Source organism: Melospiza georgiana, chromosome Z, assembly GCF_028018845.1.
Source record: "Melospiza georgiana isolate bMelGeo1 chromosome Z, bMelGeo1.pri, whole genome shotgun sequence".
NCBI classification, from domain to species: Eukaryota; Metazoa; Chordata; class Aves; order Passeriformes; family Passerellidae; genus Melospiza; species Melospiza georgiana.
This window is the reverse complement of record NC_080465.1, coordinates 20317470-20605827: the sequence shown is the minus strand read 5'-3', so window position 1 is coordinate 20605827 and position 288358 is coordinate 20317470. Positions and strand designations below refer to the sequence as shown.

General features: G+C 40.7%; 1 protein-coding gene across 1 annotated transcript; it reads right to left on the bottom strand.

Annotated features, from left to right (window-relative positions):
- Positions 1-171133: 171133 nt before the first annotated feature.
- On the bottom strand, positions 171134-279318 carry CPLX1 (complexin 1). The gene is made up of 4 exons (XM_058044026.1): positions 279097-279318; positions 278196-278298; positions 212064-212239; positions 171134-175953 (listed from the first exon to the last, which is right to left on the bottom strand). The coding sequence occupies exons 2-4, from the start codon at positions 278224-278226 to the stop codon at positions 175756-175758; spliced, it is 405 nt and encodes a 134-aa protein (XP_057900009.1). The 5' UTR covers positions 278227-278298; positions 279097-279318; the 3' UTR covers positions 171134-175755.
- Positions 279319-288358: the final 9040 nt, after the last annotated feature.

Here is a 288358-nt window from a genome sequence, read left to right as displayed (position 1 = left end):
CTGGAAAAGCACTGCATCTGGAATAGAAGTATTCTGATAAGGAGTCCATTCCAGGTTAGACTGGAGTTTTATTATATGGTTATGTAATTTCAGACTGTGGCTGCAGACACTTACGCAAAGAAATAGAAATATATAAAGATCTTTGTCCAAGATGCCTTTCACTTTGTGCCAAAAGTCTCTATTTTGGAGATGGTTCTTTCACAGAGAAGTTTTGGTAGAAATGACAGCCTCCATTTACAGTGATGGATTTCTGCAGCATAGCTTTCCTGTCTGACCTCATTCCAGAGTTGTCAATATGTTTATCTGCACTTAAAGCTCTCCCTTACATTGTGCAAATTTGCTTAATTTCCCCTTATTATCATTACCCATTACTAATAGAGCTCATCAGTTATATTTCTGCATCATCCCTTTTCAGCTGTTTTGATCCACACAGTTATTGAAAAATACAGACTAGTTTGAGAACAGCCCAAATCTTCTCCTCTTCTCAAGCCTGAAAGCAGCCATACCATTGCTCTTAAATGCAGGACTATAGATCAGTCATTACTGCTTGTGTGTAGATTGTATCTTGTCAGAAATATAGGACTTAATTATCAGAATTCTCAGAACTGTTGTTCCCATTAAAATCAGATTCCTTCCATGTCCATTATTGTGAGTTATGCAAACTTGTTTGGCTGGATGTAGGTGTCTCCATCCAGCCTTCTAGTGGGCACTGTAAGCAAGGAATTATTACTGTTCTTAGGTGGATATCTGAAAACTGGCCATGTGATTTGGGCTCTATATATAGTAAGTTATCTCTGCAAGTGGAATGATGAATGACTCTTTCTGAAGTAGAATACAAGTTACATCAGATGGACCCAATTACATTTAAAACTGTGTCAGCAGAATTAGTTTTTAATCTGTTCAGTGCTTCACCTGTGTATGAAACCCTGGGATGTTGGTCTGTGTTTGCATCATAGTCTTTGAGCTTTGTCCTTACTAGTTTCTGGTTACCTGACCTGATATGAACCAGAGGACCTCGGGAGGGAGAGAAAACACTGATCTAAGTCAAACAGCACCACATTTCACCCAAACACTGTAGTGGGGCTTCCAAGATTTTGGTTCTGCCAAGGACTTCTGTGTATCTCCAGTTTCAGATAAGCTTCTGCCACCCACCCCTATTTTGTCTTCCTACTCCAGAATGCAGGGTCTCTGGCTTCTGTGCAACACCAGCCATAGGGGGACCCTGTTTATTGTTACTTAGCAAATGAACACTCTCCTTTAGTGATAAATTTTGGGCAGCCAGTGTTCCTGCTTTTATCTGTGTTATCTCAGTCTCAGTCCTTTTTCTTCTGTGGTACATTCACCTATCAGAAAGACTGTTGAACTCAAATTTTCCAGAGAAGCCTGAATATTTGTATCTTAGTTATATGTATCAAAAATGACAATACTATAGGAAACCTGAGTGAGGATCCCATGATACCCTTTTGAACTTGGTGATCTTAAGGCTGTTTTCCAGCCTAAAAGGTGATATAATTTTACATTGTTTGGTTAGGAGACAGTGTTTCAAACTCAGTTGTTCATGATAAATAAGCTCAGTGGATGCCAACCAATTCAATTCCTACGCATCTATTTACAAAAACCAAGGTACTCAGCCATTAGAAATAATATACGCTTGCATGTGTATTTTATATATATTTAAATAGGTGAATGCTTCTTGGGTCTTCTGGAAGGAAATTCTATTTAAATTGTATTCATAAATAGTTTTTCAGACATTTGAATAATATTAAGCCACATTTTAATTGTTAATATGTAACTTTTATAAAGCACAAGACTATCTTAACTCTTTATGAGTCAGTGCTTTAACAAAACAACTGCCAGGCAAGGCCTGAAATCTCTTTTTCTTGACTAGGATGTGACTGCATTGTAGAAGGAGATCTGAAGAAGGCTTGAAATATGAGCAAGGCTGATTTAGCATTAGAGATGAGGCAGTCTTTCCTGATAAAAATAGGTTTGCTGCAATGTTACCAGTTTAGTCTCGTGCCTTGTAATGTTTTATGGTGTAATGGCAGTTCAGGACAGAGACCATTCACACACTTTTCGATCTGATCCATCTTGTCTGGGAAGCAATATGTGGTTGGTACAAGAATAAGAGAAGTGCTGTGTTGTGCTGTGTTTTCTGCAGAGCTCCCCTGCTGTTTCTCCCTCTCTGTGTTACAGTTCAGGACTGCAGTAACATCATGGCTCTGCTCCTGCTTGGACATGGAGCCCAATATTTTCAGGTGTGCCCTGACAATCACAGGGAAAGCTTTAATTTGTTCTGCAGTGAAGGCACCAATCACTTACAGAAGCTGTTCACAGCTAAGTTTTCTTTATTGAATGCTTGATTGCAAAGTTTGACTCTGGTGCTTCTGGGGGAGCATTGTAAATTGTTTGTAGAACTTGCCAGTATTGGCCTTTGTGGGTGAATTGAATTAAACTCTCTCCTGCATGTCCCTGAGGCACAGCCATGTCAGGACTGATCTGGGGAGAAATGGGGATGCATTTGTTGATGGCAGCTGAGTTAATTGGTCTTGTGATATTTTAATAGAGGAAAGGCCTGGTAGAGGAGTGCCGGGCTTCTCCCCTTGCTCTCAGAAAAGCCAAGGGAAATTAGTATCTGCCAGGAGATTTGGTTTTTCAAAGTGAGTAGTTTTTAGGTGAGCTTGTACATTCCAGAGACCCAAATCACACAATCCTTGGAGGCTGTTTTTTCAGTGATCATGGGTTGGAAAGGCTGGAAAACACCTCTCTGATCTTCAAAGTTAGATTTAAAATTGGGATGACCTCTGGAAGGAATAAGAATGATGTGTGCAAGCAGCTCAGTTTCCAGCACGTGGCCATTGCATATGCACTATTGTCCTGTAACATGATCATAGCCTAATTTTCCTATTTTACTGCGGCATGGAGATTATATGATCCAGTGTAGTACCAATATAAATAAATAGACTCAGCCAGTGTTAGCACAAACAAGACAGAGATGAGAGAAGTGACCTTGCCAAAAGTTCCACTTTGGCTGCGTGGTGAGGCAGTATGTGCTGACTTCTGCATCTCTAGTCAAAAGCAAATCTCCTTTTTGTGTGCATCCTTTTGGATCAACTTTTTCTCTTCTCTGCTCTGTTGCACCTCTGCCTTGATTTTCCTAGTGACTGTAAGTTTGGCAAATACTGCAGGTTTTGGATTACAGCACCACTTTAAAACTGTGGAGCAAAACCATAAGGAAAGTCTGAAGAGTCCCATATTTGCACATGGACTGTCAAGTTATGGGAGGGTGTTCTGGATTCTTGGAGCAAGCAACTTTGCACTATTTTATTCTTTACTACAAGGCAAAGTGAAATGTAATAAGTATGCATACAGGAATTTGTACCACTGATTCTGTAACTACCCAGCTCGAAAATAAATAGGTGCTTTTTGACTGTAGGCACACAGCTGTAGCTCTGCCACAGAAATCGACATACTATTTCATAGGAGATAGAGAGGCTGGAGGTGGGGGTAATATCAGGTTGAATGGTAACAATAGATTGAAAAAGATATTTGCTGCAATCTTTTTACTAGCGGAAAGCAAGGACAATCAATGTTAAGCAACGTAGTTTGCTGCAGCAACTTGCTAATGTCAGCATGGTCCCCATCTCTTCCTGTTTATTTCAAGAGCATAGGTGGCTGGAGTGTTAGGATCTGTCCTTTTTCCTTTCATTTGTGTGGCTTGGCTGCCTTAGTGCCCTCCAAGAAACTGAGAAAATACTCAGTTTTTTCCTCTTACTGCCTTGTACTTTTAGGACAGTTGTTGGTTCTACATGCTGTGCATTTCCTACTAGGGTTCTAAGGGCTGCTGTATCCTCTCTCCTATCCATAGCTGCTGCTTTTCATTGGTGTATTGGGATATTCATTAGTGTATTCCATTAGTGTATTAGGAAGGGGACACATGGAAGAATCTGGATAGAGAAACAGAAGCAGCTATGTAGGGTGGCACTGCAGTTGTGACCAGGCTGCACGTGTTGGAAAGATTTATCTGTGAAGAGATAGCCAAATCACAAAGAATAAACTTTTACTTTTAGATAATCCCTCAAGTTTTCCAAACATTTTCCAAACCAGATTGGTACTGATGTGTGGAAGATATTAAAAAAAACCAGCAACAATCTCCTGGAAAAGCACAAATGTGGCTGTGAGTTTTGTCTGTGGTTTTCAAAATCACTCATCTTGAAATACACAAAGGGATACCTGAGGGACAGATCACCACCACAGTGAAAGTTTCCTCATTTTTTCAATTCCTCTGTTCTTACCCACTCTCATAGGCAGAGGTTTTGCTCTGACACAGGCATTGCCTGAGGTTTTGTTCTGGATTTGTCTGAACTAGAGTTAATTTTCCTCACATGACTAGTATGGGCTGTGTTTTGGACTTGTGTTTAACTCAGGGCTGATAACATAGAGAGGTTTTAGTTATTGATGAGCTGAGCTTACACAGAGCCAAGGCCTTTCCTGCTTTTTGTACTCCCAGGCTGGTGAGGAAGTTGGTTGTGTATGTGGGGGTGAGGGGAGACACAGCCAGGACAGGTGACCCAAATTGACCAAAGAGATGTTCCATACCATCTGACATCCTGCTCGGTGTTTCAATATGAGAGGAAGAAGGAGGAAAGAGGGGGTGTTTGGAGTGATGGTGTTTGTGTTGCCAAGTCACTGTGAACTGGGATGAGGCCCTGCTGTCCTGGAGATGGCTAAATGGCTGCCTGCCCCTGGGAAGCACTGAATTAATTTCTTGTTTTGCTTTGCTGGTGTTTGTGGCTTTTGCTTCCCCTGTAAATTGCCTTTATGAAAAAACCATGAGTTTTCTCACTTTTATTTTCCCACAGCCCACTGTCTGAGCAAGTGGCAGTGTGGTTCTTTGGTGTCTGGGCTTAAACCACAAGTGACATGTTGGAATCCATAAGGTTAGAGGATTTTTAAGAAATGGTTAAAAAAGGTATGTAGACCTTAGATTTGAGTTTTGTTAGCATTGCAAATACAGCAGAAAAGTTTCCCATGCAAGCAGAAAAGTTTCCCAAGCAGTAGACGTGACAAACCACAATAGGTCTCTGTGGAATTGGCTTTAGGATGGCAACAAGGTTATTTAATGTATATCTCTAGAAGGTTAGCGTGAATAGAACTTTGTTCTTTGTCTCTTATGAACTAGTCTTTGTTTTACTATTATTGCGTGTGCTTTGTGGGATTGGATAGAATGATTGTCAATACGTGTTTTCTGTGTCTGATTGGCTGAATTCTAGTCTAAGATGATTTTATGTATTTCTGTACCAGCGCTGCTGGAGGAGACATTTTTTGGTGTGGATCAGTGAGCTGTCATGTCTCCATTTTGTATTTTGAGACTGATGTGCTGGAAATAAAAGCAAAAATCTCTTCACTGGTCTGGTTACCATGTTATCCATATTTGGATATTTTGCCGCGGCCTAGTGGGTTCCTTTTTTAAGACGTGGGTTCCTGACACAATTGGACTTATACCTGTCCCGTCCCCTGCAGTGACATACAGGTATTTCTGCATTGAAGAAACACAGTATTTCAGCTTAGAGCTATGAGAAATAGCAGGAATATCTTGTCCTGGTAAGTGTTTTCATGGTTTTTTTTCAGACTACCTTCTAGAAAATGGTATAATCAAGAGAAGTAAACTTCTTGTTTATGCCTAGCATAACATGAAATATACTGCTGCACATGTTTGTATTTGCCCTGCAGGGTATCTATTGTGTCCCTTTCAGCACTCTGCATTAGCAGTGATAGAGGAAGAGCAGTTCAATAAAGCCCGGAAAGCTTAAAAGTTGATCTTGTCACATAAACAATGAGTGTGCAAGGATACATCATTGCTATTTATTGCATTTTAAATCATTTTTTCTTAAGTACAAATAGAAATATATATATATATATATATATTTATACATACACACACTCAACACATATTTATATGGATTTAACGTACTTTGTTTGAAGCAGCTCTGCTGATCAAACTCACTGCTGGACTAGTAATGCTCTTTAGCATGGGGCAAAGAGAGTAAGATGAGTAAGCAATAAAGTGAGTACCTCTCTGCCATTTCAGAGCCTGCTTCTGGCATGTGGCACTGTACTTGGAGAGCTGGGTCCTACTATCACTTTCCAACTTGTGAGTTGCCCTTTGCTTCTCTGCAGGTTGGAGAAAAGAAGCCTATTCATGGTTCCAAAAAACTGGCATTATCACATGAGCCCTGTGCTGAGCAGCCAGCCTGACACTGTTTTCCCTCATGCCACAGCCTCAGGGGCACATGGGCATAGCTCACCACATCAGCAGTGCTGTCTGTAAGAACATGGATAGTCACCCCAGAATGGCTTTTGACTTCTGTTTGTGAACAACAGGGTTTGGAGTGCGATGACACGGGAGAGTTTGTGCATGGTTACTTCAGGCAAACAAATCTCATGAGGGATATGAGTTCTGTGGTCATGTGAGGAATGCTGTCTGCTGCAGGCAATTCTGAGGCTGCTATTGCTTCTCCAGTGCTTTGCTATTTGTCACTTCCACAGTGTCCACCTTACTGTGCTGCAGCAATGCTTCCAAAGGACCTTGAGCGAGGTTCTGCACAACAAAATTTAAATCAGAAAAAAGTTTCAACTTAAGCATGTCTACATTTAAATGCAAAGTAAACAACAAACTAGAGATTGGATGGCTGACATATACACACACATACACATATAGAGAGAGAGGGAGAAAGAACTGCCTGAATATTGCAGAATCTTTCAATATAACAGCATTTATGGAACTTGTCTGGTGATTAAGGTACCTAGAAACAGCCAAATACATATCCCTGGAATATTTACTTTCAAACATGACCCATCACATTTGCTTGTTTGCCCGATTGTACGACTGCTGGGATGCTGTCAATTCTGATAAAAGGTGGCACTGCCCAGCCATTTGATGTGAAGCCCAGGATGGGCTGCTGCAATGTTTCCTTTTTTTAAAAAATTCTCATGACCCAAAGTGCCCTCTGTTTTGCCTAGATTTTAGCTGTGATAAATCCTCTTTTGGGCCCTTGTGAATGTCACAGAGCTGTGCAGAGAGTGGATTTTCCTACAGAATTCGCACCATGATCTACTAGATCTATAGAAAGAGCACATATACAAATGCATGTATATACGCATGTAGACACACACACACACATACATATATTGGCAGAAGGAAGGTAGCATCAGACAGATGTGAATACAAGGACTGAAGGGCAGAGCAATTTTACACCATGGCAATCTCTTCCATAGATCATTTGTGCTACATGGGAAGTCTGTGTCATTACCCAGACAAAATGACATGTCTGTCAGATGTGTCTGCAGCAATGGACTGCCTGCTATCATTGCTTCCCAGCTAGCAGCTCAATTTATTATCAACAACATCACCACTGCCATAACACTGCTTCATGCTGCAGCCTGAGTGGCTGTGATTCTATAAGATGTGACACTAAAGTTATGTAACAGCAGTGCACACCACAAATGCCCTAGTGGGACTTGATATAAGTGTAATCCATGGAGATTTACTGAGGGATTCATGAACAATCCCTCAGAACAATCCCTCAGTAAAGGCATGTCAGCATTTTCCTGTGTTTTCTTGGAGGAAGAGCTAAATGGACAAATTGGTGCCAAAGTATGTCTTTATCTCATGACATTGAAATCCCCAGGGGGAAGTTTTGTTTGTATCCAAAAAATTGTCAGTACCACTTTGAAAAGAATTTCTGTTGCCTCCTTTGGTTCCCTTTTGTTGTATTTTAACTGTGCTGTGTCAGCATTGCTTTGTTGTCTGACTATGCAGCAAAAGGGAAGGCTAATTCCATCAGCCAATAAACAGTGTGATCCTTATGTAAATTTATTCTTATAATGCTTTTGACCAAGCTCAAAAACCTCTTATATTCTCTGCTGACAGTCAGAAGGCTAGCAGTGCAGAGCAAAGAGCCAGGCAAAACAAAAGTGTCTAAGCTGTGGGTTTGAGGTGAAATTATCTTTTTATTTTTTTGGCAGTTGTGTTATTACCAGCTTTGTGTGTGCTATCCCTTACAGAGATCCTGATATTTGGTGTCCTGTGGGAGAAGGTGGAATTTCTGCAATTAATAACTGTGCAGTAAGTTCTCACTCCTCTCCTCCTCCTTACATCACTTCTGCACCCTGGGCTGATGACCTACCACTGAGGATGTGAGCAGCACAGCCTTTCTTGGGCTGTTATCTTACTGATTCTTTCCCAGAGACAATTCATTTTCTTATGGGGAAGAACTATCTGATTTAGACCCAGGAAAGGACAAACTCTTCCTTCTTCTGCTAGAGGGACTATTGAGCTTACTTCAATCTTATGCTTTGCTTGGAAGTTTCCTGGAGGCATGGTGCAAACCTTCTAAACCCTGATGGATAGTGAGGAAAGACTGGGGATATGTAAATATCTGCACTAGGCTGAGGGAGGCTCACACAGTTGGTAGGAAGTCCTTTGGCATTCTGGTTCCACTGTTTTTGGCTTCCTCCTGGCAGAAACACAAATGGCAAGTTGAAGAACATTTCACAGTGTGCTTTGGATTCATGTAGGCAGTACTCTTCTGAACTAAACGTGGGAGGGAGGGAAGGAAGATGGAAAACTCAGCCATCTGTCAACATTTTTAAAGTCACATTGAGAAGGGACATTTTTATTCTCAGGGCTTTCAGAAAACTTTCCCTGACAGCACATTTCACAGAGGACTCTTTCTGACAGGGACTGCTATCTATTTAGTGACACATCTGGGGAAGCAGATTGCACTGTGCAGAGCTGAAGTTCACTGCAGGGCTATGAGCAGTTCAGGGAAGTGGAAGATTGGAGGGAAAAGAAGCTTGAAGCCATTCTTTTCGCTTGACTCTCACACTAAAGTGCATTTTTAGCTGGTCTTTACTCTCTGGGAATATCCACTGTCACTCAACAAAGTTCTGAAAACCTATGGACAGATTTTCTAATGCATTTACTGATAATAATTAACAAACTGAAAAAAAACCCCAACTGTCATGAAGAAAACTAAGCACTTACTTCCCTGGTATTACAACTAACCCTCCCAACCTGCTCTGTCTCCCAGCTTTTTGTGTTTTTCTAAAAGCATGCAGAAGAAAAAATAGTTAACAGAATCATCTGGATGTATTTTGCTCCTCAGGGGCAAAGAATGCATTAATAGCAATGATAGCAGTAGGACACAAAAACCAGACCTTCTGTATTTCTTCCTATATTTACTGTGATGGAGCACACAGTTTCTTGTAATGCATTGTGCATGGATGTGAAAAAAAACCTTCTGAATTTCCTGTTGTACAATACTAAAAAATATTGTTTATGTCAAGAAGGAAGCATATCAAGGAAGTAAAGTAAGAATTTTATTGTTAGTATAATTAAAATATTGAGAGATTATTCAGTTTTATTTCATCTCTAATTGTTGCAAAAATGAAGGACCAGCAATGTAGCTGGAGTACTGCTCTGAAATTGTCACAGACACAAAGACACACACACAGAGTCTCTGCTTCATTTAACTCCTTTCCTTGATTCTGTGCTCACCCTTCTACTGGTCCCTGGTATTCTAGAAATTCCATACTGGTGGAGGTCACAGGGGGATGTTTTTGGGAGCTTTCAGCACCCAGAGTCCTTTGCCAGGAAGAATGTTCATGTTATGAATTCTTCTTTGTCCCTCTAGCTCCTGGAATCAAGTAAGTGCAAAGGAGGATGGACAGGCATGCTGCAAACGTAGCATGCACATACACACAAGCACAGAATCCTTGTTTACACAGAACTGCGTCCATCTGTCTCTATGTACATGGACCTTCAAATGGCATTTCCAGCTTTTGGAAACTCTTAATATTATAATGTTACCTCTGTTCTTTATGACAAAGATAAGAATAAAATTAGTTGCAAAATCCAAGCATTTCTGGGTAGACTGTTCTTGAAATGTTTCTGCCTTTCTTCTTAGGTGGGATTTCCACTGAATTGCTACAGCCTAGGCACTACAGAATTTTGTGTCTTTGAACTCCTCTTTCACCTTCCTTCCCTCATTCCCTCTCCAGTGAACAGGCTGTTTAAAGCCCTGCAGAAGATATAGTCACATTCACAGAGCTATACACAGGATGGCTCAGCTGTGCTGCAACATTATTCTGGTGAAGATCATGGACCAGGGAGAAGCGTATAAGGTGCTGTAAGGTCTGCAAATGTGACATATCGGTGTATCTGTGCATTCTGATAGCCAACCGTGACCTGCCAGGAAGACAGAAACATGAAAAATGGCAGAAATAAGAAACAGTAAAAAGGAGAGCACTTGTTTAAAGAAGATGCTAATAAATGATGGGTTGCTGGGAAGACAATGACACCATATGGTAAAGAAAACCTGCAGACTCCCAAGGGAGTACTTCTGCTCCTAGCCCAGCCCTCTCTAGCAGCCCTGCTGGATACAGAAGAGTTGAGCTCCCCATCATCTCAGCTGCTGTCCTTAGTGTGGGTCCTGACAGTCTACTCTCCACACCCAACCTCATCTGTGGGCAAGAAGAGCCACAGGAGGACCAAGAAGATACCATGCCATGGTTTTCCATTCTCAACCAGATCCAGGTAGACTCATTTGTCCTGAAAACCAGTTACTGGGAGGCCACTGTGACTGAAGGGCTGAGTACCAGTGACTCAAGTGGGACTGCAGGTCCCAGCATGCATACCTACTGCCAGCTGCTGGCAGAGAGTGTTGTACCTTCCCCAGGAGAGTGAATGAGTGTGTGTGGGGGGTGTCTGTGACAATTGACAATCTTCAATCTCAACCAGCTGGAAAGTAGAGGGGCCTCAGGTCCGGGCTTCTGTGTGGGGACACCTATGATTTTGGGATGGGAGAAGCCATGAGGAGGAGGGGGCTTGTCTGTCTGTGCCTCTGTCTGTGTGAGTGCCGTGTGCGGGTGCTGTGAAGGCAGCTTGTCAGTGTCAGTGTGTGTGACTGCTCGTCCTCTGTGTGTCCATGTGTGTCACACTGAGGTACATGCTCTGATTTGATACTGGCCGAGCCTGAAAAGGAGAAAGAAACAACCCCGTTCCTCAGCCTAGGCGTGGCCCAGGGCACTGGGCTGGGCTCCGGTAGTTGCTCCGGACCGAGTCCATTTTCTTTTGGTTGTGCACTGTCTCCAAATAAAGCAGTACTTCTGCAGTTACCTGTGAACTACTCATGGAAGATAACTCCATGCTTTTGGATGAGAAGTGACAGCTAGTCAGCTGCACTCCTGCTCTCTTGGGCAATTGGGTCTCCATCAGGTGGGCCCTGAGACGTCCAGAGGATCCTAAACTGTAAAGAGAGAGGCTCAGAGAAGGTTGTATCTGAAAATAAAACATTTTTAAGTGAAATTGCCCTATTTGCCAAAGCAGGGGGTTTCAGGACCTCTTCCTGATATGCATAAATTTTAGTGAAGTTAGCCAATGTGTTTATCATTGGAACCTCATCTCTGTTCATGCATGGGATTAACTGCAGTCAGTCTGGAGTTTGATGGACTGAAAACAAAGTACTTGGGAGATGCAGAGGGTTTAAATTTACCTGTTTTACTGGTCCTTCAGGGTAAGAAGATGACTGCCTGCTTCCCAATGACTGATGTGAGAGAACGAGCACTTGAGGTGTAGAAGATGCACTGCCATTCCTGCCTGCTGCTCTCGCTTCCCTTTTTCTGTACAGCAAAGTGATACCATGTGGACACTCTAATGAAATTAGTCTGTTTATGTGTCCATTCATGTTCACCCAGACATTGCACAAACATCAGAAATCTGGAAAGCAGTTTTCAGGCCATGGAGGGCCAGGAAGAGATCAACAGAGTCTGAGAACATGCAGAAATTTTCTGGTGTTGTCGTCTTCCTGAAACATCTGCTGTGAAGTGCTTCTCTTCCAGTTTTATTCTTGATTAGCCCTTTTTCTGTGTCAGCTTTATTCTATTTTTATTGGTTAGAGTACAACTTAGAGCTTAAATAATTTCTCAGATTAATAGAATAAGAGTATTTCTATCCTTCAAAACAGGAATGAAAGTAAGGAAATATCAGCACTTTTAATATAAGGTTGTGGATTTCATGGGGGCATCTGCTTAATTAAAGAATTTTTAAAGTTGTGACATGATTCTAGTACTCTCTTTGGTCTCTATGGAGTAGAAGGAAAAATAAAAACATAATAGTTTTTCATGCCTTCCTGTGCTAAATGTCAGTGTGAATAGGCTTAAATGCGCTCTCATTTCTTGGTGGGCATTTTATTTCCAGGCCATTTGAGCAAGTAGTTACTTAGATTTGTCTGCTGTCACACAGGGTGGTGGAGAGGAGCGGAGTGTCACTTCTGCAGTATCATAAAGAAGTGGAGCACTCATTCATATTCATAATTAATGGCACAAACAGCTGCACATGCTCTGTGTGGCTCCTCTCAATTCGTGTTAGCTTCCTTGTTGACATACACCCAGTGATCACTTGGCTACTGCTGAGGAACAGGAAATGTTTCCAGGTGACTCTGCAGAGATTCCCTGCTGGACATTGCACTCCTTTCCAACACAAGCGCTTCTTTCTTTGCAACAAACCAGCACTGAGGCCAAGCACATCCAGAAACTATGCTCTCAAGTGTTCACTGTTCAAGTCTGACTTATTAAACAATAAATCATGAAGAAATAAAGATAGAAATTCAAAAGCTGTGTTTTCCTAGTGCATCTGAAAAACAACCCAAATTCTTCTCATCACTAGGGCAGAAATGTTCCTCTTATGCTTTGCCACTGTGCAGGAGGGAAGTGCAGAGCTGTCTGCTTCCATGGCAAACAGGATTCTGGGCATGACACTGGGCCCAGGGCATCTCTGGTAGCTGCAGCCTGGCACTCCTGCCTGTGAAAGGGACTGCCAGCCCTATACTCACATTTCAAGCCTATTTCCTCAGGTCCTCCTGCCAGTAGTGACTGTTTGTGGCTGTTTTCCTGTTTTCTGCTGAACTGCTTGTCTTTATCTGCTCATCTACCAACGTGCTGCCATTCAGCACTTCCCCTCCCATTTCTAGGATATAGTGGTGCCTGCAAGAAAATGGGAGAATCTCTGTGTCAGTAATTCTTTAGCAAAAGGAGTGGCAAGGCACTGCTCTTACTGGTGCTACAGTTCAGAGACAGTGAGAGAGCCATGGACAGGCTCCTATAATCCCAGCTGCTAGTATCTGTAACACTTAAGTCTGTCTTTGGAGTACTTTCCCTGAGAGAGCACTCCTGACCTCTATCTGACATAGTCTGGTGAAAAAAGAGGGGAGAAGGGAACTGTGAAAATTGTGTTGCCCATTTCCCACCCTAGGCAACATGGATCTGCATTCTACTTCATCTGCTTGTGACGTTAAGGTTGAAAAGCCTGGTCTAAATGGTCCCTATCTGGCAGTGAGACAAACAGTTTATATTTGTGCTGTTCCTCTAGCTTTACTCTTGTGTTCGCTTTTGTTTTACCTTTCACATCTCTTTTGGTTGCATTTCTTTAATAGTTATGAAAAATTGCATTCCCTTCTAGTTTCCTTCTGCAAAGCCCTCAGCTATATTTGGTAGTTTTCCATATTTCAGTCCCAGATCTCAGGGTTATGCTATTTCAGTCTTTGAAGCGTTGCATGCCTCATATTTACTGGCTGAACAGCTACGGATGCCGCTGTTGTTTTTCAATTCATGCAGAAGCATTCCCTCTGCTTTTCATGGCGCTGAAATTGTGGAATTTTTAAGTGTCTTCCATGTCTTTGATCACATGATTAAATCAAGCAGAGAGAATGCAATCTTTTGTTGGGATGTCCACGCTATATGGTTCACTATCCAGCCAGTCATGGAAAATGGTTCTCTAAAATGAATTCTGAACACTTTAAACCTGATGAAATCTGTAAAATCTTTTATCTTCTCTGCCTTTCCCTTGTAAATTCTTTCCTAGTACTAAGTAAACAGTTCATGCTAGACTGGGGTTTTAAGTAGCTTCTTGCCTAGCAAGGAAGAGCAGTAATTCTCCGCTAAAAAACTTCATAAAAATCTGAAAGATGCAAGGGCACATTCTTCCATTTGCCATCTGTCCTTTTCTTTGTTTGTTTCTCAGCAAACAGATGACTAAAAGTGCCTTTTTTTTGCTTTTTACTTTACTGTCTTGTTTGCTTTTTAAAAATCTTGAGAAAGGGGCTTTTTTTTTTTTCCTTTCCACTGTTCCATCATTTACATCTGGACTCTGAGGTCTCTGGATACATGGATATGAGTTACATGAGTGTGGCTATACAGTATGGACAGGTTCTTCTAGACAGTCCATGCATGGAGAATGTAATGTTTAACACAAAATTTGTTTATTTGGACATACCTGATGTTACCCTGGAGTTTTCATTTACCCCAAAATGTATGTTCCAATTAGCAATAATACACTTGTTCAATACACAGCTCTATGAAAAATGCCAATGTGGTTCAGTTAGTATTCTCTGTAATATGCTGCCTGTTCCCAGTCTCACCAAGATGAGACACACACATGGGCTGGAGCGAGCTCTAGTCTATTGCTGTCTGTGTTTTGTGCCTTAACTAACTTGACCAGGATAAGTTGTTCAGTGTTCATGTCACAATATTTTAAAGGTTTTCAAGTGGAGTCAAAATCATGTTGTCATGTTGGCAGTTTTCTATAACGTATCTAAATCCATGCCTTGGTAGCAGGCCATAATTTTATCAGCAAATTGCAAAAACAGTGGTATTTTCAGCTGTATTTAATTTCTTCCCCTTATTAGAGAAACTACTCTTTAGAGAACCCAAACAAATTTCAGCCATTTTTGATAATTTTGAACAAATGGCCAAAGATAGTACAGTGAATTTCATTATTAAATTTGAGCTGGCTTGTCTGAAAAGGCTTAAGACGCACACCTAAATCAATCCAGTCTGAAAGCAGCAGAAGTAATTACATTAGTTCCTTTCCTTGGCTATTCAGCCTCCTGTTCAACTATAAAATTGTTGAAACTAATTAATATGGCACAACCATTGATTATAAAAATACCATATTTCTGAAATATGAGCTATTAATATATTTTAATGAAAATTGACATGCCAGTTCCTAGGTCTTAAATGAAATATGATTCCTTAGTGCGCAAATAGCCTGGAGCCAGGGAATGTTGTGAATTAAGAAAGCTCTATGATAATCTATGACAAAAGGGAATAAATCATAATTAATAATCTATAGATTCCATAGAGCTTTTTTTTAAAGCATCATTAGAAAAAGAAACAAGATGGGAGACTCAAAAGAAAGCTCAGAGGACTTGTAAGAGGAAAAGAAAGTGAATTGAAAATTAATATTGTCGATTAAAAATGAAAAGTAGGATAGATAATTATTGCAGGCATCTGCCACTGAAGGTAAAGTCTAATCTCTAAGACTGACAATTTAAAAGGTCACAGGAGAGCTGTGGTCCTACAGTTATGGTATCATTTTCTCTTAAATTCAAAAGAGCTATGAAATTCACTAAGGAATACATGTAGTACCCAGTTCAGTTTGTTGAAATAGAGTAAGATCTGCTGGGTAGCAACACATAGGGTATCTGAGAACAAATCCTATTTCTTTTGAGGAAGGCCATGGTAAAACTTTTCTGTTCTAAATAGGAAGATATTGCACTCTACTGCCTGGCAGAAACAAGCTCAAACTTTCATTGTAAGCTTTTGGATAGTTTGCAATCATGAATCAAGAGGATGACTTAATCAGCTTATGACTGACACTTGTTATACCCTGGAAATTAATGAGTGACTTACCTCAAAGTCTGTGGAAAAACATACATTTTCAGTGACTTCAGTGAAGTGTGAGTGTTTCAGAGGTGAACCATGGTTTGTAGCACATGATATTTTGTGGTATTGTTGGCCTTTCTAAAACACTTCTGTTTAGAAACATGAAAGACAAGAGGGGACAATTGTGCTATGACAGGTGTATATGCACTAGGTCTGACTAATACAAATAGCTTAAGGGTCCTCAAGGGCCTCAAAAGCACTGCCACATTCACCAGCAGATCTTTTCAATTACATATCACACTGTGACTTGACTGTAATGCCATTAACTGTACGATTTTAATCCAATTTGCTGTCACTGAAGACTTCATGCATTGTCCTTCAGGTCTATGTTCTGAAAGCTCTGACAGCCTGGGTGAAGGCAGCTCTCCCAACCTATTTTTAACACAGTTGCTTCTCTTGCTGAGCTTATAAATTTATTAATAGAGTTCAATTCTTTCAGGCTTTACGTGTTAATGCAAAATGAGACTTACGCATCAAAAATCTCAGTTGTCAAGTGGCTGAACTTCAGGTAGTACCTGCAATTAAGTTGTGAAATCCATCTCCCTATTTTAACACTTTAACAGGCACACTCAGTCAGTATTGAATGTAGCAGGAGAAAATGAAAGGCAGATAATGGTCTGAGTACTATAGAAGTATTTTGGAGATTTTCTTAGGAAATATTGCAGATGCTTGATTCTGCTGTTGATCCCATGATTTGGTTATGTCATATCTCTGTGCATCATGGAATAACGAGTCCAGATTGTCTGTAGTCTGTATATTATTTACACATTCTTCCACGCCTATCAAAGCATATCCCTATTTATTAAATGTCCAAAGATTAACGTGAGCCTCCATTTCATCAACAGTACCATCCTCCATAAATAAGTTTTCAGTCTAGCCACCAGCTTTGTTCTGGCTGCTTTTGTAACAGGTTGGAGAAGAGATTCTTTGATGGTGTCTACAGATCTTTCTCAATTTTCCTGTGAACAGCTCTACTTGAACATTCACCTTTTTTATGTTGCACCTAAATCTTGATATTGGAATAAGCTGCAGCTGTTTTGTAAGGTATTTGCCATGGAAATTTGTCATTTTTTCTCTGCAATATTTGACTGCTGCTATCTATATCTGGTTTGAATCAACTTATTAAAAGATTTGGGGGATAAGATCTATTTCTTTCATTTTGTGGGATCATAGTTCATAAATTAAATTTTCTGCAAGCCAAAGCAGTAGGAATTTTATCAGCAATGACTGAGAAAATGAAAAGATGCAGTTGTTTGCTTTCAACTTTAAAATTGCAACCAATTTAATTCTGATGTGGGAAATACATCTCTTTTTCTAGTTTCATTTTGGTTTTCAGTATACTATTTGTAGTGGCTGAGCATTCTCAGCAGCGATGGGGCCTCAGAGTATAGAGAGATGCCCTGTCTGTTAGAGTGAAAGATAGACACAGCCAAACAAGGACCATTGCTTAGTGATGGTGGTGCTCTTGAGTCTGACACAAATGGTTTAAGGTCTCTTCTAGCTTGTTGTAGTTGGTGTATGGACTTTATTTAAGTAACTATTATTTATAAGAAAACACTCATAGCCACCAAATTATGTGTTCAGAATGTTTTGAGCTTTTTAAACTTGGTGTTTCCTGTTGGTTTCCAGTTTTCTTTTTTTTTTTTTTACTGAAAAGGAAGATAGATCAATTATGATTTAAGCGTTTTAGAAATTGTTATTTTATTCTTGGGTGTCTCTGAACTTCTGTCACTGACAGCACTTAGGCTGGAGTTTGTGTGCAAGCACTCCTAGTGTTTTGATCTATAATCCCTACTCTCTTTCCTTTGGAGCAAAAAAAAAAATAATGCTTTAAATTCATATATGAGTTATGTTCTGTTCCACCACCATGGGTAAAGCAGAAAAATGACCCTAAAAACATTGCTTAATCTGTTGGGAAGATAAACTTGCATAATGGCAGGAAGCTGTTCAGCAAAGAGATGAAATTGGAGAGAAATTTTTTAATTTGGTTTTCCCATCATCTTAATATAATAAGCAAAGCAATTTTGTACAGCAGGTCAAACAGTCTGCAAATGCAATTTATCAGTACCAGAGGGATATGACAAGAAATTGTAGCATAGCGGCCCTTTTGCATTTAAGGAAAGGCAATGCTGCAAAGTCCCTCTTCCTTTTGCTCTTTGGTCTTGCCTGAGCACTCAATTTAGGATTGAAGGTGGAACTAAATTCTCATTTTATATGCTTGTTGAGAAAATCATGTTATTCTCATTATTCTTTAATCTGTGTCTCCTTAAAAAGGGTCGATGAACTCTTCATGTCAATCTAACATGTTTAGATACTCAGTGTTGCTAGCAGCATTATTCCAGGAATCCTCCATGGTGAGAAACTGTTAAAGTCCTAGGACTTCTGTACTGGATCAAAAAGACATTAAGAAAGCCACTTTTAATGTCCTAATTTATGTACACTCGTTCCAGAATTATCTGGTTGCCTCTGACTGTAGTTTCTGCACAATATGAGATAATTAACCATAGCAACAACAAAATCGTATTAAATACCATCCAGTAGTCCATAACCATGTTACCTGTGGAATTACAACCCCCAGACATTTCTTTCCAAGTATTTTGTGCCCAGGTGCTCTGCTGCTAACAATAATGCTAAACATCACTTGGCATGATTCACTTTAATGGTCTGTGCCAGCAACCAGGCAAATCCTGCATCTGCTTTGGCAAAAGGTGCCACTCAGACCTGCTCTGGGGTAAAGAACATGGGTGTTGCAGACAGATGGTCTCCAAATGATCTCTCTTTAGCCTCTGAAAACCTTCTCAGCAGATTTATTACTGTGGCACACAAAAGGGATTTAGAGCTGAACAGAGTCAAGTGCTGCAGTAGGTGAAGATCTAAGAAGATGAAGATGTAAGAAGATGAAGATCTAAGGAGATGAAGAGCCAGAGTTTTTTCACAGATGTGTAAATGTGTGGGCAGGGCTCAGCTTTGCTGGCTCTTAGCTGCTGGGGAGGAGCAGCAGGTGAAGGAAGTGATGTGTACTGACAGCTTTATGCTTTCTTCCCTCAGATCATGCCTCTCAGGAGGGACACTGGCCAGGTCCATGCCATCCCCCATCCTGGTGCTCCTCATGCATGGTCCCAGCTCTGCAATCAGTGTGGGACAACTCAGTGTCCTTGCCTTGGGGCTGACTTCTAGGTATGGCTTTTTTCCCCTTCCAGTTCTGTCCAAACTATTTACACTACACGTGCAGCAATGTGGTATGAAATGTTTCACTACTAAGTTGCGGGCATGGAAAGCAAACAGTGAAGTCAATAATTTTGATCTTGAAGGTAAGATTTAAAAATCACCAGTGGAACACCTTCCAATATAACTCACTTATTTTTCTCTGGGATTATCTGTGTACCAAATTGACCAGAAAGATACACTGTAGGGAAGGAATTACCTTCCCCCTGTTTTTCAGCTAGACCAAGTGAAAAGTAGACTGTTTCAAAAATTTCAATTTTGCCAACAATAATTTTGCTATCTCCAAAGAGCTCCACACAGGTGTCTGCCAAACATTTATATCTGTCCTGGGAAACTATTTGTTGAAGTGTTTTTATGTGGAACTTGTAACACATTGAAGAGTGCAAGTGCATGCTTGCTGCAAAGTGGAAACCACTGGTTCAGTAGATGCAAGCACTCTTTCCCAAGCATTGTAAGCATGCAGAATTTCAGGCTGCATGGAAAATGGTCAGAGTCCCAATACTCGGCAGTGCTAATCTCGTCGTGATGAGTCATTGCTTGTTGGTAACGGAATTCTTTAAAGAAAAGAGTGAGTCATCTTGTGCAGTAACAAGCAGGAATTGAATTACCTCTGGGCATAGAATTACAGGAAAGCAAAGCCAGGGAAATCCTTTTAGTGCTGCAGTAAAAGCACACAGATTACAGGTGCTGATGCTTAATTGGTCAGTCAAAGAGAACAGGACAAACATGTGACTTTTAGGGATAGCCAGCAGAAGAATTTTAGCTAGAATGTCCTATATGACCTCTCAGTAGAAAATTATGTATGCTTTGTTGCTATCCTGGTTTCTGACATGGGAATCTTGTCCAAGTCTGCCAAAATGATCTGAAAGCAGTCTTTGTGATAGCACAAAATCTTATCTCAAAGCACTTTTAAACCGGTCCTAAATTCAGTATTTAATGAAGGTGCACAGAGTGGAGAATTTTGTGACAGGGAATCACCACCCAGGTTCTGGAACATGAGGAAGAACATCTGAGCAGCCTAAAAGCTACCTTTCTGTCTTGATCTGGAGTTGCTATGAGAACTGCACTGTCTCCTTGTGTAAATTAACACCTGCGTACTGCCTTAATGACTTCAGGGCTGCCTGGAATTTGTAAAATGCTGCAGATTGAAAGTTGTGTCTTGCATCCTCAGTGCCTTGTCTCATGACAGTAAAATGTGCTTATTTCATAGAATCACAGAAGGGTTGAGGTTGGAAAACCATGTAGAGATTCTGAATCCAGGCTTACTACTAAAATAAGGACCAGCTAGAGCAGGTTGCTCAGAGACATGTCCAGCTCAGTCATGATCATCTTCAGGATGAAGATTTCACAACTTCTCTGGCCTTTTCCAGTATTTGATCACATTCCAAGTAACCAAGTTTTTCTTTAGGTTTTTTAGCGACTTTTTTTCTCAGACTTGCTGCATATAATTCATCTATAGCTAGACTGGAGTCTCAAAATGGTTGCAGACACATTACTCATCAGCAATACAGGTTCTTCTGAGCCTTGCTCAACCATTCCATCTGTATAGGATGTACACCTCCTTAGGGTATAATTCATCAGAGGGATCAGAGGGGCTTTGCAGGTTGCTGCTGTAATAGTTGTACACACTGTGCACTATCCATCAGGCAGCCTGACCTGTGCCACAATGCATTTCTGTAACTGCAGCAGTGACATTGCTGCTGCTAAAAGTAACCACCTGATAATATGGAATGAGCTGATTTGCCTGTGGGAGGGTTCATGTAAATTCTTGCAGTCTGCTCAGCACAGTGTCTCAAGTGTACCTGGTTTCTCAGTTCATCTCTGATTCCTGCAGTTCAGAGATTTATTTAGTACTCAGTTTTATTTCACGGGAGTACCCATGAAATAAAACTCATGCTGCTTTTCCCAGGCTTGGCCTTTCTCTAGAGTAAGCTAAGGGCTAAGGGCAGGTGTGCCTTTTTTTTTTTTTTAATCTCCGTCACAGTGATAAAGTGTGAATATACTTTCATTTTTAGGCCTCCTTCTGAGGCCTGTACTGCATTCTAACCAATCATGTCTCCATGTGCTCTCACTTCTGGCTTTGGCAGCCTGTTGTTTCAGATTGGTAACACATCCCAGGTCTGGCCAGGAGGACCTCAAATCCTCATAAGAGCAGAGGACTCTTACTTACCCCTGACATCAGATGCTGGAATGACAGATGCCCAAACATGGGTCATACCAGCACCATCTTTTAATGCGGTATTCTTTCTTTTGGCAAGAGTCGCAAATCATCAAAATTTTAGAAGGAGACATAGTACACAGGCAATTTGGAAAAAAAGCAAGTTTTTGTTTTGCTTTTGGTTTTTTCCCCCAAAGTTTTGGTAACTGCTGTAACCAGCACATTCAATGCCCAGTTTATGCCACCAAACTGCAATGGCAAATGTTGCCCGGCAATTTGTATCACTGTGCTCACAGCATTTTTCATTCTCTCTTCCAGGTTTTTCATTTCTGTGATGGCCTCAGGAGAAGTTAGTGGTGCTGAGACACACGAACAAACTGAACCTTCCCTGGTCCCCTCCAAGTCTGAGATAAGGAAAATGAGTGTCAAGTGAGTAATAAACTTGGGACTCATTAGACAATCCTTGACCAGCTGGCCTGGCTGCTTTCTGAACTGACAGAAACACAGGTTTCAAAGCAGGACATGATGACATCTAGGCCATGTATCTGAAATGGTGTGGAATATTTTCCTAGTGGGTAAATTTGTAGGTGTGGGTAAATTTGTAGGTTAGACGTTTTGAGATACATTTACACTGACTTCTCTAATTTATATAATCTAATGCTATACCTTAGTCCCTTTGGATTATGAGGACTCTTTTAGAGTCTGTAGGAGAATACCAGTTGAATAGACTTAGGAAAATACTTGTTTGACTGTGATTTTCTGATTATATTAATCATCTGGGTACTCGACCCAAAATCCAAACTTCTGGTTTCCATATGTGTGCATGCATATGTGTATGACCTGCTTTCATCCAATATCAGGTTTTTCAGATTCCTGTGGAGAATTTCCTGCAACACTGATAAGAAGGTAGAATATGAAAACTATTTCTAAAAAGTGCTAATGCTAAGTTTGAGAATACAAGAATATTTGTGTCGTTGTGTGAACACAGTAAAGAATATTGGAGTAGCTTCTGCATTTGCTGCAGCAGAAGGGAAAAAGCACCCGGACAACACCAGTACTTGATGGTACTTTAGGTATCAGTGTAGAAGAAGCCACACTGATGGTGCTAGATGTTTGTTGCCTATGTTGTTGCACAGCAGGTGTGTAAGCATAAAAATGTTAGTGAGTTGTGTGCAAAGGGAGTCCTTATTTCCATCATTAGAAATAGATAAGACTCATAATACTTGTCATTTCCCATCAGCTTTTTGAAAGCACTGGTGAGGAGGACTGAGGTGTGGGGTGTTCTGAACCCCACAGGCTGTGGGGTTCAGAACATGGGACTTCAGGGCCAGCTTTTTGACTGCTAAATGGGAACAGTGACTTTTCTCTCATAATATTTGAAAGTTTGTGCTGAAAGACAAATCTGTTTCATATTACATACATCATGTGCAAGCTGGTGGAAAGATGCTACTTCTGAAATTATTCTTCAGTAGCTTCTGCATTGGCTATCTTTTTGCCATTATTTGGGAAAGGGCAGGAGGACAGAGGGAAGAGGAGCATAGGCAATCTCTCTCTGATGAGAGATGAATTTCATCATTCACAACATGAAGATCAATCTGAACAACCGGGAACATGGTTGCCACTGTCAAATACTGAGTATGTGGCATTTTGTTTTCCTTTGCTTTGCCTACTGGACAGTTTTGTTTCTACATGCATACCATCTTCTTTTGATTCACTTTCCAAGTAGGAATTGGAGCTGAATGTTTGTTTTCTGCTTCTGGAAGTTTACAAAGCATTAGCCTTTAATTTTTTTTTTCATTTTAACAGCTATTTGCCTCATTTTTCTTCTCGTCTTTCAGTGTCCCTGGGCTTGTCTTGATTCCCACTGGAATTTCAGAGGCATGGAGCAGCAGCAGCACTGATCTGCTGACTAACAGGTTCGTGAGAACTCTGTAAATTCCTGTTGGACTCGTTTGGCTTTGCTTTTTAAGTAGAGGAGTCTATGCTGGTGTCATAAGTACATCTGAAGTTTCTGTCCTCTGCTATGCTTCTGCAAAGAGCTGCATGTCCCAGCAGATGGAGTAAGATAAACAGCAAATTCACAGCCACTGTTATGTGCTGGTTTCCATCACAATTTGAATGCAAACTGGATGTCAGTTATACATATAGATATATATATACTGGATGTCAGCAGTATATATACTACTAACTACATATATATATAGGCTGTAGTCAGCTGATTGGAAGGGCCGGATAGTTCCCCCTGCTTTGCAGTTCTGTGAGTTAGGGTTAACTGGGATGGCAGATGTCTCAGAAGTAAATTACCAGTAATAGTAAACTGGAAATCATATACTTCCCCAAGAACCCTATTGTTTACAAAGAGAGATGAATCCAGGAAGGATGTCAGTAGTTCTTAAGGAATTAGTTATTCAGTCTTTTATTAAAGAAAAAAAAAAGGATTTTTCCCATAATTCAACATCTTTTCTTATAAAACAAAAACAATGTCACAAGGAGAAACCCTGTATTATTCAAAAGCCCATCATTCTGCAGAGCATTTTGCAAACATAAACATCAAACCTTGGGTGGCCTACACAATCAAAAATACATGTCTTTTCAGTTGCCAGCAGCAGGAGTATGCCAAGAACTGAGTCAGAAATCACCCCCAGGAAGTTTGTTTTTGAAAATAGGCAGGTTGTATTAGGATGCATGGTGAGCCTGTGGGAGTAAGAGGCTATCCACGTGCCATGAGTTTGAATGTCATTGTTGCACTTGCTTAGGCTTATATTGTGATAGGACCCTTGAAAATGCCAGAGAAATAATAATTTGAAAAAAGATATCTGGGGATTTAATTAATGTTTATTTTTGTTCAGGTTTTCTTTTCCTTTTTAAATACAGTTCCTGCTTCTACGAGTAAACAAGGAAAACTGGTAGCCTTCCTGCTTGAAAACTCCCCTATCTTCTGCTATATTGATATTCATGTTTCCAGGGCTGTGTTTCATTACCTTTGCAGAAGATTATGTTGCTTTCTTTCCTTTGACAAACTACTGCTTTTTTTCTCCTGTCTTTTTTGCTACAGTTTGGGCTTTATTCAGCGACTGAGATCATAAATGTATGTGCTTGTGTTTTAACTGTTAGCAGCCATCTTGCAAGTATTGTGAGTTAAAAACACTTTCAAGTGTTTTTTAGGATTTCTGATATGAAACAGTAATGCAATGCTGTTGAATAAACAGCCCGTGCATAATGCTAGAAGGTGAAACTTTTACTGGAACTATGATATTGTATGTCAGCTTCTGATAAAACTGCATAAAAATTATAATTTTCAAGATATGTTTATCCTACAGAGTAATGCACAATCCTATCCCTGAAGAACAAACAATAAAACAAAAAAATCGCTCTCCAAAAACCCTCTCATATTAAAAAATGTATATTGCTTAATCTGTATACATATATGTGTGTGTGTGTGTGTGTGTGTGTATGGTAAGATTATCTAACTGTTCTTTCTTTCCTTTTCTATTTTAGTTTCTCAGCTTGACTGCAGTTGTCTACAGAGATAATTGGGATATTTTTGCTCCTGTTGCCCTAAAGAAGGAGGGCAGGAGTGTTGTTGCTGCTTCACAGACAAAGAGAAAAGAGGTCAAGTGGATTTTTTCAAGGTCACACAATGACATCTGCAGCAGAGCTGTGATTTGAAGCCAAATCTCCTGAACCACAGAATTTAGACTATTAAAAGATCAGAATATATTGGATGTAACAACCATGAAGACACCCAAATCAAATGCATAGTTTTCATATCCTTCCCACTCCTCCCTCCCCTCCCCTGCCAACAGAACAGCAAATTGTGGGCTTTTTTAAACATTGCTCCAGCAATATAATAGCTCTTTATCATTATACTTTGCAAAGCTTGATTGGACTGCTCACCTAGTCCCAAATTTGTCGGCATGGGAATACTGCAGGAGAACCACAATTTTCAAAAGAATATTTATTTTGAAGCAAATATGTGCCTCATAGTTTCTTTCTTTAAATCAACTAGATAAGAAAAACTGAGACATTCACCTCCCGGTCCTGAAATGAAGGATTCCATCTCTTTCTCAATTTCTATCTTTAAAATGTACCTTTGGTGAACTACTTTTGGAAAAGTTTAATTTATCATGCGCACAATCTGCCATTATGTGCAGTAGTGATCTATTTTTCGTATGTGCTCCACTGTCTCCCTGCTCTTGTTTGGCTTTTTTCCTTCAAGCAGTCAGCATATTTGGACAGAACAACTTTTTCTGCTATCCTACACAGTCTTTAGGGTTTGGGGGCCTATAGAAATACAAACCAGAAATAGGCAGTTTCATCCTAAACACCCCTTGCCTTTCCTCAGTAAGTGGAGTTGTCTCCACTGCCTTAACTCAGCACATAAGCCCGAGAGGCTGCCAGCGTTCTGCAGAGACTGAGTGGTTCTGCTTACCATGTTTTGGGGTAGTTCTCTTCTGATACCATAAATAACCTGATTTTCTGACAGCTTGGTCTATCTACTTTAGCACTCAGCTCTTGCATTTTAACTTGTCAGGGTTATCCCCTATCTCTTGTGCGTTGATTAGTTGAGAAACTGGAGCTAGGTTAGTTCTGGTGTGCAGAACTGTAACAGCTTTCCCCCGCACCTGGCAGTTTCTGTTCTCATTGACAAATCTCAGTTCCAGAAACACTCTGCATTTTTTCTTTTTCATTGCTTTTCTTTTTGTCTTTTTCATTTTTGGCAGCTTGGTCTGCTTCTGAACAGTTTTCATTTAGGGTCACATATCTGCTGACTGCAAAGATTCTGCTGATTTCTGCTGCTTCCCTGACTCATTTTGTCCCTTCCAAACAGCTGGTGCTAGACTCTCTTAGAAAACTTCACCATAGTGGATGACTTTGGCTAAAGACAGAAGTATGTATAACTTTGAACTCTGGAGGCCATAGTACTCAGTGAGGCTTTCTGGACTCAGTAGCTTCCTGTCTTGACTCACAGAAGGAAAATCAGAAGGAAATGATACATATTGTAAATTAATTACGTATTAGGGACCAAGTTCCCTTGGTTCCTAGGCATTTGTTTCTGTGGAGAAGAAAATTGTTCTGAGATGGGAGGATTTGCAGTCCTGAGTTAATGTGAAGTAAGGCAGTCTACCAGTACAGTGCCAGGACATTAGTCATTTATTTCACCTGAACTGGCCTCGTTGGTCTGTTTTGAGAAAGTCACTGTGTTGCACTACTATACTTTTGTTGATATGGCACTGGAATGCACTATGAGGTGTATGTCCATCAGCACTTTATCCTCGACTGGTTTTGAAGACATGGGACATGGCTCGCTCAGGTTTGGATGTGCATCTATAGGGAGCAAGATATGTTGCTGTTTTTCAAGAAAAGAGGCATATTGTCAGATTTTAGTGAGAAAAAATTTCTCACTAAAATTTTTTCTTTTAGTGAGCAAAGAGAAAATTGAATAATATACTCAGACCCTGTAGTTTAGTTCTGTTTAGTTTAGGTGATCCCATTCATCTCCAGACTTTTCTAGGAGAAGGATGTCATTTAAAACTCTCTTGGTGGCAGGTCAGACAGGGAGGTCTGGGACTGGCAAACTCCTCTCACTACAAAGTCCCTTTGCCCTAGTACACAAGTGTTCAAAGCAGTGGTTTAAAAAGGACGTCTGTAAATAAGCAGTTCAGCACAACCGAGCCAGGTTTTTGTGTTTTCTGCAAAAACACATGCAAAGTCCCCTTAGCCATCATTTTTGTGCTGATTTGTCTCGATTTCATCTGCTGTTTAGAATATTTCTATAAAAGCACCTGATTGTTAGCCTTATCTTCTCTGCTCACAACTCTCCTTGGAAAATTGTGAGTAACTTTAACACCTTTTCCCCACCCAAGCTTTGGACAGAACAGTATATGAGATTTAGCTCAGCCTTTCCACTAAGCAGGTACATAAGAGACTTCCCTACTCAGTTAAAGGTGCTGAGTTTTCAGTGGGAGCAGTAGGGGAGGCAATGTGTTCTTTAAATGTACTTCTGACAGGAGAGAAAATGGCCTCAAGTAGCAGCAAGGGAGGTTTAAGTTAGATACTAGAAAAAATTTCTTCTGTGAAGAGTGATCAGGCATTGGAACATGCTCCTCAGAGAAGTAGTGGAATCACCATGCCTGCAGCTATGTAAAAACATGCAGATGTGGTGCCTAGGGAGGTGGTTTAGCAGTGGGCGTGGCATGCTAAATTAATTGTTGGACTTAGTGGAAGTTTCCAGCCCTAATGATACTACAATTCTATGGTGCTATGATTCCAAATGTTTGCAAACTCTGTATGCATGCGGAGGAAGTTTGTGACTCTGACCTTGTCGACAAGTAAAAACTATTTCTGAAGCAAAAAGAAAAATCCCACAAGAACAAAACATGGTGGCTTGAATGGATGCCTGGAAAATTGTGAGAACATGCCAAGATATATATTTTTCCAAAGAAGATGCTTGCTTGCATCTGCTCAGGGGATTTTCTGAATAAATTGTTTCTTTCTGTTTAAGAGAATCTCTTCTTAGGGTTTCTGTGGTATTCTTCAGGTTCTAGCAAACTTCAAGAATTTAAATCTTTTGACAAGAAGTGCTACCAGCATAATGATGATACCTTAAGTTTTAGCTTTTGTATTTTCCAGATTCTGTACTGCATTATTATATAACTCTGAACTTCATATGAAGTGTTAGCAAGTTCCCTTCACAGTTTAGTTAGACAAAACAATTCTTTTCCAGCCTGAGAACCAAGGACACCGCTGCAGCTTCAGGCCCAAAAAGTGTAAACAACAGTGAATGGAGGAGAGCAATCTGGGAGGATGGGACTTCATAACCTGAAACTGTAATTGGACAATTAACCCCAATATGTAAATGGACCAAAACTTATAAAAGTGGAAATGCATGATCCAGTGTCCATTTTGGGTGTAGCCCTGGCCAGGCTCTTTCACTGCCCAAGGTGTATCCTTTGGAGACCTTTTAATAAATACCTACTTTATTCCTTTAACTCTATCTATCCTCTGTTCTAGGTAGCCTGTCTAGGCATCAATGAGACATTGCATGAGGAGCTACCTCTCCATGATTATTTTGATCCTGGTCTCTCATTTTTCGTGTAATAATTCTTGAAAGTCATGGTGATCACTGTAGAAGAGCTCACTTCTGCAGTTTCCATGTGACTTCACATGTCACTTCTACCATTCCCAGTCTTTTCTATGCTTTAGATATTTGAGATATTTTGAACAGTTCAGCAGAACAGAGACATTTTTCCTATTTCTGCCCTGTTTTTGCGCTATGGTCTCTGGCCAAAAAAGGCATGTAATTCTAAAGAAGATGACAGAAACTTACTGTTTTGCAAAGGTGATTTTCTGTGTGAGTGAGTGTTTTAGGTTGCTCACAGAATTGCCAGAAAGAGTAATGGCAAAACCAGGTTTAATATAAACGTGAAATCTTAATGAAGCACATTGCTCAGTTCACTCACTACATGGTTAAAGCACAAAGATGGAAAATTGAACTGAAACATAAAATCAATTAATCTGAAACTAAAATCAACAAAAAATTATCTGTGTGGAGACTGAGGATGGAAAAAGTATAAAGATGGGAAAGGGTAAGGATGAAGACAAAAAGGGAAGCCCTCCCACTGAGACATAAGTCTAAACATAGACTCCTTTGCAAAACTTAGCTCTGGACTTGCACGGTAGTTTGTGCCTGAAGAGTTTAACACCATTAAAACAATAATCTAATTTAAACCATTTTCAAAAGATTTTATAGAATTTACTTCAACCCCTATTTATAAGCCTAAATCACCAATCTAAAGTACTCAAGAAATTCCAGGTACATTTTCTGTGGCATTTTCACACAGTCCATACAAGGTACCTGTGAAAATTCTCCCTCGAGGTCAGTGAAGTGCTCATGTCAGATATCTGCCTCTTCTCAGCAGGCAAAGGGCCGAGACTCGATGAGTTGGGGCGTGGGCCCAGGCTTTGTCATCATTGTTTGGCACTGGTGCTCCAAGCACAGCACACCTGAGAGTTCTCTGGCTCTGAGAGGCCCCACTCAGAGGGAGATGCTGGAGGTGCAAGGGTCTCCCTTGGGCCCACTGTTTATAGGTTCTCAAGAGCCTTGGCTTTTAACACATTGATGTCCTGGCCGCGATTTGAGTGGGTAATTTTCTTTTAATGTTCAACAACAAAAAATGTTGTTCCTCTTGGCTTGTTTTTCAGGTGAAAAAATTAAGTTTCTAATGGTGTTTGTTAAAACCAGGAGGTTTTTAGACAGCACCAGTTCCTGGGAGCAGACAGTGTGTCTCATAAACCCAAGAGAAGCTGGGCTGAGGTGCTGTTCATCATGACTAAGGCCTAAGGAACATTTCTGAGATTATAGTGTAGCCCAGCATTCAGGACAGGGAGAAATGCACTACCAGGCTTTCTAATGTTACTGGGATGGGTTTTTTCAACGTGTTTTGAGCATTTTTTTGTTTGAGTGGGTTTTAAGTTGCTGTTGCTTCCACTCTAATGAGCCGAAATAAACTTCTGACTTCTAATGGAAGGAAATTTGTGTAAAGAAAAACTTTTTTCAGTTCTCAGTTTCCTTATTTTGACAGAAAAAAGATACTATGGGCTAAATATTGTATTTTCACTTACAGCGAAAAAACTATTTTAAATGCTTTTTTCAACTTCAGAAGAAATTTTGAAAATGCCAGTTGAGGAACCTCCAAATACAGATTGAACTTGATGTCACATAAGCATCTGTTTTATGTCAAATATTCCTTCACACACCTTCTGTCCATAATTAATCTCATGAATAGAGCAAACGCTAAAAAAGTGTTCTGCCTACTAGAAAAGAGTCAGAAGTCCTGCACTGGTATAAATAGTCTTCAAATGCAATTCAAACAACCACTATCATTAATCATAATTTAAATTTATAATGCAATAATAGAATAAAATGCAAGGTATTAAATATTATTATTCTATTCACTTAATTGAAATGGAAAATTACAAGGGGAAATGAAATATTATTCTTTCTTTTTCATGCTGTCACATCTAAAAGATTTTGTCCCTAATCACTGCAGAAAATATATTTGGAGAATACTTTTCTGATGTCCTAAGCATCTTCACCTATGTATAATGTTGATTCCTTTGCCAGAATTTTATTCAGTTTTATTTCCCCACTCTGAAGTTCTCCTTGGTGAGGTCCTCATTTTCCCAGCCTGTCTGTAATGTCCTTATTACTGCCCTATGAGTTTTCACCAAAAGTGCTCCACACATTTCAGAAGGACTGTGCTCCAAACAAATGCAGTTCTTTCAGTATTTCTGCTAAGGCTTGCTGAAACAGAAGATTACTCTTTTCTCTGAGCAAGTCCATCCCCGTGCAGTGCTGGTTTTCCCCCAGCATTCCAACACTACTTACAAAGCTTCATAGCTCTCAGGCTGCTCCAGACTTTGCAGAGTCTGGAATGGCACTTTGGTATTGTCCACGCTGTTATTTCCACCAGATGATTGTTTTGGGCCCTAGCTCGTGTTCAGAGTCTTCCTTTGTTCATCCTCATCTGCTGGAATAAGTAGCATGCTGGCACGGATAGCTATCCTGAGGACAATAAACTTTGGTACTTAGTGGCAGCTGTTAATATGGGCCCTATCAGTAATTTTGGTGCCCCTGAAGACCCCTCCTGTTCCCAGTCAAGCCAGCTGGAAGCTCTGGGGATGCTCAGAGTGCCATGGTCTAATGCAATGAAAATGCCATTTTTGATCCCTGACTCCTGCTCTTTGTGTTTACTGCAGCTGAGCCCATAGGAACTGCAGGGGTGAATGCGAATAGTTTAACAGATCATCCTGAAGATGTGTGTGACTATTTGAAAGTAGACAGTTGTCTGGACATGCTTGGCATTGCTAATTGCTGTTTTATGCGCCTAGAATGGATGCTATGCCTCAGAGCAGCAGCCTGTAGAAATAGAAATAATTAATCCACCTGCAGTATCCCAAAAATTGCCTGCAGGGTGTCCACAGAGCCCCAGGGCTCCATGCTGCTCCCATCAATATCTGGCTGTGAGGATAACATGCTTATAAATTGCAACCAATTTGAGGCACCCACGCTGAAATGCAGTGCTTAAGTGGAGAGAGAAGAGGGCATAAAGGGCAGTGAGGAAAGGCAATTTAAAAGGATGAAGTTGCTCTTGAGCTGCTTGATTTGCTTCTTTCTTTAGGGGTGAATTAGATTGAAGGACAAACCCTAGAAGCCTGGTGTGAGCATACGTCAGCAGAAACTCTGACCCTGAGCATCTACAGTTCAACAGCTTTTAAGCTGTCTGACTCCTCTGCCCTTCCTCTGCTGTGGCGTAGCTGTGTGAGGTATGCACAGGACCAGCTGTCTGTCAGGATTGCTCATCTGCTGGGGTGTGTGTGTCCTGTGGCACAGGCAGGTCTCCCCATGGATTTGCATTTTCAGCGTGTTATCTGGCACTGCTCTGTTGGCCTCTGCCAGGTCCTGCCACCACAGTACAGCATCAAAGCCTCTTTCCCTGCAAGGCCACTCCTTTGTTTTCCCTCAACCAAAAGAGGGTTCTTCCCCTAGTCACAGTCCTGAGGGAGTAGCACCAGGCTCTTCTACATTTGCAGGATCAGCCCTGCATTTATTTCACCTGTTCTGTGCAGTCATATCCATTTTTGTCCCATCTGTGCAGGTTTAGGTATAACCTTCATACATGGACCATGGATAGATTTCACGAATTATGGAGGACAAATTATGAGATGGTTAACTAATGTATGTGTTAAGATTGAAGCTTGTGCCTTACCAATAACGTTAAAACCATTGTTTTATTACTATTTCTTTAATATTCTGATTTCGTACAGCTAGTATGAGAGGATCTGTTTTCTAAAAGCATACAAGAAGAGGAGGCAGGGGTCTCTCTTGAGCCTCTGAGCTGACATGGAAATATCAACTGAAATAATGGTTTTTATGGATACATAACAGACAGTGCTAGACAAAGCAACACACTGATTCTAGCATTACATGTTGTTGTTTGGGGTTTTTGCAAATCTAAGAATTAAATCTCAGATTTCACCTACAAAAAGATAGTCCTTGTCAAAAAGCCCTGAAAAAAAGGGAAATCATGCTGGTTTAAATTTTGCTAGTTGACCATTGCTTTTATTTATATAGGCTAGAGAAGCTAGAGGTTGGAGAAATAAATGGGAATCATTATTTGTATAAAGCTGGTGAGCTGGAATTCCCAGTGACTCTATTTCAGTTACATTTCTTTCCCCTCTTTTATTGCCCATTGTTTCTAGACTCAAAGAAGAGGCAATGTAGAATGAAATGCTGCTAGTTCTGTAAGAAATACATCATCCAGACCACAATGGATTAGAAGGACTATTAAGCAATGAATGCTGGAAAAAGCAATTAATCTGCTGAGAAGTAATTTTCCAAGCGCAACATTTTTCACTGAGTACATATTTTAAGAGGTATCTCATTATTTAGGTCTCCTATAAGTTAGTAACCTTCTCTCCTTTAGAGAAGATTCAAACTGTACATATTCCTCTTCCTGGAACTTAAGCAAAACTTTGATGTCTTGGAAGCCCTTCCATTAACTGATTTTTGCCTCAGAGTTTCTGCTGCTGTCTCTGTGTCCCCTTTTCCACGGAAATTCAAGTCAGAGGTCCAGTTTGTCATGCTGTTAGTCTGTGTCCTGACCTACATCTCACTGCTTCCTTCGGTCCTCTAGGAGAGGCAGTCGCAAAGCTGTTCTTTTGTTCTCCTTCTGTGTGCTGATTTGCCGCTAATGAAGGTGTGTGGTGGTGTGCTAAATTCCAAGCCAAGTGTTTTCCCCTGATTACTGTCCTGCCAGCCCAGCTGTGTGCCTGCACCTGCTCTGTGCTCAGGCTGCCTGTGTTCCTCCTGCTGAAGCTTCCATTAACTGCACTTTGTGAGAAGCTTTTTGCATCCATGATTTGGAGCAAAATTGCTAAAATGTATTTGGGGGTGGAGAATGAAAAGAAGGTGAAGGGTACCTCATCAGTCTTAATCAACCTGCTTTGGTCTGAGCCAGCTCCAATCAGCCAGAAGTGGTAGCTTTGCCACTCTCTCATTCAGTATAACTCACAGCAGGCGTGCTGGACAGTCAGTGTACAACTCATTAACGGTGACTAGGCCAGGCTGTGACCTTTCACTGCCTGCATAACTGATACAGCCAGGTCTCCAGATGCAACAAAAAAGGGAAGGGGATTCTCTGCTTCAAACTTCCGCACTATGTTAGAATTGGCTTTAGACAATCACTTCAGGGAGATCACGATAAGAAAGCTTAAGGGCCTCTACTGAGAGAATGGGCAGTAATTTTGCTGTGTCTGTGATGTTATTCTTGTGAAAACAGTCGAGTGACAGTAGCACTGTCACTTTCCAGTACAGTCAGCTGTGCAGCACAAAAGTGTTCTGCTAGACAAATATGTGTGTCCTGAGTGTTCCCTCCCTGTGCATGAATTTTCTCAGTCCTTTCCTCCATCATCTTTAGAGACAGACAAGGCAACTGCCTTATTCCTGCTGTCACCCTATGCATTTGATCATGCCCTTCCCAAAACAAATCTCATATCAAAATATGGGAGGTGTAAGCAGGAAGGGAAGGCTTTAAACCCAACTCACAGTTACATCAGAAGCACTGGGCTATCTCAGCATTGTACACAGCAGATTGTTTTTAACAAGAAATGAAAAAAAAAAGGTCGGGAAATTCCTAGGTGTAAAGGAATCACAGTGAAGGATCTCACACAGAAGTTTCTGTGCTACCTCACCTGTGTACTGTCTGGTGTTTCTCACTGTAGAATCATAAGGAGTCACCACGTAGTGTGGGGAAAGACAGTCTTGTTCTAACCTTCTGCAGCACAGCAGCCTTCTGGAAAATTCAAGCCATGACAACTGTATCTGTTATCAGTCTGTTAGTTTTTAAAAGTATGAAATAAGTAAAAAATTCTGAAAGAACTGTTCAGCCATGATAGCCCTCCAGGTGGGCTCTTTCCCTGTCTGTGAGACCCAGCACTGCTTTTAATGAGCATAAACAAGAAGGAAACAACACAATGGATGAAGATCCACCCCTGCCCAACAAACAAGGGGTTGAGCAAAAAAGTCATTACTAATGGTGTATTAAACCAGTGCATATGTAAAACTGTTTATCTATGGAAAATCAACCACTGATCTCTGTGTTGCTGTAACTGGTGAGAGTTAACTACACAGAAATAAAGAATTTACTTGAGTTGTAGGATTACTTGGACCCAAAGTGTTTTCTACCTACCAGGCACCCAGCTGCAATAATTCTTCATTACTAACAGTGAAACAAAAAAAACATTGCATAAAAAGCTTAAAGGTAGTATCATATTACTTCACTTGCTTTAAACTGGGGATTTTTTTTCATTATTTTAAATTTGCTGGGTGAGAAAGAACCATTTGCATCCATGTTGCTGCCAGATTCAGTGACAATGAGTCTCTTTCTGCTTCCTCTTCCTTCTCTCCTTTCACACTACTCTGCAGCAACGTCAAAAGAAGGATTGAGAGAACATTGAATACAAATTGATAGAGAGAAAGTGGGGATGGCACTGCCCCTCAAAGCCAGAAGCTGCAAAAGCATCTCAAGCACAAAACCCCAGATATCCTCCGAGATTTCTTGAGCTGTATGCCACCCTCCCCTGCCAGGGCTGTGCACAAGAGCACAGGGTCTGTTGCGCTCCATTTCTTTTTGATAACTTCATATGCCAAACAGCTGGGGAAAAAACCCCCACATATTTGCTGATTTTTGCTGAACTGTGGTAATTCATGCTGCGTATTCCTTCAGTGGCTGTTTGGCACCGTGATGCCAAATTGAATTTGGTGTTGCTGATATTTTCAAAGTCGAAAAAGCTTTCATTGCTTCAATAAGTCTTCCAATGTACCTCACAGAAGAGCAATTTAAACAGACTGCAATGTTGAAATCAAACCAACTCTTCCCATCAAGCACTACCACAAAGAATAGATAACAGTTCATGACTTTCTGCTACGCACTTCCAGCTCTGTGCCTCAGCTAGACAAACAGGAATCTTCTTCCTCTTTCAGAGAACTGGTTTTGCCATTTTAGACAACTCCAGGACATCATCCTTAGCAACAACAACAACACACCTGTCCGTGGGACACAAATCACGTCAACCAGTTGTTGCCTGTGTTTCATGCTATGCTGGGTTTGATTTATAACACCTGCATGGCACAATTCTCCCAAGTCATGAAAAAGGTACAGTGAGTGCACACCATACAGTCGAACATGCCATCATTCACTCTTCTGAAAAAGACAGCGCAAAACCTTCTGAAGGATCTGACTGACCTTATGTGGATAGAGGTTAAAAGTGGAATAGTGCATTCATTGATGTGTGTGGGGAGACTGAAAAGGAAACTCAGATGAGTCTATGCACTTTTCCCAGAATTTTTGAGATTTATTTAAGGCAATATTTAACTTTTAAAAAAGGGATTATAAAAATCAATATTATTTCTGGTAAACTCTATAGAGCAAATAAAACTCCGCAGAAACACAGAGAAATGTTCCTGTCCTTAACCTTAATAATGGTAGCAAAAAGTCCCACACTTATCCTCAGGTCTCATCCATGTAATAGGCATGTGGTAGATTTTTCTCTGAGTGATGCAGCTGCTGTCTGCATCTCCCTTGGAGACCCCTTTGGACTACATAAAAGTGGAGGGGAATTACACTGAATAAAAGGTGATGTTCTTCTGCTAAACACCAGATTTACAGGACCTTTTTGTACTTTATCAAATCTAGTTTAAACCTGTAGTTTTCCTTAGTTGGAAGCATTCTCTTTGATGACTGCAAGAGAAGTAGCCCTCAGATTGCTTGCTCATAAAATGAATCTGTGTTTCAGTGCTGCAGAGGTACATTGGGTGGAAAGCCACAAAACTGAAGTGCTGTCATTGACTGCAGTTCCACAGCCTAGGAGTGACTGCAGAAGGGTGTGCAGGGAAAGGCACTGAGCTTTGCCATGCTCCCTGCCCATGTTAAAGGACAAATTGTAACCAAAACATTCTTACAAATCAGAAAAATTCAAAACAAAAAAACAACCCAAACCCCTCATAGTGTTACAATTGCAGCAATCATACCTACTGGCTCTGGTCCTGTTGCTGAGCACCACTGAAAGAGTCTGGCTCTTGTTTTCAGCTTCCCTTCAGGTTTCTGCATATTGATGGAGACCCTGCTGAGTCTTCTCTTTTGCAGGCTGAACAGTCCCAGGTCTTGCAGCCTTTCCTTGTAGGACAGGTGCTCCAGTCAAGCATCTTTGTGGCATTTTTCTGACTCTCTCCAGTATTCCCATATCTCTCTTATACTGGGGAGTCCACAGCGGGTGTGCCGTCACCAGTGCTGGGAAGAGGGGAAGGATCCTCTCTGCTGACCTGCTCACAGTACCCTTCCCAGTGAAGCCCAGGACAACATTTTCCTTCTTTGTGCAAGAAGTGCAACGGTGCAGAGCTGGCTCATGTAATGCTTGCTGTCCACCAGGACCCCCAGGTCTTTTTCTGCCCAGATGCTTCCCAAATTGTGCAGCTCTCAGCCTCTTCTGCTTGTTCCACCCCCAGATGCAGAGCTTTGCACCTGTCCTTGTTGACATTTATAAGGTTTCTTTTGGAAAAGCCCACTTTTCCAACCTTCTATCATCTCTTAGGATACCAATAAAATCCTGTGGCATATCATTACTGCTCTGTTTTCTATCAATTGCAAACTTTCAGGGGATATACTCTGGGCCATCATTCAGATGACTAATGAAGATGTTGACTAGGATTGAACCTTGTATTGACATCTGGCATACAATCCTATTTACTGACCTCCAAATACACCTTGTTCCATGGATCTCCCTGTTCATGACCAGATCTTCATTTGTTTTTCAGTCCATCTCATTGCCTTTCCATCCAGCCTATACTTTAGCATCTTGCCTAAGAAGATCCTATGGGAGATAGTATTAAAAGCTTTTCTGAAGTTCAGGTAGACAATATCCATTTCCTTCCTTCCTTTTACTGAGCAGGTAATCATCTCATACCATTCCTCAGTCCTGAACTAAAATTTCCCCCTTGCTTCACTGATATCTCATACTAACAGCTGACTTCACATGACAGATATTTTCTTATTCATATCAGGTGAGTGTAAAATGGTGTTTCACCACTAGGAGAGTAAGGCATCTCTGTTTACAAGAGGAGTTTTTAGCTGAAGTCATTCAGCTATACACTGAATAACAGGCTAGTGTTGACCTGAATTCCTCCTTGGGTTTGTTATCCCTGTTAATTACTGGAAGGACTGCCTGGGAAAGACACCACCAGCAGGAATTAGCCTGTCTGTCCCTCTTTAATTCTGGTGACCAAAGCATCCTTACTGGGGAATGCCATACTTCCATGTACCTCTGGAGCTCGTAGCAACAGAGAAGCTGAAGGAGGAGGAAGCCAGGCAGATCTTGACAGATTGTTAGCAGGAAGCTGTGATGAGTAAAGTGCAGATCAGAACAGGAGGGACACAGTTTTCAGAAAGAGGCCTGGGTGCAGTCCAGCTATCCTTTATCCTGTCCTGCTCCTTCTGAGGTAAGGGATTTGGCTGATAAAAAAAAATTCTTTGCTGCCCCCTTAGTGTGATGAGGAATCAAGAATGCATATGTTTCCTACTCAAAATGACATTCCAGGGAAGAAACGAAGCTGGATGCCGTGTAGTAGCCTTGCCTGCATCTTTTATGAAGTCTTCATCTTTCAGAAGATTTGCCCATTGAAGGTGAAAAGTTTTCTAGCTGAAGAAATATGTGGAAGTACATTTTATTTTATTTTATGAAGTACTGCCACTGTGTTTGAACGCTCTTCCCTCTCAATATAATTTCTTGAGATAATATCACAGCTTTCATGAGACTTATTTTTGACTGGTTTCTTTACAACACCAAGTACAGTCACAGGGATAACTGGATGCCTAGTTGATGGCCTCAGCTCAGTTCAGTAAGTATTCTGTTAATATGCAGTGTGTGGCTGCCTATAGTCATATTTAGATTCCGATCAAATTATCTTTTACAGTTGTAATATATTCAGAGTAGGGCATTTAAATATAAACTCCCTGGAGAGTCTTTGGGTTAATGTTATAAATAAAAAGGACTCATTCTAACAATATTGTACATTGTGCTTTCATTACTTACATAAATCTTTTTCTTCCCTCACTGCTTTTAGAGAACATTTTGTCTACACAAAACACTGAATTTATTTGGTGGTTTTACATATTTCATTAAGGGTGAAATTTTTAAAATATTACTTTTAATATGTTATTATAAAATTTTGGATTGATATTACTGTGTGTTGCTTGGCTATTTACATCTTGTGCTTGATCTCAGGCACCCCTCAGAAGGACAAGACGTTGATCTCATAATCAAAATAGCTCTTGGGAGTATGGGTAAGAAACTATCAGAGAAGTGCCATAGGATTTTAAGTGTCTTCCCATGTAGCCTGTGAAAACTAGAGTCATTTTGCTCATCCTCATCTATTTCAGTGGATTGGCCAATGAGGCACCAATATGTGTAGTGACAGCTCTTGTAGGTGTGATCCAGTTCTTGTGAAAATGTATGTCAATGGAGACAGGAAAAAAATGAACATACACTCAAGTTCCCTGTTCGACTGCGAGGGAACCATCCTGGTTATTCCTTCTCCCTACAGTGAGTTTCTTGGTGGCTTGGATTACATATTTTTCTAATGTCAGATGATCAGAAAATTTTAGATCTTTTTGTACTCCCATGGCTGAGAGAATGATACAATGGATGAGGTCATATTGAGATCAGAAATCTTATAACACCTGAGAACCTAGTCCATAATGAGGAAGTAAAAAGATCCCAAATCTCTGTTACCCTAATATAATTATGATAGGATATTTACGTTCTCTCCTTCCCTTCCTGCTCTTATCTGTACTGAACTCTCCAGAATTGCTGAGAATGTTTTCCACTTACTCTCTCCAAAGAGCACTGAAAAAAATTGCTGTGTACTTTGACAGAGTTATAAATGTAAAAAAAATTGGCTGTAGAAATGTCATGTTTGTCTATAAATGTCCTTTACTTCTGGGAGTATTTATTCTTGGGAAAACACCCAAAAATAAAGAAAAAGGAAACCAAATTATATTTTAAAAATAGTCCAGTTTCATATGAGGTACAAACTCAATCTTCTTTAATATGGAATTTGCATGTTAATTCATTAATTCTTCCAAGGGCCTGATTCAGCCAAGTTAATTTCTTCTGATTGTACATGCTTTAGTAGTCTTGATAAAGTCTAAAGGAATCTGTTATTTCTTTGTAGGTAAACTCTGCCTAATGAATTGTTAAGCTGAGATAGAAAGTGCAGAATCAGACAGAAAAGGTCTGTAAAAGGGACATGTAGCCTACCTCCATGTCTCACTGAAGGACTAGCTCTTCTTAAAACATCCTGACATATCATTGCCTAGGCTGTCTTTAAAAGCTTCCAAAGGTGAAGATTGCAATTCTCTCTACAGCCCATTTTGCCTGATTTCCCTCAGTGTGTAACACAAAACTTCCTTACGTTTATTTAATTCCACTGCTTCCTGTCCTATCCACTTTGTACAAAAGAAATGTTATTCTATACCTCTTTACATCAGCCCTTTAAAGCTGTTGGTGGAGCTCCTTTCAAGTATTCTTTGGGAATTCCAGCTGTATAAACATCTGCTCATTCTTTCTGCTTGCCTGATGTGCCACATATATTTCTCAAAATGTCAGGTCCCTATCCTGTAAATAGTGTTGTTGCTGAAACCTTAGCTGGGACTACATATTGCATTCTCTAGTCATGCATCTCAGAAGAGATTTTGCTTTTTAATGTTTAATTTGCTGTCAGGATTTAATCTGTGGATGAGATGAACTGTTTATCATTATGTGGAATCAATTTGATGTGGAATCAGCAATTTGTACATTACCACCGACACAACACTAAAATGCTGAGTTCCTCATAAGCTGATTATGGCAGACAGAATGGGAGCTTCAGGCAAATTTTGTCAGAGAAACCCTCCCACTGAAGTGCAGAAAGGACCCTCCTGTTTTCTGAAGACCTTCTCACTTAGGATCCACACTTAGCCTCAGAAAAGGAGAATTTCCACTGTAATCAATTCTTCATGAGCATGTTTGAATCTAGACAACAACTTTACCTTTCAAACATCTCTGTATTCTTTATCATGGATCTAATAATTACAAAAAATGGGAAAGCAGCAAATGTAGCGAGTTTCCTTGCTCCAAACTCTCAGCCACAACAACAGAAAAGGCCATTTTCTGGAAATACTATCTGAAGGCGTGAAAAATCTTTACTGAGGGGGGGTCAGTGCGATAGGATGCCCAGAGAGGTTGTTTCCATCTATGTAGTTTCCACCCATGGAGATGCCCAAACCCAGCTGGATACATTCCTGGGTGGCCTGCTCTAGCTCGCCCTGCCTCAGCAGGCAGGCTGCACTAGAGGATGGCAGGACAGCCCTTTTAACCTTAACTGGTCTGTGCTTCTGTGAAGTGAACGAGCTCTGTTCTGTGGGTTAACCGCCTGTAGACTTTTGGTGCTGCCAGTTTTAATAGGTTCTGGCCCTTCTGAGTGATAATTGGATTTTACTTCCATTTTGCTGAGGGAAAAAGGCACTTTGTTTAAAACCATGAACTTTTACTGTTCATTGCTCCTCACAAATTGCTGCTATTCATTGCCCTGCAACAAGCAAGCTGTTACATTGAAAAACTTGTTTATGGGCAAGAAGGAAGCACATTTCATTAATTAGTAAGGCCAAGGATCTGTTTGTTTAACTGAAATATGAAGGGATTCTTCAGTTTTAATCCATCTCCAAGTGCTGCAAAAATGAAGGAATAGCAATGCAGTGGAAGAACTGCTATGAAATTGTCATCACATATACACTCTCTCACTCATTTTGCCTCTTTCTATGTTGTGCTTACCCTTCCACTGGTCCCCTGTCTTGCGAGGTTCCTCACCGGTGGAGGTCACAGGGGGATGTTTTTGGGAGCTTTCAGCACCCAGAGTCCTTTGCCAGGAAGAATGTACATGTTATGAATTCTTTTTGTCCCTCTAGGATCACTAGGGATAATCTGTGTATGTTGATGAAACATATCCATATATCCTACACTGGTCTGCAGCTCCAAGTCACATCCAAATGAAATACACCCTGGGCCACCTCAGTATGTTCTCTGTTCTGTTCTGTTCATGACCCCTGAACCCAGCTTGTCCAGCTCCAGGTTCACATTTCAGCTGACCCTGGGCAATGTGTTTGCAGCTGTGCTCCTCTGTGCCACATGCTGTGTCCTTGCCAAGACCTCTGCTGTCCTGCCAGGCCTGGGTGTGTCAGCACTTTGTCACCAAGCTGCTTTGTACAAACCTCATTGCACTTGGAGCAGCAGCTTGTCATTGCTGTCTGTGCAAAGGCATGGCCGTACCACACCAGGAGGAGCAAAAGTAAAAGAGAACAGGCACAGGCACCTGATCAGCCAGAGGAATTGCTGCCACAGCCAAGAGAAGCAACATAAAGCCACAGATAGGTCAAGGAAAGTTCAGAAAGGGCAGATATCCACCAAAGACGGGCAAAATCTCTCTGGGCACATTCTTTCGGGGAATTCAAAAATATCCATGTATCAGTAGACACCTTTTCAGGTGGAGTTTTTGCCTCCTTGCATGCAGGAGAAGCAGCCAAGCATGTTTGTCACCACTTCTCATAAGCATTTCCCCCACTAGGTGTACCTCGAGAAATAAAACTGGACAATGGTCCAGCCTACACAGGAAAAAAGTAGCCATATTTTTAATAGAGGGCAGACCTGAGAGGTCTCAATTCACAGGTCCTGCACATTGCTTGCAAGCCCTGTAGCCTTTACTAAGAATGGCAGGGCTGTGTTACAGGGCTGCATGATTACCACACCATTGGTATCTGAGTCTGTTCAAAGTTGCTGGCAAAGTTATCAGTTGTGGCTGTTTCCTCATCCTGCAGTCCTGGTTCATCTTCAATTAAAACCTGCTTCCCAGATAACATCTTCTCTTTAACAACCATGTCCTGGTGAGGATTACTTTCTCTGGAAAACCTTTCTTCAGCAGTCTCTTCTAAAATAACCCCTCATCAGCTAGATGAGATAAAGGACCCTTTTGCCTGATAGTGGTACTTTTCCAACTCTCTTTTTCAAATTGCTATTTATTCATCCAGTTAATTCATGTACTTAGCTGGAGCAAAATTATTACCATAAGCCCTAGAGTCTTACCTACTTATCTGCCATTCAATTCTCTTTTTTCCCCATCATTATCTTTGGCAGACTTATGCCTATTGGCTGGTGTGCTTGTTTTCAACAAAAAATGAACAAATACCCCATTTGCCTCCAGACTGATAGTCCATTTGTCATTTGATACAGCTATGTCTGCTGCTCCTGCAAACAATCTCTCTACTGTTGTTTTCAGGCTCTTTGTGCTACTCTATTTTTGAATGCCCAAAGAGACTTGTAGGGAGATGAGGCTCCTGCATCTTGGGCCAACATAATCTCAGTCTGCTGTGTCTATTGCAGCAAAAATAAAAGCTCACATTTTTTCCTATCTTATGACCTCTGGATACCTTTCTGTCTTTGATCTTTCCATTATCTGGCCTCCTGTTTAAAATGGCAAAGCCTTGTGGTCCTCATTATAGACTTATAATGATATGCAAGGCTTCCTCAGAATGTAAAATTATCATTGCTTTATCAAAATTTAATTTGGGATCTTGCATGATGTCTTCCTCTGCTGCCAACACCCTCCATCTCCCAAGAGTTTTATATGTCTGCATTTCTATAACATATATGTGCTTCTAGCCCTAAAAATTGAAAGAAATCTTCTCCAGTCTTCTGCCAATTGCAAAGTTTTTTCTTCTATTACATTAACAAAACAATTGTTTTCTGGACACTAAATACCACTCCAGCAAATTTCTCTCACACCATTAATTCATTTAACTCTTGCCAGCTTACACTGTCCAATAATCAGTCAGTACTAACTAGTGCAGCAGAGATCTGGCCCTGTTGCCTGCATTTTCCTGAGTGGAGAGGTGTAACCATAACACAGCAGCTGTTCAAAGCCACTTCTTAGAGGGTGACATAGAAATATATTTTCCCACCATTTCTAGACTAGTAACAAAAATAGGCACATTTAATCTAACTTTTCTTCTGATATTATATTTAAAAAAAGAAGACTCCTTTGTATATTTACCCAGATTTTTTTAACACTTCCAATTCTTCTCTTTTCCTTCTCATACTTAATTTTAAATTTTAAACAAGTGAAGTTGAAACTGATTGAGGTACAGAGATCTCCAAGAGGAAAGAAATCCAAATACCATGTCCCTGGCTCAGGAAAGATGGGTGGAACTCAGCCCTTTTCGGAGGCGGCAGCCAGCTGGTCAGTACTTCTGTTTGCACCAGACAGTGCTCCAGGAGCCCCAGGTCAGTTGTGGCACTGACACTGCTTCCAGCCCACTAAAAAGACAGAAAGGAGCAATGGTGGGCAGGTGAGGGAGGGTGGAGTGTGGGAAAAGTGCTAATTTATGAGGAGAAATCAGGGCAGATGACACAGAAATCTCTAGACTGTCTGGCCTCATCTGCTTTGTGGCACTTGAAACTGCCTCTCCAAATTGAGATGCAGGGAGTGCATTATGTACATGGTCGCAATTGTGGTCATGGACAAGGGGGGTCAAGTTCTGGAAATGCTCTTGAAACTTTATTTTACCCATCTGTCAAATGGCAATGATAATGACTGCTTTGGACATTGTTTTGATTAAAAACTGTAGTGTTAGGTTGCTGTCTCTGTCATGCGTCACCCTATTTTTGGTGCTGCTTTTTCTGTAGCATTTGATTAAGAGGTAATTGTTGTCCTGAACCTGATTCTTGAACATCTCTGAAGCACAGCAACCACTGTTTGCAGGAAGAGATCACTCATGCTGGGAAAAATATTTCTTCCAAAACATTCTTGCAGACTCTAAATGGACAGATCTGAGCTAAGAGACAATTCTGACTCAAAAGGCTCAGACAGCATTCAAAATTCATTAAATATGTGCGTGTGGGTACCTTTACTTTGTCCATGTTTGAAAGGAAATTGTGAAACTATACTGCTATTCAGCAGCCCACTTTTTGCCATCATCAAGGGTTCTAAGTAAAGAAGAATACAGAGTTACAACACGTTGAGCAAAAGCGTGAAGTATTTTGTTGTATGCCTTTTTGTTCCCCTTGCCAAATTTCCTGGGTAAGTAACAAAATTACTTGGACACCACTCTGCTAAATGAGGTGTAGATAACACACAGTTTGGTTAGCTCGTGCATTGTAAATATAGCTCTCATCAGATATTTTAGTGGCTAGCACTCTACCTATTTATTTCTCAATTAAAGGCCATCTGCAGCAAGTTTTCTTCATGTTATTTCATGAATTAGCTGTAAAAATGCCAGCACACTCCGCAAAACACAATTTGTCATGTTTCTTGCTAAATTAGACATTGCTAAATTGGACTAATCAGTGCAAGTGATTTCCATTTGTGCCTTGTAGAGTCTGTTTCACTGTGTTTCCACCTTTGCATTACTAGAGTGAAAAAAAATAGGAAACACCTCTTAACCATCCCCTGTGCTGGGGATCCAGAACCTGTATTCATGCTCATCCTATGCATTGTTCAAGGCTAAACTGGTTCCTGAGGGAAATCAGGAAAGGCCATAAATTGTTTCACACTCAGAGCAGCCCATGTTCTCTGATGAGGAGTGTGAATTCTCACATCAGGGGTGCACTGAGCACTTGGGTTCTGCTCTGGTTTGTGAACAGTGAGGTGATGAGATAGCACTTATCATCTATTTCTGTGCCTTGGGAAGCCCAGATGAAGACGGATCAATGGATCCCCCCCATTGGCCTCTACCTGGCATTTGGGATTGTGTATGTTATAAAAATTGCAGAGGAGTAAGCTCATCCTTATTTGAAGGATTGTGTCTTATGAGATATATTTGAGACAGCTGCCTTTGGAGGTTAAAAGCACTTGATGCCCTCCCTGCATTCTCAGTAGCTCATGAGAAGTATCAGATCTAATATGACTTATGCAAAGTATGTATCTTATTGCTTGGCTAAAAAGGTTAGGTTTGTCTCTGAGGAATGATTTTTAAAGGTTACTTTAATGTCAAATTAGTGGTTTTGATTTCATAGTAATACAATTTTCAGTGTTTGGTGGATTCTTTTAGTTAAAATAGCTATTGGGTGACATTTTAAAAGCAATCTGCTGTTTTGCCCAGCTGAGACTTTAAAGAATAGTGATTAAAAATGGAAGGTCACAAAAGCATTACTAAAACAGTTGCCCTTAATTTGAAATGCTGAAGTATAATTTCTCTCCCTGGACACTTTCTGTTCACCTGCTTGTCCATATCCATATCTTAAGCATTATGCAAATTCAGCAGCTGCAGACCCTGACTCAGAATCAGATGCCCTCCTTGTGCTAGATAGAGGCACACACTTAGTGCCTTTTCCTGCTCCTGGAAATTTTCACATGTAAACTCAGAGGGGCTAGAAAGAAATATGTAGAGAAAGGGAGAGTAAATGGCTTGCATAAGGGCATGCTTCAGATCAGTAGCTATATTTGGACTACAGCCCAGACCTTGCACACCTCTATCTAGTACGCTGGCTACTCAACTTCTGGCTAAACTATGCAAGAATACAATTCAGTCACTACTGAATTAGAAAATTTATTTGCTGTATCAAAAAACCCTGTGATGGTATAGCTGTTAACAGTATCACTTCCACTGTATTTTTCAAAAGAAAGGGCTGATCTCCAATTTTTTTTTAAGTAGTACCTGGTTATGAAGACCAGAAGAGCTGTGTATGACATAGCTTGTTGGGACTTTGTTTATTACATAACTTCCAAGGACTCTAGACAGTTGTCCTCTCCAAAAGAGTAAGAGTAAGAGCCTGTCCCCAGGTTGTAGAATGTGAACTATGAATAGCAAAACCAGAGTGAAACTTTCTATTTTCCATAGTTATTGTTCTGCTTAAGAGGGCTCTTGAAACAATGATTCAAGATTCAATGGTTCATTACCTTACATTGTTTTAGTGGACAACTTTCATTTTCCTTTTCCTGCTTAAGAATACTGAAAGTCGTCTTTGTTTGCTTTTTATTAGTAATTGCTTTACTGTCTGTGGTATGTACTTCAAATTACCAGTGACTACGTGGCAGAAAAATGAAACCTTACTAGTACCCAATTTCTCTTTCCAAACATGTTGAGGCACAGGTAGATTTACCAAATGGCTCCTGTGGGCTTTGTGCATGCTGGATCTACACGTGCAATCTCTCAGTTTATACTCACACATATCAGAATGAGGTACCTGCATAAATGTGAGAGTGGGGGTCATAAGCTTTACCTTGGGTGCCAGCGTAACTACTGAAAGCTGGTCCAGAATGTAGTGATCTTGTGCAAGATTTTCTGTTGAATAAATACTTGTATGGTAATAATATTAAAGTCTAGAAGGTTTCTCTTTTAAAGCTTCCATTTAATTTCCTTTGGCTTGCCCATTGCAAAAACAGGGAAGTAAGGCAGAAATTACAGCAATTTTCCCTATGAAACTTGCTTTTCCCCAGTTCCCTATAATCCTGATTTGCAGACTTGACATTACACAGTCCTTCCCAAGAGCAAGGGGATTCAATCTTTGTCATTTCTGCACATCCAAATGAATGTGTTGTTAGAACAGTCCCATTTTGATATCTCTTGCTCTGCCAAGCCATGCAGTCTGTTCTTACATCTGCAGGGGGGACATTTGGCAACACTGTCATTTCAAATAGCTAACTCAACACACTGAATGATACCTGTTGCATATCCACGCCTACTAGCCTTGTTGTGTTCTGTTCTTCTCTTGCAAAAGGGCGTCTTTAAAGCTCCTGTCAGGCAGCAGCCCAGAACTATCTGCATTTTGTAGGACATGTCTTTGTCTGTGCTGTCTATTCTGTTTTAGCTGTGACTGTGCTCCTCAGGTCCAGCTAAATAGTCCCAGCAAGTGTGTTTTCAGGCTACTCACAACCACAACAGCCCTACAAAAACTGGTAATACATATGCTTTAGATGCTTTAGGCAGCTTGCCCCTGGGCTAAAACTGAACAGCATTTTTGCCTTGCAGCCTTGTAGCAGAGCAGAAAAAGAAAAGGAAAGCAAGAAATCTCTGCGTGTCTTCTGCCAGAGAGCACAAGGGCGTGAACTTTACAAAGCAATATTTCCCATAACACCCTATGGGCAATGAATGAGGTCTATGCATGAAACTGGAATCAGTTGCAAGAATGAGACTGCTGGAACCTGTCGTTCAGGGGGAAAACTTGGAAGGGAGATGCCTCTTTGGTTCAGGTCTGCTCCTAACTGTAGTCTGCAAGACTATCATTGTAGTCTACAAGACTTCCTACTTCTGCACATAATTGCAGTCTACAGAAGAATCCACACCTCTGTTTAGAGTGCCATAATTCAGCTCATATTAACAAAGTCAGAACAGAGTAGTCACAACTCTAATGCCTCTGAGATATGGGAAAAAAAAACCTCATCCAGGTTAGATGTAGCTTTGAGTCTAGAAGAAGCTGGAAGTTAGACTGAGTCTCATGGGTGATAAGCAATAGGCAGTGCTTCACAGGGAGACAGGTATCTTCTGACATCCCAAGGTGTGTGACAGCTTTCCCTCAGTCTTCCCACTGCGCAGCAGGTCCAGCTTCAGCAAGCATTGGGCTTTGCACGATGCTGGTCTTAGATATGCCTTTCTGTGCCCCCTTGGGTGTATTCAGAGGCAGCTCTGACTGCCTTTTGGATGACATGCATTTATGGAAAGTGCCAACACAGGAAACAGCATATCAGAGACCTGAGGTAGCTCTCACATTTCATCTGGGCAAGTGTCTGTGAAGAGTGCCTGTCAGAACTGTGAGTGCTGTCCCAGGAAAGGAATGGCAGCCTCAGAGGAAGTGGTGGTCTGACACAGGGGCTGCTATCAGGGACATCAGGAAATTCGGTACCCTTCTGCCATACGGATGACACTGGTTTGTCTCCTTTACTGCTAGCTTGTACTTCTGGGATGTGTTTCTGCTCCCTTCTCTGATACTGCATATATTACTGCTGATATTTTCCCTCACCTGGGCTGCAATTCAAATCTTGGGGTGTTTCTACATGCTTTATGAACCAGTGCCTGGTGCTCCTGTCATCACAGGATTGCTTTTCAGTGTGGCAGAAAAGTAGCTGCAAAGGTGTTTCCTAATGTGCAGGGGCACACAACAAGACTTGGACAATCTAACATGTAGTTATGCCTTACTGGGTTCTGCATTTAGTTTGCTGGTTTGTTCATTTCTTTCCCTGCCATTTTCACAGCTCTTCTTAATAATGAAAACATTTGCAGAATTTTATTCTGCATACTGCATCTGATTTTTTTTTTCTGGTCCTGAATTGGACTTTTCTTTGTGTTTTCTTGTTGAAATGGCTTGTAGCTCTTGGAAACAATCTTGTAGCATCACTGCTAACCTTGCTAAATCTCAAGCGGCAATGTGACCTCCACCAACGCACCAGCAGTACACTTATACCTGTGTTCTGCTCTCATCAGTGTGGGGTGATATTTGGCCCAGAGATCAAGAATGGATCTCCACAACTGGTTGTTTATGTTCATCCTTTTAGTGACTTGTCCTACCAGACAGGGAATCCAGTCTCATTGCCACAGAAAGATATAATTGCATTTGAGGCAAGACAGCACTGCTGGGTGTGACATGGCATTACAAGAAGCAGTGGGTAGCTTTTATTAGCATAATAGAGAGTTGTGATTCATGCTTTTCTGTAGGCTGTGGCAAATTTTAGAAGGATTTGTGGGAGAGCAAAGGGACTTTAAGATGGAGTAAGGAACTCTTTTGGCTATAGAGGCTGAGGTTCCTTATGAAAAACTCTTTTTTCAGAATGGGATTCTGGTCCCTTAGGCAGAGCTCCTAACATGACATGAAAGAAAGTTTCAAACAGATGCAGATACCTTGGTTCTGAGCATAAAAGAAAGCCATGGAGTGAGCCGGTGAGCTTCTGTAAGAGTTATAATCATTCTGGTCTGTGTCAGAAAAGGACCTGAATCTGTGCATGACACAGCAAACTGTTTTGGACATGTTCCTTTCCTTCCAGTCCTGTATTCAGATGACATAAGCCCAAAAGCAAACCAAACTTTTAAATAATGCTTTGGACTGATATGACTTTGGGGGTGAATTCTCCTATCTGTGCTGAATCCGGTGTTTCTGCAGATCTGCCAGTATAAGGTGTTCATTCTGATCTATCAGGTTGTCTGTGTCAGACCAGAGAAGCATAGCTTGAGTCATGAAAGGCAGAACAGATTTCAAAAGAAAGAAATTAAGATAATCTGTGTTAACTTTCTGAAGTGAAAGGTATGCATGAAAGCCAGTGGAGCAAAAATTCTCATGTGAAAAAATGAGAAAATAAACAAAAAATGCATCTGGATTTCCTATGATGTGAAATTGAGGAAGAAAATTACAGACTAGATTAAAATAAGTATTAATCAAGGCAAATAAAAAGAACATTTCTTTCAACTTTCAGAAGTCTGTCCTGTGGTGTAAAGAAATCCATTGACCTTCTGTCCAGAGTCACATCTGCAGGTGACATTGAGAACATTTTGTTTCCCCCAGTTTCCAAGCATTCAATTTTCCATGTTCTTCTGTTCTGAGCATACTAAAGCAGCATTATTGAATATCTCCAGAAATAGTGCTAGCTTGAGGTATTGAAATGCCAAGAGCTATTATAAGAGAAATCAATTTTTTGGGCGGTATTTCCTGAAAGCACCTGACTACTCTCTCACGTCTTGTTACCAGACCCAACTCAGCATAAAGAGCCAAGAAGGAATGCCAAGAATGAGTATTTTTACTCAAAACCCCTTAACTGTAGCAGTGCTTGGAACCTTAACCTCCCCAAAAGAAGTATCTCTGTCCTTTGTTATAGAGGAGAGTGCTTCTCTTTCACTGTAAGCAGACAGCATGGCAACACAGGGTTTAGAGTGTGCCTTGAGTTTTCTTTTATTCTGCACTTTTTGATTCTCTTTGTAATAACATTAGAGTCAAACCACATGAGTTAATAAATGGTAATCCCACAGACCTTAATGGAAGATGAAGGTTCAGTGAGTCTATTTTTCCTGTAATGCAGCAAAGAGGCTTTAGGTGAGTTCATGTGATTGGATGTTCCAGTATTTCTTTCAGGTCTCTTCATGGTTGTAGCTGTATATTCAGGTTTTTCAACCCAGAACAGGTAAGTCTCTCAATAATATTTCTGTTTCCTTCAATAATATTTCTGTTTCTTTCAAAGTCTTATGCCTTAGGATATTTATTGAATTTTGCTTCTGTTTTGTCCATTATCTGCTCTATGTAAAACATTTATGTTCTGTCAGTGAAACTCATCTTTTGAGAGAGCTGGGAAAAGAATAACTACAGTCTTCAGGTTTCAGTCCTGGGCTTGCTTCTGCAGTCTGAACTATACACCATCACATTGATCTTCCAGAGCACAACTCTGCTAGTTGACATAGAAATGCTGCAATGTGAAGGTGAGTCAAAGTGAGGTAGAAATGGAGAATTGCTCATGTGTGGTTACCCTTTTAAAACCACTCTGATGCCCTAGTTCACCTGGATGTATGACATGGGTCCTAAAACTTCACATACTATTTGGTGTACAAAGCTATTCAGTGCTGAAAAGGTTTGTCAGTAACTTCTTTCCATCAGAAAAAAATGTGGGGATAAATGCAGCACTGAGCTTCCAAAGCTCCCACTGTCATTTTAGGGTTAATCCTTAAACAGGCTTCACTTTGTCACAACTGAAATCAAAGCAGAGTCATTCTACCATCTGAGTTTTGCATTAAAAACATTAAGCTCTGCCACAACAAGGCAATGCCCTTGAAGTTCACGGGGATGCTGAGCTCTGCCAGCAGCTCTTGTTTTGCTTCTGTCCTTTAGTCAGTCTGCACAGACTGCAGCACCGTGGTAGGAGTGCGTCACACTGCAGTGCGCGGTCATCAGCTCTCAATGCAGACTTTGGAGGCTGCAGTGTCAGACTGCAAGGCTACACTGCAGAGATGCTGAGCTTTTGAAAAGCTGCAGTTAGATCTGGTTGAACAAGCAAAGTGTTCGCCGGCAGGATTAAGCCTGTTTTGCTGTTTGTCAGCAGATTGTGTTCTTTGCAAATATTTTTGTAAGAGCCGCAGGGCGAGAAGGAAAGTCAACCCTCTGTTTCCCAGTCAGGTGGGAGAAAAAGGGACTGGCTCTGGCAGCCTTTTTATATACATTGTAGTGCTGTCCCAGAGCAGTCTGCATGCTGCATTGCTTGAAAAATCTATGCAGAAAGTCCCAAGATTTAACTCTTATGGTACCCTATGGTGTCGGTGAAAGGAAGGAGAGATCAGCAGCAGCAGAAAATAGGCAGCTGAAACAGAGAAAGAAATTCCTGCTTAGTAAGACTGCTGAGGGTGTTTTATTTGAACAACCTGGCTTTCATCAGGAAAATCCAACAGGAGTCAGTAAATTTTTCCTGTATCTTTCTCAGGGTTAGGTAGGGCTGATGGTATGGGGCCGTGATGATGAATAGCAAGTTTGTTTGGATCAGGAGCATAATGGTGGTCTTTTTGAGGTCAGAAAACTCTCTACTTTTCTTCCACACAGCCATAATCATTACTGGTGGGTCGGATGGGTGAAAACTTGCATGTTCAAAATAACACCTTCAGACTACTTGTTGATCAGAACTACTTGAAGACAGTAAGACAGTAAGGCTATTTGGACTGGAAGTAGATGAGGAGGGCACTATGGAACAGACCACTGTTGCAGCACATTCATTGCATACCTGCTAATTGCTCCCGTAAGGACATCAAGGGATATTGCTCTTGAAGCATCTTTGGAGGGTCTTGGTCTCTTAAAGCCAGTTGCGTGCCAAGAAGAAATCACTGGAAGGTAGCTTTTTATAAGTTGAGGTAACCTCTTTTAGGATTGGCTTCAGATATTTATAATCTGTCCCTGTGCTCCTAATGAGGAGAGCACAAAATGTTTTGATATATTTAAACAGCTATATTTAAAAACAGATGGGTCTCTATCTCTCCAAGAGCAGCAGAGATGGTTCTGTTCTACTCTTCAACGAGCAAATTTACCATTCAGCCTTCTCCTATTGCATTCCCCACATGGAATGTGGGGTGTCTAGACAAGGACTTCTGTCACAAACATGTATATTCAGATGCAAATAAGTCCAGTTATGCACAACTGTGCCCCTTTACACGAGTATGGATGATTACGTAAAGCAGAGCTTTACTTCAAATGATCATACAAAGAGTACTGCTATTTGAATAAAAGGAATAAAACCCAGGATGGCGCCTACATTTCTCACCAGAATTAAGTTTCTCCCAAGAAAGAAGTCTGCAGCAGCCCCTGAAACCCACTGCTAAGGAGCAGGGGTTTAGGATTGCTGAAGATAGAAGCCACATATCTGAGAAGGGAGGATAGTTTTATAAGTACCTTGTTTTTGTAAACTCTCTTTTGTGACCAGTTTGTAGGGGAGGTCCTGTAGCAGATGGGTGCTTGGTTAGACACAAGAAAGGCTGTTCTCAAGCTCTGCTGGGTTTTTTGTTTTGATTTGATTTTTTTCTCAGGGTTAGACAGTAGCAGGAAACATATCCTTCTAAGATCAGAATCATCCAAGAAATAGACAGGCCCCATTTGCCTGGCACTATAAACAAATAACCACGTGCATCTTGGCTGGTTTCACATGGAATGGCACAAGAAGAACCTTTTACTACCCTGCTAAAAGGGTGGGAGACAAGATCTGACTGCAGAGTGATGGTTTCTCCTGAGAATTCTGCAGGAGAATACATTCTTCAGAAACCTATTTTTAATACACAGTCTGTTTTTCAAGCTAGTAAGAGCCAGTCTGGCACTTCTAACACAATGGACAAATCAAAATAAGATGTATGCTCAGCTTCAGTCCTGAACATCTCTTGTTCAATTATTGTTTACATAACACATTCAGAAGGGATTGTCTCTCTATTTGGCTGTTAAATCTCAAAAAATATTTAATCTGTGATCTATCAGTTGCCAAGGAGAGGAAATAAATAGACTGTTACCTTGTTAGTGTGCTTACTTTTGTATTACTTGAGTAAACTTATTAGTGGTCCTTAAGAGAGATGTTTCAAAAAGACCAAAGACTGTAAAATATAAGCTGGAAAATGTATTTTTTTTTTCTGTTATAAAAAATAGCAGAGAATTAGATAAAGAAAAGAAAGCATGGGATCAGATTATATTATTTCAAAGTCTGAAATTAATTATGTCTATGAGACATCTAAGCCAAGACATTATATCAAAGTAGAATTCCACCAAACCGGATCATTATTTTAACACATTTGCAGGTACAAAATCGAGATGGCTATTATGATTTTCTAAGAGCCTAGTTAAAAGTGCAAGAATATAAGGATTTTTATCTCTTCCTTGTGCTGATTTTTAATCTTTGGGAATATTCAAAACAGCTGCAAAGACCTTTCTTTCAAGGGTGCTTTTTTAAGGGGAAGTTGTTGTAATTTGAGAGTTCGGATGTGAGTTTCAATGTTGGCTCTTTTGCAAAGAGCTGTGTTATCTTAAAGCAACAGGACATGAATAATTAACATAAGGCTAAATGTCCCAAACAAGAAAAGAGGTTACCATTGGTAGCAAGTATATTTGAATGCCTGTTTATTTTTTTATGTTGCCAGAAAAATCACAAAGTCCTTTTAGTACATTCAAGAGAACCAGTCTGTGCTAGAATTTCTGATTTTATGCTCTGGTGAAAGAAAAGGTAGGGTAGAGCAAAGCAAATTAAATATGTGATTGAAAGTACATTAGTTTAATGATCAATTATTAAACAGGGAATATTTTAATAGAAATATCTTTTATAAGGTATTCTTTTCATCATACAATTTTAGGGAGTTCATTATCGTACCTTTTGCTAGATAGAACTTTCTTCCATCTATTTCTATCTGTTTTCATTTATTTAATTCCTTTCTACCCCTCAAAAAACCACCCTTGCTAGTAGTAAGTTTTATTTCTGGCAAAAAGTCACTTGGAAATATACCTTCTGTTCACAATGGAATTTGCATGGTACCAAATAAAGTTGCGTTTACATAGAATCAGTTGGAAGGGGCTTTTAAAGTTCATTTAGTACGACTCCTCTGCAGTGAACAAACATTTTCAATTAAATCAGGTTGCTCAGAGCCCCATCCAACTTGACCTTGAATATTTCCAGGGATGGGGTATCCAGCACCTCTCTGTTCCCATGCCTCACCACCCTCGCAGTAAGATAATTCTTTCTTGTATTTAGTTGGAATCTATCCTCCTTTAGTTTAAAACCATTACCTCTTGTCCTATTGCTACCACCTCCTTAATGAGTTTGCTTCCATCCTTCTTATAGGATTCCTCTAAATATTTTCTCATGATTCTTCTGATAAGTTTTAGCCCTCCTCTGAACCAACCCCAACACTTACATTCTTTCAACTCGTGTATGTCTTGAAATATTCTTTGCTTTCTTATTAGTCCAAAATTTTTAAAAAGCAAAGGAAAAAGCCAAATGCTTTGAGGAAAGTATCACTTGTTACTCATGTGCCTTACTTTCAGGTGAGATAGACCTGTTCATACACCATGTAAAAAAAGTGTGTCCCAGTTTGTGTTGGAATGAGGTTTTTCCTCTGGGACAAAGGCGTGGAACAGGTGTTGCCTGTCAAAGGATGCGTGCAGTTCCCCTCACTGAGGCTCCCTATTATACCCAAACTCGCCTGCATAATTTTCTACAGCAGAACCTGAGCAGTGACCACATTTAAAAAACAGCACTCTGAACTTTTACCAGTTTAATTCCTTCAGACCTGTGATATGCTCCTTACTGAATTAAAATATTTTTCTATTCCTGTAAGTTGCAGAGATTAAACAGAACTTCATCTCCTTTATTTGTGCTGCCTGACATAAGCTTAAAAAGAAGAGGGAGATCAAAGGAACCTTGTGCTGGTTTTTTTTTTTGACACATGACAATTTTTGGAAGTCACCTTTTTGGAACATGAAGCCTGATACTGCATGGTAAGATACTCAGTGGAAATCAGGATGTGCTTGGTCACAAAATCCTTTAGGTCTGGGAGCTTTAGAAGACAAGGGCACTCATGAAGGCATCCATACAAGGGCCATCAAAAGTGTGGCTATCACCAAACACCACTTTTGCTCTTGCCTCAGATGAGATCATGACTACAAAGGTTTCCAGAATGACCACTGAGTGCAGAGATGGATTTTGTCTATGCAGGACACAGCTTTCATGTTTGTGGGACTTTTGCGAGAGTGTGGCCCTTCCTCACATGCTGCACTCCCTCCATCACCTGCCTTCTCTCTGTTTCAAAGCTCCTCTATCAGCAAGCAACAGTGACATTTGACTGGAGCCTACAGGGAAGGAGCAAAACTATGGCAAGTTGCAAGTGACAGTTTGAGTTATAAAAAGAACAAGCTAGGTACAGAGTATTCCCATGGTCTTTCCAAATGCCTCTATTAAGAATGATTCTATTATTTAAAAATAAAAATGTTTCCATAGTTCAGGAGAAAAGGGCCTGGTTGAAAACCATTTTTTCTTGCACTTTCCCTCCCCAATCACAGTAAGAACAAATACATAAAATTCTGATAAGATTGAAAGCCTTTTCCCACAACTGCAGCTTTTAAAAAAATACTGTATGAAATGGGGGTCAAAAGGCTGTATTTTAAAAATGTCTAACTCAGTGGGAGATATTTCGACGTTGTATGGAAGAGAAATCACTTTAGATTCCAGTAGAGAGTGGACTCACTTTCTCTGTTCCCTCCACAGTAAAAATCAGTCAGGGAAAATCAAATAAAGCAAAAAGTTTCAGTGAATTAATTGTCCACCCTCTACAGAGACACAATAGGAGATAAAGAAGTAGACACTAGCATAGGACATTGGTTCTCTTGAATCTCAACTTTTATTGTCTACCGCAGAGAAATTAAGAGTATACTGCTAGTCAAAATACTATAAATCTGCATGGATAATTTACCCACTTAATAATTTTAATACTTATTTTTCACTGCTGATAGAAATGAAGATTCCAACTTCATTTTTATCAGTTTTTAGGAAATTATGGAGGCCAGAGAGAGACACATGTAAGTCTGGTAGTGACTTGAAGGAAGCATGTTTCAAAAACCCTGAACTTCTCTTTATTAACCTTCAGAGATTCTGCTCAGAATGGTACCTCTTGCAGTGGCTTTGCTTACTAAAATAGAGGTTGTGGGCTTAAAGAGCCTTGCTTTTCACCCATCTGCAACATGAACCTCTGAAAGGGATTTGTAATGCTACAGTTCAGATGTAGTGCAGGTGAACCTGGAGGGGGACTTCAGATGATCCTTTGTTCTCATCACATTTGTTTCCACAAGATATAGACTATGTGGTGTACAACGGTGAACTTCCCTAATGAAGCCCTGGTCTTTTCTCTAATTTGTTTCTATCTGTTTCCCATCTGTACTCTTTTTTTCTTCCTTATTTTTTGCTTTAATTTTATTAGAATGTAGAGTGGTTTTTATAGCTCTTTAAGAAATGAAACATGGATACACTTGGTTTTTCATTTCCCCTGAAAAATGAGTTCCTATTTCGAGTTGTACATAACTCATTACAACACCATTAGCAGATTTAACATAAATAATGGAGGCAACTAAGTCTTAAGTGTAGCCATAAATATGATAAGTGGCTGACTTAAGGAAAAATTTGTGAGTCTGAAATGCTTCCTGATTTCATGAGTTCTTTCAGTTCTAAGATATAAAATTCATTGTCTCAGATGGGGATGAGTTTTACTGATCATGTCAAGACCCTTGTATTCAGGGCACAACATAAATTTCTAATTACTTGTGTTTACAGAAGAAATTGCAGAGATTCTCTCTGTGACTGAATTTACAAATGTCAATAGTTACACATAAGGAGTAAGGTGTCAATGCTCTGTTCTTCATTTCTCGTTTTGTTCCCTGCCTTCTACCTAAATCTTTTGTATGCTTGTCACGTTTCTGGCTTTGGTTTCTTCACAGCAAAGCTCAGACTGACTACAGCACAGTGTCTATGACCAAAGAGAGCAAATATAATCACTTGCTGCATCATTCACAATACCTTACAATCTTACTGCAGCAATAAACTTTCTTGGCCTGTATAAAGTCTGATTGTTACAAACTCTTTGCCTTGTGGTGAAACACAAGTATTCAGTCTGAGATGGAAGACCTTCTTTGAATTAAATCCAAGGTGTTTAATTCAATACCCAGTGTTTTGATCAACTGTTAAATATTTCTTGGCTCCCTAAATTTGTGTTGTCATACACATCCCATTGTAAGATGGCAGTTGGAACTCAGCCCTAAATGAAAATTGATTTTTCAGCTTTAATATTTCAGTGTTGTTTCCTTACAAAACCCTTCTTGAGAAAAATACATACAAATGTCATATGTTGATGCAAAGAGGCGAGCAGCTCTGCTCTTCTGCACATAAAGGATGAGGGATCTTACAACTGAGCCAGATGATCTGTGCAATTTGCAGTTATCATTTGCCACAGTATGTGGACAATAATATTTGGCAGGCTTGGCAGCCTGGATCTGCTGTGGGTGGATATGGCAGGTCCCTTTAGAGAACATTCTTTGCTAGTGGCCTTTGGGTGTGTTACCTCTTTGTGCAAAACTGTGCTATGACTTTTCACCACGCAGCTTCCACTCCGGTGGTTTCTCAGGAGAGGGAGGACTAGCCCTGATCCCTGTCAGAATGACAAAGCTTGTGTAAGGCTGGACAGGCTGATGAGGCTCCTCAGAGTCTGGAGATCAGGAAGCCAGATAATAGATATTGTTTATTTCTCATTCCTTGTAAGATTCCTACATTTGATCATAGGTTTATAATCCAATATCATCCTTAAAGCAGGACTGATACTGAATTTAGACTAGGTTGCAACGGCTTTATCCAAAAAGTCTTGAAAACCTTCAAAAATGAAGATTGGACACTTTATCTAGGAAAACTCTTATATTTCTTTTCCTTAGATCTAGCTGAACCTCCACTGACTTAATTTTTGAGAACTATCTCTGATTCTTCTTCCATGCATGACTGTGAAGAGACTTGCTATGTCCTCCTTATGGTCTTGAAGGTACTATAAGGCAATTATGAGGTACCTCCAAAGCTATCTTTTTCTACAGGCTGAACAAGCTTTTTTCATAGGTGGAGGACTCCTCATTTCTCTTCACTGAATTTCATGATGTTTCTGCAAGCCCATTTCTCTGTCTTATTTACATCTCTATGAATGAAAGGTCTACCCTCAAATATATGAGCTACAACTCTAATTTGAAGTTATTCTCAGATGTGATGAGATGCATTGTCTACTTATGTAGGTCATAGATAACAACAACAAATATCAGATAGGGCCCAGGAAAAATCCCTGACAAAGGCCACCTGTCATTCCTGCCTAACTGGAATACACATCAGCCACTTTGTTTTGAACCCACTGATCCTCTCAATATTTCATCCAGGCAATTATCTGCCTGACTAAACCTTTACGTTCTCTCTTAGATAAAAGGGTATTGTAAGAAACCTTGTTGAAAATCTTGCTACGTTCAAGGTCAGTAACATTCAATGATTTTCTTGCATCAGTACCCTTAGCCCAGTTATCTTTTTTTATCATTATCCCAAATATCATGATCTTTTCATCAATACACCTGGAAAATATCTAGTTTTCCACAAAAGTTCTTTTCTAAGTCTGGACCATTAATCAAACACTAGAGTCACTAGTAAATCTCACACATAACACACAGATATAACCATGTTTTACTCACCCTTTCTGGACACTGCTTCCTTTTGTTCATGGTCTTCACACCACTTGTCTGAAAGGTTTCTGGTTTGTGACAACAAAGTCTGCTGTTCAAATGGGAGCAACATAGATAGAAAAACAGAGGGAGGGGAAACAGATTAGGTCTTGACAAGTCTGACATTAGTCAGGCTTGTCTCATAAGACACTGAGCCCATGCTGAAGAGAGTGAAGGCCCAAGAATGGGACTTCATGCCTTAGGAAAATGGTACTGCATTTTTACCTTGGTATAAGTACTTTGTGTATGATTTTTCTTAAAAAGAAGTAAGATACTAAGTGGTTTTGCTTTGCCACAAGGCTAACTGTCTTGAGGATCATGGAAGAACTGAGGTGAGTGGATTCATCTTGTAACAGGGCTGTCACTCCTTGTGGTTGATTTCTGTTTGTGCACCAGGACAGCTGTGAGTCTCTGGTTGTGCTGTGATAACAAGCACTGCTTTTTGCTTTCCTCTTAACCAAAGAACAAAAAGCAAGGAACTGAATTACTTTAAGACAGTTGGAGAGACAGATTTTATATTCAGTATTTTCCCAGAGTATAATGTCACCGATTTTCAAATATGTGCTAACACCTTAACTTATTTTTTTTCTGCATAAAACCGACTTCTGCTGCTTCTGACCTCAGCCAAGTTACTGTATGTTGCTAACATTGCATTATTGACAGAAGCAAGCCACAGTGCACCAACAGATGCTGGATCTTTCCTGATCTGCATCATATTTCCATGAAAAGATGACAGTTGGCAGAAGATACCAGTTGTCACATTATACGTGAAAATACTACAAACTGCTTTCATAACAAAATGTCACAAAGCACATGTTGTTTGGGGAAAGAGAAAAGGGAAAGCAAATACTGGAAAGGTACTGAGCAATCAAGCTGCATTTGCTTCACACTAGATGCTGAGTGGCTCAAAGAAGAGGTGCCAACAGTGACTTTAACAGTGTTTTAGCTCTTACCCTAGACTCACAATGAGGTAGTTCCTATTTTTTATTTCTGAGCTCTAGTTTCAATGTTTTAATAACGTTTCTGCATTCACGTTGTATCTCGTCTGTAATGCAACATTTCCACAGGAAAGAAATTGCATAAAATTAAAGCTGGAGTTCCAGAGTTTGCTGTAATTTTTTATTTTTCCATTTTCCCTTAGAAAGGTTTTAAAAATACATTAATGTAAATATTTAGACTTTTGGGATTTTGCCACTGTTTTCTCTCTGCTGAGGCTTATTTGTCTCATGACTTCTCATTTCCCTGTTAAACAGAGCACTATTTATGAAATTAAATACATGCATAAAAACCAAAAAATATGGAGCAGACACTTCTGGAACAAAGCACAGTCCATAGTTCTGCTAGAAGAAGTATGCAAATGCAAGAAAGAAACAGAATTTCAAAACTGCAGCTTCCTCAATTTGGAAGTGCTGGACTGTCCATGTGATACAGGTGCATTAACATGAAAAATGGTGCAAGAAGGGCAGTGCACTGACAGCTGTTCAGTTGCTGCCTACTCTGCTCAGCAGCAGGGCTATGCTCTGCCTGACAGCCATCCCAGCTAGCTGGTGGCTGTTCAAGCCTACACAGAAACTTGAGGTCTGCAGGAAATTTTAATTAGAAGAAGAGAGTCTTTCAAAAGACTGTCAAAGTAATTGTCTTTTCCAAGTGCGTGTCGTTTACTTTTCTTTTTTTCCCCTTTAATCTGTAACAAGACTGCCCATGGAAAGAAAATGGTGCCCACTTCCTGCAACTGCAAGGCTGAGGCTGAAACCCAAGCAGACACATTACACCTGTGTTGATATCTTCACTCAAAGAAAACTGCCAAAAACTGAAGTACTTGTCCAGAATAGCTGGTTTTGCTCCAGGACCCGAAAATCACTCTAGCACCCATCCCTACCAGTGGATGTCATAGATGCAAGTGGACCCAGCTGGAAGAAATCTTGAGACAATTTGCTGTGCTACAGGAGGAGTTTAACAGGTGGTGGAGGGCCTGGGAATATGAGAGAGGTCAATAACTGGTATCGTGTGCTGTCCCAGACTGACCAACAGCCCTGCCTTGAGGCTGTACAAGGGAATCTAACCTCAAACTTTCTGACACTAGCAACTCATGAGATAAAGGAGATTGCACAATTTTCTCTGCATGGAGAATCTTCCCCTGAAGTGTCTCTATACAACAAATACTGTGCTCTGGGCATGCACAGTGAAGGTCACAGTAATAATGGTCAGGATCCAGGAAACCCCAACCATTCAATACCATCCCTTGTGTGAGAAACAGTAGCTTCAGAAAAAGAGGTAATTGGAGATTCTTTACTGTGAGCCACCAAAGCACTTATTTCTCATCCAGATTTTTCTCCAGAGAAGTTCACTGCCTATCAACAGATTGCATTCACAATGTCACTGCGAGGCTGCTGAGCCTACTGAACCCTACAAATTACCATCTGCTACAATACCATTCTATATAGGGTCTGTGGCAAGACAATTCTGAATACTCTGAAAAGACTGTATATCCCTCAGAGCAATATCAAATCCCCTGGGGCAAGGATCACACTCTCCTCTGTCGTCACAGGCAGACATATGAGTTCGGGAAAGAGGAGTCAAATTGAAAGGTGAATGCCTGGCTGCGTGACTGATGCCACACTCAAGGTTTGGCTTCCACGATCGTGGGCCTGCCTTTGGAAGCAGGGCCTGTTGTGAGCTTGTGAGATTCACCTGACAAAGTAGGCAGAAGGCTGTTCACCAACAAGCTGTCCAGACTTATATGGAGAGCATTAAATTAGATTCAGTGGGGAAGGGGACTTTGAACAATAGAGAAAAACTAGGGGCAGCTAATGTATTAGAAACCAACACAGCAACACCTGTGGAATGCCTCAATGTCCCTGGGGAGTATTTGTCCAAAGAGGGGAGACAATCTGCAGCACAGGTGAAGCGCCCCTGCAGCAATGCCCACAGCACGGTAACTGCAACAGCTGGAAACCTCTGTGCAGCTGGAACACCGTGGTCTAATCAGTGCCACTGAGATGTGACTGAGGGACAAACTGCACGGCTGGAGCACTGCATCAGTGCTATAGGCTGTTCACAAGTGACAGGCAAGGAAGGAGGAGTGGGCAGCAGTGGGGATCATGGTACCCTCTGTGTGGAAAATGGGTGAACTACAGAGAGCTGCCATGGAAAACCAGCAATGAACACGCGAAATGGGTAAAAATTTATAGGTAAAATTTGGGGTCAAGCCAGCAAGGGAAACCTCATGGTTGAAGTTTACTACAGGCCCCCAGACCTAAGGGAGGTTGTTAATGAAGTGTTTTTATTTCAGCTACAGGGCTCTAATCCTGATGGGGGATTTCAACTCTGACATCTATTGGAAAAGTACACAGCAAGCCGCAAGCAGGCCAGGAGACTCCTTGACTGTTTTGAGGAAAATTTATTAATCCAGGTGATAGCCCAACCAGAGGAGAAGCATTACCATACCTGTTATTTACCAACATAGATGAAGTAATTAGAGATGCCAAAATTGGTGTCAGCATGGCCTGAAGTGAACATTCTTTGACTGAATTTATAGTCTAGAGAGATATGGGCCAGATGAAGAATCTTCACGTTTAGGAAAGCAAAAGTTCGAGGAAGTAGTGCACTGAAAACCTGGAAAATTGCCCTCAGAGGACAAAGGAAGTAAAAATTGCTGTCAGCTCCTTAAAGACATTCTTCTCAGAGTGCAAAAGGTTTTGTTTCCCTATAGGTAACCAGGAAAGGAAGGCAGGAGGCCAGCACAGCTCAGTTCAACCTCCCAGCTAAAGACAGAAGTGCAAAAGACAGATATCCATCCTGGGAAGAATATAGACACTGTCTAGATGTTTGGAGAATAGAACACATAAGCTGATGCACAGTTGGAGCTGCAGCTGTTGAGGGATTCAAAGAATACTAAGGGCTTCTACAGGTATGTTGGATAGAAAAGGAAGATTAAGGAAAATATGCCCCCTCAATATATAGGATAGGACAACTAGCGGCAATCAATGTGAAGAAGCTGAGTAACTCAGCAATTATTTTAGCTTTAGTTTTAAATGTTAAACTGTCTTCCAACATTTCTAAAGCCCCTGAACTTCAAGACATGAATTGGGGGAATGAAGTCCAGCTTTGGGACCAGCTGAGGAACCTGAACATAAGTAAGCCCATGGCATTCATTGAGAAGTAACGCTCCAGGACATGAAGACAACTTTGCTCTAGCTTTCAATGCTGTACCATTTCCAATCTCAAGAGAGACTCAGGATTAATTTTCCTGAGAATGTGGAAGTAGATTTCATGTTGAATATTTCATACAGAGGAATGGCAGCTTTCCCCAAGAAATTATCCTCTTGAGAAATAATAACAATAAAGATTGTTTTTGTTTAATTAAGTTTCCTTTAGGTCCTACAGCAGAGTTCTATCAGCATATTGTTGGATTACTCAATCAACCTCATTTCCATTTGCCTTCAATTAGTTTTACATTTAATATTCATACATTTCTGGAGCTGGCTAAAAGAGAATGAAGACGGGAGCTGGAATAGGGAATTGATTTTGGTCCTCCAGGAGGATTTAACAGTGAAGCAGCAAAATTATTTCATCATTACCTTTGTGAGGAGTAAAAGAACATTAAAGGACTGGAAACTAGCTTCATTCTTCCTTTGGCACAGACATTGCCACTGCCTTAATAGTCTCCTAATAGAAACCAAAAAAATGTGCAGAAAGGTACTACTTATGCAGAAAGGTTCATAGTGAATGAGGTTCATAGTGAATGAGTTTTGAAATGTGCAAATATGTCACCTCTCTACTGTTCAGTATTCAGGACCATCATCTTTGCAGAGAAAGAGGGAAGCATTTTACTTAGGTATGAGCAGGATCCTGTGTTAGGGTGATGCCAAAATCAAGAGCACATATTGCTTCCAAGATGACTTATACCCAAATTAACATCCATCTAGGAAACATGTGGTCCAAGGCAGGGAAACTGAGGCAGCAGAAACTGCAGCAGTACTGGCTGTACCATCAGCAAAGGTGATGGTATCACCTTTAGGAAGTTATCAGATGGATTTACTGTGTGAAATTCAGGCTGCTTTTCTGCCCATCACACACATTATGCAGTTACCCCTCTGACTTCAAAATAAACATGGTCAGCACTGCTCTACCTGATTGTTGAATTCATGAAAATTTTTGTTCCCATGGAAGAACTCCCTGTTTAGCTTGGAGTCTAGTATTTCTTTGAATGATACTGTAAAAAGTTAACACATTTTCAATAGGATCCATCTGTATTGCTGAAAAGCAATAGCTTTTCAGGTATTGTTCAGGGAGCCAATTTTTTCCTGTTTGCATATAGCACCAAGGATAATTCGAACATATGGCAAGAGGAGAATCCTGCAGGCTCATGCACTGTTACCTTCCTTCCCATCTGCTTCAGGAGCTAGATGTCCTGCCTTTGCTGCTTATAAACTGCTAAATCCAGATACACTATTTACAAGTGAGATGGAAGGGGAAGGCAAGATTTTAAAAGACACAGACAATAGCTGACCTAAGAACAGGGAGAGCAGGACACTGAGACTTCTTTTTACTTTTCTTTTCCAGAAACCTTTAATGTGGCTTCCATACCTGATGAAAATATTTGAAGGCAAAGCTTAATGTACACCTTAGTATACCATACAAAGCAGCAGGCATGAACTGGATGTCAAAGGGAAAGACCATCCAAATTCTACATTTTTAAGGCACTTGATGAATCTGTAGATTTGAATTTTAAGGACAATGCTGCTTTTACCTGAAAATCCTGACAAGTGTTTCTATTTTCATGGCCTAAATCCAAGATGTGTCCTCTGTCTCTCCATAGGTATTTGGGACTCACCTTTCTGTCACTTTTCTTCATTTCTATCTACAATCACATCCCGTAGGGACATGGTCTCTAAAGTGAAGAAATACTGGATGTGGGACACTTTGCAAGGGTTGCACAAAAAAATCCATTGGTTTGAAGAAAATATTTTCTGTGTCGTTTATAAATAAAATAAAACAAAACAAAAATCAAAATATTTTGATTTTTTTCCAGTATCTATTTTTGGTCCATGTTTTATTATGTACCTAGCATTTTATTACAGAATTACATTTTTATAACTACTAAATAAACAAACATATAGTCCATTATTGAGGTTGTGTTCTAAAAAACTGTTTCTTAATAAGGTTGTGCAACCAAAAAATTTGAAGAACATTGGCCTATCTTCTCTTTGTATGAGGGGCTAGGAAAGGAAAAAAAATAATCCATATAGACTTTATTTATTCCAGGAAGAATAATTTTCTAGCTCAAGATACTGAGTAATCTTAAGCCTTTGTATTTGATTAGATAATGAAAAGTAAGAGTAACATTATTTCTCCAATGATGCTTGAGACAAGATTGTCTCCTGTTTGTACTTGTTGTTGCACTCAAAATTAATCTCTCTGCAAATACCAGATTAAGTTCATACTTTGTGCTTTACTGTCTTAGTGTCCTTAGATCAGATTCCTCTGCCAAATATTTTTCTGGAGAAGGCTGAATTTTGCAGAACAGACTTTGACCCACATTTCAAAACTTTAGTGGTCATATTTCCATGTCAATCTCAAGCGTTTTAAGAATGACAGTTTTAAAGTTTACATCTTTTGTTTGTGAGATTGTATGGTGCTCAGAGAAAACACAATTCTTAATATTCAGTGACACAAGTTTTTGTTTCCAATGTAATTCTGCAAATGTCCTGCTCCCAGCCTTGTCATAATATGAATAAAACACTTGTATCCAATCTTAGATGCATAGAATGAAAAGAAATTTTAATTTTTTATTTGTCTCTTTCTGAAATTTTGCAGGCATTTCTCATTGTCTCACCTCCATCTTCCCATGCTAGTTCACAAAATAGTTCCTTCATACAGTTATCCACACGTCCATCCATCCATCCATCCATCCATCCATCCATCCATCCATCCATCCATCCGTTCGTCCGTCCGTCCGTCTGTCCATCCGTTCGTCCGTCCATCCTTCCTTCCTTCCTTCCTTTGCTTCTTGGAGCTGGATCAGTAGGTAAGTGAATATCTCTCCATGTCTTGATATACTGTCAAAAAGCGCAGGTAAGCACTACTTATGCACCATGATGGGAATTGCAGAATACATTTTCTCATTTGTGTATATTCTGAGACTGTTTTTTGATTTCAAAGTTTTGGCAACATACTTTTCGTTCTGGGTTTACAAAAGAGAGAATATTGTTCTGTGGTGATTAAGACTGAGATAATATTGAAATCACTGAAAATAATGCACTGTTCTGTGTCATTGACATTCCACATATATATCAAATCAAGGTTTTACCTTTTCTTTTGAGTGGGAGAACTCAAAGTTTTAAAATAGTCATTGTATAGAAACTTCCATATAAATCTGAAATATAATTTAAAAAAACAAACACCTTTTTTATTTGTGAATGTGAGGGAAAAAAAACCCAAAAGAACAAGATGGAGGTTATCACTCCAAGTTCATCTTATCCTCAGTCACAGAGGACATGAGTATTCTTTGGAGGAAGACTATCTTTCCACCAGGAGTGGTATCTGCACTGTCTTCCAGGCTATGGTTAAAACTGCAGTCCCACCACTCTAACAGTTGCTGGAAATGGTAAAACCTAGGAGAAAAAAGGAGGACAGAAAAAGTTCAATTGAGTGTGAAGAAACCTGTTTCTTCCTCCCAGTTAAATCAGTGAAAAGGTCAGGAACCAGGAACTTCAGCTCATGGAACCCACAGGTTTTCATGACTACAGCTTCTGCCAGAAGAAATCAGTGCTTGGAAAATACAGCTCAGCTCGACTGTACTCAAACTAGAAATGAGGTTCCTGTTTTCATGGCACAGGGCACTTGAACGTTTCAGCAACCTGTTAAGAGATGTGGCAGTATCTACATCTCATGTATATAATTTAATGCCTTAAATGAAATCTGGTTTCCCAACCATGACAGTTTTGCCCACAAAACTGTGAACTTTATCTGTGTTGAGAGCATGGCAGCTTGTTAGATCCCCTGTGCAGATCCACGTCAAAGAGAAAAGCATCTGCCACTTTGTGCGCAGCAATGAACTGAGGTACAGGTTTTAACAGACAATAAAACATACATAGGAATAGGTATAGATTTATTATATTATCCATTTATTGGATACCTTGCATATATTAAGTGTATTTAAAACACATATAACATTTTGTTTTGTGGCTTGTCCTGCTGCACTGATTTAGACCTGACTTTAAGCATCATGCTTGGATAATGAATAAATCATGCTTTGTTGTGGTGGCCACTGTCCTTACACATATTGTCTTTCAGTCCTGGTAGTAAGTAGGAGAGGAATCAAAGGCTGAAGACAAAAACAGACTCTCTGAAAGGCTTAGGGTTCTTTGAAGTCTGTTGCATGAACAGAACAGAGAAGGAAATTCTGTCACAGCTTAAAAAGAAAAAGAAATCACAGAGATACTTATTAAACATATGCTGCTTCAGTATTTTAAGTCACAGTTGTTCTTTCTTTAGTTTATCCCAGGGCTTGGAATGAATCTGCACATTCAATTATGCAGTGAATCTTGAGGAAGTGACTTACAGCACAAGTCGTTGAGTAATAGGCTCCTGCTAACTGAGCTGCATCAGAAAGTTGCCGGCAAGAAAGTTGGGACTGAGTCCCTGGCTGGCTGAATAACCTCAAAGGGATCAATTCACATCACTGCTGCTAGTGCTGCCCTATCTGATGGCTCTGCAATTATTTTTTTAAATCACAGAGAACTAAAAATTACCTGGGGTACAAAACAGCCAACTGAATTGGGGCAGAAGCTATTCAGAGCAGCAAGATCCCTTAAGCAGCTTTTGAGATCCAATTCTTCAACACCAGAATTTATTACTAGGGACACATGAGGGCAAAAAACAATATTTAATGAGTCACAAAGACTGAAGGAATTCCCAGGAGCCCAGGAAGTTCAGGCATTTTACTTCTTTCTAAAAAGGGAAAATGAGGCAATAGGGACAATTTGAACCTGGGGAAAGGTTCCCTGGCACATTTTTAAGAATTACATCTAGAAGCACTCAAAAGCATGTTGCAAGGATGGAAAGCAACTGGTAAGGATTTGTCAAGAATAAATCATATCAAAGTGATACAATTTTCTCCTTTGACAGCACATCTGGCCTTAGACACAAGAGGGAAGTTGCCAGTGTGATAGTTCCTGTTATCAACAAAGCCTCCGAAATTTGTTTCCCTGGACTTCTTTGGCAGAAAATGTGGAGAACAAAAAGCCCTCCAGGCAGTGAGAGGAATCACTGTGATTCATCCCATAGAGTAATTTGAATTCCCTTCTGTAACAGGAATGTCTGCTTCTGCTGACTGGCAACTTCTTCATTTGAAGTTCTCTCAGGCTACTCTTCTTCTATGCTGTTTCTAACTAGCTACACTCCTCAAGTGAGGCAGAAAAATCTGTGCCACTGCAAGAGGCCTATCTTGTCCTTGATAACTATGCATAGCAGGCTGAGCCATCAGGCCTGAGTGATCCATGCACAGCCAAAGAAAAATTCTACAGCAGCAATGGAGACAAAGCTGACTTCTCTGTCACTGGCCACTGAATCACAACATAGTTTTCAAGGGAAAGAGAAAGACATTGTGAGAGAGGATAGGGTTAGGAGAGCTTTCATGAGAATGTTGCTGAGCTAGGGAAAACTGTGCTTCCCTATTAATCTCAGCTCTACATTCTTGGGATCATTTCTTATTGCTGTCAAACAGGAAAGCCTTACATGACTCACTTTCCAGCTCATGTCTGAAAATTGACTGGCAGCCTAAGTGAAGCTAACTGGTCATTGTCGTATGATGTGCATGTTAAGATGACAGCAGCAGCAAGCTAGAGTGTACCAGAAATAGGCTTAACAGCAGAAGTCTGTATTCTCTCAAAATCCTTCTCTTGTGTGTTCCTACATATCTAACCCTTACCTAGGCTGTGCTCAGCCTTTCTGTGCAGATCAGGAGCTGCAAAAGGCCTATTTATTAGGATGAACTCTTCATGCTCTAAAGAGGTTTCAAAACAAGTAAGCAACATAGCTACCCCAAGTGCCAAGGATCAGAGTATCTGCAGGCTCCACTGGAGAATGTACTGCCATTAAATGGCAGATTAAGTCTCAATGAAGATAATATTCTTCTGTATCCACCAGGATATGAAATGAACTGCATATAAAACTTTAACCCTCTGTGTGGCTTACATTGTATTTATAATGAAATTATTTCTTCCCACTTCTATTATTTCAAGTATTAGTTAAGATGCGCACCAATTGCTGTAGTCATTTCAGTAGTTTAGAGATGTCCTGATGCCTGGTTTGAATTTACTGATCTTTCGTCTTTGCTAGTAGCATAAAAAAATTTTAGTAGACTAAAAGCACTCTACTCTCCAAGTTTTTCCTCCTTTTCCAAGACTTACTGGCATGCATTGCTTGTCCCACTGGCAGTGGGTGAAATCTAGGATGTCAAGTAAGCTTTTCTTTTTGCTCTATCAAACTTGAGGTGCATTTTAGTAATCTGTGCTACAAAGCTCAGGAGACACTCAATAGTTCTTGGTTTTAAGGTTTGAAATGTTACTTTGTTATCTTGTGGGAGATTTTTCTGGTTCAGTTGAGCCTATCATGAAATAAGAACAAAGTCATTCTGGCTACAGCATATCATAATACATCAGACACCGTTACATCGTTAAGGAAACATAAATCTTGAAGTCTCCTGTTCTGCTTAACTCATGCCTGGTATGAGTTAAGCAGAAAACCTATCCTGTAAAACCTATCCTGCATCACCTGCTTGAGGTGCAGATACTTCAGGGAAAGGGCTCCTTCTGACTGTGTATCTCCTTGGAGTCTTACCATGGACACCACCCCTCTTCATGCTGTAATAATGCCAGCAGAAAAATGGACTCAAGTTTAATTGTTACTGATATGGCAATTCAGATTTTGTGGCTTAGTTCTGTCTGCAGCTCGTATCTCATATACACCAGAGAGACTTAGAAAGAACCCCAAATTGCTTGCAGGTTACAGATTATTACAGATTATTTTTCACTACTTTTTTTTTTTGGTGGAGATGCTTGCTTTTACTTGGGGGCTGGGGAGGAGGGCACTGTACCCTGCTGATGAAACTGAAGCTGTAGTCTGGTCTTTTGACAGGGACATGCTGAGGCAGTGTGGCTAGAACTGTGCAGCACACCATCGTTGCTTTAAACTTTTTCTTTGTTTCCAGTCACTGAGATGTGGTCATCCACTGTGACATTAAGCTGTGTGCCAGAAACCAGAAAACACTAGAAATGCACTTGTAAAATCAATTTTCACTAGAGAGTAGGGCCTTTACAGTAGCCACAAAAGTCTTTATTACACCTGGTGGTTTAGATAGAAAAAGGAGGAGACCAGATGATGTAGCACTAAGTTATAGTAATGCCTTTCATCACCTGAGTTAGTCTCCAGGAATTAAAAAACAACTATTAGCTTACCTCCTAATATTAATCCAATTATGCCTGAGGGTGTGAAACTGTCAAGCAAATCTGATCCTCTGCATAAAGCATGAGTTGAGTCTTAAACATTATTACTCAGATATAGCAGGTAGTCTCAATCTCCTTAGCATTGTCTCAGCAGGAATAAGACAGATTTTGTGCAGCGAATTGCCAAGTGCATCTTCTGAGCTATGTTGGTTATACATGATGTAAATTCTGCATAACCTGCTCCCCATGATTCTTGCAAAGATTATTAACTTTCCAATACAGGTGGGTGAGTCTTGCAGTGTTAGGGGTGGAGATCTGTTCCTGAAGAGATGTGAAATAATACAGAATGACTGGTAGAAATCCCATTTCATCAGATTTCCTGTCATAAAACGCCAGTTTCTGAAGTTACGAAATTATTTCCTTTTTTTCATTTAAATAACAGGCTTTTAGAGGTCTCCAGCACACAGGAAGCCTGAGAACCTAACATTTTCAACTTTCCAACTCTCCAATCAGAAAAAAAAATCACAGAGTCAAAAATGGAAATGATACATAATTTCAAAATGTTTCTTGTAAAGTGAACCTTATACATCCAAACTATTTTAGATGCCAAAATTAAATAACGATAAATGTTAGAACACAGAGCTTTAGGTCTTTATTTCTGTAACTGTAGGAACACAGTTAGCTCTTTGTAATTGGAAGCTGATTTTTCACCTCATGATGCTACTTCAGGAAATAGAGCCTAAAGACAAGCTCAAACCTTGGGATCAAAGCACAAAACTGGAATGGTTTGTACTGACAAAGCTTTTGCAGAATTTTGAACTCAGGAAAACAACTACTTGTATTTCAACAAATTAAATTATTTTCCATACCAAAGAAACATGATAGGAAATGTCATCTAGACAATATCCAGCAGTAATTCACACTGAAGATTCACAAATGAAAAATAGCAGGCTGTAATTAAGTGCTGTCGTGATACCCTCCTATTAACATGACCAGCTGTTACACCAACTTACAGGCTCATCCCATGTTTTGTGGTCCATTTTGGCTGGTTTTGTATTCTCTCTTCAGCCCTCAAGGAGAAAGCTTTCTCCACCAAGAAGAAAGCACACATTCCTTACTCTATCTTTCCAAGCTTTTTCCAGTCACCACTATCATGCTGGCCTAATTTTCGATTTCCATTAAATGTTCTATACAGGACCTTGAATTCACTTGGAAAGTTTCAGTTTGTGCAAAAAAACCCCTTCAGCTCAGTCTTGCAGATGCGTTTCTGGGCAACAAAATGTAAGAAAGATGCTTGTTCTTGCTCCTTTGATGCAGCTCTGTGAGAATCTCTTTTGTCACATATGTAAGGAAATTATTACTCCAACACTTGCAATTCCTTTCAACAGCTGATCCTGTGATAGCTTAGTAATGGAGCCCGTTTGTCTCCTTCTGTGACTAAGACATTTTCTTCTGTGCAGCTGTAGTTTTGAGGACCCTGCAGAGCTGAGTGTGACATCCTAGTTTGACAGCTGGGCAGACTGCAATACTTGCAGAGGAAAACAAGTGTTAGCATTTCACACAGATGCTCAGGGATACAGCAGAACTCCTGTTTTTCTCTCGGATAATGCCTCAAAGTACCTGTCCTTTCCTCTTTGTCCATGCTGGGCCAGTTGGAGTAAACACTGTGATTCACTGTGGTTTGCAGTTAATTAATCAATTTATGAGGACCAGAACCCCACTGTGGACACTGTTGCAACTCCTGTGCAGATACAGTGTTGTCCATCTGATAAGAGAAACAGTTGTCCTGTGATTACTCAGCTGACCTGGAATAGAACACACAATTTGCAATTTTGGGACATTATTGCACTTCAGCCAAGCTTGTGTCATGGTGTGCCCACACATAATCATTCAAATCAAGTGGTAGGAAAGGAGTGAGATCCCTTGCAGATGCTCAGCAGGTGCTTGGACTATGTTACTGGGAGAAGTACAGGTAGGAAGAACAGTGAGTTCTGAAGCAAAAATCTGAATTACACGAAGTACAAACATTTTGGATCCCTCTCTTGCTTATACATCAATAACTCAATAAAGCAAATCAGCTCTGCTGGTAGTGTGCAATTTAGTTGTTATTCAGGCACCAGGTGCAGGAAGAATGCATTAAAATGCATGCTGACTGGTAGAAACATAATCATGGAAGCTGCACAAAATTTGAATGTATTTGCACTTAAAGACATCATTAATTTCATCTTTAAGATGAAATCATTAATTTTATCTTTAAGTGTACTCCACACATTTCTCTTTCAGATCAGAGCTTGATTCAAAATTCTTTGGAGGAAATGTGAAGAATCCCCTCGATTGGTGTCTCCATGTGTAACTATCAGTTGGCGATTTCACTCAATAAACTTAGTGGAAGCTTCATTAATCTGTGTCAGAAAAAGAAGATAAAAGACCTTCTCGTAATGAGATCCACAGAGGAGGTAGCAGTTTATGAAGAGACAAAAGATAAAGCAGGTGTGGGAATTATTAGACCATTTCAAATCTTCTTCCAGGCTGATACACTATTGTGTGTCTCTCATATGCAATAATTAGACAGAGGATGTCCATTCACTTTCCCAGTAAATAGTTATGTTACTGTGGTTTTGGCTTCAACAGCAGAGTTGCCATATCTGTCCAATTTACTCATTTTCACCTCTGAGTGGACCCTGGCAGTGAGTGTGGTAATGCTATTCTTTGAAATTGGAAGCAGTGCCCCATCACTCCCCTGATCACAACCATAAAGCATTACTGCCTCCACAAGAAGGCTTCAATTTTTTTTTTGTGCATATGAAGGAAGTTTCTTCTTATGACTCCTGCTTCTGACCCAAACCTTGCAACACCTGAAGCAAACAGCAGGTGGTCATCTCCACAGCTGAATCCGTTCTTTGCTCCGTGACTGATGCTGCATGCATATCAGTGCATTTGTGAGGATATGCAGATTTCACCTATACTGGATAAATTATTATTTTGAGAAGTTTTATTACTGAAATGAACCAATCAAACATAATCTGGCATTGTAAAAAACAGCTGAGAAAGACGACAACTTTTCGTTACACAGAGAAACGTTTCTCTAATTTTAGTATAAGGCAAAAATTCTTCGAGTACCAAGGTGCAGAATAGTGATTTCTTATGGTGCAATTGATTAAGCAATATTCTTCTGGCATTCCAACCCCTTTTAATGTGGACTCTACTAGTAGTGTCCCTGAAGATGCATGGCAACATAATTACATACCCTACAGCATCATATCCTATGTCTCTGAGGAGTCCGAGTTATGATAGTTCATTTCAGGATTTGGAGTAGGAAAAACAGATAAAGGAAAGACAGGACTTAGGACAAGGAGGGTGTGGTTTTTTATAAATCCTGTATGAAAGTTTCTCAGACTCTGTAAAGTAGTGCTTAAAATTGTGTTTTTTAGAGATAATACTATTAAGAAAGAAATCAAAGTATAGACAAACTTACTTCAGGTGCCATAATCTCAAGCCGAGCAGTGTAGAATGGGTGTGGCATGCTGTGCAGGTTGACCTATGGAAGTTACTAATTTTTTTGTTCCTCTTACAATATTTTCTTGTGAGGAAAATAATCCTATTCAACCTTTTCATTGTCCAAGAAAAGGGGTTCCTACAAGAACTTGCTGCTTCACTGTTAGATAGAGACAAGGGTGTGCAAGTGGTAAACATAACGTGGGACATAAAGTGGGATCTGCCCACATGTTTCTCTGCTGCAGTCAGCCGGGTATATATGTAGTTAATAGATGCACACAGCTTGAGACAATCTGAAGGCCAAGCTGTAGTTTTGGTCCTCTGACTTCCTATGTAATTCTCATTTTTAAACATTTTTCATGTTTCACGATCCTAGAATGCAAAAATCTTCATCCTTCCTCTCAAATTCATGTAAGATTTGAGAACAAAGAAAGCTATGGGAGCTAATCAGAACAAAGCAAATGGAAAGGGAACTGTTTAGAATATAAATAGAAAAGTTGCATTAGCTGTAGTTTCTGCTAGTACTGTCAGATGGAAATCACAATATGCTTTGAAGAAGCATGTTTTCTGAATTTCAGTTTGCATAAGGCTTGTTATTATAGGCTCTTGGGGAAAAAAAAGCAATTTGAAAAGAATGCAGTATTTTTATATTGTATGTTTCTTCCATATCAGAATTACAGGGTTTTATAAGCTAGTTGAAGAGAAAAAATTTACAAAATGCTATTCTTCAAATAAAATGAACAAGAATACTTGTGATGGGTCGAGGTTTGAGCAAGCTTTTAGTATGAGTAGAAGTAGGCAAAAGAAGCTTATGGATAATTGGTTATGCTCTTGCTGTGTTCCAAGTGTTTATGTCTTTCCTTTTAGCTCTCTTCTCTGGTTTAAAGTGGAGTATTTTACAGCTTTCTCAAATTTATATGTATTCTGAGAGCTCAAAATATTTTATCCATATCAGAAAAAATTTCCACTTTCTAAGGAGACTGACAAAAATGGCTGTCAAGCAGGCATGGGTTAAACAGTTAAACTAGAGGACTGAGGAAAAAAAATACAGGCTTTGTTTAACTTGATTAGTATGAGTATCAGGAGAAAGTTTTAAAATATTAGATATTTGGATAAGGAACCTGGGCTGTAGAGAAAACAAATTAGTCAAACAAAGAACTGCTTCAATCAGATAGACCAAATGGGCTACATTAGTGGAAATACCTGCACACGATCCAAATTAAATCTCATTATTTTAGGAACTTTGCAGGCCCTTCTGCTAAATATTGTTTCAAGATAATACAAAATGGAGTACGTGAACAATGGGAACGAAAACTGTTTACTACTTTGAAAGTACTAAAATGGAGGGTTAAAAGATGTCAGCAAGAGACCAGCAGGATGTGAAAGGTGGGGGGTCATACAGCATAGCATGGTGTGAAATTCAGAGAGATAAAAGACAAAGCCACACTCAGTTTATAGAAATGGACAATTTTCGAATTATTTTTTCTGAATGATCATATATGTAAGTGACCACATACAATCACATTTGGCTGAAATTATTAAGTAACTCCTAGTAATTATGCAATTCTACACTACTCATTCTACACTTGCATGGAACTCTTCACTTCCAGGCAGTTTTTCCCCCTACTAAAATAAATATTAAGTCATTTGGAGACAATGGCATTTGCTACAATTTTGGTCCATATTTATGAACAGTTTAGGCACTTTTGGTTGGTTTTTTTTTTCTGTTTTGGTTTTCTTTTAAATAAATCTATACAGTGACAAAAGGATTTTGAATGTTGAAATGGGTCAAATGTATCATTGCTTCACACAGATATAACATGAACAGGTTAAGTATTTGGAGAAAGGCTGCCGTGGGCCACATTTTGTAATGTTTAGCTCTGTAGAAGCAGCTACTGCATAGCTGGAACAGTATTTTGTTTCTAAATACCGTGATCTGAAAAATACCTTCCAGAGGTGAAGTGTGAAAGGTGGTGATTTGTACAATAAACATTCTAAAGGATGGTGTGTGTACATTCCTATTAACATTGTAGGGTCTACAAATTACTTAAATGATGCCACTAACCTCTCCACACAAGGCTTCTGAATGGTAATATAAATTTAACTTAAGCTCTTAACTTGAACTGCTATAAAAAGGACACTATCACCACCTGCCTCTATTTAATTGATGTTTCTGCATTTCTAGGGCAGAAATCAGGAAAAATGTTTGATCCACTGTGATCCACCTCACAGAATCACAAACTCATAGAATTGCATCACAGCCTCAAAAGCTGACACTGGCAGGAACTAGACTGTCTAGCTCACTCCCTCATGTACACACAGCTGCACAAGGCTGCCCAGTTTGTCTGTGACAGTCTGCAAGGCTGGAGACTCCACAGCCTCTCTTGGGCATCCTGTTTTGAGTGCTCAACCACAACCAGAGCAAAAAAATGTGTGTTCTTACATATGTGTGTGCTCCTTACCTCTTATCCTGTCACCCTGTTATTCTCCCCAAGGTGCAGGACCTTGCATTTGCCTTTGTTGAATTTCAGACAGTTCTTCTCTGCCCAGCTCTCCAACCCACCGAAGGGCCACACAGGCCTCTGGGGTGTTGATCACCAGATAAACTTGGTGAAGAGGCATTCTGTCCTCAGCCTGCAGGCAACTCTTGTCCTTGAGCCATCCTGAGGGCCCTCTGAAGGCTCATGGTCAGCTTGCTGTGCACCAGGACCCCCAGGTCCTTCTGTGCACTGCTGCAGTCTAGCTGGTTGTCGCCCAGAGCAAGTTAATTTTTTTCCTCTCCATGGGCAAGACTTTGCATTTTCCCTGCTTGCTCTACACCAGACTGCTGCTGGTCCAGTTTTCCAGCTCCCTATGAATTGTAACATAACCATCTGATTTGAGTAGTCCTTGGCATCTTATAATAATGGCATTTCTTGCAGATTTAATACTAACTACTGCTTGCATAATGAGTTTTCGTTTATTTGTCTTCTTGCTTGCTCTTTTGGGAAAGGGGGACTGTAATTTTCAGTTTAAAACTTACTAAAATTATCATTTTACTGGTAAAATGCACATGTATTTATAAATTGGAAAAATTAAACATAATTTTCTTCAGAAAACTGTTGGGGTTTGACACTGGCTAGAAGCCAGGCACCCGCGAAAAACCATTCACTTATTCTCGTCTGGTACAGCTGAGCAGAGGAGGGGAAAAACCAGAAGATTCATGGGGTGAGAAAAGGATTAGGAGAAACACCTTAAGAGCAGAACAGGCTCAAAACATAAAAGGTATACAGAGAAATTTATTAACAGAATTAAAAGAGGATAAAGACAACTAAACCCTTTAGAATAACTTTCCTCCCTTCCCCCAGCCCTTCTTTCCTTCCCACTGACAGCACAGAGAGACAAAATATGGGGTTTTAGTCAGTTTGACACTTTAAAAAAATCTTTCTTCTCTTTGCCTGGGGAGAGGAGTCCCTTTTGTGACGTCGTGGGGTCCTTCCCATGCTTCCCATGGGAGACAGTCCTCTGTGAACTTCTCCAACATGATTCTAATTTTCACGAGTCCCATGGGCAAAACAGTCTTCCCAAACTACACAGCGGAAGTCATTTTAGTTCATAGGGTGTAGTCTCTTAAGGATAAGCTGTTCTAGTTTGGAAGCAAGGGTCCTTTTCCTCTATCTTCTCTCACTCTGCTTGCGTTTCCCACTAGGTTACAGCTTTTCAGCATCCGCATGCTCCAGCATGAGCGCCCTTCTTCATGCGTTGCAAACAGACCTCTACATCTCCCCATGCACTTCATGAATTACAGGAAACTGTTGTTTTATAGTCCTCACCAGGGCTTGCAGAACAATCTCAGCTCTGAGGTACGGAGCACCTCCTCCTCCCATTCTCTCCTTTTCACCGACCTCAGTGTCGCCATGTTGTTCTCCTCACATGTCTTAAATTTTTTCCTTTTCTCTTTCTCGGGAGAGAATTGGTGTTTGTAGGTTTGCTTGTTCTCAAGTTCCACCAATTGAAAAGTTCTTACAGTGTTTCACAGCGCTGAAAAGTTGATCCCATCCGGGCTGAGGGGAATTGCTCCTCATGCTCCCCGCTGTCGGCCACACGGACCCCCAGCAGCTGCGCGGGTGGTGCCGGGCACCGCGACACCGCCGCGTTCAGCGCCTCTCTTTGTGTGGGGCTGCCGAAAGGAGAAGCTGCTGCCGCCAGCCCTGCCCTTCCGTTCGCAGCACGGCTGGCTGAAGGCAGCTAAGCAGGCAAAGCTCACTGCGAGCCGTGCCGAGACAGCGGTGGCCACTCCTGGCCGTGTGGCCGTGGCCACAGGGTGCTGGCAGCCGTGTCGGGATGGCCCCCGCCAGCCGCCTCCCCGCCCCTCTGAAGAAGAAAGACAAACCGTTAGCAACTTTTTCCTTCTTAAAAATGTCATCACCGAGACATTATCAGCTTCTCTAATTGGGATAGTAATATGTCCATGATCAGAGCCTTCAGGGATTGGCTCTGCTGGACATAGTAGAATCTTCGAGCAGCTTCTCTCTCAGAAGTTGCCTTTGAGGCTTTTCTTACCTCCACTAAAAGCCAGGCTGTGTTAAACCAACACAAAAATGTAACAGAATTAAAAGTACTAGGGTTGAGAGTCAGTCCTATATCATATTTCTCTTCCAAAACTTTCTTTTAGCCTTAATTTTTAAAGTATTTTTTTTAGATTTTTAAGTAACTGAAATATCATTTTGCTTTTGCATGAGCTTGTTTTTTTCTGCTTACTTATCTTCTTTAACAGAAAAAAAGTATTTCATATACAAAGCCTGAATCTAAGAAAGATTTTCTCCCATTGACAACTCCAATGACTTAGTGATACAATATTTTTTCCTGTGCTGCAGCTTCGATTAATGCAGGAGAGAGCAAATCCATCAGTGGGAGAGACCAGGCAGTATACCTCAACCCTATTCCATGCATCAGCTAAGAAAACACAAGAAACTACACTTGGAAGTTTGTTGATAGCCAGATGGTGCACAGGAAGTATTCTGCTTGGCTGTGAATTTTAATGACTTGGTAGTTATCTCAAGAACTTATCTCAGGTAGTTATTTCTATTCCAAGTGACCATCACTTGGTTAGATATCTGTAAAGACATAGAGAGGTGGCCAAAACGCAGCTGAAATAATTCAAGGATCCCCTTTGCTGACTCCATTACACCCAGAATCAGAGACTGTGCTTTAAATCCCGTGTCACAGTGATTATTGAGATATTTAGAGATATTTTCATTCTCTACTTCTTCAGTTTAGCATTGTCTTGTAAATGATATTTTCTGTATCTCTATTAATGGGTCTGGATTTGTAGGGGGGAATTCCTGGTAAATAATTGCAGGGACTTATAGACTGTAACCCGTATTCCCTGATTAGCTGCACACTGTCTCAAACAGGATCTTTTAGGGAATATGTCACTTGGCACCCAGCCAAGTGGGAATGTGTCACTTGGTGCCCAGCCCTGTGGAAACTAAGACAGTTTACTAAGGGGTCAACCGTACTGCTGGAGATGCCTGGGATATTCCTGGGCTAACTTACTAGGGTGGGTGCAGCTGTCAGGCCTGATTTGGACACTGGGCTGTCACACTGTACCTATTACACCTACCTGTACAAATAATGTTGAAGACTGCAGTAGATATTTGCCAGCTTAGAGCCACAGCATGGGTGATTAAAGACATGCCATCTATTATTTTCTAATGATGAGCCATAAAAAAAACAAACCTTTAGCCTCTAACATATTTTCAGGAAGATTTCAATTTTACCAGTATGTCAGTGTTCTGTGGGTTCTTTTCTTCCTCATGCTGGGATGCAAAGGGAAGACAGGGTCTACTGTGTTTAACTCTGCTTTTAATCACAGGCCAGCAAGCTGCAAAAATCCTTCAAATATTTATCACTAATTTACTGAGGATTCTGCAGCTTCTTTTCTCCAGTGACTCCAATTTCTGGTCCTGTTAAAAGCTTTGAACAACAACAGAGGGATCCTTTTAAACAACAAACAACAGAGGGATCCTTTTTGTGGAGTCAGATGCAAAGGTACTGTCTCCCTCTTGTTTTCTGACTTTAGGTTGATCCTTCAAAAATTTCTTCTCTCTGAATGCCTGTACAGCTGCTGTTGCTAAGATCTTGTACTGGATAACTCTGCTCCACTCTGCTTTTCTTGCCTGACATTAGGAGAGGGACAGCCTCTGACCTCTGAAGTGGATGTTAGCAGGCTAGAGGAATGGAAGGACCTTTTCCAAGGGAATTTGTCACCTGCTGAAGGCTGGAGACCTCCCTGAATGAAATGCAATTGTACACCATTCACAGTCTACTAATAAAAGTGATGCTTGTCTACCTAAATCCTCCGCAGTGCTGTAGTCCCTGCAGCAGGTTTGCCTTCACCAAGAGATCATCATCGCTGCTCCACAGCCTCCACTGAGAGAATTCCTTGGTGCCTGAGTGCCTCTCTCCATTTCATCTCCCACACGCAGCTTCTGACTCTCTGCTTCCTAGCATCTTTCCACCTTCTATCCTGCCTGGCCACTTATGCTCAGACAACACTACTACTGTCCACTGCAAGGCACATGTCCTGATCTGGTACTTTATAGATTCAGCATGTGAAACTTCTGGCATGTGCCTTTTCCCTGGCACATTTCACATGTCCTTTGAACCATTTCAAAGCCATTATGCCTTGACCTTTGGTGGACTGGAGTCCACCAATTAATACACACCATTAAATTGTCATCTCTGACTTTAGCTATGTTCTGTGACATCTTACATGCTTCCTTGATTGTTGCAGTAATTTGACAGAACTAGGAAAGAATTTCAGTCTTCTCTGCAGATTTTCCTCTACATTTGCATTCACGATGCATGAGTCCCCAAAATGGGCAGCTTAAAACAATGAAAGAAACAGCAGAAGGATGCCATAAACATCTAGGAAAAGGACAGATTAAGATACTGGTCACAAGTGAATGTTTTGCAGTGACCTGAGTTAATTTAGCTCAATTGTTCAGCTGCTCTACAAAGACTGAGGAGCTGTATGCAATATTCTTCCTTCCACGAGCAGCTCAGAGACACAACAACATTATCTTACCATGTTTGTTTTTGGTGTTTTCTTTGGTGATTTTACAGTTTGGGAATATACTTTAGGAATACCTGCCACATCCCACACCTGAACATGGCTATTCCTGCCTTATGGAAGTCTGTTCTATTCTGGGGAAAGGAACTTAAGATTTCTGTGGTGAACATCGCTTCTGTGACAAGCCAGTGGGCATGAGTTGAATTCAAACAAGGCATTTGTTTATGGAAGGACCCAAAGAAGAGCACAGCACCCTTCCATACCACACAAAGATGGCTGCTTAGAGACAAATGAGGAGAATCAGTCGGGGTGGGAATGAGACATCAGTCTGTGCATTACAGTGACATGCTTTTGTCTCTGCACAAATGCACTGAAGACATTTGTCAGACTTTCTTCCTCTTCTGATCATCTCATTAACCACTTACCCCCAGAAAGAAAGTTCTCTTCAGGCAGGTTTGACTTTCCCATGGCACACATTACTAGCATCAACAAGAAATCTTTCTCAAGGTTTCATGGACATCTGCCTCACCATTTTGAAGTTTAAATTATAGAAGGATTGTTTCCAATTTTATTCCATTTTTCAGGATATGAGGGTTTAAATTTGATTGTCAGAAACTTGAATGGATTGAGAATAGTTTTTGAAGTCAAAAATTATTACAGTCCCACACCTTTGTGAGAGAAAAGAATCAGGATGCTTGAGGGAAATGGATTTGTTAGGATGGGAGAAAGACATCCTTGCTGGTGATTCACACCATAATGATGTCTGACTCTTTTATTCTGAGCAGGAGCTACGAAGAGATTATTTTTCTACCTATTGAAGAGATTAAATGAGGATATTTCAGCACAGCCAGGACTTATTTTCTCTTTGTGTTCCCTCAGATATGATTTTCTAGGTCTCACATTTTACGAACAAACTTTTCCTCTAATTCAAGACAATACTTACTCAAGAGGTGAGCTACTAAGGACAATACACAGTTGTATTACAGGATAATGTATTGGTCAGGTCTGTAAAAGAATGACTCCTTAAAGGACATCAAACAGAATATAACTTAATTTTTATGGCATGAAAACTGGCTGACTGAAATATAGCATTATTTATGCTATTAAGTCATTGTAAACTCTGGAGGAGAAGGGCAACTCCCAGACAGGCTATGAGGCTGGAGATGCCTTAAATCTCCTCACTTTTTCAGGTTAGATCATGCAATGAGAACAGAGCTCAAAGTGGGTGATGCTCTTGGAAATGAGTAGTAGAAGACCTGCTATTCTGTAAACCTTCAGAAATTTTCCAAGCCTGATTGCTGCAGTCAGCCTGCAAGGTGTTCCGTATGAAGTGTCTTACTGACAGTGAAAACTAGCATTTTTTATAGGAAATCTTCTGTTAATTAATCATACTATTTTCCCTATTAATTCTAGTGTAATCTGACCACACGCAATACAGTCATCCAAGAACTACTAACTGCAACCCTTCCACCATCATTCACTGAATATCTGACAGGTGAGATTATTACATTTGCCAAGAAGAAATATTTAAGACTTGCACTGGATTTCCAGCCTGAAGGGGGAGCCTGGGATGGCAACCTGCCTGATGTTATCCTAGAGATATTATCTCTAACTAGGTATTTAGTCTTTTGATTGATGTGTTCATATGCTTCCAGGCAAACACAAATGTTAAAATGTTACAATGATTAGTTAATTAGAGGAACTACTAGCCATAACAACAATAATTGAATATTGTGACAGCAACAGTGGTTTTGTGATGGACCACTAATGTCACCTGTCTCTTCTGTTTGTGTGGAGTGTTCAAAGAATTGTCTACCCCTCACATTTACCAAGCTGCTTCAGGTGGGGACTCTGAAGGAATGGAGTGAAAGTAATACCACGGAAATTGTTCAAAATTTGTCCTTGAAGGAAACAAGCTTGAAAGGGACAAGGGATCTTCAGGCTCCATTCAACTTTCCTGCTCAGCGGCTTTTTTATAATTCAAATGCCATAGGCTAGATCAGTATATCTACAATGAGCTCTTCAGTCTCTTCTTTCAAGGACCTTGCTTCTTCCAAAAGGGAGATGTGACAGTTTCAAGTGGAATGGTTCTTGCAGGTGAGTTTCTTTAAAAGGCGAAGTAAATCCAACAAAACCAGAACATATTAAACCCCACATACCCAACAAAGAGAATAAACTTGTCTTTGGCCTTTTGTTTTGACTTTCTGGAAAGAAGACAAAAAGACCTGGGCTATCTCATCCAACATCCTGGCAGTTGCTATAATTTCCTGGCTTCATCAAGAAAGGAAAGTCTTTTTCTACACCTGGCTGAAAGTTTTGTTCTTCAAGTGTCTGAGTCTAGAAGGTGAAAGCAAACCAGAAAATAAAATTGTGAAACAGATCTGCTTGAAGCATCACAATGTTTGTTCCTATTCATTAGAGCAGTGAAAGCTTCAACAAATCCTTTACAAACTGAAGTCAGAGTATAAAAAATGTCATACAACTCTGCAGGACTAAAAGAGGCTTTTCCAGAACAGTAGAACCCCAGAGAGGGAATCTATATTTGGGAAACAAAAAACAGGGATAAATGGCTTCTACTCTTTCTTACACTCTCTATAAAATTTCCTTTGAATACCTGGCTTTCAGTTCAGCAACTAAATCACACCTACAGAAAAAAAACCCGAACCATTCAAAACTGACTAGGGTTTTTCCTTATTGAAGAGAAACAAGTGTTTTGTTCTATTGCAAATTAGCTCTAATAAGTTTCGCTTCTAGACAATAGAAGTGCAGAGTAGATGTGAAGAGTAGATCTTCTGATAGGATTTTTTTCAGGATATTACATGATTAGAAATCTGCATGAGAAGTAGAGGGATTCATATGCCTTCATCAGAGGAAGACAAACTGACTTGCACAGTTTAGTCAACATCCTGGGTTCTAGTTAAAAGGGAGGTAATATCATTGCTATGGAGTTAAGATTTGGAACTTCAGTTTAGTGCAGTTCCTTAGTTTTTTGGGTATTCTGGCAAGGAAGCAGAATAACATACCTTTGGTCTGGGGATGACTTTGTGTTATGGGGTAAAAGCAAAAAATCCTGTGCTTGTCTGTACATAGATGGATTTTATCATGACTTTGGCAAGGACCCTTTGAACCTGTTACTAATGGGTTTGAATTATATGGTTTTGCATCACTGAACTAAGAACAGCATCAGGTGTTCTCCCATTCTGTCTTATAAGTGACAATAGGCAATTTTCCACTGACACCAGAGTCTCAAAGACAGAGATATCCCAGACCGTTTCCTGTTGGACTGTGAATGTCTGCAAAGTTGGAGACTTCACAACTGGTCTGGGCAGTCCATTCCACTCTTTGACCATCCTTACAATAATTTTTTTTTCTTATGCTTTAATGAAATTTCTCATGTTTCAGCTTGTGCCCATTACCTCTGATTCTGTGACTGGGTAATTTTCAGGCTCCCTTTTCTTCATTCCCTTCATTCAACTATTTCCACACATCGGTTCTGCTCTCCTGAGCCTTCACTTCTCTGGGCTGAACACTCGAGGTTCCCTCACCCTCTTCTTGTACAAAGATGTTCCAGTGCCTTCACTGAACTTTCTTCGGGAAGTCCATGTCTCTGTTGTACTGGAGAACATGGAACTGAAACCCCACTTTCCAGCCATGTCTTCAGTGCTGCCGGGAGAAAGCAGGGATGGATCCCATCCCAGATCAGTGCCCTGCTGACGGCTCTGTTCCGCGTGCAGTCCAGGCTGCTGGCAGCCTGAGGGTGCCTGCTGGCTCACAGCCACCTTGCTGCCCACCAGGGCCCCCAGGGCCTTCTCTGCAGCGGTGCTGTCCAGAAGCTCCCACCATGCACATCCCTGATTCTTTCTTTCTTCTTCTCAGAGTGAAGCAACCACCCTTGTCCAGTCCTCACTAATGCAAATTATGGACTTATTACCAGTAATACTCATGGATTCTTGTTCATAATTAGAATAGGTCACCATACTTTATGTGGATATTCTCCATTAACTCTTTAAAAGAAAGAAAATAAAATAATGGGTTGAACACTGCATGTCTAGCACTTCTATGGATCAAAAAGCAAAAATATATTATCCCAGAAACAGACAAAGCTCATACTGATAAGTCCTCTTTCTTGAATTTATATTATTTCTTCTATTTCCTATTTTAGACGGACTCTGATAAAAAAGTCATTGTCTAAGTTATTAACCATCTTTCACATTACTTAGAATGACTGTTCCATTTTTAGTCACAATTGTTTTGCATTTCAAAGACCTTCTCAGAAGAAAATTATAAAACAAATTCCCTGAATCTGTGATCCTTTTTCTTTTTAAAGTGATTTTGTGCATGACAAGGTCACACCCACAGTGCTCTATCAAGCTCCTAATTATGGCCCTGATTTAATTCATCTACAGAGGAACAGGGCAATCTGTCATGAATAACTTCAGAGCCTTGGAGTTAGACAAACTCCAGCAATGCTGTTAGAGATGCTCAGTTCCTTGAGCATCTCACCAAGCATCAGGTAATATCCACTATAATATGTGATGCAAGACTAATTGTGTGATTGTGGACCAAAAAATGCTCTCTCTGTTCCTGAGACCTTCCAGTCAAAATTGCAAGGATACACCAGTATGGATTTGTCCACATTTGTACATTTGAGGGAGTAACTTCACTAACACCAGGACCATGTTGGTCTACTGAATTTGTTTGTAGTTTTCTGGCAGAGATGGTGAATTGTAATAGAATTATATTACTTTCTTTTCCACCTTGAATGCAATTGTGTGTGAAACATGTTCTTATGTAGTTTACCTGCTTATATTTACCCACCTGAGCCTGCTTATGAAGTTTAGGCTGCAGGATCCCTTGTTACTCTACTACTCTATCACTTTATTTCAACTCAGAACATGGACTGAGAGGATTTCCGACACTGATCCAAGATGAATTGCAGGAGCAGAGCTAGTGCAAAGATGCAGGTATCATCTTCATCAACTGTCTTCAAAGTCTTCCTTGGTCTTCCTCCTAACTGGGCAAAATTTTCACCCTCGTTATGTACAGACCAATGTTATCCTCCTCCATTTCTTCACATACAGCATGACCTAGACAGAGACTTACGAAATATAGTCATATATATGGTAGCATGTGCTTTGTTGAGATTATTATCACATGATACATTTTAATATTTAAATAACACTGAATGAGGCAAAAGCTCATTTTTATCCATAGCATCCTTCAATGTTCTGGTCATACAATTTCTTTTAGTTCTGCTTGGCTCTTCAGAGACAAAAAGAGGACCATTCTGTTTCCACCAACCATGTCCTCCAGCCATCTCATATTTTCCCCATGTCAATTATGCCTTTCTTCACCTGCAAAGTGGGTACACAAAGCAGGCTGTAGATAATGAGACTTAGCTCTTGCCTGGGCTCCTGGTCTTCATCCCACACAGGGATGTTTCAGCCCTAGGAGTGATTAAACCTCATAACCAACCTGAAATGATACACTTTGGCCTCCTCCCAGCTCCTCTGTAAAAGGCAGAACATTCACAATATAAGAGGTGTTTGAAATGCACTGTGCTTCCCTCTAGCAGAAAAGCTGTTCATAATTACTGCCATTTCTTAAGTTAACTGCAACAATATCCTGATGGGAGATGTTCTTTCATCTGGCATTAGCCAAAGGAAATGACTTTGCATCTACGTTAATTTACATATACATTAAACTCATGACAAAGCAAATTGTAATGATAAAGCACCATCATCATGTCTCTGCTTCCACTGCCTGTGTATTTCTTTCTTGTCCTTCAGTTTGACCAGCAGGTCTCTATTCATCCATAGTGGTGTCTTCCCTTCCTCTCCTGGTTTCTTACATATGGAGACCAAGGATGTATTCCCTTCCAGCCTTAGCAAGATGAAAGCAGCTTAAAAATTTGAAAGAAAAGGATATTTATGTAAGCTGTGACACAAGGCATGTTCCCAAAATGTATGCTATTCTTGTAGTTTGTTAGAGCCACTCAGCACAGACATTAATTTAAAATTGCTTCATCTGCTTTTCTCCTTTGTTAGTTATCCCTAGAGAAACAGCCTTGTTGTTGGTGCCCTCCTCTTAACACTTAGACTGATAATTAATGGTCAATCAGCTACTGTTCAGAATGTACATACAACCAGCATTGTGAAAGACAAAATATGTGCAAGGCTGTGCCATGTGAGAATGTCATGACATCCAGAATGCAAAGTAAATAAAGGGGCACCAGAATGTAGCACGTCTGTCCATCTGTCTGTCTATGTCTAAATTTCTAAGGCAATCAAAGAGCAACTGCTGATTGGAAATTAGATTTGTAGGTCAAGAAAGAAACCTGCTTTAAGACCTGACTAAATTATTTTCTGTCAGTTGAATTAGATGAAACCCTTAAACCAAATCATGGGATGTTGAAGAGAGAGAGCAGCATCTGAAGAGGCTGGAGGCCACAGCAAGTGTTTGTAAGTCGTGTGAGTGTCTCAGATAATAATGAAAATAATCAAAGGCTTCTCAGCTAGAATAACTTTCTCCTCCGGGAAAAACACTACTGACAGAACTAATGGGCTTTAGAAAAGCAAATACAAGCCAGGACAGTGTATTTAAAGCAACTGTTGGTGAAAAACAATATAATTAGAACTCTGTGTTTGCTTTACAGTCACGAATTGTTGCAATTTGCTTTGCTCTCTGGTTTCCTAGGAGGTAAAAGGAAGAGGAACAGGAATAAATTTCCCTCTGGGCCTTGGTATTTTATCCAAGCCAATCTTGATCAGACTTGCTCATTATAGAGAAGCTATCTCACCCGTGGACATTAAAAAGATGTATGACACCTGCTCTTTACTTTGAAAGAAGATATTTGGATTTACTATAATTTTATTCATCATTTAAGTCCTTCCTTCCTTCCTCCCTTCCTCCCTTCCTCCCTTCCTCCCTTCCTCCCTTCCTCTCTTCCTCCCTGCCTTCCTCCTCCATATTTTGTCCTTTAGTTTCTCTTCATTTTCTTAGGCCTAATCCCTAACTAGCACAAATGTTCATATGGATATAAATGCAGGCAGCTATTTAAACTCAATAGCCAAATTCATGGTCTTTGGAAGAGAAATTAGCTCACACATTAGCATCTTGCCTAATCTAAAGAGTTTCCAGTGGATCCCTGAGCACTGTCTCTCCTTTTCTCCTCCTCAGAAAGATACCACCTCCTTGTGTCAGAGTGTGTTTGGTCTGGCTGAGGTGGAGTTCATTTTCCCACAGCAGCCCCCCCAGCTCTGTGCTTGCATTAGTGCTGGAAAGGTGTTGCCAACACAGCAGTGCCTTGGCTGCTGCTGAGCAGCGCTGGCACAGCACCAGCCTCTCTCTGCAGCGTTCCATCCACACAGGCCAGGAGGCTGGGAGGGCACGGAGCTGGGACAGCCAGCCCAAACTGACCAAAGGGGAGTTCCTCATCATAGGATGTCTGTGCAGGTACAACACCTGAGGGAAAGGAGGAGGAAGGTGTGGCCTTCATTGCTTATGGTGTTTGCCTTCTGGACCATCTGCTGTGTGTGCTGAAGCCTTGCTTCCCATGAAACATTCCCCAGACATTGCTTGCTGGTGGGAAGTAAAAAATAAAATCCTTTGTGGTTTTTTCATTATGTTCTGGTTTGGTGGTTTTTTTTGGTTTTTTGTTTCGTTTTGGTTTTTTTCTTTTTTTTCTTTTGTGGTCTTTTTTTTTGTGGGTGTGTGTGTGTGTGTAGTTTTCTTGGGGTTTTTTTGTTTTTGTTTTTGTTTTTTTGGTGGTTTTTTTTTTTTTTTGGGGGGGGGGGTTTGTTTCTTTTTTTTTTTTTTTTTTTTTTTTTTTTTTTGTGCTTGCAGGCCCAAAACAATTTATTTAGCTTCATTTGTGCTTTTGCAGTGCTGTGCTCTGTATTGGTATGCAGCATGTACACCACATGGCCACATGGAGTGAATGCTCTCACAGCCTAGGAGGAGGTTGCCTACAAAAGCCTGTTCCTGATGTATTTTTGTTATCAGCAGAATTAACACAGAGGGGGTTTTCCCTCGCTGGGTTCTGGGAAATGTCCCTGAAAGTATTCGTTCCTCGTGGCAGGAAACAGCCCAGACAAAATGCAAGGGAAGCCTCTTCCTGATGAAAAGCCTATAATAATTTACAAATAAAAATTTGTAAACATCTGGCTTTACATTCACCAAAAGATGTCCTTTTAAATAGGTATCCAATGAGTAGCTCTGAAGCTGTTAAGACATAATCAGAATGAGTGCATAGGATCACAGAGAGACAAGAGTAGCCAACAGAAGCCTTAAGCCTTTGGGAAAAGCAGTGAAATAGTCATTTTTGCAAAACACAGGAAAATAGAGAGAAGTTACACTCCTAAAAATGATGGAAGCACACTCATGTGTGGTAAATGACTAAGTATTTATGAAGTAATCAATGAATCTAGCATGAAAGTAAAAACAAACCTTGAAACACGAAAGATTAAAGTTTTAAGCATAGTCTTGAGGATACAAAGGATGAAAGTAATAAAATTGTAAATAAAATCTATGTTGCAAGACCCAGACTACAGTAAACTGGAGGAATCTGCAAGGAATATATTTAACCTTACACACGAAAAAGGATTTCATTCATTAAAGAAGCCAAAACCAGAAAAGATTAAATTGGAAACTTGATTTCCCCAGGCAGCACCTTTACCAAAAGACATCTAGAACACTGTATGAATTGATTCAACTTCTCTGTGATTTTTGCCCCAGAGTAGTAGATTTTACTAGCAAACACACAAGTATTGGATTATTCTTCATGTATTTCAAAAATTTCCAGCTATATTACAACTGCACAATACACACAAGTTTTCCATTTTCTGCATGTAATGAACACTTCATTAAAAAAATGAAGAAAGGAAAGAAGAATCTTCTGATGGTAAGCAGCCTACAAGAAGGAACAGCTGTCCTCAAGGTTCTTAGTTTAATTTTTCTATCCAAATTCTTGTACTCTGCTCTCAGAGCTGAGTACAATACGGGCACAAGCACATCATGACTCCTTTCACTGTAAAATACGCAGATATGTCTGTCATGGCAATTGTGCTTTGAAAGACATGAGCTCTGCGTACTGCATCTAGTTGCAGTTTCTCAGGAACATCTACCTTCAACCTCATCATGCATGTACAGGAAAATGGGCATGACTTGCTAGTCATGTGAATTGTTGAAGGTCAGGTGAATTGAAGGTCAGGTTTCACCCCTGAACAGCATGTCTGTCCCAGCCCCAGTATCAGTCCCCATGGAATAGAATCGTAGTGTGGTTTGGGTTGGAGGACACCTTTGAAGATCACCAGGTTCCTACTGCCCTGTTGTAAGGGGGTTTGAAATCTGTAGATCTGCTAAATAACACTAACCAGGGAAAAGGTAATTTAATAGCCAGCCTTTTATTTGTGGTTCAGTTTTCTTTACAATGAGAGGGATAAAGATTCTGCCTCATTTCAGGTAAATCTCTTCTGATAAGATTAATGTTTTCCCCTTGCTGTCTCAGCTTCTGAAGAGATTAAAATGAAAAGAATTATAACAGTGGTTACATACATTTGCTGTCTTGAGAGAGGTGACATGGCTGGCTCAGAGCTGCAGTCAAGACAATGGAGGTGGAACAAGCAGAGTTAAAGGCAAGTATAGGCAAATGCATTACAAGGTTCAGCATCTATAGATTGTGTTTGTTCAGGAAGGTCAGAAATTACATAGAAGTACAGTTTTGTATAGTGCTTTGTAATTGCTGTGGATATAGTCCCACTGAGGAACACATCAACACCAAAGTATGGTAATCTGCGATCATTTCTTTCCTTGCTCAACTGCTAAAACATTTGTGTCAGATAAATGAATTTTTCTGCCTGTGGATGATAGAAAGCAGTCAACGGAAAAAAAAAGTTTTTTACCTGAAAGCCTTATTTTTTTGTAGGTTAACTGAGTATATCACTAAGCATAAATCTGCATCATTTCGCCAACTTACAAGTGATTTCTGAATGATTTCAATAAGCTGAGAAATTGGCCTATGCCCCCACATGAGGAATCCAAAGATGTGGGGGCCAGGAGAACCTATTCAACAGTGAGAAGATGCAGTGGGCAGTTAGAATTCCTGTTGAAATAATGATAACAATGTCTGCAGTTATACAAGAAATGAAAATTTTATCTAACAGCTTTGGTATCATCTAATTTTGGTGTTTACAGTTATTTCATGTTATTTAATTTTCATATAATTTCATATTAGCTCGACTGTATGTTTTTCATGTTAGCCCAAATGAAGCGCTCCATACTTCAATTCTCTGTATATTTCCTTGAATATTGTAGATTGGATAAGATAAATGGCTATTTAAAGCCTCTTTACCGAAGCTGAAGTTAAAAGGTTTTACCTCATATTGGAATGGGTTAACATAGCGCGTGGTTGTGACATAGCTCACACAGGGGATGCATGAGGCCGCTATACCAAAGTTTTGTGTCTGGATCTGAGTTTCCCATGGCTGTTTCCCATAAAGATAAGAGCATGTCACACCTGTGTTGCTCCCTGCAATACTGTGAACCTGGAAAGACATGGAGTGTTGGAAACATCTACTTAAAGCCATGCTGTGACGCCTGAATGGGAGGGACCCCCGAGTTCAGTGCACTGTTCTAGCCCACTCTTAGAGATAAATCTGTGATGAAAAAAGGCAATATATTTGTCTAAATTAATAAAACTGGCAGGAAATTAGGAACTGAAGGTGCCCTACGGAAAGTAATTGACTGCAGAAACCAGTGGAAGTTAGCTGACTGCTAAACCAGGCTCAGCCAGCTGACATTTTACATTCAGCTTTCAGCTTTTAAAAAAAAACATCCTTTAAAACAGAAGGCTTGAGAGAAGAAGATTGAAGGAAACAATGCAATGTGTAACAGCAGAAGTCTGCATTTCAGTTCCACATTTTTCTTCAGGAAAAGAAGACTGTGTATCATTCACCCATAGCCAGTTCTCAGACCCAAGACAAACACAAGGGCCTGGTGGGAGGTGATTGTCTGCAGACTGAACAGAAATGACACCTTGGAAGTAATGGAGCTGTTTTCTAGCTCGCCAGTGTGTCAAATAAAGACAACTGGGATGTGAAGTGTCTGAAATCCCTCTAGCTGCATTGAGCAGTTTGGAGATCTTGAGTAATCCAGAATATTTCTTAGCAGTTGCTGCAGCAAGGCGTGGCCTTAAAGTCAGGTATCCGGCTAGCAGGAGGGCGGCCAACACCCAACTGCAAATGTGGGAGCACCCCTCGGCGTCAGAAGGCTTCGGGCTCTGCTGACAGCGGACGGAATCGCTGCTGGCCGACGAGAGTAAAGAGTCCGGACACTCAATGGGGGCTTGTCAGATTTATTGTAGCACCAGGGAGTGACAGACACCCAGGTGTGGAATCTAACATGTCTACCAGCGAGTGACCAAGAACAAAACGTGCAACAGGGTTATAAAGGGGAGGAGGGATCTCAGGGAGGGGTCTACAAAGGACCAATAGGGGAAGATAGGGGAGTGGGCTTAGGATAACTGACATGAGGAAAAACCCAATAGAAACAATGTAAAGGAGGGGCCCCGGAGCCACAGCCAATCAAGTCTCCCTAAGCACAGAAGATTCTGGCAAACCAGGAGGAGTGGAGAGTGATTGACTGGGCCCAGGGAGGAGCATCACAAATTGAATCACAAATTCACAAATTGAATCACATATTGAATCACAAATTGACATATAAGGAAACACAGGGGAGGGGAAATCATATAACAGAGAGGATTGACATAAACTGTGGCAGGAGTAACCAAGGTAACCAAATGACAGACAATACCATGGCGGGAGTTGCCATGGGAACATAATAACTGACAAGGCTAAGGCGGGAAAAACTGGGAGGGCAGAACCATTACAGAAAATGGGGGAGCAATTCAACAAACTAACAGAACACACTACAACAAGTTGCAAAGGCAGTGGGAAAGCACACAGCCGTGGGAGCAAAGGAGAGACTTTACAATGTTTCTAGGTGATCTTTTAAAGCCTCCAGCCTGTGACATGTCACTGTCTTCACAGCCTTTTTTCAGAACAAGGACCCTTTCTCTCAGTGCTCAGAGAACAGGTTGTTCAGAAATCAGCACCTTACTAATGGCAAGATGCAGGAATTTTACGGAGAGAAATCTGTTGGGGAGGCTGGTGGAAAGGTACTAATTGCAGTAGAGCCTGTGCTTTGTGTGCCAGATATCAGGAAGGCTGATGTTCTTCATCCATCACAGGGGCTGCACCACATCAAGAGAGAACCTGATATCTGAAGCACCAGGCAGAAATCCAGAGAACATAAATTTTCTAATTTTCATTTGATTGGACATGCAGCTAAGGTCACGAGGATATCTCCTCATCCTATTAGTCAGTGGTGATGTTTCTGTGCCTCCTGAGAGTACATAGACAGTAAATTCCATGGTAGCGTGTGACAGCTCATGCATCCAGACTGTTCAGCCCATGACTTTTAACATTGTGCTAGAACTGTGGTACTCACCTATTGTTTTCGTTCTTGTGAGCTCCTTTGAGAGTTAAGGAAACTTTTTCTCTTTTTACTAGAAAGAAGTTTGTACCAAGATGGGTGATCATCTATTCTCCTGGGTAGCAAATGATAGGATAAAAGAAAAAAACCCTCAAGTTGCACCAGGGGAGGTTTAGATCAGGTATTAGGAAATATTTCATCTCTGAAATGGTTGTCAAGCATTGGAGCAGGCTGCCCAGGGGAGCGCTTGAGTTGCCATCCCTGGAGAGATTTAAAAGCTGTACAGACATGGCACTAAGGGACATGGCTTTGTCATGGACATGGCAGTGTTGGGTTAACAGTCTGACTGGATGATCCTGGAAATCTTTTCCAACTTCAAAGATTCTGTGATTCCGTGACTGTATAATGACTCATTTGACGCTATCTGAGACTGCTGGCATTTTTTCAATTGCATGTCTGCCTCCAAAAGGCTCTTCTTTTATAGTCAAGGGATGGAACTGAATCTCAGGGCATAACCTAAGGAAACAGCTTTTCTCATACAGACATGGAGTACAGCTTTAAATGTGGGTATCTGAATTCAGTTTATTGTTTGAGCTGATGTCATTTTTCAGCCTGACTGTATTCCATCTTGTTTCTGATGCATTGAATTCTAGGGAAAATCTGGGAAGAACAGGCTACTGAAAGCAGTTGAATGAACCTGACAATTAAGGTCAATTTCTAAAAACCTCTTGAGCAGATGTGATAGAAGAGCTTTTTGTACCAAGCCTTTGGAAATGTATCATTTCCAATAAAAAAGCTAAAGGGACAAAATAAGAAGCTGGGAAAAGATTGGAAGGCGCAGCTGTGACATCTGTGTGCATGCCGGCTAAGCACTTTGTACCATAACACTTTCAGAATGGAATTCATCACCTAACCCCTCTTCATGGTTGGACTCAATGATCCTAAAGGTCTCTTACAATCAAAAATATTCTATGGTTTAATTTTAGTTACTCACCAGCCACTCCACTCATTTGTCTCTTGATGCAGCTAAGTAAGCAACTGAAAACTTATCCCATTCCCTAGAAAAACAGAACAGGTTTTTACTCTCAGTTATCTGGAATTGACCAGGAGAAATAACATGAGATGAAGTACTGAATATAGAAAAATGAGGTCATAAATGACTTTATGAATTCATAACCCCATTCCACAGATAGCACTGGATGCAAACTTACAATCTATCATCATTCCCCCATCTACCCCCCCCATTATTTCCTGTTTGAACAGATTTTTTTCCAAGTAATTTTCAGCTGCTTTCAAAATAATTTGTGGCTCTGTTGTGATTGCATGTCTTAGCTCTTACTCCTTTTTGCAGTTAAGGTCTTGAGCAAGCCTTCACTTCAGCATGTAATGAAATTCACAGTATTTTTCCTATACACAATGTCTGTGGTGATAGGTAGGCTTCTCAGGTACTGTCTGGTAACTTGCTTGAAGGTGGTACTTGACCCTGACCCATCGTAGCAATTGGCTTGAAGGCTTTAAATGCGTTCTTAAACCATATGTGTTGGGTTCATGGGGGTTGCCTGCCTTGGCATTGAGAGAAAAACTTTTCATTTTGCACTGCTTTCATTGCTCTTGTTTTGCCCAGTTAAAAAGAACTACTTTGCTGCCCCAGACCCTGCAAACAGGCTGGCACTATCACCCACAGCACCTCCTCAGTGTTGCCTTCAAAATGCCTGGTAGCTGGCTGTCATGGTTGTAAGGCCAGCTGGAGATGAAACAAGATGCAGCCACCCACTCAACCCCACATCTCTTCCCACCTCCCCAGTGGAACGGGCAGAAGAATCAAAATAAATTTGTATTTTGAGATTAGAACTGTTTAATAATTGAAAATAAAGTAAGAGACAGTAATAATAGGAAATTATAATAATAATGATAATAAAATGGAAAAACAAGTGGTGCAGAACGCAATTGCTCACCAACTGCTAAGCTCCCACCTAGCTCCTTCTGCGAATTCCATCACTGGCTGAGCATCAGACAAAGGAAAAAAAGTACTTGACTTAGAATAAACAAGGCTTAGCTGAAACCCAAGACATCAGTTTATCACCAACACCATTCTCATTCCAAATCAAAACACAGCAATGTAACCACTACTGAGAAAACTTGGCTCTACACTAGCTGTAACCAGGATATGGGCCTATGTAACGTGGCTGGAGCTTGGACTCAGCATTCATGGAACACCCATGCATGCCAGCAGAAGGCTTTCCAGAACAGGAGAAGATGTGGTAGGATGTTCATAGGCTGTCTGAGACTGGCTGCCAGCAGCTGCTGCACCTCCATGGTTGCCTCATAATGAAGTCACCACAGGATGCCATCCCACTAGAAACACAGGGCCCACCAGAATGTTTCTGTTGACACTTGTCAGAGCATCCTTTCCCAGAAGTTGAAAGGGTCCATGTCCCCTTGAGAGACCCCTGGAAATTGGCCTTGAGAGACCCCTGGAAATTATGGTTATAACTCTTCATAATCCCGCATAATGCATCAGTGTAGCACAAAAGTGTTGCACGTGGTAAAATAAATCACAGGTCTTTATTCTAAGCATCTAGTTGAAACATTCTACAACTACTACACTTACTTCTAGTAGGAAAATGGTGAGTATTGTACTTCTTTAACAGTTTGTTTAAAGCTTCATTTAAAGACATTTAAAAATTCTTGTGTTTTGCCAGTCTGAATTTCTGGGGTGCATGGCCACTAGCTAAAATAGTTTCAAAAGCCCTGAGTGGTTCAGAGCTTGTTTTACCTTTTGAACTGATATTCAGGAATGTTTGTCCAATATGTATGGCACTATAAACAGGTTCTTAACACCACTGTTATAGGTGAAAAAACATTGCATATTATCAAGTCTGCCTGCCACGGCACATTCACCTCTGCCACAATCATCTGGTTTCCTGTCACCTTCAATAATATCTAATGTCCTGGTTGAAAAGCTGGGTTGCTGGGTTGCCACTTGCCCTCTGTTCAGAGCAACAACTTATATCTCCCAAGTTTTCTGCCTTCCCAGGAACACAATGAATGGATTTCAATGGAAGCAGTGATGCAGGCATATCTACATGCAACCTACTGCTACTACAACTGTGTTAGAAATGCAATGTTTGACTATCATTTGAGCTCATGTACAGATAAACTTCATTAATGGCATGTAAGGGAAGTTTGTTGTTAACCTTATTCAGTCTTTTCCCCTAGAATGTCTTTGTCTCATCTATGTTCACTCCTTTTCTGTCACTCTGTCAGGTACCAGATGTGAATATCAGCATATCATGGCACACTTCTTACTTCTGTCTCCTCAGTCAGTCATCTGGAGCTTTTTGAAACTTTCTACGGGCTCCACAACTTAAGGAAAAAGAAACAAATTTTCGACAAGCCTGCATAGTGGACTTACAGGTAGCTTTAAGAATTACCTGCAACAAGGAAAGGGAGCTTATCAAGACCACCAAAAACTGCACTTTCCAGTACTTAGGCCCATTGGCCAGATCTCCCAGTTTTTGTGGTCTGTGTCAGGAAGGCTTTAAGGGGTTTTTGTTGTGGTGTGTCCTGCCCCTCCCGATTCCCCCCCTTTCCCCTTCCTCTGACACTGGCATTTTTTCTTTTTTCCATTTTCATGCGCAGTGTGGTCTGTATGAAACCCACCAGAGTCTGCCCAAGCCATTCCATACAGTCAGCCACCTGGTCTGTGACCGAGTGCTGGCCTCTTGGTTCAGCTCACAGGACTGATCGCTTCTATGCCGTCCTGGGGTTGCACAGGGAAGTTGAGAGGTCTTTGAGGATGAGCTCACAGCCTATCCTCAGTATCTTAGTCCATCATTTGTATCTCCCGCTCCCAAAATGTCCACTCTCCTCCAGCCCTATCCCTGAAATTTGAAGGCTTGTCCAGCTGCCTTGTAAAGCAGATTGCTTGACCTCTCTTTTAATTGCTTTTTATTCACAGTCGAACTTCATTTATTAATGTCCCTAGCTTTAATTAAAGACTATTTTCTATTGGATATAACTTTTTCTACATCATTATGAATACATGCATATACATTAAATTAATGTCTTTATGCATCTATATATTGATATATTTGTGCTATTTACAGATATGGTGGAGTCAAGACACAGGAAATCACAGGTGATTGATGAAAACACTTGGGGCACAACAGTTAACTAAAAGCTAAGTTAAAAAAGGCTAAAGTTAACTAATGGAAGCTATTTGCCAAGAATTCTGTCTGAAAGAGGTGGATCTTTGTATATTTAATGTATAGGCTTTCTTGCTATGAAATTCTTACAGAACAGATATGAAGGGAGGGACATCTCGTGCTGCTAACCAGCCACAGGGCAGCCTGAGGTATTATGAGGTATTATGAGTTTCCAAACCATGATACTCAGGGCAAAAAGAGGTGGAGCACACAAACTTCATGACTGGAAGAGGGGAGGGACTTTTGGGGGCATGTGACTGCCTGCAGGCAAGAATTGTAATTATAGTACTTCTGTGTGCCCTGCCTTGTCAGTCAAGCTGCTAACCTCTTGATTCTAACTGCTTTTCGAGCTGCCTCTTGGGAAACTGACATATTTCCATAATTTCTACCAGCAGAATTCCAAAGGAGTGTGAGAGAGAAGTCGACCTTTTTTTCTGGACACAGTTCATCTGACCCACTTTGCTACTTTAGGCTGATCATAAAGTGAGCCTAATTCGCCCAGAGTCGCCTACTTGCTAGATGTTTAAAGTTATGTAAAGTGGAACATCCTAGCTCTGGGAAACTACACAGGAGTTAGAGATTATTACCATCTGCACTGCAGGAAAAATTATGAATGAGTTGTAACACTCTGTCAGACAATCAAGGTTACCTCCAAGATACAAAAATATAGTAGAATAGCAACCTGGTATGATTTCAAGAATAGTTTTAAGCTGCCAGAGTTTATATCTCAGGAAAAGTGTCTAGTACATTTCTGGCTATGAAATCTATATAACAAATTCTGAGACACTTTAGTTCTTCTGTAGATTTATTGCACATTAAAAAAAAAAAAAAAGGCAGCTACATTTAATCAGGGGTTTTCCGGTTGCCTCCTGTACCTCCTTTCACACAAAGTCATATGTGGGACTAACTGTGATTGGACTAAAAGGCAGGCTCCAGTGAAGTCTCTTGGGATGCCTTAATTTCTCGAGCTTGGCATGCATAAAGCACAACAATTACTTTTCTTGTTTCATCTCTCATCATCATTACCTTTCACCTAGAGCTTAAGGCAGAAAATGAAGCATGGAACTAAGGGATTTCACAGGATTTTTAAAAGTGAAATGGGGAAGACAGTTGTTAATTTTTTTTAACATTTCCCAGTCTTATCACATGTTGTGTATTCTAAGGAAGTTAATGGCATGCTCTTTATCTTTTAACTAATGCTTTAAAATTGTGCAGCTGATGAATGCCTGCCAGGAGACATTTTTTTCTGCACAGTGGTAAGGAATATTATTCTTTTGTTGAAGTATAAGCCTTTAATGTCTGCCAGCAGACTGTAAACCACCTATCAGCAAGGCACAGAGCAGAGTCTCTGCTTTTGGTTCTAGATTGTGATTGGAGGAGGAAACACAGGCTCTATAAAGGACAGCACGATGGTGGTGGTGGTGGGGTGTGTGGATTTTTTTCTGGTTTGTACATTTGGAGCTTTTAGGGAGAGAGGGCTGGGGTTTTGAGGTGTTTGGAGGTTTGTTTTGTTTTGGTTGGTTGGCTTGGTTTTGTTTTTTCTGCATGTTATTGCAGAAATGTGTTTATGAAATTAATGTATGTAGGGAAGTACACTTTCAATCTCATGGTCATATTAAATGTTTTTGACAGAGTGTGGTCTCTTGCTGCTTCCTGCATAAACAGACCAAAGACCATTAGACAGAAATGAGTTATACAAAGCAGTAACAAAATTATAATGCACAGTGGCATCTCTGGAAATAAGCAACTATAAATTAATTTAAGTTCTGTCTTGTACTGAGGGTATGAATTAGACTTCACGATTAGTACAGAAGTAAGATTTTTCAGTTAGGTCCACAACATCATAAATCATGGGGGCTCAAGCTATCCCTCGTGTAACTGATTCAGAGGTAAGAAATGAGGACTAAGCAGAGAAGAATTAGAGAAGACCATTACGTCTTTGAAAAGGAGATTTCACAGAGCAATTATACAGCTTTGATGGGGGGGAAGATTGTCTTTTTTCGGTATGCATAGCATGGTTTGATGATCCCCTGATGATCCTCATGGTGTGCCACTGTGTGGTATTTTAATGATGGCCTGCTTCTGATGGAATACATCATGATCCTTCACTAAGGGAGGCACATTGTGGAGCACACAGGGCTGCCTACCACCCTAGTGTAGCAAACTTCAGTGATGGATTCCTCTGTGCATGCTATTTTGCTCTATTACTGCAGTGGGGTGGTTTTTTTTTTAATGTAAAAAATAAAAATCTCACTCGCTCCAGTGACAGTCAGACTCATAGCCTGTGATGTCTGTTCACGTCACCTCAGATTGTGATGATGCTTTTTGGAGAAATATCACACAGAAACCAAAAGTTGTGATGTGTGCCAGGGTCCTGTTAATCAGCTTGAATCCCTTCCTCGGAACAGTTCAGTCCTGAGATATGCACACAGGATTTTGGAAGCCCACCACCTTGAATTTTACAATACTTCAAACAGATGAGGGATGAACTTTTTCAGTCTTTCCCCTAACAATTAGAAGATTTATCCTTACCCCTTATATGTGCTCCTTGGGCTGTTCTTTTGTTTGTGTCTTGATTTGTTTCACTTTGAAAAAAAGAAAAACAGCTTTCAAGATCAATAATAGTAATCCATGAAGGACCTACTGGGTCCAGAACGTGCAATCTCCACAGTTTGCCACTGAGCTTTCCCTGTTCTTTTCCTGCCATCCAAGACCCACGAGCCCTGAAAACCCCAGCACCTTTGGTTGTGTTTTTTGCCACTGGAACACCTGTGGACAGTAACTGTTTTCTATCTTCCTCTCCCATATGTAGGTTTGTCAAATTCATGTCTTCCATGACTACAGCCAAGCCTTTAATGGTGGTTTTCTCCCACTGGGAGTGTTCAGATCTCTCTGCTATGTGGATTTGTAGTAAGTGGGGGCTCTTTGGTGTAGAGAGTTGCATCAGGGCAGATGTACTGCAAAATCACATCCACAGCACTGACTCCTGTCCACTCCCATTTTACTTCTCCCTACTGATCCCTGCACGTATCTGGCTGCAGGTGTGCTCTACTCACCATACAGGCAGCAGTATAGTGCTGAGGAGTCAGAACAAGCTGTCTTCTTACCTCTCAGCATCCTCACCAGATAAGAATTGCACACTTTTGCTCACATCAGAGAATAAAAAGCACTTTGTGCTTAACCAGAAATGAAGTTCTCAGCACCATAAGGTAGGCATTGTTGCAGAAGCTTCTGTCCATTTGGGCTGAGTGAGACCAGTGAATCCTAAACACTTGGTTGTTTTTGCATACCCCATTGTCAGCACTGGAAGTGTTAGACTTCCATGATATTGTTGCTGTTTCATAACTGAGTAATATCCCTGTAAAACTGGAGAAGACCTCACAGTGCGACAGTAGGGCTGTCTCTTCTTCCTTTCTCCTCTTATTTAAAATCTCCATAAGACCCTCTAAGCTCTGCCATTTGGTGAGGATTTCCCCCCCCCAGTTAAATAATTCCATTCCAAGGTGGGTAATCATCTTAATTAGAAGATTTGATCAGCAGAGATTGTTCTAGATATTCACCATCTGTGCCTCAGAAACAAAAGCACAGAATTCAGAAAGCACATGTACTGCTTACATGTAACTGTAATCACAGCAGGCCCTGTGCAAATGAACCCTGCAATCTAGTGAGAGAGCAGCTCTGCCATTACCCCCTTCTTTGACCTAAGGGAGGAAGAAAGCAAAGCCAGAGCAGAAAGATGAGATATGAAGGGGTGATCAGTGACACTGGGACAGAGAGTGAATTCAAAAACCTGCAACTTTTGTATGCTCTTATGATGAACTGAGATGTGGTAAGAGGTGCAAGCAAAAGAGTGCTTACACCTGAAATGTCTGAGACAGGAACCTACCAGTGACTGTATTGGACCCTCAGAGCCTGACAACCACATGCAATTACATGGTTGTCTTAAATCAGATTTAACTTGGACCTCAGTTGTGGAACTAGTGCCTGATGAAGCATAGCATAATGTTTGTTATCCCTTTGTCCCCCCATGTGCCCATCATTCTTCAAAGGGCTTACCTTCCTTACTCCAGAAGCAACCAACAGAGGGTACCCATGGATCTTTGCCAACCTCCTAGCTCTTTCCACAGGCTACAGCTCTACTCACTTTTCAGCTCTTTGGCGACTCTCTGTTTCTGTAGCTGCAATGATTAAATGCCTTCTTGCAAGATGTTTGCCCTGGCAGGCTCCACATCCTGGGACATTCATCAGTGGGATATGATCCAGACCATGTTCCATTCACAGCAATCTTCTATTAGACAACAGCTTCCTTTGTCCAGACTCTCCCTGCCCATGCAAGACTAGATGTGATGACAAAAGTTTATCCTATACCAGCACATCTACAGAGTTCAATGCTTCCTCCAGTTTCCCCCAGATGGTGGCCCCCCAGCACAGTTCACAGCCCAACAAAACAGCTGTTGTAGGTTTTACTTGGTCTATATCTTCCTGGATTCAGAGGCTTGCAGATTATATACATGTTCTAGGTTTCCATTTATCCAGTTGTGCTAGACTAAGCAAATGTTTTAATCAATTTTTGTGAGTCAGATCTCAAGCATAATACCCTTTCCATAATACCCTTATATCTATGGGAGTGGCATATCATTGTGAGCCACGCAGATCAACCAGGGTGTGCTGCCTGCATTGTTCTCTTCCTGTTTGGCAGAGTACTGACAGGATCTAAAGCTCAGTCTGAAAGAAGAAATGACCTGACTCGTGGAAAAGACAATATGAAGTAGTCAGCGTGGAAAAGGCAGTGATAACAGGCGCTGGCAGACAGGAAGTTCTACTCAAGAATTCTTCACAGGTGGCATATAAACAGACACAAGCAACATGTGTGGTTCCCTGGAGAAATTCAGTTGTAAGTGAGAAATTTAAACTGTTGATTTGGGTCTATGCCACAATGGCAAGAATGAATTAGTGAGACTCAGAGATCTGCTTATGCAGAGAGCATCCTTCCAAACTTGGGGGAAGTACTTTGATAAAGAACTGTGGGATACAATTTCCTCTATCTAACTGAACAGAGAATACTTCAATGACAAAAGCTGTACACAACTGTATTTCTCAGGAAAGATACACAACTTTTTAATGTTTTGTATGCCACTTGTTTATTTCCTGAGTTGGCTTCCATTTCCTTCAGAAATGTACAGGTGAATTTTTGTGGCAGTCAAATCCTAGATGATCCATGACCCAACAGATCTGTGATGCTTAGAATGAGAAAACTAAACTTAAAAAAACTAGAATGAGAAAACTAAACTTAAACTAAAAGAACGACATGGTAGGTAAGCATAGGCTCTGATGAGCCCTTATAAATGACAGAAACAGGGTTGTGCTATTCAACAAAATGGACACAGTGTGTAGCAAGCAGATTCACTATGCTTGTGGTAATAAAGCTCAGTCAGTGAGAGGAGATGCTGATCAACCTGTGCTGACCTCTACCGTTTTCATTTCCCATCCTACTTCTTAGTTAATTTCAGGTGCTTCATATTTTTCTGCTTTCCTCTATCAGCTAGGTCCTCATTAGGCCTGTTCTGTGCAATTTTTCTGCTGGTAAAGGAATGATATTAATGGGAGAAACTGCCATTTAATTTCAGTCTCTCATTATTTCATACGCCATATATTCATAGAGACTTTTTTCTTCTGTAGATTGAGGTGGATTGATTTCTCTAGAGCATTGCTGGCTTTTGAACCCTGGCATTTGCAGGAACTTCAAGCCATGATGCTGCAGAAAAGGTGAAATTCAAGAACTTCAATTACTGTGTACCAGCTTTGCTTAGGAAGAAAAGTTACTATTCATGAGCTGGGTCTATTCACAACCAATTGTTAAGGTCTAGAGAAAGAAAGTTGTTTGTATGGGTTTGAAACAGAATTTCATATCCTTAAACTTTTTAAAAAAATTTTTTAGAGATACCTATGTAAGTTTTCTTTTTATTCATCTCTTAACAGCCCCACATCTGATCTGACTGGGTACCTTTCCTTTGATTCAATTGTGTTTTCTCTTTCTTTTATATGACTGGGAATTTAGAGAACACATGCATTTCTCTGTGCTGACTCACACTCATTTCTTTAGCTGTCATCCAAGGATGCAGTCAAAGATAAGGTCAAAATTACTTTTGTTGTTCTATTGAAAGCCTTAAGTGCTAGCCTGGATTGAAAGATGTAGTCTTCAATTTTGTAAAAACCTCTTTCTTTTTTAATTTTAAGCCTGTTCCTTTCTCTGAAAAACTTTCTAAAGAACTGAGTTTTACTGTTTTGTGTGATAATGTGCAACCTTCTCCTGAAGTCTGACAGTTGGGAACAATACCTAATGGGACTGTCTGTCAATTATGACATCTTCCTGCTCAGCAAAGAAATAAAGAACAACCTCTTATTTGAAACTGCATATGAACAGATATGGAAATTTTTACGGTAAATTACTGTCAGTTATATTCTCTTTTAATTACTGTCATATCCTTTTGGCGAGTCGTTTTATCACTACAGGTTTTTTCTGCAGGTTGGAAATTGTTGCTGATTTAATTTGTCCTTCTGTTTTGTGTTTCTGTCCCATATGATTTTACCTTGGACTAAATTTCTCTAAGAAAATTCACTTGCATCAGAAGCAGAGGAATATTTATTATTAAAGCATTCTGAAACATGCTGGCTCCCTTTCATTTTTAGTTACAAACGCACACTAACTTTGTGGAGTAATTTTTAACACATTGCCATGCCCATCTTCAGTTATAATTTAGAAAAATGTTTCTTAGTGTACTGAATGTTAGAAGTGTTTGTTAATTGGTATTATGCATAGTTTGGAGGTTTTTTTCTTTTTTTTTTTTTTTTTTTTTTTTTTTTTGTTAAGAATAATTAAGTCATTTAGCTCTGCTTAGTTTTGTATGTGACTGTAAATGAACCTAACTCATTACACAGTTTTCTAGTTCATTCCAGCAATCCCTAAAAAGATGAGTGGCATTTCTGGATGTTAAAGAAAATGAAATCTTGAAAAAAAATAGAAGAGAGTCACTTATTGCACTAAGATTTTTCTCTCCAGAACAAGTTCTTCCTCACTAAAGCATTTCAATTAGAAATGTGGGTATTGTGACCCATAATAAGGGACTTCCCCTACTGTCACCTGTCTTAGCAATTATGTCTCAATAGTCACAGTATTGCTTGTGTCAGTAATAGCAGTCTTAGAAAAAATTTCCTCCTGAAAGAGCTGTGGATGACTCATTGGCTTAAATATACTCTCTGACTCAACCAGTGGCACTGTGGTGATGTGCACAGACTAAGTAGAGCCTTTTCCCAGGAGTCTGGGAGTCTGTGAGAAGGTGAGAGTGATCTACCTGTGGTAGACTAATGGGAGAAAACTAGAAGAGAAAAGAAGAACAGAACAAATAATAGGATGCAACTGAATCTCTCAGAAGTTGTCCATCTGAAGTTCAGATCTGTTCTTCACATGCTGAAGTAGACATCTGAGATTCCAGACAGGCTTCTGAAATCCCAAAAGGATTAAGGTATTTTTCTGGAATACCCTCAGTTTTGGATGATGGATTAGCACAATGCAGAAGCAGTGTGCTTCAACTCTCAGCCTGGCCCTGAGGGGCTCTCCCAGTATGTATCCTGGTTTATTTTGGTTTGTCTTCAGTGGTGGCCAGTTGCCCAGACACTGCTGTGCATGTACCTGGGAGACTGGAGCCCTGAGTGAGCAAAGCACCTCTAAATACACCCTTCGGAAAGAGAGCAATACGAGCCTGTGTACTGCCCATGATATTTGGTACTGTTTCATATTGCTCAGTTTGTTCTTCTTGAAAAACAACTCATGCCTAGGGAAGGAACAGATCTTTTTTGTTGCATGTGCTGGTCAGGCTTCATAGATAGGCTGAAAGTATGATCCAGCTCTGCTCATGGCTGACATAAGCTGGCACTTGCTCTTTTAAAACAGACATTACTGCAAAGCTTTAAATTTCCTCATCCATTTAGAGGAGACAGTGCTTCTCATTTGATTTTTTTTCTTTTGAGCATTCCTGCTGTGAGAGGATTTAATAAGCTATATACTTGAATTTGTCCCAGAAAAGATGGGTTTGGAGCTGCCCTTTCATTTTCAGACTCTGACAGTTCTCATCTGGAAAATCTTTTTATATTTCTTGATATATTCTTTTGTACTCATACAGTAGTCACTGCCAATTATGCTCTTCTCAGCTATTATTCTGGGAAGTGTTTATTCATGGCTTTGAAACTCAGCTGGATGCACGGCTAAGTTGAAATATACAAACCTGTGTCCTTCTCCATGAGATCACAAGACTGGCTTATGGTTTGCAACTTTTACAGACATTGACCTAGTTTTATTTGCCTTGTGGCTTTAGAGCTCTTGGATATTGTTGAGTCATGTTATCTGGCTCTGTGCTATGATCCTGAAGGATGGATAATGTAATTTGTGTAAAATTGGATTTTGAATGTATTAATAGAAGTTTAGCAGCTTTAAGAGAAAAGATCAACTCTCACAGAACTGTCAGCAGTTGCAGACATCACTTCTAGGGTTCTCAGAGATGTCACTGAATCTAAGAATTTGTCTAATAAATCTGGTCCTAAAAAAAAAAAAGGAGGAGAGTGAAGTATTTTAGAAGTTGTCAGCTCTCTTGTTTGAAGTGAGAGACAGCGGATGGGTGTTTCTAGAAGTCTGTGTGTCATTTATGACTATGCCTGTTCCAGTATTGGGTTTCCTTAACTAAACTGAGAAAATACACAATTTCTCTAGCAATGGGAAACCAACCCAAAAGCAGGCCCACATATCTGCTACAGATCTGAAAGGCACAATACTGAAAGAGACAAGACAGGGGCCTATCTCTTTCTTGCCTATGGATCACCTCTTGCTACTTAGCAATATTTCCTTTGGTCCAGGTTCAGGTAACTCTTTGAGCGCCTGGATACCTTGTCACTCACTCCTATCTACTCAAGCCCTGCAATTCACAGGTCTCTCTAAGGTGCTCTTCATGCCCAAGAAGCATGCCATTTGTAACTGCAAAATTACATAGGATCTGTTGTACAGGATTGCATAGGATCTGTTCAGTGCAAAGTACATTACAGAGGAGGGGTTAGATCAGAGATCTGTGAGGGCTTTGGGAATGAGTGAACGTACCTCTACTGCTATGGAAAATAGTAAATACACTGCACCATGGAAAAGAGATACCTTCTCAGGTATCTCATATAACTGAGAAGGTATATGAGATGGTTCTGTAAATTCTTATGTGGTCTGGCAAAGGTAAATGGAGTTTGACTATTCACTGTCCCTTCAGAGCAAGGTTAAAGAGCAACACATGAATTAGAAGGAAGGAGTTTCAAAACAGAAGGATTTCTTTTATTCTTTATGCAGTTTATAATTAGTCATTATAACTCCTTGCTGCAGGATACTGTGACTGTTAAAAGTTCACATAGATTCAGAAGACAACTTGACATATTTGTAAGAAAGAAATTAATTGGGCCCTCTTAAATATAAAAACATCTCCTTTGGCTGGGGAAGTCCTTGAATTGCAAATTGCTTGTGATTCGGAGAGTATTGCTGCACGCTTTACCCTGTTCTGCTCTCTCCAATACATTTGGTCTTGTTGAGTGTTACAGTCTAGCTGGGATAAATGGTCCTTTGAGTTAGACCAAAAAATGGCCATTTTTATGTTAACAGAAGAGATTTTGGAGACAGTGTTGGATAAACCAACCCGTAAGATTTCTACAGTGTTGCAGGTCTCCTCAAGTTTCAGAAGCTGGGTATTATTTGTGGTAGAGAAATAAGGTGCAATACTTTGCTCTCTCTTACCATGTTGCTGATTGCAACCATATGCTCATTGTTTACTTAACACAAAACAGTCATCTCATCCTCTCCTCAAAATATACTCAGGTAGACAGATGATGTCCCCCTTATCCTGATACCTGAACATCTTCCAGTTGTGCACTAACTGACATAAATGATGACCAGGAAGCAGCTGGGAGAAGGGCGGCATCTGTTCTGGTCAGCCAGAGTCTCAGTGCTACTCTCTTTTGCCTTCCTTTTGGACAAGTTTTGTAATAGAGACATTTAAAGCTTTTCCCCATGCTTGTAGAACTATTTTAAAGGATAGGTTGATTTTGCTTGTTTTTTTCTTGGTTAATTAATGTGCCTTTAAGTCTCTGCTTTAGGAAACGCAGCTTTTCTCCCTATCATGTCTTTTGTTTTTGTTTTAAAATTCCAATTGTTCCACTGCTATCTCCAGGGATTAAGATTTGCATTTACCATTTAATTTCTAAAAAATTCAGGATTTTTCTTTTAGCATTTTAAATACAAAAAGAAATGTGAGTACTCTGACCCATAATTTAGTACTCTCCCCTACTGTCACCTGCCTTACCGATTATATCTCAATATTTATGATATTGCATCCTTGCTTATGTCAATAATTGCAAACTTAGAAAAAAATTTTTAACCATCATCTTATTGTCCAGTGTGAAAATGTTCTTTCCTCTTAAAAGTCCATTTGTCAGCCCTCTTAATGATAGTGGCTAGGATATGCAGTGCACTTTAGGGTGAGTAACACACCAGTGAGGCAACAGACATAAGTCTTTCTGACTTATGCTGCTCAGACTTTTTGTCACAGGAGCTTTAAGGATGCATTATCACTTCATGAGCAAGAGGTTTGTCTTATGCCCTTTACCTCTTTCCTTGGCTACTCCAGCTGAGAACCTTGTGCTGCTTGTATGCACATTACAGACTGCAGTGCAATGTCATGGAACTCTTACAGCCTGAGAATGGTTTGTTTTGGGTGGGGGAACCAGAAGTAGCTGTTCTCTGATTGTTAAAAAGGATAACCAGCCCTAACCCCCACGAGGGCAGTGTAGTTGGTAGTTTGGATATCAAATTCTCCTGGAGTGCAAGAAGCCATTACTGAATAGATGTACACTCCTCAAGGCATTCAGTACAGTCGTGCTGGGGAGTGACATAGGCACAGGGAGGTTATATAATCAGAGCCAAGAAGTGAGTCTTGTTGACCCATCCTGAGCCTTCACCCCTACATGCCCACAGTGCCTTGTTGCTGGGTTAGTTTGGCCTTTTGATGAGAGGAGCTTGAGTCTGTTTGCAGCCCTTGCAAGCAGAATTAAATAATGATGAACCAATGCGTGGATCATAACAGCGGTCCAGAGCTCCACAGCGCCCTCTGGCCAGATCCCATCAAGAGTGGACGGCACTGGTCTGCAGTAGTAGTGATGGACATTCAGACCAGATGTGTAGGTCTCTGGGCATTCTCTCACAGAAGGAAAAGCCTGTTGTCTGGCAAGGTCGAGCATATCTGGTCTTCCAGTAAGCACTGCTCAGAGTCTGTATTGGGAAAACATTTCTGTGAAGGTGAGTTGGTGTTTCCTACAGACAAAGTCATAAGATCAGAGACCAAATCATACAGATTTCCAAGACCTCTTCTGGGAGATTGCCTGTCTGTGTTAGAAACTCACTAATGCCTTCTAAGCCTTTATGTTGCTCCAAGAACACTGGGAATGTCTGCTGACCTATCCCAATTCCTTCAAGACTGTGCATTCATCCCACTCCAGTCACAGTTTTTTGCACAGAGCACTTAAGGTGTGTCCATACCAGGAGTCAAACTCATTTTAACACTGGAGCACCTATGACACATAGGAATGTTCATTAAGCAGAAGACGTAGATGGCAGTTTTTAATGAAGAAGTCTTGACTCAAAAGTATGTAAGTGCCTTCATTTTTTTTCTGCCTTTTCTTGTAGTTGGAAGGACTTGAAAGTGAGTTTATTACAGTGAGGAAGGGAGAGGTCAGTATTCCATAAAGATGAAGGCTCCTTGGGATGTGTTAGTGCATCCTCCAGGGTGCTCATAACTTACAGCTGAAACAGGGAGCTCTCCATGGACTCTTGCTGCTCAGAAGAAGGAGGCAGTTTTATGTATCTCATTAGCATGCTTAGGGAAAGATTTACATACAAAAGTCTGCTTTGTTGAACAGGAACAAGACAAGGTAGTGATATTTTTAATAATAAAAACATCCAGGCGCAATCTCCCCAGTCTATTTCTCCACAAATCTTCTTCATATTTACAATCTGTTAGATCATCCAGGAGACAGAATGAGTCATGTCAAAGCTACCCTTGGTAATTTACTGACTCCAAGCAGAGTAGGAGAAGAGTGCTAAAAAACAAATTCAGGGAAACAGTTAACAGTTACACTTAAAAGGTACTAAGAAAAGAGAGTGACTAAGGGTTAACTTGAAAACTGGAAGTCTTTAAATCAAGAAAGAAGATAAATGTATGTTGCACTTGTTTAGCTTGGTATGAGAAGTCTGAAAGGCTACATTAACTGTTCTAACTGTATAGGGTCTGAAAACCAGTGTGAAGTCTGTCTTAAAAACTTCTTTCAGTTTCTTGTGCCATGGAGAAGTAATTATTTTTCAGGCCCATCTTATTTTAATCCTCTTGTATGAATGTCCATGGGAATGAGAATCAGTTCCCAATTTTTGTTAACGCTGTGTGATGACCTAACCTGACTGTTCAAATTCCTCCTCCACAGCCCAAATCTGCAGTAGCTGACCAGTGGGTTCGGGCAGTTTTATAGCTGACAGTAGAAAATAAGTACTGATGATCTGTGGAGCCCAAAGACCTTACAAGTTAGAGAAATATTCATTTACCTCTCAGGACAAGAATAGAAGGTTTTTTACTTCTTGTGCCCTCTAGAAATATCTGAGATAAGCAGATTCAGGCTCAACCAGTTCTGTCAGAAGTAACTTCACTGCTGCAACATAAACACCTTGAGAACACTTAATGCAAAATTTTCAGGTTTTTTTCTGTAAAAATTGCATAACATTTTTCAGTCTGGGCAGAAAAAAATGGATTTCAGAATCAAAACTACTTTCTAAATGCCTGTATTTTTCTTCCCTTTCTTTTGTGTTCACTTGAGATTTTGTTTCGTTAGTTTGTTGGTTTTGTTGCTACTTAAACAATGTGGGATTTCTGAAATTATGCTTCTTCCTTACAGCACATATTTCTGTGCCATTTTCTGAAGATTTCTTTTCAAAATAGGTGGTATATGTGTCATACAGTAAGTCAGTTTTGAACTCAGTTCTTGCAGAAATAGATGGCTCCTTCTTTTATGTGTTTTTTATTATATCAGAGATGCTTTAAACTCAATAAGCAATAAGAAATGTATAATTAAGCATGTGAGCAGCTGATAATCTAAACCTGTGAGTGATCATCTGTTTGAGATTATCCTTTAAGGTTCCCTAATTTAGTGGGCTGGAGGGTTTTTTGTGAAAATCTAGGGAAATAAAAAGGAGATATTTTAATATGATATACCTGATCACAATTTTTGACACGTTGAATACTTTACTTATAAATTTTTTATTATGACAGGTGGAATAAAATGCAAAGATTGAGCAAGCCATAGATTTTCCTAGTAATTCATTAAGCAGAAGGTGTTTGCAGTCTGCACTTTCATATTGCTGGTAGGAGGGAGACTGGAGATGCTGATGCCTCAGCATACTGCAGCTTGCAGAGGTTTATCTTGCCCACACAGATGATTTTTCTTTCTCATCCTGTTGTCAAGGTAAAGAATTGCTACTAATCATACATTTGGTGAGCTATTACAGCAGTTCCTAGCTTCCTATCTTTTAGCACAGGTGATATTTTCCATAAGAAAAGGGATAAATATCAGCTGACCCAGATGAGGTTGTCCAAGAAGTTTGAACTGTGTGTTTGATGTGCAGTCATTACATTCCCAAAAATGCAAAATATTTGGTATCTCTTGTCACAATAGATTTTCCCTTTTCTTTGTGTCTTTCTTTCTTTTCTTAATTTGTCCATTTGCAGGGAGGAAAATAGTTACTCAGAAAATCACCAAAAGGAGAGTAAAATCACCAGGGGGTGAGGGCAGGAGAGACTGGCACTGGGGCAGTAGAGTCTAGTCTAGCTGTGTTGTCTAAACTCAAATTTCTTTGGGTTTAATGGCCAGATTCTGCTCTATGGTAAAGGCATGCTGGTAAAACCATGAACTACATAGTCCATCGGCAAAGATTTCACTCCCCTCTTTAAAAGTTGAGAGTATTAAGTGATTATGGTAGTGATAACGGCCTTTCAATTAACAGACTTACCACGACTAACAAGGAGAAATAGATAAAAGCATAACTTTGCTTCAAACCTGGCTGCTGAGTCCTCGGGATAGCAGGTGGAAAGAAAATGAATAGTTATCCTTCTGAGGCTTGGTCTTGGATTGTCAGTAAAGTGCAATTTGGGCCCAAATAGCATATCCCAGTTAGGGAAAAAAAAAAAAAAAAGAAGAAAAAAAAACCAAAAAGGCAACATTTTTAAAGTGTTTCAGAGGTCAGCGTGAGACCAGCACTTGAGACATGCTGTTCTCACCTGAATATATACCTTTCAATTTCAGTTTGTGGAGGTTTTTCTAGGCCATTACTCCTGCTCTGTTAGAAAGGATCAGGCAGTGTTATGAGAATTGCTGCACAAGAAAACACATTTTCAGCAGAGCAAGTTAAGATATCCAAACTTGCTTCAGATAGGCAGGTGATCATGTCCTGACTTGTTGAGGCTTTAAGATCTGCAAAGAGCTTTTAATTTTACCTTTTAATTTTTATTTGCAGTTTCCTCTGATTCAGTACACAGAATTCAGTACTCTGTATAGGGCATTGTCTCATATCTCATATACAGTCAGGATAAAGGAATGTTCTGCCAACACCTAGAACTGGTCCCAAGGGTTTGAGGAAAGGAGAGTTAGCAGAAACCACAAAGGAAAGGAGGGAGAACAGACCACAAACCTCCAGGTCTTCCAAAGTATTAGGACTTCTGGGATTGTATTATGAATCTAACAGCATCCATCTTATTTCTTCTTGACTCCCTAGTGCCACAGAGAAGGTACCTGGATTTTAGCAGAAAAATTAGGGACAAAATTTACTGTGTCATGCACATCTCTATTGCCCCCAAACGAGCCTGCTCCATCTGACTGAACCTCTTTCAGCAGTGGTGCAAATACGTACAAAGTTACCAATAATGACATTTAATACTATGACTTCACCTGATTTCTCTAGCACTTATCTGTAGGTTGCTACTTGCTTCCCAGACATATCCCCCCCTGCAGACACTCTTCTGAAGATCTCAGTGAAACAAATGTATTCAAATAGATTGACTGTCCTGTCAGTAGAAATACCACTTGTTGACATACACTTTTCAAAGAAAAAGAGTTACAGTGAACTTGGACAAAAAGAAAATCATGGTTCTGTCACTTTTGGGAAAGCAAATGGTGTGCTATGGGATAGCTGTTTTCCATGATACAATTAGCAGTTTTCTACTCACTCAGCATCCAGGATGATACTTTTCCATGCCAGGTGCGTAGCTCTGGCTAAATGCTTTAGACAGTTTCAGGTGAATCTGCTCAATTGTTTTGAATGAGACTTAGAATATCTTCACTGGCATATTGCTGCTTGATATTCAAAAGAAATGGGCTGACTGTGAAAGGAGAAGGGTAAAGAGAAAGGAGTTTCTGGTGAGAAAGTATGAGCGTATGAGATGTGTCCAATCCAGATGCAGTTGATAATCTGGAAAGAAACTATGTGTATACTTAGAGCCCATAAAATCTAAACAGCCAGGATTCTTTTCTCTTACCAACTTTTCTGCTGTCAGTTAATAATTGTATCAGCAACAGTCATCAGTCTCAGACATTGTTCCTTGATAAGGCAGAAGATAGTTCCAGGTCAGTAAATCAGAGATTGCTTTGATAGTTGAAACAGCTGTAAAATACCCACCAATTTCAGAGCATTAAGGAAAGTTCCTATGGAGTTCATTTTTCAATCCTGTAATGACTAGATTAAAAGAAGCATGGCATTTATGAATCATCAGAAATCCTCATAACCCTCCTCTGTTTTTAAACTAATTAAAGCGAGTAATTTTCCATCCTCTGCCATTGCTCTGTATCTTGGCACAAGGCGTTAGCCTTTTAGCCTTTAGATATGCAATTCACATTGAAATTTTTATTGATTTGCTCCATGCTGTTTAACTCCAAAACTTGGTTCCCTGTGGTCTTGTAATATTAAAACAGTTACAGAATATCTAGTGCATCTATATGTTCTGTGCATGTATGGTGTGATTGCTCTGAATACTGATGAGTTTTATTTATTGTGGGACAATGGCAGAGCTGCCTTTCCTATAGTACAATATTTTCTCCATATGTAGAAAAGAAAGATAGTTTTCTTTCCTTTAAAGACAGCTGTAGGGCAGAAGGGATGTGTCTTGTTTGCTAGCACACCAGCAAGGGAAAATAAGCTAGTTGTGAAAGCAAATAGTTAATCAAAAAGGATAGCAGTACTCCTGGCTTCATCACTGCCTTTTGTTTCCTCACCATGGCCGTGCCATGTCATACACTTTACCTGCCACTCCACATGTTAGCTCCCAGTTCTGTCTCGTGTAGGGCAAACATATCTAGCCCATCACCCTCTGGTTCTTCAGCCCCATGTACCAGATCTTTTCCTCCCAGAGTAAGGAGAAAGAGCAGAGTGGAAAGAAGGAATATGTGCCACTTTACAAACTGGCAATCAGGAATTGATGCATAATATGGCAGAGACACCAAGGCCTCAGCTGTACGTCTTTGCTGCTTAACTAAACACTTGCTGTTTTCTGAGTCTCCAGTGTAAAAGAAAGGTAAAGACATTCCTCACTTACTGAAGACCCAGATAAATGGCATCATCTCTCTGCCACTTGCAGGGAAAGGGAAAGCCTGCAAAGCCTTGGGAAGAAAGTTTTCTTCCCTTGCAAAGCCCGGGAAGAAAGTTTAGCTTTTTCTTGCCAAGAACAGCTCATTCAAGATGCAAGGTGACACAGCAATCAGTGTGATGGATTGTGACAAGTCTGGCAGACTAAAAATTCTCAGGAGAGATGCTCTGACAGCTTCAGGTTGTAACATTTGCCCATTTTCCTGTTCTGCTTCTGTTTTCTGTAAAGAGAAAAGTTCATTTTTAAAGGTTTTTTTAAATAAAAATAAAAAAGAATAATGGTGATGGTGATGATGACAGCATTTTTTTCTCACTTCCAGAACTGCAAAGTATCAACAAGATACATTCCTCATTATGCGTTTTGAAAGGATGTCTATATTCAAAGATGAAGGAGAAGAAAGGCAAAGTCTGATTTCTGGACTTAAAAGAACTCTCATAAAAGGCAGATATTTAAATCAGACTGAAATGGCCTGAAACCATCTTTATTATTCTGGCATTCAAGCAGTCAGCTTGCCTGCTTGAAATTCCACACATCTTATAGATGAAACATATTCTTTGGGTGTGCTTAGTGGCTGCATGACTCCTCAAATGAAGTATTTTGCAGTCAGTGGACTGGATCCATACACTGGGTCAAACTCAGTGTAAGATTACTCTGTACTGGTCATTTCTTTCAAGCCACTATAAAGGACTGTTGCTGGCTACAATCCTTGTAGCAGCCATAGTATGTAACAATAAGCTACCATGTATCTTAGAAGCTGTTTAGATAGAAATTAGTCTCCATAGAGAATTGCTGGATTCTTGTGTTTGGGTGAGCAACCAGTGACACTGCTCCCAAAAATTTTAATGCAGTTTGCACTGTGGTGCCACGTGGAACGAAGCACCCAGATAATGTGTAGAATAGCAACTTAGATGGGTTTGGGTTGTCTTAGGTTGCAAATATAAGATGTGGCCGGGGGTGTCTATTCTACTGCCATCTGTTAGAGGTGGGGCAGTTATCGTCTGTTAATTGAGCAGTTTTCTTTATCTTTTCCATGACCCATCCTCCCTCCAGGAGATATATTCTGCTAATGGGCCACTGAGTCTCCCTGCATGATTGATAAAGTGCCATCATCCCACTGTGAGATGCTTCGTTCAGGGGGAGGAGCCAAGCATTCCTTCCAAAATATAATCTGAGATATGGAACACAACAGGCAGCCTCTTCTCACTGGATTCCCACAGGAGCAGCTTTCTTCTCCATTAGATTCCCAGAGGAAGACCAGGCCCATCTACACCACCACTGGACTTTCAGAGGAAAACTGCACCCTTCTACAGGATCCCTGCTCCAACAGAACCACCCCTGTCACTGCAGGAGGATTGCAGCCACCATTCAATCAGACTGCTACCAACACCCTGACCCACGGGGTGTCAGGTTGTATTCTGACTCTGCCAGTGTTCTTTTGTATTACTGTATTTTTATTTTTCCTGATAAAGAACTGTTATTCCTACTCCTATATCTGGCCATGAGAGCCCCTTAATTTCAAAATTATAACAATTCAGTGAGAGAGGCTTCACATTTTCCATTTCAAGGGGGGCTCCTGCCCTCTGTAGCAGTCACCTGTCTTTTCAAACCAAGACAAGGGCTCACAAACCTGAACAGAGGAGGGAATACATATACAGTGGTTTGAAGTATCTGTATAGAAAAAGAAGTTCCTATTACTGCAGAATGCACAAGCAGCACTTACACAGAAGGCCAATATTATAATCTGTAACAAAATAAGTGGGTCTGTAAGGCCTTATCTGTGCGCTCTGACTGAACCTTTACTTATGATCATGTGAAGCTCATTACTGTGGCTTTTGCTGACCTCCTGGTCACTTTTTTTAAGGTACTTACCAAGAAACACCGAAGGAAGAGTGGGATATCCAATCAGGATAGGCAATAAATTTCTCATCTTAGTTAAAAAGCAAGTGCTTCAGGACAGAAGAATGGTGGGATTCAGAGGGAAAGGCAGAGTCGATGGCACTAATGTTGGAAAAGAAATGAAATTTAGCGAAATGTTTAATTACAGTTTAGTTATGAGTTGTGTGTGAATTGGTTTGCTAAAAGCAGTTTTGTAGCTGTTGATAGTATCTGTTGGGTTTCGTGTGTAACCTAGCAGGTAGTCCTAGGAACTTAATAAATATTTAAACTAGTGTAGGAATGTAAGAATGCTAACCTGTCTGGAGGCAGCATACAATGTTCTTAGAATAAGATACGCAGAAGATTTATGATTTTGTTTGTGAACGAAGGAATGTATCGCAAGGGGTCTGTGGCTAGGCAAGGGGAACTGTTTCTTGGAGACCTTGTTATGAATTGCATGTATAAAAGGAAAGCACCTGTGCGTGAAGTTGGGGCTCGGACTTGGGACGCTAGTCCACCGGCTCCCGGGCCCTTAATAAAGCACCGCACAAAACTTATACGAGTTTTGTGTCATTTATCAATCAGGCAACACTAGGAACCAGTCTGGTCTGTGATGTTGCCATGAATCTCAGCTGAGATATGCTGGGCCCTCACCTGTGTCTACAGAAGACACCTCAGCTTGCATGTGCTCTGGGTTATCTCTGTATCTCTTAGAACTGCCCTGCTCTTTCATCTTGACTGACATGAGTTGCACAAGGACATTAAGGAATCCTGTGGCAGGACAAGAACAAGACAACTCACTCATTCTGCTTGTACTCTCCTGTTTTCAGGGCAATGCACTCAATATTAAACATTAATGCACAAACAATCTCAGCCTTCCCTGCTGAAAGAAAGAAAGAAAGAAAGAAAGAAAGAAAGAAAGAAAGAAAGAAAGAAAGAAAGAAAGAAAGAAAGAAAGAAAGAAAGAAAGAAAGAAAAGCTGTTGGAATCTCTGTAGATTGAAGAAGGGGGGAGCATTAACTGTTAGCAATCATGCAAAGAAATGAATGGTTCTTCTCTGCACTAGGCATTTTTTTCTACATTTTCTATAGAGTAATTTACCATGTTTTGCCCTAATAATGGTTTCTAAGCAGATGAAGTGTGAATTTTCAGTTATTGTGGTCTATATGTGTTGTGATTTGCCTTTTAAGCAATACTGCTTTTAATTTTGTATGTCTTTTATTCTTCCTTGAAAGAAAAATTAATTTGCCATCTTCATTCAATGCATAATCTTTCTCTCCTGCACTGATGTTCACAAAGGATTCTTCTGAAAGCACTCTGTTTTCTTCTAGCAAATTCTCTCTCTTCACTTCAGTGCTGTACAAGTAAAATTTGTTCAGAGGTATATAAGGGGAGATCTCTTCTCTTTGTATAGTCAGTGACATTAGCATCTGAAAGTCTCTAAATAATGGGTATGTGGCAAAAAACACCTGTGTCATTCTGCTTTCACAGGGCTGAGAAGGGATGAGTTGGCCAGAAAACAGCTTCTTGGATTTCGTCCACAGAGAAAGGTAGCCAATCCAGCAGTCTGGAACTTTCAAGAGAAGGTCAGCAGGAGAGTTCACAGCTTTTGGAAAGATCAAGAAACAAGATCCTTTTTCTCCAAGAGCTGACAGACTACAATAAATAAATCAGGAAATAGTGGTTTGGGTTTTTTTTCTTCTCTGGAATGATATGTTGCTGCTAAAAAAAGACATCAAAAATCCCCTGCAAAACAAAACAAAACAAAAAACCAAACCAAACCAAAACAAAAAAACCAAGAAAAAACCCACACCAACCCCAAAAACACTCAATCTGAAAAGAACAAAGTAAGGATGAGTCATTAGAACCCAGTTTTCAATGTTTACTTCCCATTTTTTTTCAGTAATGAAACCTACAGTGGGACAGAAGGTTTGTCTGTCCTTTTGCACAGAAAAGCTTCAGGAAATTATTACCACAAAAGGATTTCCTTCTGAAATAATCACTCCTGTCTGAGGCCAGGCTCAGAACTCAAAAGTTCAAGGTCATCTGTGATACAGCTGAAGAACAGGATGGGAACAATAAGTTCCATATTACAGTATTTCAGGTCACTTTTGAACTTGTGTTTCAAAAAATCCTCTCCTGATATATATTTCCAAAAGGACTTCAGTGCAGTGATAATGTGAAGGGATTCCTGGCCCAGGAAAATAGTATGAAACATATGCATTTATTTCTATGTCTTAACTGAGAAGGCTACTGGTTTAGCTCTGCTGACACAAGGACATGCATTCACAGAAATTGTGGTAGGAACATTCATCACCTCACTCCACCTGCCTTGTTGACAGGACAAGGCTGAATTTCCCTTAAATAGCAGTAAAGCATTTAAGAGCAGTGTATACTCTTTAAGAGCAGTGTATACTCACAGGTGTACTCTGCTATAAAAGAGGGCACCTTACTATCCTGGTGAATGGTGCATTGAATAGTTAAATTGCAATGCAGCAGCATGGAAGGAATATATTCCTTAGTTCTTGTACCCGATCACAGAGACACAACTTCAGCAATGCTCATGCTTTCTAACTGCAGGATTCATTTCTCTTTTGTTCAACTGCAGTTGCAGAAGGTACCCCCAGTACCTAATAGCAAATTTTTCTGGTAACTCAGTGATCCCTGAGTCTTGGATGGAAGCAGAAGTCAAGCACCAGGAGGACAGAAAGAGAAGAGCCATAACTGAGTTCATCATGTCCTTCTGCCTGCAAGGCACAGTTATTCCAGAAGGAGACAGGGTTCAAATGTAAAGGATGCAAGGAATCCCATGTGTCCTATAATACAGTATTTCACTGTAGTAACAGTAATTGTTTAGACTCCTTCTATAGCTGGTGGAGAAAGAGGCTTTTTCAAGCATGACACACCCCACCTTGCATAATTTTTGGGAAGACGAGCTCTCCACAGGCAACAGTTCCTGACAGAAAATATCTACCTCGTTTGGCATAAGATCCTGCATTTATTGCGAAGTGGCTTTGTGCTCTAGTGTGATCCTCTCCATGGGCCACAGGGGAATCACTGCTCTGGAGCTTGGACTGCTTCTTCCATCTCGTCCTTTTCAGACCTTGGTGTTTGCAGGGTCAATTCTTGGCATTTTTTTTTAAATCTCATTATTCTCAGCATTGTGACCTTTGCTGAGAGGTGATGTGAGCTTGACTGGGGGGCTCAGCTATGACTGATGTTGGGTCTGCTGGAACCAGCTGGAGGTGCCTGGAATCATCTGTGTCCACTACAGCTTATCTCTTGGCCTCTTCTCACAGAGGCCAGTGCTGCAGACCCTTCACTGTCAAAGCCTGGACCCCTATATAAAATATTTTCCTCTTGTCTCTGTGAAATTGAATTGCCATTAAATTATATATTCATTATAGACTCCTTAGAAACTTATTTGTATCCACAAAAAAAAGTTCTACACCTGAAAATCAGAGTAACATCATCACAAACCTAGTAAAGATGGACAGTTTACACAGACAATGAAAGTCTAACTCTTGTCGTTTCTCCACATTGCAACTACAAAATTATTGCATTATCCAAAAACATCCAGCCTTTTCCAGGAAAATGGGGCCTCAGCACATGTGATGGCACCTTGGGAAGACAAATGTTATCACCACAAACATGCATCCTTCCTCCTCCTGTCCTCCAGATTTTATTGAGAAGCAGAAGGTCAAATAGCATTGGGTGTCCCAGCTGCGCCCCTTCCCAGCCCACCCAACTGCCTGCTCTCTGCAGGGGCAAGTGAGAAGCATTCCTGCTGTCCAAGAACTCTTCACAAATAAATAAAACAGCAGTATGTCATCAACATTATTTTAGTCACAAGTGCAAAGCACAGCATTATATTAGCTGTTAAGAAGAAATTTAACTTCGTAACTTCCTCTCAGCCAGAACACAGTGCAGTAGTAAGCCACTAATAGCCCTGCTTTCTATGGCTGGAAACTGGTTTGCTTCAAAGGAATTACAGACATGTCCTTTCACCAAATAAATCCTCTTCAGAAAACAGTCTGCATAACTGATACTAATTAATCTGTATATAGAGAAATATGTATTTCTTTGGTTCAGGGAGAAGGTAGGTTTTCTTGTAGCTGAGTTTTCCAAAGTAAGGGATTTTTCAAATGCCATTGGGGGAAAAAAAATTCTGCCTAAAAAGATTCTAAAAACCTCCAAGCTGAAGAGAGAATGGCTCAGTCATGTGAGCTGCAAAAGCAAACAAATAAAAAGAGAGCAGTTTCATAGCTGCACAACAAGTGGGAGAAACAGAAAGTGACTGAAATTTTTCAGGTTAATTCTGCAAGTTTTAGTTAGGGAGAGAAGAATTTGTTATTTTAAAAGACACCAAAGTGGCCAGTTGCTTAGATACTGAAAATATCTTCATTGTTCCTTCATTGTGTTGCTTTACTGAGAGATTAATTGTTTCCCCATTTCTATAGGCAGAGGCACGTTCATATGACTGGAAGAGTGAAAATCCAATATTTTGAATGCTCTTTTCAAAGAATCATTGTAAATTTGTCTCCCTTCCCTGACTCTGAAAGATGAAAAGGCATCTGTTTGTAGGCAAGGAGTCATTCTCTCATTAACTGTAGTGCTCTGGTTGGGATTAATGGCTGTGTAAAGCTGGAGAGTCCTCTTCTCCTGAAGCACATCTCCATAGACTTCTGAGACAGCACAGTGGGGGAAAAAATTGCCATAGACCATCAGTGTCTTCTTGGAGTTGATAAAATTAAAACAACTGGATGCCCAGGACAGACTCTAAAAACTCATTCCACATGCCATGAGAATCTGAAGGGGTTTGCTCACCATTTTGAGAAATGTATTGCATTTCATGGTCTCTTATGTGTCCCAGCCATTTTCCTGGCCCATCTGTCAGAAAAGATGTAGTGGAAAGGAAGGAATTAAAGAAAAATATTTCTTAATTCAGTATTGAAGGACTTGCATGCAAAATTCCTTGAGGTGTCTTTCCTGCATGACATGCGGAATTCATTCCCAGTTGAAAGGGTGGTAAACAATCAGGGCAAAAGTATGAAGTATTTTTGTTTTCATATGTATGACTCTCTCCCCTTGACTAGGAACCTTGCCACACTTCTGTTCTGTAGCCTGTGTCCCTGGCCTATGGGAATGCTTTGTCCTTTTATTCTTGCTTCCCCAAGCTGACTGAGCACAGGCTGTGTTTTTCAGGCTGTGTTTTTCAGGGGGTCTTTCTGCTTTTGCACAGGGCAAGTGTTTGACACATGGCATAAATTGTGATTGGGCAGTCACCAACAGAGCACAGCCCAAGTTTTCAGGACATCAATTAAATAGAGTCCCTGTAATCTGTGTTCAGTATCATAAATATGAAATGCAATTCCTTGGTGGGTAGGCAGGTAAGGGAATCATGGCAAGCTGAGGTTATGGCTATAAGCAATATAAGTGCTCTAAGTTTGATCTTTCAGATTCAACAATGTCTATCTTAATGTAGGGAGCTATATTTTGAAGATATAGAAGATATACTGCAGATATATATATACGTATATATATATCCGATACACTGATTACCTAAAAAATGAATTGATTTTTCAAGCAGACAGTGATGCACCAGGCTTCCATGAATGGGTTGTTTATGCAGTCATTTAAATGATGAATGATTTTCTTCCACAAAAGGCCTTTTCATCAGAATAAAAACTTCACCAAAATTTTCTGATGAAATTTCCTTGAAAAGGATAGAGTGCAGTGCTTTGATAAGGTCAGCCCTTTTTAGAGCAAGCTTTCTATTTTCTGTGAGGTACTATTGGTCTTGTTTGAAATTTTGGTCTTTTATAAAAGTAAACACAAGCAGTTCATATGTGAATGCAGCATTGTGTTGGCATGTCATTTGACTTCTTTGAAGTTCCTTCTTTTTGTCAAAATTCACTTCTAAGGAAGAACAAACATTGTTGGGGTTTTCCTTTCCCTACCTGTTTGTGATTTAAGATCTGGCACTTCTAGTGTCGTTCTTAAACACACATGTGGATGGTCGTGAGCAGTTTGAGTCTTATAATTTCTCATTATTAATCCCTGCTAAATATTGTAATGTTTCTAAGTTGTGACCAAGGGAAAACCTGTATTGTAACCTTTCAAATGAGACAAAAGTTAATACTAATACTAATACTAGTACTAATACTGACGCTGATGCTAATGCTAATAACTAGGCATCATAATTTCTGTCCCATGCCTGAAAGGGCTGCCCAGTTGAGTTGAAGGAAAAAGTCTTGTCCTGCTCTTACTTGTAGTCAGCTAGAACTGAGTGCCAGAGAAGTCACTGGGTAAGGTTCTCTTTTTGAAGCCAGGAAATCACTTAGGAATCTACCATATGAATTAATTTTCTTCAGGATGCTGGTCTATTTTGTACTACATTAAATAAAATTTATGGGCAGAGATGGGTGATCAGCAACACAGAAATGTTTCAGCCAGATTTGCAAAGTGGACTGGACTGTCCATTCCTAACGAGGAATGTCGAACTGTGCAAGTGTTTGCAGAGTTGTACCAGGAAATTTGGAGTATGAGTGGTAGTTGTTTGATACTTATGATATGATGAGAGTTAGCAATTGGTCTTATTTCAGATGTTTTCCAGTTTGTGATGCTTGATTTAGAAAACTCTCTTTGATTTTAATGTGTTTGTCTACCTTTAGGTAGGTATATGTGGGTGTCTAGTTAAGGGGATTATTTTAAACTATGCAACAAATGAGAAGTCTTCCTATTTTATTTAAAGAATCAGAGTTCAATATTTGTATTTGAGCTGGCTTCTCTTTAGCCATTCTCTTTAAGATGTTAACAAGAGAGGCGTGCAACAAAGAATCATGTCCAAACCTGTCTTGAATAATTGTTTGATGAGGTCTATGATGTTCCTATCCTTTCCCTTTATGTATGAAAAAACATAATGTATGAAGAAAGTCTTTGTTAAGCCATTCTTATACCTCAAACTTTTAGGTCACTCATTTAGGACAAATGAATCTTTCATTGCTTCTACAGTCAAAACAAAAATGTGTGAGTGCTACTGAGAAATCTGTTTCATGGCACTTAGCCATATATTAAATGTTCTGGCAGAAACATATGACAATTACTAGCTCATGTACAAAACTCATGAAATGTCTACTATTTCAGTCCTGCAGCATCTTTTTCCTCAAACAACTATGAATTTTTGTAATGACTGTAACAGAAAATCCTGACATTAATCCCTTAATAGAAACACAGCATATTGTCATAGATTAACAGGATGACTTCTCAAATCAGATTAAGCCTTCTGGTTCAATCTCATGACTTAGTTGTAAGGTCATGATTAATGACTTAGAAATTAGTACCATGAGGCACGTGAAGGTCTTTTGGAACCATATGCAGCTAATAATTCAGCTGTGCATCTCCTATCCATTCACGGATTCATCAGACAAGTTTTGTGTGCTATAACTTAAGACCAAGGATATTTTTTCATGTTGTAAATCTATATAATTCCTGGACGCAGCTATCTCCACCAGTTTGTGTTTTCCTACTTGCCTGGCAGTAAGTATCTGGCTGGTAATTTTTTTCAGGGCTGGATGTGGATTGAACATTCACCAGCACTAACATAAACACATTCTCAGGGATTTCCTTCTTTACTTGAAAGGCAGGCCTGCAGTTTCACAGACGAATATTGCATTATTGTCTCTGTAAAGATCCAGTGTCTTAATGGACCAGGTGCAATGCACATAGATGGTAAAGCCACAGACAATGTTCCAAGGCCCACAATGTCACATTGCCTGAAGTTCTTGCCATAAAGCTGACAGTTTTCTTTCTTATATTTTATATGATATTTTTTTTGTTCACTCCCTAGAAATTATGCCATAGAGTCTCAGAATATCATACATAAAATGCAGACCAATTGAAGCTGTATATGAGTCATCATCAGAACGATGGAGAAAAGCATTTCAACAGGGATATATATCTAATGAAACTGCCTGTGCTGTAGTTCTGTGGGCTTATTCTTCACACAAAGGCTTTGTTGTAACAGGCTACCCTCCATATATTCCCCAACCTCCCCAGCACACATCACCCCATTCACCCAAAAATGCATGTCTGAATGAAGTCAAGTGTTGAGGAGGAGCCTGCAACACTGCCCAGCAGCAGAAGGAGCAGGCTTTACCTGCTCACAGAACCTCAGAAACTCAAGCTCTTCAGAAACAGGACTTACAACTGGTGCTGCACAGTCACTCCTCTCTCATTCCAGCAGAATTCTCAGCTCAGGCTGAGCTTCTATGAAGGGGAAACAGGAGAAAAGCAGTGCCACTGGCAGTTCAGACAATTTATATAATGCAGGGGACCACTGCAACTTGTGGGACTTCTCGGAGCTGTCTAAGACCAAGTTTCTACTCTGTTTCAAGCTTCATAGCACCCAGGCTGTGTAGTTTGGCTCTTCTAGGCTTCTCTTTTGTGGGTGCTGGAGATACTTGTAGCAAATTCAAAGTACATAAAGGCCTCCCCCACTCCTGCTCTCTCCATGTGTGACTTTCCTTTTTGACTTCTCTGTGTATGGGACAAAATGCAGAAGCAATCATACCACGGAGTCAGCACTGCACATTTATACACACGTGTAAGCACAGTGTAGGAGGCTCAAGGGTGCATACAGTCGTGTCTGGGGTTCATGCAGTGGGTCTGCTACAAAAGGTATTTACTTGTCTTCCAGTTGTTTATTTGGCTTTGGATAGCATTCAGAAGGAAGATCATCTATTTGCAGTCGTGTCTCGCTGTAATTGGAGACAGGCACTGTCTCGCTGTAATTGGAGACAGGTTGTGCCAAGGCTGATTCGTGGGTTGAGGAGGCAAAGGTGGAATTCTTGAAAAGGATAACACAATCCTTTCTATTAAACTCATAGAATTTTAAAGGTAAATTTAATAAAATAGAACCACTCAAAAAAAGGAGCACAGCTGTCAACCAAAGTTGTTTCTTTGCTAATGTTCTGACTCTCTGTCCACTGCTATATATTAGCATGCTATATGTATTTGCATATAAATTCGAATGAATTAGCCCTGAGATCTTTCAGAGATACTGTAAGTAAATGCATCCTTTCCAGAAGACACTTTCTGCCTCACTGCAGCAAGGCTTATGTGTTGGGTTATACCTTCAACTTAGTTTACTTATGTGCTATTAAAGATAAATACAGAGATAAATATTTCTTATTCCTTTTTCTCTAATGTTCCAAACAATGGGGGTTTTATCTCAATAACCATACACGGTAAATACCATGTTCCTTATGTTTTGTTTTTGTGCCTTTCCTTATTTCTTCAAACATTTATCTTGGTCCTGGATCTATAGAAAACAATAGATGTACATTAATCTGAGCAGAGAGCACCTCATGGTCTGAATTGTCATTATCTCTCCAGGACATTATTTGCTTGTTTTTTCAAAAGACAAACACAAAAGAGAAAAGTCTGAGTATGAGCTGTTTTGTTCTTTCCTCCTGCAAAATTGTTAAATTCTTTTCACAACAGGATTTGTGACGGTATGTGGTCCCACTGGCTGTACTAGAGTTTCTGTTTTATTAGGTGCCTCTGTTTTTGCAATGCCATTGCTACCTGACTGTTTTGAAAAAAACAATCTCAGAACACATAATCCTGCTCTCTGTGCTGGCACTCAATTCAGCCAGTTCCAACTCTGGGTCGCAACCCTGATTTTCGGATCTCTGTAATGAAATGCAGAGAGGATGGAGCAGGAATCCTCTGTGGTCTCCTAAGTGGACTTTTTGTGTAACAGGGGAGAACAACTCACCTGACAATTCTTACATCAGCCCTGGAAATAGTGGAGGAAATGGGACATGTTTTAGAAGGACCTCCAGCACAAATCCTTGCTCTGTCACAGTAAACATCCTCCTCCTCAGCCAGCACACTCTTTGACAGCTGGCTTCCATGGGTGTTTCTCACAGTAAGTGAAGCTAGACACGCAAATGGCAGAGAGGATGGGTCAGAAGGGAAAGTGAGGACATTTCGTGAGAGCTAGACTGACTGTTAAAATCTTCTGTTGGGAGACATAAAAATAGCTTTCTCTGCAAATCCAGCTTTCCTTTTACAAAAATGTTCTCCTTCTTTAGAATACAAAGAAAAAGCTAATAAATTAATAAAATCCCATTGCTCCTCTTTTGTGAAAGAGGAGAACAGTCATTTATTATGAAAGAGAAGTATCTTAGACAATTACTGTTGTAGACATAATTTTGGATTAACGTTCAACTGCAAACTCTTTTATCTTACTATCAAAATGGCTTCTGCTTAGTGGTTCATTGAAATAGAAACACACCAAATTAATTTCATTCAGTGGTACTGTGTAAACCTCATGCTGATTACTTATGCTTTATCTCTTCTTTTGATGATGCCAAATCTTATTAATTTCTGGAAAATTTCCCATTGTAGGTATCATCACAAAGTATACATAGACCGGAAGCCCCACTTCAAACCGGCCTTGAACTTGTCTTGTGCTTGTTGTTTTGCATGAGAAGGGTTTCCTTCATGTAGTGTCTATTTTGGCAAAGAGAATTTTTATGGGTGCCATCTTTTTTCTCAACATTTTCCTTGACACCATCTCGTTTACCAAAACAATATCTGGAGCTTTTTCCTCTTTTAGCCTCATGACATTTTGTTTGCATTAATGTTGCCTCTTCATTGAAGGTAAACTTGCACATAATTCTGAACTATATAAAAAACTGTCAACCTTTTCTTTTTGGAATAATCAAGTATCTGCCATTACAGACCCTTCTTTGACCAGCTGTCACAGTTCAAGTCCTTCCTTTTTATGTAGAGCTCTTCACAGATGATTATTGATTTGCTACACTGAACTTAAACAGATTAAACCACATTAAATTGTTTACAGACCTTGTCCACTGGGTCAACTTGTATATTGTGTCTGTCTGATGACATTCACACTGTGGGTCTACTCTGGTGGCCTATCTGAAAGTCACAGTTTATTTCAAAGTTTATTCAGGGGTTAGTTCCTCTCTCATACTGTGTTCTGCAGTTGTTTGGAGTTGCAGGGCTTTTATCTTACTGAGCATTTCAGCAGTGCCATGTGTGACAGCACAGATTTTGGCAACACAAATGTGGTGGCTGCTGCCAGTTAACACCACACTCACCCTGGGACGGGGGCACTTGGCAAAATCAAGGCCTGTCTCTTCCCAACCCTGAAGCCTCTGCTGAGGAATCATAGGCTCTCTCAATCCTGCTGAGGGAAGGAGGGCTGGGTATCACAGAATCACAGAACCATTTAGGTTGGAAAAGACCCCCAAAATCCTCAAGTCCAATCTTTGACTGAACACCTTCATGTGAACAAATGCCATGTCCAGTCACTCCTCAACATTTCCAGGGATGGTGAATCTATCTCCTCTCTGGGAATAGGGAATGCTGTTTTGCTCCCCATCCATATTTGACAATTTGTCTCTGGAACATAACTGTGGGGCACTCCAGAACATGGACTTCCAGTTAGCCCCAGCATATTCCTCCTGCTATGTGGCTGTGGACAGAAACAACAAAACTGATCTCCAGCATTACATCCCAAAAAAACCTGCACAGTGTAGGAGAAGAGAAAAGGCCCAAATCTAGCCCAGCACTCTGCATAGTACCTTCGTGGAGGAAGAGTCCTCATCTGGAGCTGCTTCTTTAATTTCTGTTTGACAATTGAAAAAATCTGGACTAAAACCTTTCCTATCAAGCAATCTGATGAAATGTATGTGACTGAGTTAATCTTTTTTGTCAGCATTGTAGTAGCTTTATATGGGTTTGGAACCACCTGAAGTTAACAATGAACCATAAAAACTCTGAATGAGAGGCTCGAGTTGGTCAGTGTTATTGGGGTTTAGAAAAGTTCAGATGAGTTAGGTGCTCAGGATCTACATCATATGGGGCCACAGGAAGCTAAACTCCCTGTAGAAGTAGCCAGTGAAAGCTGACCAAATCTCTCAAAATGCCCTACTGCTTGGTAAGCTGACTGGAGACTGAAGAACTACCAGGGTTTTCCTCTTTTAAACCCTGACTCCACAGTTATGCTGGTAATACACTTAAAGGAATGAGACTTGTTGTAACGAATGTTTTTGAAGTGCGAAGCAATAGCTCGTTGCCCTTTAATAACTGGGAAGAAGGGAAATATTTGATAGGTTTTTTAAAAAGTAGTTTGTAATTTTAATGAATAATCCTTCTTGATGTATTGAGAGCACAGGAATGACCAAATTCATCAGGGTAAATGCAAGAAACCTAACGTGCTGACTTTAGCAGGAGCTGCTGCTGGTTCTTCAGGAAACAGGGTGAGAAAAGAGGCTTTTTACTGTTCATAAAGGGGCTGAATCCCTTTAGATGTTTTGTTAGGATCTCAGGTTTTCAGACTGTTAGAATACTCAGTTTTGTTTATTCTGGTAATAGAGAAGTAAAAATTCCTATGAAAAATGGTAATAAACTTTTTGTGACAGATCTATCATCTCCCAGGAAAGCTGCACTGAAATGTGAAGAGAGTCATGTTTGAAGCCTTGTTTAAGCCTTTATTTATATATAAATAAAAATTTATATATATTTATATGAAAGGAGAGTACTTGGGCAGTAAAGATAAAAACCAAAACTCTCAATATTTAGGTGTTGAACTATGTCCTTTTTTGTGTGCTGCTTAATTCTTCATTGCTTCCAAACTGCTTTTTTCCTTATTGTTCTGTTTATTTTTTGTGTGTCCATGGCAACCATGAGTCTTTATGAAGGAGCCATCCCTGTGTGTCTCCTTTTATGCTGAAATCCTAAAAACCATATTATTTCTGCCTGAATGTTTCTCATATTGAACATGTCTTAATTTGTAAGAGTTTTAATGTTATGAGGAAGCATTTTTGCTTTTTAAATTACTAATGTTTAAAAAAAAACAGAGGAATTTTGGATACAGAGAGATACAGGATTTTTTTGTGGATTGACTTCTGAAAATCCCACCAAGAGCACAGCAGTTCCTATTGGTTATTTATGTACATGTAAATAACCCTGATGTATGAAAAATCTGCAGTATTTCAGATACACTAATAAATTTCTCCCTTTCTAATATTCACACCACAGTTTTGGGCTGGCAACTGAGAAAAAGCCCCATCAGGGATAACCAAACAACTTTACAGACTACCTTTTTCCGACAGTTTTAAAACAGGTGTCAACCTACACATCCCCTAAGACAACATCCATGCTAGAGAGGGCAAAACTCAGTTCAGTGGACAAAATTTTTTTTTGTTTTATTTCATTTCTACCTTTGTGAAGTTTTCTGGATTTTAGTAAACAAAAGCAGTTTATACAAATATGCTCATCTTCCATTAAAATCTTTGTGATTCTACAAACTGCATTAAGAGGAAGACAAAAACACTGGTAGGAAGTTCTTGTCTCTTTTGACCTCATCCCCACAACACAGCTTACAATCTCTGAGTTCTGCGTAGCATGACATTGTTCTGAAGGACTCTCTTAACAGCTATTTAAACAGACACAGACCTTTCTTGCAAGTGATAATACATGAGGAGCAAGTTGCACTTCTTTTTTACCTGGCCCACTTTATCAGGAGTCTTTGATAAGTGGCTTCTTGAGGTTTTGAACTAAGGACAACTTCCCATACAAATGGGAAACAATCAGCAAAAATCTTAGCATTATATCCCAACTCATCTGCCTTTCTTCTGCCCTATTTCATCAGTTATTGTCTTTTCTGTAATCAGATGGCTCTCAAAATACTGTTAACTTAGAAAAAAACTTTCTAGTGTCACCACAGAAGACAGTTATTTTCTACATTTATAATCTATAATTCTATATTTATAATCAATCTATATTAATTAATATTATTTCTACATCTAAAAATAATCTATATTTCTATATTTATAATCTATATTTAAAAAATTGAATCTTAAAATGGACTCTCAACGTGTTGTTTACTTGTTGAATTTCTGGGGGACAATAAGAGAACTTATTAAATACTACGTGACATGGGATACATTTCCTTCATAAATACACCGAGAAAACTTCTTGCTTTGGACAGGAAATTGTCCAGGTGAATACATGTTCAGGTGAATACACTCTCCTTAGGCTGTTGGTTCGACACTTGGACGTATCAGGGCATTAAGCTGCAATGTGCCCTGCAAATTCAATGGAGAATATTTCTCCACCTGCCTGCTGTGAGGTGTAGGTATAAAGGAAGGCCTTCAGCAAGTCCCATATGTAACTGCTGGGCATTAGGTGTTTTTTGGGATGTGGTGTAAGATATCCTCCTTTCTGTGGGAAGTCAAGGACTGTGGGAGCAGGACTTGTGGAGGTACTTTCAGAAAGTCTAGAGGACAAGGAGAAGGTAGGATTGTGCGGCTAGCTCACAGCAGTTTAAGACATCAGGTAGTCTAAACACTGTTTCCAGCTGCTCAGCATGCCCAGAGAGCAGAGATGGAGCCTGGTGAGTGTCCTGGTGAGTGGCTCTGGGGTGCCTGCTTTTGCCTGCAGTCTCAAGCAGTCTTAACTGGGATATTGTACCCAGGAAAGAGTCAAGTTGTCTTGCCCTCCAGATCCGAAGTCCAAATGACAATTCTTGGCTACTTTTCACAGAATCACAGAGTTGAGTTGGAAGGGACCCACAAGGATCACAAAGTCCAACTCTCATCCCTCCTATACAGGACATCCCCAAGAATCACATCATGTGCCCAAGAGCATTGTCCAAATGCTTCTTGAACTCAGACAGGTTTGGTGCTGTGACCACTTCCCTGAGGAGTCTGTTCCAGTGCTCAACCATCCTCTGGGTAAAGAAATTTTTCCTAATATCCAGCCTAAGGACATAGCAGTTTCTTTCAGCTCTACTGTGATCCTTGGAGTACAAGTATTGCTGTTTTGATGGCAGTGCACTCCCTCTGAGTTAACTGCAGGAGGAAACAACCACTGCCAAGTATTTTAATGTGCATGTGCGTGTGTGGAGGGCTCCAGTTAACCAGAGGGCTCCTCTTCTGCTGCTGGAGAACTATGATAGAGATAGAAAACATCCTGCAGCCAATTGGGGAGCACCTTTGTCATGTTGGAAAGGAACTGATGTGAATTTACACTGAAGGACTTCATAGACTGTTTTCCCCGGAGGAGTAGGACCGGACCATGTTTTTCTGATCTGCTCTGAAATAATTATAATTTGTCCTGGCCCAGTACCTGAGCTGCTGAAGGGTGGGAATTGTAAGAGAAAGGACCTCTCTGTGTTCATGCTTTGCTTTTCACCCTATTCTTCTCATTGATATCCATTAATTACTTCTGTAGGATACAAGATTAACCTGAGTGGACCACTAGACCAAATGCAGATTTTCTTTCTGCAGATGAACAGATCTGAAGGTGCTCAACAAGCAGGCACAGTTCAGAGAAAGCTGCCAGTTCTCCTGATGAGTGGGTCCCCAGAGCATCTGTGTTGCAGCAGGGAGAGCACTGTGCTTAGATGCCTCCAGATAATCCACTGTGAAAGAGGTGTGAGTGTCCTTGGCCACACCACCTTTCAATGGTTCACTTTGGAAGAAGAAGGGTTTGTGAAGTTTATTCAGATTCAATGCTGATGTACCTTTTACTCCTAGGCATATTCCCTCTATTGTCAGTGATAATTTTGGGAGGAATTTGCTACCACTGAATGTTTAAAACTTAAATGGGAATTTTCAAAAGCCCAGTGTTGGTGACCAAAGAGCCACAGGGCATTTCGATACTTCCCCAGGAGATGGTGACTTCTTATATTTTATCTGCTGTCTACTCTCCTCTTGAAAGTTTAGCTTTGAAAGACAGTCTGGGAGCAGAACTTCCTAAAAAATTACACTTCCCACTCTTCTCTAATTTGTGGTGATGAGTGCCTTGGCTTTAAATATTACAGTCATAAAGATTTTACTGACTTCTATTTCATGCTTAATGCGTACCCATTACTAGCTAATGACAAACTAAAGAGTGCCTCATGTAGCGGAATTTCTGCTTGGAGGTGAAGTTTAAAGATGCCTTTTGAATTAATAGTCTAATGATTCTGTTTTCCTGTGAATGCAACCAACTTCAGAACATCTGGTTTGCTCATCCCAGCAGACTGAAAACGTGGCAGGAGCAAGTATAAACAAATTGCTTTGCCTAAGGTGCAAGGAAAACCCAGCAAGAAATTAAAGCAATGAAGCTGTGATGAAGATGTTGTCGTACCCAGGCTTCTCCTTTGTTACATCTGTAAGCACTGTCTGGGTTACAGAGCTTGGGAGGGAGTGGTAGGCAACATGTGTTCCCTCATCTCTCTTTGGAACTAGTTTTCAATCAAAACAGTGTGCTCTACCACCTACTCCCACCACATCTGTCTTGACTGGGGTCTTTTTAAGTTTGTTGTTTTTTCTCTTTTGTTTGCTTGTTTGTTTTTGTGAGAGGAAGATGCAAAGGTTATAATAATTTGGTCTCTACTGCTGAAAAACAGTGACTACTGTTAATACTTGACTTCTCTGAATCTCATTTTCTCTTCCTTTGGCAATGCCTGCAGCTCCTCTCCCTCTCTGCCTGCCTGCCCCTCAGATCTCCTTCAGCCTCCTTTTCACATATCACCTCAGAATCTCCCTGTAGTTCATTCATGTCTTCTCTTTATTGATATATGAGGCTGAAAAGGGAGGAGAGGAGAAGTGGAGAACACAACAGGACAGATGCTAGACTTAAGATTATTTGTTAGTCCCTTCAAAATAAAAAAACAGGTCAATTTCTGAATATTTGTTGACATAAGTGAAGATATTATTTTTCCAGCTCAGCATTTTGATTTTTAGGCTTAAGAGTCCTGAATTTCTTTGCTAGTGTTGCTGTAATTTCCCAATTGTAAATTCACAATTTAAGTGCACTCTTATCACAAATGTACATGTACAGTTGTGGTGTCCAGTTCTGCTGTAAATGTTTTTCTGGTGAGGCATCTCCTGAAGCATTTCTTTGCTTACAGTTTGGTTTGGTTTGGAGGGTCACAATGCCCCTTGCGTTTTTGAAGATGCTGTTACAACTTATTACACTAGTGAACCCATCCGTTTTATAGTTCTTATAGGGGCTGGATTTCTGTACCAGCTTCCAGGGCAAACCTACTGGACTGCATGATCATCTCCTTATTTTACATATAGTTTTAACTGCTTGATTTTCAGTCTTAATTCAATACTGCACACCACTGAACCAGATTTGTTCTGTATCACTGCAAAGAATAGAGAGACCAGACTTTTACCTCATACTTTGTGGGAGATGAAGTGTAATGCCATCAGATCTCACCCTCTATCTGTCCTTCTTGACTTTTAGCCTCTTCAGTGTTGCATCTTTTGGCACATCTAAAACAATGATGGATGTGTTGATAATACTGAGTTGTAATAAGAGTGTTGACAGCAGCCAACTCTAATCTGTTCGTATCTGATACATGCTTTTTCACATGCAGGTACTGGCTGAAGAAAGCTCCTAAGGGTTGTGAGAAGGGCAGTATTGCTAGTAATTTGCTTGCCTTCCTATCTGGTGATGGACTTCAGAAACTGTTGTGTAAACAGTGCTGTTCTGATACACCTGTGGTATGTTCCCGTAATTTCTTTTCAGTCAAACGTGCCTGTAACATACTAGGGAAGTTTTTGCTCTTCTACATGCACTCACAGTCGCTTGGGGTTTGCAATGTCTAGAGAGGCATCATGTATCTCAAAATATATAGCAAAAATCTTTCCTTAATCTATACTACTGCATAATACCCTCTTCTTGCCTTCTAGTACCATTAATTTTCTATTCCTTCTCATTATGTTTAATGCTCTGTCCTTTAGCACTGGCTCTGACTGGCCTAGAAATCTAGATTTCAAACTTTTTATGAAACTTTTCTCTAAATGTGAACTCTTCCATGTTCTCTTGCTCTGTTGTAGGCAGGCACCCTGTGTTACATTGTGTCGTCTTCATAGTTTCTGGATTCTCACCCACTCAATGCTTACTCAAGATATTAATGAATTCTCTCTGAAAAATATTTTATTTCCATGCTAATATTTGTGTGAGGAAAGAAGATGGTTTATGCAACCTGCCTGTATCTGTTTTCTTCTTGCTTCTGTGAAATATCAGTTGAGGTCTGTGGGGATTCATTGGCTTTTTCAGTGCAAATATGTAACAGAAAACAACCAGCACCTGGTACGGTGATTAAACCATTACTTTCCTCTGGTCCTGCCAAGCTTGATTCCTGAGTTTTACATACCACCTCTGATTTCGTACTCCAAAAGCAAGAGAAATTTTGTGGCAGTCTTTATGTCGTCTGTTGAATGCCTAGTGCAATTCCAAACCAATGCTTCAACCAGCACCTCATCAGAGAAACAAGACACAGTTTATTTTGGTGTTTTTCAGTGAGATACATGCAGATCCAATCATACATGGCTCAGGTTTTTAGAGTGTGCAAGGCCAGAGTTAGAAAATTCCAGAAGAACTATGAAAGTCTAAAATACACATGTTATGCAAGCAGCAGAAAGCAGTTTAACATTTCGACTTCGTATTTTTTTCACTTTTGGTCTGGGACTTTTTAAAAAATTTATTATGGTCAATATGATTCCCAGTGCAGCAATAACCCTTTCGAGAGTAAAAGCTTCCATGGCAAGCAATAACTTTCTCCTAAATATATGATAAAAATAAATCTGCTAATTATGTTTTTTAAAAAAAAACCCTGCAAAGGCTCTCATATAATAAGCTACATAAAGCAATATTTTTGGTTTTTTACAAAGCAAAATCCAAGTAGTTTGTTTATATGCTAAAGAAAATTTCTAGAGAACAAAGCAATAATGAATGAAATGAGAGTACAAGCTTATCATCACCAAACTTACTACAGTGATTGCATGAAACATCTTCAGAACAATGGGGTGTTCCTCTCATGGCACAGAGAGCTTACAGAGGATAAGTTACTCATGCACCACCTCCTGTTTTGGCAGATTTTAAATGCACACTGCAAAACTGGGCCTGCTCTAGTGTCTAGTTAAGATTCATGACTAAGCTAAAGGCATCACGTTAGTGATGGGTAATTGTGAAATCAGGTGTCCACCTTATGCCCAGTAGAAATCTTACAGACTGTGTTAAAGGCAATTATTTTTTTCTTGGCACATAATCAGCATGCAAAGAAGATATTGCTTGCTACAGAAGCTGGTGAGCCAAACAGAAGTTACAAAGCATAGCGTGGAAAATGTGGAAGAAGAGTATAGAGTACTTATCAGCATGCTGGTAAGAAAATCTTCTGGTAGGGTCATTCCTTGGCTGTGCTTAGGAGACTGTTGTGCCTCAAGGAGTTAGTGTTCTACAGTACAGCTAACCTGAGCATCCAGGGGCCCCTCAACGCTTCACAGACATGGGGTTCTCAGCATCTCAAGTGACATAAGATTTACTTGCTATCTATATTTCTCCCTTGTTTCTATCTTATTAAAGCAGCTCTTTTATTAAGCCATTTTTTGTCAGATCTTTCTTATTAAGACCAGAAGAAGATCTGTACCATCTCAATCTCTTTCACCTCACCTCTTTTCAGCTTACCTTCACGCTCTCATTCATGCAGAATGGGCCAAAACCTTGGCTACAGCAGTGAAGGATCCCTAGTTTTGGGCCACTGTGCCGAAATAATTGTGTGGATTTGAAGGTGTAATGGAGATTTGTCTCTTGATAGGGGTAGTAGGAATGAAGAAAGGAGAACCTGTCAGGTGAGGGAGCTCTGAGACCATGGAGCAGGAGGCTATGCAAAGGCAGATGGAAGAGCCATTGCAGAACAGCTCTCCAAAAGTTGTATTATGTAGGCTGGGGATGTGGGTGTTTCTGAGACAATGTTAGATATGGAGCTCAGATGCAGTCCTGTCTGTTCTGTACTATTCTTTTTGCTAGCCTTTGTCAGAGGGACTAGGGAGGACAACCTGGAAATAAATCTTTTAACATTCTTTCAAAGACAGAAAAAGAAATAAAGTGAGATAAAGTGTTTGCAATGTGGCTTTCCTTCAACATTATCCCTTGCTCCATTCTATTTATCTGCTGAAAGACTTTTATTATGGAATGCCATTTCTGGCAATCCTATAAAGAGTATTACAGAGAGAGGGTGGAAGGCAAGAAAGAGAGGGTTGTTTCATTTTCTGGAGGTGCTATTGTCAATCATCTGTGATCTTTCAGACATCTACAGAAAATTGCAGAAAGACAGCAAAAATAACTGGGGCTTTGCCTGTGGTCATGACTTTATTTTGCAGCCTCACTGCTGTAGGTGCCTTGTGACCAGCCACTGTGCAAAGCAACACATCACACTGATTTGCCTTCTGAAACATTTCTCTTGACTTGCCTTCAGATCACATCCTTAAAGCAGGGATGGGAAAGGTAACACTAGTATGGCTTAATGGTAATGAAGTTATGAATCAGAGACAAAAGGATGTGCCATAAGCAGTGTTACAGCAGTGGAAATCTAAGGACCCCTCCCATTTCCATAATGAGAAATGGGAAACATCATCATCTTCTTTCTTCTTGCTAATGACCTCGAGGTGAGAAGATCTGTGTGGGAAGGGAGGAATGGAAGCAGGGACCAGCTTCTTGCAGAACTGTTTCCCACTCGTACATGAGTAGATTGTGTTTTATCAGCTGGTTTTGAAAATATGTGTAAGACAGTTCTCTTTCTCTGTCTGGAGAGCCCTCGGAGCATGGTTGAGCTGGAGCTACAGCTTGGAAATGTCTTACTAGATTCTGCACTCTCAAAGATCAGAGGGAAGCTCTTTCACATCCTCTTTTAGGCTGTCTAATTCCCTCACAGGGCTAAGTGACCCCTGAATGAACAGTATTCAGGTGGCCTAGTGGCATTTGTATGCATTTACCAGGCCAAAACTCATTATGATTTTGCATTATGATTTTGCATCTCTTCTCAGCAGTTCTTCTCTAATCATTCCAATTCATGCTTTTACAGCAGCATCCATAAGAATGCTTTTAGTGCATTAAGCCTAAGCAGCTCTAGCTTTGACCCAGGCATCCTGCCTCTAGCTTTTGTTGATCCTCATAAAGAACTGTATAGAGCAGACTGCACAGAACTTCTGTTGCTATGGAAAATGTAAGAGGCATGTCTTTGCACAGTAGGAACCAAATAGAGCTTTTGAGAGCAAAGTAAATTTCTTTACCAATCCTCTTTGCAACCGTTAACATTATTTGCTTTGTAAAGGAGGTAGGAGTGGGTTTTTTTCCAATGAGTTAGGAAGGAAATTGTGTGCCTATGAATATGCAGCGGCCTTTATAACAGTGGTCTATACAATAGGTTGTGGATGGAAAATGCATGGTTGAAAAATAAGGTTGAAATAATGAAAAATATGGTTGCTATGTGCAACCTTATTGACTGCGTTTGAATTCAACCTACATTTGTCTGGTTGAAAATGAGAAACAAAATCATGTCTCACTCTCTTAGAGGTGAGGCTAGCAGCCTAGCACAGGGACATTATGGCAGAGGAAAGGAGCTGCCATATCTGAGGTTCTAGAAGTGACCACAGAGAGGTTTGGTCTCTGGTCGTTCCAGGATTCTTCTGCAAGTGGGCATACCCACAAAACACAATTTCTCTGTGACCTTCCTAGGAATCAAACAACTCAAAACTGCACTCTCCACTGCATGCAAAAAATGCTGGAAAAAATTATTTTTGTAGTCAGACAATAGTCTGATTACAGCAATAGCCATGTAGGAGGTGTTTCTCAGCCTGCCACTCAGTTCAGTCAAGTCACTTTATTTCACAGGGCTCCAGTTTCTTTCTCAATAAACTGAATAAACACTCAGGTTCCTCTGAGAGGTACTTTCAGCTTTACCTGTATATTGTTTATAAAATAGCTATCCCTAATTGTTCTTCCTTAAAGAATGAATTAGTAGGCTATTTCATTCATGTCAGTTTTGCTATTAAGGAAGAGGATTTATTTATTACATGTAATCACAGGATGTCTGTTGAGAGGGAGCCTCAGGAGAATCAGGAAGAGCTCTAGGACTACTGATTTATTCTCAAAGAAGCGGCTTTTATTCTTCTTAGCCTATGAGAAGGGAGACTCTGGCTGTGTATCCATTCACTCTTTCCATTTCAGTTTACTCAGGAAAGGGTTTTGTTAGATTTTTGTCTAGATGCTGGATATGGCTTTCAAAACTTGTAGGCTTAAAAATTATTCTCAAATTGAAACATGTTTTAAATGTGGTGGGATTTTTATCAGGACTTGCTTTTTTCCCCCTTAAGCACACAGTTCTCTGTAACTACATTTTATTTTTATTATCAGCCTTGAGTGTATTTTTATCTGTCATATATGCATGCAGGATCACGAATATCTTAAATGTCACATATAAATGAAGGAGTCATTTTCCCCATCATATTGATAGCACAGCTGGTGGCAATCATTCCAACTTCAAGCTAACTAAGGTCATAATATTTAAAATTCTACCAAGGAATTTTAATAAAGAAAGACTTGTGACAACAGCCAAAGCTTTACAGAGACTACAGATCATTGGACCTCTTGTGATTTATTCTTCGTTATTGGGATGGAGTCTTCCTGTCTATTAATTCCGATTTTTATACCAATTTCCTGTCTAAGATATTTTTCTCATAGCCTATCTCCAAATTTTTCAATAATCGTGATGATTCTTTGCAAAGATATCTTGCTAACTCCACTAAATTAAAGTCAAATAATCTGTGACAGACAAGAGGAACATAGTTAGAAGAAGTTTAATAACAGTATTCACATTCATGTGTGGTTTTTTTCCTGGATTTATCTCTCCTAGTGAAATTCAATTTTTAGCATCTCCTGAGGTGTTCTTCAGCATGATATGGCACAATATAATAGGACTTACTAGTCATAATTAAAATCTCACAATTCTGACCTCAAATGTCTTGCAGGAAGATTGCCTCCCATTTCTAGAGATTCATTAAACATCCACAACAGCAAACAGTGCGTTGGCCAGTACAAATTGTGGTGGGAGAGCTATAATCCTAAGCCTGCTACTGCCTCAGACCAGTGCTCATTAGCCTGTCAGTGACTTAGCTGCCTTTGCTAACACGAGACTCTTGCAGTTCACACGTACACACACATTTGTGGATATGACAAGTACCATCATGGTGCCTGTGCCTGCCCGGCATCCCTTCCCCATTCCTGCCCTTGGTTCCCTGACTCACTGCTGCTCCAGCCTGGTGCCCACTGCAGACACACAGCACTTATGTCCCACTTGTCCCACCCCACACTCACGGATCCCCCAGATCCCAGCAGGGACTGTCCACTCACCTGATAGCCCAGCTCGGAGCTGTCTCCCCTGCTCATCTGCGGTTGTCAGCCTGAAGATTGCCAGTGGGTGCACACAGACACACACACAGACACACAGACACACAGACACACAGAGACACACACACACACACACACACACACACACAGACACACACACACAGACACACACACAGACAATATCTCTCTCTATGTCTCTCTCTCCGTCCATGCACACCCACGACCCCTCCAGCAGCTGGCACCTGTGTGTGACCCGTGCTCCAGCTCCAGCTGACAGTGCTGAGACCTGCACGGGCACTGCTCACCCCAGAAGTTGGTTTTCAGGGTACAGACAGTTCCTGCCGCAGTGCTGGGGGTTAAAGACCCCCCTCGCTCCAGCTGCCGGCCCTGAGAGCCCCCTCAGTCACTCTGAAGCCAAGAGCCCGGCCAGAGGCACCACGGCCGCGGCCTGAGCGCAGCAGCCGCTGCCGGGCCTCACACGCTGCTCCCCCGCGGCCGCACCGAGTCCTTGCAGCCCTCACCGCCCGGCACGGGGAATGAGGGGCCCAGGGGAGGAGGATGAGAGCGGCAGGGCACACTGTGGTGATCAGCTGCAGGGCTCCCCAGGCAAGCCACTGAGCAGCTGCAGCTCACAGGCTGAAGGCCCCTTCTGTCCCCTTGTCTGCCCATCCCAGCTCTTTGTTCCTCCCTGCTCCCTCTTCCCTGCACATCTCCTCCATGGCTGGCGTAGTCTCACTGACCCACTGCAGCATCCCGGAGCCTGAACTTTAACATCCTTGTCTTTTGCAAATTTCCAGGTTTGCCTACAGATTCTTAAAGCTCATTAGCTGGTGTCACTGACCAGGTTTGTTTCTGGTTATTGTTTTCAGCAAAGGTAATTGCCCAGATTTAAGTCTGAGTGTTTCTTTTCCTTAATTTATTGCCACAGCTGAGAAAATAAAGATTCTCACACTGCACATATCCATACAAAAGCATCTAATTTATAAGCTTTTCTGTCTGTCCCTGTGTTCTGCCCTTTTCTCCTGCATGTCCATCGATACCTTCACTTTCTCCAGCTGGTTGTCCAAGAACAGCTTGGGTTGGAAGGGACTGTAAAGATCACTCAGCTCTTAGCACGTTGCTGTGACAAGGACATTTTCCATTACAGTAAACTGCTCTAAGTTCTATCCAACCTGGTTTTGGGCAATTTCAGGAATGAGGCCTTCTCTAGGCAACCTGTTTCAGTGCCTCATCACCATTACCATGCCTTGCGGGTATAAAATTCTCTACTCCACTTCTTTCCTTACTAGTTAGTGCAACTGAACAGGCTTTTGGGCCATTGTCTTTATTCACAGCAATTCATCAGGCCTTCTGTGAGACAACCGTTTGCTCCTTCCTATCATCCCAGTTTTGCAAAGGCCCTTGTTAGAAAATCTTCAAGGAATAAAGATTGCCACACTTTCTAGATATACTTTCAGTCTTGTGTAGCACTTGTCTTCAACAGACTTGTCAAATAAATTCAGAAGTAGGTATTCCCGTTATTCATCTGGTTTGCCAGGTGAGGCCATCAGGTAGATTAGTTTGTTACTTAGTTTGCACAGCTCCCAGATTTCTGGTCTTCCCAACTATCTGGGCTTTTTCCACAAATTAAATTATTAAACAAATTCAATCCTGCTGCTTATCTGTGTTTTCATTCCAGTTCAGGACAGAATAAATTGATATTTGAAAATTTGGTGCTTTTTCCAGAGAATTGAATAGTCTGTTTTCTAGCTTACTCTTGGTCTTGATCTCCTTTGTAGAAACTTGGTAAAGTGCTAACTGCAGTATGCATAGTCACATACTGAGGAATTAATCACATTTTATTGTATGCATTTTTGTCACAGACAAAATCTCTCAGCCATCAGAAATCTCTAGGGTTTTCTGTCTAATCTCACTGAAAATATGTAACTGAAAAATATTCAGGAAAATATCAGTCAAGGAGAGGAAACTAGCTGTGTATCATTACACCTGGCAGATTGATGGCTGAGGGAAGAATTAGGATTCTAGCTAAGCACCTTAATGAACTGAGCTGAATTAGATGAAAAATACTTAATTGACATTTCTAATGCAGTGAAATATTAAGCACAGGAAAATAACCATCCATTCCGTATCCTTTAGTACCTGTCAGGGTAATGATCAGAAATTCATTGTGAGTAGTGGGAATGGTCTTTTTAGCAGAAGAAATTGCCAGGGGCCTCTAGTATACATATTAATATTTCTCTTCACAAAAACTTCTGTATGAATTCAGCATACTAATAATAATACCATAGCAGCTCTAGGGCAAAGACCATTTCTTTGTGTGGGTGCCCCATAACTTGCATAGAATTTGGTTAATTGATGGCCACTCAATGCATCATTTTCTTTTCTTCAGCCTCAACATCCTCTCTTAATATGTAGATGCAATATTTATACAGTTTTTGCTGGGGGATCCCCACCAGACACTTTTGTCACTAACAGCATTTCTCGTGTGTGTATGGTTGATCATTTCCAAGGGAACTCTGATGAGCTCAAAGGGCACCCCTTTCCTTTAACTACCAGATTCTGTGAAACTAGACACCTGGATACACAGGTGAAATCAGGATTTGAAAATTGCATCTGGCTACACAGCATTTCTTTATGGTGTCTTGGGACAATATTTAGAGGGCCTCTTGTTACGCCTCTGCCAATCCCATCTTTGTATACAGAGATGCAAGTAGAGGAGCAAAGGTAAATATGCAGCTGTTCGTTGAGCACAGTTCCCATGTGAATCCACAGCATATAATGTGGACTCAAATGACAGGACTTTGGTTTGGGAAATTGCAAGAACTCTGTATCCAAACACTTCGAATCAAAGCCTTAGGGCAGAAGCAGCTTCCAGACATTCAGGTACTAGTAGAGTCAAAGTCCTTCTTTCTAACTGTTAAAGTTCAGTAAATATTTTGTGGAGAATACAGATTTTTGAAATGAATGTCAGCAGAGCGCTTTCTTCAGTACCAGACATCTGTATTTTGAAACACCCTTTAATCTTATTTTGTCTTCTTTAAGCATAACTTATATGTCCAGTGGAATGAAAATGTTTCTTGATCTCTCCATTCTCATTTGTCTCTCTCTGTTTATCCCACTGCAGACCTTCAAGTGGATCTGGACAGTTTTCACCAGTCAAAGAATGACTTAACCCTTTCCAAAACATTTTTTTCTCTCAGCTTTTTCCTTTCCTTTCCTTTCCTTTCCTTTCCTTTCCTTTCCTTTCCTTTCCTTTCCTTTCCTTTCCTTTCCTTTCCTTTCCTTTCCTTTCCTTTCCTTTCCTTTCCTTTCCTTTCCTTTCCTTTCCTTTCCTTTCCTTTCCTTTCCTTTCCTTTCCTTTCCTTTCCTTTCCTTTCCTTTCCTTTCCTTTCCTTCCCTTCCCTTCCCTTCCCTTCCCTTCCCTTCCCTTCCCTTCCCTTCCCTCCCTTCCCTTCCCTTCCCTTCCCTTCCCTTCCCTTCCCTTCCCTTCCCTCCCCTCCCCTCCCCTCCCCTCCCCTCCCCTCCCCTTCCCCTTCCCCTTCCCCTTCCCCTTCCCCTTCCCCTTCCCCTTCCCCTTCCCCTTCCCCTTCCCCTTCCCCTTCCCCTTCCCCTTCCCCTTCCCCTTCCCCTTCCCCTTCCCCTTCCCCTTCCCCTTCCCCTTCCCCTCCCTCCGCCACTTCTACCACTTCCTTCCGCTAACTTCCTTCCGCCACTTCCTTCCTTCCTCTCTCTTTCTCTCTCTCTTTCTCTTCTCTGGCAAGATGAAACTTTTAGAAAACAGCAACAAAATTCTGAAAAAATTAAAATGCCACTGCTTTTCAAAGTTCCAAATAAAAATCTTATTGAAATATCTGAAGGGTTTCGCTGAAAAAAAAAAAATTGGTTAAAATTTTTCATAGGGCTTTGTGGTGGGTGGACCGGAAATGAGATTTCTGGGATGCTGTGGTCACTACCATCAGGCCACCAGTGGATGTTCAGATTTTAAGACTGGCATTTGGTACGACCACTGAGGATTAGATCTGCCTCTGAGAAAACACAGGGGTTAAAAACCAGAGCTGCACCCCTGTCAAGCTCTCTTGGGACTTCGAGGGAAAGACTTCGGATCTCCCTCCCCCGCTGGGGAGGGAGAGGGGCTGCTGGGCAGAGGAGGGGCAGGCCTGGGGCTGGACAGAGATGGGGAGTGAGGAGGCCCTTCAGGGTGCAAGGGTGGAGGAGCACCAAGAGACGTCGGGCAGCCATCCCTCCCCCACCCCCCCCCCCCCCGGGAAAAGAGAGAGGGAGAGGGAGAGGGAGAGGGAGAGGGAGAGGGAGAGGGAGAGGGAGAGGGAGAGCTGGCGTCTGAATTTGACATTGGCGCCAGCCCAGGAGGAGAAGGGGGGAGTGCGGTGAGAAGGTGCTGAGGTGCCCGGCAGGGCAGCGTGGGAGTTCCAGAGCTCTGGGACAGACAGAGACTGAAATTTTTAACCCTTTTCTTGCATGATTGAGACCTTGCAAATGCTGATCCTCCTGAAGCTGAATGAGAAGAGAGATAAGAGATGAGATAACGAGGGAAAGGCCCGAGGGAAGTGGAGAGGACTCTTGAGTGGGTTGAGAGATGATGGAGTGGCCTTTTGGCTGGACTTTTCTTGTGTGGCCATAGACTGAACCATTTCTTTTCCTGTGACACAGAGACTGCATTTAGGGGGAGGCAGTGCCTTAGAACCAGGAGGGCTCAGTGTGGGTGCCCCTCGGCCCAGGGGGTGCAAAAGATTTGGGGGGGACAGATGTCCCAAAGGAGAGACTGTGCCTTTGTGGAGTGAGACAAGGCATCCTTGAAAGACAACCCTAGAAGCAGCTCTGGTCCATGCACAGTGGTGAGAGCACGATGGCAAAAGGGCTTTCCGGGCGGTGCTGAGTGACATGGAAACACACAAAGTTTCAACGTGTTTCCAGGGGAAGCCTATGGTCCAAGAAGGACTCCTCTCCTCTTCATGACCTGAAGATTGAGTATTCTAAAGGGTGGTGCCGGACTGAGAGTTGGTGATTTGGGGGAACGTTTTGCATTGGGAAGTTTGGTGGGGGGGAGGAGGAAAATGCTTTTGTAAGGTTTTCATTTTTTCCCTTATGGTTTTTTTCTACTTTTCTTGTAGTTTAGTTGATAAAGTTTTCTTTATTTCTAAGCAGGAGCCTGCTTTGCTTATTCCTGGTCACATCTCACAGCAGACACCAGTGAGAGGGTATTCTCATGGGGGCACTGGCATTGTGCCAGGCCCAAACCATGACAGGTTTTCAGTTCAGAAGGAGCACTGACAGATAGATGAGAATCTTTATGTGGAACACTATGAACCTGATCTTCTGCATGTCTGACACACTTCAGGTGATCCCCATTCTTGTTCTTTCTCTGTCCCTCCTATTTACATGCAGCACTGTCATTATTTCTGTGGGATTTTGTTGTCCAGATGAAGTTTTGGACCTTCCAAATCCAACAGCTTTTTTGCCTCCAGTCACTGACCTACAGAGTGCTATCACTGTGTATGTATCCTGGGACATCATTATGATTTCCATTATGTAGTTTACAGACACTAGGCCAATTCAGTCAGCTTTACAATTGATTTTATTAAAATGCATGGATACAGAGAAGTGTATTTAGATTCCCCAGTCATGCCTACATGAAGCCATGTGTGGTATCTTTCTGGTTCTGATGTTTCCAGAACAGATTCTGTCCATTTATTCAGAACATACTTTCATGTTATATTTCTGCCTTTTTAATAACACTTCGATTTCTTTTTACATCTAATTCATTTTCTAGGCATTGCAGTTGTTCTGCCTTACATTTTAATGAATTAATGAAAATAAAAGGACCTGGTATCATTGTGTCCTCTACTTGTGAGCATTTCAAGTGTCCTTAGGGGTTTCCTTTATGCAAATGACAATCTTTTTTCATTTGGCTTTTATTGCTCAATTTCTCCCTAATGAGATGAAACTTTTTTATACTGCTTTGGGATACTTTTTAGCATTTTTATATCAAAGGTTATGATTCTGTGGCTGATTCAATTAAATGGAAGAAAAATCCAGACAATCTAACAGAGCAAGTGTTTTATCTCCTAAATGGGAACACAGATCCTTGTGACTTCAGCCTGTCTTGTACAGATTTCTAATGTTTCATAAGAGTTTAAATTATGTAAGCCTTTCTGTAAACCATTATTTCTCCTATTACTTGAAGGTAGGTAAAAAGCACTGCATGTGAAAAAAATGAATGTCTTTTACTTGCACAAAAAACACAAACAGTAAACCACTGCTATTGACTGAAAACAATGGTTAGCTTAGAAAATGTAACAGTGATCCTGCTCTTATACTGAGCCTTAGTAAGGCACATCTGGAGAGCTGTGTCCAGTGCCGGGCTCCTCAGCACAGGAGAGACATGGAGCTCCTGGAATGAGTCCAGAAGAGGGCTATGAAGATGTTTGAGGGATAGGAGCATCTCTCTTACAAAGAAAGGCTGAAGGAGCTGGGCCTGTTCAGCTGAAGAGACAACTTAGAGGGGACCCCATCAATGTCTGTCAGTATCTGAAGGGAGGGTGTCAGAAGAGGGAGCAAGAGGAGGGAGCCAGGCTCTTCCCAGAAATGCTGAACAAAAGGCCGTGGACAGAAACTGATGCATAGGATGTTCCACTTGAACATGAGGAAAAGTTTCTTTACTGTGCAATTGACCATGCACTAGAACAGGCTGCCCAGAGAGGTTGTCTCCCTCACTGGAGATATTCAAGAAATGTCTGGATGAAATCCTGTGCAATGTGCTCTAGGATGACCCTGCTTGAAACTTGAGCAGGAAGGTTGGACCAGATGGCCCACTGTGGTCTTGTCCAATCTTACCCATTCTGTGAGCCTGTGATACATTTATAAATAATTAGTTTTGACAAAAGTATTTGTTGAAATTACTTGCTTTTTGTCCTTTAAATCTAAATACATTCTCTGTTAATTCCTTATGCTTTGCCACATTCTAGTTACATTCTGTCCTCTATGTACTGCGGTATCTTTCTGCTGACACATGCAGATTCCCAAAATATTCATTATTTATATGAAGGTGCATATCCAATGTCTACCCAATGCAGTATGCTTTTCCCCTCAGTTTTTCATATATTTGCAGTAGCCAGGAGTGAGAGAGCCATTCTTGGGCCATTGATGGAGAGCACCAAGTGTTTCCCTCCCTACGTGTAGTAAAGTAGTTCTCCAGCCAGATCTGGAGTTCTCTTTAGAGGGTAGAAAGTGTAGTCAAATGAGATGGTTAATACACAAGCCTCCCAAGATCTGAGAGAAGGAGTAGAGCTGCTGGGGAGAATCCAGTCAAGAATCACTTCTCAAGGGAGAATACAAAACCACCAACATGATGACAACAACATGACACAGGATCTTCAGATCCATCTCTGAGACGTATTTGATTTACTCCAGGGAAATGAAACAGGAGGAACCTCTGGTCCCAAGCTGTTTGAAAGGTTTTTCCAAGCTGTTTTCTAATTATTCTAAGAAGGAGCAAATATTTTCTGAAGATCATTCAGAGCTGTGAAAGATTATTGAGAAGGACATACTAGGATGTATCACAACTCCATGTCAGCTGGGAACAGAAATTAATTAAAAGAACTTAGGAACATTATTCCTATACACGTCTTTGAAATGGTTGTTGTGAATGAGACACTGAAGATTATTGACTGAAATAATTACCTCAGGTTGTGTGCCTCACCTGTCCTGAGAGTTGAGAGACATATCTATCTTTCATATTGATGAGTATGAATGAGACATTTGTCACCCTTCTTGTGGTGGTATTACTCCACTGTGCAAAACTGCCCCAAAGAAGTTGGAGCAGGAATCAACAGGTGAAATTTGCTCAGCGCAGCACCATGGACCAGGTTAAGTTTCATACTAAGTACTCATGTCAGTATCATTTTTTCTCCAAGGATGGCTGAATTATAAACCTTCTTGCAGAAGAGGCAATATTATTGATGACAAGTCCTGAAACTCTTTTGAAGTTTGGAGTAGGTAAAATTTGGAGTAGCAACTGTGCTATTTTTAGTTTCTGTGCTACAAAAAATTTCATTTTAATATCTTTATCCAAATCTATATTTCTGTTTGAGCTGTATCTCTATGCAAGACGCTACAATACCAATACCTACAATGTGACTTTGTGCAGCATATGTTGCACAAGAACCAAACTAAGCCTAACACGCAAAGTGTTTTCTCTAAGTCTTATGAAGACTTAGCTAGAATTCATGGTAGCAAGAAATTACAATACATATGCATCTGAATCCCAGACTTTCCTGGAATTTTTGCCAAGTCATCAAGACTCAAGTAGAATGTATGGTTATGAATAAATGGGACAAACTTTGTTTCAGGCAGAAATATTTCTGCCTTTTTAATAACACTTAGATTCCTTTTTAAAAAGTTCCATGGAACTGAGGTATTCTGTGGTAAATGAAGAGAAGGATGTAAGGGATATGAAAATTTACAGGCTTACTCTAATAACTTCTGAGTGGGAAGGTGCCTCATTATCAGCAATTCCTACACTTTTGAAAAACCAAACTAAGATTCAGCTGCTGGGAGTAATTTCCAATACTTGCTCATAGTATCAGAAAAGATTGGTTACATCTGGCACTTTAGTGTGTCTGCAGCATTTGCTGTAGCTGCATATATTCTGTGTGATGTTGTTGATTAATTATATTTCTGATAATAAAGAATAGTAGAAAACAGATGAACAAAAACTGGACTCTCTATGAAGGGCAATTTTTCTTGGTACAAAAGTCCTCTTTTTTGCTCTGGCAAAGCCTTCAGAGTTGCTCAAAAGCCTCATAGCTGGTGATGGAAATATAAGATTTTTGGTTTTCATGACTGGTGATAGGCTGGGGAAAGAATTTACAAAACAAACAATAAAACAAACCTCCTCAAAACCCCAAACAAACAAAAAATTAACAGCCAGAAAACATGGAGACTTTCTGAGTATCTAGCTCTTCTTCCAGGAGAAACTTTGTCTGTGATCATGTTCAGCTCCAGAAAAATAACAAAACCCCCAAAATTATTATGTGTTATTAAAAGAAAAACAAATCCCAGAAAGAATAATTGTCTCACAAGAATAAAAGAAGGTAGTGTCCCAGACCAACAGGTTGAGTGTCTTTAAAGTGCCATAAGTTCCTGCTTCTACAAAAACCACAATCCTCAATTGGAAGTGAAATGAAAGTGAAGCAGTAGAATTGTGTGCAAAAAAAAAAAAAAGTCATGAAAAGCGCATGTGGAAGGAATAAGGGCTAAGCCGCTTGAACTTATTTGAAGCGTACTAGTCTTAGGCAGACAGAAAATGCATATTGCTGAGCATGTGGCAAGGAAAGAGTAGTGTTTTGTAGACTTCTTTATAGGACAAGGCAAGACTTAGAGGAAGGGAGAGAGGGATGGGTGCCGAATGCAGAGGACTTCTAGATTTCAGAAACATATTGTGTTTATTGAAGTTTGAAATGTAAAGACATCCTTATGCCAGCTGCAAGAATAAAATGATCAATGATATTAATAATATGTCCAAAGAGGTACAATCTAGGAAAGCAGAAATACTGCATTTTTCCAAGTCTTATACCTGTGGATTGCTATATGACTTCAGCTGGAGGCCAAGTGGGGACTGCAATGTCTTCCAAATATCTCTTAAAGTCACATTTACGGACAAGAACTAAGCCAGAAAACCATTCATTTTTCTTAAAACAGAGTGGTCCACTCTGGATGCAGCACTGCAGATGAAACCTTTTCCCCTCCCCTGGAATGTGGATTCAATATTCCTATTAATACATCCCAAAAGAGGTGCAGCAAAATCTGGCTGCTCTTTGTGAGTTAGTTTCACCCTCAAATCCCTAACATTATACTAGAGACCTGGTTGCCTTTCTCATATGTGACGTTTGGTTTTTTCCCCTCAAAATATATCACTTGTCTCTGTGGCATTTCATCTTGTTGACCCCAAGTCAACTGTCCAATTTGTAGAGATCGTTTCAAATTCTGTTCCAGTCCTCCTGCATGCACCTTTCAGTTTGGGTCATCCGCAAGTACTGTAAATGCACTTACTCTTCATCTTCCTAGTCATTAATGAAACAATTGAATAACACAAGGCTCACACAGACCCCCATGGGAACCAGTTTGCATCTCTTCCCACAAATTACAGTGAATCTTCAATAATTATTCTGGTTGCCTTCTAAGAAACACGTAGACCACTACCCATCCGGGTCTTGGTTCCCTAGATAGCTCCCTAGAGGTTCATTGTGTGCTAACAAGGAAGTCATGTGCAGGTTTATTGAAACTGTTGTATATTACATCCATTGAGTGTACCCTCACAAGTGAGGCCAGCTACTCCATCCTCAACAAATGCCTTCTTCCTCTCTTTGCCTTCTTTTCCTCTACAGTGAGCTCTGTTTGGTCCCAAATTCTGTGGTTTCTGTGGTTGAAGTTAGAGTGATTACCCTAGAGCTCTCAAAGGATCAAATTTTCCTTTTAAGAAGTGGGTGTATGTTTTCTCTGCACTTTCACAGGGCTTCACGTTCCCTCTACTACTTCTCAAAACCAGTAATCCTTATGATTACTTTGGCTGTTTCCTTCACATTTCTCCAAACTTGGCCAGGTTTCATGGTATGTTTATGCTGTTCTTTTCCTTACTGTAGCCAGTGGTTTTTTGTGCTATAATGTTGTCTGATGACAGATAGTGAAGACTAGTGAGAAAGAAAAAGAAGTGCAATATTTGTTCGCATCACCCATTGTTTGCTCTTTTTTCCCATGTAGCAACATATCTATTCTTTGTTTTCAAATATTCTGTTGTTCTGAAGAAGAGCTTTTCATTGCTTTCTCATGTGTCTCATACACATCCCTCCCTGTTTATATCATGGTACTGTAGCTTTTGAGCCTCAAGGGCAACATTTGTAGTAACAGCTGTGAATCAGTGGAAAGGAAATTCGCCTGAAGATGAGATTACCAATAAAAATGCAGATGTGGTGCTATAAAAATACAAAATGTGAGGTGCTGATGGGGCAAGCATTAAGTGTGGTTGGTAAGGTCACAACAGACTAGTAGAACTGATCTCTGAGAGATGAGACAAGAACATATCCTCACATTTTTGCGTTCCCTTTGAGTTGCTTTATTACCTACCTTCCCCTTAGGATGTGGGCCGATATGATAAAGAAATAATTAGGGAAATAAGAGAACCTAGAGAATTTGGACAGTACACTTATTTTTGCTCTTTTGTTATCATGTTTCTAGGCCACAGACTTAGCTCCAGTCAGTTCACTAGGAATAATCACATGTAGTTTCTCTCTAAAGATAGCTGAATATCTTAAATGGCTTGGTGGCATAACCATTTTATATATCTCTCTCAATGTGATGTTTCAGGCTAATGCATATTGCAGCCTGTGGAACTTCAAGTATAAATTGTTAATCAGACTTACTGGAAGCCGTTTAGGACTGACATTGATAGAGAAGTAATATTTGCAGTTTTTCAGACTAATGTAAGATAATTAAAGACCAATCTTGTTGTTGGCCCAATCATAAAAAGTAAACGCCCACAAAGTGACAGCACAGATGGCTTGCAAATCCTGTATGATAGAATTGGCATTAATTGCAAGGCTGAGCTGGGGAACAGTGTCAAATTCCTACTGTTGATTAGGGGGTTTCTTATTGCAAGACTAGTCATTACATATCAAACTGGATATGAAATGAATTTCCACTGGCTTGATACCTAATGGGTAGAGGTATGAGTGACAGTACCTGACCATTACCGTGCTCATTCTCTAGGTGCCATCATGTCTGCAGATGCTGCAGGTTGATGAAACATCAGAAAACTATTTTTTTCTTAGTGAAGGTGACTGTCACAGCTTCTTGTGCCATGTGTACATGTGCCTGTTTAGGAATTCTGACCTAACAGCTCTGATCAGCATATACCACAGTGATGATCAGAAATGACTGCATGTGAGATGACTACTTTCATCAGGTCAGCTTCTGCTCATGTGAATAAGAATACAGAGACAATGTGGTCTCAGCCAGCAGGGTCACATCTGCTTGTCTAAAGAGCTGGTAAGCTGACCTTTTAATTTCTTGGGAATAAATAGAGGCTTTTGTCCAGATGACCTCCTTGAGGATTTTTATTAAGATTCTGGTCATCAGACCTGTGTGTTGAGTAGGCAATAGGCAGCAGATACGTGTGTATGCTTCGCTGACTGATGTTTTGTGGCCTATTTGGTTTAAGCAAGTTTGGAGATACTATGTGTTTTTATTTCAAAAGCTACTTCTCAGTAGATTTTTTTTTTTTGGTTGACAAGACAACAAATAAGCCATAACTGACACTCAAGAAATGTTTACATGTAAGTGTAACTGACCTACATTATGACAGAGATCATTCTCCTACAATACTACTTCAAGTGAAGCAGTATTATGTATAGGATGTCTTTTGCCACCATGGAAAATTGTTAATCATATACAGCATGCCTGCTTGGAAAAAATACCCTGAAGTCTGAATTAGAAGAGCCCTGTTTCCATTTTCTGACATTGCATTGAATATGAAGCCTATTGGTACTTTTTAATGGGATCTGGATAGAGCACACAGAAAGTTAGAGACAAGATGCAAAGTGTTTGATGCTGTACCACACAACATCCTTGTCTCCAAAGAGACATGGATTTGAAGGATGTAGTACTTGGTGGGTGAAGAATGGCTGGATGGCTGCACAAGAAGGGTCATAGTTGACAGCTCATTTTCTGTGTGAACAACAGTGGTCAGGGGTGTCCCTCAGGAGTCAGTACTGGGGCTGACACCATTCCACATCTTACCAGAGACATGTACAGTGGGATCGAGGGTGCCCTCAGCAAGTTTGGCACCAACACCAAGCTCTCTGGAGCAGTCAGCACACTGGCAGGCAGCAATGCCATCCAGAGGGGCCTGGACGGGCTGGAGGGGTAGGGATGTGCAAACCCTGTAAAGGTCAACAAGGCCAAGTGCAGGGTGCTGTACCTGGATCAGAGCAACTCCAGACAGAGCTGCAGGAGGGAGGGGATTCTGCCCCTCAGCTTGGCTCTTGTGAGACCCCACCCTAAACACTGTAAGCAGCTCTGACGCCCCCAGCATAAGAAGGACATGGAACTGCTGGAGCAAGTGCAGAGGAGGGCCACAAATATGCTAGGAGGGCTGGAGTACCTTGCCTATAGAGATAGACTGAGAAAGTTGGGTCTGTTCATCCTGGAGAAGAGAAGGCTGTGTGGAGACCTCCTAGCAAGCTTGCAGTATCTGCAGGGTCCTGCAGGGATGCCAGAGAGGAACTCTGCATCAGGAACTGTAATGTAATGTCAAGGAGTAATGAGTACAAACTCCAAGAGGGGAAATTTAGGTTACATTTTGGGAAGAAATTCTTTACTCTGAGGAGGGTGAGACACTGGTTGCCCAGGAAGTCTGTGGAGGTCCCAGCCCCATCAGTGTTGAAGGCCAGGTTAGACAGGGGTTAGAGCAACCTGATAGAGTGGGAGAAGTCCCTGCACAAGGCAGCAGGGGTTGGGACTGGATGATCTTTAAGGTCCCTTCCAACTCTTCATTTGTAATTCTATTAATCTAACCTATTCAGCTTTGCCTCACTTTTCTACACAAAGCTTCATGTCTCCTCTACTAGAATTTCTCTCCATTGAAAAAGGCAGTCTGCCATCCTCAGATTTCTCTTTATTTCCTTCAGCATGTTGCTTCTGCTTTCACCAGGTTCCAGATTATTTGGTTTTAGTCTGAAGAGTACAATGAAAAGTTATAACCTGTAAATTCTGGCTCTTCCTGCTCAACCAGTGGGCACTTCCTTTGCTGTCTTCCATCAGAACTAAACCAAATCTCTGAATCTCTGGTCCTGACTTTGTCTTTAGGAAGTCTTAATTTTTCTGCAGTTTTGCAGGGTGAGGCCAAAGAGAGATGAAGCAAGACTAAGGAATTTTTTTTTTTTTTATGCTTGCTCCAGGACTGTCCTCTTCCTCCAGTCTAGAGCCCTGAAGGCTTTGTATTTTTCCCTTTCTTCTCCTTTCTTTTCATTTCAATTCTCCTCATTTTCTTCCATCAAGAAGATGGTTGGTTATTTTCAAGAATTTATGTATCCAGTCCCATTCACTCCAAAGCACCTGGATGGGAATATGTCAAGAAGGAAAAACAGTTCTTGATTACAGTATCATAATAGAAGAAAAAGAGGTTATTCTGGAAATGTTTCCCTTTATCATATTTCTTCATGACATCTGTCGAGACAAGCTTCATTCCAGGTTCCCTAAGGACAGATTTACCAAGCATGCTTCAACAGGAAGGGAGGAAATTGAGAAGTAAATTTTGGAGTTACAGAGAGTTCTGCCTTGCAGATTAGATCCATGTGGGTCTGGATCAGACTATCTTTAGCATAAAACTGGATGTTAGGTGTTCTGTTTATCACTGTTGAACAAAAAGTCTTACTGTAAGAAAAGAATTTACAAAAACAAACATTATAAGAAAAATGCAGTTTCCAAGGAATAAAAACCTTTTCATGCTTAATTGACAAATGTCATTGTTTAGAAATGAAAAAAAAAGTCAAAGGAATGGGTACATATAAGATTTGAAACATTATTTTTAAGCTATGAGGTTTCTTTGAAGTTTGACTTTAATATCAAAAGATTGCACCATCAAAGGTAGTATTAAAGTCATTTATTTGTTTGTCAGGCTCAACACATCAAAAACCCAGACACCTTGGTCATAAAAGGTAGAAGAATTAAGGGGGAGGAAAGTAGTCCTGCAGCTCCACACTGTTTGCTTCTGCAACTGAATGTGGACCCAGGGTTATGTGCAAAGGGAGGCTTGCACTGGCAGAGAGCATTATACCAACATACGCAGATGTCCAGCACTCCCTGCTTGTGTATGACCTTTCACAGCAAACAGGTTTACACAGTTTGGGACAGAGCACAGATTATACTGGGCTGTTCATGATTAGCACATCTGGGAAGGCACATCAGAGCACCCGTGTGGTAGGCAGTGCTAATAATGCATAGTAAGTAGAGAAGGCAATGCTGCAGTTTTCTAAGAAAGAAGAAAAAGCAGCAGGACCCTAGGGACAGCTTTGGACAGAGATGAAGGAATTCACAGGGATAAAGAGATGAGGAATATCTTGACATACCAAGTTCTGAAGAGGGTAGGGTGGAAGAATCAGTACTTGCTACAGAATATGCTGACTCGTTCATGAAAGCTTCATTAATTTTACAGAGGTTCATTTTTTAGCACTAATGGAATGTATTCATAAATATATAAAGTTAAAAGAAAGTTTCAGGATATCCTTAAGATATGAACAAGAAGGTAATTAAACCATCTCTAACTCAATGCTGTACTTTCACTAACATGTAGAAAAAAATGGCATCACAGCTTTGCGATGAAATGGGATGAAGCATAAACATTTTTGAGATGGAAAAATTTGAAAACTTTTAGGAATTCAGTTTTGCAGCAGAAGTGCTGATATTTCTGAGTGCAAATTGCTTCTGAATGAAAAACAGGTTTCTATTTATGGAAAATATTTTCTGTTAACAACCTCAGAAAAAATTTTATGCCTTTGCTAGGGGAAGAACCATGCAATCAAATAATTCCTGACCAGGAGTAGCTAAAAAATAGTGAGATTGATTTCTTTTTCTCTTCCATACTATTAAAACAAAATGCTACCCATGTAACTGTGTCTTTTGAACACTGTGCTTCTGCTAACAGCATAAATCACCAGGATTTCCATGTATTTTGAAGCTACAGAAAAGTGAAAATGAGAGGTCAACCAGACATTGTGTTAAGTATAATCACATCAAGACATAGAACATAAGACTGCTTTACTGCCTAAAAGAATTGGTTCAAGACAGAAGACTTCACATGCCTTTTATCCAGGAACAATGCACAGTACAAGTTATATAAAGAGGTTGGAATATATTGACTGTGCACTTGCTATCTGATTGTGATAAAAATTGCGAAGAATTGTGCCAATTAGACAGCCATAAATCACCCATTTGAGACTAGATGTTGGTGAAAACAGCAGGAAATAACTGATCATGTCTATGCAAGCAGTATCTTATTTCCTAGAAGCAGGTAAATGAAAATTAGCATGGACCAGGCTAGTCAAGTGTGTCTGTCAGGTGTGCTGTGGAACACTGTACTAGATATTGTATTGTGTAATGAAACAAATCTCTGGAAAACTACATTTTATTTTCCTTTGTCTCATTTCTCTACTTCTCTCAAAGGGGAGAAGGCAGGTCCTGGCCTCTGTACAATCAGCAGATGTTCTGAGAGTCATTTCTATTTTGGTTTTGGTGTTTGCTCTTAGCTTTCCCTGTTAATGGAGCTGCCTGGAAGAAAAAAGTACTCTACTGTTTTCTCAACAGTAAAGAATTAAGTATTAGTTTGTTTGGGGTTTTTTTGTATAACGTCTTGATGAAATTAGCATTTTCTTTCACTGTCAATTTCCAGAGGGGAATTTAATCTTGCTTGAATTTATGGGAAAAAGAAACTTTTGACTGGCAAGTTTCCTCACTAAAGAGGACACAGTAAACCCTCAAATGGGATGAAATATTTACCAAAATAAAGCTGAAATATTTACCAAAAGAACAAGAACTTTTTTGATGCTGCTACTGAAAAACTGCAACAAGCACATTCCCTTTTCATGTTCTTTCATCTTGTCTGAAAACTCAGAAGAGAATAAGTATTGTGGAAGAATTCTCACTGCCTCTGACAAGATTTTTTTCTACTTACTCTAAAATCCAGAAGATTCTTTCATACTAAAGTGAACATTTTTAACGAGCTCAGACCATTCCAAAGACATTGATGTCTCTGGGATAAATCTGCTGAAATGAAAGGACCTTCCCTGGGGTTTACTTTATAGAGCTAACCAAACAACCTATGGTGCTAAACAGTCTTTCACCTGGATTTTTGGAAGAGTATATGCCCAGTTTATTTCAGCAAAATGAATTCTGCTGAAAAAATGCCACAGGAGAGTTCAGAAAGCAATCTCTGGACACCTGCATCTCTTTGTGTTAGTTCCTTGACTTTCTCCATCTTCGTAGACATGAGAAGGTGTCTGAAAGGGGAACCTGAAGGGGACCTGAAAGGTACTCAGATCAGTATGCCTTTGCTATAAGATGACTTGTCTTTTCCCCATGTTCAAGCTTTACTTAGGAAAGCATTCAACTTTGTGCTTTGTGTCTTGAGAGAAACCTCCAGGTCCTTCTTTCTTGTGCTGAGAATTTCACACAGTACATTCTTTTGTATGTAAGAGAAGGGTTCTTGTGATGTGTCCTGAAAATCAGTGTATTTCTTGTGATTTGGATGAGCTTTTCCCAGTTCCTTCTGAAAACATTTTCAAAGTACATGTCCTTATAGTGCACCTGCTAACCAAAGATTTTCTTGTATTCAGGCCACACAGAATAATGATGTGAACTGGATTACAGGGCATGGACCCTCCTGCCTGGCAGCTGTGGAAAAAGCCTTATTTTAGCACAGGCTACTAACTAGGCCTGCGTCTTCATGCAGATGACGTTACTTCCTGGTCCTTCTGTTTCCATTTTTTATTCCCATTCGTTAATTTGATATCATTTTGACTAACAAGGATGGATAACATCGTAACCAAAACCTGATGCAAGAGTTAAGGTTTTGTACATGGTTTTAATAGCAGTACAGAGCAGGCAGATTCATCACTACATAGGAGATAAAATTGCAAAAAGTTATTTTAAGATACCAGCTTTTTAAAAATTGGTACTCAAAAAGCACTCCTGGAAAATTGATTGCTTAGTTCACCTTGTACAGAACACAGCTAATTCTTTGAATCTTACAGCATCACATGGAAAGGCAGTGAAGTGCAAGTCTATACTAAGTAGTGAGGTCATTTGCTGACATTAATATCATTGTGGTTTGCTCTGATCTTTCAGTACAGGGAAGCACAGCTGCAGCAGAAGGCTGATCCTTTCCTTGAGCAAATACTAATTCCTTTGGTCCCTGGAAAGCTTAAGTGAAGTCGCTGATAAACTAAGCTTTAACAGGCTTTAGGACCTTAATAATTTTCGAGTCAGCTGGGGAAATCTGACCCTTTTCTGTTTGCAATACTGTTGTTTCCATGGGTTTGTACACGTCAGTCTTTTGCCACCCACTAAGGTTATGACAGTAATCTAAAGGGTTTTTTATTCTTTAAATCCAAGTACTTTCTTCAGTTTCAACTCCTGAACTGGAACAGCTCAGGTAGGAGACTTTTAAGAGTACTCATCAGAATCCATATATTTCTTAAAATTAATATACAAAAAACCCCAACATGCTACATCAAAGTAATATTACACAAAAAAACATTTTGGGAGCATAGCTGAAGAATCCGCTGCTGCCACCTGTTCCTGCTAGGTTCCCTCATGACTTACCATGACAGAATTTCACAGAGTTCTCAAAGATGTTGGTCTCAGAGCACCTGTGCCAAGCTGTATGGTGAACCAAATGAATTAATCACATTAGCTCACACTAAAAAACTCCATCAGATATTTATCCTTGTAAATCCCAGTTGTACTGGATAATAAATTATCTTAGGGAGGCTGCTGTGCTCAACAGAACCATTGCAGTGCAAGTGGGACATCTGCTCCACAATTCAAGGTTCTGATACATCTCCCTTTACATTGCTTCAGTTCATGCTTATTGCCAACAGTAGTTTGTGCTTAAAGCAGATCTGCAGGCAGGGAGAGGTGATTTGGAGAAAAAGAGAAATCTTTCATTCCTGGGTAGACTGTTTTCATTTTCTGGTTCCATAGTGGAAGAATATGGTCTTGGTGAGTCCATGTTGAGTGACATTACTCTAGGTCCTCATTTTCATGCAAGCAAGAAGAAGCAGTGGTCAATTATCCACTGATTCCTGCATGGGATACCATTGGACCTTCCAAACCTGAAACATCCAAGGCATCTGGATGGGCTACCTCCCAGATTCCAGTAAAAGGGCATCTACAATCCACATAGGTACTATTCTTCCCAGAGTGCCGGCCTAGGGCTGAGTGTGTGTGGGTGTCTTTTTTTTCCTCTGGTCTCTGGGGCTGCTATGAGCAGCAACCTAGGAAGAGAGCTTAGCTTCAGCTGCTGTGCAATACAGCCAACTTTTGGTCACCACCTTCTTACAGCCTGTCTGTTTGTAGTTTGTAGCTGAGGGGTCAAAAATCATCTGTCTCTCCTAAGAAACTCCCAGTCTTACAGGAATGCAAGCATCAACATTAGCAGGAAGAGAAGCAATTCACAGACAACATAGAAATGTACTGTGGTTATCATGATTGCCATCACAAAAGGAACTATTGAAAAGGACTCAAAAAGGGAAAGAACCAAGGAATTCTACAACTGAGGCTTTAATTCAGCAGAACAACAAAAGGCTCACAGCTGAACTTTCCTGTCTCCTCACTGGTCCTTTGAACCAGTGCTTTCTGTCTTCAAGGAAAATGCATTCATTTTGATGGAAGCACATTATTCATTGTTTCATTTTACCTATATAGGCCACAGACAAATGCAAATTATAAAGAAAGCACTAATGTGAAATGGCAACTTCATGTTACCATCTATAAAAAATACCTGGAGGCAGTAAAGAACATTCTGAATAGCATTTCAAAGCTGTAGTTTTTAAAGCTATCTAAGAAATAACGATTTTTTTTCTTGATTACTCCATCTGAAAAATCTGTTAAGCTTTCATTCAAAATCTATGAGTGCTACCACTCATAGAAAAAGTGTGAAACAAGACAGAAATTAAGCTAAACACTACTGTAAAATGGTGAATTTTCACTCTTTCTCCATATCTGTAAGCAAGAAGTAAGGTGTCAGTGAAAGTGTGAGAGAACAAATACTAACTTCATCTGGTTAAGGGAAGAAATTAGAACAAGGAAATCCAAGGTTAAAAAGTCTTTTTCTCAAAGTGATATCCAGATTAGTTTTTTATATGAAGTCTATGGAAAACAAGTTAACAGAAAACCAGCACTGGTCTCCAATTTCCACAAGAAAAGTGACTAATGACAGGGAACAGTTTATGCAGAGTTGTTGGACAATCCACTCAGTATTGACTACTGAGCTACTTAGAAACCCCACACATTATTATCTTTCACATTTTGGATGAAAGGTCTAGAAAACAAAGAATTAGATAGATTTTTTTTTAAAGAACCCTTTATCGGACATGATGAATATGAAAATATCCTTCCTTTTGATGGTCTTAAGACACTTTAAGTTACTTTTCAGCATTACCTTTTGCCTTACTATAGCTGAATTGGGAGATTAACCAGGTGCATATTTCATAAAACTATATATATTCTCTTCTGGGAGAACACTGTCCCTGCTGTGCCTTCCATAGCCTGCTTTCTCCTGGCAGGCCCATTCAGAAGATTGATTGAAAATGAGTCATTCTAAAAATACATTGTTTTTTAAATCTTCTTGCAAATTCAAGAAGATTTAATAGTGCAAATATATCACTGTGACAAATTTAATTAAGAAAGAAAAAAAGGCAGATTAAACCAATGTCTTTCCTAAATGATATGAAGTAACTTTCATCCAATTAAATGATGTCAGCTTCTGCTAACCATTTTCTTGAGAAGTACAATTAGAAAAAAGGGTCCTCCAAAGATAGCTGAGAACCTGTAAAAAATGTTCTCATCTGCTGAAACAATACCTTTTAAACTCCAATTTAAACTATTGTTCTTAGTGTACCTGCATCTTTGCAGGACTGCCACTGCTGAAACCCATTCATTCTAGAAAATAAATGCTTAGCTAGAATTACTTTTCACATGTTAGGAGCGTAGTGATTCATTGTATCCTCAGAAAGTTGTTTTAGGTAGGTGAGATTAGCTTGGGAATGATGCTGCTCCAAATTTGACAGCAGGCCATCCTAGTTTGCTTTACAAAGACTTTCTCTTCCTCCTTCTGTTGTGGGATGAGGGTTGAGCACAGATCCTGTTTAAGACAGAATTGGCATTAGTATCCACTACTCAGCCTAGCATGAACACAAAGCAATGTTAAATCCCCTGCAAACCAGGACTGAGGAGGGAGAGAAGAAAATGACAGAAACTGGATTCTTAGTAAGACATCAGGCTTTATCCATGAGGAAGAAGAACTGAAAAGGGATTCGGAAAGAGCACATAGCAGACCTGAAGACAGCAGCTATTGAAGCAGCAGTTCAGAGCTGTACAGACAAGGTAAGGGTTGTAAGACAGTATCAATCCTCCGCCAATTTCGTTCTGCAGAGAGGCAGGTCTGAAAAGCAATGAACAATTAATTGATTGGAAGATTAGACCAAGCATTTAGCAGCAACAGGGATTAATATTATTCTTAAGCCCTGTAAACTTGTTTACGTTTTTAATTCAGTTAATGCCCAAAAACATGGAAAACTAGTCTTCTACTAAACTCCATGGAATCTGTCAACATCATAAGCCACACTTAGAAAAGCTGTCGAAGGAAATTTATCTAAGATTTACAAAGTTTGGAGATGGTTTCAGTTTTATGTCACTTGCCTTTCTATCATATGCATAAGTTAATAAATTACATCACCCTCCCAAAAATAATATTTGACACATTAAATTAAATACCAATTAAAATACAAAATTAAATACAAATTGATTAGTAACAGGACAATTTCAGGAAGTTACTATCTCTCTGCATCATTACAAATGCAAGAGGTTTTCTATTTCCATTTTCTCATCCCATATTCTTTAGCTCATTAACTAAAGATCCTCTCACTGCTCTGCTGCAGTTAAGCTGCATGACTCTATTCTGGTCTTCTCATCAATTTAAAATAGCACTGTCATTTCTTAACTGCAGCACATTGAAATGCACAATAAGCATGTGGTTAGAATCCAGTGTTGCCCAAGTTTTGTCAGAAAAAGTTTTTACTGTCTGTGGATCTCTCTTTTTCTAAAAAGTCTTGATGGTTATTGACTATGGATCTAAATGTTATGTTTATTCTTATGTAGAAGTCCTATCCTCCAGCATGTAACATAAAGATGAGAGAATGTTTTTCTATATGTGGAAGCATCCCCTTGAGCATTATGATAGCTTTAAAAAATTGATACCTTCATTTATTTTGCATTTATAATTCATGCAGATTTCAGTCTGAAACAGCCTCTTTCTGGAAGTTTCTGGAAGTTTCTGCAGAAGGAAATCTCCTTGGAGTCTCAAATTTTTTTCCCTTCCAAGAGGAATCTAATAATTAATCCATACCATAGGATATAAACACCCACTTTCTATGGATTGTTTTATTTTGAAAGCAGGTTCAGCTCTGTCTTGGCAGTTTTCTTCTTCAATGTAAATAAATATGTATATCATGATTTATATTCTAGGAGTGTCTCATAGTCCCAGACACCTGAAGCCACACTGGCACACAGCACCTGAAAAATCATCGGTGCAAAATTTCTAGATTTGAGGTGAAAGTAAATAAAAGGAAGAGGCAGAGAAAAGCCACAAAAGCCTGGTCTGGTGACGTAGCTCCTAGTCCATCTTTTTTTCTCCATGCTAGTGATGCTGCAACATTCTTCCTCTGGAATGCAATTCACCTTCACTGGAACAAGCCAGATTTTCCCCAGGGCATGAAGAAGAGCATTGTTGCTCTGCCACCCTGTACTCATTCAGTCTGGTTTCGTCTCAGCCACAGAGTATTCTAAGAGCAGGATGATATACCAAATACTGAATCTTCATTTTATTTTAGTTATACCTTTTACTAGCTAGGTCTCAAAACCAAGAAAAAGGTTCAAGGAAAAGTAAGCACTCATGTCATGTTTGTCAATGAGAAAGGAGAATTTTGCTAGCAAGAGCTCAGTGTTTGTGACATAACTTTAGCAGGTTTTCTAGTGGGCTAGGATATTTTGTCTGCCATATGTGTGTATCTGAGTGTGTTTGACTGATTGCATGTTCTATAACAGCCTTTTCTCTCATGTGGACTTTTTGGGTAATTTGAATAGGTCAGACTCACTCACAGCCAGCTCTGACAAGTGCTTTCATCTGCAGCTTCCTATTAGCTCCACAGTGTTTATTCAGTTCTTGTCCTTAGTATGGGAGGGAGGTTTTCAAGGCTATGTTTATTGCTGTGGGATTAGTTCCTCCACTTCTCCCATCAGTTGTAATTGTTATTTTCAAGCAATTCCTTGACAGTGACAAATCTACACTTGCTTACAGGTTTTCTTCCTCAAAACTGTGACTGCAATGAAATCCATACCTCATTTCTTGTTCTGTCCTGCCTTTTTTCCCCCCTTTGTCTTGAACAGTTTAACTTTCGTACAGCTGCAAAAGTAACCAGGATTCTTTTGAAGCATTGGTAAGCTGTAATGCTAAAATTCAAAGTAATGCACAGCTTGAATGTTGTGGCCCCACTGGATTCTTTTCTGCAGTGATGGCTACTAAAATACCGGTGCTTGGTAGTGTTCACTGCATTTGGAAGTTATTTTCATGTGGAGTGGACATGGTTTGGTCATTGTGTTTTACCTAACAATCTCACTGTGAACAAGCATTCCTGTTATGGCATGTTTTGTATGTGGAAGAGGTCTAAGGCAGAGGCTAAAAAGAAAAATCTATTAATTTAATTTTACCATTTTACATGCAATGTTATAAAAAATCATCCTATACTTTATATCTGATCTTGAATTTAAGAGAAAATTGGTGAGTAATTGCCAGGTAAATTGATAGATGTGGTTTTGTGGAAATGAGACGGGGAAACATTGCTAACTGGTGTTTCAATTTGCCATTCTTAGCTTTTGAGCATGAGTTCACAGAAGATGTGCAGGACTCCAAGGAAGGTGTAGCCTTGTTATTATGAATTTCCTTGTCCTGTCCTCCATGCCATTTCATATTCTTTTGGAAGACATCTGCTGCTTCACATAAGGATATTTGGTTGCTCTTTTTTCTCAATGTCTTCTTGCCAAAGAAGAGCCAAGCTGTTACTGGTGACTCTCAGAGATATAACAGTGTATTATCTTCTTAAAAAGACATTTCCACAGCATACCTGACCACAAAGGAAAATTAGAAGGAGGGAGCTGTGGAGGGAACTCCTACTCTATGGAGTCAAGTCTCAGTGGTGTACCATAGCCATGCATCTTCTGCCTTAACTTTTCACAAGAGCTCATGACACAGTTGAAATATGTTCACTAGCAATGTGTCCCTGGAAAGCAATTTGTCTTTAGCAGTTAGACTGCAAAAGCTGGTAGTTTCCCAGGGGTTCTCTCTTCCATTAATCTCAGTGTTATTTGTACCACATTCTGCCCACACTGCTGCCTTGCAATAGTGGACAAAATATTACAGCTTCTATTTGGCACAAATAGGGTATGCTACAGGCACATGGCACCCATGGTCCTGCAGGAATGTGTTTCTCTGTAAAGTCTCATCACAGAGGGTGACAGAGTGACATAGTCATGTTGAGATGATGCCCACTTATGTGACCTCAGTGTCACTCACAATTGCTTTGAACATAAAGACCTGGCTTTGGATGGAGTGCATTTTTTGTTAAGACAATTCAAAGTTTTAGGTATTGGAGGCTTTTGCCAGATAAGTATCTCCGATTCCCACTGGGAAAAGGCAGGAATGTGCATTGTTTGATGAATCAATTAAAATTAATTTCCCCACAGCCAAGCCATCTTTGTGCTCATTAATATGGGTAAATTTCTTGTTAATCTGTCATTTTTCATCACATTAATACCATCCCAAGAGCATGGGAAGCTTAGTATAGTTAATCCTCTTGAAGATGAGAGTTGTTGCTTTTTTTTCCTTACCTAAAACATGAAGATCTCCCTTGGAGAAGCACAAATAGAGTTTCTTCACTGTCAACTGACAAAGTCTATTGGCAATAGCAAGGCAGTCTGTGAAAGATGTAAGCTTAAGTCTCCACCAATTAATGAACCAGAGCACTGTTAAATGCCATCAGAGACCTAGGATGGACCAGAGCCAGACATTCTCTGCCAAACAGTAACACATTGGGGAAAAGTGGATGTGCATTAGCAAATACAAGCTTACAGATGTGGCTGTCTGTTGTTTTTCTTATTTAAACATTCTGAGGTTACTGCACTTAAAATGTTGCAAAAACCTGGGTGAAGCTCTCACTCTTGGGAAAGAAATGGAGAAAGCTTGGCAGAGAAATATGTTTCTTAAGCCTACCGCTCACAATAAACAAATCCTAGGCTCCTAGGCAAAAGGAAAGTCCTGGCATTTTTACCCCAAAAGCAAGGAATCTTGGTGAGAGCTCAGGTGTCCTATTTAAGGGAAAGGATCTGTTTCAAATTTCCCTCTTTGGCCCACTAATACCCAGAAGTTTGAGAAGGCCCCAGGTTCTCCATAAACATATTGGTAACCAAATAAACAGGATGCCATTAGGCAGAAGGAAAGAAGCGTGGAGGCAGAAAGCAAAGTATGAAGATACTGCATGTTGTCACTGACCTTCTGTGTTCCAGTGACAGCTGGGCAACCTGCTGGCTCAGTGTGCAGTTTCTGGGGTGGTCTTCCAGAACAAATGTGGACATCAGCTTGCCAAGCTGCCCTTGAAGACCAGGCTGTACAGCCTGTTCCACTGCCTGAAAATTAATTCTCACCAGCTTCTTTGCTGCCTGGGAAAAGCTTCTAGATGCCTGACATGGCTGGCATAACTGACAAGGGTACAAAGAAGTTACTACTCTTGTAAATTGGTGGTAGTGAGGGCAGAGGTCCCAGCTTCATGTCAACAGACAGAAATAATGAATCCTGCAAACGTGGCAATAGAGATATGAGTCATTTAATGCAAGGGTGGAGCTGGCCAAAAATGTTTTCACCTGGAAATGTCTCATCCTTTCTCTTTCCAGGCAAAAAAGAGAGAGGTTTGGAAGAACAATTACATGATGTGTAGGTCTGGGATTTGGAGTAGGGCATGTGTTTCTCTGTAATCACAGGGCAGAGCAGGAAACAGCTTTCCTTGCTAGGCAAGGAAGGCAAATGTGTTTTCTGGCAGATTAGTTGACATGAGAGATCAGCAGACAATGCAGCAGCCCTATGAAGCTCTTCCAATATTTCCACAGCCAAGCCCCGAGCTTCTCAGGTTTATGAAACCTTTCCCCTAGCAACTGCAAGTCCTTCACTGTCAGCAAGCAGGAGTACTGCCAAGAGTAACTCTGCAGAGACTCACAAACTGCAGAAAGGAGAGGCATGTACCCTAGCCTTGTCTCTCCAGAACATTTCAAGGAGATGTTGAAATGGTCAACATTTCAGCCTTGCTCAGCAGCCTTTTCTTGTTCCATAACATGCCACATCGCTATTAGTATGTGTTTGTGCCCTTCCTCACACCTTTTGCTTTCATTTAGTCATAAAATCTGTGCACTTTGGAAAGAAGAAAGCCAGGAATTGACAAGCTGGGGCAGTCAGGGCTTAATAGGTCATCAGTGGAGAAACATGATGTGTACTTAGCACAGTAAGCCACTTTCTCAATGCAATGCTCTCTCTCTCACACACATTTCTGCTTTCTTGACCAGACAATCTCCTCTGGCACAGGAGATCTGCTGGGCAGTGGGCTCCCAACAGGCCTGTGCCTCTATCCCAACTACAGCTGGTACCTGATATCTGAAACCTTGGATGCAGCCCAGCTTGCTTCCATAGGGAACTGTTGTACACTGGAGACTTCCTGTCACCTGTCTGACAGTGACCATGGCCAGGCATGGGAACGTGGAACATCATTCACAATTAACTTGGCTTTTGTTCTGTACTAAGCATTGCTTCCCATGCTGACTACAGCCTCTCTTGGACACTCACTCAGAGCTGCTAATGGGAAAGAGGCAGGAGGGGTCTTGCAAAAGTTTTGCTCTTTGTTATCTCTTACGTTATTAGTAATATGTAAAGCCTTTGGAGTTTTATTCTTTATCTGCTTTATCTGCTTGTCTGCTTTATAAAAACAGTTTTTTTAAAAAGCCAGGATTTTTGTCTTCTTGCTCGTCCTGTAAGATCCTAGGCCGTGACTTGGAAGAACTCATGTAGAGGTACTTGACATTCTGCTTCTGCTGAGACTTTCTTTAACAACCATTTAAAAACCAACAACATCTGCTGAATTACTTGACTGATGCAGGACTGTCTTCTCTCAGCACTCAAAAGAGGAACTGAGACTTGAAGAAATTTTTTGAGTGGAAAACACTTGTAGTCCCTAAGAAATAAAAAAGTTCTAAGTGAAAGATGGTCATTCTCTGGTCACCTTTAAAGAGGCTTAGATCAGCTCATGTGGAGGGGAAAAAGGTCACCAACAGATAAGATTTACCATCAATGAACATTTAATTGTATTGAACTGACTATTCTGTATTGACCTGTTTGCTAAGCTTCTCTAAGGGAGCACTCCATGTGTTCTGCTGCTTAAGTATGGTATAGAATTTAAAGCAGGTAAATAAATTTCCACCTAAAAATATATGTATTTAAATATATGATATCAACTAGGTTGCTCTAGTTAATATTCTTGGTGTTAAAACCTGCAGAAACGTTTAGTAAGTGATATAATTTTAATCTGTTTCATCTCTTCAGTCCGAGGAGTCTTTCTGACATAGATTCCTTCGATGTTGTTGATATGTGTTTCAAGAGTCCTCAGAGAAGGCTGCTTATGTAAAGGACAAGGTATCTTGCTGAAACAGCTCAAAGATGGTTCAGTCCCATTACTCTCACTTCACTCGTGGGTGAAAATCATTAGCTCTAGCTTCCCCTACTCAGGCAAGTGAACTGACAATGGGCACTGTTCTCTCTCTTTGCCTTGCATGAGGGTGGATCTCCACAACCTGCTTTTGTGCATGACTTTAAGTGTTCATGCTGAGCTATCCTTCATAGCCACAGTAAATAAGAGAACTTGTGTTGTCTGCCTAGGAAATTTCCACTAAAATATTCTACTCTCATTTTTCTCCTCCAAATGTAGTGCAGAGCTCTGTTGAGTTAACCAAAAAAAGAAAAACCCAAAAAAAACCCAACCACAAACTCATGAGCAATTACCATCTGCTTGCCCATTATTTTGAATGCGTTGTGGGCATTTCCCCCCCTCTTGTTGTCATAGCCTATTAAGCTATTCTGGCTCATGTCCATACAAAAAAAACCTGCAATACCACAAGAAAATAAATGATTTTATTTTTTAGGTAATAATATGCGATCATTAGATGTTTCCCAACACTATACTATAACAAAATGTGAAAAGTTTCCAAATGCCTTACATCTCATTTCCATTTAGCACAGTGAAACCAAATTATTTTTTTAATTGTCTAAATAAGAAGGGCTTTCAATCTGTAACTTGATTGTCAGTTGGCAATACATGTTGGAATTTCTTCAAATATTACTTCGAAAGAGATAGTAATGGGTTTTGTGCCCAAGTGTCCCAGATGAGTTTCAGCAGCAAGATATTTTTTCAGAGAATCAATCTCTATTAATCTATTTATTTCTAAGTGCATTCACTTTAAAATGTTCAGACTTAGTCTGAGATTCCCACAGCATTCTCCTGGTGAAATGGTGTTTCTATGGTGCACTGTTTACTTGGTAAAAAACTGTCAGGATGGCCAGGCCCAGAGAGTGATGGTGAATGGCGTTACATCCAGCTGGGACCACTCGCAAGTGGGGTTCCTCAGGGCTCAGTTTTGGGGCTGGTCCTCTTCACTGGTACCTGGATAAGCATGTCCAGAGAAGGGCAGTGGAGCTGGTGAAGGGTCTGGAGCTCAAGGCCTGTGAGGAGCAGCTGAGGGAGCTGGGGTTGCTCAGCCTGGAGAAAAGGAGACTCAGGGGAGACCTTGTGGCCCTCTACAGCTGCCTGAAAGGAGGGTGTACCCAGGTAGGGGTGGGTCTCATCCCCAGGTAGCAAGTGAAGGGTGAGTGGAAATAGTCTCTAATTCCCCCAGTAAGGTCTAGACTAGATATTAGGATATTCTTTTTAATTTTTTTTTCCCGAGGAAGAATTGTAGAACATTGAAACAGACTGGAATGGGGAAGTGGTGGGTAGAGTCACCATTCCTGAAAGTATTCTAAAAACGCTTGAATGTGGCCCTCAAGGACATGGTTTAATGGTAAGCATAGGGTGGAGCTACATCAATGGCGGGGCTTGAGGATCTTAAAAGTCTTTTCCTTCCGTGATTCTATGATTTGTCATGCTCAGACTTCTCGAAAAAGAGGTTTCTTTGTGGCTGAGGGGTGAATGTCTGATGAGCATCTGCTCAGGTCGTGATAAAATATAGAAACATGAAAATGTGTCTCAATTTCAATAATTTAAAAGCAAGATGCTAGATATTGGGTTTGTATATGCAGAAAACTCACAGCTTGTCCAGCTATGAAACTGATGGTTTCATATCAGCAATACACTGGCTTCAGGTTGATAACACACATAAAAAAATTAGAAATGATCGTACACATACTTTGGCTACTTTCAGCAAAAGTAAAGTGAAAATTTAAACAGATTATGAAGTATGAACACCTTAATTTCATTTCAGTAAACATTCTCCCTTTTTGTGTAGACCGGCTTTTCTTGAGTTTGACTTTTTTGACCAGCAGCTGAAAAAATTTGAAAGATATGTTCTATTATCTGTAAATGGAAAGATTTTTTTTAATTAAAAATTTAATAGAAATGAACTATACTTTCAGTCAAACAGTTGTTGTTTGTGATGGTCTAAATCTCTCATAGCCAGCTGAAATGTTCAGCACACAGGTTTTAAATAAGTCCTTTTCTAATTCCAAATATGCTCAGCTGCTGCAGCTTGAGGTTCCCAAACACATTGTTATATCTGACCCTGTCATACAAAAATAGTTTTTTCTGAGAAAAGCAAATCTCAAATGAAAAAATTGTTTCCATCTCATAGCACTAGCAGAATTCAGCTTCTCAATACCAAGGACTCAGGAAAGCATAGGTGTTTGACATCACACGTTCCAGCCATTTGTCTTTTTCAGAAATACTTTTACCACCTATCTCAAACTAAACTGTAAAATCACAGGTGACAGGCCGTAGCAGAGTTATCTTCAACAAGGAATACCCCAATACAGTTACATTCTTGATGTGAGGTTTTTTTGGTGGTGGTGATGGGTTTTTTGGTTTTTTTTTACTGAAGAGGGGAGGGTCAGTTACAGAAGAAATAAAAATCTCAGTTGAGATTTTTAAACTGGGGATGTTTACGGTTGCCACAAACCGCTGGGGATCCCAATATACAGAACAGCATCGAGCCAGCATTGTTCAGTAGCCTTCATTTAAAACACATTTTCAGAGAGAGCTTTATGGACCCTAGTTCATCCGTGGCACTTCAGGAAGAAAATGAAATTAACACTTTAAAATGGACTTAATCAGGACCACGATGAGTATCTTTCCATCCAGACTTTCATTTGGAAGTTAAATATTTGCCCCAAATATGTAGTCCATGCCACCCCTGCTGTCAGTGTGAAGAGAAGGATCTTGCAGAAGGGCTAATCATTTCACCCTTTCATCCCAGGATCAGTGTCTGAGAAATAAATCACTAATGCATCTTCATAACTGGAGAAATTTTTAACTTCTAAGACCCTAATCATGATTTCTTTTTTTGTTTTCCTCTGGAGAGGATTTTACCTGACAAAATGTACTTTTTAAATGGGAAAAAGTAGATTGCACCAGCCTAACCCCCGGAATATATCCTTCTTCTTTTTTCTTTTTTTTTTTCCTAATAAGAAAGCAGAAGCTGTTTAAAAAGAATCATTTACCTCCATTGCAAAATGAAGCCTTTCAAAATCCCTTGCTTTCATTCCCCAGTATCTGGATCTTGTCCCCAACACTTGTCTGATATGATAGCTCTGATTCCCTTAAACTGTCTGTTTCTTGAGGAAACCAGTGAATGGTATTTTCTTGCCCTGCTATCTTTGTCAAACACAGACCTCTCCTGGAGAGGAGAGGCTGCCATTGAACCCATAGGCTGCAGCAGCATCAGCATGTGTCAGTTTTGGCAGTGTTGGGCTCAAAATCTGAGTAGGTGTTCTGGCACGTAAATAATATGGGCTGATTCTCCATGATAGTCCTGTGGCTGCTTCTGTTAGTAAAACACCCCAAAAAACCAGAATGATCAAGCAATTGTCCTAAGGAAGGGTAGGTAAAAGGGTATTGGGTTTTCCTATGAGATGTATGGTAATATCTCTTTCTAACGTGATGCAACACTCATGCTGAATACAACTGCTCATGATTTGTGCCTAAGCAAGTAAAATGAGGCTTAGCTGTGTGGAACTTGCCATTCAAACAGTTTTGTTGTATATGTCACAAATTCTGGATCCTGAGATATATTTCATGTCATTGCAAATCAGTGTTTCACATTTTTTGTCTTAAGATCCAAACATATTCTCACTACACCATAGCTAAATGTCCATGTTTCTTTCAAAGGAGTGTTGTTCTGCTCTTCTTAAGGAAAACTAATTCCTAGTAGCAAAACTTTTTTAAAATTTGATCATCGCCTGTACAAATTAAAAGTCATCAGTGTTTCTGACAAATGAAACAATGTTTCAAATAACATCCATGTTGCTCCTCAATTCTGTTACCATTCTATTTGTATATGAGCCTCCATGCTTCGATTTCCAAATGTAGCCTGATAGGAATTTCACAGGAAAGCATTGCAAACAATTTATGAAATCACTGGGGTTTTTTATTGGCTGTGATTCCATTTTAAAAGAACATCATACCACTTACCCACATCATGCAGGAAAAAATACCAGTAAAATAACAAATTAAAATCACATTCACAATGTCTCTACTTTAAATAATCTTCAAGTACTGCATGCATCTGAAAGAAAGCTGGGGAGCATTTCTACTAGAAAATGCATGATTAAGTTAAATTTTTCTCTGTGTGTATGAAAGAGAGAAACAGGCAATTTTTTAATGACAGTACTGAAACATTTTACTAACTCAGTGCATGAAGAAACAGTTATCTTGATAACATATATTCAGAACAAATACAGACAACTTTCAGATACAGAAGACGTTACATTTAGATCACAACAGCTAGTCTCTAACAATGCTTGTTCTAGCACAAAAAGCTTGGCAAAAAGATGTATTCAGCAGCACTGGTATGGTCTTTCTTGATGAAGGAGAGAGGCTGGGAGAGATCTGAGCCAATGTATGATACTAGAAACATAGACAGAGGAACTCCAAAGTGATTAAGCACATGATCTTATATTTTGTTTTATTCATTTTAAACACAAGAGTAGCATTGATAATTAATATTGCAGTCTGATTTCATATGGCTTTCTCTACATATAAATGTGAGTTCTCAAGGTCAATGGCAAACTAAATCATTTACCCTCCAAATGAGAAGGCCCTTTGACTATTTTTTTACTAACCTGTAAGGTCTTGGAGTTGTGAGGGAAAATGACTGCAGTGTCTAGCCAACAACCTTTCTGTGTAAATAAAAACTAGTTATAAAACTAAAATACCTCATTTACCTGAGATTGAACAGACCAGTGAAGCAAATAAAACAATGCCATGAAAGACAAAAAAATATTCAGAATCCAAACAATGAACCATGCTTCTCTTTGGTCTCTTGTTTAAGTGCTTCATCACCTGCTTGAATGCCAAGGGGAAAAGTGTGAGAGACAATGTTTCTGACTTCCACACATGAGCCAAAGGTGTCTGTGTCCCTTGTTACCAGTTCTGAGTGGGAAGGGAAATAGATGGGCAGAAGAGAAGGGAGAGTGCCTTGCTCTCGAGTCTGTTCAGCATGGCTTAGGCACTTCAGGACTGTGGAATGACTTGAGGAGAGGTCCACTCTCATGCAATGTGCCAATGTTGTATGAGGCAAAACCAAGCAAAACCTATCCAGTACCTGTGACAGATCTTCTGTCATGTTTCTTATGGCAAGAAAAGGAAAATGGGAACGAGCAGCTCACACCTGGATGAACTCTCTCCTGTCGATGGAGGAAGGGCTGGTGCAGGTGTGCCTAGTTGAGATGCAGAAGTGATGAAATGGCTGAGCTGGGAAGCCCCCACAATGAAAAAGACTCAGTAAACACTACTTAATAAACCACCTTCCCTTTGCCTCCTACTCTGTGAACCTGGAATGAAGCCTATATGACTCAGTACAGTGATTCTATGGCCCTCTTCAGGTGTTCAATCCAGATGTTCACACAGCTCAGGAGCTCACCTCACAAGAGCAGTATTTTTACCGTTCTGAGCCCAGGGATAGCACTACCTGCTTAAGAAATTTTACTACAGTCTACACAAGATCCTGACTTAGATCAGTCATTCAATGCCACATCTGCTGAGGCACAATTACCTAAAATGATACCAAACACTCTTCGTTTCTCTCTCTCTTCCCCCCATTTTCTCCCATTTCCCCACCTTCCACAGATGTGTGCACAAACATGCACAATCAAACTGCCAGAGAGACTGTGAAAACAATCAGCACTAACATTCTGCAAGGGGAATGCTAGGCAGAAAATTCTGATCTGACATGAGAACAGTATTTGGTTGGATGAGGAAGGGAATCAGTAATGGGGGCTAGGGAAAGGTCAGCGAGCAAGTGGTAGAGAAAAGCCAAAGTAAAGTGGAATAAGCTTATCTTCTCATTTGTTTGTTTGTTTGCAGAGTTCTCCAGCACAAGGCCAGGGGAATATATGAATAGACGTGTTCATTTTAGCACAGGCACATTTCTGCTGGTTTTACTTATGTGTTAGAGGATGCGTGCCACAGAGATTAATCAAGGCATTTCAAAAGTATTGATGTCTGTATGTCAGTGATCTATGTTAGGAGATCTAGTGACCAGTGAGTGGCTGAAACGAAGAGCCAGGCTGCGCTTTTTAGCTTTTGGGGATGTTGGATACTCTGTAGCCGAGCATTAAAATGACCTGCTGCCCTTGTGACAGAAATAGAGTTTACAATTTTGTGAGATTTACTTAAACAGCCTCAAATTACTAGTTGCAGAATTTGCATGGGGTGAGTAGGATACTCTTCCTAGAAAATGGTAAATTGTTCAACACTACTATGCTGTACCCAAGCACAGATTCATAAAGTGTTCTGGGTTTACTGAAAGTCTCAGGAGGGAAGCAGTCATCTTGCTTTAAATTAAATTTAGGCAGAAAAAAGTCCTGCTGACATTATCCAAATGAGTAAAACTTGCCTTCTGGATAGCCCTTGGCAGCTTGTACTTGAACAAACAAGTCTTTTTCATATATCCAGCCAGAAACAAGCTGCATCTTTATCAACTCGTTCTGACTTGTATATCAGTCAAACCTCTTCAGCCTCTGCCTTGGATTCCATAGAAAGTTATGTTTGAAATTATTTGAGAAGAAGCAAGGACTGTAACACCTGAATAAAAATTGTATGAGGAGGGCATATTATATTATTCTCTTTCAAAATACTCTTTTCCTATTGCAACAGATGCTACTGGAAGGTACAGAGCTCTCATGCTCAATTCCTTAACCATGGTACAGATTTCTTCTGCTTACCTGGAAAGGTGATACATGTCTTCTAAAAGATCTTATTCAGGATAATATTGAGATGTTTGCCTAAACTCAGTTTCACTGAATGAGTGGAAAGAATTTCCATTGAAGTAAAATGTTTAATTTAGGTACATAATGAAGCGTCTGATATTATCCTCCTTTTTGTTGCCAGCAGAAAGAGTGTATTTGCTTTCAAATCTCATCCATGTACTTAGGAAATTTTTGTCGTTCCCAGGACAGGGACAAGCAATGTTAGTTCTGCTAGCCAAACCCTGATTCTCCTGACAAGATTGTGAGACTGAGATGGTGAGTCTCCAGCATCAACTACAGAGACCTAGCTAGATGCAAAATTTCAGGATTAGCTCTTCAGATGATAAGCCAGATACCTGTGGACCTGTGTTCAAAATAGGTCTATCTATGTATTGAATCTATGTAGGTATTACCAAGTCAACATCTCCCATAGAATTTAGATTTTCTTATGCAATTATGTGACATCTACAGTGTTTCATTGAGGAGACCTCTGAACCTGTGTCTGCACAAGGCCACAAAGATAATGGTGAGAAAAAAAATCTCCCATCCTGCTAGCATCAAGGGATACCACATACTTCTGTAATATTAATTAGCTCCTGCAGAGCCCTAAGAAGCATCCTCACTATACGCTTTTATAGTAGGTAGAGACTGAAACCTACATTTTACAGGTGAAGAATCTCAGTGGGGCAGAAAATAAGTGACCTCCCAAAGGCAATGCAATAATTTAGCACAATAAACGTAATGGATATTTATGGGTCTGCCATGACTCACATTCAGACCACCACACACTCCCACACACTGCAGGAAAGGGTGGGCAGGACACAGCCACGACAATGTGCTGGGACCCAAATGTCCAACCCGCAAGCACTGCTGGAAACAGGATGGTTGAATATGGCAGAAAGAGGAAGATTGGTTAAACAGAGCAGCAAATACACTTGTCATTGGCTTCAGAGGGGTTGGGGAGGTCCTCTACCAGAGCACGGTGCCCTCTTCTCTGGTTTCAGCTCTCTGTATGGCAAGTGCCTGACCAATTTGCTCATTCAAGGTAAATGTATGGCTAATTCCCAAAGTAACATGACTCTTGCTTAGATTCTGAGGCATTTAACTTCTACAGCATCTGAGGGCAGATGATTCACTTTTTCCACAATTCTGAGTGATGTCAGCTGTGTAAGTCATGCATGATTTACTTTCCAAAGGATCTTTTATTTATGTCACAGATGGAATTAAAACATAAAAACTCTGCTTCCATGGGAGAACTGAGATATCCCTTCTGAGAGCAGATGTGCTCAAAAAAAAAAATGGCTAATGTGACCCAATCAATAGGAACATTATAATAATGACTAATTATTATTAATAATAAAAATAAGATCATTTAAAAAAATTAAAGAGGCCACTGTTCATACTTAGTGAACACTCATTCTTGCATTGGATGGAAATGAGATTGTTCCTTTTCTATGCTTGATGTGCAGTGCTGTATTTAACATACACAGTACTATGGCTTATAATAAAAGTTGTGTAGTCTGCAGCTTTTTAATCTTTACATCCATTCAGAGGCATCTACTGGATGTGACTATGTACAAAATTAAGGAATGGATGAGTCTTGGGGCAGAGGAAAGAGGCGGTTGGAAGGGTATGGGAAGCGAAGGGACTCCTAGTGAGCAGTAGAGGGAGGGCAGAGGTGGGGAGGACTGCGGGATGAATGGCAAGATTTAAATCCCCATTGGGCAAAAGAGAAATCCTTTGCAGTACTGTTTATGCCCATCTAACAGTCTGCAGCTATTACTTCTTGAACATGTCCTGCAGGGGCCCTGGTAAGTATTTGATGACTGTGTCTAGGATGCTCTCTTCTTCTTCCTCCTCCTCATCCCCACAGCCAGGAGGGATCGCCTTCTTCGGGCGTGTCAGACTCCCTTCAGCATTAGCTTCCAGTGCAGCCTGGGCCTCTGCTTCCTTTTCTTCCTTCTTCTTTATCCCATACTGCAGAGGAGAGATAACACATTGTCTGAATCATAATACGAGAAATAACACATCTGCTGAACAGGAAGCCAGCCATTGCATGTGGTGCCTCATATTCTGCAGTAAGAACATCACATATTCTCATTTTGCTCTTTTGCACAGATACTAAAAATATCCATACTAACAACCCTCCACTAAATATAGCCCAGTGGATGAACAGCCTTCACAAGAAAAGATGCTGAGATCCCTCAGAAGCAAGCACAGGGGAAAAACTGGGACTATGCAGCTAATGGGTCACTAGTAAAGAGAATATAAGCTCTGGGTTAGTGAAGTGTTAGGGAGGCCTTCTACTGATGTTGATCCTGCTCTTTTCTGTTCACAAGTCTGATGCTTAGGTCCATCATCTGCAACGACTTCGAAAGTCCATCTGCAGCATTTTATGGTTTATAGATGTGGCAAAACTTCAGGGAAAAATTAGTTACCCACAAAAGAAAGCAAACAGGTCAGGACAGACAAGACAGCAGTGAAGACAACAATATTTAGATATTCTCATGTGGGACATATCCTATAACATTCATTCATGTTCTCTTTTTATAAGTGGGACAGAAAGACCTCTGTGAAAATAAACGATCATGGGAAAATCAGCTGACTATTTGAAGAGAAACACTCTGAACCCTGTGAGTAGAATGGGTACTTGAAATTTGCTACTTCCACTAAGAATTAGCAGCATGCCACTAAGACGTTAGATAAGTAACCAGAATCCTATTTTATGATATTAGATTCAAGAGGCTACATTTAATACAGGACTAAACATATGCATATGCTGCTCTTTCCGTAAGTGTTTTTCACACTGCTTCAGAGATTAAGGTTATAGACAAGGAAAAAAAATCAACTCAAACTGCCACATGCAAATCTAGAGCAAAATGTCTACCTGCAAGCTATCCTCTGTACTATAGAATCATAGAATGGGTTGGGCTGGGAGGCGAATTTCAAGGCCATCCAGTGGCGAATTTCAGGCCAAGCAGTGAGTAGGAACATTTTCAGCTAGGTCAGGTTGTTCAGAGACCTGCTTTTTTTATTCAGATCAATTCGAATTTCCCAGACTGCTTCCACTTTTTCTGATAATAACTGGAGGCTAAACTTTCTTGGCACCGTGATCGTGATGCAAACGCAGGGAGTGTCCCATTTCTCAGTGCCCAGCTGAGCTTCAAAGAAGCCAGCTGTACATTTCAAGGATCCTTGCAGTCCCCAAGCTCACAGCTCCCTGTCTGGCAGCAGTGTTCTTCTGCTTATCACTTTTACCTTTTGAAAAGCTACCTTAATGGCTGCTCACGATCAGCTCCTGAGCCACCACCAGTCACCTCACACACACCTGCTCAATTGCTTACAATCCATGTTGCATGAATAAACTTGAAAACAACGTTGAAAAGAAAATTATATATGATTTCAAAAACATCAAAGAATTAACTTGGTACCACGCACTCAGTATTTTCAAGTACCAATAAAACCTTATTGTTGAATAGACATTAATTAGATGCTATTTTCATTATTTTTTCTTTTCATTTTTTTCTACTTCTAAAATTAGTACAAATTGTTAACCAGTCAAACCAAAAGTGCACTGCTGCATTCATGACTTTCTGATTTCCGAGGGCTATTGGGTGTGACTTTTCATCCTAAATATTTCTGAGCAAAGGCATTATTTTTTATTCCTTTCTCCATCATAATTTATATTTAAGATGACAGCCTGCAAAGTTGAAAGCAGTGGCTTCGACACACTCTAGCTCTCTAAATCAATTCTCTCATGCCAAAATGTTCATTAAGGACATTTGTCTTATAATTTTTATACCTACTGGGTGCTGGTCACACCTGATTTCACTGGAAAGATATTAAAGACAAATGATAAATCCATTCTCATGTGAGATGACTAACTTGTAGTTACAGGGCTGTGCTCCACAAAGGAGATTTAACACAGGACGAGCTACCACGCAGATGGAATGACATCCAGTGCTAGATTGCAGCCAGACTGCCCCATTCTCCCTCTCAGGCCACAGGTAGATGTTTCTAGGTGATTCCCAGTGTAATTTATATGCAGATTCTGCCTTCCTTTGCCAGCTAGAGGGGAACACTAGTGGAGACACCATAAATCACAGTAACACACAGGTACCCTGCATGCTGTCAAATTCTCCATCTCAAAACAAGTATCAGCCCAAGACGCACTGATCCTCTAGCTCAGGAACAAATATTCAGCTCACAGGAAGGAGTGAGTGGAACAAAACCAACCAGTTATGAGAATCTAGTATTATCATTTAAATTTCATAATATTATGTAATGCTTTGCATTAACAAAAATGTAAGCTGTGAAGATTCATAGGTAAATGACACACTTTAGGTTTGAAATTGTTTCAGAGGAAATAAAATTACAGAAATTAAAGTCTTAATATAAGAAAAAATTTAAAGAAGTGTCTTCATTTGGAAGAAAATTATTGCTTCCATGAAATAATTTGTGTGAAGTCAACAAATTATTTTTAAAAACATGACTAGAATAATCTTTCCGGTGCTCTGGTTTCCCTGAGGATAGGAAATATTTCATAACTTACAAAAGAAATTGAGGGATGAGAATAGTTTCATTTTTATTCAGGGTTCAACCCCACAAAAATTAATACCAAAAGCTGTATCATTACCTGCTTGGCCTTAGTCACATATTCATGTCTTCTACTATAAGCAGAATTATGGACCTAACCCAGGAAGATACTGAAACGTTTTTAGTAAGTCTACCCTCCTGCCACTCTGTGTTATTAAGTTATTGCTCTGTGGCCACATGGGGATTGGATAGTTGTCACTGGGTTATGTTAGAGAAATACTGTCAGCCTGGAGTCCTCAGTCATCAGCTGGGAAGAGAAGGGAAAAAATACCCAGGCCCTCACTGATGGGACGTCAGGAAAAGACAGACTAACATACTCATATACAACATCAACCTCCTCCCTGTCTCTTTTCTTCCTTATTCCTCCAGTTTTTCACAAGGCAAAGTAGGTGCATGAACTGGGAACATTCTGGAAATTTGATCTAATGACAGTAAGATTGTAAGGGAGTAGAGGGCTTTTGAGCCAATGAGATCTGCAGGCAAAAATGTGAACCTATCATAAATACAGTTACAATTTCTTAAGACGAGCCAACAATTTCTACTGAAAATGAAAATGTTTATCTAGCAAATATCTAGGCCATGGAATGAATAAACTGTAATATCCTAGTTAAGAGACTTGCAGAGGTAATAGCACGTCTTTGGGTCAGGAGTGGAACTGACTCTGCAGGAAGACAGCAGCAATCAATGTGCAAGGGAGTGATTTTCCTTGGATGAGATTTGGAACTGCCTACTTAGAAACAAGTAATTTATCTGAAAAAGCTAAAGAACTAAAAAACGAGGTTTATGGGGGATACAAAGACTACTTGAAGACTATATGGTGAGACAAGAGAAGTCAGGAAACAACTCTTCCCTCCAAGTGCTCTGAGAGCTTGAAACTGGACCTCAGTCCAAATATTACTGCATAGGAAATAATATTGTGTGAAATAATACTAGGTATCACATAACAGTGAGCTTTGTCTTCTGGGAAAAGGTTGGCATTTGAATTGTAGTGGTTTCATCTCTCTTCAGGGAATTGAACTTTGCAGTTGTTTTGCACAGCTGCAGGTAGAGCAGCACTGCTGAAACTATGTCCAAACAGCTGTGGCAGATACAGCCATCTTTGGAATTACTATTTTATTTACTAGCTAAGGTTTGGAAAGCTACTGAGAGATTTAAATGCTTATTCCTTATCTTGCTTCCTATAAATGTTATGGGATATAAAAGTCAGTCTATACTAACAGCTCTGTCTGTTAAGTTTCATTCATATTCTGAACCTCAATACAAAAAAAGAAAAAAAAATTAGCCAGACTTCAAAGCATATGGTTAGAAAAGACACTGGAAGGGCAACATGCACATCATTTTATCTCAAGAGTTAACCTGACCTGAATAACTCTTTTTCTTAGACTCCAACTACTGAAAACCTCTCACCTATTCTGGAACTTAACTACCCTTTGCAAATAAAGTATTTCTCCTCATGTCAAATGTGATTTGTCATGAAATGACTTTAAAAAAATCTGAAAAATATGCAGCTCCTGCAAAAAGACTTATCTTTCACCTGTCTTTTCGGACCTTATTTATCAATTGTGCAAAGTTCTTATTTTTCTCTTCCATTAGCAAAGAGAACACCAGCCCAATTTAGATATTTCCAACACTAATGCATGGAATTTTCTACCAGGAATAAATGCAGGACTGAAACAAACCAAGAGCAATGGGTAGAGTTCAGCACTGACCTTGAGTTCCACAACTGTGAGAGCCTAGGGTACAGAAAAAGACTCCCTTTTTATTTGATTTCCACAAACTTAGAAGTCTTTCTTTGGTCTCTCTCTGAGTGAACAGGCTGTCAAATACAGGAGGTGAGGGTGCTGAAACCCAGAGTCCCAAGCACACTGTTCTACTTTGATGTAGATCTACCCAAAAATGTGCCCTGGCTTTTCTTTCACCTCAAATCTGCTGATTTCATTTTGAGCTAAATTTGGCTCTTTTTGCTTGTTTTTTTTTGTTGGTCTACTTGTCTTTCTAATCAGTTCATTCATCCTGAGCTTGATAGTGAGGATTAGTCCCCAGAAAACTTGTGGGGGAGCCTTTTAACACATATTAAAGGAGGACACTCTCTTGGTCTCTCAAGTAACCCATTTAAGTGCAAGGTCTGCCATGCAGTGTTAGAATTACACTGACTGTTTCAGGCAACTCAGACACGCTGACCCTAGATAATCTCTTTGCTTTCTGAGGAGTAATGAACAAAGAATCACACCCTGCCACGTGGGCAGTCATGCCAATTTCAAGCTGTGGCAAGGAATGAAAGGTATGAGAGAGAACGCAGAGTGTCTCAGTCCATGACACACCAGCAGGGTGCGTGGGGGCTCTGTGTGCAATGAGTGTAGGTGTGGGCACTTTCGTGTCTCTAAATGCTGCTGCACAGCTCTGCTGACCCTGTCAATGTGTTAGCAGAAGACAGCTGATTAATAATGGAAAAGAACAAGGCAAAGTCTGGCAACCACAGTCCCGAACTACATTGTTCAATTGTGTGTGAGCCAAACTGGAGCACAGCTCAGGAGAGAGGTGGCAGAGAGAAAGAAAGGAAGACAATTAAACTTCAGGTAGAGGACACTTGAGATGCAAAGCCAGAGCCTCCTCTCACCTGGAAAAGATGCTCCAAAACCATCTCCTTGGGGGCTGTCAGACTTTTCATGGCAGTTTTCCAGCAGTGATTATTTGTAAACCTCACTCATGTCCTTTGAATCCTTTACCTCATCCAAGGCTCTACTTCCCCTGTGGCTACACATGCCTTGCGACTCTGTGCTAGCTCAGGCTTTCAGCTCTGTCAAAATCACAGCAATTCTTCTTGCATGACCTGTTTTGTTTTAGGTCTTTCAGTATGTTCTTCAGTCTCATCCCCCTGTTTCTCTCAGGGGGCTCTCACAGCAAACACAGAGGCCTGCAGGTTTTCTCTTGGACCATAAACATAAATCAGATGCCAATACAGATTTCAAAGGGTTCATCTGATCTTCATTGGCCTCCCATCAGCATCTTCTTCTGGTGACACTGGGTGAATCTAGCAGTCTTTCCTTCTCCCCCATGGCAATATTGCTGCCTGAGAACCACGCCCCTGGCTTCTGCTTCAAATAGCTATGGAACTACAGAACAGTCCTATGGAAATATCCAGTGCCCTAAGCATCCAAGAGTAATGCTACTCTAAACAATAGATGTGAAATTTGCTTTTCTGCTGCCCCACAACAGATGGAGAGCAAGATAAAGCACTGCTCTCTGGAGATCAGATCTGTACTCAACAAGCCTTGTTTGTTTACTTTGATTGAAAACAACATCATATCTGTCCACTATTGCTGTTTAAGTGAAAACCAGAACTACATCAGGTTCCTGATTGCAGAAGCCATCTCTGAATTTTCTGCAAACTCATATCAAGGGGAATTGTTTCTCTGGTTTCCATAGAGACCAGCCCAGACAAACCTAGTGAAAAGAAAGGGATCATAGGATTATAGAATGTCTTGGGCTGGAAGGGACCTTACAAATATCTCCAAATCATCCCAAACTCCCTACATGCAGGGACACCTCCCACTAGAATAGTTTGCTTAGAGTCCCATCCAGCCATGGGAGAGAGGAGAGGTGCACCAGGCCTCTAATCATCTTTGTGACCCTCCTCTGGACTTGCTCCAACAGGTCCCTATCCTTCTTATGCTGAGGAACCCAGATCTGGACACAGAGCTCCAGACAGGTCTCATGAAAGCACAACAGAAGGATAGAATCACTTCACTAGATCTGCTGGCCAAACTGCTTTTAATGCAAGCTGCTTTTAATGCACAGTGATTTTCTGGACTGCAAGTGCACATTGTCAAGCCATCTCTCATCCAGTTCTCAAAGCCAAAGTTCTCATCCACCCTCAAGTCCTTCTCCTCAGGGCTGCTCTCATTCTGTTCTCTCCCCAGTCTGTATCTGTGCTTGGGACTGCTCTGATCCAGGTACAGGACCTTGCACTTGGCCTTTCTGACCTTCATGGGGTTTGCACAGCCCCACCTCTCCAGCCTATGCAGGCACTTCTGGATGGCATCCCTTCTCTGCAGCGTGGCTGCCCCACGCAGCATGGTGTCTGTGGCAAACCTGCTGAGGGTGCCCTCGAGCCCCCTGTCTGTGTCACTGACAAAGATGCTAAATAGTGCCAGTTGAACTCCGAACCCTGAGGACACCACTCATCTCTGTCCACTTGGACACTGAGCCTTTAACCACATGTACAATCCTAGAAGACAATGCTAAATGTATATAACTCAAACACTGATAGTCCAATAGCTGTGGAGCCAACCATGCTGGTAATTACAGCCAAGAATTGTTGGTAGTAACACGCCATGGGAAAGAACACGACATGGCTTGAGATGGGGGCCATGTAGAGGTAAGTGCAGAACTTTTCCGGGACAAAAATACTTGTTCTGGCTCCTGTAGATAAGCCCAATACAGCACAACACAAATGAGGTAAAGAAGTGGGCATGGACTGTAAAGGGGGAAACAAGAACACCCACAACCCCTGACAACAGAACTTGTCCTTCGTTACCCTTTCCTTTCCTTTCCTTTCCTTTCCTTTCCTTTCCTTTCCTTTCCTTTCCTTTCCTTTCCTTTCCTTTCCTTTCCTTTCCTTTCCTTTCCTTTCCTTTCCTTTCCTTTCCTTTCCTTTCCTTTCCTTTCCTTTCCTTTCCTTTCCTTTCCTTCCCTTCCCTTCCCTTCCCTTCCCTTCCCTTCCCTTCCCTTCCCTTCCCTTCCCTTCCCTTCCCTTCCCTTCCCTTCCCTTCCCTTCCCTTCCCTTCCCTTCCCTTCCCTTCCCTTCCCTTCCCTTCCCTTCCCTTCCCTTCCCTTCCCTTCCCTTCCCTTCCCTTCCCTTCCCTTCCCTTCCCTTCCCTTCCCTTCCCTTCCCTTCCCTTCCCTTCCCTTCCCTTCCCTTCCCTTCCCTTCCCTTCCCTTCCCTTCCCTGCCCTGCCCTGCCCTGCCCTGCCCTGCCCTGCCCTGCCCTGCCCTGCCCTGCCCTGCCCTGCCCTTCCCTGCCCTTCCCTGCCCTTCCCTGCCCTTCCCTTCCCCTGCCCTTTCCCTCCTTGCCTTCCTTCTGCCACTTCCTTCCCTCTCTTACTTCCTCTCTAATTCATCTCTTCCCTTCTCTCTTTCTTTTCATCTTAACCCTTTGCCCAAAATCCACTCCATGTGCTTATATGGTAAGTCGGGGGACTAGCTAATACCAATTTCCATGCCAAGTGTGTAATTTACTAATAAAATGTTGTGAGTTTTTGTGGACCCTCTGACTTTTGTTGTTACTTTTGACCACAAGGGTTTTTGAATTTTGCATGTTCGCTCCCCTGTAAGGATGGGATGTCACACCACAGCTCTTCGTGTCAATCCAACCAATTCCTTAACAACCAAGTGGTCCAGCCATCAAATTCTTGTCTCTCCCACTTGGAGGATGTGCTCCATCATCTTGCTGGGCTTCTTTGTTGGGATTCATTGCTCCTGAGTTTGGAGGTGGAGATCTATGTATATTGAACAGCATTTTGGACTCCTGTTCACTTCAAACTTTATCCCATGGTATTCAGCCAAGCAGATCTCTGAAGAGCCTAGGGTCTGCTCTCCTGACACCCAGTAACAGGAGCCATCCACCTCACCCCTGTGGTGCCAATAAGGCCCTGGCCCTGCATCTGTCTCTAGCTCCTCCTGTTTTGCCCCCATGCTGTGTTTGCATAGAGGCAGATGGGAAACACATTTTGGCTTAATCTACTATGCGTGCCGACTCTGCCAAAGCAAACTGGCCATTCTGCTCACTGCTCAGTCACAGGACTCAGCAAAGTCTTCCCACACAAATGCCTTTTTTTCCCATTACTACACACAGGCAGTGTGAACTACAATTTGTGAACAAATTTACTACTCTTTGGAAACCAAGACTCTGAGAAACAACAGACATAGGTATCATATACCATAAATTTTTCTGAATACTCAGCAGAAAGCATGTTTTCATTTTCTCTGTGTTTGCAAATATGTTTATTTTGTTCTGTTTGTGTGTACAGCATCCATATTAAAACAATGCCTTTCTGCAATATGGTCAGCCTCAGTGAGAGGGAATGAGGTCTTGAAAGCTTCAGGAATGGACATAATTAAATTACTGATGACAAGCAAAGTTCTCCCATTTTGTAATCAGAGAAGAAATCTCCAGAGTAAGCAGGGAGTATCTGACTCATGAAGAAGAGCATAGGATCAGAGGCTCCAAAATACTGATTTTAGGTACCTGGAGGGTGGACTGAAATCAGTGCACTTACTCATGACCACAGGGCCCAAGATACAGTACATACCAAAATCCTAAACCTGTTGGGTCCAGTGGAAAAATTTCTCCCCCAGAATCCAACTTGCAGCTTCAGTTAAGAAAATCTGGGTCAATTTTATTCTTCAAAGCAGTTAAGCAGGATAAGAAGAAAGAAAATTTACATATTCCACAGTAACAACTGCAGTTTAATTGCTCATGGGTTACTCATAGGAAAGTTTAGATTGGCTCCATGATCACCAAGATGGGGTCAAGCTGCAGAAGGTTCCCATGAGAACAGAGGCATTTTCCAGAGATGCAGAGCAGGTGTGCTCCTAGCCAAAGCAGGTTTTGATTTCTTGTGTTTCAAAGTCTACATTTATCTTTCCACAAGAAAATCTTCCCAGAAGACAATGGCAGGATCCTGGCAATGGATAAATGCAGTTGCTTGTATGAGTTTAGAAGAATTTACATTATAGCTACATATCTGATAGCATAAATAAATCCATAGGATAAATCTTTCTTTATGTGTGTGCTATGTAAGATCAGAACATAGACCATAAGCTGCTCATCCTTCTTCATGCCTCCTGCATGTATTTCCTTTGCCAAATGAAAGCCTTTATTTTAGTACAAGGCTGGTATAATTATTTCCCCAGGATACTGAAGCAATTTAGATTAGACACAACTATTTCTTTTCTATAGCCTGCGTTTACCACGTGTGACAGCTCTTTTTTGTTTTGTTTCTTGTTTGGTTTAGGTTTTCTGGGTTTGTTTTTATTTTTGCATTACTAAATCTTATTTTGAAAGCTCTAGTCCAGTCAGTACGTTTTTTAAAAGAACCTAATAATACAAGTGCTCCAGAGGATAAGGAGTGGTTCACCACAGGATAAGGAGTAATACTTTTTTTTGGAGTGCAAAGCATGATGAAGTTCCAGATAACTGCCAAAAGAAATATAGTCTGTACTCCTCCAGGCAATATGGAATTCATTGTTAGCACACAAGGCTTAAAAATTAATTATTATCCCACCTTGCTACATTTGTTCTTGGTGGGGTTCAGCATTTCATTGCCTTATTGATCACAAGCACTTTCACAGATGGGAGCTTGAAGTCAGCTGAAAATTCAGAGGTTGAGCCCTAAGTGGCTGATTCGTTTTAAGTTCAGCTTTCAGCAGGTAAACTGTGTGAGCTCTCCGTGTCTCATGTCTGCAAATCCTTGAGAAGCCATGAAAGCAAGATTTTTAAGAAAATATTTTCTTACTATCAGTTTTGTTTCTAGCATATTGCTAGAAAATTTCTCTGTGCACACATCAGTGAAATGAAACATAATGAAACCTCAGGTAATCCTTAGTGTTCTGTAGTACAGCAGGGCAAGGAGGAACCTAGAAAGGATTCTGGAAGTGGTACCCTCGTACATGACTGAAAATGTGCTCCAGGTAAATTTGTGCTCCCTAGTGTAGTTTAGCACTACAGTGAGGGATAGTTGCATTTGACTGTAGTCTTCTATTAGACAGTAGTTTTTAGGGAAATTAAAAGGATAATTTTCTATCTAAAAATATTCAACAGATCATAGATTATTACACCAAAAAAAAAAAAAAAAAAAAAGAGAAGAAAGCAAACTAACAGGCCCAGGTATAAAAGCAGCACTCATATCACTACTGCTAAGTATTCTGGGAACTAACCTGGGAGGAAAAGAGGCCCTTAGACCAACATTTAGGTATGCACCTGCAATTTTTCTCTGCTTTCTGCGTGACCACATGGGCGACAATTAATTTCTTCTTGGTGAACAGACAATTTAAGTAAGATTTACCCTTCTAAAGGGACTACACTGTGAGTTCTGAAACATAGTTATTGCTTACAATGATCCCACACTGAAATATTAGAAGTTGTTTCTCTGCCATTTTCATATGTTATACTGTCCTCAGTAACTTCCCTGGGTTGATAGGATAAATTTGACAGGACAATAAACTGCCTCAAACTTTTCAAGGAGAACTTTTTTTTTTAAGTAACCTACACCAAAGTTGTAAATGCTGACTTTGTTGACAGCACAAGGTAATGTAATTCAGCAATAGTAAGAGATCAGGAAATATTAGTTAGGTGATTATCTTTAGTCCTTGCTTTGAGACTATTTAATTGTTGTCATCAATTCCTTGGGGATTTTTCTGTGTGGAATAAATCCTGCCACTGGATCTAATTAGCACAGCCACTCTGCCAGTACCTTTGTGGAGACCAAGGCATTGTCACAAACTCTGAGCCAAGACTCAGTAAAATCAAAGATAGTTAATCAATTAGTTTCAAACCTTTGACACACTCTTGCCTCTGAAGTACAAATAGTATTTCTCAATCCCATTAACTGGCAACAGAAGTGAGAACTCTGACATCAAAATGCTTTAAAAATAGGAAGATAACTTCTGACATCCAAAAGAACAAGTAGGAAATTATGAGTGTTAATTCATATGCTGAAACTTTTCAGAAGGACATGAAAAAATGAAGGGCAAGTCACTTCTTTTTCTCTAGCCCTTTTTGAACAGGCACGCCAGCCTCTTCCTTACATAATTCAAGGTAGTTTTCTTGCTTCCCAAGAGACTAGAGAAGGCATGTTTGTAGTGAAATCTGGCAAGGGAAAATACCTGGTTCATCTTAACAACCCAGCCAAACAGCAATAATGGTGTTGAAGTGGGAGACCCACTCAGTCTGTATAGTGTTGCTATAGTTGGGTTGCTATGACAAACCTCAAGAACTATCTTCAACTGTAAATAACCAAGGCATAAAAAAAAATCTCAGACCATTGCAACAGCAAGCAACTAGCTGGGCAGATAACTCAAAATCCATTCTAGATGAGATGCATGTTTATTTCCTCTGTGTGGAATCAGCTGTTGAGCTTTGCTCATCCTCTCTCTTGGCTGGACATGGTCAGAGGACAAATGTTTTGTATTGTCAGGGATTTGTGAGCAGGGGCAGAGCCCATGGAGCTCACAGACCACATCAAGAGCTGTACAGCAGAAGGGGGAGACAAACCTTATGCTGAGGAGCTTGCTGACTCTACTGTGCATTTCTCCCAGGCATACCTTTGTCCTATGGCAACAAGACAAAGGCATTTCATCTCCTACAGGCATCCATTCACTAAAGTTGCACATCCATGCACCAAAAGGAGCCTATTCAAAGGCCCTTTAATAATTTCAAGAAATTTCAAAATTTCTCAAGGTCTGGGCTGGGGTCTCCAGGTTTTTTTTGCCCTCTCCATATATGCAGGACCTCACAGCAATTCAGACAGAAGGGTATGGCACAGCTGAAGTGTTAACCTCTCAATACATGGAAGCATTCATCTTCCAGACAGTGAGTCAAGAAACAGTAACAAGCCCATTTTCTTTCTCTTTCTTGATCTAACTGGGTGGGGATTTTCTGCCACAGAAGTGGACGGAATTCATGCAGCATGTTCGATTTTTTTCATGCCCATGTCAAAATGCAGCAGTTCAAAGAACTTACTTATGGGATAACTGATACCCAGCCGTGCTCATCTTATTCTCTGCAAGCTATGCACAGGGAAGTTGGCCGTCTATTTTATTTTCATATTGCCTGAGCACTTTAATGTCATTAATGAAACTTCCAGTACCTGGGTGTGGGAAGCAGAGCAAGAGGGCAGAGAGACCCTAAATCACATCTTGGATGACCTCAGGGGGCAAGGAGTGCTGGAAGGGAGCACACTGGTAACTGAGCCTGCACATAAATGTGACCATGCACATCCCCAACAGGCTCAGCTGATTAGGCTGCCTTGTATCCCAAACATGATTTATCACCTTCCCATCATAAAATATCTGTACATGCCTAGCAACATCATGAGCCACTAGGAATCCCATTACTTAAGAAAATTATAGTGCTTCAGGCCATTCATGAACAAGTATTCTTCAAATGCACAAAAAAGGGAGTAATTAAAAAGGTCAAGAAAGAATACACTTGACTAGCTTTTTTGGGATCACCTGAGCTTTTTTGCATCAGCTGCTCGGGGTTTTTGGCCAAAGCCTCAGCCTTTTTGGTAACGGTCCCAGTTATCCAAATTCCTGCTAAAACCTGGAATCTTTTCACGTAACAGGTTTTGTTGAAAAACTGGAGAAAAGCCATTTCAAATCTCAGTCTTTGCTGCCATAAGAGAAGTCCTGTGTTAGTGGAAGCATGCCTTTGACTAACAGTAGAGTTCTTTAAAAACTACTGCCATGAAAGTACATGCAGAAGTTAGCACCAACTCATTGACAAATCTAGGAACTCTGATACTGAGAGAAGGAACACTGTGACTTTGAGATGCACCTGAAAAAAAGGGCTCTATGTATGCAGAAGAATGAAGCCGCCAATAAGCTCAACCCACACTAGAGCCTGGGCAAAACAAAGAAAAATTAGAAATACTTCCCTGTGTCTGAGCTGTCTGGGCTGCAGGAGTGGAAAGAGGTGTTGTTTCATGCCCACTGATGGACAGGTCCTGGCATCATGACAACAGGTCAAGCAAGTATATACCCTGTGATTACCTTTCAGATCTTGCTTAGCAGATGCTGGTGTGCCTGGTTCAGGTACTTATTGTTCTTGACCTTATGTGCTTCATGGGTGGAAATCTGCAGGATTTTTGTCACAGAGATTTGTAGAATGTGGGAGGGTAGGAAGTTTGCACATTGGCAAAAAAATAGTGCGCAGATTTTTAAGTTGGGCACAAGCTTCTAATTCTGGAGTATTTTCAGGAAGAGTGGGAAACATGGTGTGCATCTCTTTGTTGATAGAAAATCTCCCTTTTATTTATATATTCATGCATTCTCAGCATCCTTACTGGTAACAGCTTGCCTGTCACTTTCTCGGTGTGGCAGGTTCCTCAGCCCCAGTTCCTGCTCTTGTTTGACTTCCTTCTCACCACAGACAGAAACTAGCCCCAGGAGGAAAAAAACCTGTCTCAGACAGACACAGCCTCCGATTGTCTGAAAACAGGCAGAACTCAAAGACACAGCATGATCATAGCTGGCTCTAAAAGCACCTGCTTGCTCTCTAGACTTTCCCTCAATATTCCATCTCTCACCTGCTTCCCAGTGCAGCCACTGCAAGCCTGAGGACTCTGTGCTATCATTCAGTAATGCTGTGCGAAAATATTATTTGTTTGGTTGTTTGGCCTTGTGTTTGGAAAATAACTTTTCTGGGGCACTAACTTCGTCAGCCTTTATCAGAGCAAGTATGTGGCTCCCAGGAGAAGAAGGAGCCAGCTTATGCTGGAGGAGGGACAGAAACACTGCAGACAATGGAGAGCATAGGAAGAAGAAAGATGATTTGCTTCAATGAATTTAATTAGGAGACATTAACAATTTTTTTCCACTTTGCCCTGTGGCTCTTCCTGCTTTGATACAATCTGAAAAGAATATTTAAAATAAAAAGCAAAACTCCAGACACTAGAACAATTAACCTCTGAACCTCACCTTAGAAATGCAGGCCATTTCTACAGCAAAAGAGACAAAAGCTGGGAAGCTACTCAGCACTGGGTTCATATGTCCAGGTGCTGACAGCAGGGGTCTTACAGGAGTGGCCTCTGTGACAAGAATTCAGAGGCTGCCCTTTGCCAGACACAGCCACCTCCAGCTCCAGAGAGAGAAACAGACAGCAAACTGGTTTAAGATTACCTAAGCTGCCTCTTTAGCATGATGTTCTCCCATTTTGGGCACTCCTCTACACAAGGGCTTTGCAAGGCACCTGGCAATAGAAGACAATGAGTGAGCACTTGCTCAAATGTTTGACAGCTACAAGTTAATCATCTGTTCAGAGGGGAGAGGCATACACTGTGGGCAGCAGTACACTCCATTCCAAGGTGTGCATCTGGAACATCATGCCCTCAGGTATGCACTTCTCCCTACCGAGTACCAAGGAAGAAATGACTGCCAGCTCAGGTGGAGACAATGAACAGCTTGATTGCTAAAGGTTGGTAAGGCAAACTCATTGGTGAACCTGGTTATCCCTATAATGATCCCAAATATTCTCAAACCTTTCTCATCACCTGAATTCATCTCACAACTCTGATCTCTGCAAGTGCCCATTGTGAAGTCCTTCAATTTTTAGAAAAACAGGTACGTAATTACTCATTCTCAGTCCGACTGATTCACTAAAACTAGAAGAATTGAGATTCTTCTTCCATCTTCTCCCTCCCTCTTTCTCTCTCTCTCTTTCCCCCCACCCCACCTCATCTTAGGCATAATCCATTCCTTCGACCAAATTTATGGTTGTTTCCATTCGAAGAAATGGAAACAACCATAAATTTGGGTTCAGCTAATGAAAGCTGGTAATAGCAGCTTCCTGCAATTCTCGTTTCCCTACAAGGCCGTTTTTGTTGCTTACCAGACACTTAGCTCTTTTTAAATGTGGTGCCTATCATTCTGAGCAGACCAAAGATAAGTGTCACTATCTCTGATAACTAATACGAAAGACCTTCCACAGAGTTAATGGGTTTCCAGTCAGGATGATAATATTCACTACCTGCCCAAAATTATAATTTCAGCAGGGGGATGTACAGTAGGAACAGATGACCTCTAGCAACGTCAAAGCTTGATGCCCCACCTCACTAACCCTGTTTCCCCCTGTAATCTGTGGACCTTTTTCAGTGACGTGGCTAAGCTGGATAATTACTTCCAGGAAAAGGTCAAGGAATGAGCCTGGAATGGTTTTTTCTGCACATCCTGAGCTACAGTAAGAGCCATCTTCCAGCAGCTCTTCTCTTTGGGTTCTGGCCTGCCACCACTGCTCTCCAACAATCTGAGGCCCTCGAAGATTGTCTCCTTCAAAGGAGCGAGTGGGTCTTAAGCTTTGCATGGCTGCAGGGTATTTAAATCTAAATCTCATTGGCTAGTCAGGCTTTTGGAGAAAATTTTCTGTTTCTGCTGAGAATTAAGATATTGCTCCAATAATAAGGTTTCATCAGATGCCCCTTTATGACAATCTGAAGAAATTATGCCAGTAGCTGTGTGTTGGGACAATCTGTGAAACTGAAGACCATGTATGTTTCTTGCAGCAGAGGCGGGATAAGACTGAAAGGGAAAGGAATCTTGGGCAGAGTGTGTGAAGGTCCACAGTTTTCAGAGTCAAGTGCAGAAAGATAGAGCATAATGCTGTGTAAAAATATTATCTCCTCAGTATTTTTCTGGTAAGTACTATCTAGAAGACTACAGTGACTTTGTCTTCCAGCCATTACATTAAAATTTTATAGCCTTGTTTCAGCATCCCAAGTTCTTTCCAGTCCTGGCACTCTCCCAGCAACCGTTTCCTTCACTGCAGAAAATAAAAATCATAGCAAGGTCTTCTTCTGGGCTTCAAGCAGAGCAGCTGTGCTGTGGTTTGAAAAAAGGACCCCGTTCAGGTTCCTTCCTTTCTACATTACAGTACTCAGATACATTCCATAGGTTCAGGATGAATAAAGAGGAAAATTGAAGTAGAAAATATGGATTTGTGATAAGAGTGATTTCTGTGCCCACCAAAAGGGGAGGGGAGAGGAGACACAGTCACCAGTGTTAACAGCCCAGACTTACTTGTTTCTTTATATGCAGTAGGGATAAATCACTCTCTGGACTTAGAAGGAAAAGAAAGGAGAAAAAACCCACCACAGCTGAAAATGCGTAGCAGGAATACAGTGGCACAGGGAAATCGTAAATACTATGTTACAAAAAGAAGTTGCTGCTCAGAGGAGGATTGCAAGATTTAGGGTAATATTAAATGATTCTGCTCTGGCAGCAACTACTTTCAACCATCAGCAGTTTAGGCTCATCATGAAACCAAGCTTGCATTTGGGTTGTCATTTATCTCTTCTCCATGAATGGATGGAATTTTTTTTTTAATCTTGTTGTTATACTTCTCATTTTCAATTCTATTTAAAGACTGCAGAAATTATTGAAATGCTTGAAAACTGTGTGCAGGCTGCAACTGCAACCTGCACACACTACCACTGCAACACACCTGAAACTGTGACAAGGATTTCATAAGATCTGCAAAGCCTTACATCCCTCCTCCCCTGATGAGCTGCTAGGGTGACTTGCCAAATCCCACTCTTACTGGGCATCTCTGAGAATTGGCTGAGATGGGTGCAATTGTCATACATTCTTCTGAGCTTTAATTTTGCAGCATCATCCATCAGATGCTCTTTAAACAACAGCTAGAGACTGAACTACTGCATTAAGATTAAATTTCAGAGAGCAGGAAAGAGACTGAGTGTTGAGGGTGGATGTGAGCACTCTTTGATCTGAATGAGTACTCGGTCAATAAAAAGGTTATTCTTCAACCAAATGTTAATAGTTCATTATATTTATTCAAAGATATATGCATAGGGCTAACTCTACAGCCACATGGAAATCTGAGTTCTAGCAAAGACTGAGTCCTGGAGAACATGCCTTATAACTGGTTTCTCTTGCTCAAAGCTTTAGGGCAGAGTTGGGACATATGCTTAGAGAAACGCTTTGGTGCACAATCCTCCCATTCTGTGTGTTTTTAGTTTTTAAAGCTTTTTAAAAAGTCAAATTAAACTTAAATATTTAGTGAAATCAGTTCTTTCCAATTCCTCATTTGTCTTCTCTGTCTCTTTTCTAGGCAGAACTGAAATAGTTTTCCAGTGCGTGCATGTCATAAATACTGGTAATTTACAATTGATTAAAAAAAGCTCAGAAACACATCACCTCTTTTCTATGTTTCAGGAGTGTATGATTAAATAATTAAGTGTATAATTAAATAATATAAGAAACAAAAAAAGCTTTCGACATTTCACTAAATACATATCAAATAATCATAAAATCTATCCTATAGATTTACCACACTGTTCTTTATAATTAAGTGTTATTGTAAGACTGGTCTGAAGACACAGACACAGGTCAGAAATTGCTTCCTAATTTTCCAGATGTACTAATTTCTAATTGCTATGCTTACTCTTTCCTGAGGTAACCCTATCCATATCCTTTACCAATTTACATTTTATAAATATTAAAGACACTGGGACCATATTTTATTTATTACTTTGGGTCCTCTGATCTTCATACAAACTTTCATTTCCTAATATATTTCTTAATATAAGATTGCATTTTCAACTGTGGTTTCAAGCTAACTTAGTGTTCAAAAAAGATCAATTAATTCCAATTAACATTAATTGAAGTCTCTCAGTGATTTCTCCAAGCAGGGATCAGTCTTGGGACTCTCCTATTTCTTCTTCTCATCTCTGCTCAGCTGAATAATTTTTACAAATATTACTCTGCTAATTTCTTCAGAGCACTTGCACCAGGCAGTCTGTTTTGCCTCGTCTGCCAAGATCTGATGTACATGAGTGCTTTGCCTTTCTCCACACCACATCAAGAGTGTCTCAATCAGACTCCTTCTCTTCTTACACTATTGGAAATCAGTGGGATTACAGACTCATGCTGTAAAGCCATACAGTTAAGTAGGCATAGGTGTGCAAGGAACATGCAGTTTTTCCAGCTTTGCCACTAAACTGCTAGGTCATCCTGATGATATCACTTAACTCATTTTGCCTCCACGTTTTTTGTCTTTTCTCAGCTATTCTGAGCTCCTTATAAGCATTTTTCAACATTCCCTAACACCACTGAAGTCAATGGTATTTTTGCTTTACTTTAGGCTTTAAAAAAATCCTCAAACTTTTGCAGTTTTGAAAAACAGCTCTCCATGTTTGATTTTTTCCTTCCTCAGAGCCTGAATTGATCTGTTTTAGTAAAATCAAGACATTCCACTTACACTGATCTTTTCACTCACTGTCAACAAGTCCTTTTTTGAAGAGCTACTCCAGTGTTACACAAAACAACTGTTTCCTGAGACAGGGATGCATCATCAGGCCACAAGCATTTGGTTCTTCTCTTGCTAGATCAAATCTCTTTCAAACTGATTTATTTTCTTCAAGGATCTTCAACATCAGTGTTTTCAGCAACATTTTCTGCTCTGACAAGGGGTTTGATGGAACTTTCAGAGCTACCCACTGCATACATTCTTTTTGCTGAACAGTGGTTTTGCTTTAGGTCTCTAATGCTCCTTTGACCGGAGTGGAGATACGCTTTCAGCAGTCAGCTCAAATTTGCCTGAAATTCATCCTGCACCTCTCTGTTCCTCTGGGACAGGCAGAGAATTTGAGCCAATGAAGCTGCAAGTATTCCTACCAGGAAGGGAGAAAAGCAACCTGAAACCCATTCATATTTCAGAAAGGTGATTCAGTTGTGGCTGAAAGCATCAATGGCTTGGGGGTAGCTAAGTGAAGCAAAGTCATCAGCAAGCAGAGCTGGTCTCCTATCCTAGCATCATCCAAAACCTAATTAAGTGTTTCATTCTTTCCTTTATTTTTCTGAAAGAATGCAAAGCAATTTCCAACTGTAGGAAACAGTTTTATCATTCAATGCCTTTTTCTCCATTTTCTTTCTTTTAAAAATAATACATAATTTTACAGAGAATCAATAATGGCTCTCAGTAAATCTGCAACTTTTGAAAAAATTGGATCTGCCTTTATTTCCACCACTGAACCACAGGCTTGACTGCTGAAATGAAACCCACAGCCATTGTTATGTCACATGATGATTCAGATGAATTTTTCATGGGACATAATAGCTCTTAATCTGTCCTGCACTTAATCTGTCCTGCAGAAGAGAAAACAGATTTTCTCTTCTTTCTATACACAACTGCCTCTCTCCTTAATAAAAGCATTCATTAGGTCTAGAGCCAAGGACTAATTATCCATAAGACTTAAAAGCTACCTATTTGACAAGGATTCTGTTGGGAAAATCTTTATTTCTCTAGTAAGTATTTCAGGCTAACAATTTGGAAGAGATAAAACACCAAGTCTGAATGTCCTATTATAGGGCAAACCAAACTTCTAACCTCACACAAGAATCAATTCTTCCAACCTCATATCATCAAATGTGGTCTTACTGGCTCTATGTATTTTTATTTCTGCTCTTGATGTACCCACCCTGCCAGCCTCATATCTAGTACCTACAATCTTAGTCGTCCAAGTTTCCTCTTTTCACTTGCTGTTAGCTTGCATCATCTTTGGCTGTGAATAACGTTTAAAATTTTCATCTCATACACGTTGTTTGCATCTTCTGTACCTGGAAAAAAACTTCCAGCATTATTAACAGTTGTGCAAAATTTATTTAATAGTTAATTAATATTATTGGAACTATTCTTTTGGGGGAACTAGGGTTTTTCTGAAATAAACATCCTATTGTCTTTAATTCTACCAGTTCTAGAGTTCTGCTTCTTCTCTTATTCTTCCATTACAAATTCTGGTACATTTTAATAACAATCTTGATGGTACTATTCTTTCACATTTTCTTCATTCCAGTGTATTTTCTATTTTTAATCCTGATTTTTTTCCCCTCCAAGACTGCCAGGATTTTTGTATAATGTGGGCATGCACATGAAAAGATTTCTTCAACAGTTTCAAATTATTAATTATGTTCTCCTAGTTAAATATGATGTTCTAGCTCATTTAGCCCATTATTGTTTTGAACTTTCTAAAGCCACCCACCAGAATATTTAAACTTAGCCTTGCAAACACATTCAGGCCATAATCACTTGAATATGAGACTAATCCACCCTCAAGTATTGAGATGGATTCCTACTTTCTGTCAAGATGAGGCATTAAGACAGAATTTCCCTGGAACTGGCCAATTGGCTTCTGTAACAAGTGGCAGAGATCTACCACCATTTGCACACACATTGAAGTTTCTTGCATGAGTTACTGACACAAGTAAAGCAAAATTCATCAGGACTTAAAGAGCCGAAGGACAGGAAAAATACTGGCAACTCATCTTAATACGTAGACAATATCTCCAATCACGTAAGACGATATTACATATAATATCAAGTTATGACATTTTATTATCAGTTGATATTTATTGTTTCAAAAACGTGAAATTTCACATTTCAAAAATGTGAAATCACCTACAGACTGTGTGAAAAACAATCATGGAGCAGAAAGACTGATACTTTGTGTCAGATAAACCATAAAAAGCTATCCCATGAGCACATACACCAACAAAACATGTTTAACTCTCCACACAGAAAGCATTGCAAAGCTTCCTCCTTCACAGAGCATGCATTGTACATAGCAAAACAATCCCGCCCTTTTTCCCAAAGAATATGCTGGTTCAGAACAAAGAATCAGAACATAGGCAGTTCTTATTCAACAGACAGGAAAAAAAATCCTTTAAGTGGAAAAGACAAAAAATATTTGGATTATCATAACAATAAAAATATTCATGTATTGATCTATAAATTTGCTTTTGAACAAGTTAAATAATGTAGGATATTTCTCTGCAGTTTCTAAATAAAATTATAAATAAAATTGTCAGTTACTTTGAATTGTAGATAACATTTTGGGCTGGTTTTTCTAAGTGGAAAAATATCCATGCATTTATTATCCTGTTTAAGCTTCAAATCAGCAACCTACTGTGACTCTGAATTAATTGGCATTCTTTATTTTTTTTTCCTGATCCGGGGGTGGTGTGGAATCCAAAGGTGATAAGAGTCATAGACTCAAAAGAAGCTTGTACCTGTTCTTGCTATGCTCTGTGATGGTCTCCACAGTGGGGTGTCTTCTTACATGAATGGTGTAGCACAAGGGAGAGGAAGCCTGACAGATTTAAGTTCTGCTGTCATTATTAGGATAACACTCTATAGTAGAATGATTAATAACTCTTCTCTATCATGGTAATATTCTCTTAGCTGCGGTATTTTCTTCCTAAAATGTTCTGCCTCCCAGCTCAAGGCAACCAGCTGAATAAACGAGCCAGAGAAGGACGTGCAGCACCATAAACCAGTGGCTCAAGTAGGATGGAAGAAATCACTGATGACTAGCAAAAGCCCTGTCATGTGGCCAGACCACAGCACACCCTGTCTGTGCATCTGCTTTCCTGTCACTCTTCCCAGCTCTCTAGGAACGCCCACAAGACAGTGGGAACCTTGTGGGCATACATAAAGCACATGCTGCCCTTCCCCTCAAGGACTGGGGAGATCACCTCAACCATCTCACAGCTTATCTCAGACAAGAGATGGAAACAGAAGCTAGTCTGAGATGACAGAATCATGGAGTCATTAAGAAGAAGACCTTCCAGATCAACAATCCAATCATTTACCTGGCGCCACTGTGCTCACGTCTAAACCACATCCTCAGCTGCCACATCCACACATTTGTTTAACACTTCCAGGAATCCTCTTCTCCAAGCCATGCTGGAGGTGAACATGACAAAAATGTTACTTCAACTTTCACCCTGTCACAGTCATCATAACTTCTATTTTGGAAAGCCTGAGGCTGCTTACTGGGGTAGAATTTACTGCAATTCCCAGATTATAAAGCTGCTGCAGTTCCTGAAATTTCACAAGCATTACCCATAACTACAAATGAGGTTCTTTCCTTAAAATTTCTCCTTTTGTAAATCAGAAAGTTTTAGCCACTGTGACTAGGATCATATTGCGTGCAAGACTGGAGGTTTTTAAAGGAGCTGAGCTGCATTAAATAGCATAATTGCTAGAAAGTGCATAGATTACCCTTTTAATTAGACTTGTGATAACAGTTTCGTGTTCTGTTATCAAAACCATGATAAAACAGTCCAACATAGCCTTTTGTTATGCACCAACTTAAAAATTAGTCTATTTCACAGGCATCATGTTGTGCAGTTTGATTTTTCATTCATATTGTGATGTTCACTGTGTCCTTGAGAACAGTAAAGCCAGGGAGACCTGGCGTCTCCTAGTGAGACCCAGGTGCTTTAATAACTTTTATTCCACTTAGCCAACACTTCAGAGCTTTCAGATTTGATTTTAATTAGAGGAGCTGTGATATTTTTAGTATCTTTTAAGCAACTTCCCTACTGCACAATCATGATGCTCTGATTACAGAAGACTTGGCAAACAAGCACTCTGCAATGCTGTTGTAAGATAATGTACTAGAAAGAGCCACAGTTTTGTCCTATGGGGCTTTTACCAAACTCCTCCAAAGCTGTAGTTACCTAGAGTTAAGCTTTGAACTTGTTATTTTGGATTTCTTTGTCAGAACTGTGTACTAAGTTATATGAGCACAGCAATGCAGAGCTTACCACGTTGCTTCTGAGTCATCACTGAGCAAATGTCAAGAAATTCCTCTAAAACCAGTAGAATTACATTTGTTGCTGAAACTTGAAGGGTGTACGGATGAGGTAACCTTTTGTCTGTCCTGTTAGCACTAAAAAGCAGGAATGGATTTCCTGCTTTTTAATGCTAACGGGACAGACAAACACCTGCAGTGGTTTCTTTGCATCTCAACTACCTCCATCCTCTGTAAATCAATAGCTGATTTCTCAGCTCCATATTACATCAGGTTTGGGTGGAATTGAGGAATTTTTACATTTTACATTTACCAAAGATTTAAATTCATTTCTGAACTACTTTCCACAACTAGAGGTAAACAGTCCATGTCAGCCAAACAAATAACTTCACTAAACTTGAGGTATACTTTTTTCTTTTCTGGACATCCTTACTAAAAGCAGATGACAAATCAAACAGCTTTTCATAGAGCTATTGTGGTTATGCCAGTTATGCTCTTATTTACACTGATCTGTGGTTAAGACACTTGCCAAGATACACATTGTAGAATTAGACAAGGAGGAGCTTCACACTATCATCTCCTACCAGGACTTCAAATACTGGTTTTGTCTGCCTCAATAATATAGGAAAAAACACAAGAGGTGCCCAAAGCACCAGGACTGGAAAACAAATTGTCTCAAAACTGTCAAAGTGGTAAGACTTCTTAAAAAACATAATATCACTGAGCTCAAAACCTTTTATGAAGAAGTTTTATCAAAGGTATGGTTTCATAATTGTCTTAAGCAGATTTAATTTATTTTAGTGAGTTCAAAATCTGTGCTACTGTCAGGTATTTGCTCTCGTTACCAGTTATGTGGCACCTCTAACATGCATGCATTCATGTATGGATCATTAAACTGAACAAAAGTAACAAAGAGTTTAGACAGGCCAGTTCCCAGTGACTCAGTGTGGCAGAATCTGAGGCCTGGCTTCTGTCCCTTTCCTGATGCCCCTGTAAGTGCTCTCAGTATTTCAAAGTCCCAGGATTACCCTTGAGAAGTAGCTGTATTTTGCAGAGAGAAGCTGCCTGTTGGAAACCCAGAACCAGCCAGGAGAAGGAAAGGAACACAATCTTGTTTGTTTTGAAATCTGATTTTGCATTAGTGAGCCAAGAAGAGATCAGAAGCAGAGCTGGAAACATGAACTGACCGTTTTATTTGAACCACACAAGTGAACAGCCAGAAGGCAGAAGAGAAAAATCAATACAAATGTTGGTCTCCTGAATTCTCTCATAATCTGTGATTTCTTTTTCCCTATCACTGTGATGGCTTCTGCCAACGAAATTCACTCACAAATTCTTGTAAAAACTATTGCTGATCAGACCTGTGACTCCAGTTTCTGGAAGGGCCCAGAGGATACAAAATGCCTTTTACACAGGCTCCAGTGTGACATGTCAGAATGAGAGGCAGATTATGAGTAGTGTGACAGGCCTTTCTCCTTGACACTCACTGAGCCTGTCAAACAAGGTCGAGAGTTACATCTCTGAGAAAACTGAAGCTTAAACAAGGGACTGCACACACTTGTCAGGGGAAAGGAAAGAGCCTTCAGAGTAGTCCTTAACCAGTCAGATTCCTATTCCTTCCCTCAGATGCCCTGCAGAAACAGGCATAGCTCGCCAGCTTCTTATTTGACATTCTCACCCCAGCTTCAAAGGGAAGACCTGAAGTACCCCCTACCTCTCTCCACCTCCAAATCTACACCACAAAGCTGCCTTAAACCACTTGCGAGACACTCAGCCTGAATGACAAAGAGGGGACATTCATCCAAAGAGGGATCAGTGCTTTTCCATTTGTTTCTGTTTGCACATCACACTTCCCTAGCAAACATCTTAGAAGTGGAAAGAATACTTTCATCATGCACAGAAATTTGACAACAGCACATTGCTTACCTTTACAACAACCTGTAAAAAACATAACATATATTCTTACACTAAACCTGTATTTGAAACTAGTGTTTTGGGATAGTATGATCACTTTTCAAACATCTTTAGAGAGATGTACAGCATTCCCACTGTCCAAATCACACTCCTCAGGCAAGAGCTTAACATAATGCCCCTTTGCAGCTCAATCCGTGGTTCTCAATTCCTTCTCTGGAATCCATCTTCTTTCATAAGGCAAGGGAGAAAGGCAGATGAAGAGCAAAAACACACATCTAGACTGAGACTCTTTCAGAACCACATACAGCTTATTGACTTTTTTATTGAAAGCTATTTTACAAAGCACCATCAAATTTTCAGGAGTTAACTAAAATGCTTTTGTTAAACAGCATCAGACTGATCCTGTGAGAATTCAGGGAACTAACTGTTGATTCATATTTCCAGAAGGCTGTGTCATGTACAAGGCTTTGCTGAGATGCAAGCATGCCTCAAAAATATCTCTCTCTGTTTGTTCTTTATAACTTTCCATTCATCTCTTATATCAGAGCTGATCAGAAGAACAAGCACTGCAGAGAAGAGCTGTAGCATTACCAATGAGATATGGATAGAGACTGTCTTACAAGATCTAGTCTTCTAGAACTTGTAGCCTTACTTCTGGATTAAAAATCAGCTAAATTTAAGCCACAAATTTGAATTCCCAACTTGATCTAAACCCTCATGTTATTGGAAAATAACTCAAAGTGGACAGGGACAGAAATGTCTCCCTTGTCACTCAGAGATTGTCTGCAGAAATTGGTGGTGCTGCCCTTACTTCATTGAAGGCAGCTTACTAGATCCTTCCCTTCTAAACAAATCTAATCATCCCTGCAAATTACAGTGTATGGAAAACCGTGATTACAACACCAGAATGTAGGAAGCAAGAATTTTCTGGCCAGGTATACAGCTGTATCAAGCACACAGACATGATGAAGCTGATCCTCTGTTTCTCTGCAACATTGTTTTTCCACTTCCACCTTTGCAGGCCAGGTTTATAATTTAAATTGGTAGGTTCTGCCCAAAACATCTTAGTCACTCATTAAATAAAAGAAAGAAATGCTTTCAGCACCACCCACTAGTCAACATCCAGGGATTCATCTGAAAGCTCCGAATATAGGAGAACAGTTGAGGGATTTTCAAGAAAGGTACACTGAGATGCCTCTATCCCCAAAACAACCTGGCAGCAGCTGGAATAAACCTTCAATCAGGCATGCAAGTCCTGATTAAAAAACACCTAGAAACCCCGCTGTGCTTTCTGCATTATCCAAGGAGCAATTTTTCAGCTGCTTTTCTTACATCAGGCCTTGGACTATTTCTATCTCTGGCTGAAGAATCCTTCCTCTAAATTACAGTCAGCCTGTTAAACAATAAGACAGAAATTACATCCCTATAACTGAGCATGACAGAAATAATCCAACAGCTATAAAATTAATAGTGAAATCCTACAAAAGTATGTGGTGTCAGTTTCAAAAGTAAGCTCAGTCCTGTTATGACCCTAAGGGGCTGCTGGGAGGTCTGGCTTGGGACCCACAGCATAAAAGCAGTGTACATACTCCACAGTACTTGGTTTAGACTGATATTCTTGTGAAGACATGTCAACAGTTTCAGGAAGTGATGGGAAAATTGAACGTGGTGGCCTGGAGTTGAAAGGCTGCATTCTTCCTCCCTCCATCCCAACCAAGCAAAATACACATGCCTCCATGAAGCCTTCAAATGAATAACTGAGTCTGTGCTTCCGAGCAGGAGCAGACATAGAAAGATTCAAGGCTGTACCAAAGGGGAAAGGACAGAACCCTAGAAAACCGTAGACAACAGAAATTATGAAAAAGCAAACATTTCCCAAAAAATTCCCTGTTTCCCTCCAGCAGCAGCCAGCCTGTCTTCTCCAAACTCTCACAGTCCGAGGAATGTCACAGCCTTTCTTCCACATCAGCGAGACGATTATCCTGGCCTGGAAACCCAGGGAGGGCACTTTGCACTGGAGTCTGGTAAGATTAGGTTGGCCCTCTTTATGACTGCCTAAAAACTGGCCAGTGAGGGAGAGAACTCTTGAGACCCTCAGGAAGGCCACATGAATTGCCAATCACTCTGAACAGTGCATGCAAACTCTCCTTTTCTTTCCCAGCTTAACCATAATCAATAAGAGTCTACGGGGAAATGAAGACACAGAGCAGGCAAGGCTACACAACTATGACAAGGAAAGCATGGTTAAAACTTTATCACCCTGTCCCATGCATGAACTCAGACCTTGCCTTGGATTAGCCCTTCTTCTTTCAGGCATGGGCGGACTAATTCCCTCTGACAGTCTTAAATCCCAAGCTGATGTAACTGAGAGCACTGCCAGAACAGATGCAGAACTTCATGCTGATGCCAGGACAAAGTCACATCTTGCTCTAAGGAAGCACCAGCATTTCAAAAGCTCAGCCTGGCTCTGATGACTTTCATCAGAAAAGAATTATGCATCCATTAGCTGAGCCATGAAGGTGCCAGGCTGCAGTCTCAAGCAGGCATAACTCCACTGGTCTCATTAATTCTTGGTGAGTTATCTGATCATTCAGGACTCAGATAACAAAATGCCAAAAGAAGAGACATAATCTGGCTATTGCCTGATTTGAAGCACTAATGGGAGCTCTTTGGCTGCAGCAAAAATGGAACAGACCTTTTAATCTTGTTTGGTGACCTTCACAGTCCATGTATTTGTTTGTCATAAAAGAGAATCAATAAAATGTACAAGCCCTTCCCCTTACACCTGATTTGTAAGCTAGGAAAAGAAAAGTTACATGAAAAACAATGGTGCAGCTGTACTTAATAGAGGCAATGGTACTGATCAAATTACTCTCTTGTAATTGTCTGCATTTTTTGAGGCTGACACAGGTAGTATGGCAGTATGATCCAGAAGGGTCCAAAGGACAGAGCTGTCTACCTTTAAAGTTAAGAGGAATGAAAGATTTAAAGTGGCTGTGTTTGAAAAAACTCAGAGCTCCTGCAGCCACTTAGTCAAATTTTATACCACCCTGACTGAGATTTTTTTTTTCCACCAAGGAAACAGTGTTTTATTCCCCAAAGCAGCAGAGCGGCAAATAAGCTGCTCTGTTTTTTGATGTTTTCCCTTTTTGGGTTTTAACCAAGAAAAGATTCCATGTAGTCTTAGCTCTACTGGCTAAAGGAATTCCAAGTGGACAGGACTGGGCATGGCAACCAATTCTGGAGACCAGTGGCGATGGGAACATGTGTCACACAGACTCTGGGATTTCATTTTTAAGTTCTTCTACTCCCTGTGGAAATGTCCATGTTTTCAGGAGGAGAAGAAACCCTATCTGCATATGGGTTAGACTATATCCCCAGTCCTTCAACACAGAAATGTGATTTCCTACTCAACTACTGCATGATTTTGGGCAGACTGCCCAATTTCTCCATCTGTAAATCACACACACAAAAAATTAATATTAATCACATTATTAATTAAATTAATAAATAATACTTTATATGGTATGTATTATATTATACATTATATAATTTGCATATATAGAATAGAAATAATTTAACTAACTAAAAATCACTTAAAAATTAGATTTTGGAGATCTCTTGGGAAAAATCCCTTCCTCTGTGCTGCTGGGTCTTACTGGCTGATATGAGTAAGATTCAGCCACATTTACAATCACAAAGATGCATCAAAAAGCCAGAAACCGAGCTGAATGGTATTCCAGAGGTGAATGTAGAGTTGTACTAGTACTGGAAAAGAGCTTGCAAATGACCATTTGTTGAGGCATATATTCTGTGTCTTTCCAAGTGCATGAGCCAAATGCTTGGAGTTTCAACGAGTCACACCCAGGAAGGTTTGAGACACCATTCAGATACCCCCTCCTAGTTGAATCCCAGCCCTTCTAACTGTATGTCATATGTTTGGGGTTGTTTTGCACCCGGTCCTGAGTGACTGAACTTCTCAGTGCCATGTCAGCAATGTGCACAGGTTCTTTCAGCCAACAAGACAAAGGCTGTTTAAGTGAGGATTTCAGCTGCATCACTGTAAAGGACACCCTAGCCAGTGAGTAACACTAAAACAGGCTGCATTTCAAGAGACATTTCAGTAACTTCAAAAGCATCACCCAGTGGGATTTTGTTAGCAAGTATCCAAAGTGACATCTACTGGTGCAGATTTGGACTAGCGCAAAACACAGAAATCAAGTTCGAGCAAGGCAGAGCTGCACAAAGAAGCAGACTAATGAGCCCCAAATGTACTAGTGAGGTAGTCAGCACCTGGTTCTGCTGGATAATTGAACCCCTGACTATTATGGAAGCAGATGAAAATTATGCCAATTTTCTTCTGAGCTCCAATGGTTTGCTAAAGATGCCTTCCCACTATGAATTTTAAAAAGTAAAATGGCCTACAGCTACAGCACAGGAAGGAATGCATGCAGGTTTTCCCATAAGGAAAGTTCTGTTAGTTAAATGCCAGGAGATAAGGCCTGGAACACAGATTTTCATTCAGACCACCTATGGAATTCTATAGATCTACCTGGTTGGATTCACCAAGACCAAGACATGGTGCATATCCTGGGATTCTAAGGAAATATAAAGATGAAACTTCTCACTTCAGGTAAGAACAGATTCTCTAAAATGCCCTTGAAGATAGCTTTGTCTAATAATGGACTTGGAGGTCCTTGGCAGGAACATCAATCCCTGTTCTGTGTTGAAAAGTGTATCTGGGAAGGCACCACTTCCCTCTCAATTTGCAAGAGAGACTGCTAAACTTAGGCATACCCAGATAACTTTATCAATTTTTTTCAATTTGTTATTGTATTTCCTCTTTCTGGAGCAGGCGAGTTGGTTCATCCTTTCACAAAAAACAGTCACTGCCTTACAGACAAGGGGATATTTTTGGAGATACAAACCAGAAAATTACATTTTGTCTGGTATTTCCAAAGGTAGAACGTTCTAAAGAAGTGGGTGATTTAGTAAAATTGCAAAGGGAGGCAGTTTGGAAACAAGTTTGATGGTAAAAATCTGTACTCAAGTCCATGTAAAAAACTGATAACAGAAACTCCAAAATCTGACTCAGAGGCAACGTAGGCCAGTCAGGACATCCTTGCATACAACTGGCTGGGGGTAAAAATCCTGGCAGAAGGGCAGAAGTCTTGTCCAGGTCAAATCACTGTATCCCCTTGGAAGCCTCTGAACACCAATATGAAAATGATCTGCAGGGTTATAATGCTCTTGAATCACAATGCAAAAGTGTTTCTTTCTTCCAAATCTGCCTGGGCTTCCTACAGCCTGTCCTCAATAACCAGCGTATCAAATGTGGGCAGAACACCAAAGGATGCTGTCCTTGCAATGTTCTTCTTCCAGGACAGCCTGTGACTTAATGCTGCAAAGAGTGCAATTGTTATCAGTTTTCACCGTTAGTGCTGTTATGACTGTTCCCAGTCATCCCACTCAGCCACTTCACTTCATGGAAGGCACAGCATAATCCTGCCTTGCAAAGTATCCCACCGGGAGTGTCACAGCCAAGACTTTTGCTTCCTCATAGCCAGAGGACCTGTGACCCAGTTGTAAACACTTATGTCTCTACCACAAAGAGAATCTGCACTGAACTAAACTAAGCAGGATAATTTTTACTCATCCACTGCAGAAGCAGAGGAGTCTGGTTAATGATACCTCTCCCTCTGCACAATACATACAGATCTCTGAAAATCTATTTTAAGGCCCCAATACTGAACAGTAGACTCATCTTCATTAGATCAGAAGGGCTGGATAAAAATTTACATCATTGTTTTAATATCAGTGATTTAAAAGGGAAGAGATCAGACAGAATCTTCATGTTCATAGTAAGATTTTTATCTTTGGAATTAAAGAAAGTGATTCATTGCTGAGGAAAATATTTTCTTCGAGATCTTTAATTTTATGGCATGCAAATAACATAACTTCTACACTTTTTTTAGCTGCCAAATGTCTCCAATGACAGATAGACTATTATATTTCTTGCTCACAAGGCAAAAATGCACTATCAAAATTAAATTTTCTGGCAGTGAAATTTCACTCCTTTGTGCAGGGATTTTTAAAGCCCTTGGCAATATCTGCATCTAAAATTATACAAGAATGAAACACCAAATAACATCTAAGACTTTAGCTAACAGTGTGAAGCTATTTTATATCAACAAAATTCTATCAAATTCAAGTTTGCACTCCTGAACTGGGAGTTTAGTTTCAAAGCTCTGTTGTTGCTGAAGAACAGACCCAATTCACATTCTGCTATTTTTCCTCCCCTAAAACGGGATTTTAGGAGCTATGCACCAGTTACATAAGGAAATATGCTAATGAAATATTAAAATTAAATAATTATATGATATTGCATCTTGATTATCTGACATAAAAATCTAGGACCGCAGCTGCAAATCCTGATTGCCCTGTTGTCTGAGTGATTTAGTGCTAAAAGTAAGTTCAGCAATCAGATTTAAAAAAAAAAAAAAAAAAGAGAGAGAAAAAAGTTCCTACATTCCTAAAAAAAAGTGAATTCCAATATCATCTACCTTGAGCCATGAAAGACCAGGAAATTACATGAGTTAAATCCACAATGAACAGAATAGTTTTCATGGTTTTCTTAGGACACAGAGTGCTGTGTCCAGCTCTGGGACCTCCAACATGAGAAGGACATGGACCTGCTGAAGAGAGTCCGGAGGAGAGTCACAAAGAGCATAGTAATAACAGCAATAGAGAATTTAACCCTCAGATGAGGAAATTTGTTATACTGCCATCAGAATTTTGATATTGCATAGTAAATGATCTTGAGAACATATGTTGTAAGACACATCAGAGAAGAAAAACTAAACATCTGTTTATTAAGAAAACAATTATCTTTGTCTTATGTGGCGGGAAAGTTGAAGTTCCTAGAAGTATAAAAAAACAATCATGCACTTTGTCACACCTTTACACAGCATTCAACAAGGACAATTACAATTGTAGAGACAACTTTAAATCTTCCACATTACAATTTTCTATTTGACACTTTTCCATACTTTTCATGCAGATTTCACACTCCATTGAAAGGGCAGAAATCCTTATTAATATAATTAAACTTCTGCTTATTGGACATAAACTATGTGTTCTGTAGGACATGAATCCTTAATAATGTAAGCACAGGAATCCTTATTAATGTGCTATAAACCATGGCTGTATAGCATATACATGGCTAACCAGCATATAAGGCTGATTAAAGACAAGCTGGGCCAGAGACACTTCTCTCTCCCACCCAGAGACCTAGTATGTAAAAAACTACTGAAGCAGCTCATGCTCCAACTCCAGTATGGACCTAAACCTAATATCTTAATATCTGTCCTGCAGTCAAGCCGTTTGGACCATGCTTCCATCCCTTTTGGTTTAAATCCACTATTGCAAGGATATCTCTCAGCTTCTGCTACCGTTCAACAGGATTTGCAATGCTGACTGTCTAAAACATGTCTGAGATTTTCAGGAAGCCAAACTGTGGACATTGTCTCACTAAGACAAGTAGAGTGTTAACTACCGAGCATGGACTAGGGGCTCCTCAAGACTGGACTCTACCACAGTGGTAGAAATAATTAATTATGTAAATAACTAATAATGACAAAAAGAAAGTAATTCACTTTCACTGCTGAGGTGCGCACATACACAAACAATTCATTTATAGAAGGCAGTATTCCACCCAAGAGCACTGGAAAGAAAGCTGCTGCAGCATGGCAAGTTGCTAGTACTTGCTATTAGCAAGGTAGCAGGGATATTGGCTATCCATAGCCTCACCTGCCAGACAAAGGGGCACTGGAGGCCTCTCAGGAGTCATGCCTGAGCTGGTCAGGCACGGTAACTCTCCACAGAGGCAGCTGGGATAGGGCCCAGAAGATCTGTGAGGGATTAGTGTCAAGACCAAAACCTGATCTGATCAGAATGTTAGCTGCATGCACCCCTCCTGAGGTAGGAGGAAGCTGGAGTATACCCCAGTTATCACTACCAAATGCTGGACTTTGATATTGGGTAGTGGCTCAGACTAGTAGCATTGGGTAGATATTGGGTAGTAGCTGAGGTGGTCCAGTTATTTCAAAATGTCATGTCCAAATGTTACTCCTAAAATTTCATTTCCAAATGAAAATGCATCATATTTTTAAGGGGGGGGGGGCGGGGAAGGAAACCCAAACAATTCATTTCTGTGTAATTTGTACTACCTCTGCATAAGTAATTTCCACACCCAGCTGCCATGCTGGGTTGAGGGCATACATGTCTCAATTTCTCAATTTAATTGATTGGATTTGAAAGTTAACACAGGCTGGAACGTATCTGTGATATTTGTCACCATTCCTTTTAAGCCCTGCCATAGCTCCCATATTTCCTGAAGCCCTAAACAAGAGAGTGCATTCATAACACTTGCTGGAAAGCCAAGGCAAAAAGTCAAAAGCAACAAACATGATGAGTCCATCCTTTCTGTCAGCCTCACCCAGAGCCATATGAGCTCACTGGTGAAGCTGTGATTCCCTGGATTGCTCCCCGAACATCCTGCAGCTGCACTAAGGAATAATTGTAACTGTGGGTTCATAACCTATGACACACACTTTCAAACTTTTACACTGCATAAATAATCAGTTCCTATTCAGTCACTCAAACTAATTGCTCATTTTCCACTCTCTCACATGAGAAATGAGCAAATATTATAGTGGAGTTTTTTAACTTAAAATGTCTTTGATTTTATTCATACCTGCCAAAAGCAACTTGTGCTTGTATATATACCAGAGAGAACATGTGTTTCAGTTTTCTTCTTTTCTGCATTTCTGTTTTTAGTGGAGTTATAGAAGAAATGAAGGCAACTGCTAAATAATCAAGTAATGAAGGAAGTAATCCATCTCTTTTTTAATTTTTTCAACATATTTCCAACCACCAATCATCACTACTAGAAGACAGTCTTGTATATAATCAAAATCATCTCTTTGTCAGGACAAGGTGAGAAGAAAAGAGGAAGAGATACAGCTCCTTTCTACAGCTTTATCCATCTTTTCTGACTCTGCAGAAAACACCTTCATCTTTCAAATGCATGCTACTTAGGATTATTCCTAGGAAAAAGAAAACTGCAGGAAACTGAGCTCACAATCCAGATGATTAGCATCAGGACTTCCTGATGCTAATCTCAAAGGTACTCCACCACACCAGTCCAGAGCCTTGACTGAGGTCAAATAATGTTCCTTCAACTATTCCTGTTCTCCTTTTCTTCAGACCCAACTCCTTGACAAATTTTCAAGGATTCCGTGCATTTTTAAGAGATTTTGTCCCCCAGTGCTCAGCCAGCTCAGCAAAGTCCAGGTAGTTGCCAGTATCATAGGGAAATCCCCTCTGGCTGTAGCTCAGGCTGTGTGCATCCTACTCATGAATGAGATCACCTTGAAATTACAACACAGAACATCTCAGACTTTTTTAATGGTTTTACAGCAGTTTTCCCAACAGCAAGAAAAGGGCAGCCCCTATCTACATCTGGGAGCAATTCAGTGGTCCAGAAGAGACAGTCACTAGTGAAAACTGGGTATTAGCTCATTTGCCTGCAACTGAGAAATTTCCTACTCTTTTTTTCCCCCCTCATGACCTTTGTCAGTGCTTAAAAACAGTTCTACTGTAAGCACACCTTTAATATATTATGCACACATTGCTATGCTTATATTAATATACTAGATTCTCTAGATATATATTCATTAAATACATTATTGCTGGGGTTGTTCAGCCTGGAAAAAAGAAGGCTCCAGGGAGACTCCATTGCAAACTTCCACACCTTGAGGGGGCTTATAAAAAGGAGGGAGAGGAATGTAGTGACAGGACGAGGGAAACGTTTTTAAACTAGAAGAGGATTGTTTAGATTAGATATTAGGAAGAAATTATTTCTTCAGATGTGGTGAAGCCCTGGAACAGGTTGCCCAGACAAGCTGTGGCTATTCCATCCCTGGAAGTGTTAAAGGCCAAGTGGGATGGGCTCTGAGCAGCCTGATTAGTTAAAAATGTCTTTACCCATGGTAGAGGGGTTAGAACTAGATGATCTTTAAGGTCCTCCCAACCAAAACCATTTGACAATTCTATGATTCCATTATTAAGAAACAATTTTGACCAGGTAGAGGTTCTGCATTTCTGTCATCCTGTCAGTAGCCTTTTTAAAATTATCATATAGATAGCTTTTTTTGGCAGTGTCAAAGGTAGACAATTCCCTCTAAGTCTTTTCTTTTCTTAGAAGCATAATCCCAAATTTCTTTATTTGCAGAACAATTTGCAGTAACTCTTTGCAAGCTGCACTGTGTCTCCAGAGAAATTTACCCTCATTCATGCTTCCGTCATGAATTATAAGAACTGGGTCAGAAGTTTGGTCTAATGCAGATACAGTTTTGTTTATGTCTGTTCCAAGACATGTTCTTAGAGCACAGAGGTAGGAACTGCAAAAGGGAACACCTCTTATAGTAAACAAGACTTCCTTGCTTTATCTACAGGTATTTTCTTTGGCACATCCTGTGAGTCACCTGACAGGCCTTCATCATTAGAAACCCCTTGTCCAACCATTGCCCACATTTCTTTCCAAGATCCCTGAACACCAGCAGACCTTCTTACAAACATAACTTATTCTAAAGAGACAGTTTTGACCTGGCTTTGAGGGTGAGGCATCAAAACACAAACACACATCAATCCCTAATAGTTAATGTATAAAATTTTTATTTCAGATGAATCCCATGTGAGTGGTAGAAACCTAAATACTAACAATAGAATAGATTTGTCCCATATCACCTGGTCAACACAATAAAGCTTTGGAATCAATACATACGATAACTGCAACAGAAAATCACTCTCAGAAACTCACTGAATTATGACTTTTCTCACAAACCACAAATGCAAGCTTGGAAAGCATCGTCAAAGGGACAAGGAAGCCTCTAATAATTAATTTAATGTGAGTGCTTAATAGATGATAAAAAAATAGATGGGTTCCTTCCCTCACTTTCTCTCTCTATTTCAGGTTTGCAGGGCTTTGCTCTGTCGCAGGTGTGTTTAAACAGGAACAGGACTTGAGGAAGAGTGCACAAAACGACAAAGTTCTATGTGGCAGAGTAAATACCTGGTTCTATCCGGGTGCCTAGGGAAGGGAACTAGTCACAAATCAGCTGAAAACAGGTGTTCTTTACTGGGCATTACAAGCTGACCAGCGTGCATTGAAAGCCAGTTACCTACCTTGTCTCGAATTCCTTGTCTCATAACTTCTCTTTCAGCCTCCATCTTGGCATATTTGGCTTTCCTCTCTTCCTCTTGTTGCCGAAGGGCTTCCTGTCGTTCCTCTTCTTTCTTAGCAGCATCTGGGTCTTTCTCCTCATCCCCACCCAGCATCTTTCCCATGTCTTTGGTAGCCCCTAGGGAAAGCAAAAGAGAAAATCAGCCCTGTAAGAATGTGGTGAGACCCCCAGGATGACAGCTCTCCCCTTCCCCAGGCTCAGGGCCATCTGTCATTCCCTCTGCATCTGCATCAGTGAAGGGTTTCTCCTTTCCCTGGGGAGGCAGCACACTCTTCCCAAGCAGGAGGTGGGCAAAGCACTTAACCTGATCAGGTAAGTTTCCTGGAACTGGCAGGAGAAGCACAGCAGCAAAAGGAAGAGACCAAATTTGTAGATCTGCATGATGGCAGCACAGTTTGTTTGCAGTCCTGAAAAGGACAAGCTGCCATCCACACTATATTTTCACTTCATCAGCTCAGCCAAGTGACTGAAGATTGATTTTGAAGGGTCTTTAATGTAATAGGCAAGTAATACATGCAGAACAAAATGACACCAGGGCTGGGAAAGGAGTTTGAAATCTTGATTGCAGGGATGAGTAATCACACTCTTAACTGCTGTCAGAAATTACAAATACCATGACAGGTAGGACCACATGGCATTAGCAAACAGTTTGAGTTGATGAATTCTAGGCTCCTACCATGGATCAGAAAGAAGCATCATCTCTGCGTCTCTTAAGTGTTCTTGGACACCACCACCTCTAAGGCTTAGTGAGATCATGGTTTTGTCTTGTTCCATTGCTGAGTACACATTGTTCCCAAATTTTCATTCCCTGTGTGCTCCTGAGGCAGTTTTTGGTGTTGTGCAAAGCCCTTGCACAACTATGCAAATGAGGTGGAGGTTTCCTGCATGCCCTTTTATCCCCAAAGTGCTGCATAAATCCATTTATCCTGTATTTCAGTGACATTTTTATTAGCAATGGCTGTCAATAATCCAGCTAGGAAGAAAAACAGTGTCTGAGGAAAGGGGAAGAGCATGTGATGCAGCATCATCAGGGCACTGGAGGGCAGCAGCAGGATCAAGCCTGGTTTCATGGATGAAGAGAAGACAGATGTCCTTTGGAAGAAGTGTTGGACCTTCCCTGCAGCAGGAAAACACTCTGCATCTTTTACTAAAAGAGATTCCTTCTTCCTAGAAAAACGCTGCAGGTCCTTAGATGCTGAGTCACAACACCTCTATATTGGCTCATTGCTGGCTAAGATTTAACTGATTTAATCTGAGATAGCCTTGTTCTTACACATAATCACAATTACACACATTCAGCATCTCTTGTCTTCCATAAAGCAAAGATTTCTGGCCTTCACAAAGGCTTGGGCTGGAAGGAGACACTATCGAAGACCTGCCAAGTAATTGTTGGTTTCATGAAAGGCTTAGTGAAGGAAAGAGGTTCTCACAATCCTTTATAAATTACCCTTATAAATTACTCTTGGTTTGTCAACACTGCTGAAGGACTGTGATTGCTCTTGCTTTCCACATCAGTTCTTGGGACAGTGATTGTGAAACCTTGATCCTGAAGGGAAAAAACATCTGCAACCTGTCACAATGATTCCTCCTGAATTGCCGTAGTGATGGCACTTGCCATATCAACTACTGCTTCTAATAACCACTAAGGAAGTTGTAAAGAGGTAAGCAGATGCCTTTTTTCTCCACAGTTTGTTTCCAAGTTAAATGTTTTCCCAGAACCCTAAGCTGAAAGCAACCCTGAATCAAAAATAATTCTCCAATCCCCCAAAATGTCACAGAGAAATGTCCCCTTTACATCTCCTTCAGAGAAGCATGGGGAAACTGGTAATTTTAAGCCCTACAAGATCTGGTTGTAATACACAGGGTTGGGGGTTTTTGCCATGTGGGAAATAACAACAGTAAACATGAATGTCTGTATTCAGCTGCCTAACCACACACCTCTTGATGCTTCCATTGCTAGGAAATCTGTGGATTAAAACAAAAAGGCACCTAAGGACCCCAGACAAACCCCACCTGGAATATTCATGGTCCCTGTCTACTGTCAGCCTTCCTCTACCACCATTTTGCATCCTTCATTGCAGGATCAGAGTAATACAGAAACTCTTGCATATTGATGGAAAATTTACCCAGACCATCTGGCAATTTCTTTTCTGTAGTGCAAGGAAGGCTAACTGAAATTGCAAGTAAGCTAAAACTTCACAGCAAGCAAAAAGGAAATATGGCCTAGTTGTGTCACATGTGCCTACTATAGGAATCTCTCTAAGCAGCCTTTTTGTGCAAACACCAATGATCACAAATCTCACTAACACCTTTAACTTCTGAGTTCCCCTCAAATGATTTCTCCACTGATCTTCAAACTGATTTGGGTTCAATAATCTATCGAGTTTATCCCTTTTTAGCTTCCCTCCACTTAGAGCTACTCAGACAGCATAAAACTCCAGTTACTTAGGAAACAGGATGCAGCAAAAGAGATTCTTTTTTTTCCATTCTAAGCGCTACTTCTAGACTATCATTAAGCTGTAATGTCAGCTCAGCTCATCACATAAGAAGTAAAATTGCATAACTAATTTTTATTTCTTAGGCAAGACCAAGCTTTTAAATACATAAGGCATTTTGCTCTGCAGCCATTCAGCGTACAAGACACTTAGAAGAACAAGAATGGATTAGGATCCTCATAGATGCTCTTAATTCATCTCTGATTTTCAAAGTCACCTTCTAAGTGTTCAAAATGCTACACTGTTAACTAATTAGAAGGCAATGTATTATGAGAACCAAAATTTTACACTTCATTTTAACTAAGGACTCTTGTGTTACTTTTAGAAAAGCTTTTTTTCCATCTCTTTTGTTCTTCATCCTAAACTGTAGACTTTGTTGTTAACATTCCCTGGAAAACAGCTTATGTTTTTAGCAGTTCAGCAGCAAAGATTCCAGACAATTCATCTACGTGCAACTGAGATGCACCAGTTATGGGCACAAGCAAAAGGAAGGAGCAATTGTTCTGTCTGCTTTTGAAGCTTCCAAGGAAACAGAGGATGGACACACTTACTGAATCTGTTCATATGATAAACCTGGGAGGTTTTGTCTTTATTTTTTCTTTTTGTCTTTCCCACCCCACTCATGACATACACCTTGACACAAAGAGAAGTTGTGTCAAAGAGACACTGCCACACTATTCATCAATCAGTATGGTGTTTCAATCAAGACTTCTTGACAAGACTTCTTAACATCTTTAGACAAGACTACAGAAAGGAAACAGAAATGGCTAAAGCTGCAGGACAACGTTTGCCAACTGTCAACTTTCTGGCTACAAACAGGGACCTGCCCTCAAAGAACAAAAAACTTCTATATGGAAAAAATCCCAGAAGCATGTGAAAAGAAGTGGCATGGCAGTTCTTTCAAAGTAATAGTAATTCCTTTAGTCCATATAGGCCAAGTAGCTAAACAAACAGGTGTTAAACCAAATACTACAGGTGCACTCAGATATTATGTGCTGGTTTTGGCCAAGATGGAATTAATTTTCTTCACAGAGAACTACTTACAGGTTGCATTTTGGATTTCTGCTGGATACAGTGATGATAGACACATTTTTGTTATCGTCCAGCAGGGCTTACACAGAGACAAGGCCTCTTCTGCTTTTTGTACTGCCATACTGGTGAGGAAGCTGGGGGTGAATGAAAAACTGTGAGGGGACAGGTCACCCAAACTGATCAAAGGGATATTCCAGAACAGTATTTAAAGTTGGGTGCAAGAAGGAGGGAAGAGGGAACATTTGAGTGATGTTATTTGTCTTCCCAAGTCGCTGTGAGGCATGAGGAGGCCCTGCTGTCCTGGAGATGCAAAACACCTGCCTGTTCATAGTAACCAGTGAATTAATTCCTTGTTTTGCATTGCTTGCATGGATGGCTTTTGCTTTCCCTGTTGCCTTTATCTCAAACCCACAAGTTTCTAGCTGGTGGGGAGGTGAGTGAGCAGTTGCATGGTGCTTGGTTGCTGGTTCGGGTTAAAACATGACGTACGCATTTGTGTGAGTTTTGCTGGGTTAAATAATCATTATGCATCTGAAAAATATTAATATGGTTCTTCAGGTGCCTGTGGGAGACATTCCCCAGCAAAACAGCAGAAAAGCAAACCATCTGTCTGGAAAGCAGTTTTACAGTGAAAGCTTTGGGGTTATGGTGGACAACACGAGCTCACAATGTGTCCTTGCAGCAGAGAAGGTTAACGGTCCTCTGGGCTGCATTAGGAGCACTGTTGACAAGAGGTGGAAGGATTCTTCCCATCTACTCAGCCCTGTTGTGACCAAATTTGGAGTTATACACGCAGTTCTGGGCTTCAAGATACAAAAGAGAGATGGAGCCACTGGAATGAGAAAGCAAAGAAATGAGACAGCCATGAAGACATTTAGGATGCTCAAGGACCTTTGATACAAGAAGAGCCTGAGAGAGCAGGGACTGCTTAGCCTGGAGAAGAGAAGGTTCAAGGGGTTGCAGGAGTATGTGTAAACAACAGAATTAATATGAAGGAGACAGACAGGTACCCAGTGACAGGAGAAGAGATAATGTGTACAAACTTAAGTACAGAAAATACAATTTAAATATTTAAAAAACAAATTTAGTTGCAGAAAGTCACTGTGGAGTCTCCATCTGTGGAGATATTTAAAAATTCATGAGCCACAGCCTTGAGCAACCTGCTGTAGGTAACCCTGTACAAGAATAAGGTTGGACTAGACAACCCTTGCAGATGGAGCAACAGCTTCAGTGTGTGGCTCTGTGAGACCTCGTCAGTAAGTGTTTTGAACTACATCTGGAGGGCAGCAGCAGGATCAAGCCTGGTGTTGTGGGGTGACAGCCTTTATCCCAATATCGTGTGTTGTGTCTGGCAGCTGTGCCTTTTCTCTCTTTTCACCCCCCCCCGGCCGTCTTGCCGCGGCGGGGCGGGGAAGAGAGGAGGGAGTGTAACCAGGCACTTTTGCTTTTGGCTTCTGGCTGCTTGGCTTGGCTAGCCGCTTTGCTTGCTCCTGCCTCGGCCCCTAGCTGATAGTTTTTTTGCTGCTTTTGCTTTCTGCGCTGTTTTTTTCTTTTCTTTCGTTCCCTCTTTCTTACCCTCCCCTCAAGATACTGGACCGGCTCCAGACCTGACCTGGGACGTCCAGGACCCCCCGGAGTCTGCGAGAGAAGCTCAGCGCCCTCCACAGCACTGCCTGGTGTCTTTTCTTTTCTTGTGTTGGGGAGTGTTCTTTTGTTACTTGTCAATAAATAGGTTTTGTTTTCCACTTTGCTCCTCCGAGAAATTCCTTCCCGAACCCGGTATTGGGGGAGGGGTGGTTGGAGGTTTGTTTTTTGGGGGGCTCCCTTTTGGAGATTTCCCCTAATTTGTCCTAAACCAGGACACCTGGTTACATGGATAAAGAGAAGACACATACCCTAAATGGTGAGGGTGTACATACCCAAACATGTGAAGAGTACATGCCCAAACATATCCTGTATCTGAAGAAAAGTAAATTCTTAACTGCCAGACCTGTTACAGAAGCACCACCAACCATGAGCTAACCCATGTCAACAGCTGACTGATATCAATCCAGCTTTCATGAAGAAAATGTAAACCCACAAATCAACTTGCAAGAGTGAAGTTGAATTTGCCACTTGATTAAAAAAATAACTGTCCTAAATATGGCAGGCAAAGTTGTGTGTTGGGAAAACAACAGGATTAGGATTACTAAGGATGACTTCCAGAGAAATAGGAACATCTTAGGCCTCCTTAATTAATTAAAGAATGATGGAAATTTGCACACAGCATTGTTTCAGATAATTACGTGAAATCAAAAGCTTTTCCTCTGCAAAAATCTCATTTCATATTGTAGACCAGTAGTACCCAAACCCGTGCTTCAAAGTCTACGCATGTGTGTATGCTTAGATCAGAGAATGGTGCAAAAGTTCTACCTCTTAAACACAGGTTTCACAGGAAACAGCAAGAGATTTACCTGAAATAGGCATGCCCCGAGAGAATTTTACAGGGTTTTTTTTTTTTTTTTGGAAGTACTATTTGTGGCTGAGCCATATTTAGATTGAACAGACAGGACAACAGATTCCTCAGAGTCTCTAAATCACAGCATGTCTCTTTATCACATCATCCAAACATAAGGAGCTAATCACAAAGCACTGTTCTGGAGCAGGAATGGGTCACTCAGTTTTGCAGAATCACTTCAGAATCAGAACTAAGTACATTTTATTGATATTAGGGAAGATCATCAAGGCTATGATATAAAGCTTATGTCTGGAAAAAACAACCAAAACATCTGACTTCCTCATGCTACAGTTTCAATAAAAGTGAAACAGCCCTCCAGGAAGTATTGTGTAACATTCAAAAGTGGTACTTTCATGAACCAAAAAACCCCATGTTTAAATATTAATACTGAATAGCTCTAAAGAAACCATCATAATTTCTCAATTAACTAAAACTAATACACCTAACAAAATGGATTAGATTCCTTATGTAAACAAAGAACTGATGCCAAGTTCAGTTGAGGAGCTCATTTGAGAAATCATATTATCTTGGAGAATGCTATTTTCTGGTCTTTTTGGTAATGTGGGGATCTCTGATAAGGACCATTAACATTTTATTAAATTAAGAAATTCTCTATGAAATTCAAAGTTCAGAGTAGACAGAGCTATCTCTCTCTCCTTACTTTTCCTGATCCACTCATCACAAATCTTAACAACTGAGATAGGATGCATTTGTGTGCATTTGTGCTTCCTGGGACAAGCTATGAGTTGATGCTTATTTCTAAGTCAGTGAGAAGCCTATCTTCTTCAGCGTTACCTTTCCTTTGATATCATGGGAAAGACACTAGGAGGATTACAAGAGGTTCATTTAGACATGTCAAGTGATGAGCCATGGGTCACATGTCCTGTGCAAGTTAGGTAGTGGCAGAAACACAAATGGGTAAGAGGAAGGAGTAGAAAAGGAGCACTCAAGGCTTCAGTTCACTTTGTTTATAAATTAACACTACTGAAAAATAGATGCCTACTAGGGACTTTTACTTCAGCCATTCCCATTCCCATTCCCCTTCCCCAGACTCAATTTTCTGTGCCTCTGGTATTTCACTTCAGTCTTTCTCCCTAGACAAAATGTACTGCAAAACAAAACAGGTTTTTCTTACAGGGAAACAAACTGGTAAACTGAAAAAACTCTAAAGGTAAATGAGATATTTAAGGATATTTGGAGGTATTTAGAACACCAACTATTTTGAAACATCATCACTATGGTAATGTGTCATTTCCCTTTCAGACATCGAGGCAGACTTTAAAAGCTGATGTTGAAGGGCCTTTTGCCAGCTTGGCACAAAGCCAAATGGAGACACTTTGAATTTTCTAGAATTTTTTTCCACATTCTCTGAGGCCTATATTATTATATATAGGTTATAACATGTGCAAGACCTATAATTCACTCGGTAGATGGGTATTGAAGACAAAAAGTGAATGAGGTAGATAGCCACTTCAACAGAAAACGGTTTTTCTTATCTTACAAGCTGCTGAACAGTCTTCTTTGGTAGATAATGGAAAGTACGTTTTTAAAGCAAGACCCTGTCAGCTTCATTAAAATAAATTTTTAGCTAAAATCTTAGTCACTACATTTTTATTTCTGCAATCTCCATCTCTGCACAATGACAGCTCCTCTCTAGCTACATAGGACAGTACAGTACTTGCACACAGATCAACATCAATCTCCTGGTACCTGCACATTTGTGCAACAAATGGATAAATTCCTTTCCTATTGTCTCCTTCTAGCTTACAAATAGCAATTCATATTTGTAAGTGAATTCTTCACTTAGTATATTATTTATTTCTTTGCACTGGCATCATGTTCTTTTAACACAACTTTAACTAAAACAATAAAGTTCCCCATTAAACTTATATGGAGACATAATTTTCAGGTGACATTCATTTCATCTGATATTAGACCTTTAGTCCAATATCCTGGACCTTTGGAGCTCTCTTATTTTTCATGGAATCATAGGATCATGTAGGTTGGAAAAGATCTTTATGATCATCAACTCCAACTTCTAACCTAAGACTGTGAAGTCCACCACCAACCACGTCCATAAATGCCACATCCACGTGGCAAAATGTATTCCATGTATTTTAAATCCATGTATTTTAAATGCCTCCAGAGATGCTGACTCTACCATATCATTGTTACAGTCTGTTCCAAAGTTTAAGAACCCTTCTGCTGGGAAAATTTTTCCACATATCCAAGCAAAACCTCCACTGGAACAACTTGAGGCCATTTCCTCTTGTCCTGTCCCTTGCTACATGGGAGAAGAGACCAACACCCAGGTGGCTAAAACCTCCTTTCCGGTTTTAAGTGATAAGTCAGTCTCCTTTTCTCCAGGCTGAACACTCTCATCTTCCTCAGCTTCTTCTCACAGGACTTGAGCTCCAGACCCTTCACACCTCTCTTGCCATTCCCTGGACCTCAATGTCATTCCTGTAGTGAGGGGCCCAGAGCTGGACACAGCACTCGAGGTGTGGCCTCACCAGTGCCAGTACAGGGGCAGAATGACCTCCCTGCTCCTGCTGGCCACACTATTCCTGACACAGGCCAGGAGCCATTGGCCTTCTTGGCCCCCAGGGCACACTGCTGGCTCATGTCCAGCTGCCATCAATGAGCAGCCCCAGGTCCTTCCCTGCTGGGCAGCTTTCCAGACACTCTGCCCCAACCTGTAAGACTGCATGGGGCTGTTGTGACTGAACAGCAGGATCTAGCACTTTGCTTGTCATTTGTTGTTGAGGTTTTTATTTACCAATCACAATTTCCATTTCATGACAAACAAGAAGCCAGCACTGGGCTAATACATATCTGTAATTGAAAATGATCCTATAGGTGTTTTTCCAGGCTGAAGCAGGTACTGCATTTTATAATCAGTTTCTGAAAGATGTCAAACACTCTTGATGGCCTGTCATTTCTATCTGATTTGTATGCATCAGAGTAAGCATTCTTCTTATCTCATACTGTGCCATGCACTTTTGATTCAGTATAGTTTATATCTCTGAGGAATAAGATATTCACTTCAGTTCATTCATTAGCTTGCGAAACTCCTCTGATGTAAAAAAGAAAAAGAAAAACAAAACTAAGAAAACAAACAGAAAAAAAAAACAAAAAACAACAAAAAACCACACACTTCCTAGCTGAAATACATTCTTCTGATATTCTGTGATGAACTCTTTCATTCTCCTTCTGCTCTGTGACCTTTCATGAAGCCTACCAGCCAGCATGAACAATTATTTTCTGATACACGAGTGTATGCCAAATATCCATAAATATTGTAAGATGACGCCATTTCATGCTGATAACTACAAGATGGTGGTACATTATGAGGTGACTGACACAAATGTGCAAAGACAGAAGCTGCGGGAAGGTTATCAGCTACTTCTGATAACCTTGGATAGGGTGAGGCTTTGCAGAAGAAAGAAACTTAGTTTCATTTGTAAACCCATTTCACATTCTGCATGGGTTTTATTTTCATCTGACCGCATCATTCTGCAACTGAAACCATGGTGAAGCACTTCTGCCACTGCCTTTGAAGACACACAGGCTGTTAGGATAAGCTATGCTTCAGTCACTCATAAAAGCAATAATTGCATTGATTGGAAACAGATTGGAAATGTCATGAGTTCACATAAGCAAGTCCTGTTGAAGATGAAAACAGACAACTGGATCAAAGAATAGAATTTTAATACATAATTTATATTCCAGTTTTGTTATACAAGGTGTTTCTTTGGTGTGGATATGTGTTTAAGTAGCACACCCGTAACTACAAACTTGTCATACAAGGAAACACCTGATGACGCACATGCAAGGGTCAGTGTTAGCAGTGTCAATGTGTCTGGGTCAGCCTCACCCAGAAAAATGCCTTGGGCTAGGGACACATCATCAGAAAAATGCAGCTCACCACGTTGCTGTCTCAGATCCCTGCACAGACAGAACTCAGGCTTTCTCTCACACATACTTCACACAGATACTTTACTAAACAGGCACCGTGATGCAGCACTCTCCCTTCCCCATTCCACACTGTTGCCTGTGCCCACTGCAGAAGAGCACTAGGTTGTGAGTCTTCAAAATCCTGCAGCTGTGCAAAGAGGGCCTGGAGGAGGCATCTCTGTTCCTGAGACCAACGCACACAGCAGGCAGGTTCCTGAGACTCCTTTTACCACCTCCTGCCAGTCAAATCCTGCTACAAGGCGGCAAGAGGGAAAAGCAAAAAGCTGGAAACAAAAGCAATCATCAGTCTTCAGCATCAAGCACTAAAAGAATATTCAACCACTGTGCCCCCACTGGCTACAGGCTGCTTGCACAGGAAGAGAAATGAAAATGATGCAGACATAATGGGGAGGGATTCTGGAGCAGCAGACTGAGCAGCCAGCTGAAGAGTGCAAATGTGACTCTGCTTTTGGAGGGATCATTACTACACCAAGATACCTGGAGGGCCACAGTCTTCTGCTGCAAAGTGTGTGCAACCCTAGCTAAAACACACTTGCTTTCAGGCACATTGTATAAGTACATTTCCAGATGCACTACACAAAAATAGCAATCCATGCACTGTTCTTTTGGACTACAACACAAATCTTTTCCCTAAAAGACAGAGTGATGCCTTTTATTATTTGGTAAGGGACTAAGAAACATCTTAAGATTAAGAAGATTTACAGCAATTAAGATAATATAAGTTTCTGTTACTGCCTCTGCTCCAGAGCTGCTGCATGCAACTTTTGGAGGTTCTCCCATTTCTCCTTCTCAGGAATTGTGTTCATCTTCATTGTTTGCATTGTAAAGCTGCTGAATGCAGGCAATTTTGAGCCAGATCTACACCTGAAAGGGTGCAATCGCTTTTTCAGAGCACTCCATGCAACCCTACCACCATAAAAAAGCAGGAACAGCTCCCTGTATAACATAAATGCAGTGCCTTCTGCTCCAGTTTTGATCAATAATCCCTGGCAAATGCTTGGCTAGTCCTCCTGACTGCTATGACCCCGCTAGGATGTAGCAGTAAATAATCTCTGAACAGGTTCCCCTTCTGCTTCATGGAGGTCTACTCCAGCTAGTCACGGATCCTGGGATGAGATTCTTCAAGCCAAGTGGAAGCACCAACCTCAGTAGGAGAATTCTCCTCTGGACTTGCTTGCCTGATGTCTACTGATGGAGAAATGAATGTAGGCATCTTGTTCACAGGAGGCCACCTGCACTGCAGCATTCTGGCATTAGTCACATGCAGCTAGAAATTCCAGCAGGAAAAAAAAAAAAAGAACTTGAAAGCAGATCTGCTTACCACAATATGTATTTGCTTGTGATTTATGATTGTTTTGGTCCTGCTTCCCTGCTTCAGAGAAATTATTCACTTTGGCACAGAAAGAACAGCTGAATAAAAAAAAAATTGCTAACTGTGTAAATCTCTGCTGCTCTAACAGATTTCCTAAATTCATCCTGGTGACAGATTCCAGACCTTCTCTGTTGCCTTGGAAAATGATGGTCTTCTCCACAGTTTCTGACTGACAAGGATGATGAGTCTATTCAGAAACATCAGTCTGTAAAGTAATCCTGCTGACTGGAAACTTCCTGTTGCTTTAAAGAAAGGCTAAGAGAGATTGAAGCAATGCCATAACAGTAGATTTGGTGACACGTTTAGTACATTACATAGAATGTTTCTCAATTGGCAGCCAGCACAAACCTATCTGAAAACAGCTCTGAGACCTAGGAATTCAGAAGAACATGACATCTCTTTCTGGTAGGAAGCAAATCACCTATCTCTGTTGCCATGGAGGGGCAAATGCTGCTCCTATATGGACTTCCAAGTTCCAGATTAGTTATGTTATACCTGGGGCAGGGGTAGAGAAGGATGTGAACTAGATGACCTTTTAAAGGTATCTTCCAAAAAACTATTCCATGATTTCTTACCAGATGCCTTAAAATAATATGTTAGCACCAGAGCCAGATGATTTTTTTAAAGTAGTACTAAGAGCAAAAAAACTTTTTTTTTAAATTAAAAAACAAAACCCACAAAATCAAACAAACAAGCTAAACAATATTAAATAAACTGGAAGACCAGACACCTTAGCAAGATATTATGGCTGCCTCATTTGCTTCCTCGGGGACTTGGCTGGGAGATTGCAAACCATTCTCCTGGGCCCCTGAAGATTTTCTAAGACAGCTTGTCTCCTTGAAATATTGACCAAAAGAAATGACACTGCATAAGGGCACTGGGATGAGCCATAAGCTAAACCATCACTGAAACACAGTATCTTCACCGAGGAAGTCAAATTTCCAAGAATCTTTATGAGCTTTTACCATGCAGTTGAGTTCTTATGGTGAGATGTCATTGGGAATTTCTACATAGCAGCAAGTGAAGTTTAAATAGCTCTAATGAGCTTAGCTGGTAAAAATACTTACATAACAGGAAAGATAGGAAACTCCTTAGAAATAATTACTTCACCTTCACTTATTTTCTTAATATACTTCTTGGTAATGGCAGTGTAGCAACACACTGGTGCTGTGGTGCTTCTTGGTAGCTACAGTGATTTCAGTGGGATGATACTATACCAGAGAAAAACATTCTTTGTTATGCACCTTTACTCAAGTCAGGAGCTTGTAAGTCCCATCTTACTGAATAGAATAAAGTTTTCTTTGAAAAAATGTTAACATAATTTCTGTCAGTGATCTGTCATGTTTTCTCAAGCCTGAGGGCCAGTAGGCAGGCTGTGAGTGGAGGAGACAGGCTTTTCATGAGAAGCTGTGGAACTTCCATAGTGAAGCAACACCAGTGATTGCAGACACATTGTGACCAGGAAGAACTCTTTAAATTTAGGTTGCTCTCAGTGGTTTCTTCATACACCCACAGACAGAAACACAACATACACACTCACACACACACAAGCATTGTATCTGCTAGCCAGAGTAGCTCTCTCTCCTCTCCCTGCAGCTTGGGTTATTTCAGTTCTATGTGGGAGTTCCATCTACGATGCAGCACTGATGGAACAGACCAATCTATCCAGAAGAAAAAATTAAAGACTAAATGTCTAAGTGTGCCTCCAGGACTTCAGGAACAAAAACTATCCAAAACATCATACTTTCCCTTAATTAAAAAAAAAATCCTTTCAGAGATGTGACTTATGAAATCACTTGCATTGTAACCACCACAGGCTTATTAACAGATTTGACATCACCTAACATCATTGAGGATGTTTTTTTAATACCATTTAGTGGATTATTTTTAGAAATCTGCAAAAATGAATAGAAGTACCCAAAAATAGGAGAAGAAGTACTGCTAGAGTACTTGGTCCCTTTTAAGTTCAAAGCTTTCAAGAGATATAAAATGCCAAAACTGACATGAGAAGAAAATAACTGAAGTCACTTTCAGTCTAAGATTTAGGGATTTATTTGAAACATACTAATAAGAAAAATCAATGGCAAAGCAGTAATTAATGTATTACATTGTTTTATATTCTAACAGACAAAGTTGAAAACGTGTTTTTTTTAAATAGAGGATAAAAATAAAACAAGAAAAATAACTTAAAGGAAAGGTCTGCTGAACTGTTGTTCATACTTCAAGTATGATAATTAGGTAAGATGTGTGAGGTTCTTTTCAAAACTGTCATTGTTTAGTTACTATGTGGTGGCTGTTTCTCACCTACAAACCTGAAAATCTTTGTCCTGGCAAGATGCAGATTCAGTATGAAACCTTTGCTCTGCATAAACTTCCATAAATAAGTTGCCTTCATAAGCATGGAGCTAAAGAATGTCAGAATGTAAACCCCTATCTCTCTGGACTCAGGAAATACAGCTCCCATATTTGACCTGTGGCTATTGTCTCTTTTCATGCCCACCACACTCTGGTTTAGCCTTTAGTGTTGATTAACACAACTCTGAACTCCACATCATTATCTTCCCCTCTGTGAAGGTGACTTCACACTCTTTTCACTGACTGCAAATGTTTTTCAAGGGTCTCAATACACAGTTTGCAACGCAGGCCTTTGAACACCTCAACAGAAAAATGGCCTCATAGACTGTGAGCAGTGAATCTAATCTGACAACCAGAAAAACCATCTCTCAGACTAAGAAAGCCCATTTCCTTAAAATATCTGAAAGAGAAACATCTATTCCCAAACTGAGGCATGTATCTTTCTGTTGAACTGGTTCCTACCTTGTAGGTAAGCCTTCTCTCCTACTCCATTTGTGCTTCTGGGTCCTGAAGACCCCTATGGGTCCCACTCTCAAAACAAAGGCTGCTCTTTCTTTTTACTTGGGCAGAAACAGATTTGTGAGACAGTTCCCCCAGTAGGCTTCATCATTTATTGGCAAGCCTAAGGCCACTCCAGCTATCTAACTTCATATCTACTGAAGCCTATACTTCAGCTTTTCTCTTGGTGCCTCTTTCATGTCCTGGTGTTTTGTTCAGTTTCCATCTGTGGGAACCGCACAATCCATTTTGAATATGCAGATGTCAATACAAATGTTCCTAAAGGAAGTTAGGTAAATTTTCTTGCAGAATTTCACAGTAATTTGCTTCAGGAGACAAAAGCCCCACAGGGCTGATGAACACTCCAGAAGCAAAGAGCTCCTGTAAGTCACCTTGTAGCCTTGACTGAAGAAGATGTGCTTGTTCTATTTTCAGTCTTCCATCAGTAGCTCCTTCTTTCACCCTTTTTAATATATAGGCCATGCCTGCTATTGATCCACACATTTTTCAGCATAGTATGGAGTTACCTCAGTCTATAGAATTACTCAGAAAAGCTCAAGGGAACAGGAGATAATTGAGCAAGAAAAATAATTGATGTAATTTCTGTACTTTTTACTTCAGGAGAATGAAAAGAAAATTGAAGGGCATGAAACAGTTTTGAACCACAATAAAATGGTTTTTGAAAACTTTTCTATGAAAGACTTTAAACTGTTGCCTAATTTGAGATTTCGCATCCTCATTTAAGGACAAAAGATGACAGAAACAAGATTTCAAGAGTTCGCAACTCTGTATTAACCTCAACTCAAAGAAATATTACAAAAATGAAAAGGTAACAATACAGTACTAAAGCAAAAAAAATATTTTTAGGTATGCCTATCTAGTGAAAAGGACAAGGGAAGAGTTGTTCTGACTGTTCCTGACTCTTTGAATTCATCCTGATTTACATGGAGAAAGCTTACTGTGTAAGCAACACAGCTGCATTCACCCTGCATTCATTACTTGTATGAGTATCACCTTCTCCCTTGCTCCAGAGGAAATATTCCAGATGATGGTCAGGGCTGCTCAGACAGCTATAGCTCAAGCAAGCACTTCTTTTTCCTTTGGGCAATGCTGTCAATTGGTTTTTAAGTCTACTAAGCCTGTTCTCCAGACACACTCTATCCCTCTTCTTTCCTGAATGGAAGGTACAGCAGAAGTGTAAAAAACAGCCTTCCACAAGGCTCTCTTTACAAGCCACAGCCACACCTGTTGCCTTATCTGAGCAATAGAAAAGTCAGAGTTTGAAAGAGCCTCTGAGGGGACAGCCCAAAACTTGATACTACACTGTGGTATAGGCAGGGCAGGAAGTAACATATATAGTTCTAAATACCCAAACATCAAATCCCACACAATCAAGAGGGACTATATCCTGCTCTCTCTAAGCATTTTAAGGTAGGGGCAGCAGAATCTCTCAGAGCCATGAAGAAAGGACAACCATATTCTTTTGGTGTATAAAATGATTGTTTCCCATAACATGCTAAAAAGCAGTTTTTGTCTTGTGGCAAATAGATATTCAGGCACATTGGTCCTTTGTATTCACAGATTCACATCTGAATTACTATCAAACCAATTGTTTTACAAATGTGCAGTTTGGGTGGTTTGTCAGGTAGCTTAATTTTGTTACAGAGACATCACACCAGGGTCTCTAACCTAGAGAAAGACGAGTATCAAATTATCTTTTTCCTTTTTTTTTTTTTCACAGTATATCCTCTGTGGATTATATTGAATGTAAATATGACTTAATATGTCATTACTGCCAAAATGGAAGCAGAAATAGCATCATTCAGACTTAAGAATGGACTAACTGGAAGATAACATGAGACTTTGGCAATAGCTTACCTTGAATAGAAAATTCTGCAGCTCTGAATTTGGTCCTGTTTGATGTTTCTGCCACCTGTCCTCTAGACTCAGGAATTATCCACACACAGGTGCATTGATTGCACTGACCTCTCCTTGCTGTGAATCTGAGCACTGCAGTATTAGCAGTTGGTAGGAGGAGAGAAAACTGTGGTCAAATGTCAGGACAGTATTTCTGGCAGCTGCAGAGCTTCTCTTGTACCTGTTCTAGATGCATGCTCACAGTAGTAGCTAATGTAGTTGAATTAACCCAGATGAGACATATTCAAGGCAGGTACTCTAACACATTCCTTTCCAAGATCTCACTAGTAGTGCTGCTCAACCCAGGCATTCCCAGCCACCTTGGAGCCCACTGCGTTCCCAAGACTTCCAAGAGACAGCAGGGAAATACCAGAGCATTTCAACACATTCGTGATTATCTACAGAGTCATCAGATCCAGAACCAGAGTGTTCACTGTACAATACTAGTGATGTCCTTCCCCAGCCCAGGGCAAGAGGAAAAAAGCCCTGGATTTTTAATACCTACTTACTATGGCAGGATGTGGAATTACCATGTCATGAACCTCCCTCATTCCTGAAGGATGTCCATCCATTTCCACTAGCCTTGAGACCCAAAGGACCACAAGGACCAAATATAAAGCTTTCATTACCAAACAGAGAACCCAGGCCTTCATGCTTCAACTGGAAGAGACTGGTATGAACTCCACTGTCAGCAATGCAGTAAACCCATGCTTCCTCAGTGAAACTCAGCAATGACAAACAGAAAGCATCATTTGCTACAAAGAGACTTGTTCAGGTTTAATTTTTTTTTGTACCCTTAGTACTTGCTCTGGAATCAAAGGTCACTGGAGCAAGGCTGACATGACAGCACAATCAAAATCCTTTCACAGCTATAGCTTGTTTGCTGTTCGAAACATAATCCAACATGTAGCCTGCTGTACTAGCTGACATGTAATGCTGTAGTCATACACACAGGCACATGCAGAGGAAAGGAGGGAAAAGCACAATTACAAGCTTTGCATAGAGAAACAAGTACTGGTCACTCCAATAGCCAATTAAATATTTTGAGGATCCTCACTTATAACCAAGAACTGCAACCATAAGGAGGGATATCAAAAGGACAGTTTCAGCATTGAGATATTTAGTAAATGCTCTCCCAGAAGGATCAGGAGGAGGGACTGTTATTTTCAATCCGTCTGTGATTACAACTGCAATTGAATTCAACCTCATTTTTGCAGACAGATGGGCTGCAATAGTGAAAAGCCACCCATTTTTTCCTGTGAAAAGCCAAGAGCTTGCCATTCACTCTATGCTTAGGGGAAAAAATGAATAAAAAAATATTTAAAGTTTATATATCCTCAGCTATAGGAAGTGAACATATTTTAAATAGAATCAAAAAATGCATCCTAGTCAAAGATCTTTGGAAAGATCTTCTACCAGTGGAATGAAGTTTATGAATTCACCTACAGCAATAGTAGTCTGAAGGAGTAACCTAAGAGAAGAATAGTGGATTTTGTGGGGTGTGTAAGCAGATAGCACCTGTCATGAATAGGTACACATTCATGTTTATATGGGATTTAGACTCCTTTTGCACTATATGAAATGTCTGTGCAGTTTGTCAGGGTAATTGAGATGCCATGAAAGTAGGTCATCAAGAATGACGGGAATGGGACAGCCTGGCTACAAAAAACTATTAATGGAACTTTCCAGTCAGGGAAACAGACACCTTGCTGGAGCTCCTCAGAATTGGGAGTGACTAGGAGAAGGAATGGCTTCTCACTGTCTTTTTAAACAAAAGACCTACACAGAACCTAAGGAGAAAGCAAGTTTCAAAGAGTTTCAAACAGTCTGAGAAAAACTCTGAAGAAACAGAAGAATGTGGTTGTTCTTCAAGCAAGTAACTGGCCTGTGAAGCTCCTTGCCACAAGATGCTGCAAATCCAAGGCACTGTCATGGCATGGAGAGGAGAACAGAGAAGCTCTGGATGAGAAAAAGAGGGCTGCTAAATATAAAGAAATGGCTTTCTGACAAAGAAGTTCCCGAACCAGAATGGCTGGAAACTGGAAAAATATCTTGGGAAACAGCATTCTAAGCTTCCTCTATTCATATAGCCTTCACTGTGAGTACCCACAGGAGAAATAACATGTGGAGTTCAAATGACCGGAGCTTTGATCCTCCTGGACTGCTGTTCCAGACATGCATGATGTCAAGCCTATAATAGAATTAATGTAAAATTGAGAATTATATCCATGGGTTATTAGGTTTCAGGACTGGGCTGGGAGTGGAAGAATGGGTGGGAATTAAAGCCTTTGTGAGGAAGGAAGGAAGGAAGGCAGGAGGCAAGGAAGGCAGGAGGGAAGGAAGGAAGGAAGGAGGGAAGGAAGGAGGGAGGGAGGGAGGGAGGGAGGGAAGGAAGGAAGGAAGGAAGGAAGGAAGGAAGGAAGGAAGGAAGGAAGGAAGGAAGGAAGGAAGGAAGGAAGGAAGGAAGGAAGGAAGGAAGGAAGGAAGGAAGGAAGGAAGGAAGGAAGGAAGGAAGGAAGGAAGGAAGGAAGGAAGGAAGGAAGGAAGGAAGGAAGGAAGGAAGGAAGGAAGGAAGGAAGGAAGGAAGGAAGGAAGGAAGGAAGGAAGGAAGGAAGGAAGGAAGGAAGGAAGGAAGGAAGGAAGGAAGGAAGGAAGGAAGGAAGGAAGGAAGGAAGTGGCGGAAGGAAGTGGCGGAAGGAAGTGGCGGAAGGAAGTGGCGGAAGGAAGTGGCGGAAGGAAGTGGCGGAAGTGGCGGAAGTGGCGGAAGTGGCGGAAGTGGCGGAAGTGGCGGAAGGAAGGAAGGAAGGAAGGAAGGAAGGAAGGAAGGAAGGAAGGAAGGAAGGAAGGAAGGAAGGAAGGAAGGGAATTTCCCAATATCCTAGCAAGACATGACTTTTTTTGTTGCCATTTATTTCCCAAAGTGAAAACAGTCAGTGGGTATTTGTGTGAGTATTTTACAATGTTTCTATTTGACATGGATTTTTTTTGGTGTTTGGAAGTTTCAGAAGGGCTGTTACCATCAGAACACTTGGACATACCAAGTCTGTTCTACCAGAAAGATCCTTCAGTAAGTAAAATGCTTGCTGCCATTTCTCCCCCAGATGGTGAAATATTCCTTCAGGCCACAGGAACGGACTCTTGTCGAGGGAAAGATCATGCTGACATCACTTTCACAGATGAACCAAGTGCTGCAACAGAAGTCTCTTGCTAAAAACTGAACTAGTCCTTTCTGTCCCTCAAATACACTCACTTCTAATAGGATTATTTTCTCCTTCTTGTTCAGGAAGAAGCTGTATCCAGCACAAAGGACATAAAATGCAAGGAAGATATAACGACAGCCTGACATTACATAGCTAAAATGGACCTCTTCAGGGCAACTGAAGATAATCTTCTAGCATTCTTATTTCTACCTCACATATAAGAACTGCATTTGTGGATGACTAAGTAGATAAATGAGGTCTAAACCATGTAACAGTCAAGTAATTCTTAGTGAAGGTGAAAAATAGAGCTAGACTGAAGAGTATATTTTATCCTTTAGCATGTGGAGCATGTTGCCTACTGGCTTATGAGTTTAAGAAGATAAGCATACTGTTCAAGGTAATCAGCTCTTTGGTTACAGACATTCAAATTAAGCATCTGGATTTTTATTTCTGCTAGTAATTTAAGTGCACAAGCAAACTAGTCACTCAGAAAAAGCATCTGGAAGATAGCATCCCCAAAACCAAATAGAGCCATTTTTGTCATAATTTTGTTTTGCCTTGAAAGTTAACACTTTCTCTGTTACATGTGGAACGTGCTTCTACCAAACAAGGAATTTTGAAATAACTAGATCAACAAGATATCCAAGAATACTTCTGAATTTTGAAGTACAGTGTTAAGTCTACATATTGAAATCCAAGGTTTTTGGAATTCAATATGTCGACTAACATCCTTCAATGTAAAACTGAAGGTCACAACAGAAATTACCCTGAAGTTAAGAGCACCATCAGAATTTGTAGCAGGACAAGGAGATAATTCCAAGCCTATCATAAAACATTTTATTTATCCATAAAAAGATTTTATGATTTAACAGAAAAAAGATAAGTTGCTTCTTTTTCATACAACTTCATTCTTTTGCAAGAACACAGATGTATGTTCTTTAATCCTGCAAAGTCCAGAAGTTTGAAAATAGTTCAATTCTTTAAAAATAAATCCCATTATATAAGCCTACCATTTCAACAGGCTGCATTCTACTTCATCAGTATTTTTCCATCAGCAGTAGTCAAACTTCAGCTGGGAGGGTTCCGCTGTGATATACAGTGTGCTGTCTGTGTGGAATACAACATGCAAGAATCCTTCATCTCCCCATCTGCTCAGTGACAGAAGTACAGGGCACCCCACTGGTCTTGCTTTGTCAAACACTGACACAAGTACTTCTGGATTGAATTGCAAATTTTGGGGAGCTATTTATCTAATACAAACTCTCCTCAAAGAGGCATTTACAGTTAGTGGATTGGTCCCTGAAGAAGGAAGAAGGGAAATATATATCTTCAGGATTTTTCTATTCTGTACTTTATTTTGGCATTTCCTTACATTCCAGGTTCTAACTTTGTGCATGTCTTTGATGTTTGCCTGTGATCATACTGTTGTGCTAAATGCTGCTCCATAGTGTAGCTGAGACATATGGATGCAGAAACACTTGCCATGAAGGAGTCTGGTGCCCAAAATCTTCTTTGCTTTTTTCTAGAAGCAGGTAAAGACTCTCCTGCCAGGCTAGTCATTTCTGCAGTTATTAATCAAATTGTACACACTAGTTGATATTTTTCCCTGTGTCACAAAAAATTATGAATTCCCAATTCATTCCCCTTACTCCATCCTTGCACTGTACTCCCAAATGTTCCTGTGTAAATCATTCCAGGGCTCTCCTGAAGACTGGGATCCACTACAGGCCACCTGATCAGGGAGAGGTACCAACAACGCCTTCTTGCTTCAGATACAGGAAGCATCATGCTTGCAAGCTCTCATCCTGATGGAAAATTTCAACCACCTGGACCTCTGCTGGGAAAGGAGCTCAGCTGGCTTCAAGAAACCCAGGAGGCTCCTGGAGTATGTAGAGAACAGCTTCTGGTGCAGGTATCAGGCAAGCCAGCCCGAGGCGCCACGTTCCTGGGCCAGGCACTCGCCAGTGCAGCGGGCTCACTGAAGAGGGTACAGCTGGAAGCAGCAGGCACAGCCTGGTTGAGTTCAGCATCTCAAGGAATATGAGGCAGCAAAGAGAAACTCCAGACCCTAAAATCTGGAAGAGTGAGTTTCCAGATGTTTAAAGGGTTAGTGGATGAGATAGCCTGGGAAACTTCTTAAAGACAGAGGGTCTGATTAGAGCTGGCAATTCTTTAAAAACACTTTTCTTAGAGCACAAGAGCTCTTTACTCCTGTGTATAGGAAATTGAGCATGGCAGGGTGGAAACAGGGTGGAGCATAGATGAGCTCAGTTTTCTCCTCAAACTGAGGAGTAAGATGGTGGAACCAGATACAAATGACATAAGGAGAGTAAATGAATACTGTTTAAATAAGTAGAAATAGGCTCAGGAAAGCCAAGGCAACACTGAAACAGGATTTGGTAAGGGGTAAGTATACAAGTCAGAAAAAAGAAAGGCCAAGGAGAGTGTACTGCCACTGATATACAAGAAGGGTGAACTGGTGACAACTGATATGGAGAAGGCTGAGGTAATCGATGAGTTCTTCCCCTTTTCTTCACAGGTAGTCAGGCTTCCCACTTCTCTCAAATCCCTGATCCTCTGCAGGGGGGAAATCCCTCCCAGTATAAGAAAAGAGTAGGTTCAGGATCACTTCATGAAGCTACATAGCCACAAGTCCATAGAACTTGGTGGCATACATGAGGAAATTGGCTGATGTTGTTGCCAAGCCATTATACCTCAAATCTGACAAGCCATGTTGGTCAGGGTAAGCCCCCAATTACTGGGAAAAGGAATACATCTCCCATTTTTTAAAAGAGGAGACAGGAAAATTCAGAGAACTACAGATGGATGAACATCACCTTTGTGCCAAGGAAGACCATAGAGCAGCACATACACCTCCTTGCACATTTACCAAGACACATAAAAGACACAAAAGTGACCTGAGACAGTCGGATTTAGCTTACCGTAGGCAATTGTGCCTGACTAATCTGGTGGCCTTCTATGACAGAGCGATGGCAAAGACTGACAAATGTCACCTACCTAGACTTCTGTAAGAACATCAGTACAGTTCCATATCACATCCTCACATGCAGTTGAGAGAGACATGGATTTAATAGATGGACTCTTCAGTGGATAAGGAATTGGCAGGATGGATGCCACCAGAGTGTTGTGCTCTCTGTCCAGGTGGAAGCCGTGACAAGTGACATCCGTCAGGGCTCGGACTGGTGCTCTGCGGTGTCCTCACCAATGGCACAGACAGTGGGATTGAGGGCATCCCCAGCAGGTTTGGAGATGACACAAAGCTGAGCAGCACAGCTGACACAACGAAGGATGGAATGCCATCCAAATGGATCCAGTCAAACTTGAGAACTGAACCCAGGAACTTCATGAAATTCAACAAGTCCAGGTGCTGCACCTGGATCAGCAATCCCAGACATAAATACAGACTGGGAGATTAACCCACTCACTGAATGCAGCCCTGGGGAGAAGGACTTGAGGGTTCTCATGCATGAGAAGCCGGACACAAGACACCCGTGTAGCTCAAAAAGCCAACTGCATCCTGGGATGCATCAAAGGTAGTGTGGCCAGCTGGTCAAGGGAGGTGATTTTCCCCCTCTGCTTAGCCCTCATGAAGACCCACCTGGAGCACTGTCTGAGTTCTTCAACACAAGACATGAACCCATTGGAGTGGCTCCAGAGAAAGGTCACGAAGATGATCAGAGGGATGGAGCACATCTCCTATGAAGACAAACCGAGAAAGCTGAGGTTGTTCAGCCTGGAGAAGAGGCTGATGTGAAGGAAACCAAATTACAGCCTTTCAGTACCTTTAGGGGGCTCATAAAAAAGTAGGGAGAGGGACATTTTATATGGGCAGACAAGGGCCAATAAACTGAAAATTTTAAACTGACATAGAACAGCTTTAGATTAGATGTTAGGAGGAAACTCTTTACTGTGAGGGTAATGAGGCACTGGCACAGGTTACCAGTGAGAAGATGTGCATGCCCCACCTCTGGCTGCATTCCAGTTCAGGATGAATGGGGTCCTAAACAACCTGACTGAGTCAATGGTGTCCCTGCACAGCGCAGGGGGTTGGAACTCAAGGATTTTTAGGGTCCCTTCCAAACCTAAATATTCTATGATTCTATGGATGGCAACCTGTGACAGAAGAAATTGCTGTACTGAGGACATCAACATCCAGGGAAGTACATCTTGCACTATTTGCTTCACAGCATGTGAGGCTGAACATAAAACCAGAATATTTTTCAAAAGCCTCGAGAATCCCACAGCAATATAGCTCTTTTCAAAAAGCAATCCTCTTTGCTGTGTACAGAACACATCTATATAGCTAGGATTCATTATGTTCAGGCATTAATTCCCGTCCCTTCTTTTTCCTACCAGAAATTATCTCCCTAAAGTCTTCAATTCCAAACATATGGCTGTGATCCAGGATAACTGTGAAATCAAACTGGCCAATTTGATTGGTTTGTGAGGCCCCCAATGTCAGCGAAGCAGATGAATGATACTTTTCTGACCCTTCAATATATTCAGCTGTACAAGGAATTTTGCTATGAAATACACACTAATATAAAGGTGCTTCCAATCCACTGTTAATTAATTCCAGGCCAGGAAAAAAAACAGGTTAAAAGAGTATAAGGCACTTTGATACAAAGTCTGACTGTCTTTGAGTGCAGTCATATTATCAGCATAATTATGTAAATATATAATTAGGTAATTATACTGGTATATTTTCATATTCATCTAGTAATTTTTCTTTGAGACCTCAATGCCTAGTACAAGAGTACTAGGACTACACAAAATACAGTTTCCTAATAATAGACTCTGAGTTACCCAATGTATAGTTCAGACTACAATAATAAGAGACTCCAGCTTAGTATTAAGTGACTACTCTCAAAAGCAGTTACTGTTGCTAGTTATAACGAGTTCCTGCTGGCCCAGACCCCACAAACACCACTAACAGCCACAAAAGGATGCCAAATTATCCCATAAGACTGCTCCATAATAGAGCATCCAGTCTCAGTGTCAGTAGCACCACAGACCATTCCTGGCAGTATATCTTTTCCAGCTTTTCCACCTAGATCATTAAGGACTATCAAGCCAAGATTTTTCACAACTAGCTTTGTTCTTATCCCCTCCAGGCTAACCAAGGATAAAACATTTAGTATGCTCCAAAATGGAAATATCACAAACAAAACATTTAAATCTCTCCATACAATGCTAGGCTTTGTAGAGACAGTCTCTCACAGAGGGTCTGTGTTTAAAAAAACTGGAGAAACATCAGAAGGACCAAGATTCTTGTGAAGTACTGGGACAATCTTTTGAAGAAGCAGTGAACTTGCTAACCTATTCAGACCGGAGTGAGTATTCCAGCTAGAGAAAGTCTGACTCATGCTGAAGCAAAAGTTGCAACAAAAACAGTGAAGAGACACTCACTGACTTCAGTACACAGTGGAACATATTACATCTCTGAGCACTAATAAAAATACAGATCTCCTAATAACAGGAAGCCTAGTGCTTACAATGTCTTATCAGCTGAAAAGGATTCCGAGAGGAAACAAAAGTGGTAACTTCTGACACAATTTTTGGGATAGACTAAAGATGTCAGTATTGAACTTTTCTTCTAATCCTTCAGAAACCTCAGTGCTTCCTGCCTTGGGAACAATTATCCTTTCACAGGTTCCACTGACCACAAATCAGTCATCAGAAGACAAGATAACATTCAAACTAGAACATATATACAACTTAGATAAAGAGTTTCTTTTAATTAGTTTCTAGCTTACCACAGCATACATGCCCTGTACTCTTCTGCCTTTTGCTTTTCAGAGAACATAGAACATGAGGTTGAAATATTATTTGGTCCAAATATTATTTGGTCCAAAATTTTCTTGAAAAAAGCACAGAAAAAAAGATGGACCAGAAGCCCATCCAGATAACTATTAAAAGTCACCAACTCTGGAGCATTCACCACTGTCCTGGGGAAACTACTGCAATTGCTCATTTTTCCTATTGTGAAAAATGTTCCTCCCATGGTCAATTCACCAGGATCTCACTAGGAGTACCCTGTACCCTTCTTCATCTTTTCCATGTGATTCACTGTAGAAAAGGAGTCTTCATCTTCCTTGTAGTCCCACTTTAAATATTGGAACATGGTGTTAAGGTCTTCCCTAAACCTCCTTTTGCCAAGGATGAACAAACTCAGCCCCCTCAGCTGCTCCTTACATAAAGGGTTCCTCTGTCCTTTGATCCTCTTTGCTATCCTTCTCTGGACCCTCCCCAGTCCATTCATAATATTTTTTCTTACAATAACAGTACCATTTAGGTTGGAAAAGACCTTTAAGATCATCAACCAACTACTAACCTAACACTGTGAAGTCCACCACCAACCATGTCCCTAAATGCCACATCCATGGGTCTTTTAAACGCCTCCAGGGACGCTGACTTCACCTTTCACTGGTCTGATGCAATGCTTGAGAACCCCTTCTGCTGGGAACATTTTTCTACATATCCAAGCTAAACCTCCACTGGAACAACTTGAGGCCATTTCCTCTCACCCTGTCCACTTTTACGTGGGAGAAGAGACCAACATGCACCTGGCTAAGACCTCATCTCTCCTGTAGAGAGATAAGGTCACCTCTGAGGCTTCTTTTCTCCAGGCTAAACAATCCCAGTTCCCTCAGCCATTCTTGATCAGACTTGTGCTCCAGACTCTTCAGCAGCTCCATCGCTCTTCTCTAGTTGTGCTCCAGCCCTTCAATGTCATTCCTGTAGTGAGGGGCCCAGAACTGGACACAGCACTCAAGGTGTGCCCTCGCCAGGGCCATGTACAGGGGACAATCCCAGCCCTGGCCACACTGCTGGCCACACTATTGCTGATACAGGCCAGGATGCCCTTGGCCTTCTTGGCCACCTGGGCATTTGATGGTTCATGTTTGGCCAGCTCTCAATCAGGAGCCCCAGGTCCTCCTCAGCTGGGTCACTTTCAGCCCCCAGCCTGTGTCGCAGCTGGGGGTTGCTGTGACCCAAGATCCTCAAACAAACGGCCTCAGCACTGCCCAGAACTCTCTGCAGAGCCTTCCTACTCCCAAGCAGATCAGCACTATACTTATGTTCCATCACATTTGCTGCTGGCAAAACACACCAGCCTTGAACATCTTCTGGGCTTGACATACTGACTCTATTTGTCATTTAGTGACACATCTTGAAATGTAGCTGTTCTTCACAAATTCAGGAAAAATCACAACCTTCCTTCTCGCCCAAACTGTGAAATGAAGGGATTTTCCCTGACTTGCCCGAGTTTGTTTTGGGGTTTTTTTTAACTAATCATCAGTTCTGAAATATTACATTTAGCTGGCAAGCTGCATCAGGCTTTCTGCTGATCTCCCTGCAATGTCAGCTTGCTTTTTCTCCCTCTGTCATTTTTCTTGTCTGTAATACAAAACATAAACAAGATTTAAGAGAGAATTGGCAAGAGCTTTATTTGCAGTGTAGGTAATGTTAGATTTGTATGCAGCCATCAAAGAAATCTACTCTGAATATTAATCTGATAGTGCTAAAAATTTATTGCTAAAAAACAATACATCAGTACAACAGTTTACATATTAAGATCAAGAATCCATGCAATGAACTTCTCGACATTTATAACTAAATTAACTATCATAATAACTCTAAATACAATCTTGTTTCTGAGTTTCAGGCTGCATTCAAGGCATCAGTCAACAAACTGCAACGGTGCAGCCTGATCTACTACCAGCTGGGCTGCAGTACACCATATGTAAAGCTCAGATTCTTTGACAGAGCCCCTTGCTTCCATCAGTATTTCTAGCCTTTCTTGAGTACTTCTTCAGATACCTTGAAAAACTCTGGTCTGAGTCTAATGCGGATTGTCCTGTAGAATAAAGGATAAGCAAGGAAAGAAGATCTCTTCTCACACATTTGCATGGACTCTCCCATATTACTGCTAGCCCAAAGCAAAGAAAACTGCTAATATTTACTGTCATGCTGGTCAAGAACACATTTTCATTCTAATGTTGCACAGAGGTGAATAAGAAGATAAAGAGAGGATGAGGAATGCTTATCTGCTGTCCTATTCTGACTATGCTGGAAGTACAGTTTCATTTTAAATGAGGCTTGTGTTTTTACAGCTTAAATTTGAATACAGAATTCAGTTGTTTTCACCAAACAGCACAGGCAGGCCCTTGAATACAGGAGTGCTATCCTTGGGAAGAATGCTAGGCCTGATTAAGTTGTCATTATAGAGTACATAGTGAATCCTATCCCATCACTAGAGAATGATCATTTTGATGCTTCCTCCAAATCTCCAAGGAGCCATTGGGAGGGAGAGTCCAGGTTCCCTTCAGGGAACAGGCTGGGCAATCTGTTCAACAGCAAGATGAACATGTCAATATGGAATACAGAGTCTAAACCTTCTATTACAGACTTTGCTATGCACCTTTTCCAAATGATGTGTCTGCAAAACCTTTCCTGGCTAATTCACTTATTGAAAGCACTAGCTAAAAAGCAACTGGGCACCCTACACATGGAAAGAATATTGCAGATAATATGGGCAGTTTTGGCAAATCTGTATATAAGCAGCCTTAACCCTCTGAAAACCATTAAGTCATCACTTAGCACTTGGCATCAGTGTGCCATCCAAACAATGCAGATTTTTTGTGCCACTTAGGAGGGTCATGAGACCAGCTGAACAAACAGCAGCATGGTGATTTACATCTACTTTTGTCTACTCAGCATAGGCTCCCCAGCCCTTCCCTAACAGCACACAAAACTCATACCTTCCATTTAAAATGACATTCTGAGACAGACCAAGGATTCAGCTTTAGTCTTTCAGAACATGTCCTAACGTATTCAATAATATTTTATATCCTTATATAAGGATAATACCATGCAGTGCCGACCTTCCTGTGTTCCAGAACCTAAGGCAACTGGGTTGCAACAATACTGCAACTCTGTCTTGCATTCTTTTCCAAATGGATTTGGTTTAGTATGACATGATGCAATTTTAAGAAAACATATGTTGACTGGCATGGATTAAATCACACACATTGTAGCATGCACTTACCTTCCTTGTGTGATTTTCTCGATCTTGCCAAGATACAGATGAAGCTGGATCATCCTCTTCCCCTTCAAACATTAACAGTTTTCTTCTTGCAGTATTTAAACAATGTACCATGAAAACAAAATCTTACTTTTTCAGATTTCCCTGGGCAGCAATTTTGAGATCTTGCAAAAGCTCTCCTTATCTTAGGAAGGAAATATTTCACCACTTTTAAGCACTGTGACTGTACCATTTGTTCTACTAAAAGTATTTACTGAATGTATTCCTTCTTGTGCAGAATACTCAGATGTCATTGAAGAAAGTAGGTGTAACTATTTGCCCACTTGGTAATTTTTCATGCCTCCTTCTGTGTCTGATTGCGTTTTCCTTTCTATGCTAGCTTGTGCCATTTTGCTAACATATCCACATCATTCACGCTAATTTATTGCCAGAAAAATACTGCTTCATTGGAAGTTTTTGCTCAATACTTAAAGCACACACATACTATTTAAAAAATATGGGTGAATGGTGATCAGGCAAGAAACATGAATCTGACTCTAAGAGTATTTTCGCTTTTCCGAGAAAAAATTGATTTAAATTACTGTTTTTACAGCTCTACCACTATGTAGAGAGTTGTCTGCCTAGGCATCACTCTAAAACACACACATATTATCCCATTTACATTGATAAGAATAAAGGCTTTTATTAAAAGAAAACAAAACATGCACACAAAAAAAGCCCCACAGTGGCAAAATCTATTACCGTGTTTTCAGGAGCTAATTCTGATAGCAGCCACGAACTTCCATTAGTTACTGGTAAGAACTGTATGCTAGTATGGTCAACAGTCCTACATAATGCAACTTGCCATGTGGCATATTTCACCTAAATCATCCTTCACATTAAAAGAAAAAGAAAGTGTCAAGTGGAAAATCATTGAAAGGGAATTAAGGTACCCTGGACTCCAACTGATTTTGGAACAGGCACATTCAGACACACAAATATTCCCAGATGAACTGTTCCTGAAAAAGGAACATTCAACTATAGCTTAAGAGAAGACGGGTTTGATTGCATTGCTCGTTAATAATTTGCAGAGTTTGCTTACAGACAGAGTCACTTGAACGCTAAGAAGTACTGGAAATATCAGTGGAGCTGCCAAACCCAGGTCTAAATTTACAGAAGAGAAAGTGCAACAATTCTAAACTACAGCAGATGCTAGCAGGAAAAGAACTTGTAAGTCTCCAGTCTTAGGAATGTAAGCCTATGATCTCCAGGAAACATGAGGCTCTATCAAATCTGCTCTACAGAAATGTTTCATCACAAATTCATCTGATTTGAATCAAAAATTAAAAGCCTGCCCACAAGAGAAGAAAGATGAGGACCTTTCCAGACCCTGGTTCTATTGGGAGATCCTTGAAAATAAATCAACAGGAAGTTTTTTGGGTGACCTTAGAGCAGTTGATAAGGGCCATCTCATTACAGTGACCAACGGAAGAACAAAATTTAACGTTGGATGAAGAAGAATCACAGGGACGGGTCAAAATAAAGCCTGCAGAGCTGACAAAAAATGTTGCCCTGGTTTCAGCCAAATACAGGGTTAATTTTTCACAGTACCTGTGAGAGGGTGGAACATGGAGCTGTGCAGGCCAAGAAACAAATGCTGTTTGTCTTTAATAATTGGCAGGTTCAGAGAAAAGGGATTCTCTCTCTTCCAAGAAGGAGATCTCTTTCTGGTCAGGAAATCAAGCGTGGTGGGCATAGGTTCTCTCCACCATTGTTTCATTGTCTTGGGTTTGTTGAGCATTTTGCACATAAATCACCCTCTCTTTGTAAGCTTTTATTTCTAGTATTGTTGCTGATGTTTCTGTTCAGTTTCTTATTTCATTGCTTTTCCCAGTAAATTGTCCTTGTCTCAGCCAATGATCTTTGCCTTTTGTGTCTCTAAATCCTCTTGCCAGACACCCAGAAGGGGAGGGGAACTGAATGAGCAGCACTGGTTTTGGAGTCTCAGGGAGGGGGGGGAATAAATTTGGGTATACCATTCCTAAACAGCTACAAATGTAAATAGAGGCAGTGCCAGACCTTGCCTTTTGAATAAGCCTTGATCTATCAAGCCTTCTCTTTATCTTCCTTCTCTTCCTCTCCTCCTTTTTCCTCCAATGGTAGAAGTATAGGGAAGCTGGCTACTGAAATACATCAGGCACCAAAGCAGGATTTTGGTGACAAGGGTTTGGAGGTAAAAGCTCTCCCATGCACACCATCTGCTCATTTCTGATCTGTCCTTCAATTCTTATCCCCACAGTGAACAGGATGGGCTGGTAAACTCAGGTCTGGATCACTAGCTGAAAGAATAAGGTCAGAAGCACTTCAGGCATTAGCGTAGCATCTTTTGGCTGTGGGTACAGACCATCATACTGAGCATTTAGGAGCTCTAGAGGAGATTATGCTACATGCATAGTCAGAGTCACACAGGCAGCAAAGAGGTCTTGATGAGCTCCCAAAATTGCAATTAAATTGATTTTAATTGCACTATTTCTTGCCTATGTCCCAGCTCACTTGTTTTATTTCATACATGTCAAGGACAATGTCTGAGATTTCACATTCAGTACAGAAGACATTAGCAGAAAGTCTCATCATGTCCAGAACTTTTTAATGACACTGGGGCTTTTGAAAATCTCAGTTAATGATTGATACCCCCAGTTTCTAAGTTCAAGCATCAACCTTGGATAGATCAGACCATCAAGATTTTTTGGTTTAAAACTGATAAACCTCTGCAGTCCCTTGACCTTCTGCTGTCTTTTGAGAAATGGATGTTTCTGAAAACATAAATCCAAATCTATATTCTTTTTCTCTGCCAGCCTTACCTGCTAAGATCAGCTTTCCACTAAGGACAAAGGTACAGTTTGTACAGCGAACTGCCCTGCGCCCTGTCTCTTTTCTCTGTGTTATATATTTCTGTTCAGTGGTGACATGAGACAAAACATCTTTAGGTGTTCCCCTACTGCATTTTGGCAATTTCACAATCTCTGCAGTCCCAGTGATTCATTCTTTTTTTTTTTTTTTTTTTTTTTTAAATTAATTGAGGAAGATATTCTTCAGGAAAGCCAAGGCCTTCCAAGTATGGCATCTAGAGCTCAACACACAGTATAAAGTCCCAAATACCCTCCTACAACTCTAACAATGGCTTAACCACTGAATATTTCAAGCTGGAAGGGATGTCTGGGGACCTTTAACCAAAGCCTTCCCTAAGCAAGACTAGCAACAAAGTTAAATCAGGCTGTCTATTTGCACAGTCATGTTCTGCAAATCTCCAAGCACAGGAATACCACAACCTCTCCCTTTAAAGTGATTGTCTATGTGAAAATGCAAGAATCATAAAAGCTTACAGGGGGTGTTTTCTCACCCAAAATAACTGGAGGGCAAAGCCTCTTCCTCATCCAGATGTCTGGTACTCTTCAACTTCCACACCCCTAATATCCCTGACCAAAATATAGAATCATATCAAGATCTTCAAAAATGCCTTGAGATGTTTCTATCTGCCCACTTTCTATCATGCTCATTGGCACTTACACATCTTTGACTCCCTTTGGAAAAGCAATGTGAAGTTTTGTTTTGAAATTACAACAGACTGGGAGACTCTTTACCTTGGTTTATTTCCAAAGGTCTTCACCTTGCTGTTGCAGGACTGTGTTGCTACTGTCATGTCCCACCCTTATTTCTCCCCTATAATTCAGTGACATTACTTGTTTTTATCCTAGATACCTGTCTGTCATACACAAGAAACTGATATCACCCAATGTACTCCTCAGCCCTGCCTCTGTCCCTTTTTTCCCCTTTATGCTTTGTAGATAAATTAAGGACTTCAAAGAGAAGAGCTAGGAAAGAGTCTTTATTTTCAGCTTTCCCTCCTATTTCTGTCAGACATGGTTTTATGATGACATAGACATTCTGCCATCTCTGAAACATGATAAATAGCAGCACGCAATGAACTGCATCACATGGCTCATTAAATACTCAATGCCTCAGAAGTAAGACTAGTTTGGGAACTGACAAAATGGCTCAGCCCCACAAGAGAAGCTCCCACAAGTTTTCTAGGATCCTGGCTTCTTTGCAGCCTTTTTCTTTCATCTTTGCATTAAGTACTTCTAGTCCAATAACCTAAAGTCCACCTGACTTCAATTTTATGTTTAAATATTAGCAGAATGATCAGATTTTCTTCCCATTTTAAGATTCAGTGTACCCTGGAAGGATAAAGAAAATTTATTTATTTGACTACATTCTCTTTAAAGAAAAAGAAATCCTTAGTAAATAGCAGCATGGGTTGGCACTGTTTTCCAGGGGTTTTTTTTCTGTTATAGCATAGATCTATTAGGCAAGAGTTCAAAAACCAAATATCATAACAGACACTGAAAAACTAGCCCTAAAAAACCCAGACAACTCTTATATATGTCTCTGTCTGAAATTTGCTGAAGGTTTACTTTATAAAAATACATTCTGAGTCCCCTGTGGTTTTCCAAAAGCTCTCATCATGTCACGGTCCACAAAAGAGTGATTCTGCGCATTACCAAAGTCCCATTCTCTGGAACTTTGCTGAGTAAAACCACTACATCTTCTTCTTTGGTTTCCAAGGAAAAATGTCTGAACAAGATCACACATTGCTTCACAGTGATCATGAAGAGGGAAACTCTTACAACTCACTTCAGGTCTTCCATCATATTGATGCTATTTCTTCCACTGCTTAGGTGGGAGTCTAAGAAAGGACCAAGCTTTAAAAGTCCTAAAGAGGCAGCAGCAGGCCAGTTTTCCTGCCTTCCACCCCTCATGTGTGTCTTCTTTCTGCTGCAAAGCTGGCCCAGCTACTGTAGAGGTAAGCAAACCATTTCCAACACAGACACAGTCAAACTTAATTTAAGGATTTGGGCTCTGTATGAGGAGCCATCCAGAAACCTTGCAATGGATGTGGCAAGAGTTATCAAGCCAACCACACATCCCATCCTTTTGGCATTCACTCTTCTGCAAAGACTGCTTTGCAGCCAGATATAACCCATGCAAAGGTTCATCTCAGGTCTCGCAGTACAGAAAGTGTGCTGACAAGGATGTGGCCAAAACAGCACCCTGGCTTCTTGAATTTCGTCACCAGCAATCAGGGTTCACAGAGTAAAGAGAGTTCTGACTAAGCAGAAGAGCTTTTTATCTCAAGTCATTAATGTCCACACATTTTCCTTCTGCTAGTCTCATTTATCCTTTATTTTGTACTTTCCAAGGTCATGACAGAATGCTATACAGACTTTGCTACATAAATAATAACGCAGCAGCCCTCACCACAGGTGAATGGGGAAGGGGGCGTCATGCTGCTCTTGGTGTGGAATAATGCTGAAGCCAGTGATTGACTCATCAATCCCAAAGCTAAACATCCTGACAGTGAGATGAAGATGCGGCAGAGGGGTCAAAGGACCTGATAAAGGAACAAAGAAGTGATACTATTGATGACTTTACCTAAAGATGCTGAGATGACACAGCTGGCCTGGAGACATCTGACTGACAGTCAATTATCTCAGTCCCACCTTCTAACAGCAGAGTTTTTTAACATACCCCTTCTAGGAGAGTGCACAGAAAATTTTGCTAACTTTAATATAGTTGCTTCAATATAACTGCTTTAATATAATATTGCATCAATATTGTTTCAAAAATAGTGCACTATACTACAGTAGTAGTAGTCGTTATAGCTACCTATGCTGTGTAGTAAGTAATTCTGATTAATATCTCATCTTTTAATCAGTATCATAATACATCACTTCTATTTATATATCTGGTTTGCCATCCTTAAACATGCAAGAAAAAGTTGTATAAAGATTCAGTTACACATACAGAATCCTTTAGTCATAAACCATTGACAAAGTCTGGGGCTAAGAGTGGATCCAGCCACACACAGACTCCTCCCTGAGGAGGAGTTTATAAAGCAAGGCAGTCCTTTCTGCACCTTGTGACTCACTGGGAGGGCTTCTCTAACCAACTTTGTCTGAAAATCCCATTCTGCCCACAACAAGCAGGGAGCAAACTCAAAGGTTAAAACAAAGGTGAGAATGTCTGAGGTCCAAGTTTCAGCTTCCAGTCTCCCAGGTGGGCCTGTGTCAATGTCTCATACACTTGTACACCAAGTAAGCTGAGTGGATCACCCAAGCCTCTATAAGGCTTGAGCGTCAGTCAGCACAATGGCCTTGCCCGTTCTTGCACCACTTAGTCTTCTAAACACTTGGCATTTACATCCTAGCTTTGAAATCCTAGATAGATACAGGACCAGAATGGGAATAAAGCTGGTTTTTTTATCAAAAGTACATGGGAAGTTTGATCCAGAGAAAAAAAAAGCTTTTCAGAAAATGCCTGCCTTTGAAATGTGCTGACCGAAAAGATGGTAAGACCTGAGCATTGCACTAGAGTTTTGACAAAGATCATAGGTGCTCCCTCAGCTGCCAAACAAGCGGATCCATAATGGTTCTGTCCTCACTCAGCACACTTCCTTTCAAAATCAGAAGAAGATTCCCTGTATTTTCAAAAAGCATAGAAAATGGTGGGAAGATATTACTTATTTCAGCCCTCAGCATTGGCAGAGGTCATCTGGCCTCTAGACTGCAGCTAGACTGGGCAAGGGGGTGAGCAGAGCAGTGCCCATACCAGTGTGAGCATAAGTGAATGCAGGTACACTTCTACCCCCCAAAAAACTCCTCAAAACAGGATAAAGTGACCCAGGTGTGACACATACTCTATTTGACTTTACGCTCTTATGGCTCATTGCAGAAACCAAGAGGTGAGCCAGCACTGTCCCTGGAGGTTGCTATCAGCACTGTCTGCAGGCCTTCCCAGCACAGGAGACTGATAGCGGCTTGTGAAGGAAATTGTTGCTCTATATATATAAAGAAAAACACATACACAAGTGGAAAACAGGCTAATAGTCTTGTGGAAGCTCATTTGTTCATTACTGCAGACAAGAAGAGACTTCAACCCTGTTTTAACGTGCAAGTGGCTGCCAGTCCTCTCTCTAGCTTATTATCTGGGAAATATCTGTGACACTTTATCTGCCTCCATGTAACCGAGGTCACACGACCCTCTCTGGTGAGGCATTTCTCTTCCCCAGCACCTCCTACACCGGAGCACAACAGTATGCTCAAGTGGCCATCCTTCTAATGGCTTGTGTTGATCTTCACCAGCAAACAAGTACCCATTACTCAGATCTTCCATTTCCCACCAACAGACAGGTTCAGACCAGGTCTTCAGAGGACTTGGGAGTAAAACCTGTTTTGTAGCAGCAGAAAAAGTTATCCTCCAGAGCTGAATTCCACGTCTCTCAAAGGGACCAGGAAGAGAGGAGCACAGCATTAGGCACAATGACAAATCCAGTCCTGTCTTGGGAGCTTATTTTGCCAGTCAGTTGTCTCTTAGGTTTTGTGACAAAATAAACCAATCACAGAGAGGAGGAACTCTGCAAGTTTTGTGAGTGGTAAAAATTGTTCTTTACTTCCCTGATCACGCAGGCTGGGAACCTGAGTTTTGGATAAAACCTTGTTTCTCTTCCAAGTTTGGAAAAAAGAAATTATAGTCTGGCATACTCCTTAAATTTCTCTGTGCATGAAGGCTGTGATACCGTAAACCTAATGACCAAGCTTGAAGATTTGAGCAAGATCAGTTAATTCCCTGGTTAGACTGTGAGCCCTTGAAGTACTTTTCTCATTATCCTCCTACTTTGATTTCAGTCTCTCCCACTACCGAAAAACCTGACTTAATTCAAACTAGCAGATTTTCCCTTTTTCCACTTTAAATGAGAAAGAGAGCAGTAAAACTAGTAAGGAAAACTTTGCAATCTAATAATAAGATTTCTGTATATCTAGATGTTCAAAGAACACCCCTGCAGCAAGGATCCTAGTTTCCAAAATACAGGAAGTCCCTGCAAAAATAATAATATTTCAATCAGTTTCTTAGCACGATATTCATAAAACAGATGGTTTAATAATCTACAGGCCTTTTTTTCTACATTTTTCAGTGATTACTTACTACAAAAGCATTATTTTCCAGGGGAATCCTGAGAAGTTGCCAAAACTTAGTTTACATTCAGTCAAAATATCTGGCATAGTTGGACATTGTCTTTCTCTGAAAGACCTCTCTTGGCAGGGCTGGATAGGACATTTTTATCTCTTCAGAAAAAAAATATTATCCGTACTACCTTCTGCATCTTTTGGTTTGGTGTTTTGATCTATTTGCTTAGGTTTGAATCTTCCCTGACTGTTAGTTTGCTTCCTTGGAAGCTTATTAATACGACACCACCCTGTGGTATAAACTATGCCACACCATTCTTCTTTCTGCTCTCCCACTGACAGAGGGATACAAACAATTTCAGCCCTGCTTTCCAGTTGTGCACAGATAACATGGAGCAGCCTTATAACAGTATCCCAGCTACTTTTCATATCCTCTTTGTTACCACTCCTCATTTTCTTTGTCCTTTCCTAATACTGCCTATCTGTATGGACAGCATTGGTGGTTGAAGAAATGCCCACTCATTTTCGGATCAAAGCCTCTTGGGCTAGTAAAGGCCATCACCTCCGTCCTTGTGAGTGCTCATCTCAGTTCACCAATCCTTCCTTATCTTCTGCCTTTTACATAACAAGTATCTTCTAAACTTACCCTGACACCACTGAGCAGCATCACTGTGACACACAGAGACCTTGTTTTGAACAGTTTTACTTCCACCAGCAAGTACTTCCTAAGACCATCAAGGAATTCTGCTAGCTATTACCTTCCTGTCTAGAACTAAGACAAAGCGAAATCTACCCAGCAGCAGACCCACAATCAGCTAGCCATGCACCTGGTGTTGGCTTCACTCACTGCCACAGAAACAACTGTGGTAGGAACCAAGCTGGATCCTTGACTTCACATCATGATGACTTACCAAACTTCACTGGTTAACCCTGGAAATGCACATGTATAGTGCTCACTCAAAAGTCAAAAGATGACACACCAAATCAAACCACAGAACACTGCAACCATTCCAGAAGAACAGCTGTCTACCAGAGAAAAAAACCAAACAACACCTCTACCCATCCTCCAAAGCCCTAAAACACTTCTTAAACATGTTTAAAGACAGCAAAAAGATGCAATACCAAATGCATTGTATGGCAGAATTCAGGCTAGCTCTACAGAGTGAAAGAATTCCCACTCATAGGGCTCTTAATGAGATATTTGGAAGTCATTCCTCATTTTAACAGTGATCTTATCATAGATTCATGCTCCTTTTTGCACCATCACACATCTTATCAGAAACAAATGGGCCAGGGTGATGAAATTTAGTGCAACTTGAACAGACCTGGTGAAAATGCATCATCCAAACTGCACAGTGAGAAAAATAAATGTATCTGAAGGGAAAAAAATCAATGACAAACAAACAACTAGAAAGAATGAAATTTGGCAGTTCCCAAAGAACAAGTTAATTATTACTAATGAAGTAATTAACATTTTTTAAAACCTCTGAAAAAATGAAATTGGCTATGCAAGTTCTAATTAATACTGTAATAATTTATCACAACGTAAAATGAGAAATCTTTGCTCCTCATTAAAGCAATAACTCAGAAGAATTTTATCAGGAAAAAACAACCATGGGAAATAGGGCTGGAAAAATCCCAAAGAAACCAAATACTCCATTCTCCTACCATGACTAGAAAGCTGTTTCTGCATCAGTTTATCTGATGTATTCTTTTTTTTAACTGTTATTTCTTCAGAGGAAGAAAGTGTACCTCATCTCCAAGAAGGAATACAGATTTTTCTCTACCAGTTATATGAATTCTGTCCACTTTTCCCCTCCCCCTCCCTCTCCCTACACCAGTATAAACTTTGCCATCACGTGCATGGAGAACAGTCATCTCTTCCTTCAGTAGTAAATATGGAGATGTTTCAAGCCTGTTTCTGTACAGTAATGGGTAGTTTAATTGACCCTGCTTAAGCAGGGAAGTTGAAGATCTCAAGAGATCTCTTTCAGTTCCTGATATTCTGTGCTTCTGTGATAAAAGAATAGGAAATATCCAAACCCCTGTCAGGTAAGGATTTAGTCAAAGGCAGACCAGCCTGCTTTTCTGGCATGGAAACAAGCTACTTGAAGATTTCATTAGTTCACTTTCTCTAGCAGTCATGACAAATTTTTGTCATCCAGATCAGTCCTTATGTATTATGGACAGCTCATTCAGGAATTTGCCTCAATACAAGATATTGTGATGGTATGGAGCAAAAACAGAGCTCTAAAATGCAACCATCATCTCCATGCCCACTAGGTGCAGCAAGGGACTCTGCTGTCACTGCTGTGACACCTCACTGCACAAAACAAACAGCACATGGTCCAGATGACAGCTGCGCTCACAGCTGAAAAGGCAAGAGCAACTGAAGGACAAACAAAGATCCATGAGCTTTTTCTGAGTGCTAAGGAAATTCTGGGCTGTTGGTTGAATCACAAATAGCAGTTTGCTGTGTGCCTGGAACAACAACAAAAGCTTCCAAGGCCTCCATTCTTTTAGTTGTTTTCCCAGTTTCAGGTGTACTTTAGGACTTAGATCAGTTACCATGAAAAAAGTAAAACGCGCAACAACAGCAATATTTCCTATATTATATTTTTCTGTCACCACAGTGATTTATGAGCAGGCTGAGTGTCTAAATATCAAAAATGGATTTTAATTTTCTGCATGTGCAAAATTTTCTTCAGGATGACACATGAAAAGCTGTAGATGACAATAACTGGTACACAGGGAAGCCATTAAAAGCTGGATACTTATGTTTCCTCAAATCTCTTATCCTCTTCATGATTCCACTCACTCCTGCTGAACATCAAATCTAAATGGTGTTTTCTTTCCCTTGCACTCTGGGGATTGAACTGTAAACTGACTCTTTTTCTCCAATCAAGGCATCCTAATATGCTTAGCACCATATTAAGAAAAAGAAACTCACCATTCTCCTCCAAAACCACTCAGACAAGGGCAATAGGTAAAAGAATGCTGCCAATAATTTCATCTGCTAAAACTCATATCCACAGGCAAAATATTAAGGAACTTCTCTGCTTCAAAAGAATCAGCAGCCACATGTGTATTTTTTCCCCACAGAAATTCATTTTTTACTGGATTTTGTGGCCTGAAGAACAATGTGTCACTAATGGGATTTTCTTTGGAGGAGAATGAAAAATGGAAAGGCACAGCCAACACATTTTACCTGAGACCCTCCAACAGTTTGACAAAGACAATTGTGGACTACAGACTATGGCTGTTTGATAGTCAAAAATCATCAAATTTTACACCACAGAAGCATGCTAACATCTTGAACTAAGTTATGCTGTACAACTTCTTCCTGGCAGACAAGGAAATATTTGTGTTTTCACTAACACATTGACTACCATCCTGGTAAACCCTTTCTAATATACCTTGGCTGCCAGTATAGGCAAAATTGTTGCAAGGCAAAATTAGTTTTGCTAGAGGAAGGCAAGAGAAGCAAGCCAGTTCTATGACCTGCACAACATACAAGGTTCCTGGGAAAAGAAAAAATAAAACAAAGAAACAAACAACTTCCCTGCCCAAAAAAAAACCCCAACAACAAAACAAAAGGAAAATTAAACACAGCAAGAAAAGCACTTGTGCATTATAGTTGTACACAGAATTTTCTATTTAATTTCAGAAGAATTTCTACTGCCATCTTGGGCAAAAAAGTGCCAAGACTTGACCTATTCCAAGGCCGACCATTTTTTCTGACAATTTTACAGATATCCTGTGCTAAAATTATTATACTGAGTTCGATAATAGAGAAAGTCTGAATTCCCAGACCATGAAAGTGTTTAATGGCCTAAGTCATGATTTAATCAACTAAAAAGTCTCTTGAAAGTTCTTAGGTCTCATGGCCACCAACATAGTATTTGTACATAGTCATGTGTCTGGTTTTAGCAAATGACAGAGGGAGTTATGGAAAAAATTATGCTGGAAAAAGTGGGCAGTTTTTTTACATCATCCCGTTTTGCTAAGAGCTGAGCTTCACATATTTCTAAGCATCTACCTTTAGATTTGTTAATTCAAATTTATTTCAAACAGGTGGCTCTCACAAAACCAGTGAAGAGGAAAGGTGCAACTGCCCAGTTTCTGCTCTTCTATAAAGAATTTCCCACTTCAGCCTCTACCATTTCATTTACCAATCTGTTTTCAGCATTAGAGCATTTTTATCCATTTTTTAAATTAATGCTATTTTTTCAGATTAGCTTAAAAACTAAGTAAACACAACAATAATAATAATAATAATAGCAATAATACTTTGAAATTATCAAGAGAGAGCTGTCTCTTTCATCTGAAAGCAAAAAAGACAGAGAAAGCTAATCTGTTTTCATTGTTGCTTTTTTTTTAAGAACCTTATTTCTAATCAAATATGTGGGACAGTGACCTGGCTTCCTATCTAAAGCCACACACATCAACTTGTATAAAATCAAAATCATACCTGAGTGAATTTGGGAAAGAACAAACAGGTGAGCAATAATATAATTATTCCAAATACATTGTTATTTTCCTGCAAATTTAGCAGTATCATTCCATCTTCTTTAATATCTGGGTTGCTGTTGTTCATTCTTCACATTGCCAGCAGATCATAGGCAGATGACTGACAAGTGATGGAGCTTTCAGAACTCATCCTGCTTCTTCTTTCTTACATCAGAAAAATAACTATTTATTCAGGTGAGAGAGCATTTTCCATTGCTCCTTAACTGATCTAGTGAATATTTAGAGACAGCTTTGCAGAAACAGAAAGGTTTATGGTAAGTAAACAAATAAATTCCATTAATTTATGAAGGCTAAGCAAGCATTGTATAGCAAGAAAACTGTACAGAGGCAGCGCTCTTGATTGATCAGATTCAATTACTACTCTGGATCAGAGCTAGTGCTTTCAAGAGTCCCATTTCCTACAAGTGCTTTTCAAGAGTCTTTGTGTGTCTGCTTCAACAGCACAGCAGTGTACCCTTTGTCTTTCACAAGTCCTCCTACAGTACCAGGAGACAATGTGGATTTCACCACTGAGAATGAGATTTCCCATTTTGATTATGCAACCACCTTCAATAACAATTTCTTGAACATTTGAAATGTGCCCTGGGAATCATGCACCTCAGAAGAATTCCTTTAGGGGTGGGGTCATAACAGATCTCACTGCATTTCCCCATTCCAATTTAAATTCCAGCAAATTAGTTGAAAGATCAAGTGAAGGGATGAGAAGCAAAACGCAAAGCCCTCATGCACTAATGGATCTCCAGGCAACATCCAGCAGGCTGGTGGAACACCTGCATGTAGTGCTGCAGACAATGGAAGGTTCCAAAGGTTCGAGGACAGGCTGGGCAAGCTCACAGCAGATAATTCCAGTGAGGATCATTAAAAACAGAAAACCTACCTATATTCAGAAAGCCACTGACTAAAAGTAGAGAATGAAAGGGACGGGAAAATATTATGGGAAAATATTTGCCTTGTACTTCTATTTTCTTAAAAAGCATTCCTTTGGCCGGTACTGGAGACAGGATGCTGAAACACAGCAGACCATCGGTTTGATACAGTGTAGACCTGCCCTCCTACGCACCTTTCTGGAGTACTGGATCCCAGAACAGTAAAAAGGCCCTACAGTGAGCAGATGATGTGAGACTCTGGTGAAACAAAGTGTCAGCTGCCCACACCACACTTAGGATCATAAAGGTCTGTGTTTCCCTGCTCAGCCTTTTCAGAACTTTAAAAAACCTACACATTAACCTCAGTGGTACAGGACGTAGGCAGAAATCTGCCTACCTCTCTGCAGAAAAGGACAGTCAAAGCTAGCATCCAAATGACAGTAGGCAACAGCTTTTTGGTAAGATTTTCTAAATATTATGTATCCTAATTACACAAATGGACAGCCAATGAGTGGCAAATTCCCCAGTAAAGCCTGCCTAGCACAAGATCTTTTAATTCTACCTTTGAAGTGAGTGATTTACAGGAAATGAGCTAGAGATTTCAGTGCTGACTGCAATCAAGACCCTTATCTTTACAATGAGCATGATTTATCGCAATTTTATGCTAATAGCTCTCACCCATCATTATCACAAGAGAGAATATATGTCAAAATTCTTTATTCACCCTAAATCGCACATCAGCCAGGCTTCCCATTCAAAGTATCTGATTGGGACCTCCAGAAGTGGAAGGCACAGCTCGTTGCACTCAATGACTTTCACAGCCTTTTAAGCTCTCCTCTTACTTTGGACAGCTTATAAAATGGCAGAACATTGTTTTGAATGATAAATACAATTCAACACAAACTGCAGGTTTGGGGGTGGACATCCAGTTTTAGAAAACTGATGAATATCAAATTTTTGTTCTTCTTCAAACATGATACCTAATAATTTTTTTACATAAACACTTGCACTCAAATAAAGAACCACTATGACTATCAGGTATGTACAGAGATAACATGCAAGGATTTGAAATCCACAGCTACTGCAGGCTGAACAGCATTCTGAGGTAGGTTCCCGTTACACTCACACATTCGCTGCCTTCCCAACACATCCACTGTTGGAGGCAACACTGGGCTAGGCAGTCCTTAGATTTGATCTGACAGAGTCATGCATTCTAAGATGTCTTTGAACTGACTATAGTGAAACAGACTGCACATAGTTCTGCTGTGCCCACTATCCAAAAGGAAAGATTAAACTTAAGCATGAGGGTGTGCAATAGAAATTAAATTTTGAGGGAATTTCAGGGATTATAGGTGCAAAGCAGCTCCTAGGAACTAATAGGAGCCAGGGCACAGAAACAGAATTTTCTGTATTAAGGTTTGTCTGCCCAGTGCTTATTCTAACTGGATTTGAAGTGAAGAATTTCAGCCTACATGACTGGAACTGTGTTGTTTTCAATGAGCCAGCCCAATCCCACAGCTTACTGAGCAGCAGCACTGAGTGCCACAAGGTGGTATCTTTCTTGCTCAGCACTTTTTCACTTCCTATCAGGATCCCCTCTGTTCATCCTGCATCTATTTATAACAAATGCTTTCCTATAGGCCTGCTATGCCAAATACAAAAAATTGCTCCCACTCACTGCACGGCAGAAATTCTATTCCTGTGTAATTTATTCTGTCTTTACACTTCTAGCCTAGATTAGAGTGCAGATTCCAACCATTTGCAATCTTTCATTATTTTCAGATATGTGTATACTGCAGCATGCTTCTCCCACATAGATTAGTTAGCTGGCATCACCAATAAGTAAGCACATGTGACGGAGACACAGAAGATTCTGCTTTTGAGAGGTATCTGTAAAAGATGAGTTCTTACATTTTGTGAACTGGCCTGTATCTCTGTGAAGTCATATCAATGGAGAATATGCCCTGGTAATTAGAAACAGGTAACCTATATGCACAGCGAAAGTCAAAACTGTGGCTCATGCTCAGAAAAAACCCTGTTTTCAGGCGTGTGTCCTTGTTGCATAAAACTTGGGACTGCTTCAGGCTATAATAATCAGTGTTTGATCAAGTATATATCCTTCCCGGGATAGCCTTCTGGATCATTTGTTACCAGTAAAAATATTGGTATCTTTTTTAATACCCTCCACTTAATTACTTTTAATGCTTTCCAACTAGATTGTGGATGCTGCCTGCTGACACATGTATTTTTTCCTTCAGTACTCTTAAGTTTCCACATGAGAGTTGGGCCTTCTCTCGAATTCATATCTGGGAGGTATGCCCTGTATTCACCTGCATGCATAAACACCTCTTCAAGACAAGTTTCTCTGTGGGAGCCTCTCTGTATGACATCTGCCTCACTGAGGATGCCTGATTGACCCCAAACTCTAAAAAAAACACTACAAAAAATCCCTAAACAAAACAAGACCAAACCACAACTATTGACATCTTATCACCAAATCCCCTCTCCCGAACACAACCATCACACAAAATCATACAACTAAAACAGAAAACAACCCTACAACCTATACAAAATAACCCTACAGCTAAAATTGAATAGAAAAAACCCAAAAACCAACAATACAACCAATCCTAACACAACCCCAATCACAATTTCCAAAACAAACACCAAATAACCATCAACAAACCACAAACAAAATATTAACTCTTTCAAAACTTCAATCCTCCCTCAAATTAAAAAAAAAATACAATTATGTGGATCACCTGTGCAGAGACCCTTTTCCATGACTGGTTAGCCACACTCCTGGGATCAGATTGGTCAGTGCTGTACAGGTAAGACCTCTCACACAGTATAAACAGGACGAGTATAAAAGTAAAAGTGATCATATGCATGCACTTCCCTTTGGTTAATCTTGTAGTAACAGCAGGTTATTATTAAGAGAAGTTGTGGGTGTTCCATCATTAGAAGTGTTCAAAGTCAGGTTGGAAGGGTCAGCAACCTGATCTAGTAGAGGACAGAGACATTGAAAATAGATGATCTTTGAAGTTCCTTTCAAATCCAAAACATTCCGTGATTCTAAGAACTTGATGAAGGATTTCCAATACTGCTGATTCAAGCCCCCCTGACCCCAATCAGATTGAAACTATCTTCCTCAGGACATCAAGACACGGTGAAAGAGCAAGAAGCACAAAAGAGGGTAGGAAAATAGATACTAGAATGAGTGCCCCATCCCAAGGTTATCTCATGTACCCACCCCCAAGGTACAGCCTCTGCTCACTGAGTACAATGTGTAACTAAAGTCACTCAAGCTCCACCTAAACATAAAGTAGTAGTATAAAAATTATTTAAACATAGAGAAATTGTTGGAGCAACAAGAAATGTTGAGGGGAAGACTCCATCATAACTTCTGGGATCTCTCAATACGCTGGACCTGTCTTCTGCCTCCCCAGGACCACCTATTGGGTAAGAAAAATATTCCACGCCTGCTGAATTATTATCTCAAGGGGGGAATTAGAGCTTGTTAGTGTATTGCTTTGAATCAATTGTACTTTGAATATTCTCACAGTCATATATCACCTGTTACAATTTTATTAATAAAGAGAGTTACTTTAGTCAGGATAGCAAATTCACCCACTTCACATCTCAGTGATTGGTATTTACCTTTGAGCTTTAATTCACTCTTCTGTGAAAAACAATAAATATCTTTCCACCCTCTGGAAAATACCTTACTGTCTGGCAGTTCTAAAGAAGCAGGATCCATTTTTAATACCAAAAGGTATTCCAGTGCATGCAGGAGGGATAAGGAGGGTACCACCTCTATGGCTGACAAAAGTGTAAGAAATCCATCTGCTTTCTAAACAAATGGTTCATTTTGCTGCTACTTATCAAATGAGAAGAAAAATAGTGGCTACTGAGTCCCAGGAGGATGGACAGCCTTCAGACATTGTAATTACAGGGTATCATAAGCTCCCCCAAAATGCAAATGAAAATATAACTGTCTCTGTGAGCTAATGAGCCCCTAAGCCTCAATTCCAACTAGCAGCTGCTTATCACAATATAAAATCTGCTATGCAAAAGAACCCAGAATCACAGCTGCATCTTAAGCAATACTGGAGACAGAGAACTGCTGCAAAGAAAGATGGGACATGACCTAGAAGCATAGCTGGAAAAATGTGTGACTTCACACTCTTCAAATGGGCCAAACACCAAATGTCTAAAATGAGGGGTGAACAAAGTTTTCTGCTGCCAAGAATAAATGCCAGTGGCTGCATGAAACAAGGCCTAAGGACTGTCTTATAAAGAGAGTTATAAGACAACTGATGACTGTAGCCTGGATCTCCTTAGAAGTCTTAAAATGTCACAGCTCTCACTGAGGTTCTGGCCAGCTGTCAATAGCTCTGCACACATTTTCAGTTTTCTGTCATGCAGAGATCGCAGTCTAGGCCAAAACAACAAAGAAGGAGAAAGTATGAAGGCTCTACAAGTTTTAGTTTCCTCACAATGTACAGAAAACAAGAGCCCCAATCTAGTAAAGGAGTAACACATATGCTTAATTTTAGCTCATGCTTTTTACTTTACTAACCATTATGTATAGCTTTTCAAGATTAAAGACACAAATCATTAGCTGGGATCAGAGCAATCCCATTGATCTACATCTACATCTGCTAAGCATCCCAATTTTTCAGCAGCAGACAAAGTCATGTTTTAAGGCTTCATTGGATAAAGCCTTGTACTGTTAAGGCAAGAATCAATGCAACTATTTAAAAGCTGATGATTTTTTCACCCCTTTTAAGTTTATGGCAAGGTGAACAGATAGTGACTTAAAGAGAGATCGAGAGATGGAGGGAGATGGAGAATATATTTTTAAGCATTATTTTTTACGCACTATTTTTTTAAACATGGTTTTTGCTTAGATACTAAAGCAAAGTCCCAGTTTCAAGCAACATGAAAAAGAGAGAAAACCAGAATAGAGAAACATTTGAATGCTCTTGAGGAAAACTTTTTTGTTGAGCGTCATGCCTCAATTGCAAATGGGACAATCTGATTAATCCTCGAGTCACTTCCATTGTGTTTCTTCCTTTTGCAAACATCACCAAGGAATTTACAGTTGTAAAATTTGAAAAGAACAGTCTGGGTTATCTTGTTTTGAGTACACTGCTTCCCAGTGCAAAAACAACTCTCCCCACCACCATGCAGGCAACCTGCACATAAGGGGCTACTACACTGGCCACAATCACTAGGAAATCACATCTCCTCCTAACAGGTGGCACGAAAAGATGATTAAATGTCAGTGCTGCTAGGAGAAATCTCAAACATGGTCCTAAATTAGCACACCTGAAGACCACCATGAGTTTCGATTTTTCTCCTTACAGAATGGAAGACAGAATTAAGAAGCATTGTCTGCATCCTCAGGCAGGAAGCTTGAAGTGTTTTTTGACTGGTAGGTTTGTCCAAAATTCATGTGTCAGTTGTAAGTTTATGCCATTTACTCCTGTTCAAGAGAAGTGCAACTGTCGTGAATAGTCAGAAAGAAGGACAGAGGATTTTATTCACAGCAGCTTCAGGCAATTGCTCAAGGGACCTACTCCCAGCACATGCCACTGTACTCTTTTTTTCAGCTCCTGTAAATCCTACTTCTCTTCTTGTGAACACGGCAATCTCAGCTATTTTCCCCCATATGCTTATCTCTTATCTTCACTATATTGGTTCTTTTTTAAGACCAGCCTCCTGTTGATTCTGATAAGGGAGCCACAGCACATAAAAATGGCTCATGCTAATTATGTCTCCCTTTCAATCAGAATACAAACCAATGTCCCTGAAATACATACCACCATACAAACTGCCTCTTGCATACTGATTTAAGGGTTAGATGCTCCCTGCTCTGATATGAACAGAGTACTCCTTTGAGAGGACTCCCACAATCATAAAAGGTTTCCATTTTTTCCAAAAAACACCAATATCCATCAAACCACAAAGCAGACTGAAGAGTACATGAAGAGAGGTAATAGCACACTGCTAATAAACAATAACCTGTTCTTTGCACTTATAAAGAATCCAATACTTTAGAAGACATAACACTAATAACAACTTGGTGATTGGTTAGAGTGTAACACCAATCACAAAACTCATAAATACTTTGTCAGCATTCCTATCTAAATTCTAGAAGATTAATGGCATGTCTCAATTCAAGGATACCGAGAGCTCTGAGGCAGGTAATAACATGAGACCTGTCAGACACCATACTCTGTTGTCAGGATACATCCTCACAACACTCTAAACCTTACTTAGCTCCACAGTACCTCTCAGAATTCCACTGCCCTACCAAATTTTCACAGGAGCAAGCAAAGAAATAAAAAGAGTAAACCATTGCAATAAACCAATAGACTGCTGTTTAGCAGACTTGAAAGCAACAGATCTTCTTCTTCTACTTCTTGCAAACATTCCAAACCAGTGTAAATTGGGTCTGTAGTTGTGACCTCTCTACCTTCTGCCAGGAGGAAAGGAACAATCCTGGAGGACTGGAGCTCCTGACAGGAGCAATCTCAGCAGGTATGGTACAGAAACACTGCTGATGTTCTCTCCTATCACCTTAAGGGAAGCCATTGCCTCTCAGAGGTTCCTTAAAAGGTCAGTAAATATTGCTTCTTTGAGGGAACCTCAAAATTTCCCTGTTAACAGTAATAGCTGTAGCCATCAGTATGTTTGTAGAAGCTACCACAAAAAGACTTCTGCAAAACACTTATAATGCTTTGTCAAGTATGGAAGCTGATGCACAATTGATTTGCTGTCAGGTTGGAAGAATGTGCTGCTGGTAGAATATTCTGCAAGGTTTAACCTTCATTTTAATTACTGGTTTGAATGACAACATGGACACTTATCCCATTGTAAAGTGCAAACAAGGTGATGTAACAAAGCAACAGATGCAAGGTTCATTAGGAGACAGAATACTTTGCATTATCAGAGAAAAAACAGAGCAGCTTTCAAGCACAATGGCCTTTCCACAGTTCTGTATCTGGACGAAAGCAAGCAAAAAAGGGCTGCCACACAGAGTAAAATCAGCATTATAAGTCTTCTCAAATAATGGAATGAAACAGACAAAGTGCAAAACCAACAGTTCCTATTAAAAGAGGAATATTCAAGTGCACAAGTACTTGAACCCTTCCTGCAAGGAACTCACTGGCAGTTTTGCTGAAAAGATCAGGACAGAAATCTGTCACAGCTAAGGCATGGAATACATGAGATTACACTTTGCCCTGCCCCTACAATTATTACAAAATCATGATGCGAGGAAGATCAATGCAGTGTGCCAGGAAATAGCTATACAGGAGCTTAAAGGGAAGAACTACTCATCCTGACATAGTGTGAGTATATCAGGCAGAAAATCCTCCCAATCTTCTGAACCATTGTGTTCTGCTGGAAATGCTTTAATGACCTTACAACTTTTACCCTACTCTTTTAATTAGTGGCCAGAATGTATGCCAATACTGTATTTCATCCTTCTCTAGCAAAGAACTACCACCTTTAATCAATTAATTATCACCTTTTGGATCAGAGAAGGACACATGCTTACTTATAGGAAGAATCTGTAAATGTTCCCCAGAGATCTGCTTGGGGAAGGCACATTTTTCAGATGTTCAATAATGAAATACTAGTCTCTAGTTAAAATGATACACGTTACTTTCTGATTTCAAACTCACCTATCCATTTGATGAGCTTGGTCAAGATCTTCAGCTGGAATATTACACTGACAAGTTAATCAAACTGAAGTTGAGATAATGAATAGCTTTTCATGACAAATACCTCCTTTCACCAAAATGAGTCCAGGGGTCTGCATCCTTTGATATTGTGTGGCTTAAGTGGTGCATAGTACAGCCACGTGCTTATGCTTACCAGCATAGATCACACAGCAGTGGAACCATTTTCTCAGATAGACCATGACGCCTAGGTCCAGCCTACTTGTGCTGTGACACTGAACTGGAACACTAAAGGCCTTGACGCAAAAAGCAGTGGCAGCACCGCTGCCAGTCCAGCTGGTTTCCTCTCACATATTTGTTGCTATAGGCACAAACTCAGGAGAAATTAATGCTGGGTTCATGCACACATTCTGCCCTCTGGTATAAACCACACTGAGTTTCTCATAACCTAGAGGCCTGTTGACAATACACTGGCAGCCTTGAAAAAATGTCCAACGATTGATTGCCATCCAAGACCAGAGGTCAACAACATGTCAGGAATGAGAGCTAAAGAAGTAGCTTGGCTTCTGATAGTGGGCTGAGGTGATGGTGGGCAGAGGAAAGAAAGGTTTTGGCTCACACCTTCTGTTCCTCAATATCCTTCAGAGGCCCAGAATACCCTGGAAAGCAGACAGGACTTCCCATATCACCTGTGAAAAATTATCCTATGGGCCAGAAAATAAGAGAAAAATCTGTAGATAGACAATTTCTCTAATTTACCATACTGGCCCATGCTTGTGACCAGAGTCAGCTAAAGTCAGCCAGGTTTCTGAGTAGCTGATTACAAGCATCTTGCTCTCTATCCTTAAGCAACAAGGCTGCAAGGTCAGGCCAGCTTCTCCAAGGAGCTGACAAACTGTGACAGTACTCCTCTCTCATCTCACTATCCAGGTGCACTGCTTGTTTTGTTTTTGAGGACATGGAACTGGATTTAAATGAGAAGAAAAAAATCTGAACAAATCCTGTTCTACCCAACACAACTAATTTCTTATTTTTTAGAGGGCAATTACTGCCAGTTTTAATACATATCTTAATGAAGACTGATTCATGAGCTGACTCCCTTATAAGGGCTTTGTAGTTAAAGAGACTGGGAATAGGAACCTTGTTAAAATAAGGCTCTACTGAGCATTTTGCATTTCAAGACAGTTGCCACTTATGACTTTCTCTATTTCGTTCTCTAATTAAAAGGTTGGCAAACATGAACAGGGAGCATTTTACAGAACATAGGGAACCTTAGGTCTCTGTGCTTGAGCCCTGAACTGAATTTAACTACTCAGAGATTGTCAGCGATATAACCACGGCACATTAACCCCTACACATATGCTTCACTGGCAGTTGCAACAGCTCTTTCAGCAGCACCATGTGCATATTAGCCCTGTAATCCAGACTGGTGAGCTGTGCAAATTCATGGCTATCATTTCTCTGTCTTTGTCCCCCCTGCTGTGCTCAGCAAACACCTGGCTCTAGATACTGGCAAGCATCAGAATCTAGACACATGCCTTGCAGGAAAAATGTTGCAGCAGTTCAAAAAAGGGTAACAGGTTTATTGGTGGGTAAGTGGAGAGCTGAGCCCTCAAACAAGAATTATGGTTTCACTTCCCTCCTTCCATCACTGTGATCCATCTTATCAAATCACTGGTAAGAATAATCCCCAGAATTTCTATGAAGCACAGACAGAAGCTTTAGCTGTAACAAATACCATTAGCAAAATGTCAGTAGATTCATGCTGTTACCACCCACCAGCTGCACCATTAAAGGGTGTCTGCTCCCAAGGAGTACACGAGAAAAGGATGCCCAACAGTGCCATGGAGGTAGACAAGGGTGATTTACGGCTCTGTGCAGGGTGATAACACAGACATGAATCACCCGGTGCCTTCAGAGAGAAGCTAGATTGGAGTTTGTGCGGTGAGGAAAACAGGAAAGAAAGCATTATCAGGTCCAAGTCCTGTCCATCTTTTTTATATGGAATATGTAAAGCATTCTTGACCCTGGGCATGACTAAACAAACAAATCCCCTCTGTGACTTCTCAGGACACTGCAGCAGTCCTGAGGTAGCTGAGACAAGTGATGCCAATTAGATCCTCCTGTTAGGCACCACATTTTAGATAAAGATAGTCTGATCCTGGTGGATACATCTCAAGAGACAGTTCCTAAGCTCTCCCGTTAAGTGGTTGCAGTGCTATCTTAGCACAAAAGAAAATGAAAGAGATAACATTCTGACATCAGAGTTCTTGGTATAAGGAAAAAAAAAGGAGACTGAAACACAAGCCAAGGTCCATGTCTATGCCTGTCAGCTATTGAGAGGAAAGAAAATTAACCATTGAAGTCACTATAAAAACACAGGTAAGAAGAGGCACAGAAAAGAATATGAAATCACGTGTGTGTCTCAGATACTTTCAAATTTCAATTGGCACGCCAACCATTTGAAATTAAGTGTGGCCTTTTCCATGATGTCAGCCATCTTCAAGACAAGGCCTTCTAGAACTTTCAAGGTCTTCAAATTACATGACTATCTACTATATTCCATGCTATCTCTGATTAATCCCTCTCAAAAGACTAAGAATGCCTTACAAAAATGAATAGCACTTCACTCTTATAAAATATTTGAAGATGGAGCAATGTGATCTTTCTCTTTTGCTCTAAGTGAGCTGTACTTGGAGCAGATCTGGCCCTTATCATAACCAATGAACTCAGTCCTCAGCCTTGTACACTGTCTCCCAGAATATCTGCATACTGCTTCCTTACTAGCCCACTCCGTCCTGATGGGGAAGTTCAGCACAAATGCAAGAAGGAGGATTTCCAAAGGCCCTTGTCCATCAGCTCTTCTCTGATCCCTGAGAAAGTTCTTACCGTCCAAGATATGAAAAGAAGATTTTGCCATAGATGGACACTTCTTTCCTGTTTTGCTGAAGCCAAATGGGAATCCAGGCAGATAATGAGAGCAGTTTGCTCTCATACTGCAGAGAACAAACTCTCCAGCTCTGAGATGGCTTTCAAAAACTGAGCAGCAAGACACTGCAGCTTAAATTGGGTAATGCAATTTCCAGAAGAGGTAGGGGTTGGCTTCCCCTGTTCTGCCATCAAGAAATGCATTTACAGAATCAGCTTTCCCCACTGACAGAGACAGAAGTAACAGCAGAATTCCCATTGCTTTATTTCACCTGGTTAAGTCATCATGCTTGAATGTGCAGGAGGCAACAGTGGTGCCATAACACAGCAACCAGTCACACACAGCATCCAGCCCAAAGAGACAAGCCAAGGTCCTGGCACCTGGAGTCCCTGCATAAATCTGATGCTGGGTTCTAACCACAACTTCATCCCTGCTGCAGATACCTCCCCAGAGATATTTGCCTAGAAATGTAATTCTACATGTCTTCAGGGTTTATGGGTTCTTATTGAATCCTTTCCCTCTTTAAACTTCATGGAAAGAGGAATTTTACTTTCCAGATTACCCTGCACTGAACAGATTTGCTTTTGGTTTGTTCCCTGGGCCTAAGTGAGGGGAGAGAATAGATGAGGAAATTTACACAACACTAAGCCAATATCAGTTTTCATTAACTATAGTGTTTTTAGCATGGAACCACATGCTACATGGCTGTCATTAACTTAAAGGGTAATTTTATTACCAAAGATTGCAGTATGGGAGCTCCTCCTACCTGGATGACTTATTTACCCTCCTAATGCCTCTAATGATTTATCAGAGAATTTGCACTGCATGAAAGTTATAAATAATGCAAAAGTGCCAATGTGTTTCATGTATTCACTTCAAACAAAATATTAACCATGCTGACCTTGCATTTACTGACTGTGGACCTCTTTTGGATTTAAAGCTTATTTCAAATCTTCCATAAACTAGACTATAACCTTCTTTTTTTCTTGCCATTAAATATACACCTTTTCATATAATCACTTTTGCATTCCATACCACCAGCCAAGGCTACTGTGAAATATCTGTCACCCAAAACCTACTAAACCAAATGTCTGTCACTTAATCCTAATCATAATTTACAGCTAACTAGTAAGGCAAAAAATAAATTACTTTATCAGCTCCACTCTTTTTACATCTGCTTTATTCCCAACTGTAACATAACCAGTTATAATTGAGTTGCAGTTTAATCAACTAAGTGGGCCACCCTGTGAGGAAAAACAGAGGGAAAAAAAAAAGGAAAAGAGGAAAAAAAAGAAGAAAGAATCTAGGTCACTCTGTTCTGAAGACAGCAAAATAGATAATTGCTTCACTCCACAGCATCCATGCTGCACTTGAGGTATGTTTGAGATCTTATGTAACTAATACCATCCCTAGGTTTGCCAGACCATCCCTAATAACATGCCATAAATATCTCTTCCATGCACATGAAGGTGATGGATCTGACTTACCCTTTTCAGACTGTGTTAAAACGAGAAATATTCCAAGCCAGAGATTTTGAGGGGAATTTTGTGAGTTTTTAAGAGGAAGAAAACCCCTTTGATTATTTCATTTGCATCTGCAAGAAATTAATAAAAATGCCAAGTCTTCAGCTGCTGTAGATTGACAGATCTCTGTCAAGGAAGCCAGCTGAAATTTCTAAATCACATTATGCTGTATCAAAGAGGTGCCTGTGAGTGCTCAGGACAATGCTGTGTAGAATACAGCACTGAGTTTCCCTGGCCACCCAGAGATCATCCCTGTTGGGCTAGATTAGTTCTACTGTCTTTTAGTTAGAACTGATTTTTGAGCACATAAAAATGACCCAGTATAGAAGGATGTTCTACAGTACAAAGCAAAATATACACTAAAGTGATCTCTAAATAAAAAACAGACAAATAACTACATAAGAGCCAATAATAAGACAGGAAGTTTGTAACAGAGAGAAAAAATTAAGGCGTGTTGTTAATTCAGGGCAGCCAGGTCACAACAGTCAACTGGAGTAAAAACAGGATTGAAACTGACATACTCTACATTTAAACCAGGAAGAGGATTCCCTATGTGAAGCAAAGTCAAAACTTTGCACTTTGACTTCATTTTCCTGTGTGGAAACAGAACATTCTTGCTTGTGGTTGTGGTTGAGAGAATGCCTTTTACCCAACTATTTCAAGCAACTGTTATTGCATCTGCTTGCATAGCAGGAGCACATGCAACTGTTTTGGAGCAGAGGTGCAGAGTACCAGGCAGAAGGAGTAACACCTGTAAAGTTCTACCAGACGACATTCAAAACACAAAACCAGAAGTCCCAATCAAGCACCTCAGCCATGAGGCAAGTCATTGTGTCCTCAACAGGGGATCTCAGGCCACATGACCAAAGAAGGTGTTCAGCACCTTGACATGGTGCTCAGAGAGATGTGGGATCTCTGCCTGGCACAATGTTCATTGGCAATATAAGAAGATGCACAATCCAAAGAAAGGGATGGCACATTCATCCTCTTCCAGAAGCCAATATCTTGCAATGGCAGTGATCTGGCTTTCTACCACTCACCTGTGTGCCCTTGCTGAAGGTTTTGGTTGGGTAGGCACTCCTGAAACAGTCAGGCAATTTGAAGAAGACTTGGTTGAAAAGTTATCAGCCATGGGGAAGGAGCCCAAGGCACCCTCTGAAATTGCTGCCTAGGTAAGAGTGAATTATGGCCTAAGCCATACTGTAATGTGAGCCTGAATCTGGAATATTGAGATACCAGAGAGCAGGTGACAAACTATGGGGCATATCTCAGTCTAAAAATCAGGAAAGTAGTAAATATTGATACTGAGGAAAATGTAACATCTTAGTTTAGGACAACTGTTAAAAACCAGGAAGGGGTCCTAGAGAAACACCTAATTCTTAAATTACTTTCATCTCAACAGAAGTATAAAACCATCAATTACCAAATCCATTGAAAATAGCTGTTTCCATGTAAATTGCAGGTAGAAGTCACCATGGAGGGAATTTCAAGCTATGCTTGTAATATGAAACTCAAAATTCTTACCTGGGCTGAAACACCACAGCTGGAAAGATATCCAGTATAGTCATCTTTTCTAGAAATTAATTTGTAAATCCACCAAGTCCTTTGAAATAAAATTACTTTTAGTCTGAATCCAAAAGCTGATTTCAAATCATCCATGAGCATGGACATAATATAGCTGGCAAACCTCTTCTGTTATACAAACACAAAGGGGCTAAAATGTTTTCAGAAAAGGGAAAATTTACCACAGCTCTGTAACTAATGAGGAACACAATGCTGGTTCCCACTAAGCTGGTTTTGCATTCTAACACCATTAGATGTCATCACAGACTGGAAAAAACCAAAATTTAGTGTAAAAACTAAACCACTTTTTAGGCAAATTCTGTTATTATGGACAATCTGACAAGTGAAGACTCAAAGACATGAACTCCCTATTGAGGCACTCAGGATCAATAATTATTTCCTGCCTCACTGGCCCTACCTCTCTGAGCAGGTACAATTATTGCAAATGCACCCAAGACTCAGCTTCCATTTCTTCCTGCTTGCTGCAGCAGGAGGATTTCCCAGAGAGAGCACCTCTCTTCTCTCCCACAAGTCAAGCGACACTAATTACTGACTCAAGGATGCTCATGGCCAATTTATTCACATTATCCTTTTACCAATATTGTCCCTCACATTAAGTAGTTCTTCCTTCACTGCAGTGTTCACCTCTCTCATGTATTTAGAGGAGTAGCAGTGTCCCTGCTTAACCTTTTTCCTCAGCATTTTAATCTATCTCCATAAATTTCCTTTCATGCACCTTTTATTCTTGTCTTTTTGCAGCCTGGGTGACATGGAACAGAAACGTCTGATATTTAAAGGAAAATACAGAAGTGAAAGATGCACTTGTCAAGAAAAGTTTTTAAATACACTAAATTCAAACAAACAAACAAACAAAAACACAAATCAAAATTTAAAAATACTCATCTGTTTCTAATGAAATTAATATTTTTTCTAAATATCATTCTAATCACTTTTATTCCAGCTACAACTGTATAGAGGAGGAACTATACACATATATAGGCAAAATCTCTGAGTACTTTCTCCTTCTCTTCAGTTTTTTTACTTACTTGTATTCTGTTTGGGACTTTTTTTAAATTTTGGATTTAAAAAATCTAAAGGAAACTACAAAGAGAAATCTAATTCACAAAGAGCAAAACACTTCACTCAGACTCAAGGAAGAGTAGCATGCATAAACTTAACTTCAACATAAAGTAAATAACTGCCAGAGATTAAAAAATACATTGGTTTGGACATGATGTCTTAGTCTCAGGTAGTCTTTCATGCTTGCAAGATGTCTTCTTTACTTGATTGCTGAGAAAAAAACAAACTTAGGTGTTTAAAAGATTTTTATTAAAAACAAAAATCTACACAGCCTTAGTAAAACCTTTCCTAAGTCCCCTTGCAAATTAAGATTTTGATTAATATATGCATTTTCAAAGAATTAAAGAGACAGACACACCTAGGACTGGCACTGGAACAGGGGCCAGGCAATCCCATCCAATTCCAGCCCCTTCACGCAGTGTGCAGAAAGTTTCACACTATACTCAGTAACACCATGGCAGTGAAGTAGAAACAGCAAGAAAGTTTCATTGCCAATATCAAGTCAAGGACAAATTTTCAAGTCCATTAAGCCCAGAAGTTCAGCTCTGTCTAGCACTAAGAAGCAGAAGGAGTGATAGAAGGACAGAAGAATAGTGTTCACTTCCCATGAAGGCAAGGGCAGTTCTCAGAGCTGAGCAAATGTCTAGTTGAGTCTGTTGTTTTCCTGGGATAATGGTGTCCTGTAATGCTTTCTATGCAAGGAGACTGGGAAAGACACCATTTAACACAGAGATCAAGTGACCTTCCCAAGCACACCCAGGGTCCTCCCATAGACAACGCCAGTAATTGAGACAACCATCTCACACTCAGTTATCTTCTACAGCAGGTTCAAATGTCTTTTCTGCTGGTCAAATTTGCCTGAGCTCACCAGCAAAAACAAAAAAAATTACATAGAGCCAGGGACACAGAGACATGGCAGTTCAACTATTTGTCATCACAGGCATTGACACACATTTCTTTCCCATCCTTTTTCCTTTAATTGTTGTCTGCCTTCCCCTTCATTGCTCTAATTCTCTCAGGAGACTGAAGTTATCAAAACAGCTCCATCATTCCCCACTTGTATTTTTTTTTTGTTTGTTTCTTCCCTTATTTTCCACAGAAGGTAATTCACATACATTTGAATCCCAAATTTATGCTTATGTTGTTGTATGTTTGACATTACTTCAAGGTCAGTATCAATGCAAATAAGCCATGAGACTCAAATAATGATGCAAAAATGTAAGCAGCTACTAAGCAGATTCATTCTTGTAGGTAATGACAAATTCAAATTGCAAAAAAATGCACTAAGTCAGCAGATTAAATTTGTTGTTTGTATTAACACACTTCTGCAGTGAGAGCATCCACCCAACTCAAAAACAGCTTATTTAAAAATACAGGAGAGAGTGGAACAAAAAAACAATCCTCAAATTGCACAGGGCGGTTGTCAATTTGTCTGCAGCAGAGAGACCCAATTTGTTTGAAGTATTTTGTTTCTGATATGCACTGTGATTTGTACCAGTGACAGACCACTAGTAGCCTTGGCCATGTCTGTAATTGTAACTGTTACCCTTTAGCAAACCACATGAGCATCTGTTCAGCAATCAGTTGAAATTTTCAGCCTCCTCAGCAATGTTCTACATCCTGAGACACGTACTCCAGACCCAAAAACTAACCCGAGAGAAACATATCTGACTATTCCAAGCTCTCACAATCAGACTGTACTTGAGAAAGTATGATGGCAAGCAGAAAAAGTGCTCAAAGCAGTAAATTAGCAAATGTTTAAGGTGCTGTGTTGCCATGTTCAAGCAATTTATTTCAGCACATGGAATGAATATACAAAGGCAGCACAGAGGTGCAGCCTCACCTCAAAGAAGACCATCCAATGCTAAGGCAGAGTACTTTCTGCCCCACCACTGAAAGAGAAGCAGAGACACAGAATTTGGAAGAGCCTTCAGGTTGCTGCTGAGGGTCTTTATGGCTGTTGGAAGTGGGCACAGAAACTCTGCAGCTTTGATGGGCTAGCCAGTTACCACTTCATGAACCATATCCTCTCTCCAATGGCCTGAAAAACTATGAATTCTCACCCCAGGTAACCCTAGAGCCCGCATTTATGTCTGACTCTCAGCATCAATGTCTATTCTCTCTGTTGTCTGAACACTGTCACAAAGTTCAGAGAAGGGACCTTGGCCATGAAACAGAAGAACATGCCTTTTGCATGTAGCCCTCTGATACGAGACAAGCCAGTGGCAAAACACTACAGACCTGTCCCTTTCTTTCTGCCAGCCTTCCCTGTTTATTGCCACTCCTCTTCCAGGCTTCCTCAACAATTTGGCAGATTTCAAACACTGCTGGAGGACTTCTCATCTCCATTCAATTGCTACATGAAATTTCCTGTGATACCATCTTGTTTTCAGGGTGGATTTTTTTGCTGTTGCCTCTCATTCCTGTAATGGCAGGATGCCTGCCTTCCCTTAGTGGAGTGTCTGCAGAGGTTACTCAGAGATTTTGGAGCCCTGTACTTACTGCAGTGCTGACAAATACAAACCATACAGTCTTGACTTCACTCAGCAAGACTTCTACACCCAGGCAGCCTTCATAGATTTCATTTCACAGCTTTATGAATTCAAACCTTACCCTTCTAGTCAGAGAAGAAAGCCCTGCCATGTACATCAGCCTTCATAGACATCAGTATTCTCTTATGTCTGTGCTTTCGCCAGCACATGAGCAAGTGAGTAGGTCTCCACAGCTAACAGCTGAACTACATGCTGAACTTCCCTCTCCTTAAGAACCAACACAAATGCAAGCCAGTAGCTTATATTTGGAGCATCCCATTTCACCAGGAAGATCTCAGTAACTGTAATACATCATCCATTAGGCTCCTGCCCAGATCCAAATCCACTGCTGCAGACAGTATTTCCTATGCAACGCAGGCTAAAATTTCAGCACTGACAAATCCTATTTGTGCCAAAACCCTGCAGCTGGCAAGAAACCACCACTTTGCTTCTATTATGGAAGGTAAAGAAAGAGAAAAGTCAGAAAGATGCAGGTATACAGCAACAGATATTAAAATCGAAAGCATGCAGACCTTCCTTCAAGTGGACAGAAAAACTCAGGAGAAGAATCCTTTTTTCTGCCATGTATAAATTCTAGACAGACTACTTAACATATGTGAAATTTTGTTATTTCTCCCTCTCCGGGAGAGAAAACTTCCTGGTTATCCGTGTCACTCCACTCCAAGCGGGCTTTTGACAAGCAGATAGCCTGCAGCACAAATCTTAGTTAAGCTCTTTGTGGCCCACCTCTACAACCAGCTGAAGGTTGCACATTTCCTCCAAGGATACTTCAATAAGCACACTGCTCACAGTGCCTGCTTGCAAGTAAGACAAACATAAGAAAAATCCCAGCAGACACAAGGGAAAGCTTTGTGTGATTCTAACAGCAACAGGCCAAACAGAGGCAAGCAAATATAAAAGGAAGCTTTCTCCAGAAAAGAACAGGGAAAATGCACCAGGTCAGTTTTTCATCTCCTGGTTTGGATCATGGATACAATAAATCAGCTGACCATCACTGTAGTTGTTTCTCTGGTATCATCTCAACAGCAACCATTTGCTTCCTTGGAAGACATCTTGCAACTTAATCAAATTTCTCAAAGAAAATCTCTTTGCCACCAGTTCACATTAGGGAAAAAAACCACTTTAAATACTATTCCTTGTGAAAAATGTATGCCGCCTACCCCAGGTTCCTGCCTCCTATCACTGGATCCCAAGAAGAAGGGATCAGCACCTCCCTCCCCACTTCCTCTCTTCAAAAAGCTGTAGAGAGCAATGAGGTGACCCCTCTGCCTCCTTTTCTCCAAAAGAGAAAACCCAGGTCCTTAGCCACTGCTCAGAAGACATTCATTCCAGCCCTTTCACCAGTGTTTTTGCCCTCCTCTGGATGTATTCAATGCTTTTAAAACTATTTTTAATTTGTGTGGCCCAGAATTATACACAACACAGGTGGAAGTTATCTGAGAATGAAAGTAAGTGGCCTCCCAACACCTACCACATGCTACAGTGGTCTTGAGATCTCATGTCTCTGGTCAGATTCTCCAGTCTTTGTAATTTGGATGCATCTGACTGCAAAATGAAAGACCTCATGTGTTAAATGTTTCAAGGATTACAGACAAAAGAGACCTCAGAAGTCAATACCAGCACTATTTGTTAGCATTAGGACTTGCAGTTTTGTATTACAGTTTCTGTCCTGCTCCGGAACTTCACACTTTAACATGAGCAGTTGATGCATGAGGTTCCAGTGCAGCACAGGGGCTCAGCAGAGAAGTGGAAATGTGAGAAACAAGAGAGTGAGTTGGAGAAGGAGAACACAGAAACCCCTGTGTTCCACCCTGAACTGTATTGCCTTTGCACTCAATCTTGCTAACTTCTGCAGGAAAAATTAAGGACTTAATCCTCACTTCACAAGCTACTAAAGTCAGGCAAATGCAGCAGTAGAATATACAGAAGATCACTGCTAAGATGTAGAACACTAGTGTGGTTTTCATTCAGGCTTATCTGGCATTCACACACCCTCACATCTTCCCTAATGTAAGCTTAGCACAGGAGCTGCTCTTTCAGAGCTTAAGTCACACAGTGACTTAAATCCCATTATCTTCATGAGGGCTTGGATCTCTGTCTGTCTTCAAGAACAAGGGGACTCCCTCTGATCTGTGTTTTGTGATATACCCAGCTGAAACAAGGCTCTGGTAAGGGACCTGAAGTAGGCAGTGCCCCGCTGCTGGCATGTTACAGATGGCAATCTGGTTGCATTTGTCTTGTGCCTATAGTAGTTTAAGAATCCTTCTGAACCAAAAAAAGTGTCCACTGATTCTTGACAGAAGAAGCAGATGGGAAGCAGAAATCCCCACTCTAAGCTGCTGCCAATAAATCAGCAAATCATGCCTGTATGATCTATCATAGTGAATATCCAGAAACTCAGATGTACCACCCTTCCTCCTATTGCAGTTGCACTCCACTATGAATTCAAGGGATGCTGGAAGCATGAAGAAGAAATTTAGACAGTACTATTCATATGCACAGTTACATGTGAAAGGATTTGCATAATTTATCCACAGGCTGACATTAAAAAAATTCAATATTTAAGGCAGATATTCCAACCTTTTACCATCCAGTTCTTGCCATTTCTCCCATTCATGGCAATAAAAGTAGCACATTAAAAGGGCTCTGTGCAACATCATATTTAAAGCTACTTTGTGTTCTGTATACCACAATTTCACAATATTCTGGTCTGCAGAATGTTGCTATCTTCAGTAGGAAAACTCTCTCTCTTCAAACACATCATGATCCAACATTCCAGCAAATTCTCCTCACTTTCCATAGGTTTCCTCTTTTCATTTTCATAAGAAAATATCTCAGACCCTGGCCCTCAAATCACCCAGTAACAGAATGACACCCAGAATATCTTCATGAAGTTCATTGTCTTTTATTTCAAACCAGTTTCCCTACTTGTCCAAGCCAGCAGTGACAGAGGAAGTGATACAGTGTAGTACAACATGGGAGTCAGGTGTTTGTGCACAATTTGCTTTCACTCAAAGTTAGCAAGAAATAAGCAATACACAGTGAAAAGCATTATAGCTTAACTCCTTCAGGACCCATTCCAGATCCTCCAGTTCCTGCTCTCTCCTGGGAAATCATACACATTGGTCATTATAACACTAGCCCAGCTGTGACCTGGCTTGGCAAAGAGCACTTCTAATGTAAAATATAGTCATGAAATTATTCTGATTGTCTTCATTTAAAGAACTGTCACAGGAACAGCAAAGTGACAAATCACCCTGGCTCCACACCTCTGTCAGTGTCTGTGATGTAGCAGGGTCAGAGGTACAAAATATTCCCTTGCTGTTACTTATGTGGCAGAAGAAGCAGCAATTTTAAGCCTTTAACCTCTTGCTACTTTCTTCTGGTTTTACACAACTAATAAGGAACATTACTTCTCCATGGCTTCTGTCACTGTCAGGCAATAAATAAATAGTGTGATTTCCATATAGGGTGTTGAAAGGTCTGAGAAGCACAAAAAGGAAAAAAAAAAAAAACGCTACAGAAGGAAACCAGCCGAATAACCTACTATTTTGTACTGTTTTTCCTGGACCACAGTCCCCACTGCTAATGCTCACTCTCTTGCTAATGAAAGAGTCAAGGATTTTGCCATGAAGAGGCCATGGATTTAAAAAGACACATTTCAAGCTGGTCAACCTTCAGGCAGAAACTCTGCTGCCAACACAGCAGCAAAATCCCAGTGCTGGCACAGCAGAGGATGACCTTCCACTGCACAAACACAGCAGACTTCTGCACACCCTCTTTTAACAACAAGACCGGCAAAGGACACATTCTACCTCAGCAATACAGTAACTGTCAAACTGATTTCACAAAACCTAAATACCCTCATCAAACCTTCAAACAAAGCAACTTGTCACCACATAACTGCCTTTCCTTGGCTGCGAACTTAGCTCACCTACCCTTCAAAATAATTCATTGCCTTCCTCCCCTATGGGCAAAACTCCAAGGAAAAGCAAATCTGATCATTCTATGCCATTAGAGACAAGACTAATATCTTCAAAGTTTGCTTCAAATGCAATGGCAAAACTCCCACAGAAGCATTCTGCTAAGGTTCGTGCTACTGCTAATTAGCAGAATGAGACCTCATCTTCCTCAATAAGGTGAGTGAGGAGGTAGGAGAATGATGTTTTTCTATCAGTACCTTATTTGACCACTCCCAAAGACAAAACCTGGTTCCAAACTCCTCCGATGCTTCAGAGACCTGCATAATCTTGTACACTAGAGAAAGGTCAAAAGCAACCACCTGCAAATAGATTTCCAGGCTCTTAGCTATCAAAAGGTCTGGCCTAAGCTTCATTTTAGGGCTGTACGCTGGGAAGAAAAAAATTACTTATGAAAATTACATAACCATTATGCTCTGTCAAGGACATCCAACTGGCGCTCAGATGGTGAATTTTCACCACCTGAGATAGCTGAAGGGTTAAGCTACATTAGCAGTAGGTGTTCAGCAAGCAGAATCTACAGCAGGTCTGATTCTGTATAGAGGGGACCTAATGACAAAATTGCAGTATTTTTTTCTTTCTTCCCAGAATGCCATAAGAGATTATGAGAATGGTATAAGAACTTCCGCACCATTCAAAAAATCCTATCAAACAGAAGAATGAATTCAGAGGTGTTCTGGGAAAAGCCGTATTAAACTAAAATCAAAGAGCTATGAAATCCACCCAAAGACCTCCCAGAAAGTGAGGATAACAAAAATGGTCACTAGCAGATCAGGCCACATCCTACCCAAAGCAAGCCTATCAACTAGAGGCTTGGTGCTCTGCTCAGTTTGACCATCCTTGTGGACACAATTCACAGATTATTCTGAGCTGGAAGGGGACCCACAAGGATCATTGAGTCCAACCCTTAAGTAAATCTCCCTTTGGATATCAGAACTGGCAAACAGAAAGGGTTCTGGCCTCAAAACTAAGGAATCAAACTATAACCTTTAGTCCTTAGTTTGCTGTGCCAGCCTGGCCAACTTGGACGATTTGCATCAGCTTGGGCTTTAACTCCAGGGAGAAACCAGTGTCCAAAACCACCTTTATTTTCAGTATTATATTTGCACTGAGAGATCTTGTTTTATCTTATTGAAACTATCTGTAATTTAAAAATAGGACTCTGCTTAATGAATTATCATTTCCTGGATTTTACCACTCTGCAGAGACTTCTCCTTTATTGAGTAAGTGGGTAAGTTCCAGACACATTAAGTCATCTGGCAAAGAGCTTGGTGCCCTGGACAGCATCTTAACAGACATCAGGAGCACAGACTTCACTAAAAGATGCTTTTTGAATTTACCTTCTCAGAAAGTCCTATTATCATACAAATCCTGATCTTGGCATGCAACATCTTGTCAGAATGAAGGTCTGCCCAGGGTGAATGCTGTTAAGCACAGGCAGACAGTGCTTCCAGCTCATGTTAAGTCACCAAGCTGCAGAAGAAAGCAGCCATCATAGATGTTATTCCTTTGCTGCAGCCCGCCTGCCCCCACCTTTAACTGCAGTCTGTAACCAGTTATTTCCCTTTACTGGATTCATGGATCTCCAGCTGTACTGGCTGTATCTCCAGTTTGCAAGTACATTAGTTCAATTCTGTGCAACCTTGCACTACAGCAAACAGTGCAAAGCCTTCACATCTTAACACTAATTCCCTTCAAAACAGGCACTGAAGAGTGAAATGAAACACAGCACTGCTACCACACAAACCGCTACCTTCTCACATAGATGTCTTCATACCTCACTATTTTGTGCAAACAAATCAGTCCCTTTCTTCTCCAGTTCGATCTCCCTATTCAAAATACCCCAACTAAAACTTTGGTTGTTCCCTCTGTTCTTCACTGTGAAAATCTTGCTCGTCTGGTGAAAAACACCCACCACTTTCAGAGATTAAAACATTATTTCCGTGTCATGGGATAGAGTCCTGCAGTAAACGTTGAAGTTGTATATGACATCAATATCACCATACATTAAACATTTACACAGCCTCATGATTCTACAGTTTCTTCAAAGAAAAAAAGAATGAAAAATGCACACGTGAGATAGAATACAAGAGAGAATTATCAACTTCCTCTGAGGCCAATATTTCAGTTCCCAGCAGCATCCAACATCATCTCAGTGATGCTTAGACCATTGCTTAGACCAAATGTCCAGATCAAGCAGCCTAGAAAGTAACTGTGGCAGAATAAAGGAACGTCATTCCCAAATATTTGTTCAGTGTTTTCAATTTCTCCTACACATATCCCTAATTTTTCTATTGCACACCATTAGGTTAAAACAATTCCTCACACACATAAGCTAATATACAGAAACCCATAGAAGATTGGCCTTAAATCCAGGTAAAGTGTGTAGGAATACTTTATTATCATTTCCATCCTTATTGTGGTAGTGTTCTTACTAAAATTAACTCTCAAAATATCAGAGACAGAAATTTCTGCACTGGGCATTTTTTGCTCAGGATCTGGCCAGTCTTTGGGGCAAAGATGAAAGAAGGCTTACATACGTAGACAAAATGTCACTCTTTGGGCTTACTCTGCCTAAACCAGTCTTCATCCTTTATAATACCTGCCTCTGTGACATGGCATGAAGCAAATCAAGACTTGCACACTGCACAGCAGGATATGCATCCAGGTGCTGGCCCTTGGTCATGCCAATTAGGGCCAGGACACCCTTTGTGGGAGGTCTCTCTCTGACTTGGGGCTTTCGTCTCTGCTTGTTGCTGCCCTCTCCTGCTCAGACTCTCCAAACGCTCCACTCCGGGATCACGAATCAGTGACAGGTATACTGTTCCAAGTCCTCAGTAAGCTACTCCAGGTGCAGACCTACCACAGTAGACTATCCCCTCTCTTTCAGGGTGCAAAGGGGAGGGGTAGGTGGCCCCTTGTTTGCCAATCACACTTACCTCCTAGAGCTTGTTTCATAACAAAATCCATGATTTGTTGCTTGGGGTCCTGCCCACCTTCACACCTCACATGCACAGAGACTGGGAATCCTTGGAAGGCAGCCTGCAAAGACGCACAATCAAAACAGGAATAGTATCTCTAGGAGAAGAAAAATCTAATGCCTGATCTTCCTCAGCTCTCTCCCCACAGCCTTCCTCCCTTTGTCTGAGTGCAGACAAGTTTCCAGCCCTCCATCCTTTCAGACCCTGCTTTGCACGACAGAGCACCCGAGGGGCAGAGCTGCATGTTGGCGAGCGGGCAGCGGCTGGGAGGAGTCGGGGATACACGGCGGCTCCCCCAGACCGGGCAAGTGGCCGGCGGCAAGTGCGGAGGACAATGCGGTCCCCTTTCATGGCTTGTTATCTGCGTACGGGCACGAAGGAGTTAAACCTTTGAACTTTCTCGTTTCCCCGCCTGCTTCTCGCCCTCTCGGTTTTCAGAGGGTTTGCTCCGAGGTGGCAGGTCCGCCCGGGACCGCCGAGGGGGCATTTGAAGGTGAAGCGCCCTGCAAGTGCCCGGAGAACAAGCGGGGGATGCTGGGCGATCAGGATGCGGATGCAGTCCGGGTGGCGGGATGGAAAGTCCCCCGCCGGAACCCCTTGGAAAGCCCCCAGCGCAATGCCACGGAGGGCTGCGCCTCCTCAGGGTGAGCCGGGACGGCTCAATTTTGAGACCGGCCGGCCCCAGGTGCGGCATAGCCCCGGCTGCTGCATCCCACCCCCCGCCCGACTTCGGCATCGGGTCACGGCCGTGCCAGCACCTGGAGGGACAAGAGCTGTGCCCGTCTCTGTGTGCCCGCACCCCGCCTCTCCTCTCTGCCCTTCCCGGCTCGGCACGGCCCGCCCGCCCCGGCGCCGATACCTCGCTGGGCGGCCGGCGCTGTGCGGAGCCGGGCCGGGCCGGGGCAGGTGGCTGCGGCAGGTGCCGGCTGCTGCGGCTCCTTCGTCTCCCGCGGGCTCCGGCCGGCGCCCGTGTGCCCGAGGGTTGCCGGGGAAGTTGCGGGCGCGGAGCGGGGTAGAAGGAACGAGTCCACAGCTTCTCCCTACTTTTCCCCCGCGCCCCTCTTTTTATCACAGCATTTCCGGACCATCCCACCGACACGGTCCCTCCTTCCTCCTCCCCTCGTTGCGGGAGCCGGACTCTCTCCCTCCCCCTGCCTCCGGCTCCCCCGCCCCTTCCCTGCGCCGCCCTCGCCCCTCGGTGCTCGCCGCCGAGCAGGCCGGCAGCGCTCTCCGATGCCCGCGGAGGGGTGCGTGTGTCCGCCTGCGTGTCCCCCACCCCATCCCCGGCTGTCTCCAGCAACCAGGTGTCCTTGGGCTTTGCCGTGGGGGGAAGGAGGAGTGGCTGCTAGCCCGCTGTTGCATTTTGCAATGGGTTCCTTGCCTCTCCTCGGAGTCAGTGTGTGTGCCAGGGGAAATCTCTGCAACCACGGCTTCCTGCAAAAGGGGGAGGGTGTGGGAGAGCGTTCTGCATCCTCTGTTCTGAGTCCTTCCCGGAGATCCCCTGTCATTCCCTAGGTTAGAGAACGAGTTAGAGAGGCAAGGAAGAATACAGGGAGGGAGACTTTCTCCTCCCTCTTGCTTCGCCTCGGATTAACTGTGGCCGGAGAAGAATCTGTGCTCTCGCTATCCAGGCTGGGGGGGCGAGGCCGGGGGGAGGGACGGGGGGGTGGGGGGGGGCGGGATGGGGGATGAGAGGAAAGTCCTCTCCCTGCGATTGCCGCTGAAGGACGCGAGTGCAGCGATCCGTTGTCCAGCCCGGATTCGGGACGGCATCTGAAGGTGAGAAGGAAGGAGCTGTGTACGGTGCGAGCGCTGCGTGGCAAAGCAGAGCAACATCCACTCCAGAGCACCGGCGCCCACCTTTAGGGATGCCGCCAGCCGGCTTGGAGCTGGATGGGGAGGAGACGAGCTCTGCTGCTGATCCGCCGTTTTGTCGCCAGCAGGAGAGGTGGGACAGCAGCCCCCAAAGTAACCTCTGTGGGTTCAAAAGGAAGGAGCCGGCTAGAGCGGAATGCTGCCGGCAGTAGTGGCAGCCCGGGGATGGGGAGCAGCGGCGCCTCCCGGGGAGACGCTGGCACGGCCCCTGGGCGACGTCGTCTGAAGGTCAGGAAGGACGCCGGGGCCGCACCTGGCCCCGCGCAGAAAGGCATGCGGCTCCTGCAGGCACGGCAGGCCAGTCAGTCCCTCCCGGGGCAGCGGTGCCGACCACCGGGGCTCCGCAGTCCGCAAAGCTTTCAGTTGCCGATGAGGGAGTGCATGTTTTTACACTGAGGGCAGTGTCCACCACCTGGGTATGCCTCGGTGCCCCGTGCCTGTCAGTGTTTCAAAGGCATTTGGAAAATGTCCTTTATAACATGTTTCAATTTTCTATCATCCTGAAGTGATCAGACAATTGGACTAGATCGTCTTTTTAGATCCCTTCCCCTGAAGTGTTTGGTTCTATTCTGTAGCCTCCCAGAAAACCACTTTTGCAGCTGACACTAATGTTAGTCTAAGAACTAACCTGCGTTAGCATGTGCTGCACTTTTTCCAACAAATTTCAGAGAGGAAAAAATAATACCAAGACAGGGTGGAAAGCCCTCTTATTTTATACGTTAATCTGCCCCCAGAAATTACCATTCAAAAGGCATAATGCAGCATTTTTGATGCTTTTTCATACATAACATAGGAGTGGGTCAGCATAGATTACTGTGCTCAAGAAATGAACCTGGGAGCCTGCTGGAGCTGTGTGCCTGGGTTTCTGTGCTATTAACACAGTGTTTCCAGATCTGTGGTGGCTATATGACTTTGAGCAGTGTTTATATTTTGGGTCTGTCATGTCACAACCCACATTCCTTTTTCATCATATGATTGCTCTTAGAGAGAAGGACAGTGTCCGCACCCCAGACTACCAAACCTCCATACACACACCTTGCTCTTGCATCTCAGAGTCTGGGAAGGAACGATACAAATACCCTTAAACAGAAGGATCAGAAAAGTGTAAGCTAATAGTTAGAATACCCAGTTGCCTAAAATCAGCTTTCTTCTTCCTATTTTGGGAATCCTGGACTGTGCTACATCAAGAAACCCCTGCAGCAGCCAAGGGTTAGCATAGCCAAGTGGGGTTGCTGAGAAATGTTCCTGTTTATAGGCTCATTACAAGCTTTGCAATAGCGAATGTCCTCCCTTCTGTGCAGAGAAGAGTGATGTCATCCACAGGGATTTCAAAAGCCAGACAAAACAATAGGGACATCCAGAAGTCCCTGAGAGATCCTTGAGCTTCTTGTTGACCTGTTTAGAACTGCTGGTCTGTTTCCAGAGCCAGCTGACTCTCCAAGGGTCATGTCCCTGTGGTTCTGTTTCCAAACTGCACCCACCTTTTCCAGATTACACAGCTGACATAGAAAATCATGATATGTGAGACAGTGAAACATAGCTCTTAACACTGACTACCTCACAGTTCCCTCCTCTTCAGGAGACCAAGGCACATCATCATGAAACCACAAACTCCACTGAGATACTCTGAAGCCTAGCTTCAGCATCTCTACCCTGTCTCAAGCACCAGCTTCCATGTAACTCCCACAGGATGTACCTTCTAGGTGAAAATCCAATCTCTTGTGAGCCTGATTTGGGTACCTCCTGCCCAGGTGATACCCTGACTATTCAGTCAGGAAAGTTCCCTCCAGTACACTCCTCACCACATGAGGATCAGGCACAAAGGCAGGAAAGGACACAGTCAAAATAGATGGTGTAGTCTATAGATCTGTGTCTATTCATAGTCTCAGAAAGGCTTCTTGAGAAGGCATTTACCTCGGAGGCAGAGCCTTTACTCAATTTTCCAAGAAACCCAGCTGGAAAGATAGACTCATGGGGATCTGCTAGGTGATTTACCTGCCATACATGATGTCTGCTACAGGAGAAACAACAGATCCTGCAGCCCTGGTAATGATATCACCAATGCCACCTGCATCTTCTTTCTAATGGCATATTACAATATCCTAGGTTCATAATAATTTATGTGTATGAATCTAGGAGTAATGCAATTTTATAACATTTACTGGACAGTAAAAAAATCTCAGAAACAGCAGTGTTTTCTCACCAGAGTGAGGGATAGAGACTGGTGTCTGTGAATGGGGTCTATCCCAGCACCACGGACAGAGAACAGCTGAACCTGCCCTGACACCTCCAAAATTTCCCCAAGTGCCAAAGCCAGTTCGTAATCTGGTTTGCACTGTGTAGCTGACATATGCCTGCTGCTGATTGTGGGAATAGGCTTGTTCTTCCTTGCAGAACCAGAACAGTAGGAATCCACATTATGACCTTGCTTGGTGCAGATGAAGAGTACAGAAAACTGAGCAAACATCTCCTCCATGGAGTTTTCTGCATGGAACTCAGATTTCTTCCTTGGCCACCAGCAGGGAATCTGTGTAAGAAATGGAATAAGCCAATAATTGGGTTTGGTGACATTTTCCATAGAAAAATATATATATGGATCTCCAAAAGGAAGGAAAGGTCTGTTTTCAGAAGAAAAAAATAAATGTTTCATTTCAACATCTTAAAACGCAATGTTTGATTATTCATTTCCATATGGTGTTTGACTACTAAACTGAAACCAATGCCATGTGAAAATGATACTAATAAGAAAGCTCACAAACAAAGTGTAAAGGTTATAGAAAATACTTAAGCAGCTGCCCAAAATGATCATACTGTTTCTTTTTCCTTTTTCCCTCCTTATATTTTATGAGCTCTCACTATTGGAGCCACTGCACTGTTCAGCAGACCGCTGGCAAGACCTGCATAGGAGCAGGATGATTAGCTTTTTGTCAACACAGCTACTGAGAGAGAGGAGTCAGGTGCTTTCTAATGGTAGTTCGTACACATCAGCTGCTAATCCTTCACTGGTTTAGTTCACTGAACACAAATCTACTATATGTTTCATTTTCTCTTCAACTGTCGATTCTGACTGTCAAAACATTTCAGAATTCAAGCATTTTTTGCCTTTTCAGAAGTGTGGCTTTGTTTCTTGTTGTTCCATTCAACTTACAGCAGGCTTTGAGTAAAGTCTTTATTTTCCAACCAAATTAAAGAAAAAAACCACACATAATATTCTTTTTAAGAAGTGTGTGTTTCCCTTAAGCCAAAACTATAAAAGGGTTTTTCCTTCATTTCTGATAGCTCTGAAGCTCTGGTCCCTTGAGATTTCTTGAAGATTAACTTTCTAGTTGAGCATTTGCTTCAGCTATCACAAGACCAAATTTTAGCTGCCCACCATCAGAAAAACGGAAACAAACATGCATTGGTTGTTCTGTCTTAATGGCATGTAAACACAGGAATGCAAACTATCTATTTTTTTTTCTTTTTTATTTTAATGAACAGAGATGTCGCAACTTATTTTATGACTAAACCACAAGTTAGGCTGCCATTTAGAGCCTCTAGCTGCTAAGCTGACAACTTCTTGTTTGTTTGCTACCTTTTCTAGTCCCCTGGTCACTGTATCTCTATTCCTTTCTTCGTTTCCCGTTCTCTGGACAAGTTCTTGCCTTACCAGACTGATTGAGAGTCCCTTCTCAGCAGGACTCTGGTTCCTGTGGAGAGACATGATCAGGTAAATATCCTGCAGCTTTTATCTCCAGGATTTAGAGCTCTACATTACAAGGCTTCCTTGGCAGACAGAAGTTGTCCATAAAGCCAAGAATCCGTCTTTATCACTGCAGTGATTAAATAAAGATGCTTCTATCCAAAGCATATCAAGTTTTGTCATGAGATTATTATTTCAAGTATTTTTGGCAGGAATTTTTCCACCAGTAAACAAGTCATCCAAACCAGAGCATTTTGTGATGTGTCAGCTTATACATGAGTTTGGAAGCAAAGAGGTAAAAAAAAAAAATTACTGTTCTATATTTAATGCTGTTGAAACATTCTACTTGGAGGTATCTAAAGGGTTGCATGTTTTCCATGACCAAATCACTTTGCCTTGCTTCAAGCAATACATGCATGTCTGAAAAATAAACAAAATCATAGCAGTGTAAATTGGGTTTTTTCAGAATTCTTTTGTCATGGAGAGGGAAAAAGAGGTCACACTTTTCCTCTTTGTTGCAATTTAAAGTGCAAGCAATTCAAAATGTCAAACACACTTTACAACAGAATTTCTATTTTTCCAGGTAATTCTATGCCTCGCCTTCTTTCATTACTCTGTGTCTTGGAAAAGAAAATTATTAGAGGGAAGCAGCATACTTGGCTGAAATGATAGCTTGGTGTCAGTTGATATGGCCTGTAGTTCTTTTCCTGTTTTAAAAGAGTAGTTTCAAGTTCTGACCTCATCTTGGAAGGGATGCTGTCATCTCAAAATGTCAATCTCTGACCCATAACAACAAATTTCATTGATTAACATTTTAAACTTTTTATTAAGCATGAAGTGAATGTGTGCTTGTGTTAGTTTAACAGAGCCTGATATTTACTGGGTGGTGGGAGAAGCCACAGAGGCAATATTTGAGAAAAAAACCAAAGCAATAAACAACTGCTCAAAGTTTCTAGTATATCTAGCAAAGCCAGTCCCTGAAGGCTCTGAATATGGACACGTTACTAGCTGTTCTTTACAATTACAGAAGTTGGTAATGCCTCTGTGATGACATATTTAAGTAGGAAAAAAACTGCACGCACGCTCTCCTTCTCCTGCTTCCACAAGGTGGGGAGGTGGCTGATGGGGGCCGTGCCAGTGCAGCCAGAGCCATGCCAGCGGGGCCAGCCAGTCACGCGGCCAGGACCATGCATGCAGCCACCTCGGCACGGCTCGCAGTGAGCTTTGCCTGCTTAGCTGCCTTCAGCCAGCCGTGCTGCGAACGGAAGGGCAGGGCTGGCGGCAGCAGCTTCTCCTTTTGGCAGCCCCACACAAAGAGAGGCGCTGAACGCGGCGGTGTCGCGGTGCCCGGCACCACCCGCGCAGCTGCTGGGGGTCCGTGTGGCCGACAGCGGGGAGCATGAGGAGCAATTCCCCTCAGCCCGGATGGGATCAACTTTTCAGCGCTGTGAAACACTGTAAGAACTTTTCAATTGGTGGAACTTGAGAACAAGCAAACCTACAAACACCAATTCTCTCCCAAGTCCGAGAAAAGGGAACGGTGAAAATTTGTGAGGAGAGCAGCGCGGCAACATTAAGGTCAGTGAAAAGGAGAGAGGGGTAGGAGGAGGTGCTCCAAACCTCAGAGCTGAGATTGTTTTGCAAGCCATGGTGAGGACTATGAAACAAGAAACTGTTTTCGTGTAATTCATAAAGCACGTGGAGGGATGCACAGATCCATTAGGCAATTGAACAGCTTTCCTAGCTGTCCAAGAATCCTTCTGCAGGAGAACTCCTGAAGGTGGAAGAGCAACAAGTGCCAATTGCCACCTCGACAGTTAACCGCCGGCAGCATCAGATGAATCCAGATGCCATGATCCCAATCCAAAAAATGATCCGTGAACTGGAGAGCCAAGGGGTGGTCAGCAAGACCCACTCACCCTTCAACAGCCCCATCTGGCATGTGCGCAAGTCTGACAAATCTGACAAAGAATGGAGACTGACTGTGGACTATTGTGGCTTGAATTAAGTGACTCCACCACTGAGTGCTGCTGTGCCGGACACGCTGGAACTCCAGTACAAGCTGGGGTCCAAGGAAGTGAAGTGGTATGCCACTATTGCCACTATAGACATTGCCAATGCATTTTTCTCCATTCCTCTGGCAGCAGAATGCAGGCCTCAGTTTGCCTTCACCTGGAGGGGTGTGCAGTACACCTGGAACCGACTGCCTGCATCCTCCACCAAAATTGTTGAGTTTTAACATTGGCCAAAGCCAAGCACTCACCAAATAAAAAACCTATTTACTCATTCTCCTCTGCTCAACTACAGCAGAGGAGAATGAATAAATAGATTTTTTCTTGAGTGCCTGGCTTTGGCCAATGTCAAACCACTACAGTGCATATTTTTAGATACTTCAGATACATGTAGAGCAATTTCTCTGAGGGGTGATGTAGATGCTGTCAAATTAGGCTGTTACCGTATTATTCTTTTTACACCCAGATGTTTCTGAAGAGACCATGGTAGTTAAATGAAGTCTGAAAGCTTAGGAATCCTCATAACTTCCTATTTCAGTTTTGAACTTGATCTCCACTGCCTCACTTTGATAAGAAAGCTAAACATGCAATGAAGTCATTTTCGAGGTAAGTGTATTTGCTGAATGAGATTAGCAGAATACCAGTACCTGAAAATAAATCTATGTAATCCACAAGAAATAGACATGGATGTCACCTTAGAATGTGTTTGTTGGGTTGGTTTTTTTTCACCTCAGTGGAACTGTAAAATGTAACTTGTAATGTCACACAAATTAAAGTATCCAGCCAGCTTGTTCCCTGCCTTTACTGGCGTGACATTTCTTCTATTGATCCATTCAGTGTCAGTGAATCAACAGCGCCACAGTGTTGCAGGAATAAGGTTGCACGCAGGTTGCAATGTTGGAGATTCAATCCCCTTGCATTGCACAACCAATACAATGCAGTGAGGAAACCCATCTAACAGGCATCCACAGCCTAATACATCACATTGTTCTTTCATCAGTTTCTCTCCATGGGGCTCCACGGACATACACTACCATGCGTTTTTCTGCTTCATCCTTGTATTGCCAGTTGATCATATATGTTGTAGTTCCCATAAAATCTTTTTTCCTTCTGGTATTTTTTAAGACTTCCTCTCTTCAGCAACTGCCACAGCTTTCTGACAATACTGTAGCTCTGCATTTCATCTCTCTGACTGCAAGTACTCTTCTTTTGTGTGCAAATCTATGCAATAGAGAAAAAATGTTGCATCTTCTATTGATTCTTCCCCCGCTGGCAAATTTTTTACACCTCATCTATTAGACCTGCGTTATTATCCCACTGTCTTCAGGGGCTATGACAACTAATCAGACCCCAGGATTTAGTCTAACCCTCTAAAAATTCTTATAGCTAAAACTGATTAAAAAAATAGTTTGTGATTTTCTTCTTTTGATTTTCATATCCTCCCCATGTACAGTTCATGCAATTGAAACCCTTAACAAAAAGGAGAAGAGTTAACTAATCTGTAAAATGTCAGTGGAACACATCAGCCTTCACCATATTAAACAGTCACGAAATGGGTGACTGACTACTGGCCAGTAGAAATAAGTGGCCTTAATAAAGTTCTTACAACTAAATATGATGAGTATTAGACAAATGTGGCCAAAACACAGATTTTGATTTAAGCTAAAGCACTAGAGAGTTAATCTTAATATACTGAAATTACTGGACTTCGACACTTCCATTAGTGCATGTGTGCTGAATCCAAATTAGTTCTTCTAAGCCTGAACATCTCATATGATGAGTTCACCTGAATAGAAATTATGTTATTGTAAAGATGATCTGTCAATTTAACTCTTACACAGGGCCTTCCTGTATAATCAGTTTTTGCTGAAAATTAGTAACAAAGTAAATGAGAAAATTCACTGTGTTTAGAGAATCTTTGGGAAATGCATATCTAGAGAGGAAAATGTCCTGTGTTGACAGTCAAAGCATTTCAGGATTCAGTAACTTGAATGCTTAATCACTAACATGTGAATCTCTGTGAAATACAAACATTGTTCCATACGTCCTCATGTGTCTTTTAATTTCCCATTGCTTTTTGCTAATGGCCTGCATGCCATTTCTCACCTAATCGCCTTTTGTAATATTTAGTCTTCAAATGACAGCATTTATCAGCCAGATGATGCACACAAACAAAGCAGGTCACTATTCTTGCACATAAACATGAATGCCTCTGTCCAAGCTCCCTCTTGATGTGCCAGTAACAGTGAGTAAGAATGAAGTCATTTGCCCACTTGCTGAGACTCTGTGGCATGGGAAGCCAGGTTTGGGCAAGCTGAGCTGGGGAGGCCTGGTTGATGTTGCTTCAGGCTTGGCCATTTGTGTGTTCAAAGTCAGCTTAAGCAACCACACAGAAAACTTTGTTTTTCCATTCCATTTGTGTTGTTTCTCAGGTTTCCAAGCTGCCTGGGAATGGTGGCAAATTCCCTGCTGGGCTTTCTTCTACAAATCATCATTTCTTTTGCTCCCACTCAGTCTCCATCACAATTATACTTTGGACTAAACCTCTCACT

What these genes read in the sequence shown, in the direction of transcription:
- CPLX1 (XM_058044026.1), bottom strand. Translation starts at nt 278,226, where the DNA reads ATGGATTTTGTTATGAAACAAGCTCTAGGAG. An exon ending in TATGAAACAAGCTCTAGGAG is followed by an intron (nt 212,240 to 278,195) that starts GTAAGTGTGATT and finishes TGCTTTCCCTAG; the next exon opens with GGGCTACCAAAGACATGGGA. An exon ending in GACAAGGAATTCGAGACAAG is followed by an intron (nt 175,954 to 212,063) that starts GTAGGTAACTGG and finishes TCTCCTCTGCAG; the next exon opens with TATGGGATAAAGAAGAAGGA.